Source organism: Macaca nemestrina, chromosome 11 (assembly GCF_043159975.1).
Source record: "Macaca nemestrina isolate mMacNem1 chromosome 11, mMacNem.hap1, whole genome shotgun sequence".
Taxonomy (NCBI): domain Eukaryota; kingdom Metazoa; phylum Chordata; class Mammalia; order Primates; family Cercopithecidae; genus Macaca; species Macaca nemestrina.
In genome coordinates, this window is record NC_092135.1 from 72,946,417 (window position 1) to 73,234,774 (window position 288,358).

General features: G+C 38.1%; 2 protein-coding genes, 1 long non-coding RNA gene, 1 other non-coding gene and 1 pseudogene across 8 annotated transcripts; 3 read left to right on the top strand and 2 right to left on the bottom strand.

Annotated features, from left to right (window-relative positions):
• Window positions 1–50,037: 50,037 nt before the first annotated feature.
• LOC105483203 (activating transcription factor 2) lies at window positions 50,038–140,557 on the bottom strand. 4 transcript variants are annotated; one of them, XR_003018347.2, is made up of 15 exons: window positions 140,400–140,557; window positions 125,326–125,436; window positions 111,292–111,366; window positions 104,501–104,570; window positions 95,771–95,867; window positions 92,584–92,702; window positions 92,325–92,453; window positions 89,074–89,252; window positions 88,382–88,496; window positions 86,249–86,335; window positions 73,508–73,657; window positions 69,121–69,327; window positions 68,601–68,674; window positions 57,866–57,971; window positions 50,038–52,624 (listed from the first exon to the last, which is right to left on the bottom strand). XR_003018347.2 is itself a non-coding variant. In XM_011743913.3 (15 exons), exons 3-15 carry the CDS (start codon window positions 111,321–111,323, stop codon window positions 52,618–52,620), a joined length of 1,386 nt encoding a protein of 461 aa, XP_011742215.1. In that variant the 5' UTR covers window positions 111,324–111,366; window positions 125,326–125,436; window positions 140,400–140,557; the 3' UTR covers window positions 52,485–52,617. The 4 variants fall into 4 exon arrangements, 3 of the variants coding, with proteins under 3 accessions (XP_011742209.1, XP_011742216.1, XP_011742215.1); XM_011743913.3 differs by lacking the exon at window positions 68,601–68,674 and adding an exon at window positions 52,789–52,876 and having other exon boundaries at window positions 52,485–52,624; XM_011743907.3 differs by lacking the exon at window positions 68,601–68,674.
• A 7,558-nt stretch (window positions 140,558–148,115) lies between these two features.
• On the bottom strand, window positions 148,116–152,736 carry ATP5MC3 (ATP synthase membrane subunit c locus 3). Its single transcript, XM_011743906.3, has 5 exons — window positions 152,617–152,736; window positions 152,316–152,427; window positions 151,036–151,113; window positions 150,160–150,353; window positions 148,116–149,506 (listed from the first exon to the last, which is right to left on the bottom strand). Exons 2-5 carry the CDS (start codon window positions 152,352–152,354, stop codon window positions 149,392–149,394), a joined length of 426 nt encoding a protein of 141 aa, XP_011742208.1. The 5' UTR covers window positions 152,355–152,427; window positions 152,617–152,736; the 3' UTR covers window positions 148,116–149,391.
• LOC105483202 (uncharacterized) lies at window positions 152,707–159,614 on the top strand. Of its 2 annotated transcripts, XR_988106.2 has the most exons (4): window positions 152,707–152,840; window positions 153,479–153,682; window positions 158,163–158,232; window positions 158,348–159,614. It is a non-coding gene; the product is annotated as an uncharacterized lncRNA (long non-coding RNA). The 2 variants fall into 2 exon arrangements; XR_988105.2 differs by lacking the exon at window positions 158,163–158,232 and having other exon boundaries at window positions 158,348–159,612.
• Window positions 154,680–158,156, top strand: LOC139357150 (small ribosomal subunit protein uS8-like; annotated as a pseudogene).
• Window positions 159,615–162,061: 2,447 nt separating the features above from the next.
• Window positions 162,062–162,168, top strand: LOC112426971 (U6 spliceosomal RNA). The gene has a single exon (XR_003018378.1). It is a non-coding gene; the product is annotated as a U6 spliceosomal RNA (small nuclear RNA).
• Window positions 162,169–288,358: the final 126,190 nt, after the last annotated feature.

The window sequence follows — 288,358 nt, forward strand, 5'->3', positions numbered from 1 at the left end:
AGGATTAAGAAACTCACTCAAAACCGCACAACTACATGGAAACTGAACAACCTGCTCCTGAATGACTACTGGGTAAATAACAAAATGAAGGCAGAAATAAAGGTGTTCTTTTAAACCAACGAGAACAAAGACACAATGTACGAGAATCTCTGGGACACATTTAAAGCAGTGTGTAGAGTGAAATTTATAGTATTAAATGCCCACCAGAGAAAGCAGGAAAGATCTAAAATCAACACCCTAACATCACAATTAAAAGAACTAGATAAGCAAGAGCAAACAAATTCAAAAGCTAGCAGAAGACAAGAAATAACTAAGATCAGAGCAGAACTGAAGGACATAGAGACACAAAAAACCCTTCAAAAAATCAATGAATCCAGGAGCTGTTTTTTTTTTTTTTTTTTAAAAAGATCAACAAAATAGATTGACCGCTAGCCAGGCTAATAAAGAAGAAAAGAGAGAAGAATCAAATAGACACAATAAGAAATGATAAAGGGGATATCACCACTGATCCCACAGAAGTACAAACTACCATCAGAGAATACTATAAACACCTCTATGCAAATAAACTAGAAAATCTAGAAGAAATGGGTAAATTCCTGGACACATACACCCTCCCAAGACTAAACCAGGAAGAAGTCAAGTCTCTGAATAGACCAATAACAGGTTCTGAACTTGAGGCAGTAATTAAGAGCCTATCAACCAAAAAATGTCCAGGACCAGAAGGATTCACAGCCGAATTCTACCAGGGGTACAAAGAGAAGCTGGTACCATTCCTGCTGAAACTATTCCAATCAATAGAAAAAGAAGTCCTTCCTAACTCATTTTATGAGGTTTTAATACCAAAACCTGGCAGAGACACAACAGAAAAAAGAAAATTCTAGGCCAATATCCATGATGAACATCGATGTGAAAATCCTCAATAAAATACTGGCAAACCAAATCCAGCAGCACATCAAAAAGGTCATTCAACATGATCAAGTCAGCTTCATCCCTGGGATGCAAGGCTGGCTCAACATACATAAATCAATAAACGTAATCCATCACATAAACAGAACCAACAACAAAAACCACATAATTATTTCAATAGATGCAGAAAAGGCCTTCACCAAAATTCAACAGCCCTTCATGCTAAAAACTCTCAATAAACTAGGTATTGATGGGACGTATCTCAAAATCATAAGAGCTATTTATGACAAACCCAGAGCCAATATCATACTGAATGGGCAAAAACTGGAAGCATTCCCTTTGAAAACTGGCACAAGACAAGGATGCCCTCTCTCACCACTCCTATTCAACATAGTATTGGAAGTTCTGGCCAGGGCAATCAGGCAAGAGAAATAAATAAAGGGTATTCAATTAGGAAAAGAGGAAGTCAAATTGTCCCTGTTTGCAGATGACATGATTGTATATTTAGAAAACCTCATCGTCTCACCCCAAAATCTCCTGAAGCTGATAAGCAACTTCAGCAGTCTCAGGATACAAAATCAATGTGCAAAAATCACAAGCATTCCTGTACACCAATAACAGACAAACAAAGAGCCAAATCATGAGTGAACTCCCATTCACAATTGCTACAAAGAAAATAAAATACACCATCTGATCTTTGACAAACCTGACAAAAACAAGCAATGGGGAAAGGATTCTCTATTTAATAAATGGTGCTCGGAAAGCTGGCTAATCATATGCAAAAAGCTGAAACTGGATCCCTTCCTTACACCTTATACAAAAATTAACTCAATATGGATTAAAGACTTAAATGTAAGACCTAAAGCCATAAAAACCCTAGAAGAAAACCTATGCAATACCATTCAGGACATAGGGATGGGCAAATACTTCATGACTAAAAACATCCAAAGCAATGGCAACAAAACCCAAAATAGACAAATAGAATCTAATTAAACTAAAGAGCTTCTGCACAGCAAAAGAAACTCTCATCAGAGCGAACAGGCAACCTACAGAATGGGAGAAATTTTTGCAATCTATCCATCTGACAAAGAGCTAATATCCAGAATCTACAAAGAACTTAAACAAATGTACAAGAAAAAAATAAACAACCCCATCAAAAAGTGGGTGAAGGATAGGAACAGACACTTCTCAAAAGAAGACATTTATGCAGCCAACAAACTTATGAAAAAATGTTCATCATCACTGGTCATTAGAGAAATGCAAATAAAAACCACAATGAGATAGCGTCTCATGCCAGTTAGAATGATGATCATTAAAAAGTCAGGAAAAAACAGATGCTAGAGAGGATGTGGAGAAATAGGAATGCTTTTACACTGTTGGTGGGAGTGTAAATTAGTTCAACCATACTGGAAGACAGTGTAGTGATTCCTCAAGAATCTAGAACTAGAAATACCATTTGACCCAGCAATCCCATCACTGGGTATATACCCAGAGGATTATAAATCATTCTACTATAAAGACACATGCACACGTGTGTTTATTTCAGCACAGTGCACAATAGCAAAGTCTTCAAACCAACCCAAATGCTTATCGATGATAGATTGGATAAAGAAAATGTGGCATATATACACCATGGAATACTATGCAGTCATGAAAAAGATAAGTTTATGTTCTTTGCAGGGACATGGATGAAATGAAACCATCATTTTCAGCAAAGTAACACAAGAAGAGAAAACCAAACACTGCATGTTCTCACTCATAAGTGGGAGTTGAACAATGAGAACACGTGGACACAGGGAGGGCAACATCACATACTGGGGCCTATTGGGGACTAGGGGGTTGGGGGAGGCATAGCATTAGGAGAAATACCTAAAGTAAATGACGAGTTGATGGGTCTAGCAAACCAACATGGCACATGTGTACCTATGTAACAAACCTGCACGTTGTGCACATGTACCCCAGAACTTAAAATATAATAAAAAATTAAAAAAAAATTAAGATTCCTGTTTTCGGTAACCTGAGTGGAAAAAAGAGAAGAAGAGCTTTTGTAAGTTGAATGTATAAAAATTTCTGAAAATATAGATGGTAGCATAACTGGAATCTTAATAAATAGTAAGGTTAGTTTGTAAAAGAAACGAATCCTTCCTCTAGTGTATTTGTGGTAATTTGTGTTTGGTAAGTCCTTGTCACATAATAGGTGCTTAATTAATGTTATAGTTACCACCTACTATGTGCTGAGTACTTTAGCTACCTTAACGCATTTCCCTATTTTATAATAGACAAAATTCCTAAGGGATTCAAATATTGCTGTACTGGCTGCAGAACTCAAGATTTTTCTACAGCAACCTACTGCATTATAGTCTTGCTATATTCTGCCTGAATTTACATTTTAATATCTACATAAGACTTAACAGGCAGATATTCGAAATTTAGTTCTGAGGGTTAAACTACAAAAGAGAAATAATAGAATGTTGACCCATGTCAGGACCCCCATCTCTCTAAAGGTGAATGTCATGACGTATGAGACAATAGTGTTGTATTATTCATGTCTTCTCATTTTCAACACAATTTTTTTGACTTGTTATTATACATTGAAATCTCTGCAAAAATTGTGAGATAAATGCATCCCCATGCCTCTTCCCCTCCATCCTTCCCCATTGGGTAGTAAAGGGGTGGCCTGCCCCTCCACACCTGTGGGCGTTTCTTGTTAAGTGGAAAGAGAGACTTGAGAAAAGAAATGAGGCACAGAGACAAAGTATAGAGAAAGAAAAAGTGGGCCCAGGGGACCGGCGCTCAGCATACAGAGGACCCACGCTGGCACCGGTCTCTGAGTTCCCTCAGTACTTATTGATCATTATCTTTACCATCTTGGAAAACGGGAAGTGACAGGATAATAGGATCATTGTAGGGAGAAGGTCAGCAGTAAGACAGATGAATAAAGATCTCTGTGACATAAGTTTAAGGAAAAGTGCTGTGCCTTGATATGCATATGTAAACATCTCCATAAACCTTTTTAGTGCATAAAGAGCAGCATTGCCCTAGCAAATCCCATCTTTCGCCCTAAGGCGGTTTTGTCCTTTCTCAATAAACAAAACATACAATCGGGTTTTACACTGAGATGTTCCATTGCCCAGGGACGGGCAGGAGACAGATGCTTTTCTCTATCTCAACTGCCAAGAGGCCTTCTTTCCTCTTATACTAGTTGCCTCCTCAGCACAGACCCTTCACGGGTGTCAGGCTGGGGGAACATCAGGTCTTTTCCTTCCCATGAGGCCATATTTCAGACTATCACATGGGGAGAAACGTTGGACAATACCTAGCTTTCCTAGGCAGAGGTCCCTGCGACCTTTGGCAGTGTCTGTGTCCCTCGGTACTTGAGATTAAGAGAATGGTGATGACTTTTCACAAGCATACTGCCTTCAGGCACTTGTTTAACAAAGCACACCCTGCACAGCCCAAAATTCTTTAAACCTTGAGTCACCACAGCACAGGTCTCTTGCAAGGACAAGGTTGGGGGTAGGGTCACAGATTAACAGCATCTCAAATACAGAACAAAATGGAGTCTCTTATGTCTCCTTCTTTCTATATAGACACAGTAACAGTCTGATCTTTCTTTTCCCCACAGGGTAGATATTCAATTGGCTCAGGGAAGACAGTCTTTTTTGCAGAATGGGTCCTCTTTACTCAACATCCCCTTCAAAGAAAGCTATTGTCTGGTCTGAGCCCCTGAAAGAGTCTGCTAGCATTAGCATGCCAAAGGCGTGATCAATATTTGACAGAAATGCATGAAACGTATTACATATAACCCCAACTACCCTAACAAAGGGGTGAAGATGTGATGAGAAGCAGGTTACTAAGTAAAATGAGACTCGGGCAGCCTAGAGCACTGTCTTCTGCTTTGTCAGCAAAGGCAAGAGGTTGCTTTAGAAAAAGTTATTCTGACAAGAGTGTCATCATTTTGGTTGTGTAATAGATCTCATCGTTCTTACACTAAGTAAAAAAAGTCTGTAAAGTATAAATTAAGCTGCTTAATATGAAAGCTGAAATGATCCTGAGGTAGGGAAAATTCCTTTAATGACTTTTCATTGTTGGTTTATAAAATATGGTATCTAACAGAAATTTAGATCCTGTGACTTTTCCCCAATTCTATACCACTACTCCCAATTCTCTACCAAGTTCTATTCATGCCGAATGAAGATTTTTTTAAAAAGGAGCAAGGACACTTTAGGCCAGGATTTTCCCAACTTCAGCACTATTGGGCTGGATAATTCTTTGCCAAGGGAAGGGGGCACTGTGCAATGTTTAGCAGCATCACTGACTTCTACCACTAGCTGTTAGCAGCAAGCCCCGCCCCCACCAACCCCAATTTGCAACCTATGACTTCTACACTGAATAGCTATTCTTTTAAGTTTATTTTTTATTTTTATTTTTTTTTAAGATAGAGTTTCGCTCTTGTTGCCCAGGCTAGCATACAATGGCGCAATCTTGGCTTACCCGCAACCTCCACCTCCGGGTTCAAGTGATTCTCCTGCCTCAGCCTCCCAAGTAGCTGGAATTAGAGGCATGCACCTCCAAGCACGGCTAATTTTGTATTTTTAGTAGAGATGGGGTTTCTCCATGTTGGTCAGGCTGGTCTCGAACTCTTGACCTCAGGTGATCTGCCCACCTTGGCCTCCCAAAGTGCTGGGATTACAGGCATAAGCCACTGTGCCAGGCCTCTTCTGGGATTTTTGTATGCTCTTTATAAAACATCATAAATGAAATGTGTTGAGCATCATCAAACTGTTCATGGTCCAAAGTTGCCACTGGAAACATCAGGAGTTATACTGAACTATAATGCAGTGAACGATCTCTTGGTCTACTGAAATGTGTAAAGTGGCTTATCTTAGTGACTAAGTGGCCCCAAATTCCTATGCTGCTTAAATTCCTATGTCTTCTTTTTATTGTTTTTCCATATCCCTTCTTTCCTCATGCAGTTAGATTCATTCTCTTTCTCTTTCTCTACTTTTTTTTAGTTTATAAAGTGTCTTCCTGTTGCTTAGAGTGTGTCTGACTGTATCAGCCATGTTCTTCCCTTCTAATCACTGGTCTAAATCTGGTATTGACTTACTGACCAGGCTTCTGGTTACAGTACATTCCACTCTTTATGGCTGCACAGATGTCTACTCCCTTTTCATATTCCAGATTGTTAAAGTTTCTATACATCCAAGATCAATAAAGGTAACTCTATATTACTACATAAACTATATATTACTACATAAAAATGATAATTATAATGATGATCCTGAGTCATTAAGAAAATTGAGTGGATACATCTTGAGAAGTATGTTAAATAATTTTAAGCAGGAAAGTGACATGATCCGATATCATTCTGGCACCAGCATAGCAGAGGGTCTGAGGACAGTGTGAAGTTTCATAAGCATGGACACTGACATCTTACATTTGTATGTGTCCAGAATTATGTGCTGTGTAGTTGGTAGTGTAATTTTGGAGCATAAAACGAATACAAGTTTTATTCAAGGTTCATTTTCACTTTGGGGAGAAAATAAAAAATTGTTGACTTATGAAGGACAGTAAGGCCTCACTATGAGAGCAGTACATATCTGGCGTGGGGGTGCATCTTTGTACCATGCAGGGCTGATGGAAGGGAAACATCCCAGTTAACTACTTGGGCAGAGAGAGAATGCCAGGATATGTAAAAAAACAAAAACCACGAGGAGATAACCACGTATCTCCTGAGGCATAGACTCTACTGAAAAACTGTTAGCGGAGGCTAGCCATGAACCCATCACTCAGGCTCTGATTTACAAAGAGGGTCAGCTCTGCAGGAATGATGTGCTCCCAACAGAAAGAGCCAGCTGGAGAAGTTACGACGTGTTTCTTCCCGCTCTGAAAACCAATATTTCAACTCCTAAAGATGGATATTCATAATCACTATGTAAAACTAAATAGAATTGCATATTACTGAGCTGCAAGGCATCTAGTTTTTTAAATGAATATTCACATTCTAGTTAGATTCATTTATTCCATTCAGTACATATTCATTGAGAATATACTGTGTGTTAGGTCTGCAGAAAGACAGATAATAAAGATATATACATATCAATAATAGATAATAAAATTATACATATAAAACTTCTCTAATATACATACATATAACTTCTCTGATACAGAGAAAAGTTAACAGAAATAATCCATGCCCTCATAGGGTTTACTGTTTAATGGAAAAAACAGACAATTACAATAGGGTGAGAAGATTGAAATATGTTCAGCGTGTCATAGAAACCCACGAGAGACTGTGTAGGGTTGTTCCTGTATTGCTATAAAGAAATGTCTGAGGCTGGGTAATTTATAAAGAAAAGAGGTTTGACCGGCTCATGGTTCTACAGGCTGTACAAGTATGGCACCAGCATCTGCTCAGCTTCTGGGGAGGCTTCAAGGAGCTTTCACTCACGGGGGAAGCTGAAGAGGAAGCAAGCATGTCACATGACCAGAAGGAGCAAGAGAGAAAGAGTGGGAGATACCACACACTTTTTTTTTTTTTTTTCTTGAGACAAGTTCTCTCTTTGTCATCCACGCTGGAGGGCAATGGCACAACCTCTGCTCCCTGCAGCTTTGATTTCCTGGGGTCAAGCAATCCTCCCTCCTCAATCTCCCAAGTAGCTGGGACTACAGTCGCACGCCACCACGCTTGGCAGATTTTTGTATTTTTAGTAGAGACGGGGTTTCATCACCTTACCCAGGCTGGTCTCAAACTCCTGAACTCAAGCGATCTGCCCACCTCTGCCTCCCAAAGTTCTGAAATTACAAGCCTGAGTCACTGTGCCCAGCCCACTTTTAAACAACCAGATCTTGCCTGAACTCACTTATCACCAAGAGGATGGTACTAAGCCATCCATGAGGAATCTGCCCACATGATCCAAACATCTCCCAACAGGCCCCATCTCCAATATTGGGGATTACAATTCAACAGAAGATTTGGTGTGGACATATATTCAAACTATTAGAGACTTCCAAAATGTCCTCACAAGGTCACAGGCTGCCATGAGTGGTTCTGCAGGTTGAGAACTGCATGTCAAAGTCTTTATGAGAAGCAGCCCCTAAGAGGTGCAGTGCAAGAATTGTACAACCATACAAAGAGCTTGGTCAAGGAAGACTTTCTGCGGAAAGTGACCTCCAAACTGAGACTTTGGATGAGGGATAAGAGTGTATGCAAATAAATATGTTGCTTTCATGAAACTGCAGCCTATACTTGGAGCTTAGAATGCAAAATTGAAAATGGCAAGAGATGGTTCTGAAACGGTAGGCAGAGGCCTCATCATGAGGAACTTGAATCTCCTTTGAAGAATTGTGGGTTTATTTTGAAGGCAGAAAGAAACATCGAATGGCTGTAAATCTTATAATATTTGTGTGTATAAAGAGCATTTGGGCTACAGTGTGGAAAAATGCCTGGGGAGTGCATTCCTGGAGATGAGAGACCATTTAGGAAGCGGTTTAGAGTAGACAGGCCAAGAGATAATTGTGGCCTCAATGAAGGTAGTAGCAGTGGAGATATATTTACTTTCACTTCTATTAATAACCCCCCTTCACTTCTAATGAATATATTCAAGAGATATTAAGGAGATAAAATCAAAATATTTTGTGATTCATTGGCTATGGAAATCGAGGCTGAATCCCAGGGCTGTTACTTGGGCAGTGATATCAATAGCTAAAACTTACTGAGAAGGTAATATATGCCAGGAACCATCTTAGTGTTTCATGGGTATTCTCCTATTTAAATTCATGACAATCCTCTGATAGAGGAAATTTTATTATTCACATTTAGGAATTTGGGAACCAAGACACGCATAAATTAAGTAATTTGCTCAAACTTACTGGCTAGAAGGCAGTGGAGTTGGGCTACAAACCTAAGCAGTCTGCCTCCAGGACCTTTACCCTGTAGGGTGCCATCTACCTAGATAAGAGACAAGAAAGAGAGCAGATTTTCTGAGGGAAGATGATGGATTCAGTTAATAAGCATGATAAGTCTAAGGGACCTGGGTAACATCCAAGTGGAGATGTTCACCAGGCAGTTGCACATCTGGGTCTGGAACTCAGGAGAGAGATCCAGGAGAGAAATCCAGATGCAGGAATCGTCAGTGTGTAGATGTCTTTGGAGCCATTTGGTGCCAAAAAGTATCCAGTGACAGTGGCTAGAGCAGAAAAAAGAAGGGGCTTAGAATAGAGACTTTGGGAATCCAAGAATACAAGCCTGACAAGGAGACTGAGAGGTAGAAGAAAAACAAGGAAAGTACAGTGATTTGGAAGTGAAAAGAAGAAGGGAAGGCCATGGTTTGAAATGCTCGCAGTATGCCAAGGGCAATAGAGAAAGAAAAGTGTTCATTAGATTTGACAGCGTGAGGGTTGTTGGAAATCTCAACCATGGCAGGTTCAGTGGAAGGGTTGGGTAAAGACCCAGCTGGAGGGAGCCCACAAGCAAAAGGGAGGAGAGTGGAAAATAGTAGAAATCAGTAACTTTAAAACTGCTTGACTACAAAGGGGAGAAGTAAATAGGATGGCAGCCAGTCAGGGAACCTAGGTCAAGGGAAGTCTGTTGTTCATGAAAGGAGAGAATAGGAATTATTTAAATAAATGCAGGAAATAGGATGGAAAATGTCACTGATGGTCAGCTGACATTGGTGTCCATGAACTCACAGGAACACCAGTCTCTTCTGCATGTGGATTTCCTGGTTGTGCTCTTCAGGCTGGATGTGAGCACAAGGAGGTGGGCAGGAAAATGGAATGAAGGCTGGGTCTGCTGGGCAGGTGCAGCAGAAGTTTAACAAGACACATGAGTTTAGAATCATGGAAAGAGTGTGACAGAAGTGATGCACCGTAGAATCTTAGTCGGTTAGAGAACGTAGTGAAGACACAGGATGAGGGGCTGAGAAGAAATGAGTAGGGGAGCCCCTTGTGATCGGAGTGACTGAAGTGAAGTATGGAAAGCTTATGGGTTAAGGGCCAGAGAGAGGGATGTTTGAACATAAGAGTTCCAAAGTGGAGCAGTTATGGGTGATGGAATGTGGCTTTGGAAGGGCAAGCTGAGCTCTCAGGGTGATGGCAACTTTCCCAGTTATCGGCCTACACTGTCAGATCAGAGAAATAAGAGAGACCTCCAGGACCTCTCAGGGCCATAATAAAAAGACAGGGCAGCCTGGCACATACAGATTCAACAACGTTGGAAGACTGGAAGAGATACTGCCATGGGTTGAATTGTGTTCCCCTTAAATTCAGATGGGACCTCAGAATGTGACCTTATTTGGAGACAGGGCATTTACAGAAATAATTAAGTTAAAACTAGGAATTAGGGTAGACCCCAATTCAGTATGACTGGTGTCCTACAAGGGGGAAATTTGGACCAGACACGCATACAGGGAGAACGCCATGTGAAGACGAAGACAACAGTCTCCAAGCCAAAGAGAGAAACCTGGAACAGAGTCTTCCCTCATGGCCCTCAGAAGGAAGCAACCTGCTGACGCCTTGGTTTCAGACTTCTGGCCTTCAGAACTATGAGACAATAAATTTCTGTTGTTTAAGCCACCCATTGTGTAATTCTCTGTTATGGCAGCCTCAGCAAATAAATACAGATGCCATCCCAAAGCTCTCCCAGGACCTCTCTGGCAGCCCTTTCTTTATGGATTATCGGACAGAACTTAGCCCATGACTAAACTAATCCCTGGTAAAGGGCCTGGGATCACAATGACTGGTTGAGGCAGGGTCGAGGTGCATTCCCTGAAGCATTTGTATGCTCGATTCCTGAACAAAGTCAGGGCTGAATGCACAATGAAATGGGGGTCTATTCCTTATGACCTGTTCAGGACGCTAGTTTCTGTAGTGTTCTAACCACCCAGCCCCTTTGGGTCTTGAGGAACATACACACACAGATGACTTCCATTGATGAAAAACCTAATCAGGATGCCCAGAACATGAGCCAGAAGAGGGACATGGCATTTGAGGGCAGAACTCAGTGGACACTGAAAGAAAAGGATCAGTTTCTTCTATTTAACTCTGAGTTGTTTGATTAGACCCAGAGATGTTCTGCAAACACAAACTCTCACAATGAATGTCTCAAATTAATTAGCTCTAAAACTTTAATAAGACCAACTTTATTTCTTACCACCCAAAAAGTATTCTTGCCCTTCAATCTCCCAAAAAGGAGAAGAAAGAAAAAGCAAACATAATATGTACAGCAGTGGTAAAGTCCTGCTCCAAATATGTTCAGGACCATTGGCCACCAGGGCGACTGTGACTGGTCACTCAAAGGGACAAAGCAGAAAAACAAAGACAGCTCTAGAGGACATGTGACATGGGGAACTATTCCATGACCTGAGAGCTCCATGCCTGGAACCTTATCTCACTCTGTCCTAAATCCCTGCCCTAAGCACCCGTGTCTGCTAAGTTTACCAGGTTTCTTTGGCATTAGTGCTCTATCTTTCAGGGGATTTGCTTTAACTCCACCTGCTCTCCTTTCCAAGGGGGCATATTGGCTCAGAGGAAACCTCAAATAACATAATGGCAATAAGGAAGGATGGCTCAGTCCCCGGGCTGTCATCTCATCCTTGCTGGAATCCCCTGAGGTCTTTCCCTCTTGTGGACTGAAGCCACCTGGTCTTTGATCATGGTACACAGACTTCTGCGCTGCTGTTGATGAGTCTTGCCTAAGTGTGTGGTTGTGAGCTCACAATTCCCTGAGGACCCACATCCTGACCCTATGACTCTTCCGGGCTCCTAAGTCTCTCAGCCCTTTTGTGTCCCTTCTTTGGAGTCCAGGCCCTCTTAGCTGCATTCCCTGTCCCATTCTGGAGGGTATAGGCCTCTATGAAGCTGCCCCAGGGCACATCCACCTAAACAGTTCTCTCATCTACTGCTACTCCACCTCCTGGGGTCCTATAGTGCTGACAACATTCCAAACACAGCAAGTTTCTAGGAAGTTTGCGACTTTTTTTTGCCATGTACTGGAAAGCAGGAATCAAGCCCATCTACCTGTTTCTCCAAACCTATCGGGGGACTATTACAGCTCCCTTACATCAGAGTGTTAACCCCAAAGCAGTGGAGGCCAAGGAACAGGCCCACACATATACTCATTTCCCCAAATGCTCATGTCCCCAGATTTCTCCAAGCTCTTCCCCCAACTAGGAAGCTTGACTTGGTTGTCACATTCTGCAATTTCCCTTCTCAGTGGTTCATGGTACACTCTGTGATTAATTTTCTAAGCTTAGCTCTCAAGTGTTTGAAAGTATAGCAAAACCTCTTATTGCATTCAAGGGCTTAGTTCATGTAACAGAAAGGCTTCCTTAATACTACTTTTTCTACCATGGGCTTTGAAATGCCTATTTTGAAAGTCAAAATTGGGCAATAACTTCTTTGTTCTAGACTGTTTCCAGCACTCCTCTGTTGGTCATGCATCTAGAAAACTATTACTGCTTGATAGCTGGAGTGGGAGGGAGAGTAAAGGAATACAAATTGTATAATTTAATTTAGGACATTAACCATTACAGAATCCTAGACTGTGTGACCTTGGATAAATTATTTGTTGCCTACGGTGTTATCATTTACAAAATAGAAGAAATAAATAGAACCTGCTTTGCGAGTGTGCTTTGAGGATTGAGATAATTAATCTAAAGTTTCAGCACCATATGTACCACATAGTTCTTGATTTTGAAGGCACACAGTTACACCCCAATTCCATCTTGCAACAAGGTGGAGTACAAATGAACACTCAAAAGAATGTGCTAAATATTTTGAACAATATTGAGGTGGTTGTAACATGGCAAGCACTAAGAGGTTGTAGACTCCTCTAAGAAATCAAGCCATGGGCATGGATTAAATGTCCAGGGAGAATGTAGGAGAGTCACAGCCATCTCCAACACACATCAACATTTAAAGGGCAGGTAGAAGAGGAGACTTCAAAGGAGGCGAGAGTGGTGGGGGAAACCAGGAGCATGTGATGTCATAAAAGTCAAGGGACAAAATCACTTCAGTAAGGAATAAAAGACCACTTGAAGCAAATGCTGCAGAGATGCCTTGAGAGTCCAGATACCATTTGGTTAAGGCATGAATAACAGATGAAGAATTGGGAACAGCAAGTGTAGACAGTCTTTTTAAAGAAGGCTGGCTGTAAAGGACAATAGAGCTAAAGCTAGAGAGTCACGGAATAAATTTGAGGTTAGTCTGTTTTTAGAACGGGAGCTATCTCTCATTTTAACAAAGCTGGGAACAAGTCAGTGGGGAGAAATGAAGGAAGGTACTGGACAGTAGAGATGAGTAGATGGCCGAAGATCATCAGGGGGCTGAGGAGTGATACCCAGGTCCTGGTGGAAGCATTAGGCTTGAGATCAGAGAGGAAGAGGAAAACTCTTCTCTCCAAAGAGGAGGGAAGGAGAGAAGATGGGTCTAGATGTCAGCGTACAGATCCAGGGCAGGAAGTTGAGCAAGGTCTCATCTGAAGATTCCCCTTTGCTCTGTGAAGCAAAAGCAAAGCCATCTCTTTCAGAGAGACGGGGACATGGATAAAGGCTAGAGAAGAATGGAGGTGACTACTAGGGCTTCACAGAGAGGGGAACATGATGGGACTCATTGATAGGCCTAATAAAGCAAATTATCATCATATGCTGGTTCTGAAAATGAAAAATCTGAAATTTGGGAAAGATATTTTTCTGTGCTTCAAAGTAGAGACTCTATCCCCTTGGCTATCTACACTGTATTGGAACACATGCATAAAGAAGATTATTCAATGATGTTTCGTGCAACAGGATTGGACCTGCCTGGCTAGTTACAGCCCCAAACCCCACATTTCTGCAAACAATGAATGTTCTCTTTACTTCCGAAGTATTTATTTTCCACTACCACTAGGTGGTGTTTTGTTCAATTAATTCAAGAGTAAAACTTCCTTTTGACTCCTGTTTCAGGACACACAGTGAAAAGTAGACATGCTACCTGCTGCATTTTGGTTTTAATCTTTACTTTCTGACTAATTCCAATTTTCTAGACCAACTATGGTATAAATGAAAACTTTGCTTTTCTCAAGTGTTACACCCTGTTTTATTTGTCTTTAAATATAGTGAAAATGAGAATGTGCATTTTTTCTTCCCTTTAAAAAGACCAGGGGAATGGAACGATGCAGAAGGCAGCCTTCTATAAGAAGTATGAATCTATGCCTGCTTGAGAAACCATTGTGTATTTATAATTCTTGTACTCTTCTTTTCAATAAACATTTCATGTTTTTAAAAAATCAACATTTTTTTTTTAACACTAAAGATACATACTAACCTTTTAGTCTCCTTAATTAACAGTTCCTGCAACTCCTGTGATGGATACACTAAATCTTCTGTAAGTTTATTACTAAAAACCCTTTGTTGAAAACCAAAGTTGCCTAATTATGGATCATGTAAGAAAGTATTTTCAATTAAAAAAACAACTATTTAAATAAAATAAATATGTTTTCTCTCACACTGATGCAAAGAGGATTTTATGTATTAACCCAAAGACTTCCTTTTCCTCTATGTTGAACTGAGGTTTGCATCATAACTCTGCTGCTCCGCTGTTCTCTGGCCTTGGGCTAGTCTCTATCTCTCTGAACCTTGACTTTCTCATCTGTAAATGAGCATGCTAATATCCACCTCCCAGGGTTGTTATGGTGAACAGACTTTTTAAAAAATGTTTTAAAGTGTTGACGTGGGGCCGGGCGCGGTGGCTCACACCTGTAATCCCTGCACATTAGGAGACTGAGGTGGGTGGATCACTTGAGATCCGGAGTTTGAGACCAGCCTGACCAACATGGGGAAACCTCATCTCTACTAAAAATACAAAAATTAGCCGGGCATGGGGGTGGGTGCCTGTAATCCCAGCTACTCAGGAGGCTGAGGCAGGAGAATCACTTGAACCCAGGAGGAGGTTGCAGAGAGCCGAGATCACGCCACTGCACTCCAGCCTGAGGGTCAGAGCGAGACTCTGTCTCAAAAAAAAAAAAAAAAAAAAAAAAAGTGCTGATATGGAACACTTGATAGATAGTATGATAGATAGTAGGTATTAAGTACAAGGGCATCTTAGATTCACTGATATTTCTGCTTGAAAAAGTTAAATAACATACGGGAGTTGTGTGGCTTCTCTTCTCTTCGCTCTCCTTCCTCCACCACGGGTCCAGTGTCCGCCTGTTTCTATCTTGTTTCATGCTCTGAGGGGTTGACTTGTATAGACTGCACAAACAGGTTTCTTTGCCCTCTGGCTTTTGACTGAGTTTGAGGGAAGGAGAAAAAAGAGCTTGGGATATTTGTCTGTCCAGCTCCCTTCCTTGGTGGGGGGTCATTGTTTGCTGGCTGCACCCATCAGCTGAGCTCCGGATCTGCCATGCGGCGCTCCCTACACAGTTTTCTCTCTTCCTCTGCCCTCACCACCACTAGCTCCAGTTACTAAACTTGTAGAATCCCTATGTCCTGCCCACACCTCCGTATATAGTTTCTTTATTAAACTCCTGTCACATTGCCTAAGCATGCCATGTTTTTCCTGCTGGTCCCCATGATCCAGGCAGTAAACTAATTTGAAGGCCACCACTAGAAAAATCCTTAGGCTGTTGGTTGCTTGGGGCCTCTGTGCTCCTCCAGAAATCTTGGTGAAACCTGGCCTGAACACCAATTCCGGAACCTGGATGAGTTCAAAAGTCCCCCCTACTACTTCTACTACTGTGTTCTCTCGCTTTCTTCAGCTCCTGAGCTCCTGAGCCTAGAGCTTTTTTCTCTTTTCTTTCTTTCTTTCTTTCTTTCTTTCTTTCTTTCCTTCCTTCCTTCCTTCCTTCCTTCCTTCCTTCCTTCCTTCCTTCCTTCCTTCCTTCCTTCCTTCCTTCCTTCCTTCCTTCCTTTTCTTTCTTTCTTTCTTTCTTTCTTTCTTTCTTTCTTTCTTTCTTTCTTTCTTTCTTTCTTTCTTTCTTTCTTTCTTTCTTTCTATGGAGTCTTACTCTGTTACCCAGGTTGGAGCACAGTGGCATGATTTCAGCTCACTGCAACCTCTGCCTCCCGGGTTCAAGGGATTCTCCTGCCTCAGCCTCCTGAGTAGCTGGGACTACAGGTGCACGCTACCATGCCCAGTTAATTTTTGTATTTTTAGTAGAGATGGGGTTTCACCATGTTGGCCAGGCTGGTCTTGAATGCCTGACCTCAAGTGATTAATTGGCCTTGGCCTCCTAAAGTGCTGGGATTACGGGCATGAGCCACCATGCCTGGCCCGAGCCTAGATCTTTTGGATTCAGTTGTGGATCAGGCCCAGAAGTGAAGTTCCATCCCTTCTCCTTTGTCCCAAGAATTCCAAACACATTTCATACTTTGTGATGCTCTGTGACTTTGCTGAAGAGTGAGGGTGGAACAGGGCAGAGACCCCACAGCATCCCACCCAGCTACAGCCATCTTCACTGTCTCCAAAACCTGTTCTCCTCCCAAATGAGCCCCTGGTATTTGTCATCTCATGTCATCCAGCTCCCACTGTTTCTCTGATTGGACCACTGGTGACCACTCAGTCTACCTTCCCCAGGCCCTTCTTCTGGAATTCCACGAAACAAACGGTCTTATCTTTGACCTTTGGGGAAAACAAACAGGCTCCACAAAGTCATCAATTACATAAGGCACTCCACATTCATGCTAACTCCTCAGCTAATTCCACGGATAATTATATCCCTAAGATCCCACCAGCAGAATCTAGAGAACTGTTGGAAGAAGTTGGCAAGAAACATTCCAAAGGACTCTGAGCACCAAATGTTTACCCCCAGGGCTTCCTTGATGAGACTGCAGGCATTGTGGACTTGGGGCTTTTCCTTCTGTGATTCCACTGCCACTTAGCACAGTTTCAATAACTCTTCTGGACCAATGATTAAATACCAATGGCAATAGCACCCCTAGGAAAATGAGCGAGGAACAGAATCTGCCTATAAAAGGAGTCCCAGCCCAGGGGCTATGGGAGCTTTGCCTTGGGCCTCTTCCTCTTGAGCAGAAGGTACACAGGTGGCAAGGTCTGGGCCCGGAGCCTCTTTGGCCATGGTGACCACAGGTGACTCCAGACCCAGAGCGCAAGGCCCAGCCAACTCTCAGTGGCAACCACATCTGGTTACTGAGTCCGAAGATTGCCTGAGGAGGTGTGGGGGCTAAGAAGCCATGAGGGCTCTCTGCTTGTCACAGTCACCTCAGCCTGATGATGCCAGACTATGTTCTCCAGCTGTGGCTGTTCTCCCCACACCAACTTTGCCTCAGTTACCCACAGCAATAGCTGAGACCAGGTGGGCACATTTAATAATACTTAATGAAACATTCCTGAAAGTCCTGGGATGATGGGTAGAAAGTACGTTACAGGAAAAAAAAAAAAAAAAAAACCAAAAAACCAGAAACGCATTACTTCTACACCAGCTCGGACCTTCCCGGGGCACCTAACCTGGTGGTCCCTTCCTCACTCTCAGCCCTCCTGAGTTAGGAGTAGTGTGCTGTCCACATGCCTCAAATCCCAGCCAATCAGTATCCTGGGACGCTGTCACTCACTCCAGTCAAAACCTTTTCATGAGCCCTGAGCTGTTCCCAGGATGACTGGGAGTGGGAATATTCATCACTTTCTTTCTTTCTTTTTTTTTTCTTTTTTTGAGATGGAGTCTTTGCTCTGTCACCCAGGCTGGAGTGCAGTGGCACGAACTCGGCTCACTACAAGCTCCACCTCCTGGGTTTACGCCATTCTCCTGCCTCAGCCTCCCGAGTAGCTGGGACTATAGGCGCCCGCCACCTCGCCCGGCTAGTTTTTTGTACTTTTAGTAGAGACGGGGTTTCACCGTGTTGGCCAGGGTGGTCTCGATCTCCTGACCTTGTGATCCGCCCGTCTCGGCCTCCCAAAGTGCTGGGATTACAGGCGTGAGCCACCGCGCCTGGCCCATCACTTTCAAGAAAAAAAAAATCCATACTCCTCACAAAGGCTTGATAGACTCAAATGGATAATCACTGATAGGGTTTGGCTCTGTGTCCCCACCCAAATCTCATGTTGAATTGTAATTCCTAGTGTTGGGGGAGGGACCTGGTGGGAAGTGATTGGATCATGGAGCAGATTTCCCCCTTGTTGTTCTCATGATAGTGAGTGAGTTCTCACAAGATCTGATTTAAAAGTGTGTGACACTTCCTTTTTCACTCTCTCTCTCTCTCCTGCTCTGCCATGGTAAGATGTGCTTGATTCCCCTTTACTTTCCGCCATGTTTCTTAAGTTTCCTGAGGCTTCCCAGCCATGCTGCCTGTATAGCCTGTGGAACTGTGACTCAATTAAACCTTTTTTCTTCATAAATTATCCAGGTTTGGGTAGTTTTTTTTTTTTTTTTTTTTTGAGACTGAGTCTGGCTCTGTGGCCCAGGCTGGAGTGCAGTGGCCGGATCTCAGCTCACTGCAAGCTCTGCCCTCCGGGTTCACGCCATTCTCCTGCCTCAGCCTCCCGAGTAGCTGGGACTACAGGCGCCGCCACCGCGCCCGGCTAGTTTTTTGTATTTTTTAGTAGAGACGGGGTTTCACCGGGTTAGCCAGGATGGTCTTGATCTCCTGACCTCTTGATCCGCCCGTCTCGGCCTCCCAAAGTGCTGGGATTACAGGCGTGAGCCACGGCACCCGGCTGGGTAGTTTTTTATAGCAGTGTGAGAACGGACTAATACACTCACCCAATAATTGTTTTTCTTTTAGTGTTTTTAGATCCCAACATGTGTTACCATCACCCAGTAATTATTAATACATTTCTCAAAATTTAGGTTCTTCTGTCTAATATAAGAGTATGTTTGAAAGGCCAGGTCCACAGTGACTCACACCTGTAATCCCAAAACTTCGGGAGGCTGAGGTGGGTGGATCATTTGAGGTCAGGAGTTCAAGACCATCCTGGTCAACATGGAGAAACCCCATCTCTACTAAAAAAACAAAAATTAGCTGGGCTTGATGGCACTGAGAAGAATGTATATTCTGTTGATTTGGGGTAGAGGATTCTGTAGACATCTACTAGGTTCACTTGATCCAGAGCTGAGTTCAAGTCCTGAATATCCTTGTTAATTTTCTGTCTCATTGATCTAATATAGACAGTGGGGTGTTAAAGTCTCCCACTATTATTGTGTGGGAGTCTAAGTCTCTTTGTAGGTCTTTAAGAACTTGTTTTATTAATCTAGGAGCTCCTGTATTGGGTACATATATATTTAGGATAGTTAGCTCTTTTTGTTGGATTGTTCCTTTTACCATTTTGTGATGCCCTTCTTTGTCTTTTTTTGATCTTTATTGGTTTAAAGTCTGTTTCATCAGAGTCTAGGATCGCAACCCTTGCTTTTTTTTTTTTTCTCTTTCCATTTGCTTGGTAAATTTTCCTCCATCCCTTTATTTTGAGCCTACGTGTGTCTTTGCACATAAGATGGGTCTCCTGAATACCACAAACTGATGGGTCTTGACTCCTTATCCAATTTGCCAGTCTGTATCTTTTAATTGGGGCATTTAGCCCATTTACATTTAAGGTTTATATTATTATGTGTGAATTTGATCCTGTCATCATGATGCTATTTGTTTATTTTGCACACTAGTTGATGCAGTTTCTTCATAGTGTCATTGGCCTTTATATTTTGGTGTGTTTTTGCAGTGTCTGGTACCAATTTTTTCTTTCCATATTTAGTTTTTCTTTCAGGAGATCTTGCAGGGCAGACCTGGTGGTGACGAATTCCCTCAGCATTCACTCGTCTGGAAAGGATTTTATTTCTCTTTCGCTTATGAAGCTTACTTTGGCTGAATGTGACATTCTGGGTTGAAAATTCTTCTTTTTTCATTTTTATTTCCCTCCCTCCCTCCCTTCTTTCTTTCTCTCTCTTCCTCCCCTCCCCTCCCCTCCCCTTCCCTTCCCTTCCCTCTTTCCTTCCTTTTTGATGGAGTTTCGCTCTTGTTGCCCAGGCTAGAGTACAGTAGCACAGTCTCGGCTCACTGCAACCTCCACCTTCCAGTTTCAAGTGATTCTCCTGCCTCAGCCTCCCAAGTAGCTGGGATTACAGGTGCCCACCACCATGCCTGGCTAATTTTTGTATTTTTAGTAGAGACGGGGTTTCACCATGTTGGCCAGGCTGGTCTCGAACTCCTGACCTCGTGATCTGCCCGTCTTGGCCTCCCAAAGTGCTGGGATTGCAGGCATGAGCCACTACACCCAGTTGAAAATTCTTTTCTTTAACAATGTTGAATATTGGCCCCCAATCTCTTCTGACTTGTATAGAATTTCTGCTGAGAGGTCTGCTGTTAGTCTGATGGGCCTCCATTTGTAGGTGACCTGGCCTTTCTCTCTGGTTGTTCTTAACAGTTTTTTTTTTTCATTTCAACCTTGGAGAATCTGACGATTGTGTCTTTGGGTTGATCTTCTCATAGAGTATCTTAATGGTGTTCTCTATAGTTCCTGAATTTGCATGTTGGCCTGTCTTACTAGGTTGGGGATGTTCTTCTGGATAATATCCTGAAGTGTGTTTTCCAGCTTGTTTCCATTCTCCCCGTCTCCTTCTTGTACTTTAATCTATCATAGGTTTGGTCTTTTTATGAACTCCCGTATTTATTGGAGGCTTTGTTTATTCTTTGTCATACTTTTTTCTCTATTCTTGTCTGCATGTTTTATTTCAGCAAGGTGGCTTTCAAACGCTGATACTTTGTCTTCTGCTTTGTTGATTCAGCTGTTGATACTTGTGTAGGCTTCACAAAGTTCTTGTGCTGTGTTTTTCAGCTCCATCAGGTCGTTTATGTCCCTCTCTAAACTGGTTATTCTAGTTAGCAATTCCTGTAACCTTTTATCAAGGTTCTGAGCTTCTTTGCATGAGGTTAGAATATGCTCCTTTAGCTCAGCATAGTTTTTTATTACCCATCTTCTGAAGCCTACTTCTGTCAATTCAACCATCTGATCCTTCATTCAGTTCTATGCCCTTGATGGAGAGACGCTGTGATCATTTTCTGGTCTTTTCGATTTTCAGCATTTTTTCATTGATTCTTTCTCATCTTCATGAGTTTGTCTAGTTTTGGTCTTTGAGGCTGCTGGCCCTTGGATGGGGTTTTTGTGGGGGCTGTTAGTTGTTGTTGATGCTGCTGTTGTTGCTTTTTGCTTGTTTTTCTTTCTTTTCTTTCTTTTTTTTTTTTTTTTTGAGACGGAGTCTCGCTCTGTCGCCCAGGCTGGAGTGCAGTGGCCGGATCTCAGCTCACTGCAAGCTCCGCCTCCCGGGTTTTTACGCCATTCTCCTGCCTCAGCCTCCCGAGTAGCCGGGACTACAGGCGCCCGCCACCTCGCCCGGCTAGTTTTTTTGTATTTTTTAGTAGAGACGGGGTTTCACCGTGTTAGCCAGGATGGTCTTGAACTCCTGACCTCGTGATCCGCCCGTCTCGGCCTCCCAAAGTGCTGGGATTACAGGCTTGAGCCACCGCGCCCGGCCTTGTTTTTCTTTCAATAGTCAGCTCCCTCTTCTGTAGGGCAGCTGCAGTTTGCTGGGGGTTCACTTCAGGCCCTATTCATCTGATTTGCTCCCATGCCTGGAGATGTCACTCAAGGAGGCTGAAGAACAGCAAAGATGAGTGCCTGCTTCTTCTTCTAGGACCTCTAACCTTGAGGAGCAGTAACCTGATGCTAGTAGGATCGCTCCTGTATAGCGTGTCTGACAACCCCTGTTGGAGGGTCTCGCCCAGTTGGGTGGCACAGGACCTCTTTAATGAAGCACTTTGTCCCTTGGTGGAGAGAGTGTGCTTCGCTGGGGGGAACCCACTTGTCTGGGCTGCCTGGATTTCTCAGAACTGCTAGGAGAGGGTAAGTTTGCTGGTCCACAGAGACTGCCGCCACCCCTCCCGCTAGGGGCTCAGGCCCAGGGAGATCTGGATTGTGTCCCTAAGCCTCTGGCTAGGGTTATTGGAGATCCTGCAGGGAATCCCCACCCAGCGAGGAAGAGGCACTCTGGCCACAGACACTCTGGCCTACAGAGGCACGTGTGGGCCATGCCAGCCTACCACAGCTGATGTGCTGGGCTGTGGGGACAATTCTTGGAACCAAGCCGTCCAGCCTCCCTGGCTCCAGCAGGGACAAAGCGCAGCCGGAATCTATAGAGATGGTGCCACCCTACCCCCGCCCAGGGAGCTTAGCTTGTGAGGCAGTAGCGAGTCCCAGTGCTGGCTGCTGCCCCTCCCCCAAGGAGCTCAAACAGCTTACACAGCAGGTAGCGGCAGCCAGTGCTGATCAGTTGGGAGATCAGTTGGCTTAAGCAGATTCCAGCTGAGAGGCTGTAAGAATCTGCACCTTTCAGGGTTAGGAGGCTAGGCCCCAGTGGCGTGGGTTCGTGAGTGGGATCTTCTGATTCGTGGGTTCCACAGTTCCATGGAAAAAGCAGCTTCCTCAGCTGGGTAGCACGTTCACTCACTGCCTCCCTTGGCTGGGGGGAGCCCCGTATGTCTCTCAGGTGGGCCACCACACTACACTGGTCTTCCTGCTCTCTGTGGGCCATGCCAGCCTTCCAGTCAATTTTGATGACAGAACCTGGATACCTTGGTTGCTGGTGAAAGATTCACACACTTAGGTTTTTTTCGATAGGCGCCTCCAAATGCCGCTGCTTCTGGTCACCCATCTTGGCCCTGGTCACCCATCTTGGCCCCGCTCCCCAATTTAATGTTTCAGTAATATCTACGTAGTATAATGATCTAACAAGGGTAGTTAGTATATCCATCACCTCATGCATTTATCATTTATTTGTGATGAAAGCATTCAAAAGCCTCTCTTCTATCTAATTTGTATTATACAATGGTTTACCTTTTTTTTTTTTTGCGAGACGGAGTCTCGCTCTGTCGCCCAGGCTGGAGTACAGTGGCGCTATCTCGGCTCACTGCAAGCTCCGCCCCCAGGGTTCACGCCATTCTCCTGCCTCAGCCTCCCGAGTAGCTGGGACTACAGGTGCCTTCCACCACACCCAGCTAATTTTTTGTATTTTTTAGTAGAGACAGGGTTTCACTGTGTTAGCCAGAATGGTTTTGATCTCTCCACCTCGTGATCCACCCACCTCAGCCTCCCAGAGTGCTGGGATTACAGGCATGAGCCACCGCCCGGCCACAATGTTTTACTCTTAACCACAGTCAATTGCTTTGTCACCCAGGCTGGAATGCAGTGGTGCAATCATGGCTCACTGCAGTCTTGGCATCCTGGGCTCAAGGGATCCTCCCATTTCAGCCTCCAAAGTAGCTGGGACCACAGGCATGTGCCACCCATGCCTGGCTAATTTTATGTATTTTTGTTGCCCAGGCTGGTTTCAAACTCCTGGACTCAAGCGATCCACCCACCTTGGCCTCCCAAAGTGCTGGGATTACAAGCATGAGCCGCTCTGCCTGGCCCTCCAACTTCTTTTGGCAGTCCCAGAACCAGCCTCTCCTCAGAGGTCTGAGTTCCTGCTCTGTGGGACCCTTCCTCTGAGCTTCTGAGTTCTGTAATTTCAATCTTTTCTCTTTGTCCCCCAGCCATAGAGGTTGTAGCTGCTTCCTGCAGTTATTACTTCTGTTTTACTTCAGTGTTCTCTTATTTTTTAGTCTTCAACATGTTTGTTTTCTGTTTTCTTGTATGGATACTACCTGAATGATACATGAGTCTATGGCTGGGTGGTTAGTTAAATCTTATTAACATTTTATAATTCTTATTGCAATTCCAGTGTTTAATGTCCATATAGTTGCCAATACAAAGGGAATTGGTCACTTCACATATGCATTTAGAGCTGATAGACTACAAATTTAAGAGTAATATGAATTGTTAGTGTTGCAAAATGTTTCTCAGACAGCGTGTGCATCTTTTGACAATATACAAACTGGAACAGGAAAAGAAGAAAATAAGCATTTGAGATAACTGGGAAATGAAACTTCATTGTGCAGGAATACATTGCATTCACACTGAGAGAAAATATATGACAACTTAATTTTTCTTTTTTCTTACCTAAGTACTTCCACCACTCAGATCGTCCCTGAACTATAAACTAGTGTTCAACTCTGACATTGGCAATGATACATCCCACAAAAAACTTCACAGCTGTTTGATGCAGTCACTTTTGATGGCATATGAAAGAGATGTAGAGCGATGTTTCTCTGAGGTCTGAATGGTGTGAGGTATGTGAGCAGACGTTTGGGGGTATGGGTTGTGCTGTGCTAGTGCTGAGAACCATATCTTGAGTGACAGAAGAACCCTCTAAAGTGTGGGGTTCAGGAGCCACCCCTCTTGTCCGAGTCTGAGAGGAGTTGAGTGGCAGGGTTGGAGAAGCTACCTGCTCCTAAACTCTAAAGAATAAGACACATTGAGAAAAAATTTGAATTCCAAAAGCCCATCAAGACTGAACCCTGCAGCAAAAAATCGAGTCTTCTTACAAAATAATAGCTTCAAGCTGTCACTAATTGGAAAAAGAGAAAGAGGCCTGGGAGTGAGAAAGAGGCTAATGTGAACCATACTTGATGTGTTTGGAAAGATATATCTAGCAACAAATGGTGGGTGTGCCTACTGGCTCATGAAACTGACCTGAAGCAAATAAATTATAAGCCAATTGAGCTTTTGAGAAAGTTATATTACAGAAGAAACCATGAGCCGGTGCTAAAAAGCCTTTAGCAGACTGAAACAATCCCTGCCTCTCAGATTTGCAGAGGCAGGAAGTAGGCTGTGAAATCCTGAGGCTCCCAAGTAGGGCATAATCTCCAATGCCCACCACAGATGTGACCAAGGAGGATAATGAACATGGAAGAACCACCAGAGAGGTGACCCAGGGGCCACAAAGGAAAAGGAATTTCACTAACAAGTGGAATCAGTTCTAATCAAGGAAATTCTCCACCTGCCTCACAATGCCTGTCCTATCAGATTTCATAATTGCTACTGACCAATGATTGCTGTGTGTCCTCCACCTGTCCTTTTTCCGAAGGAAAGTTTCTGTTGTAGTTATCTTGACCTTGATATGCAGTGATATAGTGGGGAGTGCTGAGGGATCCCAGGGAAGAAAACATGTCCATTCAAGACCACTCTCTCTCCACAGTGTGGAGATATTGCCGGGGAGCCCTGCAGTCCCCATGCCGGTGAGTAGAGTCTTACCGGGATCATTCTTTCCTGTCTCTGGCTTTATAATGAAAGCCCAGTACCAGCCTCTCACATGCAGCTTTGACTTCTCTCCTCACCTGACTTTAAGGTATATTAAAGGTCTGGTATATAAGGTCAGGTGAGCTCCAGAAGACATCTAACTGCAAATCCAACATTCTGCTGTTGCATCCTCTTTATTTATAACACTCTTCTTGCTTTATAACACAGATGCGTATGAAATATTTTAAATATTCTATATACCATTTTCACATTTTGAGGAGGTAGAGTTGTATTCCACATTTGCTCTGTCTGCCATCCTGAAGCTCTAAACAATAGCAAACTTGCAAAATGAGAATTCCAAAATTCCAAAAAATAAATGTTGAATTAAATTGTTGGGAAAGTAGAGACATTCGTTTTATTTATTTTTCTTTTAAATTATATTTATTTCATTTTATCCTATGTACCTTTTGCCATAGTTGTAATTAGAACATAAATCATAATGTTAATGCTTGCATAATATTCATTGAGTTCCCATGTAGTATTTTTGTAGTTAATTTCTTAGTGGCTGGGATCATATAATGCTTATTATTCATCAACTAGAACATAAATATAATCTACTAATTTACCATTATATAGCTCTGACCTTAAGTTCTTAAAAAATGTTTTTTAAACTTATTTCTTTTCTTCTAAATATAATTTCTCTAATAGGTTTTCCATTTAGAAGATACAACATTTATTCTTCCACTTTTAGAAAGAAGTTCTGCTATATTTTGAAGGTGAGATGCTTAAATTGGGTCCATTTTGGTTACTTTGGTTTGATCTGCAGGAGTATGATGTGGTGCCAGATTGATAATCTTTTCTTTGTTCAAAGAAGTGTTTATATTTCACTCAAATGAAGAATCTCAGAAGCTTATTGAGTATGAGAAAAACTGGTCAGCAATATCATTTTAGGATACAAAAGCACTGGCCACTTGTTTCAAACATTAGTCAATGAAATCTGCTCTTGGTATAAAGAAAAACTGGCAATGAGCTACATTCAGTGTAGTTTTAGTAAAAATTATTTGTTTTTTAAAGCTAGCATTGCTGAATATTTTGTTTTTAAAATTTTATTTTATTTTTATTTATTTACTTTTTTTGAGATGGAGTCTCACTGTGTCACCCAGGCTGGAGTGCAGTCGCACGATCTTGGCTCACTGCAACCTCCTCCTCCCAGGTTCAAGTGATTCTCCTGTCTCAGCCTCCTGAGTAGCTGGGACTACAGGCACGTGCCGCCATGCCTGGCTAATTTTTTTTTTTTTTTTTGTATTTTTAGTAGAGGCAGGGTTTCACTGTGTTAGCCAGGATGGAAAATTTTATTTTAAATTATGAAACATATATAGAGAAAATTAGGTGAAGTGAAAGTCCTGAGTGGGAGGATGTGTATGTATTCAGCTTCACAAGGTGTTGCAAAGTCACTCTTCAAAGTCACTGCACAAGCTTATGCTGCCTCCAGCAATGCGTGGGAGTTCCAGTTTTCTCACATCCTCCTCACATCCTACTTGGTCACATCTGCTTTATTTATTTTTCTAATGTGGTGAGTCATTTTTAACTCATGTTGCTTTAATGTACATTTCTCCAGTTATTAGTGAGGTTGAACATTTGAAAACACTCCATCAGCTGTTTGGGTTTCCTTTTCCATGTGTCTTTTTGGTCCTTTATCTATCTTGTTTTATTGGAGTATTTGCCATTTCATGTTAATTTATAGGAGCTGTTTAAGGATTTTATATCTCTTTAAATTTTCAAAATGTCTTTTATATTGACCTCCATTTTTAAGCATTTCTGAAAATTTTTATTTCTTTTTGTCAATCCAAGTTCATTTCTGCTATCATATTTCTTCTTCCTGAAGAACTTCTTGACATTCTTGTAGTGCAGCTCTGCTGGTAACAAATTCTTTCAGTATTACCTTGTCTAATAGAGTATTTATTTTCCTTTCATTTGGAAGTTTTTTCTTTTGATATAGAAATCTGGGTTGATCATTTCCCTGCAGTACTTTATTTATTTATTTATTTATTTATTTATTTATTTTTTTTTTTGAGACGGAGTCTCGCTCTGTCGCCCAGGCTGGAGTGCAGTGGCCGGATCTCAGCTCACTGCAAGCTCCGCCTCCCGGGTTTACGCCATTCTCCTGCCTCAGCCTCCGGAGTAGCTGGGACTACAGGCGCCCGCCACCGCGCCCGGCTAGTTTTTTGTATTTTTAGTAGAGACGGGGTTTCACGGTGTTAGCCAGGATGGTCTCGATCTCCTGACCTCGTGATCCGCCCGTCTCGGCCTCCCAAAGTGCTGGGATTACAGGCTTGAGCCACCGCGCCCGGCCCAATTTATTTATTTATTTTGAGACAGAGTCTCGCTCTGTCAACAGGCTGGAGTACAGTGGTGTGATCTTGGCTCACTGCAACCTCTGCCTCCTGGGTTCAAGCCATTCTCCTGCCTCAGCCTCCTGAGTAGCTAGGATTACAGGTGCCTGCCACCAAGCCTGGCTAAGTTTTGTATTTTTGGTAGAAACGGAGTCTCGCCATGTTGGCCAGACTGGTCTCAAACTCCTGATCTCAAGTGATACATCTGCCTTGGCCTCCCAAAGTGCTAGGATTACAGATGTGAGCCACCATGCCTGGCCTCCGTTGCCTTCTGGCTTGCTTAGTTTTGGACAAGAAGTCTGCTGTAATTATCATCATTTTCCTCTGTATATAATTTTTTTCTGGTTGTTTTCAAGATTTATATTTAATTTTCAACAGTTTATATATGATAGTCTAGGTGTGGCTTTTATCTTCTTGGATTTCCCTAAGCTTCTTAGATTTTGTCATTCAATGTTGTTCACAGTTTTGAAAAATTCTTAGCCATTATCTCTTCGAATAATACGTTTATCAAGTTCTCAATGTGATATTGTTCCATAGCTCTTGGATGCTATGTTCCATTTTTTTTCTCATTCTTTTTTCACTTCATATTTCAGTTTGGATAATTTCCATGTGCTTATCTTCAAGTTCATTGATTCTTTCCTTGGCTGTGTTGAGTCTACTGATAAGCATGTTGAAGGCATTCTTGATTTACGTTACTGTGTTATTTCTAGGATTTCCCATGGACTTGTTCTTATCCTTTCACTTTTTTGCTAAAATTCCGTCAGTTCCTATATATTGCCCAATTTTTCCACCAGAGCCTTTAACATGTTAATTGTAGTGATTTTAAATCCTCTGTCTGTTTGGATCATCTTTGAGTCTGATTGTTGTTAGCTTTGTATTGTGATGGTGGATTTTTTTGGGTATATATTTCATACTTTTCATTGAAATTGTGATTCCATGAGCAGATAACCTAGCTATGCCAGACATATGTAGGGCAACTGTATTGTGAATATTCCTTTTTTCTTTGAGAAGGAATCTTGCTCTGTCACCCAGGCTGGAGTGCAGTGGCATGATCTTGGCTCACTGCAACCTCTGCCTCCCAGGTTCAAGTGATTCGCCTGCCTCAGCCTCCCAAGCAGCTGGGATTACAGGCGTGCACCACCACGCCTAGCTAATTTTTGTATTTTTAGTAGAGATGGGGTTTCACCATGTTGGCCAGGCTGGTTTCGAACTCCTGACCTCATGATCCACCCGCCTCGGGCTCCCAAAGTGCTGGGATTACAGGCATGAGCCACTGTACCCGGCCTCCTTTTTTTTTTTTTTTTTTGAGACAGGGTCTGAGTCTGTTGCCTGGGATGGAGTGCAATGGCGTGATGTCAGCTCACTGCAACTTCCACCTCCCAAGCTCAAGCAATCCTCCCACTTCAGCCTTCCAAGTAGCTGGGACTATAGGCACACACCACCGTGCCTGGCTAATTTTTGTAGAGATGGGGTTGAACTCCTGGGCTCAAGGGATCAGCCTGCCCTGGCTTCCCAAAGTGCTGGAGTTATAGATGTGAGTCACTGTACCCAGCTGTGAATGTTCTTTTTAATGTTCAATATATTATGATGCTTTGACATCTTAAAAACAAAACTAAATGAAAAAGAACATTTTTAGCTGGGGAATGACTGCCCCTCCTGGGGTTAGCCAAGTCTTACGCATAGCAAGGGCTCTGCCAGCAGCATGCCTTTGATCTGCAAACTAACCAATCCAGAGACTCCATGCCGCCTCTAGCAGGCCTGTACACCACAGGAGGCAATATTCCTCTGCCTTCGTCATCCCAGGGCCAGGTACCAGGCAACTAGGGGCCGCTCCTATAGTTTAAGTCTCTCTGAATTTATTTAAATGAGCCAGTTCTAAGCTGTTCACCCTGCCCTGCCTTTCCCATGGAAACCCCAATTAAAGGCTCTGGTCTAGTGTGTTCCTCTTGTTCCTGTCTTTTGCCTCCTGACTACCTGCTGTCTTTACCGTGACCCTGCATGGAATGATGTGCCTCCTGTCTCCAGATCCTGTGAATATAATTCACTTTGGTCTTGTTCTGCCCACCCCCATCCTTTTTGTGTGTCTCTTGTGGCCACACTTGATTGGCCATAGTATAAAAGAATACAAAACAATAGTACAGACAGGTAAATGTTTATGCCTAGAAATGGGCATACCTCTTATTCTGCTAGACCATCAGTGTGGGGGTTTGAGTTCATCCAGCCAGGAGTTCAGCTGGTTTTGCTGCTGTGGTTAAGCTTCGGTGTACTACAAGGTTCAAATCTGCTGTGGGCTAAGTGGACAGGGGTTTTTGTCAATGTTCCTAATCTACCTTCAACTTCAAGCTGCTGTGCTTTTGTGCCTCTGAAAGGGTCTCTTTCCAGGCTCATGCCTTCAGCCACATGTAGACCAGTTTTCGTTCCTGGGTGATTGCTAACCTGGCCGTGGAGGTTGGGTGGTTTTGATTCTTGTCCCAGTTTAGCCTCAGTTTTCGGCAGGCACTGTGTTGGGGTGGGGCTTTCTCAAATATCCTGCCCCTTTTCCAGTAGCAGGAAAGTGTGGATGATCTGGACTCAGGATCATTTCTTGCTACTCCTCTAGGCATAGCGGATTTTTCCTGTTTCCTTCCCCTTCCCCTGTGCCCTGGGACAACATGGCTTGTTGCCCTTTTCCAGAGGAGCTTAAGACTTTTTTTTTTTCTCCTACAGGGGGGAGGGTCTGGGTGGAGCTTTGAGCTTTCCCTACAGTTTTCCTCTCAGGGCCTGCACCACTGACAGTGGTTTCCTCAAGTCTCCCACCTGCCCCCCCGTCTTCCTTGTGAGGGGCTGATGGAGGCCTGTGGAGAACAGCCTGCAAGTGGATATAAATTTCGTCATGTCAGTGGCTTCCAGGGGTTGCAGGATCCCATCCTTGGCCATAGCAATTTGCTTGAAATGTTAGCTGAGTTCTTTCTACCCTTTCGTGTGGCTACCCCGTCACCCCCCACCCCACAGCTCCCATACCCTCCTCTTGGTAGGCCAGTGCTGCTGGTTTACCTATCTTCCTTAGATTTCATGCTACTTATTTGCTTTGCAATTGCAGCTCTCTGATGGTTCAGGGAAATTTTTGACTTTGTAGATTATCTGGCTTTTTCTTCTTAGGGTGAAGGTAACACACTTTCTAGCTTTTGCCACCCTACCTGAAGGCCCTGTATTCTGGATATTAGTACATTTTTAATTACATGAGTTGAAAGTGTCTCTTAGTCTGTGATTTTCCATTTTCTCTGTGTTTACGGTATCTTTAATTGGTCAGAAGTTTAAATTTTTAATACAGTGAAATTAATAAAACTTTACTGTTTTTACTTTTTGCATCTTATTTTTTTAATGGGTTCCTACCCCAATGTATACTCTCTCTTAAATATTTTTCTAAAAGTAAATGTTGAAAGAATTAATTTTTGTGATTGATGTGAAGATGGGAGGTAATTTTACCTTTTTCAGTATAGCTAGGCAACCAGGTTCTGTGATGAACAAAATGCTAAAATGGCCCCCAAGAGTTCTGTCCCCTGGTGTCCAGACGCTGGAATCTCCTCTTCTTGAGTGGGAGATTTGAGAATATGATATTACTTTGTGATTATGTTACCTAATTAGCAGCGGGGATTTTTGCATACATAATTATGGTTCCTAATTAGCTTACTTGTAGTTTCTCAAAATCGAGATTAACCTGGGTAAGCTTGACCTAATCAGATGAGCCCTTAAATGACGTCAGATTCAAAGTCAATGAGATTCTCTTACTGGCTTTGTGGGAGCAAACCGCCATGTTGTGAAGAGGAGCACATGGTGGGATATTGATGGGTGGCCACTAGGAGCTAAAAACAATCTCCAGTTGACAGCCAGCAGAAAAGCAGTGATCTTTGTTCTACGACTGTAAGGAACAGAATTCTGCCAACACCCAGTGAACTTGGAAGAGAATCTGGAGCCTGAAGTGAGACTACAGGCCCAGCCAACACCTTGATTTTGGCCCTGTGAGACACTGAACAGAGAAGCCAGCTATGCCATGCCCAGCCTGTAACATAATGAATGAGTGTTGTTTTAAGCTAAGTTTGTGGTGACTTGCTATACAAATAGAAAACTAATACATATATATAGATAACTGATAAACACAGATAGAACTAATACATCTTTTCCTCAGTGATTTTTAATGCCAGTCTTCTCTTACATCGAGCTTCCAGTTATCGTGTGTGTGTGTGTGTGTGTGTGTGTGTGTGTGTGTGTGTCTATTTCTGGGATCTCTATTCTGTTTTGTTTGCCCTTCCAATGCTCTAACTGTCTGGATATATGGTGGGGTAAATTGCTTTGACCTTGCCATTCTTCTAAATTGTCTTGGATGTTTTTCATAATTTCTTTTTTTTTTTCTGAGATGGAGTCTCACTCTGTCGCCCAGGCTGGAGTGCAGTGGCACAATCTCAGCCCACTGCAAGCTCCGCCTCCCAGGTTCAAGCTATTATCCTGCCTCAGCCTCCCAAGAAGCTGGGACTACATATGCACACCACCACGCCTGGCTAATTTTTGTACCTTTAGTAGAGACGGGGTTTTGCCATCTTGGCCAGGCTGGTCTCAAACTCCTGACCTTAGGTGATCTGCCTGCCTCGGCCTCCCAAAGTGCTGGGATTATAGGTGTGAGCCACCACGCACGGCTGGTTTTAGTCATTTCTTTTCCATGTCAATTTTAGGATGAGCATGCCAAGTTCCACGTAAAATTCTATTAATATTTTGGAAGAAATTATTAATATAAAGAATTTGTAGATTAATTTGGGAAAAACTGGTATCTGTACAATACTTAACTCTTCTAATCCATAGATATGTTATATCTCTTTATTTTAAGGCATTTTATAATTTTCTCATACAAATTCTGTTAATTTTATTTTTAGATCCCTTATAGTTTTAGATTCTATTATAAATATTATATTTTAAATTAGAATTCATTTTTAGAAATTAAAACAGGAAAAACAATAAATTATATACTCATAATTCAACTCTCCATGTTTAGCTATAACATTTTACTTATCCCTAGTCTTCTTTTTAAACTTTTTATCTTGAAAAATTTCAAACATACAGAAAAGCTGAGAAAATAGCACCACGGACATATATACATTCCTTCAAAATTCAATAATTAGTAGTATTTTCTAATATTTATTTTCTTTTTTCTCAAATATTTGAAAGTAATTTAGAGACATAATAACACTGTAACCCAAACACTTCTGCATGCATATCATAAGAATAAGGAGATTCTTTTATACAAGCCAATACATGGTATGTTGACTTCCACTTTGGGAAAATATGGAGTAACAGGAACATGATTGATACTCCCACCTTAAACAACTAGCAAACTGGACAAAACATATAAAATCAGGTGTTTTAGATGTTGGACAACAGGCAGTGCTGGGCTGTGGTTCCTGACAGAAGGGAAACACATAAAGCAAGCCCCAAAGTCAGTGTTCCCAGGGTGCAGCAACTGGGCTGGGAAACACAGAGCCACGTTTCCTGAGCTAGGGAAACACAGCAGAGCTTGGGGAAGTAGATAGAATAATGGCCCTTAAAGATGTTCATATACTTATCCCCCATATCTGTAAGTATGATATTACCTGGCAACGTGAAAAATAAGGTTGAAAGTAGAATGAAGTCTGCTTGTTGGCTGTCCTAAATTTGCTACTGGACAGGGAAGAGTATCCTGGATTATCCAGGTGGGCCCAATGTAGCCACCACGGTCTTTATACAAGGAAGAGAGAGGCAGAGCGGCAGGGAGATTTGAAGATGCTACACTGCTGGCTTTGAAGAAGGAGAAATGGTGCCATGAACAAAGGGGGTGGGCAGCCTCTAGAAACTGGAGAAACCAAGGAAATGGATTCTTCCCCAGAGCCTGCAGAAGGAACACAGACTTGCTGCCACCTTGATTTTAGTCCAGTGAGGCCCATTTTGGATCTGACCCCCAGGGCTGTAAGATAATAAATTTGTGTTGTTTTAATCCACTAAATTGTGGTGATTTGCTACAGCAGAAATAGAAAACTAAAACAGAAAGTGATGTATATTAGCACTAGAGATGAGAGATCTCCACAGATCTGCAGGAGAGACTCCTTGACTCTTTGGCTGAGTACTGATTTGTGCATGTAAGTCAATTAGAAAGTAAATTAGAGACACTATAGCACTCCACCCAAGGCTGGAGAAAGAATTAGACAGAACAATTTTCTGAGATCTCATTTAAGGAAGAAATACTTCCTGAATCTCATTTAAGGAGGAAATAATGCAAAATCTTCACAAACTTTCCCAAAAACCAAAGAGGAGGAAACACTTCCTGACTGATTTTATGAAGCCAGAATTACTCTGATACCCAAACCTTATAAGAAAACTACATAGCAATAACCCTCGTGAGCTCATGTATGCAAAAACCTTTAGTCAAATTTTAACTAGACTTTTCACACACTGCTGGTGGGCATGTAAAATGGTACACACGCTTTGGAAAACAGTTTGGCAGTTTCTTATGAATATACAGTTGTCATAGGATCTAAGATTCCCAATCCTAGGTATTTACCCAAAAGATAGAAAAACACATGGTCATACAATAACTTTTACTCAAATGTTCATAGGAGCTTTATTCATAGCTATCAAAAACCTGGTTACTATCTAAATACTCATCAAGGGTGAATGGATATACACATTGTGATTTAACCATACAGTGGAATACTACTGAACAATAAAAAGAACCAAACTGTCATAGTCTGGTTTGGGTGTTAATGTTTTAGTCTGATTTAGGTGTTAAGCTCATAAAATGAGTTGGTGAGTTTTTTTCTGTCCTCTGTAAAGTTATGTTATTTTTAAGTGATTTTGTAGTAACTTCCCTGTAAAGCCTCTAGAAGTAGATTCTTCTTTCTCTCTCTCTCTCTCATTTTGTTTTTTGATACATAACCACCAGTCACATTTCTTGATTGTTTACAGATCTATTTGGTTTTCCAACTTTTACAGAGTCATCTTGGATAAATTATATTTACCAAGAAATTATCTTTTATCAAATATTAAATTATTGCTATAGAGTTGTTATTCTACTGTCTTTTAAGTCTGTGCTGAATTAATCCCCTTTTTATACCTTTGTTTTTAACCTGTTTTGCTTATAATTTTATATTTTATTTTTTTGTACAGAAAGGGTGTTAGGTTCAAGTCCAGGTTCCAGCCCATGCTGAGGTCCAAAGGGAGTGGGTGGATGAATGGGAGATAGCTGAGAGAACATTCAGCGGCAGGGGGGCGGGGGAGCCACAGGTAGGTGAAATACAGCTTTATTCAGCAGTTCTCTTACACTGTCTGTCTCTGTCTCTGTTGCTTGCTCTAACTCTGCAGTTCTTGCTCCCACACACAGCTGCACTCTCACTCTCGCTCCGCCTTCAGGGTCACCAGCTTAACTCTCAAGCCGAGCTGTGTCCTGGCTCCCCCTTGCCTTGCCAGTCTGTAAGACAGCCCTGGCTTTCTCTCTCTTTCTCTGGGTGCGAGCGCCTGAACGGTGTCAGCAGGGCAATGATACCTTTTGCAGACAATAGTGGCGTAGAGCCCAGTGATGGCCCTCCCATGTTATGTACATAGCTGTGTTTACATTATATATGGAATTGTGTGCCTGCGTTCCAATCCCGCTAAGTCATACAGGATGTTCACCTCAGCCTGTCCTTGACCAAAGCACATCCATTAGCTTATACACGGTCTCACTCTGTCACCCAGACTGGAGTCTAGTGGTACGATCATAGCTTACTGCAGCCTTGAACTCCCAGGGTCAAGCAATCCTCCTGCCTCAGCCTCCTGAGTTGCTGGGACCATAGGAATGTTTTACTATACCCAGCTAATTTTTTTATTTTTTATTTTTTACAGAGAGAGGTTCTATGTTGCCCAGGCTAGTCTTGAACTCCTAGGCTCAAGCCATCCTCCCACCTTAGCCTGCCATAGTGCTAGGATTATTTTTTATTATTATTTTTTTTTGAGACGGAGTCTCGCTCTGCCGCCCAGGCTGGAGTGCAATGGCTGGATCTCAGCTCACTGCAAGCTCCGCCTCCCGGGTTCACGCCATTCTCCTGCCTCAGCCTCCCGAGTAGCTGGGACTACAGGCGCCCGCCACATGCCCGGCTAGTTTTTTGTATTTTTAAGTAGACACGGGGTTTCACCGTGTTAGCCAGGATGGTCTCGATCTCCTGACCTCGTGATCCGCCCGTCTCGGCCTCCCAAAGTGCTGGGATTACAGGCTTGAGCCACCGTGCCCGGCAGTGCTAGGATTATATATGTGAGTCACCACACCTGGCAAGAGGAAAAAAAGAGGCTACAACTTTTAAATTATAAGCGATTTAAAGTTATACATGCCTATGCACTTATAATAGGCACACCAATATATTTTGTGCAAGTGTTTAAATTATTGATCAATCTCATTTTCAAAAATAGCTCACTACTTTTGGGGTACTTTATAAAGTTTCTACAGATAGTAATAACAATCACAATGGTAGCATACATTCTTTTTAAAATCTTACCCAATGTTTCCTTGTCACGGATATACTCTAGTTCACAAAGAATGGAAGTTTTATTTGAATTGGACTTCAATGCCATGAAAGAGATCTGAAGATTCTTGTTTGTAGGATGTTAATGTAGGCGGCTGATGTGGTTGTTTATGATTCAGCATATTACTTCATGGCGTTGTAAGTGTTCTCAGGTTCTCACCACCTGAGCTGAATAATTTAAGATGTAATGTAGAAGGTATTTTCCTAATAATTTAGCCATTGGAGGAAATCGATGTTTATCTGTTGGATTATTTTTTAAATGTCCAAATTAATTACATTAGAATAGTTATATTATCTAACTCACTTTATTCAAATTGATGTTATTTAATTAGACCCTATGAAAATGAATTTTAATAAGCACACCTCCTAAAAATGGACTGAGGAACTAGCCACATATTTAAACTACATAGAGATAAAAAACTAGTAGAAAAAGTAATTCAGTAAAATAGATAATGCAGTATTAATGATAATGCAAAGTTGGTTTAAGATAATGGCATTGGCTGGGAATGGTGGTTCAAGCCTGTAATCCCAGCATTTTATCACTTGAGGTCAGGAGTTAGAGACCAGCCTGGCCAACATAGTGAAACACCATCTCTACTAAAAATATAAAAATTAGCTGGGTGTGGTGGTGCACACCTGTAATCCCAGCTACTCAGCAGGCTAAGGCAGGAGAATTGCTTGAACCTGGGAGGTAGAGGTTGCAGTGAGTTGAGATCGTGCCACTGCACTCCCGCCTGGGTAAAGGAGACTCTGTCACAAAAGAAAAAAGATAATGGCATTGACAGATTTTCTCATTTCCTCATAAACATCACATAATGTATTTGCTTCATGAGAAACTCATAATAGACAATGCTACCATCTTACATTCTGCTAAATAAATAACATTAAAAATTTGGGGAGTAGGGGCAGGGCAAGATGGCAGACTAGAAATCTCCACCGATTATTCCCACAGCAAGGGCAGCAATTTAACAGCTATCTACACACACAAAATAAAGCACCTTCATAAAAACCAAAAATTAGAAACAAAACTGGCCCAAACTCAGCTGACGCCTGCCCACGAAGGGAGCAATGAAAGCAGCCCTAGCCAAAGGGGAATCGCCAATCCCAGTGGTCCGAACTTAAGTTCCCACAAGCCTCACCACCACGGACTAAAGTGCTCTGGGGCTCCAGATACACTTGAAAGGCAGTCTAGGCCACTAGGAATGCAACTCCTAGGCAAATCTTAGTGCTGAACTGGGCCCAGAGACAAAGAACAGCAGGGTCTATAACCTACTGAGACACAGCCAGAGTGACTATGTGAGTGCTGGCATCATCCTTCCCCTAACTCCAGGTTGCAAAGCTCAAAGCTCCATAATAGACCCATTTCCTCCACTTAAGGAGAGGAGAGGGAAGAGTGGGTAAGACTTTGCCTTGCATCTTGGATCCTAGCTCAGCCACAGCTGGATAGGGCATTGGTCAGAATCATGAGGCCCCCTTTCCCGGCCATAGCCCCCAGACACATGTCTAGACATACTCTGGGCCAGAAGGGAACCTGCTTCCATGAAAGGAAGGACCCAGTCCTGGCAGAATTAATCACCTATTAACTGAAGAGCCTTTGGGCCCTGAATAACCAGCAGCAATACTCAGGTACTATGTTGAGGGCCTTGAGTGAGACTCTTGAAACTTGCTGGCTTCAGGCAAGTATAGCACATTCCCAGCTGTGGTGGCTATGGGTGAGATTCCCTCCACTTGAGAAAGCAGATGGAAAAGCAAAGGGGGGGCTTGTCTTCCACCTTAGGTACCAGCTCAGCCATAGCAGGGTAGAGCACCAAGTAGGGTCTTGGGGTTCCCAATTCCAGGATGTGGCTCTTGGATGGCATTTCTGGACCTGCCTCGGCCAGAGCAGGCCGGGGCAGGTAGCATTCATCACAATCTCACCAAAGAGCCCTTGGCCCTTAAGGTAACATTGGTGGTAGTCTTGAGGTAGTCCCTGTGGGCCTGTGGTGACAATGGCCACTTGGTGAGGCTCCTTTGCCTTTGGAAAGGGTAGGGAAGAGTGGGAAGAACTGTGTCTTGTGGCTTGAGTGCCAGCTGAGCCACAGTACAATAGAACACCAGTCTTGGCAGGTAGACTTCCAACAGTTTTGACTCCAGTCCCTGGCTCCTGGATGGCATCTCTGGACAAGCCCAGGGCCTGTGTGAACTAACTTGCTACCCTGAAGAGAAGGACAGAGGCCTGAATAGCTTTGCCACCTGCTGATTTTAGAGCTCCAGGGCCTTGAGCGAACATAGGTCATAGCCAATGGGAGGTTATAGAAAGCTTGGGCGAGACCTGGTGCTGTGCTAAATTCAGATCTGACCCAGTGCAGTCCTAGTGGTGGTGGCCACAGGAGTGCTTGTGCCATACCACCCTCAGTTCCATCTGGCTCAGAACAGAGAGAAAGACTCTGTTCACTTAGGAAAAATTAAGAAAACAACAATCTCCCCCTGGTAATCCAGAGAGTTCTTCTGGATCTCATCCAAGAGCATTAAGGCAGTACCTCTACAAGTCTGCAAGAACCACAGCATTACTGGGCTTGGGGTGCCCCCTAAAACAGGTACAAGTTTAGATCACAACACTCAAGTGCTTTCGAATATCTTGAAAGTGTTCCCAAAAAGGACAAACAAGCCCAGACTGAGTGTCTACAATAAATACCTATCTCTAAAATGCCCAGACACTGAAGAACATCTACAAGTGTCAATGCCATCCAGGAAAACAAGACCTCACCAAATGAACTAAAAAAGGCACTGGAGACCAATCCTAGAGAAACAAAGATATTCTCTGACCTTTCAGACAGAGAATTCAAAATAGCCATGCTTGAGGAAATGCAAAGAAATTCAAGATAACACAGAAAAGGAATTCAGAATTCTATCAGATACATTTAACAAAGAGATTAAAATGATTAAACAGAAACAAGCAGAAATGCTGGAGCTGAAAAATGCAATTGGCATACTGAAGAACACATGAGTCTTTTAATAGCAGAAATGATCAAGCAGAAGAAAGAATTAGTGAGCTTAATTTGAAAATACAGAGAGGAGAAAAAAGAAGAAAGATAAAAAACCAATGAGGAATGCCTACAGGATCTAGAAAACAGCCTCAAAAGGGCGAATCTAAAAGTTATTGTCGTTATAGAGGAGGTAGAGAAAGAGGTAGGGGTAGAAAGTTTATTCAGTGGGATAAAAGCGAATTTCCTAAACCTGAATAAAGATATCAATATACAAGTAATAAGATTGAAGCTTTAATAAAGTCTCCCAGTAAAGAAATGCCCAGGGCCTGATGGCTTCACTGTTGAATTCTACCAAATGTTTAAAGAAGAACTAATACCAATCCTATTCAAACTATTCCAAAAAATAGAGAAGGAAATACTTCTACACTCATTCTATGAGGCCAGTATTACCCTGATACCAAAACCAGACACACATAAAAAGAAAACTACCAGCCAATATCTCTGATGAACACTGATGCAAAAATCCTCAACAAAATAATAGCAAATCAAATTCAGTAATGTATTAAAAGATCATTCAACATGACCAAGTGGGATTTATTCCTGGGGTGCAAGGATGATTCGACATATGCAAATCAATGTGATGCATCACGTCAACAGAATGAAGGATGAAAACCATATGATCATTTCAATTGACGCTGAAAAAGCATTTGATAAAATTCAACATCCCTTCATGATAATAACCCTCAAACAACTGGGTATAGAAGGAACATACTTCAACATAATAAAAGCCATATATGAAAGACCCACAGCCAGTATCATACAGAACGGGAGAAAGCTGAAAGCCTTTTCTCTGAGATCTGCAACATGACAAGGATGCCCACTGTCAACACTGTTACTCAACACAGCACTGGAAGTCCTAGGTAGAGTAATCAGACAAGTGAAAGAAATAAAGAGCATCCAAATTGGAAAGGCAGAAGTCAAATTATCTTTGTTTGTAGATGCTATGATCTTATATTTAGCAAAACCTAAAGACTACATCAGAAAATTATTAGAACTGACAAATTTAGTAAAATTGCAGGATACAATATCAACATATAAAAATCAGTAGCATTTCCATATGCCAACAGTGATGAACAATCTGAAAAAGAAATTAAAAAATGTAATATCACTTACAAGAGCCACAAATAAGTACCTAGGAATTAATTTCAGTGAAAGATTGCGATATTGAAAATTATCACATGCTGATGCAAGAAATTGAAAAGGATACCAACAAATGGAAAGATATTCCATATTCATGGATTGGAAGAACCAATATTGTTAAAATGTTCATACTACCCAAAGCAATCTACAGATTCAACACAATCCCTATCAGAATACCAATCACATTCTTCACAGAAATAGAAAAACAATCCTTAAACGTACATGGAAGCACAAAAGACCCAAAGTAGCCAAAGCTTTCCTAAGCAAAAAGAACAAAACTTGAGGAATCACATTACCTGACTTCAAATTATACTTTAGAGCTATAGTAGCCCAAACAGTATGGTACTGGCATAAAAAGGCACATAGATCAATGGAATAGAATAGTGAACCTAGAAATAAATCCAGACACCTATAGTGAACTCATTTTCAACAAAGGTGACAAAAACACACTGGGGAAAAGACAGTCTGTCAGGCCTCTGAGCCAAAGCTAAGCCATCATATCCCCTGTGACCTGCATGTACACATCCAGATGGTCAGTTCCTGCCTTAACTGATGACATTCCACCACAAAAGAAGTGAAAATGGCCTGTTCCTGCCTTAACTGATGACATGACCTTGTGAAATTCCTTTTCCTGGCTCATCCTGTCTCAAAAGCTCCCCCACTGAGCACCTTGTGACTCCCCACCCCTGCCCGCCAGAGAACAACCCCCTTTGTAATTTTCCTTTACCTACCCAAATCCTATAAAACAGCCCCACCCCTATCTCCCTTTGCTGACTCTTTTTGGACTCAGCCTGCCTGCACTCAGGTGATTAAAAAGCTTTATTGCTCACACAAAGCCTGTTTGGTGGTCTCTTCACATAGACGCACATGACATTTTGGTGCCGTGACTCGGATCAGGGGACCTCCCTTGGGAGATTAATCCCCTGTCCTCCTGCTCTTTGCTCCATGAGAAAGATCCACCTACGACCTCGGGTCCTCAGACCGACCAGCCCAAGGAACATCTCACCAATTTTAAATCCGGTAAGCCGCCTCTTTTTACTCTCTTCTCCAACCTCTCTCACTATCCCTCAACCTCTTTCTTCTTTCAATCTTAGCACCACACTTCAATCTCTCCCTTCTCTTAATGTCAGTTCCTTTCCTTTTCTGGTAGAGACAAAGGAGACGTGTTTTATCCATGGACCCAAAACTCCGGTGCCAGTCACGGACTTGGGAAGACAGTCTTCCCTTGGTGTTTAATCATGCGGGGACGCCTGCCTGATTATTCACTCACATTTCAGAGGTGTCTGACCACGCAGGGATGCCTGCCTTGGTCCTTCACCCTTAGCGGCAAGTACTGCTTTTCTTGGTGGGGGGGCAAGCACCCCCAACCCCTTCTCTCCCTGTTTCTACCCCTTCTCTGCTTTTCTGGGGGACAAGAACCCCCTGACCCCTTCTCTGCTTTTCTGGGGGGCAAGAATCCCCCAACCCCTTCTCTCCGCTTTTCTGGGGGGCAAGAACCCCCTGACCCTTTATCTCCATGTCTCTATGCCTTTCCCACTTTTCTGGAGGGCAAGAACCCCTTGACTCCTTATCTCCACGTCCTGACCCCTTTTCCACTTGTCTGGAGGGCAAGAACTACCCGACCCCTTATCTCCGCGTCCTGACCCCTTTCCTGCTTTTCTGGAGGGCAAGAACCCCCCAACCCCTTATCTCCACGTCTCAACCCCTTTCCCACTTTTCTGGAGGGCAAGAACCCCCCAACCCCTTCTCTCCGTGTCTCTACTCTCACTCTTCTCTAGGCTTGCCTCCTTCACTATGGGCAACCTTTCACCTTCTTCCTCCTGGCATATGGTACTGGCATAAAAAGGCACATTCCTCCTTCTTCTCCCTTAGCCTGTGTTCTCAAGAACTTAAAACCTCTTCACCCCACACCTAACCTAAAACCTAAATGCCTTATTTTCTTCTACAATGCCGCTTGACCCCAATACAAACTTGACAGTAGTTCCAAATAGCCAGAAAACGGTACTTTCGATTTTTCCATCCAAGGCCAAGCTAGGTCCCAGTTTTTCCTCAGCCTCCGCTCCCCAACCCTATAATCCTTTTATCACCTCCCCTCCTCACACCCGATTTGGCTTACAGTTTCATTCCGTGACTAGCCCTCCCCAACCAGCCCAGCAATTTCCTCTTAAAAAGGTGACTGGAGCTAAAGACATAGTCAAGGTTAATGCTCCTTTTTTCTTTATCTGACCTCTCCCAAATCAGTTAATGTTTAGGCTCTTTTTCATCAAATATGAAAAACCCAGCCCAGTTCATGGCTCGTTTGGCAGCAACCCTGAGACGCTTTACAGCCCTAGACCCTAAAAGGTCAAAAGGTTGTCTTATTCTCAATATACATTTTATTGCCCAGTCCACTCCCCACATTAAATAAAACCCCAAAAATTAAATTCCAGCCCTCAAACCCCACAACAGGACTTAATTAACCCTGCCTTCAAGGTGTACAATAATAGAGGCAGCCAAGTAGCAATGTATTTCTGAGTTGCAATTCCTTGCCTCCACTGTGAGAGAAACCCCAGCCACATCTCCAGCGCACAAGAACTTCCAAATGCCTGAACTGCAGCAGCCAGGCGTTCCTCCAGGACCGCCTCCCCCAGGAGTTTGCTACAAGTGCTGGAAATCTCGCCACTAGGCCAAGGAATGCCTGCAGCCCAGGATTCCTCCTAAGCAGTGTCCCATCTGTGCGGGACCCCACTGAAAATCGGACTGTTCAACTCATCTGGCAGCCACTTCCAGAGCCCCTGGAACTCCGGCCCAAGGCTGTCTGACTGACTCCTTCCCAGATCTTCTCGGCTTAGCAGCTGAAGACTGACACTGCCTTATCGCCTGGGAAGCCTACAGGACCATCACAGAGGCTCTAGGTAACTCTCACGGTGGAAGGTAAGTCCATCCCCTTCTTAATCAATTCGGAGGCTACGCACTCCACATTACCTTCTTTTCAAAGGCTTGTTTCCCTTGCCTCCATAACTGTTGTGAGTATTGACGGCCAGGTTTCTAAACCTCTTAAAACTCCCCAACTGTGCTGCCAACTTGGATAACATTCTTCAATGCACTCCTTTTTAGTTATCCCCACCTGCCCAGTTCCCTTATTAGGCCAAGACATTTTAACTAAATTATCTGCTTCCCTGATTATTCCTAGGCTACAGCCACACCTCATTGCCACCTTTTCCCTCAGTTCAAAGCTTCCTTCGAATCCTCCCCTTGTATCTCCCCACCTTAATCCACAAGTATAGGATACCTCTACTCCCTCCTTGGCGACTGATCATGCACGCCTTACCATCTCATTAAAACTTAATCACCCTTACCCCGCTAAATGCCAATATCCCATCCCACAGCATGCTTTAAAAGGAATAAAGCCTGTTATCACTCGCCTGTTACAGCATGGCCTTTTAAAGCCTGTAAACTCCCCTTACAATTCCCCCATTTTACCTATCCTAAAACCAGACAAGACTTACAAGTTAGTTCAGGATCTGCGCCTTATCAACCAAATTGTTTTGCCTATCCACCCCATGGTGCCAAACCCATATATTCTCCTATCCTCAATACCTCCCTGCACAACCCATTACTCTGTTCTGGATCTCAAACATGCTTTCTTTACTATTCCTTTGCACCCTTCATCCCAGCCTCTCTTTGCTTTCACTTAGACTGACCCTGACACCCATCAGGCTCAGTAAATTACCTGGGCTGTACTGCCGCAAGGCTTCACAGACGGCCCCCATTACTTCAGTCAAGCCCAAATTTCTTCCTCATCTGTTACCCATTTCGGCGTAATTCTCATAAAAACACACGTGCTCTCCCTGCTGAACATGTCCAGCTAATCTCCCAAACCCCAATCCCTTCTACAAAACAACAACTCTTTCCTTCCTAGGCATGGTTTGTGCGGTCAGAATTCTTACACAAGAGCCAGGACCACATCCTGTAGCCTTTCTGTCCAAACAACCTGACATTACTGTTTTAGCCTAGCCCTCATGTCTGCGTGCAGCAGCTGCCACTGCTTTAATACTGTTAGAGGCCCTAAAAATCACCAGCTATGCTCGACTCACTCTCTACAGTTCTCATAACTTCCAAAATCTATTTTCTACCCCCACCATCACTCAAGACAATGCTTATGCTGATAAGGTAGCTAAAAAAGCAGCCATCAAAAGGCCTCAGATCCCATCGCTCAGGACAATGCTTATGCTGATAAGTTTAATAAGCAGCTGGCTTCCAACTTCCATCCCTCACGGCAGTTTTCCTCCTTCACATCGGTCACTCCCACCTACTCCCCCGCTGAAACTTCCACCTATCAATCTCTTCCCACACAAGGCAAATGGTTCTTAGACCAAGGAAAATATCTCCTTCCAGCCTCACAGGCCCATTCTATTCTGTCGTCATTTCATAACCTCTTCCATCTAGGTTACAAGCCGTTAGCCTGTCTCTTAGAATCTCATTTCCTTTCCATCCTAGAAATCTGTCCTCAAGGAAATCACTTCTCAGTGTTCCATCTGCCATTCTACTACTCCTCAGGAACTTCTCAGGCCCCCTCCCTTCCCTACACATCAAGCTCAGGGATTTGCCCCCGCCCAGGACAGGCAAATTGACTTTACTCACATGCCTCAAGTCAGGAAACTAAAATACCTCTTGGTCTGGGTAGACACTTTCACTGGATAGATAGAGGCCTTTCCTACAGGGTCTGAGAAGGCCACCGCAGTCATTTCTTCCCTTCTGTCAGACATAATTCCTCAGTTTGGCCTTCCCACCTCTATACAGTCCGATAGCAGACCGGCCTTTATTAGTCAAATCACTCAAGCCATTTTTTAGGCTCTTGGTATTCAGTGAAACCTTTATATCCTTTACCATCCTCAATCTTCAGGAAAAGTAAAAGGACTAAAGGTCTTTTAAAAATACACCTCACTGAGCTCAGTCACCAACTTAAAAAGGACTAGACAATACTTTTACCACTTTCCCTTCTCAGAATTCAGGCCTGTCCTCGGAATGCTACAGGTTCCAGCCCATTTGAGCTTCTGTGTGGACACTCCTTTTTATTAGGTCCCAGTCTCATTCCAGACACCAGACCAACTTGAACTGCCCCCCCAAAACTTGGATAGAGCCTGAAAACTCACCAACCAAGCAAGTAATTATGTTGAACCCCCTTAGGCTCTATTTAGATGTCCTAGGTCCTACCAATTCTTAGTCCTTTAATACTGGTTTTTTTCTCCTTCTCTTATTCAGACCTTGTGTCTTCCGTTTAGTTTTTCAGTTCATACAAAACCACATACAGGCCATCACCAATCATTCTATATGACAAATGCTCCTTCTAACAACCCCACAATATCGCCTCTTACCACAAAATCTTCCTTCAGCTTACTCTCTCCCATTCTAGGTTCCCATGCCGCCCCTAATCCCGCTTGAAGCAGCCCTGAGAAACACTGCTCATTATCTCTCCCTACCACCCCCCAAAAATTTTCGCTGCCCCAACACTTCAACACTATTTTGTTTTTCTTATTAATGTAAGAAGACAGGAATGTCAGGCCTCTGAGCCAAAGCTAAGCATCATATCCCCTGTGACCTGCATGTACACATCCAGATGGTTGGTTCCTGCCTTAACTGATGACATCCCACCACAAAAGAAGTGAAAATGGCCTGTTCCTGCCTTAACTGATGACATGACCTTGTGAAATTCCTTTTCCTGGCTCATCCTGTCTCAAAAGCTCCCCCACTGAGCACCTTGTGACCCCCCCACCCCTGTCTGCCAGAGAACAACCCCCTTTGACTGTAATTTTCCTTTACTTACTCAAATCCTATAAAACAGCCCCACCCCTATCTCCCTTCGCTGACTCTCTTTTCGGACTCCCGCTTGCACCCAGGTGATTAAAAAGCTGTATTGCTCACACAAAGCCTGTTTGGTGGTCTCTTCACACGGATGCGCATGACAGTCTCTTCAACAAATGGTGCTGGGAGAAGAGGATATCCATATGCAGAAGTATGAAACTACACCCCTATCTCTTGTCATATAAAAAGATTAAATAAAAATGAATTAAAGACTGAAATCTAAGACCTCTAACTATGAAACTACTACAAAAAAATTGGGGAAATTCTCTAGGACATTGGTCTGGGCAAAAATGTCTTGAGTCCCCACAAGTACAGGTAACTAATGCAAAAATGGACAAATGGGATCACATTGACTTAAAAAGCTTGCACAGCAAAAAGCAAAAACAAAAAACCCCAAAACCAAAAAACAAACAAAAAAACAATCAACAAAGTGAAGAGACAACCCACAGAATGGGATAAAATATTTGCAAACTACCGGTCTGAAAGGGATTAATAACCCGAATATATAAAAAGCTCAACTAGATCTACAGGGAAAAAAATCTAATAATCTGACTTTAAAATGGGCCAAAGATTTGAATAGACATTTCTCAAAAGAAGACATACGAATGGCAAACAGGCATATATGAAAAGGTGTTCGACATCACTGATCAACAGAGAAATGCAAATCAAAACAACGAGATATCATCTCACCCCAGGCAAAATCGCTTTTATTCAAAAGACTGCAGTAATAAATGCTGGCAAGGACATAGAGAAAAGGGAATCCTCATACAATGTTTGTGGGAGTGTAAAAGTATAGCCACTGTGGAGAACAGTTTGGAGGTTCCTCAAAAACCTAAAAATAAAGCCACCATATGATCCAGTAATCTCACTGCTAGGTATATACCTAAAAGAAAGGAAGTCAGTATATTGAACAGCTATCTGCACTCCCATATTTGTTGCAGGTCTGTTCACAATAGCCAAAATTTAGAAGCAACCAATGTGTCCATCAACAGATCAATGGAAAAAGAAAATGTGCTAACTACATAATGGAGTCATAAAGAAGAATGAGATCCTGTTATTTCCAACAACATGGATGGAACTGGGGGGTCATTATGCTAAGTGAAATAAGCCAGGCACAGAAAGATAAATATCACATCCCCTCACTTATTTGTGGGTTCCAAAAATCAAAACAATTTAACTCATGGGGCAGAGAACAGAAGAATGGTTACCAGAGGCTGGGAAGGGCAGCGGGAGGGTGAGTAGGAAGTGGGGATGGTTAATGGGTACAAAAAAATACAATGAATGAAGACCCAGTATTTGATAATACAACATGGCAACTATAGTCAATAACTGTACATTTAAAAATAACTAAAATAATTGGTTTGACACACAAAAGGTAAATACTTGAGGGGATGAACATCCCATTTTTCCATGATGTGATTATACATTGCATGCCTGTATCAAAACATCTTATGTGCCCCATTATATATGCCTATTATAAATGCACAAAAAATGAAACATTTATAAAAATTTGCCTAATTTTGGGACCAGGCTATGAAAAATAGCATGTCTTCTTAATTTACATGCTTTTAAAAATTATTAAGCAAAAATAACTTTAAAAGAAGCTGTTTTGGGGGGAATATTCTGTTTTTTTCTATTAATGCTTTCCTAGAAAGCAAAATTTACTACAAAATGACAGAAGCCCATTCTTGACATAACTACCATAGTTATAATTTGAGATTCAGAATAAGAAATACTTTCACAAATAACTGAGATAATGCATGATAAAACCAATACAATTGTTTTGTTCGAAAAATTTTGTCTCACACGTAAAATCTAATGCAACATAGAGACAAGGGAAGGCACTGTGACCATGACAAGGGTGTACTAAGCAACACTAATGAAAATGAGGTATTCTTCTCTTCTTGGAGAGCCACTGGAAGAACTTGCATGTACATTTGAAGAAAAATGATGCAAGCCACTTGCCCATTATTGACAGAGCCCTTCCAGTTTGATTGCTGTGACATATTTGATATTTTTACTATTAACCTTTGATTTGATGCTTTGGACAACAATAGAAAACTATGCATGCTTTTTCTTCCATTGTAGGTTCCAATGCCACATGGCCTTTGCTATTTCAGATTAAGTCTTTTAATTTTGGAAACGTTTTCACTGATGGCACCTATTCTATGGCAATGTATGTAACTTGCAACTCATCATTTATATTTAAATGGTAGAACCATTTATTTCTTCAGAAAGGACTTCAGAAATATTCTAAACTTTGAGATTTTTTTTTCCACAGAAGGATGCTAGCTCTCTAGGATCTTAATACCAAAGTATTAACTCTATGAATACCCATATTTCAATATATAGTTACTGATAATCTGGAAAGACCTGTACTGTTGTTTTAAGCCATGTGAGAAAATTACAGGCAAAGTTCATTTGTATTAAGTTTTGAGAAATGATTTTTCATAACTACACTGGATAGAAATAAAATGGCATAACTTTGCTTCTAAAGTAACTATTCTGTGGCCAATCTAGAAATGTCAGATTTAAAATTAGTTCTTGTAAATATCTATTTAGAACAAATTGCTTTGATAACTGTGTTCTCTAGGTTATTTTGAGTGTGTTTGTTCATGTCTATTTATCTAAGATGTGAGCCTTGGAGTAAATAGGATTCTCTCATGACTATAATCTCAAATATGGTCATCCATCATACAGTCTCATAGATGTAGAATTAGCAAAACTACATTTAATAGTAAGCACACACCATAGATGAAATTGTCTTTCCTGTCCTCTGATGTAAGTCAAGACTAACATGAATTTGACCTTTTAAAACACCACTCATTTGTTACCCTGTTATAGAAACACATCAGCTTGTCTTCATGAAACTTTTTAACTATATCACATAATCTACCTTAAGCACACTTGTAGAATGTCTGTTAAAAAGTAGCCATGCATCTCCTCAGATTGGTCATATTTAACAGATATGACTAAAATGGTCACTCCACACACTCTCCAGCAAAACTGGTATTAAGTCTGCGTCTTCACTTAGCATGTACCACTTCTAATATAACACATAATTGACTTATTTGTTGATTACATTTCCCAACATCCTCCCACCATCTTTAGAATGTAGCCTCCACAAAGGCAGAGATTTTTGCTTTTGGCCATTGTGTTACTTCAAGTGCTTAGAGCAACCTCTGGCACCTAGTAGCACTCATTCACTGACAAAACAATGTGGCAGATGAGGTCAGAGACACAATGGGATGGGATGGGGAATAGATCATTTTTGGGCTTTGTGGGCCATCTTCAAGCTCTGAGTGAAACACGGAAGGCACTCCAGGATTCTAGGCAGAGCAGTGCTGTAACCTGACAAAGGTTTTAAAAGCATTGCTCTGGCTACTGTTTTGAGGATGGGCTGTGGTGGACAGGGCTGAAAGTGAAAAGACATTTATGAAGCAAGTATAGTAATTGGATGAGGAATCGTAAAGTCACAGATTAGGATGAAAGTGGTATAAATGGTGATATGTGGTTGAATTCTGGATTGTTTTGAGGGGAAAGCAAATAGTATTTCCTGACGGACTGGATGTGGGCTGAGAGAAACAAAATCAAGGTGACAACAAGGTTGTTCTAGCTTAAGCAACTGGAAGAATTATGTTGTCATCGACTGACTTGTGGAAGTTTGTGGGAGGAATATGTTTCAGGGTAGGGTGAGCTGTTTGGAAGTTCAGTGTTGGACATACCATGTTTCAGATGTTTTGTCAGACCATCACCAAGGGATGCCAAAGGCAGGTGGATCTGTGATTAATGTTCAGGGGTGTGGGGAATTACATATGAATTATATAATTATATAATTCAATTGAATAATTATATAATTATATATATTATATATATATAAATAAAAATGGGATGCAAAGTGAGTGCAGAGAGGAACAAGGGCCAAGTACCCTGCAGTTAAAAGGAATGAATGAATTTTATCACAGAACTAGAAAGAATCTCAGGTTCTTCTCAGGTAATAAATGTCCTGAAGGGAAAAAAAAATCATTATCAGGTGATGTTACTTTATGAAGGAAAGGTAAGAGAACAAGCAAATTATGAACATAATTTAAAGATAGAATTTATTCTCTGATGGTTTACTCATGCAAACTGCACATAAAAGAAAATAGTACAGTTTGTGTAACATTGCAAATATAAGGACTGAAAATGCTAGGTACAGAACTAGTATGACATCCTGAAAGTCAAAATGGAATTTGTGTTTATACAACTAATAATGATTTTTATATTTGCTCAGTACAGACTGATTTACAATGAAAGTTTTGCTAACCTTGGTAAGCTTGTTAACCGTTTACATGACTTCTTACATCTATGTAGTTTTATTTTACAGTTGCAAGAATTCTGTTACCAAAGAACCTTAACTTGCATAAGTAATAAGATGAAAGAAAAATGTACTGAAGGACTTAGAGTGAAAAATTGAGGCTTTTCCTAACCCATTCAAACTACAATAAAAAATACCCTTCTTGCAGAATTCATATTTTGTGCCTTTGAGATAACTCCTTAGAATAATGATATCAAAATCATGATTTGAAACTGATTACTTTAAAATAATGAAATTCGTTGAAAATTAAAAATTTAAGAATTATCAAATAAAAATGCTCTCATTATAATAAGCTAAACAATAAAATTCCCATTATCTTCATACTTAAAGTCCTGAAATGTCATTTATATAATCTGAATGTTTCCCAGTTTGGAACTTAGGCAGGTGGGATATTTCCTTGAATTATCAAGGATATTCCATACAGACTTTTAAAATGTCAGTCTCATTAGGAGATGGCACTGAGACTTTAGCAAATAGTGTAGTATGGATGCAGGACAAACTACACAACTTATTATAAATGTATTACAGATATTTACATAGTGGAATCCTGCTTGAATGCCAGAAGTTGCTACTGGGTAGGACTCATAACTATTTTACAAAGTTTTCTTACGCACATCTACTACTTTTAAAATTTTATGTTTAACAATTTATTCTATTTTAAAATATGTACTGTATTTTGAACATAACTGCAGAATAAAAATAGATAATGGCACATTAGAAAACTAAGTATCCCACAGATGATTGGATAATGAGAAAAGTGTACCTACAATCATCTCATCAGAAACAAGCTACATCATGGAATGTTAGTTATCCAAGCCTGCACAATAATGACATTTTAAACTGCAATCATCTATTGGCCAGCATCACACTGAAGGCATCGTTAAACATTCAAGCAAAGATTGCTGGCATAAACTATTGAAAGACACACACACACACACACACGCACACACACATACACAGACACACACACTCTCTCTCATTCATGCACGCTTCCCACATTATAATTACATTGTTCTAAAGATAGATACTGATTTTTTTTCCACGAGAAACATTATCAAAATTTGCTACTAAAAGATGACAGTGCTTTCACAAGAATAAGTACAAGTTAGCTCGCAAGTACAAGACAATGGGGGTAAACAGTTTTAAATTTTCTAAGTAGTAATTTTAGGCTTTTCTGGCAACCATACCATACTTAATTATGCATAAACTTTGCAGTTTGTAACCTGAAATCTGTAAAAACAACAATAAAAAAATGAAAAACAAGAGCTAATTTCAAAAATTATTAGATATTTGATAACCCTGTATCATACATTATATAATTTCATATCTTAGCCTCAAAACACAGGTGTAAAATATTGAATTTAAGACTTGAAAAATAAAATCATTTTTGAAATGCTGAAAATTCTAAAATTTGTTTACTTAAAACCTTAAATAAAAAAGGAAAATTATAAATGACCTTGATTTAGCTTAACAATGTGCATAAAAGCACTGTATGTCTTTACCATGTTTTCACTCACTTAAAAAAAAGTGTTCTTTAATGTTTTTCCTTTTGCATAATGTGCAAAATAAAAGGCAAAAAGATTAAAAGCAAATTTCTATCTTTCTCTTGCCTAGTGCTTTTATGACTCCGTTAACATTACAAAGTCAACAGGGACTATGCAAAACTTTGGTATAAATGATAATACTACTACCATCACAGTTGAGGGTTAAGGGGTGGTCAAAAGAAATGGAAGTGGGAAGAAAGATTCAGTAACACCCCCATTTATTAAAACACCAACAAATTAAAAGTGAAATAAACCACAATGAATTATAATACAATTTACACATTGAGCACAGAAAAATTAATAAATCTACTAATATTTATAAAAAAAGCAAAATCAGTCTTTTTCCAGAGACTAAAAACTGTTTTTCAGTCTGATCAACTGCTGCTACACCAACTTTAGAGCCAAATTTAATTTCAAGTAAAAAAAAAAAAATTTACAACCACAGATTTCGCATAAATGGAAACTGGTCTTTCCTTGATTTCCCTTTGAAGTCACTAATGAGTATCTAAAACTGTTGTACTGCAGGTTTTTAATCAACTTCCTGAGGGCTGTGACTGGGAGGAAGGAGCCATAACGATCTGTGAAAGAGCAGGCTCTGTACTCTGGTCCGCCATCTGGGTGAGGACTGAAGTGGCTACAGCTTCTGCCTTGGAGGTTGAACTGACTCCATTGGATGTGCTGACCGAACTATGCTGTATAGCTTCTGTATGTGGACTACTCGGCACTGAAATGTCTTCTGAACTATCATCTTTATCAGCAGCTGGGTGAAAAAAAGAAAAATTATTCATTTTCCTAAAATCTGTAAGAATGCACCATTATGCTGAGGCAATATACGGAGTAAAAAGTTAGAAAGCATCTTACAAAACTGATTAGACAAGTTGGTATTACAGGAATTGATATAGGTCATGAAGTAGGCAATTTTACCTGCAATAGGTCAAAAGAAGGCACAACCATGCATATGGAAACATCTGGGTGCCCACTGCCTTATGGAATAGAGTTGAAGAAATATTTGCTAAATAGTGTTAAAGAAAGAAAATGAGGTAGAGTTTGGAAAACAGGCTCTTACAGATACAATCAAACATAAGTATCACATTTAACAAACTCAGTCTGGTTGGCCTACATGTCATTCTTATTATAAGATAAAAATTTATAACCACATGCATAAACAAAATGAAGTCTTACATACAAATTACATCTTCAAATTATTCCCTCTGCATTCTCCAGAACTGTATTTATTCTGGCTGATTTTCCATCTATTGCAGCCATGAATGATTATAACACCTGATTCTAATGATGCATACATATGAGAATAAGCAATATTTAGAATCTAAATGCCACCAGCTGTTATAGTTGCATGAATAAATTGGGATTCAAGTAAAAATCCATACAAAACTCTAAACATTGCAACTGAAAAGATACTCAGGAAAAGGCATTCTAAGTATTTACAAAAATAAATCTGCAAATACTTAGACTTGAACAAGTCTTACACCCTTATTTTAATAGAACAGAATCCAGTAATTTCATTTAGTAAAAATTTGATATAGATAACACACAAATATTTATAGTATATGTAAGTTATGAGGAACAATGATAACATGAACACCTGGGAACCGTGCCGCCAACCTAAGAGAGAACACTGCCATTAACACTTCTGCTTCCTGGAGGTTCCTGTCCTCACCAAAGGTAATCACCACTCTGACATTTCTTTAACCATTCTCTTGTTTTTCCTTTGTAGTTTTACCACATAGGTATGTATCCCTAAGCAACATAGTTCAGCTGTTTATTCTGAAACATTTTAAAAACAGTATCACACTGGATGTACTCTTTGGAACCTTGCTTTTTTCACTTGGCATTAAAACTTTTTTTTATTCAGTGTTCAGAAGTGACAATAAGTAGGCTTTTAAAATCAAATCTGAGAATGTGTATTGGCCTGCTTACTGATGGCCAGATGCCCATTCTGAAAGTCAATTAGTAAAAAATATTGTGGATATCTTATGAAGCAGGACTTAGCCTATGATTTGCAATGTAGAAGATGCAGAGGGGGATACCTGAGAGTGTCAACTTTAGCTAAAAAAAAATTATTAATCTTGTGCATTTTCTGAAATAAAGTTTTTACAGAATTTTTCAACATCTGCCTCAAATCCATGCATTTTTGTAAAGCAGGTTTTAAAATACATTAATGAGATGGAACCCCATCTTCTCTATAACATGCTATAAATCAAAACCATACCCCTGGATACTTGACCTCAAGGTACAATAAAACAACAACAACAAAACCAACCACCAGAAGTAGTATTCCTTTAAAAATCATACAAAATGGAATGAATACTTAAAAAATTATAGATTCAGATGGTATATATGCAGGTGTGTTACACGGGTATATTGTGCAATAGAAGTTTGGGCTTCTACTGAACCTATCACTGAAATAGTGAACATAGCACCCAATGGGTAGTTTCTCAACTAATGCCCCCCTTCCCCTCTACTTTTCTGATCAAGCAATAATGAATGTTATAAAATATTTATAATTCAGATATTAAAATAGCCAATCATTACATGTACAAAGAAAACAAAACACTGGCAATGACAGTTTAACTGGAGGGAATACTAAAAAGCTCTATTTGTTTATTTCGCCACTATTCTTTTTTTTTTTTTTTTGAGATGGAGTCTCGCTCTGTCACCCAGGCTGGAGTGCAGTGGCCGGATCTCAGCTCACTGCCAGCTCCGCCTCCCGGGTTCACGCCATTCTCCTGCCTCAGCCTCCCGAGTAGCTGGGACTACAGGCGCCCGCCACCTCGCCCGGCTAATTTTTTGTATTTTTTAGTAGAGACGGGGTTTCACCGTGTTAGCCAGCATGGTCTCCATCTCCTGACCTCGTGATCCGCCCATCTCGGCCTCCCAAAGTGCTGGGATTACAGGCTTGGGCCACCACGCCCGGCCCACCACTATTCTTTAAAAGAACAACAGGCTGACGTTTCCCTGAATGTTGAGTTCAAGGGATACACCAGCTTTTAAAAATAAAGAGGCTGATCTGTGATGAGTGGTATAAGGAAATGTAAATACATACTGGAGGCAACAACTCAAAATGAAAACAGTAAATTATAAAGGATGAATGCTTACCTACAGACTTTCAGAATTAGTAAAAGCAATGTGATATATTTGCACCTATGTCCAGTTCTAGGTGAGGGGAGAAAATGACTGGTGTAATCACAAGCACTAGAGAGATACAGAAAGCCATGGTGTACTCAAAGAGCCACTTCTAGCTCTACCTAAGCTAAAAGAAACCAGCTGTTTGGCAATTCCGTAATCTTGAAAGTTCTCTACCTATGTCCACAAGTTTCTTTTTCTTATTTGAGATAGGGTCTCCCTGTCACCCAGGCTGGAGTATTATGGCACAATCACAGCTCACTGCAGCCTTGAACTCTTGGGCTCAAGTGATCCTCTTGCCTCAGCCTCCCAAGTAGCTGGGACTATAGGTGTGTGCCAAATTGTCTGGCTTTTTTAAACTTTCTGTGGAGATAGGGTCCCGCTATTTCACCCAGACTGGTCTTGAAGTCATGGGCTCAAACAATCTTCCCGCCTTGGGGTCCCAAAGTGTTGGGGACTACAAGGCATGAGCCACAGTGCCTGGCTCATACATTTTTTCAGTAATAAAAGTATTTGTGGTTGATTAGTCCCTAAGAAGCTTTTCTTCCAATTTATAATTATAGAGACAATTATAATACAACTTTAATTATGCCCAGGTCTGAAGAATGTGAATTCATGGCAATAACATCACTTTTGTGCTTTATTCTTCATGGAACCCAAATATTTAAAACGTACTCTTTATTATTTTCATTCAGATTTTATATTACTTAACTGTTGGGGTGACTGTCATGGTTTTCCCATGACTGAGGGGTCTTCTTAGGAAGTTGGACTTTCAGTGCTAAAACTGGGTGGGACAGACCCTATGGCTGTGACTTAGTACTTTCACCTTTACTTGAAAGATTTTGTAACATTCCTTAATTTCTACTAAATCTTAGTTTTGATTCACAAATGTCTTTAAAGATTTAGCTAGTATTACAACTCACCACTGTTAGCAAGAGCTGTGCACTACAACATAATGAAGAGTGTAAATTTTTCAAAGGTATTCACTTAGTCAATCTCTGTATCTGTTTTTACTACTACACAACAGAGAAGTCAGACTTATTTCAAACATTTCAAATTTGAAAATATAAATTACTTGAAAATTTCTACAAAATCCAATTATCTCCCAAGAGCTGAAGAGAATTAATTTTATGGTAGAACTATATTTCAGTTAATTTGATTACTTACATGACTAGACAGGAATAAAGATAGGAGTATTTCCAAACAACAAAAATATCCTATTCATTTCTTATATTCTCATAACTTAGTACTTTATGTACTAAAAATGTATTAATCTAGATTTTCAGTCATTTTATGTAAGTATACAGCATATAAACCCGCGCATCTATACACTTAAGATATCTCTGTAAATCGACTGTCAAAATGAATAACTGGTTTGCATCTGCTGAGCATACACTGCCTGGACAATAGAGTCAAAACTGTTGGGATAATCTAATAAATTATCAAAGATTTAAAAATTACAGGTAATTTTGAATTGGATACAATTTAAGAGGCCAGTTAACTTCCTTTTAATTTGATAAAATCATTTGTTTATTTCCTTTTAACCTATCAAAATTCAAGAGAGATTTCTTGTTAAAAAAATCATGTATGCATAAATGCTGAACTCAGTAGCTTCTATAGGAAATTATGTTAAGTCAGATGGGAACCATAATGGCCTCATCCCTGAAGCAATCATTGTTAATATAAATCCCAAACATATTTCTATATGGTTCCAATTTACTCCACAATGTGTTTCACCATCCTGTCAAAATTACTAGATATCAAATAACCAAGATTTATATGCTCAAAACTGACAAAAATCAGCGTTCTAAATATATATGGCAGTTGAGAGTTGCTAAATCTACGGAATCTTTTAAATTAAAAAATATTGCCCATTCTGATGAAACTGCTTACAATGACTACAAGTAAAGATGGTGGCCATTAAGTTTTATCGTGAGCACCTGAGGAACTGTTTGCATCCAATACAAAATGTTTCTTTCTTTTGAATTACTGACACTGGCAAATTGAAATGAAGTGGATACATATGGTTGAAACAATCTTCACATTTACAAATATCCTGAAATATCACTAAATCATAAAGACGTAAGCTGTGGGTTATATATTATAAATGTTGCCTAATGCATTCCCAACTCTGTTATTTCTTACAAATTGGTATACTATGGACAAAATTGGCCATTTATTCAAGAGTAACAGCTGGTTCCAACACTGTGGATCTTATCAAAAAAGGACTTTACAAAAGGGAAAAGGCACAATTAACCTCTAAAATGCTGAAAACAAAAGAATCTCATTCTTTGGGAAAACATTTAGGAGGAAACATATAAGCAGATAATTTAAGTACTGTTCCCGTTTTAGCATTTTTATAACTATCTAGATAATGTCAATATAAAGGTCTACCACAATAAAAACATTACACAATGCTGACATTATCTAAGAAAGAATAACACATCTGATACCATAAAGGGATATCAAATATTGTTAAAGGCAGTCAGCTGATTTTAAAAAGAAAAATATCATCATTACTGAATGGAGGCTGGGAAAAAAGTAGTGTTTCACCCTGTCAATCTAAGACAAAGTGTTACCCTGAGAAGATGAACAAAATATCATCAAGTACTTACAGTATATTTTAAATTATCAGCTAATCCATTTTGTTGATCTATAGTAATGCTTAGGAAAAAAGCTAGAAACAGGAAAACTCAAACTCTCTAGATTCTTTACTGCATTCTATAATAACCTTACAGAAATTCTGATATTTAATCTTAAATATTTTTAAGATCCATTTTTAAAGTAGCAGCTCAGTTCACTCTGGCGGTATTTCACTGACGTAGCCTAAGGCTATAGGTAATGGAACATTACTCACTATGATAGCCAGATTTCTTCTGCATGGCGGTTACAGGGCAATCTTTATGAGCCAGAAGAAGCTGTTTCAGCTGTGCCACTTCATTTCTCAGCAGGGTGACTTCACTCTGGAGAAGAAACAACTTATGTACCTTACCACAAACTAAACATATATTTTACTGTTTAAAACAAGTGAGGATTAAGGTATGAAAATTGGACATCACTGGCAGAACATTAAAAACAAAGAAAATATGCTGATTAAATATGTCTAATCATTACATGGCAGCTTTTATATTTTAGCATTTATTAAAAAGCTGTAACTTGAATAAAAATTTAAGTAAGATAATGCCACAACTGGATAGTATTTTGAAATTGTTTCCATTTCCTTGGGACTTCCTATATATTACAGGTGACCTGTTGAAAGTATTTTTATTTTATATATGTTACATGCTCTTCTGATTACTTAAAAAGAAACATCAAGGGAGTCAGGATGAATTTTCACCAATTCCATTCACTTAAAAATGAAAAATTCATCCTAGATATTCAATTAAGCAGGTTTCTAGTTTCCTAGAAACCAAGAGAAGCTCCACAGGGGAAACCAAAATAACCAAAGAATCATGGATACCTAAAATTCACTGCAAGGCACTCTTGCTGGACACTGAAACCAATGAAACTAGATATAACATTTAAATGGCTTAGTTGCCTTTGACCCAGGCAATTTGTGCACATCTAAATTTAAATCTGCTAAATCAATGGAGATTTGTCCTGATCTTCAGAATGAGTACTTCAGCCATTGTTTGGGATACATTAATCTGGTAAAAAGTTCCAAATTGAGCAAGTCCGACTAATTCCTTTGAGTTACCCCAAATATTAAAAACACGTAAGTCAGTGATCATTACCAATATTCAAGAGTTAGAAATAATATGAATTTAATAAACTGGTATCATAAAAAATTCTTAACTTACAAATACCTCTACTTACTTGGACTTAAAATAACTAAAACCATTCAGATTTCATCCATGAACCAAAAAGTAAATTAGAAAATATAGCAAACAGGTATACATAAAAGCTCAGGCACGACATTTTCTACCTTATTTCTTAACCAGAAAGCTGAATATAAAATAATTTAGCAGGCCGGCCTGGTGGCTCACGCCTGTGATCCCAGCACTTTGGAAGGCTGAGGCAGTTGGATCACTTGAGGTCAGGAGTTCGAGACCAGCCTGGCCAACATGCTGAAACGCTGTCTCTACAAAAAATACAAAAATTAGTTGGGCATGGTAGTGGGTACCTGTAATCCCAGCTACCTTGGGAGGCTGAGGCAGGGGAATTGCTTGAATCCAGGAAGCAGAGGCTGCAGTGGGGTGAGGTTGCGCCACTGCACTCCAGCCTTGGTGACAGAATGAGACTCCGTCTCAAAAAAAATAAATAAGAATTTAGCAGACCTGGGCCTCCATAGTGATAAATGACAGAAACATAAAAATCAAAAGAATAAAAGTTAAGCAATCTAAAGGCAAGTCTATTGGGTCAGTTTCTCACACCCCAATAACAATGAACTACATCACTGTATTTAAGTACAGAACAAAAATTGATGCTCATAATAACTCTAAACCATTAATTAAGAGATTAAATTATTTAGAATACTATATTTCAGGCAAGAATAGGTAGACTGTAATCAAAGTACAAAAGGTAAAATTTAAAACAGTTCTGCTTGAAAAGATAAGCTGTCATTTAGAAAACACCTTCTGCAACTGGTGTCAATAATGCTAATTATAGCTCAGTATTAATGACACTATTGATGAAACCATGTTATGAATAATCCAATGTATATTCCCCAATGTATATCACCCATCCTGTCAGCTTGATTTTAAGACTGACATCTCCAAGTTTCTCTCATTAAATCCCGTAACAGGAAATGGGCTGGATATTTATTTTTAGTCAAGAATATACAATCTTTAACAATCTGGTGATGGTGACCATGATTTTCAACTCTTAACTGCTCTTCCGATATACTCTATCCTTTAACACCAAACACTAGTAATGCTTCAAGCCTGTCATACACTTGCTGCCTTCACATTAGCCTGAACAATTTGAAATAACCAGTATTTGTCTTGACACACAAAAATAACAGTTTGAAATTGCTAGCTAAATACATACTGTTGTCTTTATCTTCTCTTCGTCTTGCTAAATATTTTATTTATCTTTAAGTGCCAACTCAGTACAGTTTAGACTACATAGGAAAATAAGTTAGATGCCTATTTCTGTGTTCCCACAGCCACATACTTTTGTGTGTATATATACAGATCTCTTCCATAGTACTTATCACACTGGATTGTAACTTTTGGTGTACTCGTTTGCTACCTCTCCCAGACTGAGAATTTCTTGAAGGCAGAACATATCTTTTTCTTGGTATCCCCAGAGCATAGCATATTGCCTGATATGGACTGAGAAGACAGACATATTTTAGAGAGGACCATGTAATTCTATGTCTAGGAGGTAAAAAATATCAAAGAAGGTGAAATAAAAAACCTTGAATAATATGAATCTGGTCAGAGGTCCTAACTTCATAATTTATACCAATAATCTCCCTGATACAGTTACATTGTTAATTTTCTCAGTTATGAAAATTGGCATATTATATAGTATCACCTCAATTACAGAACTTTAAAAATCACAAATGCCTTCTCTCTTAAACACTCTATACACTCATAATAAACCATATTATGAAACAAAATGCTGTATGTGATAAAAGTATTGAAAGTGTTATGCGTTGGCTAATTGATATAAAATAATTGATTTAAAAATAGACTGCGTGTGGTGGCTCATGCCTGTAATCCCAGCACTTTGGGAGACTGAGGCGGGCAGATAACTTGAGGTGAGGAGTTTAAGACCAGCCTGGCCAATGTGGTGAAACCCTGTCTCTAAATATAAGAATTAGCTGGGTGTGGTGGCGCATGCTTGTAATCCCAGCTACTTGGAAGGCTGAGGCAGGAGAAATGCTTGAACCAAGAGGTGGAGGTTGCACCACTGCATTCCAGCCTGGGCTACAGAGTGAGACTCAGTCTCAAAAAAATAAATAAATACACACACACAAATTATCTCTTTAAATAGGCAGGTCTGAAACTGATGAACAAGACATCAGTTTCTATATTTCAAACTTAACTGTTGGTGGTGTTCTGGCTGTTGATCTAATTAGACTACCTGGTTTACTAACATATAGATGTAAATAAAGATGCCACTAGCTAGGAAAGGTTAATGAACATCGAGGACTGAAGAGGTACAGTACTTGATTCTTGTTACAACGTACATTTGTGCTAACTGAATTCTAATTGGCATTAACTTGGAGAAACAATGGAAAAGGCCAAGAAGAAATTAAAAATTAAAGCTTTTGGCCGGGCGCGGTGGCTCACGCCTGTAATCCCAGCACTTTGGGAGGCCGAGGCGGGCGGATCACAAGGTCAGGAGATCGAGACCACGGTGAAACCCCGTCTCTACTAAAAATACAAAAAATTAGCCGGGCGCGGTGGCGGGCGCCTGTAGTCCCAGCTACTCAGGAGGCTGAGGCAGGAGAATGGCGTAAACCCAGGAGGCGGAGCTTGCAGTGAGCCGAGATCGCGCCACTGCACTCCAGCCTGGGCGCCAGAGCGAGACTCCGTCTCAAAAAAAAAAAAAAAAAAAAAAAAAAAAAAAAAAAAAAATTAAAGCTTTTGCACATTCTTTTGTTTTTTAATTTCTGTTACTCTTATTTCTTTTAAAAAACTCTGCACATTCTTATATATAAATTTGCATGTATCTAAAAAGTATAACATACAAGCATGCTGTAAATTATATTTATCCAAAATTCAAATAACCAATTTTTCCACTACACCTTTTAAATAGCAGAAATGGTTAAGAAATAAGCCAACAAATTCAAGGTGTGCATAACAGAAATTCAGTCCAATTTTTTACATTGTCCTGATCTAAAATGTTTTACAGTAACATTTTCCTAATGATGATTCTGAAGCTCAAAAGTGACTTTTGGATGACAGGTTACAAATTAAATATTGTATTATTACTGTACTCTAATAGTTGATTTCATTAAAAGATGGTATCACCACTAGACTAAAACCAGTAAATGAGACACAATTACTGGCTAGGAGTTGGGACTGAGAGAAATACTACAAAGCAAACATAGCTGGGGTGCAGGTTAGGCATGAGGGTGGGTCAAACCTTGAAGAAGTAGATTAGTTGAGCTGCACAGCCCTAGTAAGTATAAGCATATGCTAGTGGTAAAGACCAGGTCAAGCAGGGGTTGGAAATAGGATGCTCATGCAGGTAAAGGTTTTATAACTGAATTAGTTAGAAGAGGCAAAACCTAAGTGGTTCCTAAGTCATACACACACACACACACACACACACACTCACACTTATTTATTTTAGTAGAGATGGGGTTTCACCATGTTGGCCAGGCTGGTCTTGAATTGGAACTCCCGACCTCAAGTGATCTACCTGCCTCAGCCTCCCGAAGTGCTAGAATTACAGGAGTGAGCCACTGCTCTTGGCCTCATTTATGATAAACATAGTACATTCAACAAACTACTCCAAGCATTTAAGAATTTTAGTCTCATGTACACACGCATAAAAAAAATAGTGTATTCTTAAAAATATAGGCATGATTTATTACTATTCAGATAAGATGGCTGCATAAATCATGATTTTAATTCTGAAATCTTTCTACTAAGAAAGATCAGAAGACAGAGAGAGACAGGGCTGCTACACAAATATAATGGGAAGACTCCTTAAGTTCCTATACACAGAGACCTCAGAATGTAAAAAAAGAGAAGTTACATACACAGACAAAACCAGTTTGCTCAAGCCAAAATAAATATCAAGGGGATGTTCAGCCACAAAAAGACTTAATATTAAATGAAAAAAAATGTACACCTCTTACTGTTTTGTGGATTACTTTAGATTAGATTTTAATTGGATTCAGCCCCCAAAGTCCTCCTGGTTATACTAGCTAGCTACTATTTGTGAGTTAGTATACTTGCAGGATATGTTAGTTATCTTCCTGGGTCATTCTGAAGATGAAGTAAAATAAGGGATATAAAAGCATTTTGAAAATGTAAAAGTCCCATTCAAACATGAGAAATCATCACTTTGTCAAAGTAAAACGTATTTGGGAAGATGGAGCAGATGCTAAAAGAAATTATTATTCTAGTCTAAAATCTAATGTAAATTATTTTGTCATTACCTGTACCACGGCTCCACTCTAATAATGTGGCTACTCAAAGGTTATTTACATAGCAGCAAACAAATTTTTCTTACATTGTCTTTGTAATGTAAATCAGCCTGCTGAAATAATCACATGATTGCCAACTGACTAATCAAAACTTTTATTGATATTTGGCCATTAATATCAGGTATTCCCTAAATTCATGATCTTTGACTTTCTACTTCAGCCATTACCCCCAAAATTAAGGAAACAGTATTGAACAGTTTCTTATTTTGCGAAATTCTCACTGCTATGAATTTTTAAAATGTTTAGTCCTCACAAAAGGCAGTTAAGTATTAAGATTCCCTCCACACAGTTCCAAGGGTTATCGTGGAATGTAAAACCTTACACATGAAAACAAACTAGTTTTTTAAAAATTTATATTTTTAACAGAAAAAAGGATGACAGAGTTCTCACTAGAGCCATAAAATATTTTGGAAACACTTTGCAAAATGAATTGGAATGACTCCTTTCCTATTCTCACACTTTAATTACTTGTTTCATGTCTGTCTCCTTTGCTAGACCACAAATTCTGTAAGTGCAAAGACAATGTCTTTTTCGCTGTTACCCAGATCTAATAATATGCCTTGCACACAACAGATGCATAATGACAGAATGAAAAATAACTAGCATTTGCACAGTATAGTTACAACACTTTTCTATATCTTATTTCAGTTGCTTTTCATAACAGTACTTACTCTATCAGTGTGACGGAGAAACAAAGGCTTAGGAAGATTCTTAGTAAAGGCTTCAAATATAAGTATTAGATCTCAAACTCAGAATAAGATGCATGAGATGACCGCAGCTACACTAATACCCCTTTCTTTCATCTAGAATATAGTTAAGAACTCAGTGGAAAAAAGCGGAAGACAGTTAGATCATAGAATTCAGAAATTATAACAAACAGGTATTATAAAGTATCTTCCAATTATTGCTATTTTTTCCTATTTCAAGTGATAAATACTGAAATAAGATATTGTCTGGTACCAGAAATAAAAGATTTAATCTCATTTTCTATAAGTCAATGAACCAATAAACAAAACCTTTTCCACATCATTAACTTATGAGTAAATTCTAGCTATAAAAGTGTGCTTTTATTAATTTATCGTGCTTCCACTCCACACACATTTTGCAGTATCTAAGTTATTAGGTTGGTGCAAATGGAATCACGGCTTTTGCCATTAAAAGTAACGGCAAAACATACTTTTAATGGCAAAAACTGTGATTCCATTTGCACCAACCTAATATAACAGCCAAATCCACACAAAAATAATTATCAAGTTGTACCCACAGAGTAAATGTTAAGCAGCTACTGTTAGTAAAGAAAAGGAATCTGCTTTTTGTTCATAAGGAAACATGCTACATTTATAAACTGAAAATTAACCCCCACAATGAGTATAACTTGAAAGACAAAGCTTATAAACAGTAAAAACCATTTCAAGTAAAAGATAACAAAATTAATAAAACAGATATTACTTTAAAAATACAATAATTGGCTGGGTGCAGTGGCTCATGCCTGTGATCCCAGCACTTTGGGAGGCCGAGGCGGGCAGATCACCTGAGGTTGGGAGTTCGAGACTAGCCTGACCAATGTGGAGAAACCCGTCTCTACTAAAAATACAAAATTAGTCGGGCGTGGTGGCGCGTGGCGCACGCCTGTAATCCCAGCTACTCAGGAGGCTGAGGCAGGAGAATCACTTAAACCCGGGAGGGGGAGGTTGCGGTGAGCTGAGATTGCACCACTGTACTCTAGCCTGGGGAACAAGAGCAAAACTCTGTCTCAAAAACAAACAAACAAACAAACAAACAAAAAAAACCCCAATAATTTATAACCAACAGTATTCAATTTTTGGTCTAGATTACCATAAATGTCTCTAATATAATTTGATGAAATTGCTCTTTTAGCAATGATTTGGGAAAACTAAAACAATACTAAATTTAGTGAATGCGGCAATAAGGCTGAATATATTTTCTTTAAGACCTAATATGTATTTGGTAAAAATATGAACAATCATACCTCAACACTTGCTAAACCTTGTATCACATATAAAACTTTTAAGTAAACTATGGGTCATTACTGCCCACTACACTGATCAGCTAAGCTTGCATGTCACATGAAGGATCATCAAGGAAATACAGAATTGATTAAAGTTTTCACATAAAGTAGGGTATAATTATTTCTTTGACGTTCAATTTTCCTTACAAGTCATTCTGTTCTTCACAGTTAACGGTTTTGCTGTTGGCAGACTGAAGGAAATTTTTCTCCCTGAATCTATTATAGGCATGTTAACTCTTCACACTCTGAAAGCTAAAATCTGTCACATTTAAAAAACTTACTTTACTTGACAAATAAGTAGAAAACAACAAAAAGTCAAAATAATATATCGACTTGAAACAATAACAGAAAGTCATAGTTGAAGTACCCTTTCTTTCTAAACCATCCACACTCTCAATTCCCTCCTCACCATTGTTTGCACGTTGGTACATGTCATTCCTAAAATGCTAACTATACTTAGGGAGTCATTTTTATACCAGTTCCTATACCTATGCATTTACCCATCTAACTGTAAACCTTTTTATTAATAAGAAAGGATTATGCTTTATTAAGCATAATAATAATGCTTAATTAAGATGCAACTGACCTTTTTTGGTAATTTACTGAGGTGAAATTCATATAACATAAAGGTAATCAGTTTAAACTGGCATTTAGTACATTCACAATGTTGTACAACTACCACCCTCTGTCTAGTAACAAAACATTTCCATCGCTCCAAAGTAAAACCCCTTACTCGCTAAGCAGTTTCTCCCTATTCTCCCTCCCCCATTAATATGCCTTCTCTCTCTATGGATTTATTTATTCTGGGTATTTCACATAAATGGAATCATACAACATCTGATGTTTTGTTCTGTATTCTTTCACTTAACATAATGTTTTGAGGTTCATCTACACCATAGTATATACTTCATTCCTTTTTATGGCGGAATAATATTTCATTGTACTTATAAACCATAACTTGTTTATCCATTCAGCTTGGATGGATATTTGGGCTGTTTCCAACAACTTTCTTTTTGCCCATACAAATATATATACTATAGATATTTTCCCAGGTTAACATAAATAGATGGATATAATACTTTTTTTTTTTTTTGGAGAAGCATTTTAAATAAAATCCTTGATAATATATCATTTTGGCTCCTATTTTAAAATGCATTTGTAAATCTAAGACGATGCCATCATCACCCAGTTTTTAACGATTAAAAATACTGGTTTTACTTGTTCTGTACATAATTTGAGATATTAAACTCAAGTTCAAATGTAGAGCTTAATTTAGTGATTTCCTAAATTTAGCTTCCATTTAATACTCTCATGCTTCAAAAAATGATGTCAGCAAACTTCTACCTAATGATAAATCTTTATTTATTTATTTATTTTTATTTATTTATTTATTTATTTATTTATTTTTGAGACGGAGTCTCGCTCTGTCGCCCAGGCTGGAATGCAGTGGCCGGATCTCAGCTCACTGCAAGCTCCGCCTCCCGGGTTTACGCCATTCTCCTGCCTCAGCCTCCCGAGTAGCTGGGATTACAGGCGCCCGCCACCTCGCCCGGCTAGTTTTTTGTATTTTTAGTAGAGACGGGGTTTCACTGGGTTAGCCAGGATGGTCTCGATCTCCTGACCTCGTGATCCGCCCGTCTCGGCCTCCCAAAGTGCTGGGATTACAGGCTTGAGCCACCGCGCCCGGCCCGATAAATCTTATCTTTATTTCTCCAATCAAAAAACTTCTACCCAAATTAGGAAGTATATACAAAGCACTGCTAAAATAATGACATTTTAATCACAGATTGTGATAGAAAAAACATGAAATAAATGGGGTCAAGATTATATTTCTTTTGAATACTGAATTTTCCATGGTTTTCTGCAATAATAAAGGGCTAATAGTGGTAACCAGTGCTGCAGTATAACTAAGGAACAGCAATATCTCATTAAAAACTATTAAGATTGCTCTAAAATGGTTCAAAGCAGAAAACTTGCCTAGCTTAAAATCCCTGTAAATAATAACATATATGTATGTACTACTTCATAGTTTTCAGGTGCTTTTACTTCTTAAATAAGGCACAATAAGCCAAATTACAAAGGAAAATAACGGTAAATTTGTCTTACTAGTTTTTCTGTAGGAAGAAACCCTTGAATTGACTGATTTATGTAACAATACAGAGAAGTAAGACCATCAGGTATTACCACATCTATTATATAGGTAAGACAACTGAAGGTAACAGTGATTGTGTTTTATGTCATACAACTAAAAGAGAGCAGGTCATTCAGAAGATTTTGTTAGTCAAGAACGGAAAAAAATACACCTAAATCACTTCATTAATGTAATAATATCTGAAAATTTAATAATAAATATAACAGAGTTGATATAAAATAGCCATTTTTGCAGCATAAATTAGCACCTACAGTCTATATTATTTAAAAAAAAAGAAAATTTAGAAATGTTTTCTAAAAATTTCTGAAACTTGTTCTTGATTAAAAATTTATCAGATGATGGGCCAGGAACAGAGGCTCAAGCCTATAATCCCAGCAATTTGGGAGGCTGAAGGCGGGTGGATCACCTGAGGTCAGGTGTTCAAGACCAGCCTAGCCAACATGGTGAAACCCCATCGCTACTAAAAATTAGCCGGGCGTGGTGGTGTGCACTTGTAATCCCAGCTACTTGGGAGGCTAAGGCAGGAGAATCACTTGCACCCGGGAGCTGCAGGTTGCAGTGAGCCAAGATTGCACCACTGCACTTCAGCCCAGGTGACAGAGAGAGACTCCGTTTCAAAAACAAAAAACAATTTATCAGATGATAAATAATAAAATATATGTCTTAATAAACCCTAGAAGATAAGTACAAATTTTAAGTCTATGTGATGTGGTACATTGTATTAAAAATTTCTTCTAAATCATTAGAATCATTAAAAATAAGTTCTGCAAGACAATCTATTTGTTCTATCATGTCAATATTCAAAGCACAATAAAGACTTGAAAGATGTCTGCTTCGCATTAAAAAAATTTAAATTATAAAACTTACATTTGGCTAAATGCTATGTCTGATTTAGCTAAAAACTGTTTCCTAACCATTTAAACAGACAATTATATTGGTGATATCTTAAAGACAGATTTAAGAAGACAGCAGATCTCTTACCATCAATTATGATTATACAGAAAGATTCATTTTTAACTGAGTATGGATAATTCAGAAGATTTAGCTAGATTAATAACAAGTGCAATTTATTAACATCAGTTTTCTAGTTGATACTTATCAATTGGTAGTTTAAGATTATATGGGAGAATATTTACGTTGAAAAAACACAACAAAAACAAAAGGAAGGAAGAAAAACAAAGGAAACAGATTTGGTGCTGCCTTAAAACTTTATACTCCATGAGGTTTTAAGAAATGTATCTGAGGCACATTGGCAGGGCAGTATGAAATGATCTGTACTGCCACTGGCCATAGTGTACCTGGTCTGTGGATAATTAGAGTCCTTCAGTTTCCAAAGCTGTCAATCTGGCACCTTTCACGAGCAATATATTCACTTTAAATAAAACAAAACAGAACAAAATTTATAATTCAAAGAATGAAAGAATTCAAAAACTGCTACTGAAGCAACTTTATAGTTGTGCTATAAACCAAAAAAATAGACAAGAAAAGTGAAATAACAGTGATATTTTTAAATTTTAAAATTCTCTGCACTTTATATCACAACTTTATAAAGTTCAAACCAGATAGTTTAGCTACTTCTGTACGCAGGTAAACATATTTTAAATTTCTTCATTGTATCAGTGTTGAAAGCTTTATATTATTTAATCTCAGCATCCAAACAAACAGGTTTACAAAACTATGATTTACTATAGATTCCATACACACCCAATATTATGTCCTAAAATGTATGGAGGCCCAACTAGAAAAAAAAAAAAAAAAAAGCTATGTTCACAATTATTAAAAAAGAAATAAAACAAAATTCACATATATGCACCTTACCTGCAGCTGACCATTTAATGAACTCAAGTCTTCTGCTTTCTTCTCTAAAGACTGAACCCAGACTTTCCTTTTTTGTCGGCATCTTGAAGCGGCTGCTCTATTTCGCTCTAAAAACTTTCTCCTTTTTTCATCAGGATCTTCGTTAGCTGCTCTTCTCCGACGACCACTTGTACTTTGGGTCTGTGGAGTTGTGTGAGCTGGAGAAGCCTATTATAAACAGAGATGAAAGCTTGTTATATTTGTATCTAGTGAGTGAATTAACATAGGCAGTAAACGGTGTCAAAGGGGGACAGCAATTTTATTTTCTAAGTTTTGTTGAATACATCAGTATGTTGGGACAATATGAAAATGTGGTTTAACGTCTTTCTTGAATATACTTATGTTAGGAGCTATCTATAACACAATTCTCACTAATGCAATGTCACAGCAAATGTATTCTTTATATATAATATTTTCATTTACATACAAATATGAAAAAATTTAAAATATGATACAAATGATATATAGAAATATTTTTCCAAGTGTATTTTAACAGATTTTATTGTATTATTCAATCCCTGGAAAACTGCTGATTATAAATTTCTCAAAATGTTTAATAACTTCCTATTTAAATTCATGATAGAAAACCAAGATTTCTATGCTATTTTTAAGTTAAAATATCTCATATTAAATGTCAATTTTCTTAAAGAAAATTGGTTTCTCTAAAGTTATGAAGTGAAAATATGTATATTCTTTGGTATATTCAGATTTTCTTCAGTTCGTGAAATTTACGGTCAGTCTTTTTCTAAGGGTCAAGTTCTTGTATTTATTAATGCTCATTTTTCTGGTAGGGAGAATCCCACAGGAACCTTAATTTTCATTTTAATTATTCCCTCTGCTCCCCAGTGAATCAGCTTGGTTATCTCAGATTAGTCAGAGAAAAAAGGAGACCTTCAGTCACTAGTAATACTGTCTAGTGTTTAAGACTATAAAACAATGGGTACCTTCAAGCCTTTCATGAACCCCAAAACTGTGCCACAGAACAAATGAATATGGGTGTCAAAAAATGAACTCTTGGCTGGGCGTGGTAGCTCATGCCTGTAATTCCAGAACTTTGGGAGGCCAAGGAGGGCGGATCACCTGAGGTCAGGAGTTCAAGACCAGCCAGGACAACATGGTGAAAACCTGTCTCTACTAAAAATACAAAAAATTTAGCTGGGCGTGGTGGTGCATGCCTGTAATCCCAGCTACTCGGGAGGCTGAGGCACAAGAATCGCTTGAACCCGGGAGGCAGAGGTTGCAGTGAGCCAAGATTAACACCACTGCATGCCAGCCTGGGCAATACAGCAAGACTCAGCATCAAAAAATACAAAAAAAAAAGAAAGAAGAAAATGAGCTCTTGGAAATGGTGCAGAGAAAAGAACACTTTGTGGCTATAGGCACATAATCCAAAGGAGAAGCCTGAAAACAATCTTTTACCTATGATTTATTATATTTAAAAATGGTATGCACAAAGAAAATTTGTTTTCTCCTAATCTATGTAATACAAATCTTACATAAGGCTCAAGTTAAATTCTGCAGGTAAATTACCAAACTATTTTTCACTCTAAAAAATTCCAAAAAATAAAGTTATCATTTCTTTGTCCAAACAACTAGCATTACAGAGAGAGTTATTTCATTTATAAAGTATTTCACACCTGGGCAACATAGCAAAACCTCATCTCTACAAATAATTTAAAAAATTAGCCAAGTGTGGCGGCATGTGCTTGTGGTCCTAGTTACTCAGGAGGCTGAGGTGGGAGAGGACTGCTTGAGCCTGGGAAGTCGAGGCTGCAGTGAGCCATGACTGTGCCACTGCACTCCAGCATGGGCAACAGAGGAAGATCCCGTCTCAAAAAAGAAGTATTTTAATTGTAATAAAGATTAAGCATTTAAATTAGAGTGTTTCTTTTACCTACGTAATTGTAACTTAATGTTTTAGAAAAATATTTCTATGGTTGGCTTCAAGATTTGCAATATTGAAATTTTTTCTTCATTCTCCTATTTTCCTTTTTTTTTTTTTTGAGACAGAGTCTCGCTCTGTGGCTGAGGCTGGAGTGCAATGACGTGATCTTGGCTCACTGCAACTTCTGTCTCCCGGGTTCAAGTGATTCTCCTGCCTCAGCCTCCCAAGTAGCTCAGATTACAGGCGCCCGCCATCACACCCAGCTTAACTTTTGTATTTTTAGTAGAGATGGTGTTTCACCAGGTTGGCCAGGCTGGTCTCAAACTCCTGACCTCAGGTGATCCACCCACCTAGGGCTCCCAAAGTGCTGAGATTGTAGGCGTGAGCCACATCCTCCTATTTTTCTTACTGAGAATAGTAGGTTTTTTCTTTTACTCAGCTGGCTGAATAAGAGAGAACAGTTTATTTTTGGTTTTAATTGATTTAACTCATTACAGCAAAGACTAATCATAAGTACTAGAAGAATAGCAGAAGCTTAATTTCTGCTACTCAGAGTTATAGTTGTATATCTTTATGCCTATCAAGGATTGGAGGCTTCTTAGAAGTGTATACTGCTCCTTCTCGTCCCATGTCTATTGATTAATTCATTCCATTTCATTCAGAAAATACTTATAGGAACTATTCTAGAAACTAAGTATAGCAGTGAACAAACAGATAAAGTCCTGCCCTCATGGGGCTTCCATCCAATACAACAACATATAAATATACAAATAAAAATTAGATCCAGGAAAACTATAGTTAGTACAAGAAAGGACAATAAAAATAAATTATATTCATTTTTAAAAAATAACCCTTTAAAAATGTAAAAAGTCATACTTAACTTGCAGACCACACAAAAACACCCATGGGTTGCATATGGCCTGTGAAACATTGTTAAACCCTGAGGTATAACATTAACACACATACACAATCACTCAGCCTCTCATTTTCCCTTTTGGTCCCTAAGCTGTTTAGTGGATGACAACCACAACTACATTTCATTATGTTAAGTTTTTAAAAGACAAGATGCAGTTATGTAAATACTTATGCTTAGGTGGCAATCTAAAACTTGTTTATGTGTGTTTCTTTGATTGAAAACTTTTGCTTTTTAATGCCAATGCTAATATTCTTCAAGTAAAGATAAAAGGTCTAAATAGAATTCTGAAACACTTAACAGGAGTACAATAATCCTTTACTAGAAAGAATTAGAAAGGCACTGCAGGCATATAACAATATCAATCATCTCACAGGCAGTCACAGACTAGAGGTAAGTGAAAGGGGTCTCCAGTATAAACAGCTGCCATAAAGCGTATTTGCTCCTTTGGTGATGTTTCACAAGTTTTAATTCAGCAACCATTTGATTTATGTTAGTAATGTAATACCTACATATGTGTGTATGTGTGTGAATATTTATCTACATATTTCTCTAAAAGACTTCTGATTACCTACAAGTGAGATAAGGTTACTTATACAAATAAATAACAAAGAGTAATGTTTTACAATGAGTGAGCAAATATTAAAAGCAGAAACAAGAATTATTTGTTCTGCTAGTATCGGAAACAGAAAAAAACATCTGCCTCTTTGGGACATACACACTTTAATGGTTGTACATGGCAACACAATACTAAAATATGATATGCATTGTAATCACAAACATATGGCATTTTAGGAAAAAGCAAAATCAATAATTTTTTAAGACGAGATCCAAAAAGATTCTTTAGAAATCTTAGTTTTGCTACTTGAAAAAGAACATAAGATTTAGTTATATACATTTCTGAAGAACACAGCATCCCTTAACAAAGAAGTTATTGTCTATAAAATTTACAGAACTTAACCTATTAAATTTTCCTATAACCTCAATACCTTGGTTACATAGGAGAATAGGTCAAATCAAACCTGTTTATGCCACAGCAAGAAAAAATATCTAGTGTTATTAGTTATGGTTTATGTCAAATTTGTAGTTTTGGACAATAACTAAGAAAACAAGATACAATTTCATTCTTCTCACTATAAGGTTCTAATATTATTTTTCTAGTTATATAACTATTTTCCAAAGTCATAACTCTATAAACTTCCTCAATCAGGAAACAGAGAGTAAAGGAAATTTCTCAAAGCAGTATTTAGTTTCACTGTCCTAAAATCAACAGAAAAAGATATTTTCTTTAAAAAGAATTGTACCACGTCAGACCAACATATATGGACACCCACAGAAATATTTACAGGTGTCCTAAACAGAACAACCGCTCTATTATGTTTATTTTTGTATCAATTCTTGTACACTGAGCTACCTTTTCCTAAGGCTTTTGATACCCCTTTGGAATAACAACATGACCAGAATAATATTTTTTAAATAAGTCATAAGTTATACTGTACTTGTCTGTTTAAAGATGACAGAGTGCTGAATAATAAAAACAACACACATACCGGAGTCTCTGTAGTGGATGTGGCTGGCTGTTGTAATGACTGTGGTCGAGATTCCTCTGACTGAGTCCTAACCAATCCACTACCATGACCTTTGACAGTATCACCATTGGTAACTGGAGGATGTTGCTGGGTCAAAGCAGCTTTTAATCTCTGAAATGCAAACACCAGTAAAAATTTTTTTTAAGTCCTTAAAGATCATCATGAATATCAGTAAGACAAACAGTGAGATCTTAGGTAGTTTCCTTGAGTCTTTTTGCCTAGTACTACTAGAGGATTATGTATTTTGCTGTTTCTAGTGAATTTTGAGAAAATAATAATAAAGGCCTTAAAAATGTAACATCGTGTCATTGGCCAAGTAAGCACTGGCACCGAATCTGCAAACAGAGATCAAATGGGGACAAACTGAGCCTCCTCCTAGAACCTACAGCTGAGTTTATCTCTCTTAGGTTTTTCCTGTCCCCAGTAAGCAGATCTAGTTCTCTTTTGATGTTGCAGTTTGCCAGTTAATTATTGGATTGTATTGGACTCACATTCAGAGCATGATAGATCTAGTATTAGAATGAGGCCCCAGATATTTATGTCTACCACTTTCTCAAGATACAATTTCAGTGAAGCTTATTATGCTATCAATAAAAATTTGTCATATATGACTATTTTATCTCCCAACCAGTTAGTAAGCTCTTTAAGAGCAGAGATTATCTTATACTTTTGGGTATTCCTTTTAGCAAATGGTATAATTATTTGCTACATAGGTATAAAAGAAACACTTGTTAACTGATAGAAATTGATTTCTTTAGTGAAAATGGTCATATGTGATCTTTAAGGTGGTTTTATTGTTAGGATCTGTAAATATGAAATAATTTGCAAAGATAAATCATACCACAGTACCTTAGCAATGAAAGGGACTTCGGGGATCCCACAGACCTGAGACTATTATTGCTGATACTGTTCTTAATAACTAAGATGTAGTTCTTGGGCCCCAAATATACATTATTATAGAAATTGGAGTCAGAGTTATATATACTACACTTTCCTACGATTCTTATAAAGGTGCATCTTTGAGGGGGATGGAGGCTAATAAGAGAGTGAGAGCGAGTGCGAGTGCGAGTTAGAGACAAAAGAGAGAGACAGAGACGTGAGAACTATGTTGCAGCCTACCCAGTGTTTCCCAAACTTCTCAGAAGTAAATAACTGTCTGGGGTGTTAAGTGTTAAGAACACATATTCTTGGCAATCTTTTCCTTTCTTCCTTCCCTGAGTATAGCAGAAAGGGGTGAGTGAGAGAAGAGCTTTTGAAAAAGATCCCCAAATAATACTAGTACAAGTATTTCCATTCACTTCAACTAAGAAAAATTCAGAAATTTTTATAACTATTTCAAGACTTGTAATTTCTTTCTTTTCATCTAGGCCTATCTTCTTACTATGTGATCCAGATCCCATAAAATCTGAAGCATATATGAAAAGATCACCAGAATTTTAACTGAGGCAGTAATTATGCATGAACAAATGTTACTGGACATTTTTTCTCTCTCTTGCGAATCACTGTATATTCTGGGTGTGATTTTTAAAATAAAGTCAATTTGTAAAAAGAAAAGTTTTCTTGAGATATAAGTTACACATAGCAAGTTAACTCTGTTTAGTGTACAATCCCATTAATTTTTTTTTTTTTTGAGAGGGAGTCTCTTCCTGCACCCAGGCTGGAGGGCAGTGGCATGATCTCAGCTAACTGCAACCTCCACCTCCATGGTTCAAGCAATTCTCCTGCCTCAGCCTCCTGAGGAGCTGGGATTACAGGCCCATGCTACCACGCCCGGCTGACTTTTGTATTTTTAGTAGAGACGGGGTTTTCATGTTGGCCAGGCTGGTCTGCAACTCCTGACCTCAGGTGATCCACCCTCCTCCGCCTTCTAAAGTTCTGGGATAACAGGAGTGAGCCACCGCGCCCGGCCTCTATTGAATTTTAACAAACAAATACACTCATGCAACCTACCCTACAATCAGGATACATAACAGTTTTACCATAACAAAATCCTCATGCTCTTTCCTGTCATACTCTCCTCCCTGGCCCTGGAAACCACTGATCTATTTTCTGATCCCAAGAGTTCTGTCTCTTCCAGAAGATCATATAAATGGAAACATACATTGTATGGCCTTTTGAATCTGGCTTCTTTCTCTTAGCACAATGCAGTTGAGATTCACCTGTGTATTATCTGTGTTATCTATTATCTGTATTATCTATATTATCTGTAGTTTTTTAATGAGTTTTTAATTGTATAGTATCCCCATTTTACACTTTAGGAAACTAGGTATCATTTGCTCAAGGATGCAGAGCTGTTAAGCTAGTTCAAATTCTGGATATAAACCTAGATCTCTTCAATTTCAAGTGCAAAATATTTCCATGGCACCATGCTGCATACTTTATCCTTGGTGCTACCAGAAAACACAGGGAAAGATCAAGAAAGAGAGTCTGAAGCTTTGTGGCTTAATGATTCAAAAGACAATCATAAGGATTGAGAGTGCCAAACCTGTTAACTGCAACTGCTAAGCCAGGATCAGTCATGTTTTCTCCCTCTTTTCTGACAGACTACTTCTTCATGAATTATAACAATTACCACTTATGTAGTATCTTGGTGCTTTCACTGATTAGAACATGCAATGTACTATGGTCTTATACAGCTGAGAATACACTTTAGGTTCAGCACCTAACTCCACCTCAAACTATCTGTGACTTTGAACTTAACATTGATCTTTGAGTCTCAATTTCTTTACCTATAAAACTTGGAATAATAACTTCCTTGCAGAGTTGAGTTGAAAAACAAATGTAACATGTAAAACTATCTGACTTGTAAAAGAATTTTTCAGATGTTTCCTTACTTCTTTAAGAATACTATTGAGGCCTCTATTTTCTTAGTACGGAGGTCCAAAGAATCAGGAGAGTTTCTATGTTTCTGAATTTTCAAAATGTCCTTAAGGGTCATCTTAAGCATTACTTTGATCCCAGACATATTTTATATGTGAGATGTAAAAAGTAGAGGTTCTTCTTCAAAGACTTTCCTCCCATCTAATTAGGAATAAACAGTAACTTCTCTTAGAAGCAAAATTTATTCAAAGACCTGTGCTAATATTCTTAAATATCTGCTAGCTGTAATAAAGAAATCAATGTACTTTATGTTCTTAGCTCCCACAATTTAGCCTAAATATATGCCCTGGCATGCTTATACTGGTCCAAGCAAGCATTAGGTCATAGCCTGTTCCTCTTCCTTATTTGAAGGTGTTTTTACCTTTCTCAGGATCCCACAAGTTACTTTCTCCTTCCTTTATTCTCCTCTGCCTTTGTTTCTTTAAAAAGTTCTAAGTTGCTAGCCAATCGGGACAAATACAGAATGTGAGGTCCCATTCCAGTCAACAGAAACCACACACAGCTGTAGGGTGGATGTGTCAGGTTATAAATGACCCTGTCTCCTTTGTTCGGTGTACTCTTGTGGGAAAACTGCTGGCGAGTGTACCCTTTCTGCAGAAAGTAAAAAAACTGGCCTTGCTGAGGAAATTAAATTCATGTTCACGTGCTATTTCTTTACGGCACCCGAGAACAAGCAAGCATTCCTGACAGAGACATGCTCAAGACCATACCAAAAACTGAATTTTTCAGAATCAAGACAAGATTCCTAGTTCCTTTTATAAACAATCAGAAACAACTATATTAGTAGCTAAAACATAGGCAATTAGGACCCTAATAATTGATGGGATAATGTGGAAGTGGATGGATTAAAACTGAAATTAAATGAGGGACTAAAGTAGTAGCTGGCTAGAATCAGATAGGAATACTCAGGAAAATGATGAAGAAGTATTTAAAGTAGAAAGACCTGAGTTGGAAAAGTGTGGGTCAGAACAAAGGGAGACAGTCTTGGGAGGTCATAAGTCTGCATATTTACATATTTTATAAATAGAATGTTAGACATCAAAATACAATGACTAGTAACTAGTCTATAGTGATACATTGGGGCTTTCATTTCTAGTTTTAAAATGTGCACAGATATAACTAGAGGTAGAAATGTGAGGCTTAGTAAATTATGTGTTGGGAAAACATTTTTAAGTCCTTAGGTAGAAATCATCACAGAATTGAAGAGCATTTAAAGTTTTACAGTGAAGAGCTTAACTCTCAGAATTAATGAAATACAGTAACTGCACATAGGGGAGCCTGAAATACATAAACATCACTCTCTTGAATAATCTTTAGTAGGGCAAGTTACTACCTTATAGAGCACTTAAAAGCAGCATCAGTATCCATTCATTATCCTTCCTTGACTGCCCTAGGGTATACAGTACTCATCCAGTGAGGAAGCTCTAATGTTTGCTCCATGCTGTTACATTGATTACAATGGGTCTGAGTTGAAAAGTATGCCAGTGGGTATACAACAGAAGAAAAAGATTTAAAGGGTTAATTAACACTGTTCTAAACTGTCCATTAATTTTTCTAAAACTACAACAAAAATGCACATATGCTAAAAAAATTAGAATTAGGTCAAAAAAGCAGTCACTAAGTATCATTCATATAAATTTTACAATTAATGTAAGGATATCTACAATCCAGCCATACATATTTGTTAGGAGCATTTGAAGAAGGCCAAATACTTTGGTTTAAAGAAAAATAAATGAAAATACATATAAATGTAATGAACATCTATTTTACAAAAGAATTTTGGAGCTAGCAGAGATAATGAAAGTCAAGTAGTCCAATCACTATCTTACAGATATAGAAACTCCAAAAAACTGAAGTTACTTCCCAGAATCATAGTTAGCAGAGATAAAACCAGAAATTCTACTTCTTGACTCCCAGTTAACTGAACATATTTTAAACAAAAGCTTTGCCAAACTGGAGCTCTAGTCTAATGTTAAATTTTCTAAATCTATTAGTGATCAATTAAGTCAAGCATCTGATATTGGTCAGTCCATTACTAAGATCAAAATCTCTCTCAATGGACAAATTTAATATATGTAAATAAGGATTAAGTACTCTGAGAAATAAAGATTGAGCACTCACAAAAATTAAAGATTTAAGGTGGGGTGTGATAGCTTATGCCTGTAATCTCAGCACTTTGGGAAGCCAAGAGGACTGCTTGAGCCCAGGAGTTCCACACTAGCCTGGGCAATATGGTAAAACTCCATTTCTACAAAAAACTTAAAAATTAGCCAGGTGTGGTGGTGCATGCCTGTAGTACCAACTACTCAGGAGGCTGAGGCAGGAGGTTTGCTTGAGCCCAGGAGTTTGATGCAGTGAGCTCTGGCCTGGGCAACAGAGTAAGACCCTGACTCAAAAAACAAACAAACAAAACCCCAAAAAAACAAAAGGAGGACTTTACAAGGTCTACATTATCCAACATGTACAAGAAAACTTAGGCATAATTTTAATTTAAAGGTAGACTTTGATAAACAAAAATGTCTTTATTATATTTCTATGAAACAGATCAATATTTTAATGTTTAATTTTCAGTGATGTAAAGTTCAACTACCATATTGAAAATTTTTTTTCTTAGAGAGATACAGATTGTTTCAATTAATTAAGGGATGAATAATTTGCTGTGCTGACCAATCTGATACATTTGCTTTAAGAGGTGATCTCCTAGAAATAATTTGTCATTCAAGTTCTATGTTGCACCCTTGAAAATAAATTTTATCACATCTGTCAGAACTTGGTAGGAACAAAGTACTCCATCATAGTTCAAAGAAAAAAGATAATCTTCTCTAGAAACAATTTATGAAAAAGTCAGATCCATATTTCATATGTGCCACAAAAGCTCATCAGAGTAATAACCCTCCTTCTCCTGGGTGTTATCCTACCATCTGCTGCTCTATTACTTATCTTTATTTTGCAACTAATTAACAGCATAATCTTCTAAATTCAGCAAGTTAATTATCATTATTGTGGTCTATGCAGCATCATCAGTCCTCATGAAATCTTGTCTCCCCACCCCCAGAGAACATATGAAAATCAAGTAGGTTGAGAGAGGGTCTGTTTCCTTGGAGTGGGCTCATTAGGTGTTTGCTGATTAGCTCGGCATGAAGAGGCAGGTCAGAAGAATTCTGCTGAACATGAGGTTCCATGCAGGGCCCAACCAAGTTAATGTAGGTTTCTGAACATTTGCCAAGATGCCCTCTGTCAGCTTTCAGTAGAAACCCCCTGCAGAAAACCTACTGGCTACCCACTGTGTGCAAAGATATTTCTCAGTTTGTCACACGTCTTAAAAAAAAAAAAAAAAAAGATTCTGGAGGATACTATTTAAATACTTTCCTAAATCTTAAAATCCCCAGATGATTAACATTTTCTTATTCAGAACGGTTGCTTTTTGATTACAAATATTACAAAAGAAAACTGTTTTATTAGAAGAGTAATATGATTTACGTGCTTAGTGACAAAACCCCTAAACCAAAATTTGGTGACAAATAGTCTAATTCTGTAGAAAATTATATCCTGGGAATTTTTCTGTTGTATTAAAAAGTACTAGACAGTCTTTCATTTTTCGGGCCCTATCGACATTTCTTTAACACATTCTTACTTTTCCAAAGGCTTAAAGTTCTTAAAAATTAAAAAACACAAGCTTACTGTGAATTTTTTGTTGTTGTTGTTAGTAGAAAAGAAAGATCTTATTTCAGTATTCACAACACACACAAACACAACGCATACATAATATCTTCCTGGAAAGGCACTGAACATCTGAAAATCAGGGAATTACAAAAGCATCCTTGGCTATGTTAGCATACAAAGTAAATTTCTCTTCAGCTGTAGTGTGCTACTCATTCTTCCATGTTCCAATCCCATTATTCTCTTAAGTTATTTTTAACCACAGGTCATTTTAGCAGAACTACTGCTACAATATACAGCATGTTATTAACAGATTGTGATCACAAAGGTCCATGCAGAATCCTGAAAGGATGATGTTTAAAATACTTTCAAAGACCTGAAAACAACAAAGTACAATCCAACAAAAGCAGTAAAAGAAGAAATTACAAGTTTTAAGGTGGTGGTGGGTTAGGGGGGGCGATGTGCAAACAGGTGTAGGGTCAGAAAAATCATTTAAGGTGTAACATGAATCTAGGGAATGTGAGCTGGGAACCACTTATTTGGAGAACGTGGACTTGGAGTTCTATATTTAAGGCACGAAAGAATCAAGTTCTGTGACCATTTATTTGGTCATTAAGAAAGCTCTGTGCACTGGGATATGAACCCATCTTCAATATTCTTCAGTTGGGATGACAGAATTGTTTATTTGGTGAGTCTTCTTAAGCCCACTGAAGCTTAAAAAAGTAAACCAATACCACTGACATTTTAATTTCAAACTTTAATTTCAAATAAACTATAACTATTTGGTATTTTACATTCTAAAAGTGTCTAATTTGCCAAGCGGAGTAATGTATTTCCCTTGGACTTTAAGTGAAAATGTTTAATTAAGAGATTGACTTGGGCTTGTGATTTTAGTTGTAAGTGCTGAGATAATCTTAAGCAAGCTTCTAAATAATGAATATATAAGAAAACTATGTATCAAAAACTATGTAACAAAACACTGTCAGTTTACTTAAATTTAAGAATTATTAAAGTACTTGAGAAAGTCAGATAATTGAGAATTATTGAGTACACAGCTTTACATGTATATAGCTTAGCGTGTTTTTTTTTTTTTTTTTTTTTTTGAGACGGAGTCTCACGCTGTTGCCCAGGCTGGAGTGCAGTGGCGCGATCTCGGCTCACTGCAAGCTCCGCCTCCTCGGTTCACGCCATTCTCCTGCCTCAGCCTCCTGAGTAGCTAGGACTACAGGCGCCCGCCACCGCGCCCGGCTAATTTTTTGTATTTTTAGTAGAGACGGGGTTTCACCGTGGTCTCGATCTCCTGACCTTGTGATCCGCCCGCCTCGGCCTCCCAAAGTGCTGGGATTACAGGCTTGAGCCACCCCGCCCGGCCCAGCTTAGCGTGTTTAAGATTATACTTTAAGCTCTTTGACAAGCAATCATTACATAACTATACATGTAAATTGCCTTGAGAACTTAGGAAAGAACTAGGTTTCTAAACTTATAATCTTAATAAATCTTATATTATGTTTTAAAAGTAGTACCTGAATAATCATTAGGTGTACCACTCACCATCAAGGGCATTAAAATCTTCCCCCTCCCCCCAAAAAATATGTAAAATCAAAACCCAAAACAAAATATCTCATTGATAAAATATAATCCTAATTGCTACACATGCTGGAGAAAAAAAAAAAAAATCGTAACAGTCTTCTTAGGAGAACATTCTTTTTTGACTCTCCTGATGGTCACTGAACACATTTGCAAGAAAAAATCTCAAAATTTAAGGTCATGTCTATTGAATTTCTTAGAACCCAAGAAATGTTTGCCATGTAACAACTGATAGAAATAGTTGTTAAATGATGTTGTTAATATGAAAAGAATATTGAAGTGTGAAATAATTTCTACACAACAAAAAAACCTCAAGTAACCAGAATTCCCTTATCCAGTACACTCACATTTTAAGTTACCAGTTCATGTTACTATACCAGCATAACAATATCTACTGTTTCACAAATGAGCTGAAATAAATAGCTATGATCTATTAGAAAATGAAATAAAGGAAAATAAAATATACCAAAGATGGTAAGTTCCCAAACCACAATGTAATTAAAATATAAATCAATATGAAAAAGATAAATAGAAAAGCCTTGAAATACTTGGAAATTATACAGTGCACTTCTAAATAACTCACAGGTCAAAGAAGAAATCACAGGGGAATTAAAGAAGTAATGACAATAAAAGCATAGCATATCAAAATTTGTACACAGAGGAAATTTTATAGCTTTAAATGTCTATATTAGAAAAAAGGATTTAAATTGATAATCTAAGCTTCTACTTTAAGAAACCCAAAAAAGATAAGCAAATTAAGTTTAATTAACCAGGAGAAAACAAATATTAAAGACAAAAGTAATAGTCAATGGGAGTATAAACATGCCATTAAGAAAAATAAAGGCAAGCTACAGACTAACACAAAACAGACAGTAGAAATATATGTATCTTTCTCTCTAACAAAAAAACCTTATGTCCAGTATAAATAAAGAATTCCAGGCGAGTACAGAGGCTCACGCCTGTAATCCCAGCACTTTGGGAAGCTGAGGCGGGTGGATCACCTTAGGTCAGGAGTTTGAGACCTGCTTGGCCAACATAGTGAAACCCATCCCTAAAAATACAAAAATTAGCTGTGTGTGGTGGTGGGTGGACTGTAACACCAGGTACTAGGAGGCTGAGGCGGGAGAATCACTTACACATAGGACAGGGAGGCTACAGTGAGCCAAGATCGTGCTACTGCACTCTAGCCTGAGTGACAGAGAAAGACTGTCCAAAAAAAAAAAAAAAAAAAAAAAAAAAGGAATTCCAGCCAGGTGCAGTGGCTCACGCCTGTAATCCCAACACTTTGGGAAGCTGGGGTAGGCAGATTACTTAAGGTCAGAAGTTCGAGACCAGCCTGGCCAACATGGTGAAACATCATCTCTACTAAAAATACAAAAATTAGCTGCATGTGGTGGCGGGAGCCTGTAATCCCAGCTACTCGGGAGGCTGAGGCAGGAAAACTGTGTGAACCCTGGAGGCAGAGGTTGCAGTGAGCTGAGATTGTGCCACTGCACTCCAGCCTGGGAGACAGAGCGAGACTCTGTCTCAAAAATAAATAAATAAATAAAAATAACAATGCAATCATAAAAGCAATTGGCCAGGCACGGTGGCTCTCGTGCCTGTAATCCCAGTACTTCGGGAGGCCGAGGAGGGCGGATTGCCTGAGCTCAGGAGTTCAAGACCAGCCTGGGCAACACAGCAATCTTTACAAAAAAATACAAGTAGTCCCAGCTACTTGAGGGGCTAAGGCAGGAGGATCGCTGGAGGCTGAGAGATCCAGGCTGCAGTGTGCCAAGATCATGCCACAACACTCCAGCCTGAGTAACAGAGCCAAACTCCGTCTCAATCAATCAATCAATAAAAGAAAAGCAACACAATTTTTTAAATGGGCAAAAGACCCACAACTAATGTCTGGCCAAAAAGGAAACGGAAATTAAAACTATGAGACACTGCTAAACAGCTCTAGAATGTCTATGATTAAAAAGACAGGGAAAACTAAATGTTGGCAAGAATGTGGTAACAATTGGAATTCCCATACACTGCTGCTAGGAATGTAAACCTTTGGGTAAAGGTTTAGCAATTTCTTATAAAGTTAAATGCATACCTACTCTCTGACTCAGCAATTCTACTTTTAGCTGTTTAATCAATAAAATGAAAATATATGGCCACGAAAAGAGTTATATAAGAATGTGTATAGTAGCTTTATTCACAATAGCTAAACACTAGAAACCACTGAAGTGTCCATGAACAGGAGAATGGACAAAGAAATTGTGGTATATTCACATACCACTCAGCAATAAAAAGAAGCAAACTATGATCACTCAACAACATGGATAAATCTGAGACATGCTGAGCTGGACATAAGAGTATAAAGTGACTATATGAAATTCTATAATTCATCTATGGTTACAAACATCAGAATAGACGGAGTGGACTGATGGGAAAGAGAGAAACTTTTGGTTACAAACATCAGAATAGATGGAGTGGACTGATGGGAAACAGAGAAACTTTTATTCTTTTTAATTTAATTTCCTGATGACCTAAAAGAAGCAGTTATTTAGGTTAAGTATAAAGTTCAAGAGTTTCTAAAAATATGGCCTACTCTTGCAGGCAAAGGTATTTCTTAAAATTGGATTTGTTCCTTTTGAATTAATTTATAGAAAAAAGTCCAATTAATATGTAAAAATATTTTTAGATGCAGTACACAATAACAGGATCTCCTTTTAACATCTATATCTGCTCTACTCAGTTCCCACTGCAGGGTAAATTAAATTGAATTTTTCATCAATACAGTATACTAAAATGGGAAGTGCAAAAAATGCCCCTGGTGAAGCTCCTCTGCTATCAAGTGAAGAAGATTCATCTTAGTATTTCCAAAGCTCTGACCTGAACATACTACGATGTGAAAAATTTCCTCCTTGGGTTTTTAGGGTCTTCTCTGACAATTAATAACCATCTAATTTTTATACTCTTGAATGAACCAACTGTTGTTCATTCAGATAATATGTAAGTTTTATTGCTAAAACAGGTGTCCTGTGCAAATTTCTGACTGATTGTCTGCACTAATGGAGAATAGTAGTAAAAATTTTTCAGGCCGGGTGTGGTGGCTCACGCCTGTAATCCCAACACTTTGGGAGGCTGAGGCGGCGGGATCACGAGGTCAGGATTTAGAGACCAGTCTGACCAACATGGTGAAACCCCATCTCTACTAAAAATACAAAAATCAGCCAGACATGATGGTGCAACACCTGTAATCCCAGCTACTCAAGAGGCTGAGGCAGGAGAATTGCTTGAACCCGGGAGGTGGAGGTTGCAGTGAGCTGAGATTGCACCACTGTACACCAGACTGGGCGACAGAGTGACTCCATCTCAAAAAAAAAAAAAAAAAAAAAAAAAAAAAAAATTCAGCTTTGCAATATGTTTTATCATGTAAAAATTTGTATTTAGTATAGTGCCTAGCAAATAACTGAAGCAAACAGAGGGTGTCTAATAACTACTAATCTACTGATTACCTAAAGATACATTAATTGCTGTTATTAGCCCTATTATGATATAGAACATTAACATCTACCCAATTGATGTTATTAATTAACTGACATTATTGTATTATAACACAGCAAGGAGAATTATGCTGATTTTTATTTTATTTTATTTTTGAGACAGAGCCTCACTCTGTCACCTAGGCTGGAGCGCAATAGTGCGATCCTGGCCCACTGCAACTTCAGCCTCCAGTGTTCAAGCAAATTCTTGTGCCTCAGTCACCCGAATAGCTGAGATTACAGGGTGTGTGCCACATGCTTGGCTAATTTTTGTATTTTTAGTAGAGACGGGGTTTCACCATGTTGGCCAGGCTGGTCTTGAACTCCTTACCTCAGATGATCTGCCCACCTCAGCCTCCCAAAGTGCTTGGGATTACAGGTGTGAGCCACCGCACCCGGGCCTGATTTTAAAAAATAGAAGCGTCAAATCTTCTACTAAGAAAATTAGAAAGTTTATAGGATTTAGGGTTAAGAAGTACCCCAGAAACCAAAGCTTAATCCTTTTATTTTACAGATGAGGAAATGTAATGTCAGGAAAGTTAAAGTTGCTTAATTAAAGGTAGTGAATAGTGGAATTAGGATTAAAATTAAAATACACATCTAAACATTAATTTAATAGCATCTAAACAGCACAACAGAAAAAAATGGTTTTCTTTATATGTATCATGTTTGCTCACTTGTACACTATTTCAGAATTCTTTTTAATACTGTTAAAACCACTCATCATTATTAGCAGCACTGCCTTCAGATGATCACATCTAGTTTCAGATGTAATACTCCTATTTTCCACTAGGAGGAGAAAAAGCCACAGGCAAAAGCCAGACAAACCACAAGTGATGAGAAACAGAGCTTCTAATCTACCCACTTATTTTTTAAAGTATCACTAACTACTCACTACGCTAAAGGAAGATTTTTTTCAAATTTTGTGGTTCGCCTATAGTATAAAACAGTCCATATCTTAATAAAAATGTGATCTAAATTGTGTATTTGAAGCAGGTTTTAGTGAAAACATTAATTCAAAACAGCTTCAAGCAATGTACAAAATCTGGCTTACCATTTTTGCTTCCGACTGTACTGGTTGGGGAGAGGAAGGACCCGGGATTCCTGGAACACTAGGCACCATGGTGACTGGTCGAACAAGCTAAGCATAAGATAAGGAAAAATAACTGCTAGACAATATATTCAAAATGAGATTTGTACTTTACTGCTGTTACAATAATTTGAGACGTTAAGAATCAGAACATTGTAAATTTATCACTAGCTGATTTTATCTCTATACCAAATCCTTATTTGGTCTTATATCCTGACTTATCCTTCAAAAGTTGTCAATTTCTGAGACATGTGCTTTCCTAATCTTCAGTTTTTACAATTTCTTTCTTAATGGTCCCTGTTAGAAATTCGTAATAGTCAAAGTGATTAATGCAAAAATTCTCAAAGATATGTCAAACGTCCATTTTGAATCTGAAAGGAAGAATGTCAAAACTTGTGACACTTAGGCATAAAAAATAATTTCAGCAAAGAACTTAGATTTTCTAAAAAATGAATTTTCTTATACATACCACGTAATAACAAATAACACACTGTAATAATTTCTCAAATAATATGTAGCAGGTTTTACCATTTTGGTTTTTTCCTTTTTTTTTTTTCTTAAACCTAACACTGAGTGAACACAGTTACTGTATAAATAAAGCTTATCTTTTCTTTCATTTCAGGTTGCTTTCATCACTAAGTACACGTAACAGGATAATAAGAAACTCAAATACAAGGCAAGAATGTTTCCCTCCTCAAAAAAATATCCTCAGTAAAGAGGAAGAAGATACCTTATATCTGAGTCCTCACAGTCTCTCAAATAATGCATTTTGAACAACAAAGTTCTTTTTAAAGAAGGCACATTATCTTGAAATTACCTCAATCAATGCAATTTTGGATAGTTCAAAAGATCACCTGTAAGAATCAGTTAATTAAAAAAGATATAAATATCAAACATTAATTCTAGTAATATTCTTAGGGGTAATCTCAACAAGAGTGTTGGAATGTTTACTATAAGCTTTTTAAAATAATTTTTATTTTTATTGTTTTTCAGACAGGGTCTTACTTTGTTGCCGCGCCTGGAATGCAGCAGTGCAACCTCGGCTAACTACAGTCTCAACCTCCAGGCTCAAGTGATCCTCCCACCTCAGTCTTCTACAGTTGCTTCCACCACAACTGGCTAATTTGTGTTTATTTCTTGTAGAGATGGGGTTTTGCCATGGGATTTTCATTTTTAGATGAAAATGAAAATAATGTGTTCTGGAAACCATGCTAGATGTCTCAAAAAGTGGTTCTCAGGATGAAAACTTGAATGTCAAAGACATAAATGAAGAGTTTGTTTGAATAAAACTGTTTTATGAAATACAATTAAGAAAAAAGCAATTTTCTAACACACATTCCAAACAATGTGTTTTTAAATGTTCATTAAACTATTACTTTTTTTTTTTTTTTTTGACTTGGGGTCTTGCCCTGTCATCCAGGCAGGATCCATAGCCCACTGCAGTCTCAAATGCCTGGGGTCATGCAATCCTCCTACCTCGGCGGCCCAATATGCTAGGATTACAACAGGCATGAGTCGCTATGCCTGGCCAAACTATTACATATTATAAGTAGACAGTTAACTATTTTGTCTATGTCTTTCAAAATTTATATATTTAACACACCCCACAAAAAACTTTTTTGGGGGATCTTTTCACAGGGAAAGCGAAAGATTATTTTGCTAGAACATTTCGATTTTAACATGATTGGGCTATCAAAGATTCTGCAAACCCTACTTGACCACAAAAATTCAGAGTGTGTCTTTATAAACAATTTCCATACTAATAGAAATACCACAGAGTTATCTGACAAGTATTCTAGAATAAATATCTTTCTAAAATTTGAAATCTGTGTTAATATTTGAATGCTACAAGCCCAGTCAAATTGAAATGGGTTGAAGAAGATCTCAGTATAAAAAAAAAATAAGATTTTGGGTAGAAGAAAATATAGCAATACTTTGAATGGTATATGCTATTACAATGATAACAAATAAATACTATCAACTGCTAATCAATATTATGTTAAATTCAATTTCATAAGCCAGTCAAGCAGTCAACTTTATTTTCTGACTACAAAGATCAGTTTTGCGATAGAGATTTAAATAGTCTAACTTTCTTACTGGGACTGCAGCTGGAACATGCACATTAGAACTTGTAATTGATGCAGGAATAGCAACAGGCATGGTTTGTCCATTAGGAAGATGTAACAGAAGAGGAAATGGGCCTGGTACAGGGCTAAGAGAAACAAAAGAAGATAAATTTTAAAAAAGAGATTCATACCAACTGTCTCTTAAAAATACAACAGTATTTTTACTCCTATAATCATATCATTTAAAAATACAATTTCTAACCACAGCAAAGCAAATGGCAAAATTTATTTTTAATTGCATCTTAAATGCATAACCTGTGTAGCAGTATTAAAAAGAAGAGAAAAGTTATGGATTTACTTGGGACAATCTCTAATTTGTAAAATGAGAAAAATTCTCATCAGATAGTTCTTGGGAGCTACCAGTAAGAACTGAAAGAAATGGAATCTGGTGATGGAGTAATTTTATATTTTGAGTGAAACAGCATGAAAACAAGACTATCTTAAATTCGCATTCTATATTTATTTTTAGTTGTATTTATCTTCCACTCTATTAGTTAATATTTATATTAAAGAAGACTACGCAAGTACTTTTTCCAAAATTCGAAGCATGCACACACATACAAAACTAAGATCTTGGTTTGAATAATCAAATGTCTTAGGAAAAATCGTAACAAAACAAACTTAGTTCATGTACATGTTCAATGATTGGCCTGAATCACTTACACAATTGGCCTGTTAGAGGATGGTGCCTGGGTGATTACGGTACTTGAGGTTGGTGAAGGTACTGCCTGCTGAATAATTACACTTGAGTCAGAACTTGTAAGCAGCACATTGGGAACCTGTAATGATGCTGGACGAACAATAGCTGATGTGGGCTGTGCCGTTTGTGCCAATGGTACTTCCTATTTAACAATGAGATCAAGAAAGGGTGGCATTTAAAAATACAAATCAATTCACATACCTTAGTGAACAGAATATAACACACTTCTAAAAGCATCTACAGAATAACAACTGCTCAAAGCAAATTAATATTTAAATTAATTAAAAGAACATTTTAGAAGAGCTGTAAAGATTCAAAGGCAATGTTCAATTTTTTACTTTTAAAAAGACGGTTTTTTTTTTTTTTCAGTACAACTTGTTTTCCTGTCAATCCAGAAATAAGTTAGACTAGGCAACTTGGCTATGATACCAAGAGAATTTTAATAAAAAATAAAAATATAATCCATTCTCAGAGAATCACAGAACTTAAAATCCAGAAGGGATTGTTTAGTTTCCCCTTAGTTTAGTTTCCTCATTATACTGTATAAAGAGGAAACAGGTCCAGTGAGGCTGTGTTATGGCTGATACAAATTAAGTAACAGAAATAAGAATTTTTAGATACAATACAATACAAATTTAATTAATTTCAGTTAGCTACCTCATCTATATCAATAATTTCTCAATATCAAAAGGCCATGTAATACTGATATCTTGAATATAAAATAAATAAGTACTGGAGTGAACTCTTTCAAGTTAGGAAAACAGAATTTGTCAGCCAAGACCTTAAAGACGGCATTTCCTCTGGCTTTACAGATAAGAGAACAAAAAGTTTTAAAAGATTTTACCCAGAATTCCTTAAATAAGTCAGTGTATACATTGGGTCTATTGTGTTTTATGAATTGGCCTGTATGGTGCCACTTATCATCAAAATCTTATTAAGCTACATAGGAAGGATAAACTAGTACTATTGTAACTTCATTTATTCAATAAGTTGAGAACTTAAGCTCTCAAAGACTAGTGGGAAGAGACAATAAATAAGTAAAACAAACAACAAAATTTCAGATTGTAGTAAATCTTAAGTGTTACAGAATAATATGTGCAACGTAACAAAGGGTGAAAGATTAGCTGAGGGTAAGGAAGAGTCAGTTAATTTATATAGCATAGTAAGAATAGGTGAGCTTCTTTGCAAAAACAGCATTTGAACTGACGATGAAAGGGTAAGGAGGAAAGCATTTCATTGTAGGGACAAGGAAGCAATACCACATGTCATGTCCTGAGGTAAGAAAAAGCTTCAAATATTTGATGAACACAAGAGAGAGGCATGAGGTGAGGATAGATGCGTAGACAAGCCCAGATAAAAGAGGACTTATGCCAAGGAGTGTGAAGTATTTTAAATACAATGGTAGACCACTGAAAGATTTTAAGCAGGTGACATGTTTAATGTATTAAAAGTCATCTTATAGAAAATGGATTGGAGGTAGAAGCAGGAAGACCAGTTAGAAGGTAACTGTTAATAATCCAAACAAAAGATATTGATGGTTTGGGCTTAAGTGGTGTCACTGAACACAGACATAGAGGATGAGATTCAGGTCTGATAAAATATGCTATTAGTTTCAGTGTAAAAGAAAAGAATAAATAAAGGATGACCCCTAAATTCTCAGCTAGAACAACTAAATGGGTGGAGAAAATTTACTGAGATGGGGAAAACTGGGGGAAGAATCAAGGACTCTGATTTTGACCTATTAAGTTTAAGATGTCTATTAGACATAGAAAAGGTGATGTCAAGATGGAGTTGGATATAAATATGGCAATCTGGTGAGATACCTATGCCTATAGAAATTTGGGAGTCATCAGTATGTAAGATGTTTATTAGAGTTATGGGTCTGGATGAGATCACCTAGGAAGAAAATCAAGAAAGAAGAAGAGCTCCAGATTTTTTTTTTTTTTAATCAATTTCATATGGTATACCTTGCTCAAGGAGGGCCTAACAACTGGGGAATGCAGAAAGAAGGAATACTCCTAAAAGATGCTGGAGCAGCCATGAACAATGAAAAACTGTTAAGTGTGAAAAGAATGAAATGCTCTTTAGGAAAAAAGATTTATATCAGAGATTTAAAAAGCATTTCTAATAACTGTGATAATGTGAAAACAACCTTTATGTCCAAAAAGAACAAGGTAACATAATACATATCATATAATAAAATAAAGTACAACCATTTTGGGGAAATCTCTAATGACATGGGAAAATATTCATCAATACTGAGCGTCTAAAGCACAATATAAAACAAAGCTAGGATCTTTGTATCCATCTATCCTTCTATTTATTCACTTATATATTTGTACCTATAAATGTATATATCTAGGAAAAATGTTTCAAGATAGTAATCTTATTCAATTATGTGCTAATAGGTGATTTTGGTTTTCTTTTCATTTTTCTGTATTCCTAGAGAAGAAGGAGAATGTACTTTTAAAATCAGAAAAAGAAACTGCAAAAAAAAAAAAAAAAGCATTTATTCTTAGCCAAAAAGTTATTTTTTCTGTATTTCCTTATTTCTAGCTCCTCCGCCATGACAGAAGTCCATTAATAAGCATAGTTTTAGAATAACAATCTAAAAAAGAATATTGCCTCTTCGCTGTGTCCTGCATGGTACTCCCAAATAAATATGTGCTTATTCTATGTGCTTGTGAACAAAAGAGTGATCAAGAAGTTCCCATAATAATGTTACTCAAAACACAACTGTAGCCCAGGTGGTCCCAGATTATCTTGGTATTCAAGCTAGTATCATCATCCTCCTAATTGCACTTACAAAGATCCACTGCTAAGATTGAGTAACTAGTCCCTTAATCCTGTAAAAGTCTATAAAACCATTGTTCAAATAATTTTTTGAATAGATTCTTAATTAAGCTGTTACTGTATGAAAGTAGCTAAATATAAAATAGCAAAACCCAGAAAAATTAAGTTAAATTTATACATTCATAAATCTTTTAAAAATAAGTTTCATCTAACATGACTGTTCTCCCCTATAATTTTTCTGTGTACAATGAAACTGCAGTCTTCTTACCCTGAAATATCTGAGTATTGACAGGCTTTCACATATAAAACTATTGCAAGCTGACATAGAATTTAATACATTAACATTTTGTGGAGATTAAATAGTAAACTTTATTTGGGTACTGTTCTTCCCCCTTAGTTTGTATTTCTAAAAATTTCTAACCTTTTCATCACTGGTAGTAGACTCTGGGTGAGGTAAAGGACTATCCTGGTGAGTTGTTTCTACAACAGAAGGTTCCTCAATTTTGCTTCTTATGATAGGTGTTGCAAGAGGGGATAAATCTAGAGGCATCTATAATTCAAATAATAAGGAAAAGGTTACAAGTTCAAAAACAGTATGTCTAAATTTAAAAAGCAGGAAGTATAAACTATGATTACTTTTCTGTCAGAAGTACTCTTTAAATTTCATGGTTACAACATACTTTTTTAATGTCGTCTTCTGAAGCTTTCTTGAATTCATTCTCAAATGGACTTGCCAACTCATTAAACAAACCCACTTCTTCACAGTTTTTCAAGAATCTTGTTGGTGTTGGGGTCTGATCTGAAATAAATGTCAAGAAGTAATCATGCATATTTAAATATGTTAAGACTCTAAAATATAGCTACTAAGTTAACAAATTAGCAGGACTGGTTCAGTCAGTTGTTAATTCTCTCTTTGGAAAGACCTCTTCCTTTAAAGCAAACAAAATTTGGTTAAATTTTTGCTGTACTTCATATTTCCTCCAATTTTAAGAACTATGAAAGTAGGAAAGAAGTCCTTTTTGCTCCTTAGTCCACTGCTTCTCTTTGAGTAGAATGGCATAAACATCCTCTACTCAAGACATAAACTACTATTATCTAACACAGTATAAAGAATTTTACAAAATTTACATTATTAAAAACTACAATTATTTAAATAAATGAAATTTGGGGAAAACTAGGATAAGAGCATATATATCTGCTTTAACTTGGTTCTTCCACTAGTTGTTCATACACTATATGAAAGCAAACTAAGATAAAAGAGAATCTTTATTAGGCAGATAAAAATATTGTAAGAAAGAAAAAAAAAAGTTAAAACAGCCCTAAAACAACAAACCCTCTTTTTGCCACTATCTACTGAAACTAATTTTCTAATTAAATGCATTTTACAAGCTAGATACAAGGGGTATGTGTGAGTCACATGCCTCCAGAATGTTCTAGCTTAATTCCTAGGGAGTAAAGAAATAGTTCACTCTATTTTCTTACAACATGAAACATTTCAACTTTACTCGAATATGTACTCCTAACCATGTACATTAACATATGTACTCAGTGTTCATGTATAGGCTACAAAAAATGCCAGGTAAGATTTACACTGAATGAAAAGAAACTTATAAATTCTGCCTATTTAGTGTTATTATTTTCAAGGGTGTCTATTCATATTGATTAGAGTTGGTAGCACATTCAAATTCTATTCACATTTAATATATTTTAGAGCACCAATTTTACAGGCTATAGCAGGGATCTAGCCTAAGTGAAATAAAAGTACTCTTCTAAGGAAGACTCTTCGTTTAAGAGAAAATACTCATAATTTCTTTTGTAAGATTAAAATTTACATATTTGTTAACCATTATATCCCCACAGAGGGCATTACTTACTATTTTATCTTTGCCCCCAACATGTATACCTAGAGTACTAGTATTTTTACTATGTACAAATATATTTAACACTAAAATGACCCACTTGTAATACGTAACTAGACAAAATGCAGGCCTGTCTCAGGCACTGTTAGTAATATCAGAATTACTAGAAGGACTCTATTATATCATAATTTTACTAGTTTCTAGCCTATCCTTTAATTCCCACCTCCCAAAAGATCTCAAAAATCACATTATAGTAAGTAAAGTACATATATTAGCTTAAGTCCATCATGACTAAATTAGTAGGTCAAATCTAAATTTGACTCCTGTTCATACCCAAGGGTTTGTCTATCTAAGTTCATTAGAAGGCTCTGAAATTACATTAAAGGGAGGGAAAAAAATCTTAAAAAAATAAAATACATAAGCATAAGTCACTTTTATCAATGATCACTGGAACTATCAGACTTGAGAAAAGTCAACATAGGCACAATCATTGAACATGCACATTGCATATGGCTACCGATCACCAAAACTATACCACACATATCATGCATTTTATTTACATGGTAATGTTAACCTATTCATCTCAACATATGTTAGTGAAAACAAAAAAGGTCAAGTACTGTGTTTGAATGTGCTCTACTTTTCTACTGCATTAAATGTGATCAGACAGGAAAGTAATTTCTAGAAACCAATTTCAAAACATATTTGAGCTAAAAAGTTACACACAGAGAGAGATTGTGCTAAGGCAGAAAGTTTCAGAGAAACAAAGAGCTTCATGCCTAGGACAGTGATCTTTCCAGGTTGTTACTATTTTGCTTGTTTGGTTCGTTTTGTTCTAGATCTTAGTATCTAATGTAAAATACTCCAAAAAAAAAAAAAAAAAAAAAAAAAAGAGCATATCTCACTCTTCTCTGTTTTTTACTTATGGAACTTAGGATATGTTGGAAGTTCCCCTACATTTTTCCTACATATATTGTTTTTGATAAATTAACTTTCTGTTACCTTTAATTTCTTCATTACAAAAATTTCAATACTGAAAGTAGAGGGAAAACCACCAAATATTTGCTTTATTATCTATCCAAAACATTGCATAGAACAATTTGGGCTCTATAATGATGAATAATTTAAAAGTATTATAGTATTTGGGTATAATTCCAGACTTACATGATATATAACAAGCTTTACAAGAGAAAAGAAAAATCTAGAGTTAATTTGAATATTTATATGTAAATCTGTGATGACATAAAAGATCTGAAATGTATACAGTTTTGTTTTATCACAATACTTATAAAATATACCAAAAAATTAGCAAAATTATACATGACATGTATGTATATATACATAGATGTGTGTGTGTATATATTTCAATACCAAAAAAGAGCAGCTAATACAGCATAGAATGACAATCAACCAATGTATGAACTGGGTTTCTCTTTTCACATACAGTGAAAAATAATCATCTGCTTAGGTGATACTGTACGTTTCATAGTATCAACACACAAAAACTGCATTGACTGAATTTAGAGCCTCTTTACTGAGAATATTTTACTAATACAAATGTTTAGTCTGAAAAGAAATATAAACAACTCTAATGAACAAGTCTGCTCACTGTTCTTTCTCCAACAGGAGAAGCTTGGTCATTTTCTATCTTCACATAGCCTTGTAAGTCAGTTGTACAAGATAGCTAAAAGAAATGCTGACTAAATACCATGTTAGTTCAATTATTAGTTAAATGTAAAATTTGTAGATGGTATGAATGTTCCCAGAATTCTAATGAACTTTCACAAAATCGACATTGGAATCTAAATTTGAAAACTACACGAAAAAGTGAAATGAATGGTCAGAAGGAAACATGAAAATGTAATGGGTAAAATACATGTTGCCAACATTTACTATAATGAAGTCATTGGAATATCACCAGACTATATTATTTACAGAGAATACACAAAAATTGTGCACATTCCAGGTGAAATATGTATATAAGCTATTAATAAAAGCATATACTAACCAGCCACAATGACACTGTCATTACGTGCTGGACCAAATTTCAGTGTCATCTCATGTTTATGTTTATGGACAGCCAAATGATCCTCGTTGGTAAAACGCTGTGGCAAAAAGTTTTAAAATATAGTTAAGATTTTCAATTTGATCAAATAAGTAAAATGATTAGGAAATTCATTTCCACAACATGTAAAACCACCATTAACAGTGAAATAGCAGTTTTTAAACTATAAAAGAATCCGTTGTTAGTAGATAAGCATACTAGATTGCAAACAATCACAGAGAAACCCATTACTCAAGAATAAGCAATACTGACACACTGCTAGGTCACATAACTCATTTGAGAGCATTTAAAACTAAAATCGGAGGCAAAGAAACTTTACATAAATTTCATTTGGATACTAAAAATAGACCACCATTAATCTGTCCTATGATAGTAGAAACTATACTCCATGGTACAATGACTTTTCAAGCAAGTACTGTAGTATTAATATTTACCTAGACTTAAGGTTACTTACCACTTTTTAAAAGAGAATTTTCTTATAAAAGTATTACGCCTGGACAAAATTAAGAAATAAATCTGATTTTCATGTTACCACATAAAAAAGAATGCCTTTGTTTTAATCCAGCAAAGAAATAGCAACCAGTACAATAGCAAAGCAGCTCATTTTAAAATAAGAATTTTTAAAGTACCCAAAATAATTTTTTCATGAGAGTTCTTACATAAAAATGGAGCAAAATTATTTTTAAAACATTTTATTTTTAAAGTTATCCATCATATATTTTCCTACCTCTAACTTGGATAAGTTTTGCATGCCAAAGGTAACATTTATGATTATAACACAATAAATACACTGTTTATCTCTGATGTCTGAACATCAACCTTTTTGAAGATGCTCATTAAGCAATATTTATAACTGAAAATAGGGAGCTTTTTGTTATTTCAAAGCAGTAATTTTAAAACGCTAAGTTAACAGATCTCAATTCATTCTTTATAACCTTACAAGTGAGGATGTTAAAATATATATACTTGAACTTGGTTTGCCCAAACCATCAAAATGAATTCCATTTCTTGTGGTCTCCTTCCTCTACCCAATTCACTACATCCTTTCATGCAACTAATAATAGTAGCTTTAGGGTTACCTTAAACACAATGTAAAAGAATGAAACATTTTTAACATTTTAACATCTTTGGCCCAGCCTACTATCCCTCTGCCTGTAGAGATAAAAACCATCTCATATGTGCCCCAGTTATGTGTTGCACAATGCCTTGGTTATAGCACCTATCATATTTTCATATGTCTGTCCTTTTAAGTAGGCTGAGCTCCTACTGTGGTCCCCCAAACTTAACATACAGTAAGTGCTCAATAAATGCTAATTGAAAGAATGAATTCATTACAATAAAACAGGCGAATCTTAAAGATCAGTCTGAGGGGGTTAAAAAAGACCATAAACCACTGTTCATTAAGGTGAATTCAACTTCAGTTTAATCTGGCTACATTTTATCACTTAGTCTTTGGATTACTTCACACACCAACAGAAAACTACTATTTTATAACCTCTCTTCAGAACCTGCCTGTATTACCACTGAAGGAGAGTGTTCAGATGCAACACTTCCATTACTTGACTTACTCATTCACTCTTCAGACATTTACTGGGCACCAACCATAGGCACTAGGACCACAATCGAACTTTTCCCCACCCAGGTACTATCTTCCTATTACTTTATCATTATAAGAATCTCTCCCAATTTTGGGGAAATAAGAAACAGTGGTACTTTTGACAGACTGCTGAATAACACAGTTCTCAGAGAATGAACATATCTGCAGAGTGTATTGACATTAATATTTTACACTTTTTCTTTGTATTGCTGTTTTATATGTATGTGTCTTACATCCTACATTAAAAGCATCTGAAAGTAAGATTTACTTTATGTTCCAAAGAACCTCATAATGTGGCTTTTCCACTAAAGGCAATCATTAAACATTTGTGAATGAATGCATTTTGGTGCAGGTCCCAGATTTTAAAACTGCAAAGTCAACAAATTAATAGATAAGAAGTTGGAATGTTGTTGCCAAGGAATTTTATTCTACCAATTTTCTTTGCTTGGATTAGTTTGACCACAAATATTCAAATCAAAGAACTACATGTAGAATAAATAACACTGTGTTCGTACAAAACATATGAAATTCTAAGTTCAATCCTAAGTGAAAGGAAGTGGCCAGAAGGAACCTAACAAATATTTAGGATCATATGAATATAAAAGGGAGAATGCAACCAATATGTATTTATAAACTCTCATATAAGATCCACAGATCAAATTTGTCTAACTGCAATTTACAAAGGGATTACTGATCCTATAACAGTATTAATTATATACAGTGACAGCAACACCGCAAAGGTATTTGTCAAAATACAAAAACACTGCAAAGGACAAAATACACTGGCACTTGATACAGATGAATTTGACCTTGGTTATCTGAGAAAATTTATTATTTTTAACAAAAAACTTAAAAAGACAGTGTGAAAAAGCAATCTTGTGAAAAGGCACTCACCAGAAGTTTAATATGAAAGAAATGCATTATTTATTTATTTATAAGGTAGCTACAAGCTAAGATAAATTTTTTTTTTACAGAATCTATATGAATTGCCTTCCCAGTCAAATTAAAGTTTATTCTAAAAATAAGCTTTGTAAAAATATATATATTACTAGCAACACCAACATACTGAATTCATAAATTGTATTCCTCCAGGCATTTCAAAGCACAACCCCCATGCAAAACGCTGTAGATATACACAAAAACACAAGTATTTTGTTAAACAAGACTAAGACCTTGAGTATACAGCTCAATAAACAATGTAAAAAGTGAAAAAAAATTTTTTTTTCTTTGATAGGTCCCTAGCAGACAGCAATCTCTCTTAAAAGGTTAAAAAGAAAGGGTAACCTGTCAGATGGGAAGAAGGTAAATCAGTTGCTTCTACAATAATTTAAGTTTTGATATCTGGGAAATCTGTGTTACTAAGGCTTGACCACTCTCACCAGAATTAACTTCCTAAAAAATCGGACATTCTATAGTTAATACATACACTCATATCCATGATATATTATTATTCCTTTTAAATATATTAGATAGACACAAATAAGTTTTTAAGCCATTGGGCCAATAGCTTGTTTCACTACTTTTTTCACTAGTTTAAGGACTATTCAACAACAGCAGGAAGTTACACTGACATATTCATTGTCTCTCTCATGCACACACACACACTCTCACGCATACATCTCCATTGACGCTTTAGACTAAATATAAAATGAATCTTTATCTCCTTTAAAAAACAGCTTATAATGTGTAAACATTCTACCAAAGAAATACTTTTCAATGACAGGGACACCAAAAGCAAAGACACTACCAATTATATGGAAGACTAACAAAGACAAATGAATCTTTCACTAAATTACCTCACTGTCTCTTTTACTAAATGCCATGGAGCATCACTTTAAAACAAGTGAAATGAACAGGCATGTGGAATACCTAAGAGTAACTTAGGCATACAAGAAGATTTAATAGCAAGAGTCTACAGTTAAAAACTCTTTGTAATCATTTATAGAGGTCTCTCTCTGATACTGTATTATCACCAAAATAGATTTTAATGTGTAAAAATCTATTTGAAACCTTAAATTTAACTAGGACCATTGTGTTAAAGCTGAAACTCAAATTCAGAATAATGTCATTGCCTACTGGTGACAAAAAATAACAAGAAACTTAAAAAGACAGTGTGAAAAGGCAGTCACCATCAAAATGATGCTTCTAAAACCAATTCTTATTAAGTAGTTTCTAGGAAATACTATTTCAATCTAAAGAGAGACCACACCATTTCTGTTCTCAGCAAGATTTAATGAATGGATGAGTAGGCAGGTTCTATTTTGATCAGTAATACTTACAAAGAGATTATTTTAAGTATCTTAGGGTACAAACACAGCCCCCCCAATATAATACTCAGGATCAAATGGCTAATGTTTAAAAGAATCACTATTAGCGAGAATTCAATTAGTGAGAATAAAAAATTGATTTAGCTTTTAAAAAACAATTTGGCAAAATATATGAAGAAACTTAGAAATGTGTGTATACATTTAAATCCAGTAACACTAGTTCCAAAATGTATTTTAAGAAACTAAGTGGAGACATATACAAAGGGTTATGTAGAAGGATATTCATACAATGTTGCTTATAATACCAAAATTAAAAGTTCATAATAGTGGAATCAGTAAATCATGGGACCTGCTCTAGCAACAGTGACTTAAAGCCATGCTTTCAATTAATAGACAAAATGCTCATGATATGTATAATGTCATCCAAATACTAACAGAATACAAAACTGTGCAGTATGGTCCCAATTTTGTTTTAAAAATATATAGATCCCATCCTCTCCTAGCTACTTAAGGACCCCACTCCTGCAATGGTCCCATTTTCTGCATTGCCAAATATGCTGTGATATTCCCACCCTAAAATGCAAAACAAAGAAGATCCACCATCTTCAATCCTACATTGAAGCTACATATTCTCACTTTCCCTTTAGCTATACCTCCAAGAAAGAGCTGTCCTATAATGTCTCCATTTCTGGTTCTTCCCATTCTCTCTTTGACCTACTCCAATTACACTGTTGTTACTGCCCCTTCATTGAAAGCTACTTTTATCACAGTCTCTAAATTCAATAGTAAATACTGAATTCTCATCTTATCCTACTTAAGATATGACTACATTGTTTCTCTTACTTTGAAATATTTTTTCTAACTTTCAGGATTCAATTTTCCTCATTGGTTGCTGCTTCTTAATCTTCTGTGCTACATTCTCCTCCTTTTCCTGACTTTTAAACACTGGAGGTGCCCGAAAGCTTAGCTCTCACTCTTCTATCTATACTATTTTGATATAGAAGTAAAACTAAGCAAATATGGGAATTATGGATAAGACAAAATGAATTACAAACCTTGACAATGGAAAAAATAGTAATTATCAGACATTAGGAGATGGGAAAGTGGAGGCAGAAAGTATGAAATGTTAACTCCTTTAATAGTAGGAAACCTAAAAAAATAATTACCTAACTTCTTACTGTTTTTCACACACATAGTTAATGTTAGAGAGGTCTTTTAACAACAATTTCTTATGATACACATACACACACAAATTCTAATGTTCAGCAATCAGTTTTTCTTCTGTTTAACTGTAATGCTTTTATTTAAAATGGCATGTGTATTAGTAAGAAGTCAATCACAAAAACCATTCTAACTATTTTAAGCAGAAGAGAATCAGGAAAGGCCTTTTTTGGGTCTCTAAGAATGATACCTAGAATATGTCAAAACTAGTCTTCATCCAAAGGCTGGCCCTAGAAACACACTGCATTAGCTGTAATTCAGGGATTACAGAATCAAGTTGTCTGTTCACTCCAAGCCAGCAAAACGGATGATTTGAGTAATACCATCTCTCATTCCATTTAACTTGGTACCAAATCCAAAAAGTAAAGTGGGTCAGGCGCAGTGGCTCACACCTATAATCCCAGCATACTGGGAGGCCAAGGTGGGCATGTGGCTTGAGCCCAGGAGTTTGAGAACAGCCTGGACAACACTGGGAGACCCTGTATAAAAACAACAACAACAAAAAAACAACAACAACAAAAAAAACAAGCAAAAAATTAGTCAGGTGTGGTGGCGAGCACCTGTGGTCCCGGCTACTCTGGAGGCTGAGGTGGGAGGATCACCTGAGCCCAAGAGGTTGAGGCTTCAGTGTATTATGATCATGCTACCACACTCCAGCCCAGGTAACAGAGTGAGATCCTGTCTCGAGGAAAAAAAAAAAAAAAAAATTTAAGTAAATCTGATTTACCACAAAGAGTAAATTTCGTCGGTGAAACCTAAAATCATATGCAGAATTCTAGGTGCAAAGAGAATTGTAGTTTTTATCTCTCTTAACTTTACAGAAAAAAAAAATATCAAATATATCTCCAAAATAAATGTCAAATTAGTCTATTTCTCTCTGTGTCCACTGTTACCACCTAATCCAAACCACCATCATCTCTCACCTGGACTGCTGTCAGCCTCTTGTCTCCCTGTGACCACTCAGCAGTGGCTTTTCACTGCTCAGTGAATAAAACCCAAACACCTTATCATAGGATATGTCTTTTTTTCTATGTCCTCTGACCTCATCTCTTAACCTTCTCTCTGTTGATCATTATATGCTCCGGCCACAGTAGTTGTGTTTTTGTTCTTAAACACACCATACACATTCCTTCCCTAGGGCCTTTACATTTGCTGCTCCTTTAGTCTAGAAACATCCAAGCTGTGTGCTCCTGCATTTTCTTTGGGTCTTTGTTCAAATGTCACCTTAGCAGAGGCACATTCCCTGGTTAACCTATCTAAAATAGCATTAATCTTGATTAACTCCTATGTTTACCTGGCTATACATCATTAAATATCATGTAAATCAAAATTACAATGAGATACCACAACACCTTCACCAGAATGACTAAAACTTAAGAGACTAACCAAAACAATCTTGAAAAAGGAAGACTAAATTAGAGAATTTACCCTAACTGACTGGAACACTAACTGTAAAGCTACAGTAATCAAAATGGTGTGGTACTGGCATAAAAGTTGACAGAATGATGAACGGAACAGAATATAAATCCCAGAAAGACCCATACTTACACAATCATTTGATTTTCATTAAAGGAGTCAAAGCAGTTTAATGAGGAAAGAAAAATCTTTTCAGGAAATTATGCTGGGATATCTAAACTCATGTTTTTAAAAAGTTAGCTTCAACTGGCTGGGCACGGTGGCTCACGCCTGTAATCCTAGCACTTTGGGGGGCCGAGGCAGGGGCATCACCCAAGATCAGGAGTTCGAGACCAGCCTGACCAACATGAAGAAACTCCATCTCTACTAAAAATACAAAATTAGCCAGGCATGGTGGCACATGCCTGTAAACCAAGCTACTTGGGAGGCTGAGGCAGAAGAATCGCTTGAACCCAGGAGGCGGAGGTTGTGGTGAGCTGAGATCATGCCACTGCACTCCAGCCTGGGCAACAAGAGCGAAATTCCATCTCAAAAAAAAAAAAAAAAAAAAAAAAAGTTAGCTTCAACCCCTATCTCACACCATACACAAAAATTAATTCAAGATTAAAGAGAAATCTAAATGAAACAGAAAGCTTTTAGAGGAAAACAAAGGAGAATACCTTCATAACCTAAAGGCAAGCAAAAATTTATCAGACAAGTCACAGAAAGCAACAACCATAAGAGGAAAAATATTAACACATTAGGATTCATTAAAATTAGAAACATCTGTTCATCAAAAGATATTATTATGAAAATTAAGATGCAAACCACAGAAAAAGCAACCTCTGACACAGGACTGGTATCCAGGATATATAAAGAACTCCCGCAACTCAGTAATAAAAAGACAACCCAATTTTTTAAAATTAGCAAAAGATTTAAAAAGATACTTCACAAAATGTAAGGGATAGAAATGGTCAACAAACACATGAAAAAAGCAGCCTGGCAATTTCCTAAAAAGTCAAACATATATCTATCAGATAATCCCATCATTATACTCCCATGTATTCTTCCAAGAGAAACGAAAGCATGTGTCCATAAAAAGACTTGTACACAAGTATTCACATCAGCTTTATTAATAACTAAAAAACCCAATATCCATCAGTAGATGAACAGATAAGTTGTGAGATAATGAAATATTATATCTCAATGAAAAGGAATTAACTACTGGTAACATAACATGGAGAAATATTAAATTATGTGGAGTGAAAAAATGTACTGTATGATTCCATTCATATAAAATTCTGGAAAATGCAAACAAATCTACAGTACCAGAAGGTAGACCAGTAATTGATAAAGTTAGGTGGGATAAGAGGATTTATAAATAGGCATGAGGAAACTTTTGGGGTGATGTATATGTTCACTATCCTGATTGTGCTGATGGTTTTATGAGTATATATGTGTTAAAATTTATCAAATGGTACATTTTTAAGTATATACAGTTTATTGTAGGTCATTATATTTCAATTTAAAATATCAACTAAGAAAACAAATGAGAAGAAATAATGCTTACTTACAATTTATGGTCTGTATATTTAAGTACTTTGTAACTTCGCTACACATTACATTTATTTTTTAATTCTTCCTTAGTGTCTATAGTTATTTTAAGATAAGTATAATAGGAATAGATTAATAATTTAGTGGGTTGTTAAAAAAATATTACTTTCTGAAACTGCTGCCATATGCCCAATATTAAAGATGTTAGGCTTAACAACATTAATACATTAGTGATACTCTAAGAAGTAAATATCAGTTAATTTCATAAAAGTTTAGTAAGTAAAATAATTCTCATATAATATAGATCCGATTTCTAATTAGGCAGTTTATCAATAATTTTCAACCAATAATGGTCAAATTATACTTTTATATCTTGGACTTTTGGGTAGGGTTTCCACTTTTCCATTACAAGATACAATGTTCCCCCCCACTCCATATTAGATTATACTTTCTAAAACTCAGTTGCACTATTGAAGAAAAAGAAGAATTTCTTCCCAAAAGTTTTCTGGGTTTTTTTCATCCTAACTCCAAAATTTTATAGAATACTGTAAGAAAATGCTTTTAGTGATAACATATCATATCATCGATGTTTTAGTAAGTGGAAATATACAAAATAATTTAAAGTAATTTATGTATTACCTGGCCACATCCAGGCGCAGTGCATAGAAAGGGTTTGTCATCACTCATATTCCACAGGTCCTTGTATTGCCTATAATCAATCAGAAAACACTTTAGAGTACATATTTTAAAATAAAGAATAATTTAAAATATAAATCTCAAGATTTTTCATTAAGCTTATTTTCTATTTTAATGCAAAATAAAACACTTCTGACATTTTAATTCTATTTCGCTTGCTTATTATGAGAGTAGATAAAATATATGTAACATGTAGATTCTGCACTATAGGAAAAAGGGTAGGAACACTGCTCTGTCAGGCTAACTCTTTTCTGCTCAGCAATGTAAAAGTACTTACGGTGAAACGAACAAATTTCATTTATTCAACCAAATTAAATGAGCAAATACTATGCATTCTTCCAAGGATCATACTGTACTGTTATGAAAATAATGTGGCAAAATTTCTATATCCAGTCCTAAATTCTAGTGGAATATTTTTATCTATTGGCTAAACATTTCTACCTAAATATGCCACCAAAACATCAATATGTCTAAAACCAAACTCTTAAATCCCTTCTTAAATTTACACCTTTTCCTATATTGGAAGCACTATAGAAGACTCAGAGAAATTCAAAAATAGAAGAGAAACAGATCCCAGCCTCAGGGAATCTCTCCTTCCAGTAAAGGAGATAAGGTAGTAATTAATATAACAAAATCTGTATCTCTAACTCTGATCTCTTTCTAAATCCTAGATTTCCAACCTTTTATTAGTGGTATACTGAGTCCAAGTTCAAAAGTCTTGTCAATATTTTATGCTGTTTCCTTGTAATATATCAAAAATTTTCTCAAGGATTTGATATACCTCATTTTTAGGAAACCCATACTGGTTCACAGTAGTCGCTGCTTCATGTTTAAAGCATGTACGCAATGATCACTGAGAATAGAAATGGTTTCCAGGAAGTCACCATTATTAATCTCATACACAAAATTTGTGAAATGTGTGAACAAAATTTTTATTGCTTTATCCAAAATGTTTATTGCTATAATTGTCAAATAGCCTATGGACAACGTGATACCACACTGGTGGGTGCAAGGATGACACTTGGGGAAACACTGTCTAGACTTCTGGCTTCTAGTCTAACACATAAAGAACTTGAAAGTCATCATTCCTACCCTCATAACGAGAAATAAGCTAAACCAACAGAAAATCATCAACTCTTCTTATATCCATCAGAGAAATGAGGTCAAAGGGCAAACTGCTGCCCTGAAAAATTGAGACTGAGGCAGATACTGAGAATCACAGTTTACTAGTAGCAAATGCCTGCTGCTGGTGCCAGTACCAGGCAGAGACAAAAAGCAGAGACAAGCCATTTTCTTGTATCCTGTAAAATTTTTGACCTACACAATCTGTGAGCATTATAAGCTATTTTACAACTAAATTTGGAACATCTCCTCATGATATCTGTGATATATCTAAAAAACATATTATCCTTCTAATGCTTCTTAAATGTTTACAAACTAAGGAATACTGGTATATAAATTTTTAAGTAAGAGCAAAGTATTCTAACAAGATTGGTTGTAATGACCACTAGTAAAACTTACTAAATAATAAGTGGGCACAGTATGGCCCTGAAGTTCTCAAACAGGATACTCTACACTCTTAAAAATTTAGGTTCCCAAAGAACATTTTTGTTTATGTACTATCAACACTGACCACATCAGAAATTACAACCGAGAAATTCTAAAAATATTAATTTATGAATCTATTTAAAAATAACAACTCATTGTATGTTAACACATTTTTAAAAACAATATATTTTCAAAACAAAAAATTCAGTGAGAAAGGCATTATTTCCCATTTTTTGCAAATCTTTAACATCTGGCTCAACACAGTAATACAGCTGAATTCTCATATGTGCTTCTGGTATTCCACCTGTTGTGATATCACCATGTATCCTCTAGAAAATGGCATCAAATCCTTGTGAGATAATGAGAATTTTAAAAAGGTAAATATTTTAGTATTATTATAAAAATGTTTTTAACTTCACAGACCCCTCTCACATTATGAGAATTCCTGGTACAGGCATACCTCATTTTATTGTGCTTAGCTTTACTGCACTGTGCAGATGCTAGTCTTAAAAATACACTTAAATCTCAGGGAGAAAGCAGATGCTGCAGATTTTTTCAGATACTCCTTATCAGATTAAGAAAGCTTCCTCCAATTTCTAGTTTCCTGAGAGTTTTAATGATGAGTAGACATTGAGTTTTATCAAATGCTTTTTCTGCATCTATTCAGATACTATTTTTTTCCTCTTATTGTTTTAATGTGGTATATCACACTGAATGTTTAATTGACAAACCAACCAGAATTTCTTAAATAAATCCTCCCTTTTGCTAGTATTTTAAGATGTTTACATCTATGGCGTGAAAAATAACCTTGCCAGGTATCTAGGTTGCAGTGGCTTTATAAGAAGAGTTGGGTCATGTTAATTCTTTTCTACTCTCTAGAAAAATCTGCATAAGATAGGTACTAATTCTTCCTTAAATGTTGGAATAATTCACCAGTGAAGCTATCTGAGCCAGGAGCGTTCTCTTCTGGGTGGTTTTAAATAATGAATTCAGTATCTTTAAATAGATATAAACCAAAATTATTGTATCAGTTTTGTTCGTCAGCCAGGCGCAGTGGCTCATGCCTGTAATCCCAGCACTCTGACAGGCTGAGGCAGGTGGATTACTTAAGGTCAGAAGTTTGAGGCAAGCCTAGCCAACATGGCAAAACCCTGTCTCCACTAAAAATTCAAAAATTAGCTGGGTGTGGTGGCACGCACCTGTAGTCCCAGCTACTTGGGATAGGCTGAGGCATGAGAATCACTTGAACTTGGGGAGGTGGAAGTTGCAGTGAGCTGAGAGTGCACCACTGCACTCCAGCTGGGGCAAGAGTGAGACTCTATCTTAAAAACAAACAAACAAACAAAAATTCCCGGTAGCTTTTATGTATGTGTGGAAATAAAAAAATTTAACAAAATGCAAAAGACAATGAATAAACAAGGCAGTCATGAAGAATCGTAACTAAGCTAGAGGACTTTTATTATCAGATATCATGACCCATTATAAAATTACAGTAATTAAGATACTGTGATATCAGTCCAATGATAAACATATAAAGAAATGGAAAAGAAAGGAGTACAGAAATGGAACCACACATAAGGTTACATGATTTGTACAAATGCTCAACTGCAGTTAAGTGGGAAAAAGATGGTCTTTTCAATAATTGGTTCTAGAAATTTTATATAGCAAGAGTACTTGACTCAACCAATAATAATTATGTAATATTCCCCTGACAACAGCAGTTTATCAGTGCTTTAGATCAATGTTTCCCAAAGCATGGTAGCTATTATAGAAAAAAGATATTTAGCCAAATAAATTTGGGAAATGTTGAATGTGTAGGCTTCATTTTACAGGACTTTTCAGAGCCTTAATGTTATGTCAATTAAGGATTCAAAACTAAAAAATGCCCCATGAATTCTATCTCACATTATACTAAAAATTAAGTCACAGCAGATCATAGGCCTAAAAGTGAAAGGCAAAGCGTAAGTTTCTAGAAGAAAAATAGGAAAGAATCTTTGGAGTAGGCAAAGGTTAAACAGGACACAAAAGGTCCACAAAAGAAAAGATTGATCAAACAGATTTTACTCTACATAGTGCATTTCATTCTATTTAAATTATACCTCAATAAAAGGAAAAAAAGAAGCAAATAGTGTATCTAACCTAATACTAGGAAAAAGACAAAAATTATACAGGTAACTACATCCGGATACAGTGTGTTCCAGGAAACCTTACAGAAGCTTTGAGAAGGACACATAGTATAAAAAATAATTAAAAATCAAAGAATATGTACAGTCACCCCTCTGTATCCATGAGTTTTGCATCCATGGATTCAATCAATCTTGGACCAAAAATATGTGGGAAAAAACTGCATCTGTACTAAACATGTACAGACTTTTTTTCCTGTCGTTATTACCTAAACAATATAGTATAACAACTATTCACATAGCATATGCATTGTATTAGGTATAAAGTAACCTAGAGATGATTTAAAGTATACAGGAGGAGGTGCATAGGTGATATGCAAATACTACACCATTTTATATAAGAAACTGGAGCATCCTCAGGTTTTGGTATCTTCAGGAGGTCCTGGATTCAATCACCCACAGATATTGAGGAACAACTGTATACCTAAAAAAATGAGTGATTATCACAGGACTCTAAGTAGAGGTGGAGTAAGAGATTGAAAGAAAGCCTGGCACACAGCAAACCAGTAAGGACTTGTCACGCAACCCAACAACTAAGAAAATGCCCTCATCTGAAAACTGGTAAAAAAAAAAAAAAAAAAGATCAGTGTGTTTAATCTGTCTTTTGTGCATAAAATGTATTTCCAGTAACCAAAGAGTTGATGAAGGAAAAGTCCTTTATAGAATTTCAACAAGTGCAGAAGAATAAAACAATTAGAAAATTGCCACTTTAGCTGGGTGCAGTGGCTCATGACTATAATCCCAGCACTTTGGGAGGCTGAGGTGGGAGGATGGCTTGAGCCCAGGAGTTCAAGACTAGCTTGGGAAAGACGGCGTGACCCCATCTCTACAAATAATTTAAAACAGTCACTCATGGCAGCATCATGGCGGTGCATGTCTGTAGTCCCAACTACTCTGGAGGCTGAGGCAGGAGGATCTCTTGAGCCCAGGAAGTCCAGGCTGCAGTAACCTGTGATTGTGCCACTGCAGTCCAGCCTGGGTGACAGAACAAGACCCCGTCTTTTTTTTTTTTTTTTTTTTTTAAAAAGAGACCATCCTGGCTAACACTTTCAAAACCCCGTCTCTACTAAAAATACAAAAAATTAGCCGGGCATGGTGGCAGGCACCTGTAGTCCCAGCTACTAGGGAGGCTGAGGCAGAATGGCGTGAACCCGGAAGGCGGAGCTTGCAGTGAGCCGAGAGCGCGTCACTGCACTCCAGTCAAAACGAAAACAAAAGCACTGCCCATTTGGTTGCAAAGGCAGAGCTGTCAAGTTCTCATAATCAAATCTCAGTCCAAATCCCTGTGACCCCCTTCTCAACAACAACAAAAAAAATAGCACGGCATGGTGGCACCTGCCTGTGGTCCCAGTTACTGAGGAAGGAGGATCCCTTGAACCCAAGAGGTCAAGATTGCAGTAATCAGTGGCAAGAGAGAGATCCTGTCTCCAAAACAAAAACAAAAACAAAAACAAACTCGAAAGAAGAAAGAATGAATAAGGAGAGGGAGGAGGAAGAGAAGCAACAGGAAGAGGAGGAGGCTAGGAGGAGGGAGGGGGAAGGAAGAAAGAGGAAGGGAGAGAGAAGAGAGGAAGGAAGGCGGGAGAGAGGAGAGAGGGAGGAAAGAAGAGGGAGGGAGGGAGAAGAGGGAGGAAAGAAGAAGGGAGGGAGGAAGAAGGGAGGAAGGAGAGGGAATAAGGAAGAAGGGAGGGAGAAGAAGGGGAGGAGGAGGAAGAAGTGGAAGAGGAAGACCACCACCACTTTAATCCCTAATGAAATAATGGACCTGGGCAACTATCATCAATGTCTGATTTTTAAAACCATTAGGAGAAAAGGTGATAGGAACTTCACAATGGTTGGACCAGGCTGACAGCATCTGAATTCAGATTAGTCTTAAATTAACACCAAAGGTTGTTAAGGGTGGGGGCAGGGAATGTCAAAAGTCAAAAGTGAATCTAATCAAGCCTCCCTAGCTCCAATTACAAGGAAATTCAGGAGACAGAAAAAGAAGTTAAACACTACCACCACGAGGTAATCATCCAAATCCAATACAGATATTTTCAACTTACGATGGGTTTATTGGGACATAACCCCATCACGAATTGAGCAGTATAGTGACTGTATTACTTTCCCACCATGGTAAAGTCAAAAAACCCTAAGATGAATCACTATAAGTTAGAACAAATGACCTGGTCTCTTCAACAAGTAAATGTCATGGAGATAAAAAGAAGAGCAAAGGAAGAGGGTTACTGTTTTCCATTAGAAGAAATTTAATAAACATACAACCAAATTAAGGATCCTGATTTGAACAAAACAACTGCAAAAAGACATCTCTGAGTCAGGATTACTTTCCTACTTTTAAATTTCAATTTAAAAGTTCTCAATTAATTATCCCTTCCATCAACTTGTTTTCTTTCTAGAAATTATATATAGCAAACATATTTGACTCAACTAATAATTCTGTAACACTGTTTCTTTTTCAAATAGTAGCTTTTTCAAATAGTTAAACCTTCATAGCAGTGCTCCCCAAAACATTTCAACGGGGATGTCAATAAACATCACAGAAAAAAAGGTGTGGCCAAACAAATCTGGGAAATGCTGAAATATACTTTTTCTTTCTTTCTTTCCTTCTTTTTTTTTTTTTGGAGGACTCTTCAGAGTCTTTAATATGCTAATTTAAAATGACTAGGGGAGCACCCAGAGTATGGCATTTTTGCCATAGCTATTTGCTATTTGAACACTTTTTCACAGAACATTCCATGGGACTGATAGAACTCCTTTTAGAGGAAATCAAAACCTTAAAATATGTTTATGTCTGTCACAGCTAAGTGTATTTAGATGCTTTTAATCTGATTATTTAAAAACACAATAGGAGTATCAGCTAAACTACATACTAAATAAGTGACTTGTTTTCTATGGAAAAAAAACCCACCACAAATACTTATCTAACAGAAACAACCTATAAAGATTTTTATAACCCAAAATGTAAAAAATGGCTAAAAATACCAAACATTGCACACATACCTGGCAGAATTCACATGTAACTTGAATTTCATAAGTTGAATAACTTATCACATTCTTTTTCTCATGGCAAGAATACTGAAAAACAAAGTGGTTTCACACTGTTAAAAATAGTTCCGAAACACTTCTTGAAACACAGTAGAAAATAAAGTGCTCAAATTACTCTCTGTAACACTACTGTCACCCCAAAACTAGTCACTATTAAGAATTTTTATAATAGAGTAGTGCTCTTGAAATATCAACACACCTACACAAATATCCTAAACATAGGTATTAATATATCCAACTCCACCAAAGGGAGTAAAAGAGGAAGAAACATTTAATTCAGTCCTTAGGGCTGTGGTTGAAGGGCAGCCATTAAGAGAGTAAAAAAATCCTTACTTTGAACACTGATGAGAATGATGCAACCTAGTAATTCCATATTTCTCTTCAGAAAGCTTTTAATTTTAAAAAATGTACTTACTGGTATTCAGCTTCTCAGCCTAATTCATCAAAATATATCTGTCCTACAATGTAGTTGATCTATATAAACAGCTCCCATTTGTATCAGCTTAAGGACAAGTACAGTATACTGAAACTACTCAGGTTAATGACCCATTTTTAAAACTCCACCAATGGCTTCACCTTATAGTCACTGAAACCTCATCCAGTGGTAAATAAGAGTAACTATGTGGTTATTCAAATAAGCTAATGGTGCATGGAGGAAATTTGCATTTTTCATAATTCTGTTCATAAATGAAGTTTCAAAAATGTCATGCTCAGAAAAATTTGGTAATTCTTGTGGGGAAATGTGTAACTAGCCAAAGTTCAGTGTCCTGGAGTAAAGGTCGATCTGGTATAGGAAATAAGAAGAAGAGAGCAAGTTTCTTCCCTTGTCCTATGCAAAATTTTTATCTAAGAGGGTTCCATTTCTTCATTCACATTCAACTTTACCACGCTGTCTGCGAGGAGAGGAAAAAGAACACTAGAAAAATCCAAAGAAATTTATAGTAGCCATGCTTCCGTCATTACAAGTAGAATATGAGCTTCATGAGGGCAAGGAACTTATCTTTGGGTTAACACCTACAGCAGCGCCTAGCTCAGTTTAGTACAAGGAATATTTAAACATCAACTATACACAGACACAAAGATGAAGAAAATTCTCCTTGCATTTGATAAACTTTCAGTCTAGAAGAAAAAGGAATATGGAAGTACAATGCCAATTAATTTGGTAGGAATAAGAGTTAAAAATACTATGACAGTAGAGAGGAAGTGGAAGGATCAATCTGATAGTTGTAGAAAAACTTTCAGAGGGAGTTAGCCCTTGGTACCCTTCTCCTTAATCTTTTCTACTCTCCACTATACTATTCCCCTCCTCTACAAAACAAGTTTCTTACCTACACAGCAGCCTATTTCTTAGCCAACAAATAAAAACTCCATTCCCTTATTACCATTTTCTAATACTTAGCTAAGAGAGCTATAAATATTAACAGTTCAAGCACCCTGAGACAGAAACGATAACAATTCTGGGAGGCTTAAATGCTATCTCTTTGTTAATCTAACTGAATCTAAAGTCTATAAATCCAGGCTTATCTCCCTTTTACTGCAGGGTTGCAAATATGCTCATAACAGAAGCCTGGAAGGGAGGTTTTGTTGAGCTATAGATTGTTGGAGAAGTCAATGACTGCACATAGAGAATTGTTAATATATCATATTACTCTCTGGCAAGTATCTACAATCTATACTGGTAGGACAATCAACTGTCATGAAAAGCACCCAGGAAAGTTCTAGGCAAAATTTTTTAGAAATCGGCTTCTTTGATTTCTCCTAACTCTTCTTCTAACATTTATCTTCCTTGCTCCTGAGTTTCCATTTGGTACTTGGCATGAGTACTTCCTGCTAGATGCTGGGGATGTACTGGTAAATCAAGATAGTTACCTGTCTTCATGGAGTTTCCAAGATAGTGATGGGGCTTACATTAACTAATCAAGCATCCAACTCAGAGCTCCTTTTCTTACAACCTCAAATTAAGATTCAAAACTATCACTGAATGCCATAATACAAATCTGATTATCCACTTAGTAAATCCTACAGACTCAACCTTTTAGGTATACTTTGAGAGATACAAATTTAGCTATCATTTATATCTAATCTGACTTCCTTCTAAGTGCTACTTCCAATACACCATGGGCCCATTTAACAGTATCAGACTGCCTGCCATTCTCTGAAAATCACCCTCAGTTTGCATATTATTTTAGCTCTCCCTAAAATATACCCTCCCAAATGAATGTTTGCCTTCTTTGATATTATACTGTCAAGGCCCACTTCAAATAACACTTCCTTTGTGATACCTTCCCCATAATCCAGATTAAAAATTTCTCCCATGAACAATGTTGTTTATGCTTTGCTTACAGCATCCACATTATGTTCTGTAATGTCATCTATTATATAATCTGTGCTTCTCCCACCCCATTCTACTGCCTACTACTTCTTGAAGAAACATAACATAGCCAAAGGAATATGAGCTTTTGAGTCAGAATTGGCTCCAAAACCTGGTTTTGCCACTCGTAAGTTATAAAATATTGTGCAAGGTTCTAAATAATTTCGTGCTTCAGTTTCCCCAACTATAATACAAGGGTAGTATCACCTACCTCACAGTTGTTGTAAGCATTTTAAAATAGTATATGCAAAGTATACAGCACAATGCTCGGCACATGAGTACTGGATAAAATGGCAGTTGCAGTTCTATTATTTCTACTGTTATTAAAATTATAAGGCTGTCTCTATTCATCATTATATCTGCACAGTATCTTACTTGCTAACAGCAGGCACAGAGTGATTGTTAAATTGTTAGAAGAAATTATATCAGTTGGGTACATTCTAAAAAATTTTAAAAAAGAAACTGTAATTTGTAAAATGCGTAAGTCCACATTTACTTCACATGGAAATAATAACTCTGCATCTTGGAGAGGCTACCAACTTCTATGCTCCAAGGTTTTAAAGAAATACATGGTCAGGCGCAGTGGCTCACGCCTGTAATGCCAGCACCCTGGGTGGCCGAGGCAGGAGAATCACCTGAGGTCAGGAGTTCGAGACCAGCCTGGCTGACGTGGTGAAACCCCTTCTCTACTAAAAACACAAAAATTAGTCGGGTGTGGTGGTTTATGCCTGTAAATCCCAGCTACTCGGGAGGCTAAGGCAGGAGAACTGCTTGAACCCGGGAGGCGGCCACTGCACTGCAGCCTGGGCAACAGAGTGAGACTCCATCTCAAAAAAAAAAAAAAAAAAGAAAAAAGAAATAGATTACATTAAATACCACCACCCTTTTAATCAGGAAAAGTGTAAACAGATGATTTTTATTAAAGAGACCAGTAAATTTGGGTAAACAAAAGTTCAAATTTAGTTTGAACGGGAGGCGGCCACTGCACTGCAGCCTGGGCAACAGAGTGAGACTCCATCTCAAAAAAAAAAAAAAAAAAAGAAAAAAGAAAAAAGAAATAGATTACATTAAATACCACCACCCTTTTAATCAGGAAAAGTGTAAACAGATGATTTTTATTAAAGAGACCGGTAAATTTGGGTAAACTAAAGTTCAAATATTATGAAGAATCTAAAACATGACTTTCCTGTTTCTCAGCAAATTGTAAATACTTCCATTCCAATTCTTCAATACTGGTGAAGACATCTTAAGTAAATTGCTGAAATATACTCACTCGTGAACATAAAGTAAAATGAAGGTTAAAGCAAAATGCCCAAAAAGTTAAGCTAAAATTAAAGTGCCATACCAATGTGTGTAAAAAGCAAAATAATATAACTCCCTCTTTAAGAAAAAAATAACAAAATACATCAGGAATAAATTTAAGTAACAAATAATTTTTAATTTCATAGAGGTAACTATGAAGCAGTCACACTGCACAGATACACCTAAGAAAAAGTGTCTTCATTCTGGAATGTTTAAAATACCTTGTGGGTTAAAAAAAAATCAGCTAGGCGAAAATGCCAAAGATTAGAAGTCCCAAATCAGACTGCATCTTAGATACACTCTTCTTTTCCTAATAACTTGGTTCAAAGTGACAATGGCATTCTTAAGCGAATAAAGAGATTTTCTTGAAAACTACTGATACAACAACAATGGATGAATCTCAAAATAATTATGCCAAGTGAAAGGAGACAGTCAAATAAATCATACTGTACGATTCCATTTATATAAAATTCTAGGAAATGAAAACCACAGCGACAGAAAACAGATCACTGGTTGCCGAGGGACAGGAGTAGAAGGAGTGGGAGGGAAGGATCACAAAGGGGCATGAGAGAACTTCTGAGGGTGACAAATTTATCATCTTGATTGTGGTGATGGTTTTTTGGGTGTATGCGTATAAATCAAAACGTATCAAGTTGTATACTTTGAATATGTATAATTTATTATAAGTCAATTATACCTCAAAAAACTATTTTTAAAAGGATATCTTGAGCTGTTTTAAAAATATATAAATCCTCCCCAAGGCGCAATGGCTCACACCTGTAATGATAGCACTCTGGGGTGCTGAGGCAGAAGGATCAGAGACCAGGAGTTCAAGACCACCCTGGGGAACATAAGGCTCTGTCTCTATAAAAAAAAAAAAAAAAAGAAAGAAAAAAAGCAACTTGAAAATTAGCCAGGCATGGTAGTATGTGCCTGTAGTCCTAGCTACTCAGGAGGCTGAGGCAGGAGAATCCCTTGAGCCTAGGATTTTGAGACTGCAGTGAAGTATGCTCTTGCCACTACACTCCAGCCTGAGGGATAGAGCAAGACCCTATCTCAGGAAAAACAAAAGAAAACACACACACACACACATACACAAATATCCTTAAAATATGAACTTCAAGGCTTATGAAATAACCTTCCTGCCACAGCTGCATGAAGTCAAAGACCAGGGCTAATGACCATTTGACCATTCATAAATGACAGCTGTTAATTACTTAAGTCAGTGAAACTCACTCTAGCTTTTTTCCCTCCTCCCATCCCACCATGGGCTGGATTCTTCATTTCACATCCTATAAAAACGCAGCATAATTTCCAGCTTTGAAATGGCAACTTTCTGACTCCTACTGTGCAGGGGCTTAATAAAGTGCCCCGGGCATTTTATCCAAATTAAATACAACATGAAGCTTTATTTTCAACACTTAAAAATTTCACCTAGGTATGTGGTTCTTGTAGAACCAATACAGAACTATCAACATATTTTTCTTTTCTTTTTTTTTTTGAGATGGAGTCTTGCTCTGGCACCCAGGCTGGAGTGCAGTGGCGCAATCTCGGCTCACTGCAAGCTCCGCCTCCCAGGTTCACGCCATTCTCCTGCCTCAGTCTCCCAAGTAGCTGGGACTACAGAAGCCCGCCACCACGCCCGGCTAATCTTTTCGTATTTTTAGTAGAGAAGGGATTTCACCATGTTGGCCAGGTTGGTCTTGAACTCCTGAACTCAAGTGATCCACACCTTGGCCTCCCAAAGCACTGGGATTACAGGCCTGAGCCATTGTGCCTGGCCCTCTTTCCAGTTTTCTAAGACAGTTCCACATACAAACACATATATGCTCCTCATATTTTCTCTATTTTATTGCTATAAAGCATGCTATTTTAGAACTCCATACTTGTTTAAATTCTACTTTCAATTTTGTTTGTTACAACATATAGCAATTTCTACTATTAGGTATCCTGTATAAATGATCAATCTTACATAATTCTAAAAAACCCTAAAGCTGCAGAGAGACAGAAACAGAAAAAGAGAGCGAGAGGGAGCGAGTGAGAGCGAGAGACAGAGCGAGTGAGAGAGAGAGAGAGAGAGAGTGTTTTAAGAGACAGAGTTTTGCTCTGTCACACAGGCTGGAGTGCAGTGGCATGATCATAGCTCACTGCAGCCTTGAAATCCTGGGCTCAAGTGATTTTCCCGCCTCAGCTTCCTAAGTAAGTAGCTGGGATTACAGGCAATGCTACCATGCCTGGCTAAAAGCTGAAATTTTCACTGGCGTTCAGAAGGAGGTCACTTGTTATGTCCTGATAATATAAACTAAACTACACCTAATGAACTAAGGCATTGTAAGGAACTTTAAATCTGCTCCAAGAATAATATAGAAGAGCAAAAAGAAGAAAATAAAAGTTACCTTGAATACTACCATTCAGAGATAACTACTGTTAACATTCCAGAGTACAAAGTCTAGTCCTGTCAATGTATGGTGATACATAACTTTATAAATTATAAAAACATGACACTATGAAAATGAAAGAAGAAAAAATATATAAATAGTATTATAACTTCCTCTAAAATGCAGTTATCTAAATTCTGCCATATAATTAAATAGTAATGTCATTAAATAGTAGATGTAATTTTTAATGGCTATATAGTACTCCACCATATAATTATTAATGGGCTTTTATCATCAATGAATATCTTTGGGACAAATCTTTGTGCAATATCTGTAATAATTTCCAGACGATGAACTTCTAGAAGTGAAACTGCTATATCAAAGCAAAGGCATATTTTAAGGCTTTTGATTTATATTACTAAACTGCCCTCCAAATATACAGTATTGATTTCTACTTTACCAGCAGAAAAAGACCTCATTTCTCAATACCAACACCAACAGTGGATACCATTAACATTTTTGTCATATTAGTAAAAAAACTAATTTTAAAGTTGCATATCTTGACACACTAATGAGGTTGAACTTTTTCATATATATAACAGTCATTTATACTTCTATGTAAAATGCCTCCTCTGCCCAGTCCCCGTTTTTTTTTTTTTCAAGATGAGGTCTTGCTCTGTCACCCAGGCTGGAGTGCAGTGGCATGATCATGGTTCACTACAGGCTCCACTTCTCAGGCTCGAGCAATCCTTCCACCTCAGCCTTGTGAATACCTGGAACTACAGGTGTACATCACCATCTCCAGCTACTTTTTATATTTTTTGTAGAGACAGGATCTCCCTATGTTTCCCAGGCTGATCTTGAACTTCTAGGCTCAAGCCATCCTCCTGCCTCAGCCTCCCAAAGTGCTAGGATTACAGGCATGAGGCACTGCACCTGACTCTTTACCCATTTTAAAAAAATAAAATGTTAAAATTCTTTCACTTGAATATAGGGTATAGGCTTTTTCTTATGACATGAATTTCTGATCAGACACCTTGTCGTTTTCCTAACATAGCCCTAACTATTCATTTTGTAAATAAGGAGACTGAGGTCTGACCTTATTCAAGGTCAAAAATGAGAAAAAAATATTTCTCCTGCTATTTTACAATGAACAACTATACAGAAATTTTATGTAAACCACTTTTAATAGTACAGAGAGGTTTTTAGAATTTCTAGAGTTATTAGGCTCATTATCAAATGGAATCACGTATTAAAAAATGCCAATAAGAAAACAGAATAATAAAAACATTTTAAGAAAAGATGAATAGAAGAAAATGGGAGAAATTAACAAGCAAAACGCATCTCCCAACTTAAAATTCACATAAAAGTTAAGCCACCAGAGAAAACAAATATAGAGCATCTGCACAGGAGGCAGCTCAGACAGGCTACCTGAGGGCAGCCTACTGCAGTGTCTGAGTCTAAGCAGAGTGAGAAAGATGTCCACTGGAGGATAGATGAGTTGAGGGTTGCGCTGGGAAGGAGGTGGTCAGCCCTGCATTTAATGTTGGAGTCTCAGATGGGTAACAAAAAAAGGGAAGGCAGCCTGATGTGAGCTGTCAGTGCCCAAGTGGGCTAAGGAGGCATGCACATAAAGGATAGGTGTGGCACTAGTCCAGCATAGGGTGTCAGGACCCAAACAGGAAGACATCTACTTGATGGAGAGGAAAAGAGAGTGCCTGATGGCACCAGACAATTAATTATGTAAATAGATGGATATTGATCAAATAAGTAAATATATCAAGGATGTCCTACGTAAGAGTGAATTCATACTCCAGTTGAAGGGAATTATAAATATAGAATGAGCCTTGGTATTAGATGACATTTGAAGATATTGGTGGTAACTTATGGTTCTCAACATAAAGATACAGAAATGTAGATGTTAATGTGTATATGCATGCATATATGTTCATGTATGTCCCCAGCTGTGTCCACTGAGAGGGCCTGGGAACGCTGAAACCCCAATAAGCAATAAGCACACTTAGCATCCAGACTTTGGTGTGTGATACAGGTTGAATATGTTCCCGCCAAATCTCATGTTGAATTGTAATCTTCAATGTTGGAGGTAGGGCCTGGTGGGAGGTGTTGGGGCAGATCCCTCATGGCTCAGTGCTGTCCTCGCGATAGTGAATGAGTACCCGGGGGATCTGATTTTTTAAAAGTGTGTGCCCCCTGCAACTCTCTTCTTGCTTCTGCTCTCACCATGTTATGCGCCTGCTTCTGCTTTGCCTTCTGCCATGAGTAAATGCTCCCTGAGGCTTCCCAAGAAGCCAAGCAGATGCCAGCACTACAGCCTGTGGAACCAGGAGCCAATTAAACCTCTTTTCTTTACAAATTACCCAGTCTCAGGTGTTTGTTTAGAGCAATGCAAGAATAGCCTAATACAGTGTATAAATACCATTCTCCACCAAAAGGGAGCTCAGCTCCTTGTAGAATTACCTGCTTCTAATTCAGCAGTACAGGATGGGTCTTGTAGTGGAAATAGAGAAGAAGGTCCTTCCTTACTTTCTGGCACAAGATATTCAAGAGCCATCCTGTACTGCTGCCAGATTTGGCCAGAAGGTAAGAAAGGACTTAAATCTGGGATAATTTGATGATCAAAATAAATAATGATAGTACTGGATCACATCGTGAATAAAGAGGGTTCTATGAACCCATACTGATATAAAGGAATAAACTGAACGTCTGATAAGAAACAGGATATTTATATCATCTCAAAGTATTATATCTCCCTATACAGCTTAATTACTAAGGGCAAAAGTAATTTACAGCACAAAAGCCTGGCAAACATCACCTTAATCAAGTGATGTGACTTAACCCCATTAGAAATAAGGAAAATAAAATTATGTCCCACTGATAGAATGTAGTAAGACACGGCATCACTTCTATAATAGTCATGCCAAAGATATAGAACCTGTATCTAATAATGAAGAAGTACTACATAACCCCAAATTGAGGTAAACTCTATAAATTAACTGGCATAATAATCTCCAAAAGCACCAAAGTCATTATATTCAAGGAAACATTAAGGAACTGTTTCTGATTTTAAAAGACCAATGCAACATAACAAGTAATTGCAACCTGAGATTCTAGACTGAATCCTTTTCCTATAAAGTACAATTAGGCCAGAACAACTGGAAGAACTTAAATGTGACCTGCAGATTAGATAGTAGCAATATACCAATGTTAACTTCCTGACTTTCGTGGACATATTGTGATTTTGTAAGAGAATGTCTTATTGTAGAACTCTTAAAGAGTTTTGAAGTAAAAAATGAAAAAGGAAAAAACTTACAGAAGGAGTTTAAGTTGTATGTAAATAATATGCACTGTAATAATTCATTATATAGCAGTCCTCCACTTACCTGCAGCTTCCCTTTCCATGGTTACAGTTACCCACAGTCAACAGCAGTCCAAAAATATTAAATGGAAAACTCCAGAAATAAACAATTCATAGGTTTTAAACTGTGTGCTGTTTTAAATAGAGTGATGAAATCGCATCTTCTTGCTCCATCCCACCCAAGATGTGAATCGTCGCTTTGTCAAGCACATCCAGGCTATATATGCTACCTGCTCATTACTTCATAGGAAAAAATATAGCATATATAGGGCTCAGTACTATCAACAGTCTCAGGCATCCACTGGGGCTCTTGGAACTTATCCTCCACAGATAAGGGGGGAGTACTGTATAACTATTGTATAATTAACATCATGCAGTTTGTAGCAGTAGTCATGAAAAAAACACTACAAGATATATTTATTCTCTAAGAACTCTCTGCTTGCTTTTTGTTTATAATTTTCATGCTATGACATATATCAAAGAATAGAAAAACTACATTCCATAATGCAAGGTTAAGAGCAAGTAAAATCATACTACAGTAGAACAATTTACAAATCTGAAGACTCAAAGGGTGATATTATATAATCATTTATTCTGTTAGCGTCTTGTTCCCTTTTTAAAATATGACATGTAGGTTAAGTCTAAGGAAGAGGAAGATGCTTTAGGCTGTAGTATCAATATTCCCACACCATTTTTAATTATATCACTGAAGTGATTCACACGATAAAATATTTTATTTTCCTACATCCCTATCAAAAACAAATGAGGAAAGCAATTCACTTCATAGAAAATAGTGCTATTATTAAATCAATCTACAGAAACGGGAGGGAGCAAGCACATTTCTGGTGACTGACTTTAGAAATATCCGGATTCTAAAATGTGAATTTGACTGATCTTCTATTTAGTTGGTTATAGAACTATAAATGTTGCAAACTCTTAACCTGTTAAGCATGTACTCAAGTTTCCAAACAAGTTTCTAAAATACAGGTAATACTAAATGTTATAGATAATATATAGCACTCCGAACATTTCCAACACAAATCATTTACTTCATAAAATTTATTTGGAAAACAATTCACTGCCTATTTTGTATCTAATATCATATTAAGAATAACAGTTGCTTGATGTTACCATGGTTTTTATGAAAATACATACACATTTTTTTAAAAAGAATAAGATATAGTCCCTGCCCTTAAAATCAGACTAGTAAGGAAGAAAAAAAGTGAAAATAGTAATTCAGTGATACATATAATAATAAAGACATGCTATGGGAACATAAAGAATAAACTGGAGCTGGTCATCTCTCCAAAGCATTCATATTCCCCTCTTAGAGAGCTTGATTTGCCAACAGTGCAGTAACAGGTAATCCTATATATCCATGATCCTGACATATCTGCCTCAGGTAAACTAGGGGAGATACTGATCAAGTTAAGCCAATCAGACTACCTCTTCAGGAAATCTGCAGAAAGCAAACAATCAGTGACACAGAGGTGAGCATCAGAGATTCAAGATCATATTTTAGGACCGGTAGACATTTTCTGTCATGTTCTTACTGACAAAAAAACTAATAAAAGCCAGAATGGAGCAGGCACAGAAAAACAGAGGTGAGAAATCACGCAGCCAAGAGGAAGGAAAATAGTTTCTGTGACACCCAACTATGTTTTGTGACTGGATCTGAGAGTCTTCAGTACCATTAGTATGAGTCTCACCCTCTTTTTACTTGAATTTATCTGATTGAGTTTCTATTCCCTAAATACCTAGTCTATCCTGGAGAGGGCCCTGAAATGCTACCAAAGGAAGTAATGCCTGAGTTGAGTTTTCTCAAAGCAAGAGGCATCAGCCATTCTGGGATATTTCATAAAGAGGAGACAGCATCTTGAGGCACAATAAAGCAGAGTCCACTGAGGAGTCTCTGAGACCCTCTGATAGCTGAAGCGTGGGACTGTAAATCAAAAATAAAATTCTACGCCCCCCAAACAATAGACCCTTCCCTTGGCCCAGGGCATTCCAGAGTTAACCCAAAAAACTAGTTAAGGCCATGATGGGAAGTGGAGGTCCTAGATGACTCACTATACCCTCCTCCCTTTGAAATTCAGGCACCCAACATTAATATCAACAGGGAGACCTTAAGATTGATAGAATGGACTCTTTAAGTCTGATAAGAAGCATTTACAATCTATTCTCTTGCATGATAAAACCTTACTCTCTACAACCCCTTATCTTAACCCAGACATTCCTTTCTATTGATTCCAGGTCTTTAGATAGTAACTCTTTCAACCAACTGCTAATCAGAAAATCTTTGAATCCTATGAACTGGAGCACAGCACCCCACCCCGCAAACTTCCAGTTGTCCTACCTTTCTGGACCCAACCAATGTACATTTTAAATGTATTGATTGATGTCTTACGTCTCCCTGAAATGTATAAAACCAAGCTGTAGCCCAACCATCCTGGGCACATATTCTCAGGGTCTCCTGGGCTGTGTCATCAGCCACTTGCCACTCATATTTGGCTCCAAATAAATCTCTTCAAATATTTTAGAGTTTCACTCTTCTCATCAACAGGATAGAAGATTAAGAGAGTAAGACCAAAGAGACATCGAAATCTTGAAACGCCTTTAATATCATGGTAAAATGTTTGGATTCCACCCTTACTTGCCCTTCCACCATCCTTCTTTCCCTTCCCATTGCCCCAAGGTTATATAAACTATGGCCTTGGATCAAACTGCTGAGTTTTTCACACTTTAAAATTGTTAAAGGTGGGGGTGGGGACAAAGAAGACTATGCAATAGAGATCATATGTGGTTCCCACAAGGCCTAAAATATGTACAATCAGTCACCCACACCCCCGTTAAAGAAAAAGTTTGTCCAACTGTGTTGTAAGAAATTGAAACATTTTAAGTAGGTGAACTAAATCAAGAGGAGGATTTTTGCAAGATCACTAATAAAAGTGTAGAGGATGGATTAAAGAGGGCAGCACACTATGCATAAAATACTGGCAAAAAATAACAAAAATAAGAGGTAAATCTAAACAACAATAAGAAGAAAAAACAGAAAGAAAACTGGCACAAGCTACTGCTAAGTTCAAGGGAGAATAATGGTTTGAACTAAAGCAGTACTATCAAAATGACAGTAAAGGATCAGTTATGGAAAAAAAAATAGCTCACAGGATAGTCTCAAATGCTTAACATTGTTTCCAGACCCTTGCATGGACTGACCACTGCCTCCTAACCAGTCCTAGGCTTCCCCTTAATCTCTGGCTCTAGCTATGTAGGCTTCTAATCAGTCTCCTCCCTTATATCATCCATTTCCCATTCATCCATCCCTTTCTTAGTCAACACCACTAACTTCTGAGCTCCTTCCATCCACTACTCTGCTACCCTCAAATCTGGATCTCTCATTTACCCCATCGTTCAGTCAATAAACATTATTAAGCACATGCAATAAACATTATTGAGCACAAATAGTCTAGTAGGAATGTGCTAGACTTCAGGGTACGATGACACAGACACAGTTCCTGACCTCATGGAGTTTATATTTTATGATGACTGCTTCTAGTAAACTTGATAATTTAAGTTAGTCAAGCAGCTTAAAATTATTTAATGCAGGTATCAGAGAGTAAGAAAAAATTATCAAGTGTTATCACCCATTCCACTTTATACTTGCTTTAAAATTTTTTGCTTTTCAAATATACAAATGTATTAATAGATTTAAATTATTTTCCGAATTTTTGTCAAAATTAGAATAACTATACTTTTATGCATAGTTTTTCTTTTGATGTGAACCTCCAGATACAGGTGTGACAAAAAAGCCAATCTGCTTGTGTATTGATATATCTAACAAAGTCTATTACCATGTTTAGAAAGATTTTGTACACCAGACCACATTTATTAAATTGGCATTTTCCTTCCATATGTAGAAGCTACATCCCCAAACTGTAAATGGCTTGAGATTAAAAAAAAAATTCTACTTTACACTCTAATATCACCATTCTGTAGCTGGCACATAGTAGATACTCAATAAAGGTAGGTAGGAGGGATTGTATAACTTCCAATTAATGTTTCTGATCAGCATGAGACAACTGTGGTAACAAACTTAGTTGATATAATTCAATTAGAAAGCAAATAAATTTGACATTTTAGTTAGCTTGTACAGCCTTAGGGCGGGTAAACTTTTTGCCCAAAATATTTTTGAAAGATACAAAATACCTCAGATTAATTTCTATTACTATTCTTAGGAGAACTGAGACCTTCATACTGGAACCCTTTACTAAAGAGGGGTCCCTAGTCAGATAAATTTAGGAACCTCTATATGTTAAACAAAATTAAATATTTAACCTAAGTCTTCATTGTGCTTTTATATGCTGACATTCATTCTATCTCCAAAAAGACATTTCCAAATTTGCTAAATCTCAAAATCTTTTTTTACTAAACACTATCAATATGGTAGGACATTAGCATTCTGAAGACAACTGTCTGGAAACATCTACTAAATTCGGTAATATTTGAAAGATAATCACAAAATGAAAAGAATACTTTTATGTTAAAAAGCTTAAATCTCTTACCTTTCTAGCTGGTGGGCCATGAGCTTTATTTACTCTGCTTCCAGGAATGCCTTATCAAGTAAGCAGCTCTAATCAAGTAAGCAGTCCTTTCTCAAGTTTCCATCTAGTATCCTTAGGGAAAAAGAGAGGCAGAAAAGAGTCAACTTATTACCATGTGGGATCTAAATTAATAGCCTCTTGTATTTCAATTCCATAAAATTTTAAAAAATGTTTTCTTAATATTTCAAAAATGCATATAAATTTTGCCTTCCATTACATGTTCTTCAATATAAAACTTAAGGTTCTCTCTCCAAATTGTCAATGCTCCAGAAGATGTTTATCCTGTAGCCTCCCGTAACTCCTGGTGTATTACCACTTATTAGAGGTATTACCACCTATTAGAGGTATCAAGTTTCGAGGATGGAAGTAGGGTAATGAAACCTTGGTGAAAGTAGAAAAATGAAAGAGGAGGAGTCATAGATAACAGGTGAAATGTCAGTGCTGCATTTGAGCATCAAAATTTTTAGAGTAGAGATTAACAGTTTTTCTTGTGTCACTGCTGCACAATAAAATCCAGGGGACCCAGTCCATGCGCTTATTTGGAAAAAGCTTGACTTTTAAAAATATGTGTATCAGTTAGGATTAGATTCAGCCGTTAATGACAGAAAACTCAAAATAACAATGGCTTAAATGATTCAGAAGTTTACTTCTTTCACAAAAAAACATAGGCAATCCAGAACCATGATCACTTGGAACCAAGGGTCCTTATATTTTGTTGGTCTGACATCCTCAACATGTGGCTTCTCCTTCATGGTTTTAAAAATACTGTTCAAGTTCTAGCCATCACATCTGCTGAACCGACAGCAAGATGAGAAAAAGGAGATAAGCAATAGCCTCCCTTTAAGGAAAATTTTCAGAAATCTCACAGGAAACTTTTATTTACATTTCATGGTTTAGAACTTAGTCATATGACCATAGCTATCAGGGGGCTACGAAGTATGTCTTTTATTTCACCATATGCTTAAGAACTGGATCATCTACCAATAAGAAAAAAGAAGAGAAGGAATATTGGCAGACAATTAGTTGTTTCTGTCCTCATACTTATTTCATTCTAAAATGTAAGATGTCCGGATATCTCAGGGAGATGGCTTGGCAATCTACTAAAGAGAGTTTTCGAAAGCAGAAGTCCTGTCAGGAGCCAAAACTAACATTCATAAAGACTTCTTTAATATGTAAGGCCAATCTATAGGTGACAAAAGAAGAAAGGAAGAATATGAAGACTAGAACGACAATGTAAGAGCAAAGAAACTACCTAAATTGTTGTCGTTTGGAAAGGTAAACTCACATACTCAGTCTACAAAACTCAGAAACGACTGCTCAGAATCATTATGTAAGTAATGGTGTGGTCAAGGTGAGAATGAGTAAGAACCTGGCACAAAGCTCAGTTACCAACCGCATTAAGAAAAGGCACAATATTCAAAGAGAAAGACACTTTGCTCTACGTTATCTCAGTGCTGAGTTTCCATTACCAGGTCATATAAGTATTGGGAGATTTCCCTATTATGCAGAATGTTGGAAAGAAGGGTTGCACTTAACTTTGAATTTACTGACACTTTCAAGATTGCTTGAAACATGTTTAAATGTTTAATATGTTTAAAACACTGTTGTATCAGAAACTAGAAACTCATTTCAACGCCGGCAACAAAATTGTTTTATATACAGGCTGTTCCTTAAGGGAAAAAGGACCCAAATAGGATATTTAGCCATACAAATGTAAAATAGGGACTGCAAAAATGGAGCAGCAATTCAAAGGATAAATGGCTCTGTGGGATACTGTAAAGGACCACATCTTCTTGGTAAAGATAAATTTCTGCAAATTGTTTCTTTCAGAGAAATGTTTATTTTTTAAAGTATGGCTTTAGGTTTTCCTATTTGTATAGAGATATTTGTGTTCTTATTTCAGCAGCTGCTCACAAAAGATCAGTTGCAAAAGTAGTTGTGGTTTTTGCCATTAATAATACCCTAAAAAACTGGAAGACAAACTGGTATTGTCATTTCAAGCAAAAGGAAGTAAGACAGCCAGTTGTAACTGGCCTGTATAGCTTATATCTTAACACATGCAATGTTAAGATAATCACCCAGACTTTGAACAACATTAAAAATAACATCCTTTTTTGTAACTTGAAAGGCACAGATGTAAGGAGCCTCTCCTTTACCCCCACTACCCAACTTATTGTACAAGTATTTCTTATATAATCATGCATCACGTAAGAACAGGGATACATTCTGAGAAATGTGAAGGTAAGCCAAAACATCATTGTGCAAACTTCAGACTATACTCACACAAACCTTGATGATATAGCCTTTTGCTCCTAGGCTACAAACCTGTACAGGATGTTACGGTAATGAATACTGTTACCATTTGTAACAGAATGGTATTTGTGTATCTAAACACAGAAACAGTACAGTAAAAATATAGTATAAAAGATTTTAGGCCGGGTGCTGTGGCTCAAACCCGTAATCCCAACACTTTAGGAGGCCGAGGATGGTGGATCACAAGGTCAGGAGTTTGAGACCAGCCTGGCTAATATGGTGAAATCCCATCTCTACTAAAAACACAAAAAATTAGCCGGGTGTGGTGGCGGACGCCTGTAGTCCCAGTTACTCAGGAGGCTGAGGCAGAGGAGAATCACTTGAACCCAGGAGGCAGAGGTTGAAGTGAGTCGAGATCACACCATTGCATTCCAGCCTGGGCAACAGAGCAAGACTCCGTCTCAAAAAAAAAAAAAAAAAAAAACCCCACAGTACAGCTATACAAAAATATTTTCATCCTTATTCTAATAAGCTTTTTTCTATCTTAAAAATCTTTAGGCTGGGCGTGGTGACTCACATGTGTAATCCTACCACTTTGGGAAGCCGAGGTGGGAGGATCACATGAGGTCAGGAGTTCAAGACCAGCCTGACCAACAGGGAGAAACCTCATTTCTACTAAAAATACAAAATTAGGCGGGCATGGTGGCGCATGCCTGTAATCCCAGCTACTCAGCAGGCTGAGGCAGGAGAATCGCTTGAATCTGGGAGGCGATGGTTGCAGTGAGCCGAGACTGCACCATTACACTCCAGCCTAGGCAACAAGAGCGAAACTCTATCTCAAAAAACAAAACAAAACAAAATTACTTTCACTTTAAAATTATTTTGTTAAGAACTAAAACACAGACACACACATTAGCCTAGGCCTATACAGGGTGAGGATCATCAGTGTCACTGTCTTCCACCTCCACATCTTGTCCCACTAGAAGGTCTTCAGGGGCAGTAACAAACATGGAGCTGTGATCACCAAAGATAACAATGCCTTCTTGAGGAATACATCCTGAAGGACCTGCCTGAGGCTGTTTTAAAATAAACTTTTTTTTTTTTTTAAAAGTAAACGTACACTCCAAAATCATGATTAAAAAGTATATTTAAATAACATCATTGTTGATCAAGTATTATATACTGTACGTAATTGTGCTATTTTTTTCCTTAAGACAAATGCTATACTTTCATACAACTGGTAGCACAATAGGTTTGTTTACGCCATCACCACTATAAATATGAGTAATGTGTTATACTATATCATGATGGCTACCACATCTTATATGTGGTCTGCTGACTCAAAATGTTGTTATGCAGCAAAATGTTGTTGTGGCTGTATTTAGATATCACTAACCTGCGGGCAGAATCTCTGCTGAAAGGTGCAAACACTGCTAATGGCAAATTTCCTGCTAAGAGCCAAATATTGTGCCAAGAAACAGGGCCCAAAAGGTAGGCATTAGTATGAGAAAAAAATTAATCCTCTCTTGGGCATGGACTCAAAAGAGTGTAACAGATGCAATGGCAATCCTGGGTGGTGGAGAGAAGTTGGCTTCCGTCCTTGTGGGAGGACAGGAGGTAGGCAGGAGGGGGACAGTCTTTCAAGGAGGCATTATGGGATACAGACAAAGTGGGGAATGTTTTACTAAAGGTATACACTAAGGCTTTCTAAGGGATATGTGAGCAAGACAAGTTTTAAGAAAATCAACTTCTGTATCTTCATCTTCCCTTTGTTTGCTTTCCCAAAGATGATCTGTCTGCTTTCCCAGAGTCCTCATTCTCCCACTTTTCACAAGAAATCCATACCTATCCCCATCCCAAATCTTATTAGAATGAGTTGCCCTAGGTCGTAGAAGCTTCCATGGAACAAAACAAATGGACAATTTAAAATAAGTGTGCCTTAAAACCTCCATTAATCAAGGCACCATTAACCCTCAAGCTTCTGGCTTTCCCTGTCTTACAAATATTTCTATTAAAGGCAAAGCATGGCTTTAAGAATCGGTGTTCTGCCTTGTGTTTAGGAATCCAGATATACTTTACTGTATAGTGTAATGACAGAAAGAATAACAATTTTCATTTAATGATTACCTCTTCCATTGTGGAAATACCATACAAAAATGCACTGTCCAGAGAGGGAGTTCCGAATGAAGAAATCAGTAAAAAATTTTGAAAAATTAAATGTATATTTGCTACAAACAAGTGATAGAGTCATTAATAAAGTATTTTAAAACGTTAAAATACATTGGATTCAAATAAAATTATGTTGGAGAAGTTGAAAGAAAATAAACAATTTAATAAGAAAAAGGGACACTGAAAACTTCTGTTAGATGAGTTAATTCAAGCTGGTTTTTTAAAACCAATGACAGCATCAAATCACCATGGTATTTAGGTACTTATAAAAGTGGTGTATCTGGAAAAAACAGAAATTATATTTTTTCAACAATTTCAATGATGAAAAATTGTAGGAATCAACTTCGAAATGTGCAAGGGTACAGAATTTATCAAGTTCCTTTACAGGAGTATATAAGCATACTAGGCAGAATGGCCCTCCAAAGACATCCATACCCTAATCCCTGGAACCTGTTAATAGGTTACTTTCCACCACAGAAGGAATTCTGCAGATGTAGAAAGACTACACACATCCTTGCTGGGTGTGGTGGCTCACACTTGTAATCCCAGCACTTTGGAAGGCCGAGGAAGGAGGATCACCTGAGGTCAGGAGTTCGAGACCAGCCTGGCCAACACAGTGAAATCCTGTCTCTACTAAAAATACAAAAATCAGCCGGGCATGGTGGCGGGTGCCTGTAATCCCAGCAACTCGGGAGGCTGAGGCAGGAAAATCACTTTAATCAGGGAGGCGGAGGTTGCAGTGAGCCGAGATCACGCCATTGCACTCCAGCCTGGGTGACAGAGCAAGACTCTGTCTCAAAAAAAAAAAAAAGAAAAAAAAAGATTACAGATCCAAATAAGACAGATTCCTGGGTTACCCGGAATCTAATCAAGAGACCTCAAGAGCAGAGAACTTTCTCCACCTGGAGTCAGAGATTCAGCCAGAAAAAGAAGTCAGACAGGTTAGAAGCATGAGAAGGATTTGACCTGCCATTACTAGAGGAGGCCACATGGAAAGCACTTCAGCTCCCGGGAGAAAAGACCAGGCCTTGGCTCATAGCCAGGAAAGAAAGATGGACGAAAAGAAAGGAAAGCCTACTGAATTCAGCAAACCACCCAAAGTAACTTGGAAGTGGATTCTTCCCTAGAGACTCCAAAAAGGAATGCAGTTCTGCCAACACACTGATCTTGGCTTTGTAAGACCCTAAGCTGAGGATTCAGTTGAGTTCTCCTGGACTTCTGACCTACAAAAATTGTGAGACAATAAATCTTTGGTGGTAATGTATGAGGCAGGAACAGAAAATACAGTAAGAAGAGTTGTAAGGTACCAGGAAGATGGATTTGTGCCCCACGACTTCAAGAGCAGCACTACCTTATAGACACAGGGTATTTTTTTTTCTACTTTTGCAAAATTTTATATAAAACATTTTCATAAAACAGCATTTGTATAAAAATTCACACGAAATTTCTAAAGGGCATACAATTTCCAGCAATGTCCTGGGTTTCTGTTAAATTCAGTTTTCTAAAGATGCACTCAAAGCAATGATTAAAATGCAGACATTATGCAATATTTCATTGTCTTTGGTAAAACTATTCTCATTATTTTGTCTCCTCACAGTATTAACTGATATCCACTTTGTGCTGGATCTGCTATTACTAGGATGTCAGAAAAACATTAAGGCTGGATCTATAAGAGGCAAGTATTCCCAAACAGTAGTAATAGGCCCTTGGCCCCCATTCCCACTTCATGTATCTATGCAGTCTATCTACAGAGCCAGGCAGGGTGAGAGCTCACAACGACCAGTCAGGAGTCTTGAGATCCCCTCTCGATTGGGAAGCAAATGTCTGGGGGGAACACTGGAAACTGAGGCCATCTCTACAGGAACCCAAGTGGCCACGCTGTGGTGTGGTCAGGCCAGTGACTCTTACCAATTAAACAGCCAATGAGTTTACCACTAAGTAGATCCTATTTATTGGTTGATGATTGCTGCTGCTGAGGCCCCTTCCCACAAACATAAAAAAACAAAGGGAAGATTTGGGGCCAACACTGCAGGGGGAGGGGCATGCTGGCACAAATGACAGTAGACATGACTTTATTCCCTGTCAGACATCTGTTATCATGGGGCGGGCATGGTGGCTCACGCCTGTAATCCCAGCACTTTGGGAGGCCAAGGTGGGTGGATCACGAGATCAGGAGTTTAAGACCAGACTGGCCAAGATGGTAAAACCCCTTCTCTACTAAAAATAGAAAAATTAGCTGAGCGTGGTGGCAAGTGCCTGTAATCCCACCTACTCAAAGGCTGAGGCAGACAACTTCTTGAATCCAGGAGGCCGAGGTGGCAGTGAGCCGAGATCACACCACTGCACTCCAGCCTGGGCGACAGAGCGAGACTCCGTCTCAAAAAAAAAAAAAAAAAAAAAAAATTGTCATCACATAGGCACAGCCAAGGTGAACTGAAGCAGGATACGAACACTCGGTACATTCATGACTATCTTCATACATTTTTTAAATGATCCTAGAGATCACCTTGGGAATAGCAATGTGGTCATGATAACAAACTTATATCAAGAAGTTTGAAAACCTGTAGCCATGACCTAGTAGGACTTCATTTGCCTCTCAAGACTAAAGTATTTTGAATTCAGGAATTTTTTTTTTTTTTTTTTTTGAGACAGGGTTTTGCTGTCACCCAGGCTGAAGTGCAGTGGCACAAACATGGCTCACTGCAACCTTGATCTCCTAGGCTGAAGTGATCCTCCCACCTCAACCTCCTGAGTAGGTGGGACCACAGGTGCACATGCCACCATGCCCAGCTAATTTTTTTTTTTTTGGAAAGACCAGGTCTCACAATGTTGCCCAGGCTGGTCTTGAATTCCTGGAGCTCAAACTCTTATTTTAAATTATCCATGGATAATTTTTAAATGGATATTTTAAATGGATAATTTAAATAAGAGTGCCTTAAAGCTTCCAGATCCTAGGGCAAGAAGCAAACGTCTGGTGGGAACATTGGAAACTGAGGCCATCTTTACAGGAACCCAAGTGGATATTTTAAATGGGTAATTTAAAATAAGAGTACCTGGCCGGGTGCAGTGGCTCACGCCTGTAATCCCAGCACTTTGGGAGGCCGAGATGGGCGGATCACGAGGTCAGGAGATTGAGACCATCCTGGCTAACATGGTGAAACCCCGTCTCTACTAAAAACACACACACAAAAAAATTAGCTGGGCGTGGTGGTGGGCGCCTGTAGTCCCAGCTACTGGGAAGGCTGAGGCAGGAGAATGGCCTGAACCCGGGAGGCGGAGCTTGCAGTGAGCCGGGATGGCGCCACGGCACTCCAGCCTGGGCAACAGAGACCCTGTCTCTAAAAATGAAATAAAATAAGACTATGGGTTACGTACTATACCCATGAAAACAATGACAAGTTCACCTCTTTCTTCTGTTTTCAAAGTATGTCAAAATTCAAGTAAGTTAAGTGATATTCAACTTTGTGGCCAAAAACTGATAGTGCAGTTATAATTGTATAATTGGCAGAGACTTCAAAACAACTTTAGGACTGTAGTATATTAATCATAATCTCAATTCCACTATGGGGAAGGAGAAATGAAAGGTTTCACTGGAATGTTTATAATGGGATTGGTGGAGTAGAAGAAAAGGAGAGCTGGGGCGGGGAGCAGGCTGTAATCCCAGCACTTTGCGACACTGAGATGGGAAGATTGCTTGAGCCTGAGAGTTTGAGACTAGCCTGGGCAACAGCAAGACCCCATTTCTACAAAAATTTAAAAACTAGCTGAGTGTGGTGGCATGCAAGTGCGGTACCAGCTATTTGGGAGGCTGAGGTAGGAAGATCTCTCGAACCCAAGAGGTGGAGGCCGCAGTGAGACTTATTCGCATCACTGTACTCCAACCTGGATGACGGAGTAAGACTGTCTCAAAAATACAAAGATAATTGGATTTTATGAAAATCATAGTATCATAATTTTATCATCTCAAAAGAAGGATACGCTATACTGCACGAATTTGATACAGGAAAAGTCTGAGACGGGGTACACACGGAACAAAAAAAATGAGACATTCTCTCAAATGAATTTATGAAAATTCTAAGGTGGTATGTTCCTTCACAAATTATAAATTCCTAGGGAAAAACAACTTTGTTGCCAAATCTACCAAATAGATGGCTGCTGTACTGCTTTCAAGCTACAGCACAAGCATGCCTGGAGGGCTAGGCTAGATTATTTCTGAATGAACTTCAATAATAATTCCCACAACATATCCTGAGTCTCATTAAGTTCTTGACACTGTATTAAGTATTGCATATATATTACAAGAATGCTCATGGCAAGACTATGAGTTAAATTATTCTCCTTAAAGAGAAGGAAACTGAGGCAGAGAGAGGTTATATAATTCACCCACGGTAACAGTTAGTAAGTGGCAGACCCATGACAATCTGGCTTTTAATAACTATCCTAAAATACTGAGTACATACTTACTATGTGCCAGAGACAAAACTCAAGTCAATTTGCCTATCATATACTCATATATACTTTTATTCCAAGTGTTTCCTATATGGTAATGAATTTGTCATTATAAATCTTAATCATGACACATTCATAAGACAGAACTCCTATGAAATGTATAGCTCAGAAAGTAACTCTTTCTTTTTTTTGTTTTTTGAGACAGAGTCTCCCTCTGTTGCCCAGGCTAGAGTGCACTGGCGCGATCTTGGCTCACTGCAACCTCTGCCTCCCAGGTTCAAGCAATTCTCCTGCCTCAGTCTCCCGAGTAGCTGAGATTACAGGCACCCGCCATCACTCCCACCTAATTTTTGTATTTTTAGTAGAGATGGGGTTTTCTCATATTTGCCAGGCTGGTCTTGAACTCCTGACCTCAGGTTATCCACCCACCTCGGCCTCCCAAAATACTGGGATTATAGGCGTGAGCCACCACGCCCAGCCCAGAAATTAACTCTTATAAACTAGCATTAAAATATTCAATGTACAAACCACATAAAACTGCATGAAAACTAAGAATTATTGTTACTAGGCTGTCAAAAGTTTTGATAAACTTTAAGAGAAACAAAGAGTAAAATGTCAGAAAATATGAAATACACAATATTTGTCGCATCACATAGATCACTGGTAGATAAATAACTATAGTACGATATGGCCTACTAAATAATTTTAAAACTGCTAAATAATACAACTTATTCCCAGCAATAGTTCCCAATTAGGTAATCATACTTTATTAATCATAACTCCAAAGTTCACAAAATTATGGCAAAGCAAACACATTCATGCTCTGCTGACAGTGTAAACTTGCTCAAGTCTTTGGGGAGGCAAAAATTTGGCAACTGCAGAAACATTTGTATCTTTTGACTAGTAATTCATTTGAGATTAGTATCCTACAGAAACAATTCATAAAAGAAAAAGATAAATGCACAGAGATGTTCAATTCAATGTCAAAATAGGCATAAACTGAAAACTATTATTTTCCTGTCAGACATTTAGTACAAATTTAATACTTATTTTTCAACTATCAAGTAACAAATATCATAAAGGTTATACAACATGGAAAAATATAATGCTATAAAAGTAAAATAAAAATAAAAGTAAAATAAAAACTTACTTGATATAATTCTGTAAAAACTGTAATATATATGCACAAACTAGAAGAAAACAAAAATAATGAACACAATTATGTTAGTATCGCAAAACAAGTTGATACATAAAAAAAATTGTTCCGACACACGTTTAATAAATAAAAGCAAACATACTAGCCCAAACAGTAAAATTAGAAAAACCAAAGCTATAAACTTGGAACAAAGCTAAAAAATTGGAATGACAAAGGTTGCAGTTCTGCTAGCAAACTAAAGAATATTTAGGGAATATATTTATAAATTTATGGTCAATATTATAGATAAAAATACTATATATTACAAAAGTAACCAAAGTCCATATGGTTATTTTGCCAATTACAATTCTTTCTCCCTGTCTTTCCCTACCAATCTTGTTGAGAATCTCTACGGTAATAAGCCACTACTACTGTTGGAAGTATTTTCTATTCCTTGGGTAGAAAGGCAAAAAAGTGGCTGAGAACCACTATCTTTGTTAAGATACAGAATGCAAATATGGGTGAACAGGCAAAGCCCCCAAAACATTTTATTTACATCTCTTCTTTACTGTCAATGTCAAAATGCCAAGGAAAAAAACCATCAATAAACATACTTCAAAGTGAAAATGAAGATGGGTGTGGTGGCTCATGCCTGTAGTAATTCCAATACTTTGGGAGGCCGAGGCGGGTTCGAGACCAACCTCGCCAACATGGTGAAACCCCATTTCTACTAAAAATACAAAATTAGCCAGGCATGGTGGCGGGCACCTGTAATCCCAGCTACTCAGGAGGCAGAGGCAGGAGAATCACTTGAACCCAGGAGGCGGAGGTTACAATGAGCTGAGAGCAGCACTGCACTCCAGCCTAGGTGACATAGCGACTCCATCTCAAAAAAAAAAAAAAAGTAAAAATGAATACACTAGTTTCAAGGTTGCCAACAATAATTGAAAACATATATATAATGAATACATATTTATTTATAATCATATAATATGTAACATTAAATACACCTGTAGCATAAAATAATGTATAAAAATAGGCCAGATGCAGTGGCTCATGCCTGTAATCCCTCAAAAGTGAAAATGAATACACCAGTTTCAAGGTTGTCAGCAAGGTTGTCAAAAAGTCTCAACAAATTGAAAAGACATATGTAAGGAATACATATTTATTTATAATTTTATAATATGTAACATTAAATATATTTATAAGATAAAAATAGTGTGTAAAAACAGGCCTGGTGTGGTGGCTCACGCCTGTAATCCCAACACTTTGAGAGGCCAAGGTGGGTGGATCACCAGAGGCCAGGAATTCAAGATCAGCCTGGCCAACATGGTGAAACCCCATCTCTACTAAAAATACAAAAATTAGCAGGGCATGGTGGTGTACCCCTAGGAATAGCACCCCTAGCTATTCTGGAGGCTCAGACAGGAGAACTTCTTGAATCTGGGAGGTGGAGATTGCAGTGAGCCAAGATTGCACCACTGCACTCCAGTGTGGGAGACAGAGGGAGACTCTGTCTCAAAAATAAAATAAAATAAAATACACTTACTGATGGCCTTAAAGATCCACAAATTTCCTTGATTTTCTATGAAACGATCTTACACCTTACTATATAACCTTTTAACCTTGAGAAACATAACAAAGGAAATAAAATGTTCCGTGGGGTTTTCCTTCAAACATAAATAGGTGATTACTATCCTACTACTTCAACATTAAAACTTACATAAAGAGAACATGCAGCATTTTAGACAAGTTCTTAGCCTTGAGGAATTGGTGTGAGTATAAGATAAACACAAATACTAAAGTCCAGATTACAACAATACCAAGTGAGTTTTTTGTTTTTGTTTTGTTTTGAGATGCAGTTGCACTCTGTTGCCCAGGCTAGAATGCAGTGGCACGATCTCGGCTCACTGCAACCTCCTGCTCCTGGGTTCAAGAGATTCTCCTGCCTCAGCCTCCCCAGTAGCTGGGATTGGAGGCACCCACCAACGTGGTTTCACCGTGTTGGCTAGGCTGGTCTTGAACTCCTGACCTCAGTTGATCTGCCTACCTCAGCTTCCCAAAGTGCTGGGATTACAGGCGTAAGCCACCACATACTGCCTAAGGTGGGATTTTTTTAGGGTACATTTTAATTATACAAAATAACCCAACAAGTGCTATATGCATTGACTTTTATAAAAATCAGTTGAATATTAACTATTGTTATTCACTGAATTTTAAACAAGAGGTTCTGGTGAAAATCTGGTTTTAATAAGGGAGACTTCAACTACTTTATCTTCTCCAACGACATTTTAGTAAGAATAAAAACGATAAAGAAATGCCTACCTATAGACATATTTCATATTGGAAGGAAGAGCTTGAAGACAAAATAAGTAGAAACAGCACACATTGGTGAGACTGTTTACCTGATCTAACATGATCTAACAATTTACCAGACAAGAATGTATGTATCATTAAAACCCAAGTTTTCCAAAATACAAAAAGTTGGGTAGAAAAAATGTACATTATTCTTTGAAGAGTTAACGCTACCTATAGATAGATGTTTGATGTATGGAATATTTTTCAACCATACTCACAAAGCTTTCAGATCCTGAATACCAATAAAGAGTACCTCCACCCCCATTATTTGTTAAAATGCTGACAACCATTTCTACTATTTATTTATTTGAGACGGAATCTCGCTGTCACCCAGGCTGGAGTGCAGTGGAGCGATCTCGGCTCACTGCAACCTCCGGCTCACTGCAACCTCCGCCTCCCGGGTTCAAGGGATTCTCCCGCCTCAGCCTCCTGAGTAGCTGGGACTACAGGCGCCACCACGCCCGGCTAGTTTTTTGCACTTTTAGTAGAGACGGGGTTTCACAGTGTTAGCTAGGAAGGTCTCCTCACCTCGTGATCCCCCCGCCTCGGCTTCCCAAAGTGCTGGGATTACAGGAATGAGCCACCGCGCGCGCCCAGCCTCTATTATCTCAGCTTAAAAATAAAAAACAACGCCAAAGAAAAAAGTGCAGGAATTCCTGGGTTACATATTTAACTAATAATAATATAGTGCCCCAAATACGAAATAAACATTCGGATAAGGTATTTTAAAAAGGATTTTCAGGAAATGCACCCGGAGCTACAGAAGGTATTATATACCCTACACACACACACAAAAGGTCCCTGAAAGCTCCTTCCTTACTGACAATTAAAATACATAACATCTAAGTTCTAAATTTCCACGATATTACATTTTAAATCATTTCTTAAAACTTAATGGCAGTAGCATTCTCTCAAAGCAAGATTAAACGTCTTGGAAAGGCAACATACACATCACGGCAAATTTGGAAGATTCTCAGAAATTCTTTTACACATCACGGTAAATCTGGAAGATTCCTAGAAATTATTTTACAAAGACGAGGATTCTTAACTATTACGCAACTACTGACGGCCTTAAAGATCCATGAACTTTCTTAATCTGCAGAGGGTTTCTATTTTTAAAACGTATTTTACAAGGATGTTCCTATCATTTTGAAACAAAGTTTTTACGGTGGATTCCTCGAGTAAGAAAAAAAATGAATACATGATAAAACTGTTTCTGTGTTTGCACTTCAGGGCACTTAAACCTGTAGGTGTTACTTTTTAAGAAGCTTTTATAAAGCTTTACCTTCATAATTTTGATTCATGAGACCAAAGCTATATGGCTATTTAAAGATTAGAACGGCTGTTACTGACAATGATAACGCCAGTGGTCATGTTTCTTCAAATAGGACAAAAAGTGTGCTCAAAGGAAGTCAGTTTTTGTTCTGATTTTAAATGTATATCGTAAATGCATGCATTGTGACGTCTCCATAATTTAAAACCTCTAAGAAATTTAAACTTTCACATTATAATTTAGGGATTAGTCAATCCCTTAGTACCAGTTAAATAATAGCCAGGAAAGCATTAGAAAACCTGAAGGTACATGTAAAGAAATGCTTTACATCACTACTTAAAATAGGTGTTGAATTTTAAGAGAAACATTTCTTTCAGTAAAATTTCTGATGCCTGAGGTCCATCAGGAATAATCTCTTTTACTACATGATATTCACAGTAGTTTTGCTCTTGGCCTCACCAGTTTTAAGACTCTCCATTAAGGAAAGCCAATTTTATACTACCTAGGGGCACAAAAATAGTCCCCAGCTCCTCCTCTCTTTTTCCTCCTAGGTTCGGTTAAACGAGCGAACATGGAAAACACGTACACACACTCCCTTTCGGCCCTGGCTCCTAGGGCATGATGAAAAGCAAATTATTTCTTTACATAAGGTCTGCTGTCCACCCAAAGAGATAAAAAAAAAAATAGGGGAAAATACCAGAATCACTCTGCACCCACACCTAAGCCCCGCCCCACCGGGAAAAAGTGGGGGGTAGCGGGACTGTGAGGGTGGCGGAAAGGACGGAAAAGGCCGAGACTTGCAGCTCCCAGGTTCTCCACACCATTCTTTCCTTCAGGCTGCACCGCAGCCAGGGACCCTGATTCTATTTTCAGCCGCGCCTCCCGATCCTCCTCCCCGCCACCATCACAAATACACGGTCCTCAATCGCTTGAACACTGGGTGGGGAGACTAGAGTGGGCCCTCTCCCCGCCCAACCCAAGGACTGTGGGTGGGAGAGGTCTCCCTGCGCACACGGCTGACTCGACGCGCGCCCCGAGGACCTCTGAACTGACCCAAGCAGGGGGAAGATAAATCGGAGGGAGGGGTCTAAGAGGAGCCGTTATTCCTTTTTCCTCTGCCTTAGGAAAGCGCGCGAGAGGGAGGGGCCGGAACAACGAACGCTGGTTACCTAACGGTCCGGCCCAGCCAGTCAGGCTCCCAAAGCCCACACCGCGCGGGCCGCTAAGGTGGCATCACAGCCACAATCGCCCCAAGGGCTAAGAAGCACGTCAGGAGCACCCGAGGTGATGGGAAACGGGGGGTGGGGACTGTGCTGAGCGACGTCGCCATGTTAGCACCTTCTTTCTCCGTATCCCTACAGTCTCCAGCCCTGCTGACCTCTGCCCATCATTACTCACCTTTCCAGGTCACTAGTTCATGATCCTTTCGGTCACTCGCGAGCCCCGAGCACAGCCGTGTTTACAAACCACCCCTGGACGAAAAGGCTGAACGGCACTTTAAAGGCCACGGGCTCCCACAGGCTTCCGTCCTCTCTCGCGAGATCGGACTGACAACCCTCCTCCCCCCCCGACCCGCCCCGCTCCCGGCATCCCCCGCTTCCTTCTCGCGCCCCTCCCCTCCATGCTCACGCCCCGTCTTGCCTTCCTTCTGAGGGAGAGCCTCCGAGTCAGGTGATTCCGTCAGGCTTAAGGAGAAGAAGGCGGGTCTTCGGCAGGGCGGGTAGAGGGGACGGGCACCAAAGAGCACTCGGGCGCTCGTGATTGGGCAAGGAGCCCGAAGGGCGGGAAGCAGTTCTGGAGGGGGCGGGACCAGAGGGCCCAAGGAGCGTTACCTCTGTAAACCCAAGGCTGTGGAAGGCTGTGATTGGCTGTCGGCTGGAGGAGGGGGCGGGTGCAGGCGGCGGAGGAGGGGTAGGCAGGGTGTTGGCGGTGTGAATCGAGGATGGTGAGCTCCAGAAAGGCTGGTAGGGGGAAGCAGGATGGGTCCTCCGAGCCCAGCCCCAGGAGCCGGGTGTCTCCGTTGCCGTCGCTTCCCACCACTAGGTAGGGAGGTGGGTAAAGGTAGGCTGCGTTCCTCAGCCTACCCCTGGCTCCCCGGGAGTCTGAGACGGGGAGCTTCGGGTTAGGTGAGGTTTGCGGGAGGCAGAGTTTGCTGGTAATTCCCCATCCCTACCCTCCAATAAACCTCACACAACTTAAAGATTTTAATATTAACTGTAGGGATGTTGGTTATTCAATAAATAGGCACAAGTTGAAAAGTATGATCAGAGGCCTCTGAAAATTTACTCAATAAAAGATTTTCAGTCTTTTATTTTTCCATTTATTAAATACTGATTTCTAGTCTGTAACAAAATTATGAACTAGTTTATATATTAACATAAAATACACTCTCAAAGTTGTTGAAAGGTTTTAGGGGATATTATAAGAGATAATGAGCCTGAAGTTCAAGAATGATATCTGGCATAAAGTGAAATTGTAATGGCATTGACATTTTCACAGGTAGGTCTCTGGACTGCATACATGTATATAAGCCAACTCAGTCCTCTTTTAAAACTAATTTTAGTTAAAAAACATTAAGCCAAATTATTAACACTTTCCTACTTAAAATGAAAGTGTTGTCCCCATATAGTAACAGTAATGTTGTAGTAGTGTCATTGTAGTGTAACACTAACTATGTCAGCAAAACCTCACAGTTCAGATTACTCATGATGGAAATGGTGGACAAAATGTTTGATTGACATCACAGTTGTTAGGTCTAGAAAACATTGATTAAAATGATGCTTCTCTCTCCATCTCCCAAAACAACTAATGTGAGAAAAAGAATTAGAAATGTTATGACATTTCAAAAGAAGTTTGGGTCAATTAGAATAGATTTTTTAAAAAATTATTTTTCCATTCATGTGTATTAAAATTTGAAATTATTTTTTTCAGTATTCAATTGGGCAGTAGCTTTGGTTTTAAATTTCTCATTTCTACTTCTCTGGTCTGTTGTCAAGCAGTTAAATTATCTACATGATGCATTCGAGGAACACATTTTGAAGAAAGTCTTTCAGTTCTTTTTAGACAAGAGAAGAACTAGTGATATGAACAGTACTCTGATCTGTTTTGATAATTCAGTTTCAGCTAATTTTCTAAAGAGAAGGTATACCTAAAGTGAGAAAAAAAAATAAACAAGATAGGGGGCGGGAAACAGGTGGAAACTATGCCAGTCTATTATATATGCATTTTGGCAGCCTGGCGTTTAACAAAGGGTCTCACTTTATCCACATATTTCTAGTTCCACAGCAGTTTGTTTACTATAGTTTTTCTACAAGTGGGGAAGACATTCAGCATTGTCAAAATGAATGTAGTTACCATATTCAGGTCTGATTCCATGAACTTGTCTCACTACTTATTCATATCCTCATAAAATGCCATCATTTTCCATTTTTGTTCTCACTTCTGCATTCCTCAGTATCCCCAAGGGTCCTAAAATTCTTTAGTCTTCTCTTTACAAATGCAGGAAACTTACTGTAGACCTCTTCTTTACCTGTCTTGTTCCATAATGCACCTACCCAAAACTTAGTTCTAAGAGAATTAGTGAGAGTCTAGTGAATCCCCTTTAAGAACCCAGCATGACTGCTAAATAAAACTAATATTCCTTAGATACAAAATGAGGCTATTTGAAGAAAATGCATTTCTGTTATGGAAGTGTTAATAACTAAATATCATAAGAATCAATGATGGTCTCTAAACACCCTCAAAATCTTCCAAATGCCACATAAATGTGGTATTTCCACCTTAGTATGATAGGGCTGTTGATCCATAATCTGTTAAAACTGCTCACGAAAATTCTAAAACGTGTGTGTGTGTGTGTGTGTGTGTGTGTGTGTGTATGTTCTCATGCTGCAAATAAAGATATACCCGAAACTGGGTAATTTATAAAGGAAGGAGGTTTAATTGATTCACAGTTCAGCATGGCTGGGGAGGCTTCAGGAAACTCACAATCATGGCGGAAGGGGAAGCAAACATATCCTTCACATGGCGGCAGCAAAAAGAATGAGTGCCCAGCAAACGGAGAAGTACCTTATAAAACCATCAGATCTCTGAGAACTAACTCACTATCATGAGAATAGGATGGGGAAACCACCCCCATGATTCAATTGTCTCCACCTGGTCCCTCCCATGACGTGGGGATTATGGGAACTACAATTCAAGATGAGATTTGGGGTGGGGACCCAGCCAAACTATCTCTCTCTCCATCTTCCCTTTCAGCTTCCCCTCCTTCTCTCTCTCGCTAATAATTTACAGAACACAGTTTCTGTTTGTCTGCAGCTAACCAAAACATAGAAGACTACAGGGCACCCCTTATGTCTGCTTGGTACAACTAATCCTAGGCTTAGGGAAAGAGCCTGTACATTTTCATGATATTCTCAGGATACAGCCTAGTACAGTGGATTAGCTGGGATTTTATCAGTGGAATCAAGGTGGGGGGGTGTGTGTGTGTGATGTGAAAGGGGTGGGGGACACAGGACATGATTACCCCACTGATACCTGAGATGAAATAGGATAATGTGGGCCCAGACATTGTACAGACATTTTGGTAGCTTCTATCTCATGGCAGATCTTTTCCTCTGCCAGTTCAGGGTCTTCCTGCACATTGCTGAAACGGCCTATATTAAAGTTACCTCTCAGCACTTGTCCTCATCATGGAAATTCTAAGTGCAGGGATGTCTACCCTCCAACCCAAATCTTGGGTTTCCCAAAATAATTTATAATTATTGGGGTGTGGAATTATGGGGAAAAAAGTCGTTTATCTTCACATCATACCAGTTGGCTTATACTAGCTTCAACAAAACCAGTCCAGAGAGAGGGAGAATGGAAATTAAGGGCCTTGTTTTTTTTCTTGATGCTAATGCCACCTCTCTCATCTGACTCACCAGAAAGAGGGATTGCCATCATTATATTCTGCTCTTTTTTTTTGAGACGGAGTCTCGCTCTGTCGCCCAGGCTGGAGTGCAGTGGCGCGATCTCAGCTCACTGCAAGCTCCGCCTTCCGGGTTCACGCCATTCTCCTGCCTCAGCCTCCCGAGTAGCTGGGACTACAGGCGCTGCCACCACGCCTGGCTAGTTTTTTGTATTTTTAGTAGAGACGGGGTTTCACCGTGTTAGCCAGAATGGTCTCGATCTCCTGACCTCATGATCCGCCAGCCTCGGCCTCCCAAAGTGCTGGGATTACAGGCGTGAGCCACCGCGCCCGGCTATTCTGCTCTTTATACAATATTGTTGTTAATAAAAATAGTACCACTCCTACCTTTCATGGCTTCCCATAAATGACCCCTCTGTGTTATTTCAATTTATCACCTTTATTGTGTCTTCCCTTGTTCCTTACTCGGTCTGAAATGCATAGGTCATCTTGTTGAACAGTGTGCTTGTTTGCTGTCTGCCTAGAGCCACTTTGACCTTCCATCATCTCTTCTTCCCAGTGCACAACCCTGATAACCCTCACTGCTCTTTACATCAGTTTGTATTAACAAGCTTCCCAAAATTGCTGGAGAGTCACAAAACTAGGTGAATGATGTTCACTACCAATTTGTTACCTGTCTGGAGCTGGGTCCCTACTGCTGCTCTGCATTTCTTTTATGCACATCTAGTCTGTGCTGTATATACCTTTCTTTTCTTTTCAAGCCCAGATCTGTAAAATTATACCTCTTGTATTTAAAAGTATATAAAAAACAAAGTTCATCATTTCCCCAAATCAGCTTTTTCCTTGTCGTCACTAACAGTCACATAAAAAAACAAAAACAAAAACAAAAAACAGAACATGGGCTTTAAGGAAGATCTGAATTTGGATCCTGACTTTGCCACTTAATGGCTGTGTGATTTTGGGAACTGTTTAACCTCTGAGCCTATTTTCCTTTGCATCTTGGAAATTATTCCCAAGTTTACAGGTTGTTATAAGGGTTAAATAACAGTATAGCTAGCACTTACTAGATGCACACACCCTCTCATCTCCTAACTGGTTCCTGAGATCTAGGCATTAAATCCTACTGATACTACCTTTGCATTGTTTTTAAAATATAGTTGATCCTTGAATAAGGCTGGGGGTTCGGGGCATTGATTCGCCTCACCAGTCTCCCATGCAATAAAAAATTTGCATATAGCTTTTGAGTTCCTCCAAACTTTACTAACAGCCTACTGTTGACCAGAAGCCTTACAGATTACAGTTGATAAATAAATTTTGTACTTTATATACATTACATACTGTATTCTTACAATAAAGGTGGAGAAAAGAAAATGTTAAGAAAATCGTAAGAGAAAATACATTTCTAGTACTATTATCGATATCATTAAGTTTACAAGTTTACACCATCTGTTTACAAGATGAATTGTCTGAAATGGTGACAATTGCAGCTGCGGACCTCTTCTATCTATTGTGCATATCAAGCCATTCAGCGTCTTGCAATGTCATGACTTCGCGTCGTGGGACTGCTTCTAGCATCACTAGTAGTACTCTGTATAGGTTCCATGGTGTTATTCAAGGTTTATAATATTGCACTAACCCAGTGAAAAATATGCAAGAACTGGCCGAGTGTGGTGGCTCACGCCTGTAATCCCAGCACTTTGGGAGGCTGAGGCAGGCAGATCACCTGAGGTAAGGAGTTCGAGACCAGCCTGACCAACATGGTGAAACCCCATCTCTACTAAAAATACAAAAATTAGCTGGGTGTAGTGGCAGGTGCCTGTAATCCCAGCTACTCGGGAGGCTGAGGCAGAAGAATTGCTTGAATTCGGGAGGCGGAGGTTGGCAGTGAGCTGCCATTGCATTCCAGCCTGGGAGACAAGAGCGAGACTTCATCTCAAAAAAAAAAAAAAAAAAAAAAAAAAAAAGGCAAAAAGTGCGAAAGATCACCTTTTTTTTTGTGATACACAATTTATTGGAGATGAACTGCCCCACGGAGATGATGAGCATCACAGCATTTTAAGTGGATACTCATAACACTTAAGCTCACTACAATAGCAACAGGAGGTGGCTGCTGAATTATTACAGTAGTACAGTATGTTCTTCAGTTAATTTTATGCAGTTATGGTTTACTCCATCTCTACATTTACATTTCTCTCAACTGTAAATGGTACAATGTACAGGCTATGTGCATGTTTTGATAAATTTAAATTTTTGTAATAGATTATTTATATATATTTTATAGCAGTTAATGGAGTAGACCAGTATCTACATATTTTATGCATTCATATCATTTTGTTAATTTTCTCGATTATTTCTAGGCTACATGGTTTGCCTGAGTTTTTTCAATTTGTTTCAAACCTCAAACAATTTTCCAAGATATTGAAAAAAAGTCTTATGTATCAGCGGACCTGCACAGTTCAAACCCATGTTGTTCAGGGGTCAACTGTCTTCACTGCCACCATCCTAGACTAGGCCTTCCTAGACTAGTAGCTTCATTCAGCAAAGCTACTATAGTATGACTGCTGTTCATTGCTGGCTCCAGTCCATCCCACACACTAGTCTCCTATCAACCTTTCTAAAATACACCTCTAAACTTTGAATGACTGACAGTAGCACATGAATACAACTCACACTCTTATACCTGCCTGTTTACATAAAATGGCCCCAGTCTTCCTTTACAGCCTTATCTCACACCATTTGTTTCATACTCAGGGAACTCCTTGTTTCTCACGTACCAATGCTGTGCTCATTTACTTTTTCTCGTGCTTTGCACTAGCCAAGATGCCCTCTTCTTCTGGTCTGTCCTTGTGACATGGTTAAGGTTTGTCTTAAATTACAAATAGTACTTTTTCATGTGATTCTTTAACTATAAAATTATTTCTACTCCCTCTGAACATCTGAACACTTAACTGCCACTCATTTAATTCACCATTTTACCAACATCATCTTATCAACATAGAAAATCCATTTCATGTTTGACAGAAAAATAGTATCTTTATCAGCTTCTGTTCAGAAACAAAGAAGTCAGTAAAAAGCATTTAGCGTTAATATTTGTTTGCAAAGCTCATAAGCTGAGGCAGTACTTCCTATAAAAATGGTGCACAATAAACATTTCTGCTAGGAGTAGATGTATTCCAGTGATGTACTTTCAATGTCATAACTTTGTTACTAGAAATAAAAATTAAATAAAAGGATGTATACTCAACGATGTTAAAACTTCTGATGCACTATGTCCTTTCCCCTCTATAAAGTTTGAGTCATTGTGTGTGGTTTTTTGTTGTTATTGTTTTCTCAGTAGCCTTAAGACTATGCAGCCACAGCTCAGTCCATTTTCATTCTGGGAGATTCCCTCAGCTGGGACATCTCTTACAAGAAACCTGTTTCTGAATGAATGTTTCAAGCCTTTTCAACCACCAAAACCAGCACCAAGAACAGGTCTTTACCAAGACTGTTTTTATTTAAAATACACTTGGAATAGATGACTATTAATCTCAGCATTTTCCTATCACTTTTAAAATTTTATACTATGTACTTTGTATTACATAGTACAGTACTTAGTTTCAGTAAGACATGGAAAATTTGCCATTTTAACCACCTTAAAGTGTACAATTCAGTGACATTTATTATAGTATATTTACAATGTTGTGCAACCATCACCACTAATTCATCAAAATTAAAAAAATTTTTAAGCCAGATTTAGCAGTGAGGTGCTATATACCAACTTTAATGACACTCATGTTAGTAAGTTCTGATAACCCACTGCCATCAGATCAGCCGTAATTCATCCAATTTTCATAATCCTAAAAGGAATCCCCATGCGCATTAAGCGGTCACTCCCTCTTCACCTGTCTCCCTAGTTCCTGATAACTACTAATTGGCTTTGTCACTATGGATTTGCCTGTTTGGGGTATAAATGGAATCATGTGGCTGGCTTCTTCCACTTAGCATGTTTTTAGGGTTCACTTATATTTATTCAGTATGTATCAGTGCCTCATTTATTTTCATGGCGGAATATTCCATTATATGGATGTATTTTACTTATCCATTCATCAGCTGATAGACATTTGGTTGTTTCTACCTTTTGGCTTTTGTAAGTAGTGCTTCTATGAATATTTGTATACAGGTTTTTGTTTGAATGCCTATTTCTAATTCTTTTGGGTGATATAGACTAGATGATGAATCAACTAAAAACATGGCAGCAGCTCTACCTTTTTAGCTTTTTTGGGCCTCATTTCACTTTATAGAAGGTAGCGTATGTATAACTTAGTGATTCTCAAACAGTATGCACAAAATCACATGGGAAGTCTTTTTAAAGATGCAGATTGCTGAATCTCGTGTCCAAAGAGTCCAATTCAGTAGGTCTGGAACCTAGGGATTTTTATTTTTTCAACGAGCACTGATTCTGATGGAGGCAGTCTTCCCACACTTGAGGAACTTTGGTAACTGACTGCTCATTCTCAATGGAAATCAAACAGGCAAAGGGCACTAAAAAAAGTAAAATGTCGCTTTCCTAATTATCAACTTTCAAAAAACCCTGAAACTTGGATGATAGATATTATGGTACAATACATTTGCTAGGGGAAAAACTGTCTATAGTAGCACCACCTTCTTCCTTTGAATGGGAAAAGTTTGACCAAGAAGGAACATAAAGTATTAGCAGCAAAATACTCTTGAACCAGCTATCATCCCCAAGACTCCCACTATAAACATGTTAGCAACAGTGATAAACGCTGCCTTACGGCAACTTTTGGCTGTAAAAATCTAACCAATTCAGTCTACTTTTTTATATTTGGTTTTTAATAGTCTTGTTCAAGTAAGAAACTAGCTGCTAGCTGGACTGAACCTGTTCTGAAAAGACATGGAAGATTCATTATAAGCACACAATTGCTTAATGTGAGACTTACTGAAAAACAAAAATCACATTACCTCCCAGCTTAAGGCTTCATTTCCTAAAAAGCTGACGTGATTTATTTTTAGAACCAACCGCCTGGAAGGTGATTCTGATTTGAAGTATTCTAACTGATGTTAGACCTTAAAAACACAAGACCATCTTGAGTATTAACTATCTTTAATTAATCATATTTTATAGAAGCTCAAAACACCCGAATATTTATCCTTTATATGAATAAACAAAAGCCCTATGAATTACAATATGCAGAACACTATATAAAAGAATTCCGATAAAAATTACATTGGGATATTTTCAGCTGTAGCTTCCTCTGAATTGGACAGCATCTGTCTGAATGCACATTCTTCTTTGTGATAATCTAACCTTAGTGTAAGTACAAATCACAGAAGAAATTAAAGTTTTCATCTTTAATGAAATGACTTTGGAAATAACGTACATTTCCATGACACCAATACTACAGTTTTCGGAGTCACAGTAAGATACACAGAATTACATCCGTAATTAATAAGAATGCCAACATGTCAAGCAGTAATTTGTTACATGGCAAACAAAATCAAGAAAGCAACCATCAAACAAAAGAGACCCATAGCTTCAGACAAGGCAAATCCCAGGATAGCATATGAGAACAGCTGCTGCTTCAGCGAAGGGTTTCTAAAAGAGACCACATATGACTGTTACTTTGAAATATTAGTTTCGACATGTTTGGTAAACGTTAAAGAATCAGATTACTAGTGTGGGGATTTTTGTAAACTGAAAAGTCTGCTGGAAGAGTATTTGCCTAGATCTCTCTTATACTAGTCTCCTCAATTCTGATATGGTGTAAAGGTAGGGGGCTGTCTCTCAACATAAATGGTTACTTTTCATTCATTTTGATGGGTTCTGACATTCTTATCCCTCTGAAAATATGGTCTATACCTTTTAAGATCTGACAGTTTAGGTCTTAAATAAAATAAATTGATTCTTTTAAGGAATGTGCTCTAATAACTTTATTCCCCAAATAGTTTAACAATTAGGAATGCAGACTCTTAAGTCAGATGTAGTTAAAATTCATTTTCTGACATTTACTAGCTATGACCTGGGCAAGTAATGTGACCTGTGTCTCTAGACCTTCATAGGTGTTATTCTCATAATACCCCAAATGCTGTTATGAGAATTAAGTGAGATAATGCATACAAAGCCGTTTAAATGTAATGCAAGACACAGAGTAAGCACTTAATGCAAAGTAGCTATTATTTCAGTAGCTAAGTTTCCAACTATTGCAAGCATGCTCTTAAACTTACTTATTTAGGGATAGAAATGATTACCTGGCATAACCAATGATAAGGCTGCCAAAGACTGTTCCAATACCAGCACCAGAACCAGCCACTCCTACTGTTGCAGCACCTGCACCAATAAATTTGGCAGCAGTATCAATGTCTCTGCTGATTGCACTGGTCTGAAACTCCCTTTGGATTAGCTGAGACACACCATTCTGGGCCCCATTAAATACCGTAGAGCCCTAGAAAACAGAAAATAAAGGTAAAGGTCTATCAGTAATCACAGGTAGCTATTTTAATTAAGTACCATACTGTCAAAATGATAACTACTTTTTTACTTTGTAGCTGAGTGTAAAGAGGCAAATCAAGAGCTTAGAATAATCTCACTCTTGCAGAATAGGGATAACAATGTCTACATCTTAAAAGCGTGTTGAAAATTAAGAAACAACATATATAAATATGCTTTTAGAGTAGGGTTTTTTGTTTTGTTTTTTTTAAAGAGAGGGTCTCACCTGGTTTGTCACCCAGGCTGGAGTGCAGTACAGTGTGGTGTGATCATAGCTCACTATAGGCTCGAACTCCTGGGGTCAAGCAATCCTCCCGCCTTGGCCTCCCACAGTGCTAGGAACACAGGTGTGAGCCATCGCATCCAGCCCAATAGAGCAGATTTTTCAATAACTGTAGCTATTATAATTTTAAATATAGGCAACTTAAATCGATAGACTTGAATATAAGTACCACAGTATTTCTTGGTCAAGTTTTGGATAGAGAAATTTCTCTACTTGGCTCATCTAGTTTTTTGGATAAAAGGGTGGAAAAGAATTGCCCTCAAACTCTTATTAATAAAGTTTTTTTCCTTCACTCTAATCAAAACCCTACCCTTACTTGGTAGTGTTACCTAATTTCAATTATTGCTACTATTACCTCTCCAGTCCTAGCCTCTGGTCGAGATAACACTGATGCAGAAATTGGTCTGTATGCAACTCTGGATCCAGCTCGGATCTATTAATGATAAAAAAAAAAAAAAAAAAAAAAAAAAAATTCCAATATTAAGAAAGAATACAGGTAAGATTTCAATGACTTTTCTGGTACCATGAATTCTAAAAAAGCAAGCAGTAAAATGAATCAGAGACTTCTGAATTGACTCTTCGCTGTTTGGTCATTTTTAATACATGAAGCAATTTTAATAACGTTTCATGCTAATGAAATTGTAAAGCTTGCTACCTTAAATAAAATTTCTAATAACAATTAATTACAAAGAGAGTAAGAAATGCTTTTGACATTTCCATTATCGTAGCGCCATAAGTCAAGTCAGAAAAAAGCAATAAATACCACACATTCCTTGGCAATTTTAAGTGGACTAACAAGTATATTAGTAGTGTCACTGTAAACATTCATCACTCAAAATAGCCCAGCAGTTAATATAAGCTGACCATTTCAAAGATATTTCTATATGACCATTAATCATAAAAAAAGGTGTCTAAAAAAGGAACTTAAGCAATTCTACATCAGTTTAAGAATAATCTGTGAAATATCTGACCATAAGGACATATTCCAGTCCAACTTCTCTGCCCTTGAGTGTCTACTAAACTAAGGTCACAGAAAAACCCTTTAGAACCAAGATCTGATTCTCTAAGACAAATCCTCCAGATTTAGACTCACTTAAAGCCTGCAAAATTGTTATGAAAATAATACTCCAGAGGCAGGAAGAAAGACTCTGGGCTCGTTCCCCCACCACCTTCTTCCGCCCCCACACGGAAAGGCAAAGTCCCTCCCTCTGCAGCAACGAGTTTGACCTACAGACAGGCACTGGAAAGCGCTGCTGAGGTGAACTAGGCCTCAGCGGCCCCCTACATCCTCTGCAGTACTCCAGGCTTCGCGGTCGACCCCAATCCAACAGAGAAGCTGAGAGGAGGTGGGGGAAAGGGCCGCTCGGGTCTAAGGACAGGAGAGTTTGACCTACACCGAGTGAGGCCTGACAGCTAGGCCTCGGCTGCTCTGCCTCGCCCTAGTGGCGAGGAGAAAGCTGAGATGCCCTAAGATTAGGAAGAAAGGAAGAAAACGGCAATAGGTTAATGGGTGAGGACACAGTCGTTCCCGGAGGGCGGTGTGCCCCGCCCGAGGGTTGCCCCATTCAACAACGTGGACGCTCCTGGACAAGCGGCCCAGCCCTCATTCCCCCCGGCCGTGCCTGGGCTACGCACCAGAGCGGGCGTGCAGGCGAGCTTGGCGCAGGCGAACATCTTACACTCTTCGGGACCGCGCGGCTGGAGATACTGGGTGACAGGTGACGTGGGCTCCTCTCCCTCTTCCTCTCTGCGGAGGCAAAGAGGCTTAAGGTCAAGTGCCCTCCAGGGGCCTGTCCTTCCCACCCAGGCCCCGCAGGCTCCCGTGCACGCCGTCAGTTTGGGCCCCGTGCCCAGTGAGGCGCCGGCACAATGAATGGGTCCCTATTGGGCGCCGCTCCGCCCCGACCAGGCCGGGCTCCCTGTGCCCTCCACTTACCTTTCCGAGAGGTGGCTGCGGCACCGGCGGCGGCAGAGGTCGAAGTAATGGGACTGAGCGCGCAAGCGCGGTCCAGCTCTTATTCGCGCCGCAGCACCCGGATGAAGAAGGCGGGGTTTCGGGTGCACCAAGGGAGATACTCAAGGTCACTTTGTAACAACTTTATTGGCAACTAGCCGGGAAGGACAACGACAACCACCTGGTGATTGGGCAGGCAGTGAGTGGTAAGAGGGAGACAAAAAGAAAAACTGTAGACTAGCCCCGGCAGAGAGGACTAAATAGATTAACTTTTGATACGAGTTGGCTGCAGGATAGTGGGTCTTTTTCTTCACGTTGTAAGATTTGGCCTTTTATCAGTTGCTACTTCTCTGTAGTAGAAGTTGACTTTGCTGGTCATTCTCTTCCTCTGTGAAATAGGACTGTGGCTGGCGGGAGGAAAGAAGGGTCATTCACTACTTAACAGGAAACTAGGGTCCCCAGCAAAGCGAAGATATTTATTTCAAGGAACCTGGAAAATGGTTCCAGAAGTATGGCTAATCCTTCAGGTGAAAGAGGACCTGACCTAGAAGTACTGGTGGAGCCGTAAGCAAATGAGTAGATCTAAGAGCTTTGTCATCTGGGACACAAAATTGCCCCTGGGTAAAGTGAGGGTGCTCAACTTGTCTTCTAGCTCTAAGATTGGAAGATTTAAGGGATTGTAATGTATTTCATGTAGGGCTTGAGACTAAAAAAAGTCTGAGTATTCTCAAAACCTACTCAATTTTAACACCTGTTTTTGTTAAGTTTGAACAAATTATCTTCTTCAGAGGAATGCAGAAATATCTCAGAAAAATGATTCTGACTGAACTTCTGGTCTTTTTAGATCCTTGAATTATGTACATTTAATTTAGTAATTCTAACAAATGGCTAATGGAAGTGATATCAACACGTCAACATAAAAGATTAAACATCTAGAATGCCCTGCTAAGAAGATGGCTGGGGACTGAACTCCAGCCCATTCTGCCTAGAGCCCTGGCATGAGACAACATCAACCCGGAGGATCAGCTTTTTACTTGTTAGCGCAAAGGTGCAGTATTATCTAGCAGCAACGCTGGGGAGAAGCCCTCAGAACTAACACTTGAAAAATGAATAAGACTTTGTCACTAATCCAACTTCAAATGCACATGGTTCAAAATTACAAAAATACTAATAATTTTAGGCTCAATCGTTAGCTGGAAAATAGAGATAATTCACATGTACAGTTCAACAAGCAATTATTCATATAGTTTCTCAAGTACTCAATTCTAACCTGAAGAACATGGTGTCCTGTGGTGTCTGCAGTAGAATAAACAATAAAGCCCTGTACTTCAATAATATATCCTCTAGGGGGAAAAATTATTCTAAGTGGATTTATGCGTAGAGATTTTTTTTTTTTTTTTTTTTTGAGATGGAGTCTCGCTCTGTCGCCCAGGCTGGAGTGCAGTGGCCGGACCTCAGCTCACTGCAAGCTCCACCTCCCGCGTTTACGCCATTCTCCTGCCTCAGCCTCCCGAGTAGCTGGGACTACAGGCGCCTGCCACCGCGCCCGGCTAGTTTTTTTGGTATTTTTTTTAGTAGAGACAGGGTTTCACCATGTTAGCCATACGCGCCCGGCCCGTAGAGATGGTTTTAAGTGATGTTCCTATTTCTTTAGCACTAAATCAGTGGCAGTAACTATTGAGGAGAAAGCAAGAAAGAAGCCAAGATCCATAGTGGCTGCTTCCAAGTTGCATATGGAGTACTTGCTATGGCAGGGAAAGACATAGGTTCCGAAATCCAGGCTAGTCTGTTCTGTGGAGAGGCCTGAACATGGCTGTGACTCCACGGTGCTATTCTAGATAGATTAACTTAGACTTTGCTTGCTTTTGCATCCTAAGATTTGCATTATAGAAAGAGGGGAGTGGCTGGGCGCGGTGGCTCACGCCCGCAATCCCAGCACTTTGGGAGGCCAAGGCGGAGGGATCACGAGGTCAGGAGATGGAGACCATCCTGGCTAACACGGTGAAACCCCGTCTCTACCAAAAAAAAAAAAAAAAAAAAAAAAAAAAAAAAAAAATTAGCTGGGCGTGGTGGCCCGCGCCTGTGGTCCCAGCTACTCTGGAAGCTGCGGCAGGAGAATAGCGTGAACCCGGGAGGCGGAGCTTGCAGTGAGCCGAGATCGCGCCATTGCACTCCAGCCTGGGCGACAGAGCAAGACTCCATCTCAAAAAAAGAAAGAGGCGAGTGAAGGCCGGGCGCGGTAGTTCACGCCTGTAATCCCAGCACTTTGGGAGGCCGGGGCGGGCGGATCACGAGGTCAGGAGATGGAGACCATACTGGCTAACACAGTGAAACCCCGTCTCTACTAAAAATACAAAAAATTAGCCAAGCATGGTGACAGGTGCCTGTAGTCCCAGTACTCAGGAGGCTGAGGCAGGAGAATGGTGTGAACCTGGGAGTCGGAGGTTGCAGTGAGAGGAGATCACGCTACTGCACTCCAGCCTGGGCCACAGAGCGAGACTCTCTATCTCAAAAAAAAAAAAAAAAAAAAAAAAAAAAAAAAAAGAAAGGGGAGTGAATTGGAGTAACACCAACCCGTGTTGATTAAGGGTGGATATTTGCACTGAGGAAGTTTGAAGAAAAAAAAGTACCTTATGAGAGGACTAAAGTGAGGCCCTAAAGATGAACAGGGAACTCCCTGAGAAGTATCTAATCCTTTCTTTGTTTTTTCATGGACAGTGGGGAAAATCATAGTAAGTTATGACATCATAATTTGGCAATATCTGATAAGACTGGGTGATGATGATAGTCTGAGTGATGATGGCAGGATGAAGATAGGAATCTGATAGTAAAGAGAAGTATGACAGATCACTCCCAAATATAGCCCTGTCCAGAAACCACCTGGACAGAAAAAAGGCCGGAGAAAGAGAATTGAGGTGTCCAACACATATGAGTGAGGCCTTCTTGGATCTCTAGCTCTCGTCAAGCCTTCCCAACACCACGAGGAACAGAAATGAGCCATCCAAATGAGCTTTACCCAAATTCCTGATCCACAGTGTCAAGAGCAATGAAAGGGTTGTCGTTTGGGTCTTTTCGCTATCTTTTCGTGCTGCCACAATGGTGCACATGAATGTCCTGCCTGATGCTCTCAAGGGCATCAACAATGCCGAAAGGAGAGGCAAACGCCAGGTTCTTACTAAGCTGTGCTCCAACATCATCATCCGGTTTCTCATTGTGATGGGGAAGTATGGTTACATTGGCGAATTTGAGATCATTGATGATCACAGAACTGGGAAAAATTGTTGTGATCACAGGCAGGCTAAACAAGTGTTGAGTTATCAGTCCCAGATTTGATGTGCAACTCAAACATCTGGAAAAATGTCAGAATAATCTGCTTCTATCCCTCTAGTTTGGTTTCATTGTACTGACAACCTCAGCTGGTATCATGGACCATGAAGAAGCCAGAAGAAAACACACAGGAGGGGAAATCCTGGGATTCTCTTTTTTAGCGATGTAATACATATTCACAAATAAAATGCTTCATGGACTCTGGTACTAAAAGAAAAAAAAAGAAACGTCATTTGAAGCTATTACGTTTTAAGGTTGTTTATAATGAAGTGCTAATATCTATTTAGTAATAGATAACTAAAACAGGAAACACTGTCTGCTAAATATTCACTACTTCTTTGAGATCCATGTGGAGGTAGCAGCATCTCTTTTTTTTTGAGACAAGGTCTTGCTCTATCATCCAAGCTGGAGTGCAGTGGTTCGACCATAGCTCACTGCAGCTTCGATCTCCCAGGCTCAAACAATCCTCCCACCTCAGTCTTCTGAGTAGCTGGGACTACAGGCATGCACCACCACACCTGCTAATTTTTAAATTTTTTATTGAGCCAGGATCTCCCTATGTTGCCCAGGCTGATCTCCAACTCCTAGGCTTAAACTATCCATCTCAGCCGACCCAAAGAGCTGGGGTTACAGGAATGAGCCACCGCATCCATCAGTAGCAGCATCTTAAAATGGGGAATTTCAGTTTAAAATTCCAAGTGTAGCTCATAGCAAACCAGATAGAAAGAAGCCCAGGTCTTGGTTACTAACTCCCTTTCCTTGAAGTATTGAGGTATAGTAGGATTGTTATCATTAACTTTAGTGAGGTAATTCCAAGTGACCACATGGAAAGATATTTAAATTATCTACTTTTGAACATTTTAGGCCAGGCATGCTGGCTCAGGCCTGTAATACGAGCACTTTGGGAGGTCAAGGTGGGTGGATCACTTGAGTTTAGGAGTTTGAGACCAGCCTGGCAACATAGCAAAACCCCATCTACAAAAAATACAAAAATTAGCTGGGCATGATGGTGTACACCTGGGAGGCTGAGGCAGGAGGATCCCTTGAGCCTGGGAGGTGGAGGTTGCAGTGAGACAAAATTACACCACTGTACTCCAGACTGGGTGATGGAAATGACACCCTGTCTTAAAAGTTTTTTTAAAAAACATTAATAGCCTGCAAAAGTTTCACCAGCCTTCTCGTGCTGGTGTTATAAAAAAAAATTGTTGAAATGAAAATCAGAAATATAAGTTTAAAATATTCCAGGCTGTTATTATATTTAGTTTTTCTTATAAAAGCTTTTGTGTCTTATTATTGGCTTTAATTTGTTATCAATTTCTCTTTGAAAAAAAAGAAAAGCCTCTGAACCTGCACTAGTTTTATAGGACATTCAATTGAGGTTAGCTCAAATCAATACTATGCCCTTTCTTTGAACATTGTGAGGACACAGGGAAAAGGTAAGAGTTTGCAATATAATTGGGCATATGAGAAATTGGACTGATATATATATAAAAATTAGAGAAAAATACAAATTACTACACATTCCAGGACAAAGTTGTGTGATACACTAAGGGAAATTGCATTAGAAAAGAGACTGTCCTGGTCAGAAAGTAACTTACTGAAGAGAAACTTGAGCTAGGACTTGAAAGATGGCATGATTCGGATAGAAAAGATTTCTAGGTATCTCTTAAATAGATCCTAACACTCCCAGATCTACCAACTAACTACCTACTCCGCTAATCAATTTCTAGTGTAGAAAATTTTGTCCTTAAACTTCATTTTTTACTATTCTACAAATTATTTAACCACTTTAATGACATCTAGTATACTGGACTAGAATATTTACTAAACGGGCCACAAATAATTTAGTAAGAAACTAAGAGTAAATGTATGTCTCCATGTCCTCCTTAGGTCTAGGCTAAACTTTATAAACGAGTTACATGAAAACAATGTCCTAATAAAATAAATGTTATTCCGTCCTTCTTTTCTGGTAAGATATGCTAGTTATTGAGGAAAAAACAATTGTATGTCATAGTGTATAATTAATATAAAAAGACTACTTACATGAAAAGAAAATGAACAAGTATATGGAAATGAAATAAAATCCCTCTGCTAATTCTTGCCCATCTCAAATGTAAGTAATTTTCTAATTTTTCAATTTGTGGCAGACACAGCTAGTTGCCTATCCAACATCCATTCTCTCCTTTTTTTCTTACTTACAGAGATCTGTCCCCAGTTTAAAAAATGCTGAGCTTCTCAGATTCCCTTATGATTAGGAATGGTCAATGACATGTGAGTTGAAGTTACTTGGTGATGCCCCTAAGAATGTGCAGGAAAGGGATAGATTCAAAGGGATCATTCTTTCTTTTCCATTACCTTTTTTTTTTTCTTTCTTTCTGGAATACAGATCTAATGTCTGGATGGGAGGCAGCAATATTACAACTACAAGAACAAAAGTCACACGTTGAGGATGGAGAATCTGGAAAGTAGGAACCGGAATTTTTCACTTTTTTTTGGAGTAAGCAGCCCTTAATTGCCTATTTATGGAGTTCATGTCACATGAAAAAAATAAATCTCTATTTGGCTAAGTCACTGAAGCCAGTTTCTGTTATATGCAGCTAAACACAACCCAAACTAATAGATAATTTTGTAGACTTACATCTCTGAAGATCTTTGGCCTTTGGGCTGTGATTACAGCTGAAGTGCCCCTTCTCCCCCCAAATTTACATTAATTTACATCTGCCTTTTCTTCCTTATTTGGTGGTATGGTATGTCTGCTAGGGACCAATCAGTAGATCAAAAACATACCTGTGATTTGAACAGGGAAAATTTAACATAAAAAAAACCATTAACCAGTGAAAGATGTCTAAAAGGAGCAGAGTGGACTCTAAGGGGTCCAGTGGTACTCCTGTAGGCATGGCTACTAACCTTGGCTGAAGAAGAACGTACAAGAAGAAGGAACCTGAGAAATTTAGAGGAGAATGTGTGACTGCCACAAGAATGTGTAGTCCACCTGTGCTGAAGAAACTTGCTGGAAGCATGGGCCGTAACTGAATTGTGAGGACTGTAGAGGTGAATACTACTAGGCCCTGCCTGCAAACCAATCCACTGGCTCCACACAAAAAAGTCTACCGGAAGAAGAATGTCAAGTCCTTTCCTCTGCTCTGGCCTCCCAGTGTCTCTCCATCATCTTCTATTGGCAGAACCTATCATTTTACCATTGCCAAAGCAGAAATTTGGCAGGGTCCAGCTTACAGGGTCCAGCTCCAGAATAACAAAGCAAGGGAAAAAAAGATGGATTTGTAGCTGAGAAGTCATAAGTTATAAGTCAATAACTTAAGAAGTCATAAGTTAATAACTAGCACAGATAGTAAGATTCTCAACGGCAGGCATTATGTCTAATGCATGCTATGTCTCTCATAGCACCTAACAGAGTGTTAAACATAGTAGTCACTCAATAAATGTTTTCTTGATAATAAATAGTATGTATGAAATGATTGGCAATAATTTTATTATCCTTTTTTATTTGTAATTTATGTGGATACACAGTAGGTGTATATATTTATGGGGTACATGAGATATTTTGGGACAGGCATGCAATGTGTAATAATCACACATAGGGTATTGGCTACCCATCCCCTCAAGCATTTATCCTTTGTGTTACAAACAATCCTATTACACCTGTTTACCTATTTTATTTTATTTTATTTATTTTTTATTTTTTTTGAGACAGAGTCTCGCTCTGTCACCAGGCTGGAGTGCAGTGGCACAATCTCGGCTCACTGCACCCTCCACCTCCAGGGTGCAAGCAATTCTCCTGCCTCAGCCTCCTGAGTAGGTGGGACTATAGGCACGTGCCACCATGCCTGGCTAATTTTTTGTATTTTTAGTAGAGATGGGCTTTCATCATGTTAGCCAAGATGGTCTTGATCTCCTGACCTCAGGTGAGCCCACTTCAGCCTCCCAAAGTGCTGGGATTACAGGCGTGAGCCACTGTGCCCAGCCGATTTACCTATTTTAAAATGTATGATTAAATTATTATTGACTATAGTCACCATGTTGTGCTATTAAATACTAGGTCTTATTCATTCTTTTTCTTTTTATTTTTATTTTATTTATTTATTTATTTATTTATTTATTTATTTATTTATTTATTTTTTTGAGACGGAATCTAGCTCTGTCGTCCAGGCTGGAGTGCAGCGACCGGATCTCAGCTCACTGCAAGCTCCGCCTCCCGGGTTTACGCCATTCTCCTGCCTCAGCCTCCTGAGTAGCTGGGACTACAGGCGCCCGCCACCTCGCCTGGCTAGTTTTTTGTATTTTTTAGTAGAGACGGGGTTTCACCGGGTTAGCCAGGATGGTCTCGATATTCTTGACCTCATGATCCGCCTGTCTCGGCCTCCCAAAGTGCTGGGATTACAGGCTTGAGCCACCGCGTCCGGCCTCATTCTTTTTATTTTTTACTTTTTGTACCCATTAACCATCCCCCCTTTTCTCCTACCCCCACCCTCCACTACCCTTCCTGTCCTCTGGTAACCATCCTTTCATTTTCTATCTCCATGAGTGCAATTGTCTTAATTTTTTTATTCCACAGGTAAGTGAGAACAAGCGATGTTTATCCCTTTGTTCCTGGCTTATTTCATTTGACATAATGTCCTCCAGTTCCATCCATGTTGTTGCAAATGTCAGAATCTGATTTTTTTGTTATGGCTGAATAGTACTTCATTGTGTATAATTACCACATTTTCTTCATCCATTCATCTGCTGATGGACACTTAGAGGCCGCTTCCAAATTTTGGCTGTTGTGTGAACAGTGCTGCAGTAAACATGGGAGTGTATATATATCTTTGACATACTGATTTCCTTTCTCGTGGGTATATATCCAGTAGTTTGCTGGATCATATGGGGGCTCTATTTTTAGTTTTTTGAGGAACCTCTAAACTGTTCTCCATAGTGGTTGTACTAATTTACATTCCTACCAACAGTGTACGAAGGTTCCCTTTCCTTCACATCCTTGCGAGCATTTTTTATGGCCTGTTTTTTGGATAAAAGCCATTTTAACTGGGGTAAGATGATATCTCATTGTAGTTTTGATTTGCATTTCTCTGATGACCAGTGATGTTTAGCACCTTTTCATATACCTGTTTGTCATTTGTATATCTTCTTTTGATATCTTCAAATCTTTGGTCCATTTTAAAATCAGATTATTATATATTTTTTCCTGTAAAGTTGTTTGACTTCCTTATATATTCTGGTCATTAATCTCTTGTCAGATGGGTAGTTTGCACATATTTTCTCCCATTCTGTGGGTTGTCTCTTCACTTTGATCGTTTCCTTTGCTGTGCAGAAGCTTTTTAACTTGATGTGATTCCATTTGTCCATCTTTGCTTTGGTTGCCTGTGCTTGTGGGGTATTACTCAAGAAATTTTTGCCCAGACCAATGCCCTGGAGAGTTTTCTTGCAGTAGTTTCATAGTTTGACGTCTTAGATTTAAGTCGTCTTTAATCCATTTTGATTTGATTTTTATGTAAGGCAAGAGATAGGGATCAATTTCAGTCTTCTTCATATGGATATCCAGTTTTCCCAGCACCATAATTATTCTTCTCTTTTAGCTAAGATGTGTGTCTCTTGAGAAAAATTAGGATTGCCTCCAGTATTTCTTTTGAATATTGCAAAATTCAAACAAAGAACCCAAGGAATATTTTAAAATTGGTGGTGTGAGTTTAAAATACTTGGACATTTTTGTATGTCTATGAAGGATTCTGTGTTTATACTCTCATGTGCCTAAAGAATTCATCAAAAAACCCAAAACATTAAAGCCCTTTATGTATCCATTGCATGATATAATAAATATTGGCAGGAATGGAACATAGGTTGAGGAAGAACTAGGCCCTACATTGAGTTGTCAGGTAGGAATGTTTGTTTGTGGTCATCTTTTCACTTCTTCTTTTGATATTTTTGGTCCATTCCCAGGCCACTTACTCTCTCTTTGGACACTTGGCATCTTTATGGTGTCTCCTGACTATATAAGATTCTTTATGGTAGCACCTACTAAAGCCATCTCTCTCTAGACCATGTCTAGCTCCAGAATTTTTACCCATGTAAAATCTTGATCTCCTAAGTGCTTGTTTCAGCAGCACATATAGCAACATTTTAATGATATAGAGAAGATTAGCATGGCTCCTATGCAAGGACAACACATAAATCCATCAAGTATTCCATATTTTTATAGTATGCTATCATTTATCTCAGAAGTGAAGAGAGATATGTGATTTTATCTAAGACATGAAGAGAATTACAAATTTATTTCTTATATTTAAAAAATAGAAGGTTCATAGTCACCTGTAGGGGAAGGAATAGGTCAGAGGGAATAAAACTAGAAGCTGGGCTGGGTGCGGTGGCTAACACCTGTAATCCCAGCACTTTGGGAGGATCTGGTAGGTGGATAACAAGGTCAAGAGATCGAGACCATCCTGTCCAACATGGTGAAACCCCCTCTCTACAAAAAATACAAAAATTAGCTGGGCATGGTGGTGCGCACCTGTAGTCCCAGCTACTTGGGAGGCTGAGGCAGGAGAATTGCTTGAACTTGGGAGGTGGAGGTAGCAGTGAGCCAAGATGTGCCACTGCACTCCAGCCTGGTGACAGAGTGAGACTCTATCTCAAAAAAAAAAAAAAAAAAAAAAAAAAAGAAGTTCCAAAATGGCCAAATAGAAACAGCTCCAGTCTACAGCTCCTAGTGTGAGCAATGCAAAAGACTGGTGATTTCTGCATTTCCAACTGAGGTATCAGGTTCATCTCACTGGGGCTTGTTGTACAGTGGGTGCAGCCCACAGGCGTGAGCCAAAGCAAGGCAGGGCATCACCTCACCCAAAAAGCACAAGGGGTTGGGGAATTCCATTTTCTAGCCAAGGGAAGCTGTGACAGACGGTACCTGGAAAATTGGGACACTCCCACCCTAATACTGCACTTTTCCAATGGTCTTAGCAAACAGCACACCAGGAGATTATATCCCACGCCTAGCTCGGAGGGTCCCACACCCATGGACCCTTGCTCACTGCTAGCACAGCAGTCTGAGATCCAACTGTAAGGCAGCAGTGAGGCTGGGGGAGGGGTACGCACCATTGCTGAGGCTTGAGGTAAACAAAGTGGCCAGGAAGCTCAAACTGGGTGGAGCCCACTGCAGCTCAAGGAGGCCTGCCTGCCTCTGTAGACTCCACCTCTGGGGGCAGGGATAGCTGAACAAAAGGCAGCAGAAACTTCTGCAGATTTAAACATCCCTGTCTGACAGCTTTGAAGAGAGTAGTGGTTCTCCCAGCATGGAGTTTGAGATATGAGAACGGACAGACTGCCTCCTCAAGTGGGTCCCTGACCCCTGATTAGCCTAACTAGGAGGCACCTCCAAGTAGGGGCCGACTGACACCTCATACGGCCAGGTGCCCCTCTTAGATGAAGCTTCCACAGGAAGGATCAGGCAGCAACATTTGCTGTTCTGCAATATTTGCTGTTCTGCAGCCTCTGCTGGTGATACCCAGGCAAACAGGGTCAGGAGTGGGCCTCCAACAAACTCCAGCAGACTTGCAGCTGGGGGTCCTGACTGTTAGAAAGAAAACTAACAAACAGAAAGGACATCCACACCAAAACCCCATCTGTTTGTCACCATGCTCAAAGACCATAAAACCACAAAGATGGGGATAAACAAGAGCAGAAAAGCTAAAAATTCTAAAAATCAGAGCGCCTCTTCTCCTTCAAAGGCGCGCAGCTCCTTGCCAGCAATGAAACAAAGCTGGGTGGAGAATGACTTTGACGAGTTGAGATAAGGCTTCAGACGATGGGTAATAACAAACTTCTCTGAGCTAAAGGAGGATGTTCGAACCCATGGCAAAGAAGCTAAAAACCTTGAAAAAAGATTAGATGAATGGCTAACTAGAATAAACAGTGTAGAGAAGACCTTCAATGACCCAATGGAGCTGAAAACCATGGCAAGAGAACAATGTGACACATGCACAAGCTTCAGTAGCCAATTCAATCAAGTGGAAAAAGGGTATCAGTGATTGAAGATTAAATGAATGAAATGAAGCAAGAAGAGAAGTTTAAAGAAAAAAGAGTAAAAAGAAATGAACAAAGCCTCCAAGAAATATGGGACTATGTGAAAAGACCAACTCTACGTCTGATTGGTATACCTGAAAGTGATGGGGAGAATGGAACCAAGTTGGAAAATACTCTTCAAGATATTATCCAGGAGAACTTCCCCAACCTAGCAAGGCAGGCCAACATTCAAATTCAGGAAATACAGAGAACGCCACAAACATACTCCTCGAGAAGAGCAACTCCAAGACACATAATTGTCAGATTCACCAAAGTTGAAATGAAGGAAAAAATATTAAGGGCAGCCAGAGAGAAAGGTCGGGTTACCCACAAAGGGAAGCTCATCAGACTAACAGCAGATCTCTTAGCAGAAACTCTACAAGTCAGAAGAGAGTGGGGGCCAATATTCAACATTCTTAAAGAAAATAATTTTCAACACAGAATGTTATATCCAGCCAAACTAAGCTTCACAAGTGAAGGAGAAATAAAATCCTTCACAGACAAGCAAATGCTGAGAGATTTTGTCACCAGCAGGCCTGCCTTACAAGAGCTCCTGAAGGAAGCCCTAAACATGGAAAGGAACAACCGGTACCAACCACTGCAAAAACATGCCAAATTGTAAAGACCACCAATGCTAGGAAGAAATTGCCTCAACTAACGAGCAAAATAACCAGCTAACATCATAATGACAGGATCAAATTCACACATAACAATATTAACCTTAAATGTAAATGGGTTAAATTCTCCAATTAAAAGACACAGACTGGCAAATTGGATAAAGAATCAAGACCCATCAATATGCTGTATTCAAGAGACCCATCTCACATGCAGAGACACACATAGGCTCAAAATAATGGGATGGAGGAAGATCTACCAAGCAAATGGAAAACCAAACAAAAAAAGCTGGGGTTGCAATCCTAGTCTCTGATAAAACAAGCTTTAAACCAACAAAGATCAAAAGAGACAAAGAAGGCCATTACATAATGGTAAAGGGATCAATTCAACAAGAAGAGCTAACTATCCTAAATATATATGCACACAATACAGGAGCACCCAGATTCATAAAGCAAGTCCTTAGAGACCTACAAAGAGACTTAGACTCCCACACAATAATAAGGGGAGACTTTAACACCCCACTGTCAACATTAGACAGATCAATGAGACAGAAAGTTAACAAGGATATCCAGGAATTGAACTCAGCTCTGCACCAAGCAGACCTAATAGACATCTACAGAACTCTCTACCCCGAATCAACAGAATATACATTCTTCTCAGCAATGCGTCGTACTTATTCCAAAGTTGACCACATAGTTGGAAGTAAAGCACTCCTCAGCAAATGTAAAAGAACAGAAATTATAACAAATTGTCTCTCAGACCACAGTGCAATCAAACTAGAACTCAGGACTAAGAAACTCAAGCAAAACCACTCACCTACATGGAAACTGAACTACCTGCTCCTGAATGACTACTGGGTACATAAAGAAAAGAAGGCAGAAATAAAGATGTTCTTTGAAGCCAATGAGAACAAAGACACAGCATACCAGAATCTCTAGGACACATTTAAAGCAGTGTGTGGAGGGAAATTTACAGCACTAAATGCCCACAAGAGAAAGCAGCAAAGATCTAAAATTGACACCCTAACATCGCTATTAAAAGAACTAGAGAAGCAAGAGCAAACACATTCAAAAGCTAGCAGAAGGCAAGAAATAACTAAGATCAGAGCAGAACTGAAGGAGATAGAGACACAAAAAACCTTTCAAAAAAATCAATGAATCCAGGAGCTGATTTTTTGAAAAGATCAACAAAATTGATAGACCACTAGCAAGACTAATAAAGAAGAAAAGAGAGACAAATCAAATAGACGCAATAAAAAATAATAAAGGGGATATCACCACTGATCTCACAGAAATACAAATTACCATCAGAGAATACTATAAACACCTCTATGCAAATAAACTAGAAAATCTAGAAGAAATGGATAAATTCCTGGACACATACACCCTCCCAAGACTAAACCAGGAAGAAATTAAATCTCTGAATAGACCAGTAATAGACTCTGAAATTGAGGCAATAATTAATAGCTACCAACCAAAAAAAGTCCAGGACCAGACGGATTCACAGCTGAATTCTACCAGAGGTACAAAGAGGGGCTGGTACCATTCCTTCTGAAACTATTCCAATCAATAGAAAAACAGGGAATCCTCCCTAACTCATTTTATGAGGCCAGCATCATCCTGATACCAAAGCTTGGCAGAGACACAACAAAAAAAGAGAATTTTAGACCAATATCCCTGATGAACATCGATGCAAAAACCCTCAAATTTACAAGAAAAAATCAAACGATCCCATCAAAAAGTGGGCAAAAAATATGAACAGACACTTCTCAAAAGAAGACATTTGTGCAGCCAACAGATACATGAAAAAATGCTCATCATCACTGGCCATCAGAGAAATGCAAATCAAAACACAATGAGATACCATCTCACACCAGTTAGAATGGTGATCATTAAAAAGTCAGGAAACAATAGGTGCTGGAGAGGATGTGGAGAAATAGGAACACTTTTACACTGTTGGTGGGACTGTAAACTAGTTCAACCATTGTGGAAGACAGTGCAGCAATTCCTCAAGGGTCTAGAACTAGAAATACCATTTGACCCAGCCATCCCATTACTGGGTATATACCCAAAGGATTATAAATCATGCTGCTATAAAGACACATGCACATGTATGTTTATTGTGGCACTATTCACAATAGCAAAGACTTGGAACCAACCCAAATGTCCATCAATGATAGACTGGATTAAGAAAATGTGGCACATACACCATGGAATACTATGCATGCATAAAAAAGGATGAGTTCATGTCCTTTGTAGGGACATGGATGAATCTGGAAGCCATCATTCTGAGCAAACTATCGCAAGGACAGAAAACCAAACACCACGTGTTCTCACTCATAGGTGGGAACTGAACAATGAGAACACTTGGACACAGGGTTTGGAACATCACACACCAGGGCTTGTTGTGGGGTGGGGGGAGGGGGGAGGGATAGCATTAGGAGATATACCTAATGTAAATGACGAGTTAATGGGTGTGGTACACCAACATGGCACATGTATACATATGTAACAAACCTGCATGTTGAGCTCATGTACCCTAGAACTTAAAGTATAATAAAAAAAAATTGTTCCTTCAATTATCCTAAATATAAAATAAATTATGTAAAAAAAATGAATAGAAGCTGGACTTCTTTGAGTGTACTCTGCTTTGTAGATTTGAATTTGGAACCATGCAAACCATATGAGAAGTAAAATTTTTAAAAATTTCTAAAAATTAAAAGTTAATGGAACAAATGAATTTAACTCCGCGTAGCCGGTAGCATAATTACACGGAGTAAATACAAAGAGTTTCTATTAAGGGACAAAAAAGCAAGTCCTTGCTCATTCTGCTTCACACATACTGGCCTCCTTGCTGTTCCTGAAACGTGTGAACTACACTCCACCTCACAGAGCTGTATGTTTTGTTCCTTCAGCTTGTAATACGTTTCCCCTGGATAGTCACTTGGCTCTCACTTTCACTTCCTTCAAGTTTTTGCTCAAAAGTCACCTCTTAAGAGAGGCCTTCCCAAATCCTTTACCTATCTTTATATTTCTTCAGAGTTCTTCTTGCTATGTGGTGTCATGTATTCGTCATTAGTTTGTTTGGCTCTTGTGTTAGACTATAAATCTATGAGGACAGGGACTTTGTTTTTTTCTTCTTTTTTGAGATGGAGTCTTGCTCTGTCACCCAGGCTGGAGTGCAGTGGCATAATCTCAGCTCACTGCAACCTCTGCCTCCTGGATTCAAGCGATTCTTGTGTCTCAGCCTCCCAAGTAGCTGGGATTACAGATGTGTGCCACCACATCCGGCTACTTTTCATAGTTTTTCTTTTTCTTTTTTTTTTTTTTAGTAGAGATGCGGTTTCACCATGTTGTCCAGGCTGTCTCAGGTGATCCGCTCACCTCGGTCCCCCAAGTGCTGGGATTACAGGCATGAGCCACTGCGCCTGGCCAACTTTGTTTTTTCCATTGCTGTATTCACAGAGTCTAGACCATGCTTAGCCCATTAAGAGGCACTCAAGGAATTTTTGAGAAATGGGGTTGAGAAGAAAAGGATAAACTGTTAACTTTTTCTTTATACATCTCTGTATTATTTGATATGTTACAATAAGCATGAATTACTTTAAAAATTTAAAAAATGTGTTAGGAATGTTGTAATAATTCACAATAATTGAGAAAATATATTATTCCCTCTGTGTGTTTGCATTAATTAAACCAAAGGGAATCCTGGCTAAATGTTGAATTTCAGTTCTTGGTGATAGGCTTGGGTGTACTTTTAGTCTATAGCCCTACCCAATACTCTTCAAATTATATTCTCACTCTAATCTATCTATGGCTAGGCTATTGTTGTTTTAAAGCATTGTGTGTGTGTGTGTGTGTATGTGTGTGTATAGTGTGTGTATGTGTGTACCTTTCTGTCTATATATTGGCTATAGTTTCTTATATGTGATAGGAAGATGTTATGTGAATTTTGGCTATTTTAAAATAAAATCAATTGTAAGTGTAAGTCCTCATTCTCCTTCAAGAAGTTAAATTCATCTATATTTAATGGACCCAGATATTCAAATTTTGGTTAAGAGATAGGAAATTTCACAACAGTAACAAAATGTTTCAAAGCACTTTTACTTATCAAAATTTTCTGCTCCTGTAGTCCCAGTGAGGTCTGTAAGGGTCGTATTCCCAGTCAATTCTTTATATCAATTACAGAATTCTAGGGTTTGCATGTGGTACAAGTGCACCATGCTGAGTATGCTTCGTTTTCTCTCCATTTTTGGATTATCGTGGTCCTATGGAGGAATAACATGGTTACACAGAACTAGTCATACTTTTCTTGGTCACCTTTTCCCATTACTGATTTCAATCAATTATTCCATTAGATGATTAGTCTCAGACTTTTCCTTACCCATCTTGCCCTTCTAAAAATTCCTGCTCTCTGGACTTTGAAAATTAGGTTAGTTTCCTATGTCAGGTCCCCAAGCCAGGGAACTTGGCTTAAAGTAGTGATCACTATATAATAATTTTAAGTGGAGTATGATGTTCAGAGGCAAAACATCAAGGAGACACATCCTACAAAATGGGGTCTGCAAGTGGAAGCATCAGGATTTGTTTATGGATTGAATTAGAGTGCTTGTTAAAATTGCTTTCATCGATTTGAACTAGAGCATAGCTAAGCAAAAGATGCATGTTTTAAATTAAAAACTTGTATTTGAACTTGAAGTAGAAAACATGGTCCAACAAACACACATGATCAATAACTACAGAAAAACAAAGCAGAGAACACGGTAGTTAAAAGCTTTAATTTTTAATTTAGAGGGTCCTATCCCCCATATTGTCTAGTCTAGTCTGGAACTCCTAAACTCAAGCTATCTACGCGCCTCGGCCTCCCAAAGTGCAGGGATTACAGGCACAAGCCACTGTGCCTGGCCTCCATCTGCCCTTCTTGACCGTTTAAGGAAATCCTCTGAACTTGTTCTACCATCAGTGGAGATAAACAGAACCCCTATGAGAGTATAGCCTTAAAGAACCAGTAAACTTTTTTTTAAGACTTCTGTTCTATTTTAGCTTAGAAAAAACTTCAATCTTAAAAAAATATGCAATGCTTATATTACATTCTATTGTGTATCTGACTGAGATAATTTAAAATACTTTACCAATTAAATGACTGAATTCTCCGCCCTATTATTCTCGAGTGAAACTGATGTACTAGGAGATAGGTCATGCTTTCGTATGGTTTTGCTCACATCCTATCCCACCATTGCCTACCTCAAGAGTGCAAGAATCTCAAATTTAGGTGGAGTTATTTGTTGTCAGACTTTCCTCTTTCTATCTGCTCATTCTATGGTCTCTGGCTAATAGAGGGTACATAATCTACAACAATACAGACAGCAGGTAAATAGTCCATCTTTCTGGAAACTTTACTAGACTATAGCAAACTGTGTACAAATTCTTTTCTTAAGATCCTAGCAATTTTAACTTCTCAAGAGTTAACCTTAGTCAAATTCCACCCCCTGCCCTATTTCCTCACTATTTTTTTAACCTCTTGGCTCAGAACATCCAATTCATGCTCTTTGTACCACATTCTTATTTTTGGTCAGTATCAGCTAACATCCGATCACACAGCATGCTGAGAGCTCTGGAGAATGAACTGGGAAAAGAAACCAGGTATAAGGAGTTCAGGGTAAATTCAGGGGCTAAAGTGATAAGTGCTTCCCCCATAGAAAGACTGTGGCTTCTTTAGATATAGATAAATAATTTGGAGCACACTTTTGGTAGGCAAAATAGTTCCCCACTACCACAAAAAATGTCCATGTCCTAATCCCCAGAACCCGTGAATGTGTTACCTTACATGGCCAAAGACACTTTGCAGTTGTGACTCAATTAAGGATTTTGAGGCGAGGCGATTTGCCTGGATTATCTGGACGGGCACGATGTAATCACAAGGGCCCTTATAAAGTTAAAGAGGGAGCCTGGAGGTCCAGAATCAGAGAAGGAGCTGTGATGATGGCAGAATTAGAGTGGTGCCGCATGAGGAAGACTCCACTAGCTGTCACTGGCTTTGAAGATATTGGAAGGAGGCCACCCACCAAGGAATGTGGGCAACCTCCAGAATCTGGAAAGGCAGGGCAGTGGGTTCTGTGGAGCCTCTAGAAGGAATGCGGTGCTGGCAACACCTTGATTTTAGCCTGCTAGGACCCTTTTTAGACTTCTGACCTCCAGAACTGTAAGGTAATAAATTTGTGTCGCTTTAAGCCAACAAATCTGTAGTTATTTATTACAACAGTAGAAGGAAAGTAATACGGTAGTCAAATTTTGTCTGATTCTAGGCATGGGTCATTAATCTGGGAGGACAAACCAAGAAGAGTGATTTTGGAATTCAGGCAGCTGAGGTGGACTTTATTATATGGGATAGGTCATTTTAGTGCAAGGTCAGGGATATGAGCAGCAGGGCCATGCCCTGACAAAATGGTGATATGATCTACAAAAGCATAGTAGGTATACTAGCCAGTGGGTTGGGTCATAGGACCAAGCTTATTCTGGGCACCCAAAATTTGGGAAAATAGGAAAAAAACCCCACATACTCAAGAAATGGACAGACGTGTACAAGAAGAGAAGGTTGATACTTCTAGGCAGGTAGAAACAGGAAGCTGATACGTAATAGTGCTGCTGAAATGCTCTTGAGCATAAAGCTACACAACACTTTATGAGCTACGTTAGTTAAAAGAAGAGCTGGTGGGTGTGGTGGTGTGTGCCTGTAGTCTCAGCTACTCAGGAGGCTGAGACAGGAGAATCGCTTGAACCCGGGAGGTGGAGGTTGCAGTGAACTGAGATCATGCCACTACACTCCAGCCTGGCGGTAGAGTGAGACAAGGTCTCAAAAAAAAAAAAAAAAAAGGAAGAAGAGCTGGAAATATATTTCCAGGTTGGGCTCCAGTGGTTTCAAGTGGCTGTTTGATTAGAAAACGCTGCAGGAACAGGGCAGCTAGAGAAGAGTCATCAGTGACAGTGTTGGCCAGAAAGGTAATAGAAAGAAGGCCAGGAAATGTGAGACAGTGTCAGTTCAATGATGGTTCAGTTTCACTGGTAGCTTACTGGAGGGTAAAAGTAATGGGTTTCTGGATTCACACTTTTTTGTTGTTGTTGTTGTTGTTTGTGTTTTTTCAGATGGAGTCTCACTCTGTCACCCAGGCTGGAGTGCAATGGCGCAATCTTGGCTCACTGCAACCTCCACCTCCTGGGTTCAAGCGATTCTTCCATCTTAGCCTCCCGAGTAGCTGGGATTACAGGCACCTGCTGTCATGTCTGGCTAATTTTTATATTTTGAGTAGAGATGGGGTTTCACCATGTTGGCCAGGCTGGTCTTAAACTCCTGACGTCATGTGATCTGCCCACCTCGGCTTCCCAAAATGCTGGGATTACAGGCAAGAACCACTGCGCCTAGCCAGGATTCGCACTTTTGATCATATAAGGGTCCTGTCCAGTGTTACTGGGGAACAAGTCTAGACACATTCCTTTATTTTCTTCCCCCACTGAAACCATTCTATTTACACTAATATCTTACTAGTGTTAGTCTACTCTTATTTAATCCACTTGTCTTCATCTCCTCTCTTTAGATTCTTGTGTCTCATTCATTCATTCAACAAGCATTTTATTTATTTATTACATACAATTGCTAGGCTTTCTTAAGATATTTATTTGATGAAAAACCTAGAATAAAATGTATACTAATTAATGTAAACTTAAAAGCCTTCTTTTTTTTTTCCTGTTCTTCTCCCACCTTGCCCATTATTGAAACCCTCTGATTTGGCCAAAATGGCCCAGTTCCCTTCCTCCAGACATTCATTACATAAAAACTTCTTTGTAACTCTGGCTGCTTTTACTGTAGTAAAGTTCAGAGACCTCTGAGTCTTCAGTTATCTCTTTCATATATTAGCAAAATATAACCTACCCAAATACAGCTGAAGATTAAAAATATAATACATGTGGGAAATGGTAGGGGAAGGTTGAGAACTAAGACCAAATCTTCTTTACTGTCCCTATTTGCTATTGCTGCTGCCAAATTATCTGGACAAAGAGCATTACCCTTGAGATCTGCTAATTCCATCTCACGCTCAACTCTTCTGCCTCAGAGATTTTATTTAATTTGGATCTCTGTCCTGCCGAAATATTGACTCTTGGCCTACTTGTCCTGTGCTTTCACTTCTGACCAACTTTCTCTTAAAACCAAGAGCAAAACAATCCTTTAATAATTATATAAGAAATACATGAATATGCGCTCATAAGTAATCTAAACAATATGAATTATGTAGAGCAAAAACCATAGCTCTTGTACAGCTTACTCCCCAGTGTTGTTTTCCTTCCCAGAAGTAATCATTATTAACAGTTTAATGTGTATCTTTCCAGATATTTTACTATGTTTTTATGCAGAAATATATGAATATGGTTTTAATTTTCTTAAATAAAAATATACCTTCTTTTCAATAAACGGTTCTAGGAAAACTGAATATCTATATGCAAAATTATGAAGTTGGACCCTTATCTTATACCAATGCAAAAATAACTCAAAATGCATCAAAGATCTAAATGTAAGATCCAAAACTACAAAACTCTCAGAAGACATTAGATTTGGTGATAATTTCTTGGATATAACACCAAAATCACAGATGACAACAACAAATAGATAGATTGGACTTTAACAGTATTAAAATTTCTATACATCAAAGGATACTCTTAAGAGAGTGAAAAGACAACACACAGAATGGTGAAAAATATTTATATATCTGATAAAGTTAGAACACCCAGAATATGTAAAGAATTCTGCCGGGCACGGTGGCTCAAGCCTGTAATCCCAGCACTTTGGGAGGCCGAGGCGGGTGGATCACGAGGTCAGGAGATCAAGACTATCCTGGCTAACACAGTGAAACCCCGTCTCTACTAAAAATACAAAAAACTAGCCGGGCGTGGTGGCGGGCGCCTGTAGTCTCAGCTACTCGGGAGGCTGAGGCGGGAGAATGGCATGAACCTGGGAGGCGGAGCTTGCAGTGAGCCGAGATCACACCACTGCACTCCAGCCTGGGAGGCACAGCGAGACTCCGTCTCAAAAAAAAAAAAAAAAAAAAAAAAAAAAAAAAAAAAAAAAAACAAAAGAATTCTGACAACTCAACAAGAACCAAAACAATCCAATTTAAAAATTGAGAGGCCAGGTGTGGTAGCTCATGCCTATAATCCCAGCACTTTGGGACGCCAGGGTGGGTGGATCACTTGAGGTCAGGAGTTTGAGACCAGCCTGACCAATGCGGTGAAACCCTATCTCTACTAAAAATACAAAAATTAGCTGGGCATGGTAGCATGTGTTATCCACATTCGTGTGAAGAGACCACCAGACAGGCTTTGTGTGAGCAATAAAGCTTTTTAATCACCTGGGTGCAGGTGAACTGAGTCCAAAAAAGGAGTCAGCAAAGGGAGCTAGGGTGGGGCAATTTTATAGGATTTGGGTAGGTAGTGGAAAATCACAGTTAAAGGGGGTTTTCTCTTGTGAGCAGGGGTGGGGGTCACAAGGTGCTTAGTGGGGAGTCCAGGAGAAGGAATGTCACAAGGTCAATTGATCAGTTAGGGTGGGGCAGGAACAAATCACAATGGTGGAATGTCATCAGTTAAGGCAAGAACTGACTATTTCACTTCTTTTGTGGTTCTTCAGTTGCTTCAGGCCATCTGGATGTATATGTGCAGGTCACAGGGCTTATGATGGCTTAGCTTGGGCTCAGAGGCCTGATGGCTTAGCTTGGGCTCAGAGGCCTGACAGTGTGTGCCTGTAGTCCCAGCTACTCTAGAGGCTGAGGTAAGAGAATTGCTTGAATCCAGGAGGCAGAAGTTGCAGTGAGCCGAGATAGTGCCACTGCACTCCAGCCTGGGCGACAGAGTGACACTCCATCTCAAATAAATAAATAAATAAATAAATAAATAAATAAAATGGACAAAGGTCTTGAATAGATGCCTCTCCAAACAAGATATACAAATGGGCATTAAGCACATGAAAAGATCCACATCACTAGTCGTTAGGAAAATGCAAATCAAAGTCACAATGAAATACCACTTCACACCCTTTAGGATGACTGGTATAAAAACAAAAGAAAAATAACAAAGGTTGGTGAGGACATGGAGAAACTGGTACCCTTGTTTGTTGCTGTTGGGAGTATAAAATGGCAGTAATTGTTGAAAACAGCATAGTAGTCCCTCAGAAAGTTAAACACAGAATTACCATATGATTCAGCAATTCCACTTCTAGGCATATACTCAAAAGAATTGAAAGCAGTGACCCAAACAGATACTCGTACATCAATGTTCATGTAACATTATTTAGAGTAACCAAAAGGTGGAAAGAACCCACATGTCCATCAACAAATAAATGAATAAACAAATAAATGAATAAACAAAATATACATGCAATAGAATATTATGCAGCCTTAAAAAGGAGTAAAATTCTGATGTATGTTACAACATGGATGAACTTTGGAAACATGCTAAGTGAAATAAGATTCAAAAGGATAAATAGTATATGATTCTACTTATGTGGAATGCTTAGGTCTGGCAAATTCATAAGGATGCAAAGTAAAACAGAGGTTCCCAGGGCCTGGGGCCAGGGGAAATTGGGAGTTATTGCTTAATGGACACAGAGCTTCTGTTTGGGAAGATGAAAAGTTCATCTTTCATGAAATGGATAGTGGTGATGTTTGCACAACATGTGAATGCATTTAACGCAACTGAACTGTACACTTAAAAATGATTAAAATGCTAACTTTTATGTTATGTATATTTTACCATAATAAAAAGTATTTTAAAACTAATGCGTATAAGTATTTTAATTTCAGTGAACACAGCACAGAGTTACCTCAATTGACCTTGATTTTTCAACTCATATGTATTAGTATTTCAATTTCAGTAAACAAAGTTACCTCAATCTTTTAATGTTTACAATTTTATAGTGGAAATTTAAAACATATTATAAAAGGAAATAGTATAATAAATTCCCACCTGTCTTCCAGGGTTAGCACTTATCAACACATGGTCAGTCTTGTGTCTTCTATTCTCCTCATCCATGTCATTTCCTCATTACCTCATGTTTTTTTGAAACCCACTCCAGAAATCATAATATTTAAATTATAAATGTTTAAGTATGATTTCCATAAGGACTCTTTTCTGAAAAACATAGCCACAAACCACTATCACATCTAAAATATTTAACAATTTGTTAACATTATCAAATATCCAGCTAGTGTTAAGATATCTCTGATTGCCTGATAATGTTTTTTAATAGTTGGTTTGTTGAAATTAAAGATCTGAACAAGTCTTTAAATTATAATTAGTCATATGTCATTAAGTCTCTTTTAATTTAAGTTTCTTTATAGATTCTCACTTCCTCCTCTTTCAAGTTGATTAGTTGAACAAACTAGACTTTTAGTGATGCAGTTTCCCGCGTTCTGGATTTTGCTAATTTTATCCTCATGGTATTACTAAACATGTTCATCTGAACCCTATATATTCTGTAAATTAGGAGTTAGAGCTACAGGCTTGGTCTGATTTGGATTTTTGCTTTCTTCAAATAGCATTCGCAGGTGATGTTGTGTACTTACTATGTGCACCATTTAGGAGACACATAACATCTGATTGTCTTTTTTGTGACATTGCAACTGATCAGTGAGGTCAGTCTGATTTATTATAATTCCCTGTCAACTTGTCACTTAGTGATTTTAGTGGCCATTAATGATTACTGCCTAGATCCATTATTTCATCAGAATTGAAAAATGACAATATTCTTTTCCTATCATTTCTTCTTCATCTATTAGCTGCAATTATTTTACAAAGAAGAACTTTCCTTTATCAACAGTTTTTGTTTCTCTATAACACAATTAGAACCAAAAAGCCAGAATTAAATTGTTGAGCTTTTCCTTTTATTTACTAGTTTCAGAATAATGTGTCATATAATTTTAAACCATCAAGTAATTAGTGTAGAGAGATTATCTCATAGAGTAAGAGTAGATGATGTGTCCTTAAGGGAATTTGGATGATTTTCTGTCTTTGAAAGAAACCTGGACTAGGTAATCTCTATGGTTCCTTTGAGCTCTTGGAGCTCATAATTTTTCTTGCTTATAAAAACCATCTATGTTTTAATCATCAATTTTCAAAAAGAATTAGTTGATATATTTCAATGTTATTTGCAGAGTAGACATTCCTTTAACATTTCATAGATATTATTTGCTAAAGAATTTGCAAAAATTTTGTGTGTTTTCTCAAAGTTCTGGATAGTTAGCTAATTTTTTTCAGGGGCTACTTCACTATCTTTTACATTTCTTTATGTGAATTTTAAACTTAGATTTTAAACTTAAAATTTTAAACAATGAAAAGTTGCAAGTATGCTGAGAATTCCTATTTATTTTTTATGCAGATTCAATAAATTTTGCCATTTTCCATAATTTTTAATACTCTCTCTGACCATTTGCATGTGCTCACACACACATATAGCATTAACTGTATACATAAACATCTATGTGTCTATCATCTATATACATTTGCACAAAGACATTTTATAGGTATTTTAATTACTTTTCTAAGCCATTTGAAAGTAGGTTGCCTGCATTATGCGCCTTAATATTTCTGTGCATATTTTCTCAAAACAAGAAGATTCTCTTACCTAGCCACAGTATAGTTATCAAATTCAGGACATTTAACATTGATATAAAACTTTTACCTAGTGTGCAGTTCATAGTCCAATTTCATCCATCGTTCCAATAAGGTTCTTTATAGCATTTTTTCCCTCTAATGTTGGCCCAGCCGCATTGACATTTTTGAAGAATCCAGGTCAACTGCATACTTTTTCCCTGCGATGATCATATATATTTCCCAGTTATTAGTTGTAAATAACAGAAATTGCCTGTGGTTGATTTAAGTAGGAAAGGGATTTATTGAAAAGGTATTGAGGAGCTCCTAGAATTTTAATATATCAGTATATCTCAATAAATATTTTTATTTTGAATATATAAAATATATATAAAAACATTATTTACAAACAATAATAAATTATATTTATTGAGCACTTACAATGTGCTGCACACTGATTGTATTATGTTATTGCCTTACCCAATAAACAACCCTATGAGGTAAATTTCCTTTCCAATACTCCTGAATTTATTCTAAAAATGAGACAACTATAGACTAGGAAAGCAAAATGAATTTCCCAAGGCCACACAGCTAAGTAAGGTGCTGAGCCAGTGTTCAAAGTCAAGTTTTTTCTGACACTAAACTCCATTCTTTTTCCACTCCACATTTTAATGGCAGCATAACTTGAAAACTTTTCTGAAAGACATTTGCTAGAAAATAAAGGATCTGTGGTAGGCTGAAACATTAAATATTGCTTCAGTTGATATTATGAGAGATGTATATTGTAAAACATACACGCGTTTCAGCTTTTCTCCGTCGTTAAAATCACTTCACAGACATGATCAAATGCTAGAGGAGCTGGTGAGAAAATCCTCAGCATGCACATCAAATTGTACCCACTTGGGGGCACCCACAATGCAGCTTTTCTGTCTGTTCTGCCTAGAAGCTTCGAGCCCTGCAGAACTGGATTGAGCCAGCTGATGTTCAGTCTGCTCTACAGGACTCAGACAGCCCGACCTGATATCTCAGGAAATAGTGCCCTATATCTCTAAGGTTAGGGGATATTTTACTTAGTTTGTTGCCCACATGATAAACTATTTTCTGCGGTTTAAAACGTCAATAAGTAATACAATTGCTACCAGCCAAATGTGCTAGATATATGTTAGGATTTAATGACCAAGAACTAAAAATAATTTGCTGACTTAAAATGATATATTTGTCCAGAGGATTTTTTTTGGATTTATGCTATGCCAAAATCAGGAACATAACGATTAACCAGTAGGGGTAAAAAATGTGCTGTAAAATCAAGCTAAGTGTTTTTTAATAGTTGTGCACTATAGTCTCACCTGAAACATACTCTTTGATAAGGATATGTGTTGGCGATCTCCAGTGCTGCTGCTGATGTAATCTCCAGGCCAGCCATTTGGTCTTTAGCTCTACTTGATAGGAAAGATCCTCCTGATATATACAAATGTCTAAGATGCCACTGACTCAGATGTAGTTTCTGTGGCTTTGCCTAGAGAGGGGTTATTATTCCAGAGCATGAGGAGAGAAGATACAGCAAACACGATTGTACTGGATGTGTCTATCACAGTCTTTCGTATCCACCACTGCTGCTTAAGAGGCAGTTGAAGGTGGCCGTATTTTAAACCATATAAATCCACCTTTAATATGGCTGCTTAGACCAGAGGGAGCCAAAGTATAGATGGGAGAACAGCTCATGGGGTGATTTGGCTCAAAAAACTGTTCAAAGAGGAAAAAGTTGGACCAATTATATGCTTACCTATGAGAATCTGATTTGGGATACAGAATATGAGGTGACTCATAGTAGAAACTGATATGAAAGAATGTATACTGGGGGTATAATGTAGAATAGAGACCAAGAGCACAGCTAGATTATGTGGAAACTAAGCTTTGAAGAAAGTGAGACAACAATTAAACTGAAGCTACTAGAAAAAGAAAAGATGAAGAGGGATTCAGTCTTTAGCTAGAAAATACGTGAAGAGAAGCAGGGACAGGAGGAGGCTGAGCTGTGTTTCTGGTGGAGCTCTTGAGGGAAGGTTCACAGTTCTTGCCCCTGAGGGTTCTTGGGTACAGTCCCAGTTTCTGTTCCAGTTCTGGTCCCTGCTCATTGATCACAATGAGATCCTGGCTTCCATCTTAAGTCTTGCAATAAACAGCCATTACTTGTGAAAACGTGCGTGAATATCTGTCCCTTCCCAACAAAAGTAACTAACTAGCCTAGAAGAATATGAGAGAATAATATTCCTGTTTCCTGTTTTTGAAGTCCTTTTAAAAAATTGTGGTAAAGTATATGTATATCATAAAATTTTCCATTTTAACCATTTTTAAGTATACAGTTCAGTGGCATTAAACTTTTTCATCATCCAAAACTGAAATTCTGTATCCATTAAACAGTAAGTCTTCACTCCTTACAGTCCCTGGTTACCATTATTCTACTTTTGATCTTTATGAAATTGTTCAGAGTCCTTTCTGAATGAATAATATATATATAGAATAGCTAAGATTTATTTATGCAGCAAGCCTGTAAGTGACAAAGCCACTGCCCAGAGTTTTTGGGGAGCTAGAGTTATCCCAAATAGCCTGGAAAGTGTAAGCTATTTATAGTGTGTAGTCAGGCAAATGCAGAAGCCTGCTTCGCAACTTCCTTGGACTTTGCTGGTACCCTGTTCTGTCCATCTGTTAGAATGGTTGAACGACTCGTCTTACAACAATAATGAAAAAAAAAAAAGGTTGAATGTCCATTCCTTCAATAGATCCATCATCAGAGAGTCAGGGGAGATGGAGATAAGGGAAATGAGGTTATGGGCTAGCAATAGGTCCACCAATGCAATAATTAAATGTAATCAGTGTTAATAAGAACAGTGACTACTTAATCATGACTTACCATGTGCTTTTGTATATTAACTTATTTAATTTTCATAACATCCTCAAAGAACTGAAAATAGAACTACCATATGATCCAGCAATCTCACTGCTGGATATATATATAAAAGAAAGGAAATCAGTATATCAAAAAGATATCTGCACTCCCACGTTTACTGCAGCACTATTCATAGTAGCCAAGATATGGAATCAATCCAAGTGTCCATCAATGGATTAATGAAGAAAATATTGTATATACGATGGAATATTATAAAGCCATAACAAGAATAAAGTCCTGGCCGGGCGCGGTGGCTCAAGCCCGTAATCCCAGCACTTTGGGAGGCCCAGGCAGGCGCATCACGAGGTCAGGAGATCAAGACCATCCTGGCTAACACAGTGAAACCCCGTCTCTACTAAAAATACAAAAACAACAACAACAAAACTTAGCCGGGCGTGGTGGCGGGCGCCTGTAATCCCAGCTACTCAGGAGGCTGAGGCAGGAGAACAGCGTGAACCCGGGAGGCGGAGCTTGCAGTGAGCCGAGATCGCGCCACTGCACTCCAACCTGGGCGACAGAGCAAGACTCCGTCTCAAAAAAAAAAAAAAAAAAAAAAAAAAGAGTAAAGTCCTGTCATTTGCAGCAACATAGATGGAACTGGAAGGAGTAAGTTTTAGTGTTTGATAGTGCAGTAGGGCAACTATAGTTAAAAATTTATTGTACATTTCAAAATAGCTGGAAAAGAAGATTTGAAATGTTCCCAACACAGATAAATGATAAATGATGGGGTGATGGATACCACAATTACTCTGATTTGATCATTACATGCTGTATACATGTATCAAAATATCACATATGACTATTACATATTAATAAAATATAAATTACAAACATTTTCTTTTTAAAAAAATTTTACTTTTTTTTTTTTTTGTAGAGACTGGGTTTTGCCATGTTGCCCGGTATGGTCTTGAACTCCTGAGCTCAAGCAATTCACCTGCCTTAGCCTCCCAAAGTGCTGGGATTACGGGCATGCACAGTCACCATGCCTGGTCAACAAAAAATTTCTTAATCTTGTGAGACAGGTACTATGATTTCTGCATTTTGTAGTTAGGTAAATTAAAGTACAATGTGATTAAATATCTTGCTGAAGGTCACATAGCTGGTAAGTGACATAACTAAGTGACTTCTACTGTAGGAAGCTAATTCCAGTCACTTAACTTCTCACTTCATTGTTTCTTATCAGCATCAAGCTGAACCTTAGCAGTGTCAATAGTACTATAAAGACCATCATTGTCATGTTAAAATAGATTTGTTGATGAAAAACTGAAAGGAAACAGATATTTATTTGTTACATTTCATTTTTCATAAAACTATATTAACATTTCATTTGTGTATCTGAATTTTCATCAGTTCAGACCTTCCTAACAGTGGATTTGGTGTGTGAGTTTTCAATCTCTTGCCCTCAAAGCAGCCAGGTGGTCAGCCACCTCTCCCATTCACTCCAGTGGATTATGCAACTATTATCATTTCTATGTGTGTTTTGATATGAAATGGGTTGGGAAAGCCTAGCAAATTAGTTGATATATCAAGTTTTCCTCCTCTTGTGTTCTTATTAAATTACTTATAAATACCAAATATGGTGTGTAACCGTGTAGCTTAAGGAGTCTTTTTTTTTTTCTTTTAATTGTCTCAATTGAAATTGTTTGAAGTTTAAATATTTTGATATCAGGTCTCTCCCTGGCTGGGAAGAAGATAGAGCAGGATACCAGTAGAATAGGGGTTTAGGATATTACATCAGAAGGTATCCAGTTCAATGAGATGAAAAAAGCATACTGAAAACAGAAGCAAAGTTCAATATAGTACTGTGAGAAAAGGTAAGCTTGAAGGTAGGTGACCCACAGAGTGCACAAAGCTTTGCTGAAAGCCAGATTTTACATAAACTTTATTATATCTCAGGGCTTAAAATAAAGTGATTCATCAGTCAAAGAATTATTTAAGCAAAGATCTATACATATGCTCTTTCAATATAGACTTATCTGCATTTAGGAAGGTCTGAAGCATTTCTCCCCAAAGCTTGTGCTAGGTATTCTGATGAGCTAGAATGGTGCTTCTCAAACACTGCTGCACATTAGAGTCACCTGTGGAAATGTAACAATTCTTGACGTGTAGGCTGCACCATATACCAATTAAATTGAAATCTCTGGAATTGACGCATAAGCATCAGTGTTTTAAAAAATTTCTCAAATAATGCAAACGTTTGGGAACCAGTTGTTTAGCGCAGTGGCTCTCAAACTTTAGCTGCATTAGAATCACCTGGTGGGCTTGTTAAACCACGTGTTGCTGGGCCCCACCCCAAGAGTTTCTGATTCAGTAGGTTAAAGGTAGGGCCTGAGAATTTGCATTTCTAGTGATTTCCTACATGGTGCTGGTGCTGCAGGGAACCACAGTTTGAGAACCACTGATTTAGAGAATTATTTACTTATTCATTAATGCCATTTGAAGACATGAAAGTCATACATTTTTGCTGGGCAGCCTAAGTAGGTGCAACATCTTTGGAAAGGAGTCTAACCACAGTTGTGAACTCATTGCACACACTGATTCTCTGGCAGGGTTACATTCAGGCCCATCTGTTAGGCTGGCAGTGTGCCCACAGAGAGTGTGCTATGCCAATTTCAGCAGGGCATAGGTGCTAACCAAACACAGTTTTAGAAGGGCAGCTCTCATCACACAGCAAGTGCCATTTCTTGGGCCAGGCAGTCCTGCTGTTTGCAAACAGCTCCAGTCTGAGGCCACATGCTTTCTTACATCTGTACATGCTTGAGGACATGATTAAAAAATAAATAATCAACAAATGGTTGATTATATTTCTCCCTCAATCTGCCTTAGTGTTGTAATTTGGCATGTAGAGAGGCACTCTCTCTTCAGTAAGCTGGAAGCCATTCTAAAGGACCATAGAGTACAAATGTAATGCTTTAAAACTGCCAGATTTGGATCAGCTACATTTGTTCCTTTGAAGATATCATTATCATTTTTTGCTTTATTTTTATTTAGGCTTTTACTCTGTTCATGAGCTAGATTTATTCCCCATTTATCATCAGTATTCTGAGGTCTTCACTAATTTATTATTATTATTATTTTGAGACAGGGTTGCTCTTTGTTGCCCTGGCTGGAGTGAAGTGGCATAATCATGGCTCACTGCAGCCTTTACCTCCCGGGCCCAAGCAATCCTCCCACTTCAGCCACTTGAGTAGCTAGGACCAAATCAGTCACCATGCCTAGCTAATTAAATTTTTTTTTTTTGGTAGAAACAGGGTTTCTACCAAACTCCTAGACTCAAGTGATGCTCCTGCCTTTGCCTCCTAAAGTGCTGGGCTTACAGGCTTGAGCCACTGTGCTCAGCCTAATTTGATTTTTTAAAAACATGATTATATATATACATATTTTAAAGTAGATTTTATTTTTTAGGGTAGTTTTAGGTTCATAGCAAAATTGAGTGGAAGGTAGAGAGATTTCCCATGTACTCCCTGCCCTCCCAACATGTATAACTTCCTGTATTGTTATCATAGTCCCTGCCCCTTACAGTGCTACATTTGTTACAACTGATAGACTTACATTGGCCCATCATTATCATGCAAAGTCCATAGTTTACGTGAGGGTTCACTCTTGGTTTTATGCATTCTATGGGTTTGGACAATTGTGTAATGGCATGTATCCACCATTATAGTATCACACAGAATAGTTTCACTGTCCTAAAAATCCTCTATGTTCTGTCTGCTCATCCATCTTTCCTCTCTAACCCCTGGCAACCACTGATTTTTCTACTGTCTACACAGTTTTGCCTTTTCCAGAATATCATATAGTTGGAATCATACAGTAGGTAGCCTTTTCAGATGGCTTGCCTTTAGTAATGTACATTTAATGTTTCTCCATATCTTTTTATGCTTTGATAGCTCATTTTATTTTAGAATTGAATAATATTCCATGTCTAGATGTATCACAGTTTATTGTCCATTCACCTACTGAAGAACTTCTTGGTTGCTTCCAACTTTTGGCAATTATTAATAAAGTTGCTATAAATATTCATGTACACATTTTTGTGTGGCCCTAAGTTTTCAACTCTTTTGGGTAAACATCAAGGAACGAAATTGCTGGATCGTGTGGTGAGAGTATGTTTAGTTTTGTAAGAACTCTCAAACGGTCTTTCAATGTGGCTGTACTATTTTGCATTCCTGCCAGCCGTAGATGAGAGTTCCTGTTGCTCCACATCGTCACCACGATTTGATGTTTTCAGTGTTCTGGATTTCAACGATAGATGTGTAATGGAATCCCATTGTTGTAATTTGTGTTGCTCTGATGACATATGGATGTGAAGCATCTTTTCATGTGCTTATCAAGACAATGGAAGATCATTCAGTGCTAAAAAGAAATGAGCTATTAAGCCATGAAAATACATGGAAGAAATTTAAGTGCATATTACTTAATGAAAGTCATTCTGAAAGGCTACATACTCTATGATTTCAGCTACATGACCTTGTGGAAAAAGCAAAACCCTGGAGACAGTAAAAAAGTTAATGGTTGCCAGGAGGGGAAAGAGGGATGAATAGGTAGAGCATAGAGGATTTGTAGGGTAGTGAAACTACTCTGTATGATACTGTATTGTTGGATACATATATGTCTGTATATCTTCCTTGGGGAAGTGTCTGCTAAGGTCTTTAGTCCACAATTAGTTTCTTTTAATTGCTGGATTTTAAGAGTGCTTTATATATTTTAGAAAACAATTTTTAAAATCAGATATATCATTTGCAAATATTTTCTCCCAGTCTGTGTATTCTCTTTTTATTCTCTTGACAGTGTCTCTTACAGAGCAGAAATTTTAAATTATAGTGGAGTCTCGCTTAAAAATTCTTTCTTTCACAGATCATGCCTTTAGTGTTCTATCCTGAAAGTCATCACCAAACCCAAGGTCATCTAGATTTCCTCTTGTTTTATGGTTTTATAGTTTTGCATTGTGATGTATTTTGAGATAATTTTTGTGAATGGCATAAGGTCTACATTCATTTTATAATGTATGTGGATATCCAGTTGTAGCAGCACAATTTGTTGAAAAGATTATCTTTTCTTCATTGTATCACTTTTGTTCCTTTCTCAAAGATAAGCTGATTGTATTTATGTGCATCTATTCCTGGGCTCTCTATTTCATTTATCTATTTGTTTATTCTTTTGCCAATACTACACCGTCTTGATTACTGTAGCTTTATAGTAAGTCAAAATCAAGTGGTGTCAGTTCTCTAATTTTGTTGTTCTTCTTCAATATTGTGCTGCCTATTCTGTTTTTGTCTGTTTGTTTGCTTGCTTCTCCATATAAACCTCAGAATCTGTTTGTGAATATCCAGAAAATAATCTGCTTGCATTAAATCCCAAAGATGGGAAAAACTGACATCCTGACAATATTGAGTCCTTCTATGCGTGAACACGGAATATCTCTTAATTTATTTAGTTCTTCTTTTATTTCTTTCATCAGAGTTTTGTAGTTTTCCTTGTAAAGATGTTGTACATATTTTGTTAGATTTTTACCAAAGCATTTTGTTTTTGGTGTGGAATATAAACCATATTATGTTTTTAATTTCAAATTCCACTTGTTCATTGCTATTATAAGGAAAATGATTGACTTTTGTGTATTAACCTTGTGTGCTGCAGCCATGTGATCACCACTTATTAGTTCCTGGAGTTTTCTGTTGATTCTTTAAGAGTTTCTATATAGACAATCATTTCATCTGTGAAAGACAGTTTTATTTTTTCTTCACAATCAGTATACCTTTATTTCCTTTTCTTGTTTTATTGTATTAAATAGGACTTTCAGTATAAGGTTGAAAAGCAGTGGTGCAAGAGACATCTTTGCATTGTTCTTGATCTTAGTGGAAAAGCTTTGAGTTTCTTACTATCAATTATGCTGCTAGTTGTGGAGGGTTTTTTTTTGCAGGTAATTATTTACCAAGTGGAGGAAGTTCACTTATATTTCTAGTTTACTGAGAGTTCTTAAAATCATAAATGGTATTGGATTTTGTCAAATGCTTTTTCTGTATCTATCAATATGATCATATAGTATTTCTTCTTTAGCCTGTTGATGCGATATATTACAATTTTCAAATATTGAACCAGCCTTGCATACCTGGGACAAACTTCACTTGATCATGGTGTATAATTCTTTTTATACATTGTTGGATTTGATTTGCTAATAGTTTGTTGAGGGTTTTTGCATCTATGCTTATGAGAGATATTAGTCTGTAGTTTTTTTTCTTGTAATGTCTTTGTTTTTGGTATTAGGATAGTATTAACTTCATAAAATGAGTTAGAAACTATTCTCTTTACTATTTTTTTTTTTGAGGTGGAATTTCATTCTCTCATCAGGCTGCAGTGCAATGGTGCGATCTCGGCTCACTGCAACCTCTGCCTCCTGGGTGCAGGCAATTCTCATGCCTCAGCCTCCCAAGTAGCTGGGATTACAGGCACCTACAACCACACCTGGCTAATTTTTGTATTTTTAGTAGAGATGGGGTTTCATCATGTTGGCCAGGCTGATCTTGAACTCCTGACCTCAGGTGATCTGCCCGCCTTGGCCTCCCAAAGTGCTGGGATTACAGGCATGAGCCACCACGCCCAACCTCTCTTTACTATTTTCTAAAAGAGATTATGGAGAATTGTTATAATTTCCTTCTGAATTGTTTGGTAATATCAGCAGTGAAACTAGGCCTTCTGCTTTCTCTTTTAGAAAGTTGTTAAATATTGTTTCAATTTCTTTAAAAGATATAGGCTTATTCAGATTGGCTATTTTTTCTTGTGTGTTTTGGCAAATTGAATTTTTCAAGGAATTGTTTAATTTCATCTGTGTTATCAAATTTGAGGGTATAGAGTTGTTCATAGCATTCCTTTATTATCCTTTTAATGTCATGGGATCTGTAGTGATGGCCCCTCTTTCATTTCTGATATTGTTAATTTGTACACTCTCTCTTTTTCTTCTTAGCCTAGATAGAGTCTTATTGATTTTATTGATCTTTTCAAAGAATCACCTTTTGGGTTCATTGATTTTTCTCTATTGAGTTTTTGTTTTCAATTTCATTAATTTCTGCCCTAAATTTTGTTATTTCTTTTTTCCTGCTTACTCTGAGCTTAATATTTGCTTTTCTCTTTCTAGTGTCCTAAGGTGGAAGCTTATTTATTTATTTATTTAGAGATGGAGTCTGGCTCTGTTGTTCAGGCTGGAGTGCAGTGGCATGATATTGGCTCGCTGCACCCTCCACTTCCTGGGTTCAAGTGATTCTCCTGCCTCAGCCTCCTGAATAGCTGCGACTACAGGTGCATGCCACCTCGCCTGGCTAATTTTTTATCTTTTTGGTAGAGATGGGGTTGCACCATGTTGGCCAGGCTGGTTTTGAACTCCCAACCACAGGTAATCCCAAAGGTGGAAGCTTAGATTATTGATTTCAGAGCTTTCTTTTTTTCTAATTTATGCATTCAATGCATAAATGTCCACATTTTCCTCTAAATGCTGCTTTTGCTATATCCTACAGATTTTGATATGAGTTTTAATTTTCATTTAGTTCAGATTATTTTTACATTTCTCTTGAGATGTCTTCTTTGACTCATGTATTATAGAAGAGGAAGTGTGTTGTTTAATCACCAAGTATTTTGAAAATTTCCAGCTATCTTTCTGTTATTGATTTTTACTTTAATTTCATTGTGATCTAAGAGCAGACATTGAATAATTTCTATTCTTTTACATTTGTTAAGGCAGGCTTTTTGGCCTAGAACATGATCTATGTTGGTAAAATGTTCCATGTAGCTTGAGAAAAATATATATTCTGCTGTTGTTGCATGAAGTAGTCTATAGGTGTCCATTATATCCAATTGATTGATGGTGTTGTTGAGTTCAACTATGTACTTACTGATTTTTTGCCTGCTGGAATTGTCTATTTCTGATAGAGGGGTATTGAAGACTTGAGCTATAATAGTGAATTCATCTATTTTTCCTTGAAGGCCTATCAATTTTTGTCTTATATATTTTGATACTCTGTTGTTTGGCACATACATGTTAAGGATTGCTATGTGTTAGAGGATTGACCCCTTTATTATTGTGTAATGTTCTTCTTTGTCTCTGATAACTTTCCTTGCTGTGAAGTCTGCTCTATCTGAAATTAATATAGCTTCTCCTACCTTCTTTTGATTAGTGTTCAGATGGTATATCTTTATCCATTTACTTTTAATTGACATGTGCCTTTATATTAAAGGTGGGTTCCTTAAGGACAGTGTTTATTTGGGTCTTGTTTTTTGATCCACTCTGATAATCTCTGTCTTTTAATTGGTTCATTAGACCATTTACATTCAAAATGCTTACTGATATAGTTTGATTATTATCTATCATATTTTTATTTATTATTATTAATTTTTATAGAGATGGGGATCTTGCTTTGTTGCTCAGACTGGTCTCAAACTACTGGGCTCAAGTGATCCTCCTGCCTTGGCCTTCCAAAGTGCTGGGAGTGCTGGGATTACAAGCGTGAGCCACTTTGCCTGGAGAGAGAGATATATATACTTTTACATATATATACTTTTACATGTATTGTGTATACTTTCACTATATATACAAAATAATTTTAAAAGTCATCTATATGTATATGATTTCTTTTAAAACTATTTTTTATTTGTTGCCCTTGTTCTTTGTTCCTATTTTTGCTTTCCACTCTTTATCTGCCTTTTGTAGTTTTAAGTAAGAACTACATATAATTCAATTCTTTTATGTCTTAGCATATCAGTTGTACTTTTTTTTTACTCTTTAAAGTGCTTGCCATAGAGTTAGCAATATACCTTTACAAGTAATCCAAGTCCACTTTCAAGTCACATTCTACCATTTCACAGGCAGCATAGGTACCTTATAATAGCAAAATAATCCTAATTCATCTCCCCTGTATCACTGCTGTCCATTTATTTTACCTATATATAAGTATATATAAGCATAGGTGTACACAAGCATATTTAACCATATGTATTCATATACATAATTGAAAATATTGTTGGTGTTATTTGGAACCAACGAAAGGCATAACATGTGTATGATGAAAATATCAGAGTATAAATAGAGTGAGAAACAAAATATTTAAAATAATAATGACTGATAATTTTCCTAAATTAATGTTAGACAACAAACTACATATGTTAGTTATTTGAAACAAACTGTTATCTGAAAACCAACTAAGAATAAGAAAAATAACAGTTTCTATTTAATCTTCACCTATTCCTTCTCTGATACTCTTCCTTTCCTTATGTAGACTCACATTTCTAACTTATATCATTATTGGGGGAAACCCACCCCTGATAATTCAATGTACGTTCTTTTCTATTTTCCCTAAGTGTTGGCCAGTCTGAGAAATAAAGGAAAAGAGTACAAAAGAGAGAAATTTTAAAGCTGGGTGTCCAGGGGAGACATCACATGTTGGCAGGTTCTGTGATGCCCCCTGAGCTGGAAAACCAGCAAGTTTTTATTAGCAATTTTCAAAGGGGAGGGAGTGTACGAATAGGGTGTGGGTTGCAGAGATCACATGCTTCAAGGGCAGCAAAAGATCACAAGGCAGAAGGTCAGGGCGAGATCACAAAATCAGGGCAAAACTAGAATCACTAATGAACTTCCATGTCCCACTGTGCACACATTGTCATTGATAAGCATCTTAATAGGGTTCACGTGCAGAGAACCAGGCTGTCTAGAATTTGCCAGGCTGGAATTTCCTAATCCTAGCAAGCCTGGGGGCGCTGCAGGAGACTAGGGAGTGTTTCATCCCTATCTACATCTGCATAAGGCAGACAGTCCCAGGTTGGCCATTTTAGAGGTCCTCCCCGGGAAAGCATTCTTTTCCCAGGGCTGTTAATTATTAATATTCCTTACTGGAGAAAGAATTCAGCGATATTTCTCTTACCCATTTTTGGTAATAAGAGAAATATGGCTCTTTTCTGCTCAGCTCCCAGGCAGTCAGACCTAATGGTATCTCCCTTGTTCGCTGTTCTTTTTTCAGGGTGCCCAGATTTCACATTGTTTAAACACACATACTTTACAAACAATTTGTGCAGTTAACGCAACCATCACAGTGTCCTGAGGTGACATACATCCTCAGCTTATGAAGATGATGGGATTAAGAGATTAAAGTAAAGACAGGTATAGGAAATTATAAGAGTCTTGATTGGGGAAGTGATAAATATCCATAAAATCTTCACAATTTATTTATTTATTTATTTATTTATTTATTTATTTATTTTATTTTATTTTTTTTTTTGAGATGGAGTCTTGCTCTGTCACCCAGGCTGGAGTGCAGTGGCCGGATCTCAGCTCACTGCAAGCTCCGCCTCCCGGGTTTACGCCATTCTCCTGCCTCAGCCTCCCGAGTAGCTGGGACTACAGGTGCCCGCCACCTCGCCCGGCTATTTTTTTGTATTTTTTAGTAGAGACGGGGTTTCACCGTGTTAGCCGGGATCGTCTCTCGATCTGACCTCGTGATCCGCCCGTCTCGGCCTCCCAAAGTGCTGGGATTACAGGCTTGAGCCACCGCGCCCGGCCAAATCTTCACAATTTATGTTCTTCTGTCATGGCTGCAGCAGGTCCCTCCATTAGGGGTCTCTGACTTCTCGCAACATATAATTTTCCTTCTCTCTAAAGAACTTCTTTTAACATTTCTTGCAAGGCAGGTCTACTGACGATAAAGTCCCTCAATTTTTGTTTGTCTGAGAAAGTCTTCATTTCTCCTTTACTTTTAAAGGATAATTTCACATGGTATATAATTCTGGGTTGGTGGGTTTTTTTCTCAACAGTTTAAATATTTCATTCCACTCTTTTCTTGCTTGTATGGTTTCTGAGAAGTTAGGTATAATTCTTATCTTTGCTCCTCTAAAGATAAGATGTTTTCTTCCCTCTGTTTTTTTTCAGAACTTCAACTTTGATTTTCTGTAGTTTTTAAATGATAGTCTAGGTGTAGTTTTTTCAGCATTTATTCTGGTTGGCATTTTCTGAGCTTCTTTAATCTGTAGTTGTCTAACATTAATTTAGGAAAATTATCTGTCATTATTATCTTAAATATTTTGTTTCTTACTATTTATACTCTGGTATTTTCATCATACATATGTTATGCCTTTTGTAATTGTCCACAGTTCTTAAAGATATTGTGTTCTGTTTTTTAAATTTCCAGTCTCTTTTTGCTTGCTTTTCAGTTTTGGATGTTCCTATTAAGATAGCCTCAAGCTCAGAGATTCTTTCTTCAGCAGTGTCCAGTCTACTAATAAACCCATTTAAGGTATTTTTCATTTCTGTTAAAATGTGTTTATTTCTAGCATTTCTTTTTGGTTCTTAGAATTTCCACCTCTCTGCTTACATTGCCCAACTATTCTTGCATACTGCCTACCTTTTCCATAAGAACCTTTAGCATATTAATCATAATTGTTTTAAATTTCTGGTCTAATAATTTTAATATATCTGTCATATTGGAGCCTGGTTTTGGTGCTTGCTTTGTTTCTTCAAACTGTGTTTTTTCCTTTTAGTATACCTTACAAGTTTTTGTTGTTAGCTGCACATGATGTGCTGAGTAACAGTAACCTACTACTAGTCCCTACAGAGGTTGCTACTCGTGAGTTTCTACTTCTGGCAAGTTATGATTCTCTGTATTTGCCTGTTGCTCTCTCCAATTTTGGAAGCAGTGGTTTGTCCTGTGGCCTTACTTTTCTTACAGATCTAGAACAGTTATTGATTTCAGTTTGTTCAGATTTTTACTTGTTCTTAGGACAGAGTGGCAACTTTCAAGCTTTTTACATGCTGGACTGAAAACCAGTAGTCTGATTTGACTTTTAAAATCCAGAAAAGTCCTATTATAAATTTAGACTGGGGTAAGAGGGGTTCTACTACAGAATTCCAATTACATTATAAATCAATGTGTATTTTATTTTGTCTTATAATAAAATTTGGAATAATGAGAAAATCTTTGGATTTTTTAAGATTAATATATTAATTTTTAGATTACAAATTCTTTGAGCTCTTTAAAACAAATAAATAAATATAAAACATACAAAACAAGAAATCCATTGATTTGTAATAAAAATCCATTGATTTATAAGAGTTGCAAAAAATTACTTTCTTTTAAGAAAGCATACAGATTACTCTGGGATTGTGCATGGTAAGCTAGGGCTGGAACAATGGATGAGCAAGGAGAAACTGGAGCCAGAGCCAGCCTTCTTCCTTAACTATGGCTTGATTTTATACTTGTATAAGTGGCATTCAAAGTGGCAATGGAGGTCTGAAGCATTATGTACCCCAAATTCCAGGCAAGGAGCCCTGGCTGTTAAGACCTAAAGCAAAACTGAACATAAATTGTGACTATAGAAAAGAAATCTTTTTTTTATTAATTATCCTCACTTGGCTGAATATAAATTGTGACTATAGAAAAGAAATCATTTTTTATTAATTATCCTCACTTGGCTGGATGAGAAAAGGAATACTTAAAGTGGATTTAGAAATGATAGAATATCATTGAGATTCTTTATTATCCTATAAAGTCCTTGAAAGTCTAGAAGTCTCCTTCAGAATTTCCAAAGATATCTCCATTGACCATCTCTCCAACTTCTGTATATAAGTACTTTATTGAAGGTAAGTTTTGAAGTTAAATTTAAAAAACTCACTTTTTAGAATTTATTTTTTTAAAATTAGTGATATAGTTTGGATGTTTTTGTTCCCTCCATATCTCATGTTGAAATGTGATCCCCAATGTTGGAGATGGGGCCAGGTGGGAGGCATTTGGGCCATGGGGGCAGATCCCTTATGAATAGTTTTGTGCCCTTCCTATGGTAAAGAGTTACCATGAAATCTGATTGTTAAAAAGAGTCTGGGACCTCCCTTCTCTCTTATTGCCTCTCTCATCATGTGACATGCTTGTTTCCCCATGCCTTTCAACATGAATTAAAGCTTCCCAAGGCCTCACCAGAAACCAGGCAGATGCTATGCCATGCTTGTACAGCCTGCAGAACTGTGAGCCAAATAAACCTTTCTTTGTAAATTACCCAGCCTGAGGTATTACAAACGATCACAATTAGTAATAATTATTTTTCAAGAAAGATTTTTCATTCCTTTTTAGTTTCAAGGTTGGATTTGTAACTATGCTAAAACAAAATTTGCGGAATTAGTCTATGGATTTATCTAGCATGTACAACATCATTCCTTTGAGAAAATATTATCCAGGAACAGAGCACACAGTTTAGAAATAGGCAAAGAGCTTGGGAAGACAATCTTTCTAAAAGTTGAGAACAATCCCATTGAAACTCCTCTGATTAAAATGAATAGTTATGAATAATAATATTAACATAACTGAAGGTCAAACAGGTATTTATTTTCCTTTACAATTTAGAAATGCAATTCTAAATTTTTTAAGAGTTAGAATTTAACAAGTAGCAAAACATGTACTTTACATGTTATGTTATTTTATAAATGTGTGTATGTATACATGATAGAACCCAATATTTGTATGATTCTACTTGAGAAATATTGTTTTATTATGAAGTTGAGTAAAAAAGATTTTAGTGTTGCTCATTAATGCTCATTCATGTTTCTTTTATACTCGTGGGAACAAAAGAAATTGTGAACAACCAGGGCTCTGTAGTCCAATTTTAAACCATATTTGAATCTGAGGCAAAAGAAAAGGTCAGTAACACTGATCCTGTCTTTAATGACATTTTGTTCATCATAGATTTTTGCTTTAATTTTTATTTTTTAAAATATTGCATTCAAATATTACTAACTTGATTATGGAGTTTTTTGGAGCCCTCTTAAATTTTCTGCTCCAGGTGAATGCCTAACGTGTCTCATCCCCTCATCCTAATCCTGGCCCTACCTCTGCTGGATAAAAATTGGGGAAACTCTGGATTCTAAGTAGTGGCAAACAATGTATATTCTCTTCAGGATATAGCAGAACCTCAAATCAGTTCCCACTGCATTGAATTTCACTGCTCAAGTTTCAAATTCCAGGAGGCAAGACGCTGATGCCCCTTTCTCATTGGCAGATGAGAGTGGGTCACCTTGCTTGACAGTTTCCCTAGAACTGTTGTTTTCAAAAGAAAGTGGATGAGATGCCTGACAAATAGAAACAGCAGATTTCAATTACAGATTCCAGAAAAGAAAAACAAAAAAGGTATTCAGCTGTAACTTACTGATCAAAATCAAATCTTTGTTAGAAAGCTATCAGAAAATGATTGAGGAAAGTCACGTGTGAGTTATCCTTAAGTAGCATGGTAATTCGACTTCCTTTTGGCATTCACATGTTGACCTTTCCTTCCTCCTAGAAACAGGCTTTCTGCAAACCAGGTCTCTGGGGTTCTCCTTTTATGACTTCCCTTTCTCAGTGCCTTTTTCTGGCTCTTTATCTTCTGTCCTCTCCTTAAATGCACCTGCTACCCACTTTCATTGACCCTGTTCTCTTTTCATTTTACTCATTGCTCTGGAGAGTCCCATTCATTGCTCTGGCTTCCCCATTCTTTGTATGCAAATATACTAATAAGATAATTTGGCCCAAGCCTCTTTCCTGAGCTTATGACACATATGCTCAATAGAAAACTGAGCCACAATCATCACCCAATTCATATATAAACTTGTTTCTTATTTTTTCCCTTGTCTCAATCCATGGTCCCAGCATGTATCCAGTGACTCAAGTCTAAAATATGTCATTCTAGACTTCCTCGCTATATAGAATTAATTCTCATCTTTGGTGATACTCATTTCTGAATATGTTTTTGGTTTGTTTATTTTTTCCATGTCATTACCTTAGTCCAGTAACCTGTCATCTCCTGTCTGAATAATTTTCAATAGGCTCTTAATTGGCCTTTCTTCTTGCATGTTATGCTCTCTGATATACTCTTTGTACTTCTCCCAGAGTGATGTTTCTATAATTTATATGTCATCCTCTTCTTAAAATCCCTCAAAAGTTCATTGTGATCTTTGAGATTGAGAGATCTATTCTTCTGCCTCAATAATTTGAAAGAATTGAAATAGATTTCATATAAAATAGATTCTTAGAGTCCAATGGAATTGAATTAAAAACCAACCACCAGCCAGTAATCCCAGCACTTTGGGAGGCTGAGGTGGGAGGATTGCTTGAGGCCATGAGTTTGATACCAGCCTAGGCAACATAGGGAGACCCCCATCTCCACAAATTAGCCAGGCATGGTGGCATGTGCCTATAGTCACAGCTACTTGGGATGATGAGGCAGGAGGATCACTTGAGCCTAGGAGGTTGAGGCTGCAGTGAGCTGTGATTGTGCCATGATACTCCAAGCTAGGCAACAGAGTGAAACCCTGTCTCAAACAAACAACACAAACACAAACACAAACAAAACCAACAAAAGGAAACTTGGGAAATTCACAAATACATGGAAATTAGACTACATACTCCTTCTAAATAACCAATGGGTTAAAGAAAAACTTTAAGAGAAATTACAAAATACTTTGAGATGAATGAAAATGAAAGCATGAATACCAAAAATGCATGAGGTACAGAATGTTTGGTGGGAAATTTATAGTTGTAAATGTCTATAATAAAAAACAAAAAAGATCTTCATGGCACTGAAGAGGAAACTAAACCCAAAGCAAGTAGAAGAAAAGATTAGAGTAGAAATAAATGAAATAGACAATTGAAAAACAATTGAAAAAAATCAATGAATGAAAAAGTTTGTTATTTGAAATGATGAACAAAATTGACAATTCTTTAGCTAAATTAGCCAAGAAAAAAGAAAGAGAGATAAGACTCAGATTATTAAAATCAGAAATGAAAGAGGGAGCATCACTATTGATTTTAAAAAATTGAAAGGATTATAAAGAAATACTATGAATGATTATATGCCAACAAATTATATAACATAGATGAAATTGACAAATTCCTAGAAAAATACAAACTATCAAAATGGACCCAAGAAGAAGTAGCAATCTGAATAAGCCTATAACAAGTAATGAGGCTAAATTAGTAATCAAAGAAATTTCCCACAAAGAATAGCTCAGGACCAGATGGCTTCACTGGTGAATTCTGTCAAACATTTAAAGGAGAGTTGCCAATCATTCACAAACCTTCAAAAAAACAGAAGAGGAGGAAACACTTCCCAACTCATTCTACGAGGCCAACATTATTCACATACCAAAACCACACAAAGACATCACAAGAAAACTACTGACCAAGATACTTTATGGATATGGATATGAAAATCTTCAACAAAATACTAGCAAACTGAATCCATTAACATATACAAACAATTGTACTCCATGACCACATGATAATCACCCCAGGAAGGCAAGGTTGAACATATGAAAATCAATAAATTATATACTATATTAATAGAATAAAGGACAAAAACCACATAATCATCTCAATACACAGAAAAAAACATTTGATAAAATCCAACAGCCTGTCATGACAAAAACACTCAACAAACTGGGAATAGATGGGAAGTTTTTCTAACCAAAAAGGCATCTATGTAAAACCTAAAACTCATGCCACACTTAGTGAAAGACTGAAAGCTTTCCCCTCACAATCAAGAGCAAGGCAAAAATGTCTACTCTCATCATTTCTAGTTAACATTGTACTAGAGGCTGTAGCTAAGGCAATTGGCAAGACAAAGAAATGAAAGCCATCCTGATTGGAAAGGAAAAAAGTAGATGTATTTCCATTTGCAGGTAACATGATCTTGTGTATAGAAAATCCTAGGGGATTCACTAAAAAGCTATTAGAACTAATAAATGAATTTAGAAAGTTGCAGGATACAAGATCATATACAAAAATTACTTTATTTTTATACACTAGCAATGAACAGTATGAAATGAAAGATATAATTTCCTCTATAATACTATAACATACTTAAATTTAATAAAAGAAGTATCAGACTTGTGAATTGAAACCACAAAACATTGTTGAAAGTAATTAAAGACGTTTAAATAAATAGAACGACATCCATGCACATGGATTGGAACACTTCCTATTGTTGAGATGGCAGTACTCCCCAAATTCATCTACAGATGCAATATAATTCCTACAAACATCCCCGTTGGCTTTTTGCAGAAATTGACAATCTGATTCTAAAATTCATATGAAAATTGAAGGGACATAGAATAGCCAAAGTAATTTTAAGAAAAAGGAATAAAGTCAGATTTTTCACATTTCCTGATTTCCAAGCTACAGTAATCAAGACAGTGTAGTACCAACATCAGGATAAGACATAGAGATCAATGAAATAGAATTGAGAGTCCAGAAACAAATCCTTACATTTTTGGTAATTTTTTTTTTTTTGCAAGAGTGACAAGACAATTCAATGGGAGATGGGCATTAATTTCAACAAATGGTGCTAGGACAACCGAATATTCATTCACAAAAGAGTGAATTTGGATCCATACCTCACATTATAGCCAAAATTTAACTAAAAAAGGATCAAAGACCCAAATATAAGAGATAAAACTATACAATTCTTAGAAGAAAACATAGGCATAAATCATCATGGCCTTGAATTAGTCAACAGTTTCTTAGACTTAGCAACAAAAGCGTAAGTAACAAAAGAAAAAAATAGGTAAATCAAACTTCATTAAGATGAAAAACTCTTGTGTTTCAAAGGGCACTATCAAAAAGTGAAGACAGCCCACAGAATGGAAGAACATATTTGCAAGTCATATATCTGATAAGAGCCCAGAATATGTAAAGAACTCACAGCTGAAGAATAAAAAGACAATAGCTTAATTACAAAATGGACAAAAATTTGAATAAACATTTCTCCAAAGAAGATATACGAATGAGCACATGAAAAGATGCTCAACGTCATTAGCCATTAGGGAAATAGAAATCAAAACCACAAAGAGATACCACCTCTTGCTGTGAGTTGAATTGTGTCCCCCAAATAGATATGTTGACCTTCTCACCCCTGGTACTTGTGAATATGACATTATTTAGAAATAGGGTCTTTGCAGAGGTAATCAAGTCAAGATGAGGTCATACTGGATGAGGGTGGGCCCTAATCCAATATGACTGCAGAAGAGACACAGGGGAGAATGTCATGTGATGAGTCAGAGATTGGAGTGACATGCATCAATAAGCAAAGAAATGCTTAGGATTACTAGGAACGCAAGAAATAAGGGAAAGCCATGGAACAGCTTTTTCCCCTAGGGTCTCCAGAGAAAGCATAACCCTGATGGTGCCTTGATTTCAGGCTTCTAGCCCCAGAACTGTGAGAGAATAAATTTATGTTGCTTTAAGCCACCTAGTTTGTGGTAATTTGTTACAGCAGCCCTAGCAAATGAATACATCACTTTATACCCACTATGGTGGCTATAATATTAAAAAGCTAGACAATAGCAAGTGTTATTCCAAAGTGTACAGCCACTTTGGAAAACAGTTTGACAGTTCCTCAAAAAGTAAATATAACCATACGATGTGGTGCATGCCTGTAGTTCCAGTTACTCAGAAGGCTGAGGTGGGAGGATCGCTTTAGCCCAGAAGTTAGAGTCCAGCCTGGACAACATGATACCCCATCAATCTCAATCTCTCTCTTTTTTTTTTTTTTTTTTTTTAGACAGAGTTTCACTCTATCACCCAGGTTGGAGTGCAGTTGCGCCATCTCGGCTCACTGCAACCTCCACCTCCTGGGTTCAAGCCATTCTCCTGCCTCAGCCTCCTGAGTAGCTGGAATTACAGGCACCCACCACCATGACCAGCTAATTTTTGTATTTTTATTAGAAACGGGGTCTCTCCATGTTGGCCAGGCTAGTCTCTAACTCCTGGCCTCAGGTGATCCGCTTTTCTCAGTCTGCCAAAGTGCTGGGACTATAGGCATGAGCCACTGTGCCCAACATGATACCCCATCTCTTAAAAACAAAACAAAACAAAACAAAAAAATAATAGAATTACCATATGACCCAGCAATTCTAAGTAAATATCCAAGGGAGAGGAAAATGTATGTCTACATAAAAAATTGTATCTGTCTGTTTATAACAGTGTTAATAGGCAAAATGTGAGAACAACCCAAATGTTCATTAGTCTATGTGTTGTAGACAAACAAAATGTGGTTTAGCCATACAATGGAATATAATTTAGCAATAAAAAGAAATGAAGTACTAACTCATGCTACTACATGGATGAGCCTTGAAAATATTATACTAAGTGAAAGAATGCAGTCACAAAATATCATAGACTGTATGATTCCTTTAATATGAAACGTCCAGAATAGGTAAATCCGTGAAGGCAGGAAGTAGATTCGTGATTGCCTAAGGCTGGGGGTGGGGGATGGAGAGTGACTGCTAACCAGTATGGGATTTCATTTGGGGGTGGGGAGGGTGATGAAACTGTTATAAAATTAGATAGGAATGATGGTGGTATAACTCTGTGAATATACTAAAACCCACTGAAGTGTACACTCTAAATGACTGAATTTTATGATAGGTAAATTGTATCACAGTAAAGCTACTACAAATAAGAGTCCATTTTTTTCTGTGGGTACTTATTATTTTAGCTGTGTTGGTCTCACTCTGCTGTTTCCCAACTCAGATCTTTATACATGCTGTGCTGGGAATGCTCCTCCCAATTTTGTCTACCTGGCAAATTCCCACTTACTCAACACTCAGCTTCCACATTAACCCTCCTGTGAAGCTTTTGTGCTCCCAGAAGAGCAGCACTTTTCTGCATTGCCTCTTTATTTGGTACTTGTGTAAAAACAGTTGCATGTTTTTCACTGTATGGACACTCTTTGTTTTCTTTGTGCTTGACTTTCTTCTGTGGATGGTGTTCCTCCCTGTGAACAAGGAATGTGTCTTACCACATTTGCATCTATCCTGGGTGTCCATCATTCTGCCTGCACCTATCAAGCACTCAGTAAGTACTTGTTAAAATTGAACAGAATAATTTGAGAGTATTGGAATAAAGCTCAAGAGTAAACAGCAGAGAAAGCGTTACCCAAGGTTGTGGTCATGAACAGCATTTCCTAATTAGACCGCTACGAATGTGGTAATAACATGGCATTCAAGGCACCTGCAGTTGTAAAAGCTCTCAGATCTACCCTTCTATCACCCTAGCTATACTTCCAAAACCAGCTAGCTTTTTGGTTTCATTCCTTCTTCCCTCCTACCTTGCTTCCCCTCCTCCTCTCTCTCTTTCTTTTGATTTATAAGCCAACATACGCATAATTATTCCTATTTAAAATTTTTCTGACTTTCCATTTTGAAGTAATTTTTGGCTCATAAAAATATCACAAAAATCAAATAGTTCTCATATTCCCTTCACCGAACTCACCAAATGTTAACATCTTATAAAACCACAGGACAATGAACAACACTAGGAAATTAATATTTATGCAATACTATTAACTAACTTACTGACCTAATTCAAATCTTGCCAATTGTTCCATTAATGTTGTTTTTCTGGTCCAGGATCCTATACAAGATCAGAGTCATGACTTCTTGATCTCCTCCAAGAAGAGGCAGTTTTTCAGTCTTTCATAACCTTGACACTTTTGTGGAGCACTGGGCAGTTTTTCAGTCTTTCATAACCCTGACACTTTTGTGGAGCACTGGGCAATTATTTGAAGAATGTCCCACAATTTAACAAAGGCCAGTGAGACACTTGTAGGCATTATACTAGGCTCTGAAGTGCTTTAGTTTAGGTTCAGTCTTTGCTTCCAGGAAGTTGATCTTATTGTGGAGAGAAGCTGAGATGCACAAATTAACAGATAATTACAAGGCAGTGTAGTAAATGCTATAATAAGGGTAAACACTGAGTATGGAGAGGACATCAGAAGGGGCAACTAGTTATACCTTGGGGGACCTGGAAAGACTTCTTGAAAGAGATGACATCTAAACTAAGAACAGAAGCATGAGGAATGGTGACCCAGACAGAAGGTGGGGGCCCTAGAGAGAAAGGTGGTCCAGGCAAAATTTAATCCATCAAGTATAGCAGAATACTGCAGTCATTTTAAGGAATAATCTAAATACTCCTTGTAAAAATCTTTATAATCAGGACCGCATTTGAACATGTTGAAGAAATCCTCCTTGACCTTTTCTGTCTTGTCAGAATTCATTTAAAAACCCTTGACATTCTGACATTCATCTTTGTACTTTGGCAATTTTAGAAGTTCTTTTGATAAAACTGACTTTAAGAAGCACAATAAATGTGAAGCTAAAGAAGAAAAAACAATTTTTTAATTGAAGTGAATTAATGCAGGTAAATTCCAAAGCACATGAGCCTCTGAAGAGTGTGATTAGGGATGATATAAAAGGAAATTAATTTATCAGAGGAAATCTGGACTTGATCATTGCCAAGAAGTAATCACATGTCATCATAAAATTAGACAAAATCATGCAATTGTGTAACCTTTTTGTATCTTATAATACTCTATAGGAATAGTCCCCATTTGGAGACAAGGGTTATAATAAGTTCGTGCAAGAGGTAGCTGGCCAGATTCATTTAAAGCTGGGCATCAGCAGATTGATTGATGAACTGAAAGCTGCCATCACTCAGGTTCAAGAATTTTTGCATAGGAACCTTTGAATGAGATTCTTTTTTTTTGAGATGGAGTCTTTCTCCATCGCCCAGGCTGGAGTGCAAGTAGCATGATCTCCACTCACTGCAACCTCTGCATCCCGGGTTCAAGAGATTCTCCTGCCTCAGCCTCTCTAGTAGCTGGGATTACAGGCACGCACCACCATGCCCAACTATTTTTTGTATTTTTAGTAGAGATAGGGTTTCGCCACGTTGGCCAGGCTAGTGAATAAGATTCTTGGCTGCGATTTAGAAACAAATTATTATTTAAGGATGAGTCTATAGGTAAACTGTATACCTAAAGTGGAAAAATTCTTCCCTCCCACCCCCTTCCTCCTCCTTTGCTTCTCAATTTTCTCTTCTGGTAAGCCTTTTCCCTGTCTTACCCCACCTGTCAAAACTTGACCAAACATAATTCTTCGTGTCTTTGGCCACTGTGATTGGCTTGAAGGTAGGAACAATACTTTAGCAGGGCCAATCAGAGCTTTTTGCTGGGATATTTCAGACTGATTCTGGAAAGAGAGGCCACCTTGCTCTCTAGCCATGGAGTTAGATGAATAGGAATCTGGATCACTTACTTGTTGGGAAAGATCTGCATCGAACGTGTGAGGAAAACAGAGAAAAGAGGCTGAGAAAGAGCTCTGATAGCATTGGCTCCAACCATTCTTTGATATTATTACTTTTTTCTTTGTTTATTTTTTAACAGCTTTATTGGGATATCATTTGCATACCATACAATTCACTGATTCAAAGTGTACAGTTCAATGATTTTTACTACATTAACAAAGTCATTAACCACAGTCGACCTTATAATATTTTCACCCGCTACCCTGCCAAAAAGCTGCTGTATCTATTAGTAGTCACTCTTTATTTCTCCCTAACCACCCCAGCCCTAGGAAGCCACTAATTTACTTTTATTTATGCTTTTTTTCTTTTTTCCCTTTCCTTCCTTCCTTCCTTCTTTCCTTCCATCCATCCTTCCTTCCTCTCTTTCTTTCCTTTCTTTCCTTCTTTCTTTCCTTCCTTCCTTTCTCTTCTCTCTCCCTTCCTTCCTTTCCTTCCTTCCTTCCTTCCTTCCTTCCTTCCTTCCTTCCTTCCTTCCTTCCTTCCTTCCTTCTTTTCTTTTCTTTTCTTTTCTTTTCTTTTCTTTTCTTTTCTTTTCTTTTCTTTTCTTTTCTTTTCTTTCTTTCTTTCTTTCTTTCTTTCTTTCTTTCTTTCTTTCTTTCTTTCTTTCTTTCTTTCTTTTCTTTCTCTCTCTCTCTCTCTCTCTCTCTCTCTCTTTCTTTCTTTCCTGTCTCACTCTGTTGCCCTATAACCTCTACCTCCCAGGATCAAGTGATCCTCCCACCTCAGCCTCTCAAGTAGACCACACCCAGCTAATTTTTGTAGTTTTTTGTAGAGATGGGGCTCCACGATGTTGCCCAGGCTGATTTCAAACCCCTGGGCTGAAGTGATGCAGCTGCCTCAGCATCCCAAAGTTCTGGGATTACAGGAGTGAGCCACTGTGCTCCATCAATTTTTGTATCCTTGACGTGGCATATAAATATAGTCATATTACCGTGTGGTCTACCATGACTGGCATCTTTCATTTAGCATGCTGTTTTCAGAATTCATCTATCATGAATCATGTAACTGTACTACATTCCTTTTTATGGCTGAATATTTCACTGTATGAAAGACAATTGGATTTGTATTGCTTTCTGGCTATTCTGAATATGCTGCTGTGAACATCTGTGTACAAGTTTTTACATAGACTTATGTTTTCATTTATTGTGGATATATACCTAGCAGCAGAATTGCAGGCTCATATAGCAAGTCAGTTTAGTCTTTAAGGAACTGCCAAGCTGTTTCCAAAGTGGCTGCACCAGTTTGCATTTCTATCAGCAATGTATGAGGCTTCCAGTTTCTACACAACTCTGCAAACACTTATTATTATCTATCTTTTTATTATAGTCATCCTAGTGAGTGTAAAGGGCTTTCTTATTATAGTTTTGATTTGCAGTTCTCTAATGGCTAATGATGTTGAACATCCTTTCAGCTGCTTATTGGCCATTTGTATATCTTCTTTGGAAAGACTTCTATGCAGATCATTTGCCCATTTTAAAATTTAGTTATTTGTCTTTTAAAAATGAATAGACTTTATTTTTTGAAGAGTTTTAGATATACAGAAAAATTGAGTGGGCTTTACATCTTTTTATTACTGGTTATAAGAGTTTGTTAAAATAGATTTTAATTATAAGAGTTTTTAAAAATAGATTTTAAATACAAGTCACACATCAGATAAATGATTTGTAAATATTTTTTCCCATTTCGTAGGTTGTCTTTTCACTTTCTTGGTATTCTTCCTTGAAGCATTATAGCGGTAAATTTTGAGGAAGTTTATCTATTTTTGTCTTTTGTTGTTTGTGCCTTTATATAGCCCCAGGTCACAAAGATTGAATCTTATATTTTCTTCTAGGAGTCTTATAGTTTTACCTCTTACATTTAGCTCTATGATCCATTTGGAGTTAATTTTTTATGCAGTATAAGAGAAGCGACATTCTTTTGCCTGTGGCTATCCAGTTGTCCCAGAGCTATTTTTTGAAAAGACTATTCTTCCCCATTGAATTGTCTAGGCAACCTTGTCAAAAATCAATTGACCTTAAATGTAATAGTGTATCTCTGGACTCTCAATTCTATTCTATTTAATTCGTATGTCTATCCTTATGTATATTTCTTTTTTTTGTTCACTGTTTTCCCCTGTGCTGTTTTGGAATGATACCATTTATTTTTATTGGTTATTATAGAAGTTTAATTATACATATTTAACTGAACAAAGTCTACAGTTTCCTAATAACTTAATCTTGTGTTGAATAATACAAGTCTTTCTAACGATTTAATTTAGATCACACCGCCTCCCTTCGTGACTTGTTATCCCGTATCTTAATTTTGTCCTTTTCTTTTTCTAAACTCATAAATTAGACATTATTATTGTTGTTGTTATTATTTAAACCGATAGTAATTGGATACATCATTACCATTTTATTTTCTCACTATTCTTTCTCCTATCTCAGATTAGCATTTTATAGAGTCATTTTTATTGTTCCCAAAGTACCTCTTTTTATTATTCCACTTTCATTCTTGAAAGATAATTTTGAAAGGTACACAATTCTAGATTGAAGGTTTTTTTCCTTCTCTCTGTATTTGAGATAAATACTAGCTCCTGGCTTTTATTATTGATATTAAGAAATCTACCATCAGTTGAATTACCACTCCTTTTTAATCTCTCTTTTTTCTCTGACTGGTTTAAAGATCATTGTCTTTGCTGTTTTGCATTTTTACATGATGCGTCCAAGCATGAATTTCTTTTTATTTACACTTTAATTCCAGAAAACTTCCAGCCACTATTTCTAAAAATTTATTATTTGATTCTCTCTAATCTTTCTTTCTGGGACTACAATTAAACACTGAGAACTACGTTACATAATATATAAAAATAGTTTGAATTAAGTCTTAAGTATGAAAGGCAATTTAAAAACTTTTTTAGGAAAATATTTTTATGACGTCAGGGTAAGGAAGAATTTCTTGAACAAGACATAAAGCACAGACTTAAAGGAAAATATTAGTGAATCTGACTATATTAAGGTTAAAAAATCATCTGGACACAAAAGAACACACCATTTGAAATATAAAACATTTTTTGTTTGATGTCATTATGAACTTGTGAATTTAAACACATAAATTGTATTTTAATCCTTTAATTATTATTCTTCCGAATGTTCAAACTACCCTTTTTGGTCAGTGGAAAATCAAGCTGACTCCTGCACACCGTTGATGCAACACTAGCAGTCTTTATAGCTTTGTCACTTTCAATTATGATGTTGTAGACTTATTCCATATATTTCTTGTTCCCGATTAGGAGATAGCTGTTTATTTAAGTATCCTTAGTTTGTTCAGTAGGAAACAATATTTAGAGCTCACACAACCTGTTCTCCCTTGTAGGGAATCAATTTATGATATTGAAAATGGTTAAAAGAAAAAGAGCATTTGTTTTGTGTTTCTTATTCATATATTGGTGCTTGTACTTGTACCAATATATGAGGTACTTGTACATTGGGGTACCAATAGCTCAATAGAAGAAGTTTTTTTTTTTTTTTAATAGAAGTATTCCAGCTAACAAATGAAGATGGACTGATAGCATTAGGATATCACCATTCTGCAAGCCTTAATGAATGAATGGAACTGGGCAATGATCATCAATACCTGCTAGCATCTCACAAGGAGAGCCAGGTAGAAGTTATGTATCTCTTGATAGACCTTACACTATATAATCAATGAAGTACTTTATTTTATTTTTTATAGAGATGGGGGTCTCACTGTGTTGCCTAGGCTAGTCTTGAACTCCTGGGGTCAATGATCCTCCTGCCTCGGCATCTTGAAGTGCTGAGCTTACAGGTATAAGCCCACCATGCCTGGCTCAAAACTATCAATGAAGTAATGTTGCCAAAATAGTTGAAGTTCAATCTATTTAGGGATCTCAATTTAAGTACCAATTTATGGAAAATACAGGGGACAGAGCCACATGCTACACAACAACCACATAGATTCAAATAACAAAATTCCAACCTCAGAAACGGCACAGGACAAAACCTGGCTTTATCAACAATAACAAAACATTGCAAAAAACGAAAAATAAAGACTGGACGCGGTGGCTCATACCTGTAATTCCAGCACTTTGGGAGGCCAAGGCGGGCGGATCACAAGGTCAGGAATTTGAGACCAGCCTGACCAACATGATGAAACCCTGTCTCTACTAAAAATACAAAAATTAGCCAGGTGTGGTTGTGTGCACCTGTAATCCCAGCTACTCAGGAGCCTGAGGCAGGAGAACCGCTTCAACCTGGGAGGCAGAGGTTGCAGTGAGCGAGATCATGCCACTGCACTCCAGCCTGGGAAACAGAGTGAAACTCTATCTCAAAAAAATAAAAATAAAAATAAAAATAAAAATAAAGAAGAGAGAGAGAGAGATAAAGAGGTAACCTATAGATTAAAATGTACTTAAAAGACATATCAACCAGTTGTAGTGTTTATTGGATATTGATTGTTGATCATTGATGGTAATTGGTAGTTTGAATATGGACTCAAACAAATTATAAAAACATTTATAAAGCAATTGCGAAAAATCGAACGTTGAATAATTTGATTATACTAAGGCACTGTCTTTTTACATATTACTAGGTTGATGATGCTATTATGGTTTCGGTTTTACAGAGTTCTTATCCTCAGAGATTCATAGGAAGTGACATGATGTCAGAGAATTTTCCTCTAAGTAACCTAGTTTGGGGGGATGTGGGTGGTGATATAGACGAAACAAGATTGACTATGAGCTGGGTGATGGGTACGTTGGGATTCATTATATTATTCTATTTTGTATATGATTGAAGATTTGCATAATAAGACTTTTTAAAAGTGAAGAGACAATCTACCACCTGGGAAGAGATATATTTAATGCCTAGAATTAAAACATTAATATCAGGTATATTTTTTTAAATTTTGTTATATCAATAAGAAAAAGGCCAAAACCCCAATTTAAAAATTTGGCAAAGAATATGAATAGGTAGTTTACAAAAGAAGAAGCTCTAGTAATCATAAAAATATTAAAAGATGCTGAGCTTTACGTTAATCAGGAGAATACAAATTAAAACCGCATTGAGGCGTCTTTACACAACTATTAGTTTGGCAAGCATTAAAATGCTAGATGGTACTACATGTTGGAAACTGCAGAAAAATGGGAACTGTCCCTTGTTGTGGTAGGAATTAAAATTTTTATGTCTATTTTAGAAACCAACTGGGTAATACGTAGTAAGTCTGAAAATTTGCATATTTCCCAGCAATGAAAAATTGCCAGGCACATGCCTTCCTAAGCCTTCCGTAAAGAGGGGATGCAGGTGTTTTACTCAGTCTGCCAAACAGATACACCAGCTCCAAACTGTATGAAGTGTGAAGATAGTATTAAAAAGTAGGAACCCAGCAGAACCCCTGTAGTGAAGGGGGCAGCAGTGATGGCACCTAGGTACAGTTTCTGGAGGCAGCAATGATGACAGTACAGGAAACAATACCACCACCCAGCATGTGTCATTTCAAATATAAGTTGCAGGAACTGTACCCATAAGGAGTGCAGCATCCACATTAGTCAATTCCATGGTGTCATATTGGGTGGTTCTCAAGCACTTCCTGAGATTCTGTAAGCTATCCAACATCCTTTAAAAACGAATTTTTCTCGTTTGAATGATCCATAATGGTGTTCTCTTGCTTATATTTACGAATTTTGATGATATGAAAAGCAATTTGGCAGTATCTATTAAACTTGAGGATATGCATACCCTACAACTCAGCATTTCCATAGCTGCATGTACACTTTATGCAGCATTGCCCAGTTGAAGTTTCTATAATAATGGCTGTGCCATCCATTATGCTAGCCACTAGCCACATGTGGCTACCGAACACTTGAAATGTGGCTAGTGGGCCGAGCATGGTGGCTCACGCGTATAATCCCAGCACTTTGGGAGGCCGAGGTGGGTGGATCACCTGAGGTCAGGAGGTCGAGACCAGTCTGGCCAACAATAGTAAAATCCCATCTCTACAAAAACAAAAAATTAGCTGGGCATGGTGGCAGGCACCTGTAATCCGAGCTACTTGGGAGGCCGAGGCAGGAGAATCACTTGAACCTGGGAGGCAGAGTTTGCAGTGAGCTGAGACGGTGCCATTACACTCTGGCCTGGGGTGACAAGAGTGAAACTCTGTCGCGCAAAAAAAAAAAAAAAAAGAAAGAGAGAGAGAGAGAGATGGGGTATCACATTGCCCAGGCTGGACTCTAACTTCTGGGCTAAAGCGATCCTCCCACTTCAGCTTTCTGAGTAACTGGGACTACAGGCATGCACCACATTGCCTGGCGACAAGAGTGAAACACTGTCTCACCAAAAAAAAAAAAAAAGAAAAAAAAAAAAGAAAGAAAAGAAATGTAGCTAGTGTAATTGAGGAATTGAAAATTTAATTTTATTAAATTAATTTCAATTAATTAGTTTAGTTGATTTTAATGAATTTAAATTTAAGTAGCCTCATGTGGTTAGTGGCTACTTTACTGAACAACACAACCCTAGCAAAATGCTTGCCCACATTCACTAAGATGCTCATCGTAGCAATATCTGTAATCATAAAAAATCAGGCCGGGCACAGTGGCTCATGCCTGCAATCCCAGCACTTTGGGAGGCCGAGGCGGACGGATCACGAGGTCAGGAAATCGAGACCATCCTGGCTAACATGGTGAAACCCCGTCTCTATTAAAAATACAAAAAATTAGCCGAGCGTGGTGGCGGGCGCCTGTAGTCCCAGCTACTCAGGAGGCTGAGGCAACAGAATGGCGTGAACCCAGGAGGGGGAGCTTGTGGTGAGCCGAGATTGCGACACTGCACTCCAGTCTGGGCGACAGAGCGAGACTCTGTCTCAAAAACAAAAACAAAAACAAACAAACAAACAAAATCAGAAAAAGTCATATTCACACACAAATATGAGAAAGCAGTCAAAATGAAGAAATTGAGTTTGTATTATTGACGTGGGTAAATCTAATGAATACCATTTGGAGGGAAAAAGCAAGCTGCTTTTATGGAGGGAAAATTATGGGTCGGGGGACAAAGCAATCTATGTTATGATATGATGTGACATCACTTTACATAAAGTCGAAGAAAACACATTGTTATTCGTTATGTTGTTTATTGATTTTAAAATGTAGTAACATTTGAAATGACATAGAATTGAAAGACTCACACTAAAGGAGAGAGTTTCCCTCTGTTAAGGGAGGGGAGAGAATTGAAGGTCTCCAACTGTATAAAGTCTAAGATTTGTTAAAGTTGGGGTGAGTGCACACTAATTTGTTTTATTATTATTGAAATTTATGTATATATAATATATGAAAATTTATATGAAATATTAAAAATGTATACATATGTATATATCCTCTTGTACATTGAGGAGCAGACTAGCCTGCCTCTTCAGCCTCCTTTCATTCTATTGATTATAAGGATCATCTGTCCACCCAAATCTATCTTCTCTTCTTTCATAATAATGGAGATTTGGTTGGGATAAAACATCCCATTTCCCAGCCCTCATTGCAGCTAGATGTGTGTGTGTGGCTAAACTTTTGTCAATGGAAGGTAGGTGGAAATGATGTAAGCAACTTGCCTCTCACAACTTCCTGGCCCTGGACTTCCAGGCTTCTGCCCTCTTAAGGCTGGAATGGCAACAACTAAAGTAATTTTGGCAATCACACCTGGAAGAGGGAGGGCTGTCACCAGCCTTAGTCTGAATGGCTACATGGAACAGAAGCTGCCTCCCTACCTGTGACTGCTATCTGAGAGAGAAATCAACTCCTGTGTTTCTCAAGCCTTATTATTGTTCAGTCTAATGGCAGCTCCTTTGGATATGTAATCATCTCTCTTTTTTTGTTTTCACTTTGTGTTCAAAATTAGCTTCTGATACTTTCCTTGTTCACAGTGTTTATTATTCTTCTTCTAAAATAAGAGATAAGAAATAGGTATAAAACAATAGTATTTTTCACTCCTATTATAGAATATAAGGTATGATACATTTTCACAACTGCCAGACATAGGGTGGAGGGAGAGTGAATAGAAAAGATAATACTCGTAACATTTTCATAGCAGTAAATAGGATAGTGAGGATAATCATAGGATAGTGAGTGGAAGACAATACTGGTAACATTTTCATAGCAGTTATAATTTGTAAGCATTTCACATGTGACACATGTGGGCCTGCCTCTAGTTCAAACCTTTCATCCATAGATAAAGAAACCATGGCCCAAAGTTGTTGTCCTTGACTAGGTTCACACTGTGAGTTAGTGGCAGAACCTCCTGGTTTATTTCTTATCCCATCTCTCAGCTCCTCATACTGCCTCCCTTGCTTGGAAAGGAACTTCGAGATAATTTGGTTGATATATGATGCTTACATTCTAGCCACAGTAATTTATTGAAACATAAGGACAAGATACACACACCCCTGATAAATCATAAATTTGGATCACTCTGAATGTTCACTTACACACATATTAGAGGAAAAAACTCAGAGCTAGTAAGAAGTTTTGGGACACAGTAATAAGTCTGACTATAAATTCTAGTGTACTGACTTGAAGTTGAAGTGGTATTTTTCGTAGTAGAATTTGAGAAGTCACTGATATTCTAAGGCAATGACTCTCCAACTTTTCCCTTGAAGTTTCCTAGTGACCAAGAACAGTGGCTAGCCCTTTGCATAGAGGCCAAGGTGAGAGAGGGTTCCAGGTGTAAACTCTAAATGTCCTTGCTCATAGACAAAATTAATTTGAAGGATTGTATTTTACTTTAAAAATTCATGCTGATTTTTGCATGCTCCTCCACAATATGGCTGTAATTGCTTTAATATAGAAAGATAATTTAAATCATCAGTTAAATTTCTTAATTACTCCTTCAAAATCTTTGTGGAAAGTTGATACCTCATTTGTCCTGTGTCCAAATACACTTCCTCATGTTCTTAAAGGCACAAGTTTTCAATTTTTATAGTCATTAAACTGAGATATTTGGCATGAGACTGCTTGATGATCTTCATTCCAGAGTATTATCTCTCCCTCACCCTCCTGAGATTCAGGTCAAAATTGTCCAGAATTAAAAACTTTCTGCAGGGGTTGTTTAAAAATTGGGACTAACTATATGCCCATAAGAGTCTAGAATTTTTTTTTTTTTGTAGGGGAGGAGGCTGGCTGCTTGCAGTTTGGCTGGGTAGAAGAATATGGACCATAGAACATTAGTACTAGAAGAGCTGGGAGAAATTATTTAATACATAGTATTGATTTATAGATAAAGAAACTAAAGCCCAGATAGATCATAGTTCTTGTCCCAAACTACAAAACTGACCAAATATTAATATTTATTCCTTGATTAATAGTTATTTAGGATATCTCTTGCCCACATTCTATATTACTACGAGCTATAGACTGTACAGTGACCATCAGCTGCTTCCAAAATTATCAAGAAGTTTTTGAACATTTATAGTTTCTTCACTCTTCAAGATGGTCATTACAATTGGGATGGCGTTTTTGTAGATGATTTTATCATCCTTTTGTACTTGAAATGCTATTTCAAATCAATGTCATTTAAAGCAATATCCAACAACACCTAAACAGCATTCCTGAATTATAAGAAAAATTGGCTGGGTGCAGTGGCTCGCACCTGTAATCCCAGCACTTTGGGAGGCTGAGGCGGGCAGATAACCTGAGGTCAGGAGTTTGAGACCAGCCTGGCCAACATGGTGAAACTCTATCACTACCAAAAATACAAAAATTAGCCAGGCATGGTGGCGGGCACCTGTAGTCCTAGCTATTTGGGAGGCTGAGGCAGGAGAATCGCTTGAAGCCGGGAGGCGGAGGTTGCAGTGAGCAGAGATTGCCCCATTGTACTCCAGCCTGGGCGACAAGAACAAGACTCCATCTCAAGAAAAAAAAAGGAAAAGAAAAATTAATTATTTAAATAGAAATAACATGTGATGCCATAAGTCAAAGGCCTAGAGCAGAGGTTGGCAAACGTTTTCTGTAAAAAGTTTACAGATAGTAAATGTTTTAGGTTTTGTAGATCATACAGTCTGTGTTGAAACTACTCAATGATGCCATTATAAAGTAAAGGCAGCCATACATGATATGCAAAAGAATGAGCATGAATATGTTCCAATAAAACTTTATTTACAAAACAAGGCAGTGGGCTGAATTTGGCCTTCAGGCTGTAGTTCTCTGACCCTGGTTAAGGGTCCTGTATTTTATAGATTTTAAGTAATGTTTGTATATATAAAGTGATGCTTGCTTTAAAAATGCTTAGTTTAAAAATACAGATAATCTTTTGTTTGGTTAGTTTTATTTTTCTTTTAAATAGCCCTTACATATTTAATTAAACTGAATGTAAATGTAAGTGACAGGGTAGTTCTAGAGATATGTATGTGGCCTGGCAAGAGTTCATATAATATGACTCATCTCAATTACCTCATCTGTAACATGGCATACAACATAATCATTATTTAATTGCTATTTCTGAACTAGTGAGCTCGGGGATGATAGTAGGATGCACTAAAGACACAGAGGGCATGCTATTCATTTAGCAACGAGTTTGTCATATGTATCTGCTTCTTTATTTTGTACCTTGAGAATGCCAAGTTTCTATGCCAGCCTCTTGTGTGGCCTCCTGTGAGTTATCTCTGCTCCTTTATCTGAATGATAAAGAATGATGCTTACCTCCATCTTATGGGTGTGGTATGAAAATCTCTAGGGATTTGCCAAATGTCATCTAGCACTTAAATGCCGTTAGAAAAATGGATTGGTCCGTACACTTTAATTGTTGCATACTGCCGGGCCTCAGTCTTGTGGCTTTCCATCAGACAACCTGAGAAGGAAGATAAAAACAAAAGAAAACTAACAAAGCAGAAAAAGAAAGGCAATAAAAGGTAAGGATAATGGTTGAGTGGATAACGGCAGGAGACATCTTTAACTACCATGAAAAGTATTAAGCCAATGTGTTTGTTGAATTTGTTTTGTTGGTGGTCACTTTGTGTTCATTCTGAACATCCAGCAGTTAGCTAAGTAAAGACACATGACTGATGAAAGAAGAAAGGGAACTATTTTTACAGAGGCCATTAAACTTTAACTACCATCTGGCAGGGAATGATTAGAGAAGATCAAAATTAAGGCAGTCAACACAAATGCTGTGTGAATACCTCAGGGAATTAACATGGATAAAGACAGTGAACTTGTGGTTAAATAAAGAGACAGACATAAGAGGGAAGTGGTGAACACATCCTTTATAGCTTTGGACCTCATGGTCACATTCATTGCCAAAGGAGCTTAAAGGGGGAAAATAACAAGGAGGCCAGGAGAAAATCTGAAACACCTGGAAATAATCAGATGCTCTGCACCAATCATAAAAAAGAAAGTTAAAGAACTACACAGGACCACATCGTTTGGGCTTCCTCCCTACCCAGGAAGGAAATGTTTATAGGAGAGGTGTGTTGAAATTGGCAGGTAGTTAATATTCAGATTAGCCTACTATTTAAAAGTAGGAAGTGGTTGTATATACTGCTGGGAAAAACATTAGGAACTATATCCTTGTGAACGCTAAAGACTCCATAATTTCTAGGAATCACTGTTTGCCCACTAATTAAACAGTCACCCAGCAGGTAGTTTGAGAGAGGATATGAAAAAGGGAAGTGCGGCCTTACTCTTGCAGGGGTGCGTCTCTGTCTTCCATCAGTTGATAGCACAATGCTTAACCTTAGGGCAGCTTCACCCTGTTAAAAGCACACATGAAAGATTCTTGGAGAAAGCTATTTTTATTTTTTAAAATGTAGCTTATTTCTGTATTCAGGTGGACTCAGAAGCCATCCTTCAGAACTTCTAAAGAGGAACCATGACAGGATAGCTGTGCTGGGTGGGCCACTTAGCCTGTTCTGGGTTCTGAAATAAGGATTCCCACCCTGAAAAAGTCCAGGGCCCTAAACTTTAATTACTAAGGTGATCAAGACAAGTTTGGAACAATCAAACTAAGTCTAGTCCATTCCGAGTATCAAAATGGAAATGTCAGGAAGGAAGGAACTATATATTACCTGAACTCATTCACGTAGTATTAACAATGTGTGGTTTCTCTATCACTGTGATTTCTTCTTATTTAAGGATTTATTCTCAACCAGATGCAAAGTGTGTGTCTATGTATTGTCTCATTTAATCATCAATGCTATCTTATGAGGTATATATTATAATCCCTGTTGTACAGAGAGGAAATCTAAGAACCAAGATATAGAGAGGTTAGGTAATTTGTCTGAGGCTAATGTCACATGGTTTACTAATGCTGGTGTCAAGATTCAAATCTAGGTCTTAGTTATAGCTCTCACCCACCATTGAAAACCTTCCCTCCTGTGGCTCTACGGGGACCACAGTCCTAATTCAGAGTCCCCAACATAATGACCTCCACACTTTTCCCTTTTTGAAGGAGACTGGACCTAATTTCCCTTTAGGGTCAGAGGGTTAAGATAATATATATCTGGAATACTATGCAGCCATAAAAAAGAATGAGTTCATGTCCTTTACAGGGACACAGATGAAGCTGCAAACCATCATTCTCAGCAAATTAACACAGGAACAGAAAACCAAACACCGCATGCTCTCACTCATAAGTGGGAATTGAACAATGAAAACCATGGACACAGGGAGGGGAACATCACATACCCGGGCCTGTCGGGGGGTGGGGGGCAAGGAGAGGGATAGCATTAGGACAAATACCTAATGCATGCAGGGCTTAAAACCTAGATGACGGGTTGATGGGTGCAGATGATCACCATGGCACGTGTACACCTATGTAACAAACCTGCATGTTCTGTACATGAATCCCAGAACTTAAAGTATAATAATAAAAAAAGATAATATATACCACCTAGGAAAGTGCCGGAGCAAACTCGCTGTGATCCCTCTGCAGCAGAGGCAAAGTCTCCCCTGCGCAACCAGGGAAACAGAGCCACGCAGGACCTGGCAAGTCATCTCTACAAAAGGAAGAATACCTCGCCCAGACTACTTCAAGGGCTTTTTCAGATGAAAATCAATGGAAAATAAAACAACTAATGTTTTCGAGCTTTGAATAATATTTAGTATAGTTTGATGATGGCAGATAAAAACATTTCCCTTATTCTAAAAGAATAAAACATTCTAGAGCAAAATTCTATTTTAATTAAAATTCAAGGAATGACAAAATTCATGCACATATACCCAATGTGCAAGAAAATGCAGTGTTAAAAACTAAGATAATTCAAAGGTATGCCAGAAACCTCATCATTAACGCATTTCCTTCTGCCTTTGTACTTCTGGAATCTCTGAACATCTGGTGATTTTACCATCAGGAAACAGTGCAGTGTCCATCTGTTAAATCAGGCTTTGGCTTGATTCACCTGGGAGGATCAACCAGATGCAGGCGTCCTTTACATTATTAATGATTTCAGCCTTCCCTTTGTACGTGCGCTGTGAGGCCACAGTGTGGGGTACAACCTATAAATCACTAGAAAGTGAAGAAGTCATATTTCACTTCATTTTAGGCATAATGAAGAACACTTTTTTTTTTTTTTAAATCAGAGCATAAACCATTAGATTCTATTTAAAATTTTGCCACCAAATGACTTTTAACTGTTTTTTTTTCTTTGACAGGAAAAGCATGATAAACATTACCTCAACACAAAAAATGATTCCCCGATGCGCTGACAGTGGATGCTAAGTGAATCAATCGGGCAAAGGTATTCCCTAGATGTCTCATTTGGTGGCAGTCTATGTGATCTTACAACTTATTTACAAACAGCTTCATACAAAATTTCAGTCTAAGTCTTTCCTATCCCATCATAGTTACTAGTCATGCCCATAAGTTACATCGTCCCTGTGACAAAGCACTGACTTCAGTTGAGTTGGTGGCCTGAGAGAGCATGGCATAATGATGACATTCTGGGCTCTGTCCATTATGACAGTGACCTTTGGTAAGTTACTCAATCTCTCCAAACCTCATTTCCTCCTCTGTGAAACAGAGAGGCTGGTAATGATAGTACCTACTTTATAGGATTGTGTTCAGGATTAAATGTGACAAGGTGTATAACTACCTGACATATAGTAAGAAGGCAGCAAAGTTAGCTATTATTAAACAGTCACTCGGAGCAAACTGCTTATGAAAAGCTTTTCTCAGCAAAATTGAAAGGAAGATGCAGAGATTTTCCATATATCCCTACCCTGACACATGCAGGGTATTAAATCCCCCCTCCGCCCAAAGTGGTGCATTTGTTACAATCAACGGACCTACACTGACACATCATTATCACCCAAAGTCCATAGTTTACATGAAGGTTCACTCTTGGTGGGATATATTCTATAGGTTTGGACAAATGTATAACGACGTGTATCCACTTTTATAGCTTCATACAGAGTAGTTTCACTGTCTTCAAAATCCTCTGTGCTCTACCTATTCATCCCTCCTATCCCTCTTACCCCTGGGAACCACTGATCTTTTTACTGTCTCCATGGTTTTGCCTTTTCCAGAATGTCATATGGTTGGAATCATATGGTATGTAGCCTTTCAGATTGGCTTGTTTCACTTAGTAATATGCATTTAAAATTACTGCCTGTTTTTTCATGGCTTGATAGTTCATTTCTTTTTAGCATTGACTAATATTCATTCCATTGTTTGGACATATCACAGTTTATTATCCATACACTGAGAGAAGGATGTCTTGGTTGCTTCCACGTTTTGGCAATTATGAATAAATCTGCTGTAAACATCCATGTGCAGGTTTTTGTGTGGATACAAGTTTTCAATTCATTTGGGTAAATATCAAGGATTGTATGGCAAGAGTATGTTTAATTTTGTAAGCTGTCTTCCAAAGTGGCTGTGCCATTTTGCCTTCCCACCAGCAATGACTGAGAGTTCTGCTCAATTTTGCTATGCGCCTGAATTAGTCCATTTTCATGCTGCTGATAAAGACTAGGCAATTTACAGAAGAAAGAGGTTTAATTGGACTTACAGTTCCACATGGCTGGGAAGGCTCACAATCATGGTGGAAGGCAAGGAGGAGCAAGTCACATCTTACATGGATGGTAGCAAGCAAAGAGACAGCTTGTGCAGGAAAACTCCCCCTTATATTAACTATCATATCTTGTGAGACTTACTCACTATCAAGAGAACAGCATGGGAAAGATCTGCCCCCATGATTCAATTACCTCCCACTGGGTCCCTCCCATGACATGTGGGAATTCAAGATGAGATTCTTGTGGGGACAGAGCCAAACCATATCATTCCACCCCTGGCCCCTCCAAATCGCATGTCCTCACATTTCAAAACCAATCATGCCTGCCCAGCAGTCCCCCAAAGTCTTAACTCATTTCAGCATTAACTCAAAAGTCCACAGTCAAAAGTCTCATCTGAGACAAGGCAAGTCCCTTCCAGCTATGAGCCTGTGAAATCTAAAGCAAGATAGTTACTTCCTAGATACAATGGGGGTACAGGAATTGGATAAATATAGCTATTTCAAATGGAAGCCATTGGCCAAAACCAAGGGGCTACAGGCCCCATGCAAGTCCCAAATCCAGCAGGGCAGTCAAATCTTAAAGGTCCAGAATGATCTCCTTTGACTCCATGTCTCACATTCAGGTTACGCTGATGCAAGAGGTAGGTTCCCAGGGTCTCGGGCAGCTCTGCCCCTATGGCTTTGCAGGGTATAGCCCCCCTTCAGGCTGCTTTCATGGGCTGGCGTTGAGCGTCTTTGTCTTTTCCAGGCAAACAGTGCAAACTGTAGGTGGATCTACCACTGTGGGGTCTGGAGGATGATGGCCCACTTCTCACAGCTCCACTAGGCAGTGCCTCAGTAGGGACTCTGTGGCGGGGCTCCAACCCCACATTTCCCTTCTTCACTGCCCTAGCAGAGGTTCTCTGTGAGGGCCCTGCTCCTATAGCAAACTTCTGCCTGGGCATTTAGGCATTTCCATCCATATTCTGAAATGTAGGCAGAGGTTTCCAAACCTCACTTCTTGACTTCTGTGTACCTGCAGGCTCCATACCATGTGGAAGCTGCAAAGTCTTGAGGATTGCATCCTCTGAAGCCATGGCTTGAGCTCAGCCACGGCTGGAGTGACTGGGATGCAGGACATCAAGTCCCTAGGCTGCACACAGCATGGGGAACCTGGGCCTGGTTTTCCTCCTAGGCCTTTGGGCCTATGATGGGAGGGACTGCCATGAAGACCTCTGACATGCCCTGGAGACATTTTCCATTGTCTTGGGGATTAACATTCAGCTCCTCGTTACTTATGCAAATTTCTGCAGCCAGCTTGAATTTCTCCTCAGAAAATGGGATTTTCTTTTCTATCATATTGTCAGGCTGTAAATTTTTCAAACTTTTATGCTCTGATTCCCTTATAAAACTGAATGCCTTTAACAGCACCCAATTAACTTATTGAATGCTTTGCTGCTTAGGAATTTCTTCTGCCAGATACCCTAAATCATCTCTCTCAAGTTCAAAGTTTCACAAATCCCTACGGCAGGGCCAAAATGCCACCAGTGTCTTTGCTAAAACGTAACAGGAGTCACCTTTGCTCCAGTTCCCAAGTTCCTTATCTCCATCTGAGATCACCTCAGCCTGCATTTCATTGTCCATATCATTATCAGCATTTTGGGCAAAGACATTCAACAAGTCTCTAGGGAGTTCCAAACTTTCCCACATTTTGCTATCTTCTTCTGAGCCCTCCAAACTGCTCCAACCTCTGCTTGTTACCCAGTTCCAAAGTCACTTCCACATTTTTGGGTACATTTTCCACAGCACCCCACTCTATTGGTACCAATTTACTGTACTAGCCCATTTTCATGCTGCTGATAAAGACATATCCAAGACTGGGCAATTTACAAAAGAAAGAGGTTTAATTGGACTTACAGTTCCACGTGGCTAGGGAAGCCTCACGATCATGGCGGAAGGCAAGGAGAAGCAAGTCATATCCTACATGGATGGCAGCAAGCAAAGAGAGAACCATCAGATCTTGTGACACTTACTCACTATTACAAGAAGAACATGAGAAAGACCTGCCCCCATGATTCAGTTACCTCCCACCGGGTCCCTCCCACAACCTGTGGGAATTCCAGATGAGATTTGGGTGGGGACACAGCCAAACCTTATCAGAACCTAAAGCTGTTCTAAATAAAAAGTACATTAAAAACTTTAAAAAAGAAGATTTTTCCCTTGCAAAATGGTTTTCTTTCATGATACACTTGCTTTCATGGTCTGGATCAGTGGCCCTGTGGTTATGGGCATGACCAGCTTAATTATTCAAAGTTTCTGGTTCTTTGAATGTGTTGGTGACAATTATAGGAAGATTATTACACTTGTGAACTCTTCTGGAGGTATTAATTTTAAGAACTATCATGTCTTCTCAATGGCTATTTATTGAGAGCTTCCCACATAACAAAACTTTACCAGAGGCTAAGACACATACTGCAGGTCAAGATAGGAAAGGGGCGTGGGATAACTCCCAATCTTCAGTATTGGATACTCTGTCATATAGTTTGCATCCTAAATGTGTAAAAAGAAAAAGAACTTAAACACACATAAAATAATTTATATAACTGTGGCAGAAATATAAACTTTTCCTCATTTTCTTCATGAGCATACTTTAATCTGGAAAATCACATTTAACAGTGATAACCAATTCATGTCACTTCCAGCCTCAGAGAGATATAAAAACTGGGCATTGAACATCTCTTTAAAAGCCAATGTGAATACTGTGATAAGCCACCAGTTTTTCTGTTTGTGTTGTGTTGAGTATTGTATTATATATGTTATCAGCTCTTCCCCATCTCCCAGGACCTGTGGACACATCTCACTGGGTTGTTGGCTTTAAGTATTTACTCTTTCCTCTTTCCCCCTTCCCTTTCTCTGATTAATGATAAATTCCACTCCTGCCCTCATTCTGTTCTTGCCTCTGCCTGGGACACAACCGGGACATTCATCGTCATTCTCTGGCTTCTCCAGGGCTGGCCTGAATATCCAACAGTTCACCTCTCTACATTCCAGAACTCCTCCTGGGCTTCTCAGCTCCCTTCCCCGACTTCTACTTCTTTTTTTTGTTTCTTTGTTTTTAGACAGGGTCTCACACTGTTGCCCAGGCTGGAATGCAGTGTTATGATCATGGCTCACTGCAGTCTTGACCTCCCAGGTTCAAGCTACCCTCCTACCCCAGCCTCCCAAGTCGCTGGGACTATAGATGTGTATAGCCACACATGGCTAATTTTTATATTTTTTGTAAAGATTGGGTCTTGCCATATTGCTCAGGCTGGTCTTGGAACCCTCGGGCTCAAATGTTCCTCCTGCCTTGGCCTCCCAACGTGCTGGGATTACAGGAGTGAGCTACTGCTCCCAGACTCCACCCTTACTTCTTAGACCTCTGTTCCTTGTAGTTCACAGAGTCCCATTGCTGCTCACGAAGGTGGTACCTATGGCTTGTATTCTAGAGCTTGGAAACCCCAACTGCCTCTATATGACAATGGAGAAGGGAAAAGGTAGAGTCCCTGTGTTCTTCCAGAGTGACAGCCAGAAGACTTGCATCACTGGTATCTTTGCCCCATTTTCTGAATTCATTTTCCAAGAAAGATTGAGCCAAGCTGTGTTTATTTTCTGCAGTGTTTGTAGATTCCATACTTTGTTTGCGTTCATTTTTAATGGAAATTCTGTGGCTGACCTGATACACACTAATTCACAAGATATTAGAAACACAGCTTTTTACTAAAAAGGTATGCTGGTCACTAACAATATTTTATCCAGATTTTTCTGGATATAGCTATATTTGTGGGATCTTTATTTGATCTGAGTTGCATTCTATCAATCTAATAACATTTAGCTTTACAGAGTGTTCTACAATTGGCCCTAGATTCAAATATATCTGCCCAATGATGAATTGGCCTTTGTCTTTGCATGTGGGTCAGTGGAGGGTAAGAGATGCAGAGAAAAACTCTAAAGGTTGGATGCTGTCAGGTTAGGGTCCTGCATAACCGCAGTCTCCTCAAACTCTTTTATGATTGGGCCATTGGTACTTTTGGGAGCACTCTTTGGATGCCCGGCAAACTATTACTAATCCAGTATTCCCAAATCCAGAATTTTACTTTTCCCCCCGCCCCGAAGTCAGGCCAAACTCCTTTTTGTTTGTGTAGCTAAAAACTAAACATGAGACAAAGAAAAATAATTGGAGAATATTAGTCAGAATATTGTTTACATTTCTTTATTGAAAAAAATACTCATTTACTGATATGGGCACACCAATATCTTATTTATAAACATTAGCAAGTAAAAATATTAATTGAACTTGGTCCCTAATATTTAGTTTATGATTTCATGATATAAAATATAAAATGTGCTATTATTACATGATAATACTGACTCATACAATGTAATTCAGATTTAGTGAACAATGGATTAAAACTGGAAACAATTTAAATGTGATAATAATTCATATTTGAAATATTTTTCTTTATTTGTATATAAACAGAAATGGGTATGTAAAATGTGTCCTACATGTTAACCAGAAATAAAACAAACTACTATAGAATTATATTGAACATACTTTGAATTTTTAAGGCTTTGATTGATTTTCATACATTTGGTAGGCTATTGATTATTTTAAAAACTCAGCCTCTACTTCAAGATGTAAAAGAAAAAGCAAGCAAGAAGATAGGAACTCACTTAGATGGGGGTAATTTCTGTTTTAACAAGTTTCTCAATAGAGATATTGACCACTAAAAAATGGAGATTTCTAAGGCCATGAGAAGTACCTTTTCCATAAAGTAGTACCTTTATGGAAAATAATAACAATATTGTTTATTGAGCACCTATTATGTGCCAGCCATGGTGTTAGATGTTTCATGTTAATTAATTTTGTCATATAATCCTCAATATAATTTTTCAAGATTGGTAAGTTTATTCAGAGAAATCGATGCTCAAAGAAATGAAGTAGTAGGATATAGCTTATAAATACCACACAAAGTTTGGTTAGCAGCACAGCGCCTCCTTGTCTTGGAATTTACCTTCCCACTGCATTTATAGATTTTCTTGAAGTCAATTGAAGAGAACTACTTCAATAGCACAGCTAAGTGCAAATGCCTCCTTTTTCACCTTCCCTATTTCAGTGTTACCAACTTCAGTCCATTTAGTACACAGCAGTTAGAGAGAGGTCTTTTAAAGCCATGTCACTTTCCTGCTTAAAACCTTTCAAAGGCGTCTCGTTGCACTTTAGAAAACTCAAGTTAATGCGATCTTACAAGGGCCTGTATGATCTGGCCCCAGCCCATCTCTAATGCCGTTGTAGTCACACTGCCTGTCACCTGCTCTGCCGCAGTCACATTGGCTTCCCTGGGTCCTGGGAATATCCAGGAATCCCAGAGCACTTTATTTCTGTTCCCCCTTCTTGGAAAGCTCTGAGTGTTTCTCATTTTGCAGACTGTGGCTTAAATGTCACCCCAGAGAGGCCTTCTCTATTTAACCATCAGTGTTCCCTACTCATTCCCTTCAGATCATGTATAATCACTTGTAGTTGCATATTTATTTGTATATCATTGGTATCTCCCACAGACTGTAACCTACACACGGGGAGGGAGTACATACTTATGTATACTTAGTGCCTCACACACAGTAGGAGCTCAATAAACACACGTGGAATGGATGAATGGGCTTATGAATGATCAGAGACTGAACAAGAAACTGAAAATTTGAAAGAAGAAAGCCCAGACCTTATATGACTTCAGGACAGTATAACAAATGAGAGAGATTAGGACATTTGGACCAAACTTGATGGATGACTCAGGATGAGTTCTTACACCTTATATTGAAAATGAACCAACCAAACAAATCCAGATGAAGATGGCCACAGTGTTTACATCCCTCATAGGACTGTTATCTGATTTAACCAACTATTAAATACTTGTTATGTTGTACTTCTTCATATTTTTATTCATCATAAGTTTCATGATTAAAACCTCAACACTTTGAAAAGTTAGGAAACTGGGTCCCGAATGTCTTATGCTAACTTTCTCTTAGCCCTGTCTGTGCCCCAGGGGCCCAAAGGCTGTGACAAAAAAGCATTCTGCATAGAACATTTACACGCTTGATATAGTACATGGCAGTTGCTAAGGCAGAAAGCCAGAGGTAATGAGCACTGTGAGAATTATGTGCGGATCTTCTTTGCAGCCCTTCCCGACTATAATTGAACTATCCCCTCCTGATCCTTCAGGTGCTATCAGCATGATTTTCTGCAGACTTCAAAAAAATCCCTGAAGGGCCAAAGACACTTTCTTGGTGTTACAATCCTTATTTCAAGTGAAGCTAAATGTTTGGCTCCTGAGTATTTTAATATGTTTCAAGAAAAAGGAAATTCTGAGTTGCAATTCCTTCTTCCCCACCCCATACAAAAGTGGAGAAATAGATCTTTATACCTATTTATCTTCAAGGAAAAAGAAATGCGTAATATTCAGCATTATACAAGAGTGAGAAGTGGAAATTTGGTTTTCTAACTTAAAGGCACAACGTATTTTTTGATTTCTGTTTTTTCAACTGTTCTTTTTAAGTGGAGGTAGAAGGGAATTAATGTTCTATTAAAGAAAAAGTGCAATGTCAGCATATGAGTTCATATATGATCCTTTTTGACAATATACAATCTCTAAACCTAGTAGTGGAATACATAATGCCTATTTAAATGTAGAAATGGGATTTTCTTTCACAAATGAAGACTATACATTTCACTAAAACAATAGGAAGGTCCCCAGACTATGTCTTTGTCATAATCCATGCTTGTCTCAGACACTCTGTTAAGTTTATAGGCATTTTTTTTGACTTACATTAGCTTCTATAAGTGTCATATATATTACTGGGAGTACAGAGACCATTTGGTGCTTACAGCCTCAGCAAAGAGTCTAAGCATAAAATAAATAATGACAAAAATTCTGTCTTTTGTTTTCATCTTCTGAAGTTGACTTAGACAGGATAAGGATACCTACCTATCTACACTTTGCATTTTGAAGATCTGGCATTTAGGTCTGTCTGCAATTTGTTCTTTCTCTATGTTTACCAAAAAATATTAGCTTTTTAAACATAAACCTCATTAGAGTATCCATTTACATACAAAATTCCCTAACAATAATAATGATCACCACTTTTTGAGCTCTTATTATACACCAATTTACAATTTACGATTACTTCACTCTGTGCTTATCGTCATTCTCTGAAGTAGATGGTTATATCACCATTCTCTGAAGTAGTCTCTGAGTGAAGTAATTGTAAATTATTTCACTATTTCAAGTGTCTATAACGGAAATATAAATATTCCTATTAGTAAGTGTATAAAATAAGTGATATGGTTTGGCTGTGTCCCCACCCAAATCTCATATTGAATTGTAGCTCCCAGAATTCCCATGTGTTGTGGGAGGGACCCAGTGGAAGATAACTGAATCATAGGGGTGGGTCCTTCCTGTGCTGTTCTCATGATAGTGAATAAGTCTCATGATATCTGATGGTTTTATAAACGGGAGTTCCCCTGAACAAGTTCTTCTTGCTTGCCACCATGTAAGATGTCCCTTGCTCTTCCACCATGATTGTGAGGCCTCCACAGCCATGTGGAACTGTGAATCAATTAAACCTATTTTCTTTATAAATTACCCAGTCTCTGGTAGGCCTTTATCAGCAGCATGAGAACAAAATAATACAATAGGGATATAGATATTTTTGTTTTACATTTGAAAAAGACTCAGGTGTGAAGAAACTTGTCAAGATCCTTCCTATATATTGGTTTAGTTGAGGCCTGGTTTTAAACCCAACCCAACTTTGTCTGGCTCTGGAAACTGGGCTCTTAGTCACCACATGATTCTGCTACCTTATCATCTATATGTTCCTATCTTTTCCTTTTTGTCCAGAATAAAAGAGAAAAGGGGGGGGAACCCCATTTTTTTTAGGCAAGGATTAATTTTTAATGACATCCTTTCCTGTGTTAAATGTGAAGTCTCTTTTGTCTCAATTCCAGTCAAGTATTTAGTTTTCAGTTCTTTACACTATTTGTATTCAAAATATACTTGATCTTAAAAAAGTAGGGGAACACTTAATTTGGTCTGTTTTCAGATTCCTGCCATTAATTTGGCACACATTCAAAATGGCCGGATGATTTAATTACTTATTATTTTTATGAGTTTAGTTATTCTAAAGTAGTTTCCAACCTATGGATCTTAGTTTCTAGGAGTCTTTGAAGTTATTGTGGTTAATCTGTGAATAGATTTAAAATAGGTTTTAAATACCGTCTTCCACATACATATATTGCTGTTTTCCAAATATATGTAGATGTTGTGATTAATTAACTGCAAGTTAATCTAAAATTAAGTTAATCATTAACTTGGTACTAGCTTTTCATCATTATATTGCTTCCTAATCAACAGACACTAAAAGTTTAAAGACCTCTAGCAAGGAATCCTCATACAAGGGGACTTTAAAAAGTTCATAGAAAATGCATATTATGAAAGAAATATACATGAATTTCAAAAAATTTTTGCACCAAAATAAACTCATAGTGACTTGTTATAATATGCCTGAACAGGATTTAGTTTGAGGCATTAAGAAGGATAAGATACCAGTTTGAAAATAGCCCCTATCAGAGCAACATGACTTCTGCTAAAATTGAAGCAAGAACTAACACCAAATTTATTGTGAAGCTTTAGTGGAAGAATGGTGAAATCATTGAGGCCTTATGAAAAGTGTATGGGGACAATTCCCCAAATAAATCAGCAATTTACAAATGAAAAACTAGTTCTAAGAAGGGAACATGATGATGTTGAAGATGAGTCCCACAGTGGCAGACCATCCACATCAATTTTTGAGGAAAAAAATTAGCTTGTTCATGCCCTAATTAAAAAGTACTGATGATTAACAGCAGGAACAATAGCCAATATCATAGACATCTTAATTGGTTCAGTTTACACAATTCTGAATGAAAAATTAAGTTGTGCAAACTTTCCACTTGATGGGTGCCAAAGCCATTGCATCCAGATAAGAGCTGCAGATAAGGGCAAGAGCAGAGTTTTCAATGAAAATTTTAAATAAGTGAGGTCAAGATCCCAAAGCATTTCTTTGAAGAATTGTAACAGGAGATGGAACATGGCTTTACCAGCACAATCCTGAAGACAAAGCACAATCAGAGGAATGGCTGCCAAGAGGTGGAAGTGGTCCGGTCAAAGCAAAAGCAAATTGGTCAAGAGCAAAGGTCATGGCAACGGTTTTTTTGGGGCATTTTGCTTGTTGACTTTCTAGAGGGCCAAAGAACAATAAGATCTGTGTATTAAAGAGTGTTTTGAGAAAAGCAGCCAAAGCTTTAGCAGAAAAATGCCCAGAAAAATCTTCACCAAAGAGTCCTTCTCCAGCATGACAATGCTCCTGCTAATTCCTCTCATCAAGCAAGAGTTTTGAGGGGGAAATCATTAGATATCCATGTTCCAGTCCTGATTTGGCTATTTCTGATTACTTTTTGTTTTCTAATCTTAAAAAGTCTGTAAAGGGCACTTATTTCCTTCACTTAATAATGTAAAGAAATACTACTTGGTTAAATTCTCTTTTTTTTTTTTTTTTTTTTTTGAGACGGAGTCTCACTCTGTCGCCCGGGCTGGAGTACAGTGGCTGGATCTCAGCTCACTGCAAGCTCCGCCTCCCGGGTTTACGTCATTCTCCTGCCTCAGCCTCCCGAGTAGCTGGGACTATAGGCGCCCGCCACCTCGCCCGGCTAGTTTTTTGTATTTTTTTAGTAGAGACGGGGTTTCACTGTGTTAGCCAGGATGGTCTCGATCTCCTGACCTTGTGATCCGCCCGTCTCGGCCTCCCAAAGTGCTGGGATTACAGGCTTGAGCCACCGCGCCCGGCCGGTTAAATTCTCAGAACTGTCAGTTCTTTAGGTGTGGACTAAGTAGAGCAGAGGAACCTGCCATGGAGATCCTGTAGAGGTGTGCCTCTTCGGATAAGTGAATACAAGTTACATTCGCTGCCAACTCTGGCTTCTCTCTTTCTCTGCTGAGCCCCTTCTGGGCCTCTGAAGCTATATTTGCATTCAGGCAAGGAGGAAGAGATGTGTTCTCCCCTTCCTAGTGTAAACCTCGGTGGTCTCTCTCTGGATCTGTGACAGCCTGGTCTGAGCCAAGTGGTTGAGTAAATATTCCTTAGTGGAGTTAGTATGCAATATGGACTCTTCAGTTTATTCAGCACTAAAGATTATAAAGCATACATTTTAATCTTGCTTTCTGATATTATGACTAGACAAGAGTAGATTTTTATGTGTGTGTTTTAGAATTTTACAATTCTCCCTTTCTCTGGACCTGAGTGGTAATTTGATTTGCATCTGGTAGACATAAAATGCTGTTCTTAATGCCAGTATGCTCACTTGTTACAATACCTTTCTCCAGTTAACCAAGCTTGTTGGAACGTATATAAAAATAAGAGTAAATAGACTATAAATGAGATACCAAGGAACTTTCTCACAAATAAAGTGGTTGAGCTTTGACCTGATTTATTCTTATTTTTTAGATGCCTTTTTAGTTTTCTTCTGGTTCCTTGGTTGTTGTAGTCTGTAGAATGAAGTAATCAGAAATATGAGATATAGTCAAATAAAATATTACTATGCTTTTGAAAACATAGTTAAGTCTATTTGCTCAATTGTTGACAAAAATCTAGAAAATAACCACAGCTTATTAATGTGAAGTCTAAAGGTCAGGTGGGCCAGATTCCATTCCAATTAAGAGTTATTGCAGTAGAATTTGTGGAGTAGAACATGACAATTTCATCCACCTGTGCTACCTAACACTGAAATGCAGTCGAAATTGAGTTGATCTCATGGAAGGCTTTATAGAGGCAAAATGTTTGCCAAAGCTTCTATTCAGAAAAATAATTTTTTGTCATTGAATGGGTTTTATAGTTGTAAAAACATAATAATTTCATATTTCTGGTCTTTATTCTCTAAGATGTAGGTAGCGTATATTCTATAATAAAATAAATTGGCTTTTTAACTATGGAAACAGTAATTTCATATATCATATTTTAAAATATAGGTAGTGTCTTTCCTATAATAAAATAAATTGATGCATTTTTACATTTTTATTCAATTTGAAAAACAAATATAAATCTTTAGAACTAATTTCTGTACCAAAACATTTTTTAATGAAAAGTTGTCAATTGTAATAGTTAACAAAGATAAAATTGCAGGTGTCTTTGTGTTCTAGCATATAAGCTTAGGTTGAACATTCTTACCGTCATGTCACTGCTCTTCCCTGTAACCTTGATAGATCGCCCCTATAAATATCTCTTGGGGTGAAAAGTAATTTAATCTGCGGATCTGTATATTACCTCCTCATGAACATCCTATCAATTGGCCAGAGTGCTTTCATGATATGCACTGAACTGAAAACATCAAACTGATTTCATTGAGGATTGTTAGACCAGAATCTTTGGTCTCAACTCTGTCATTAAATTTTGCTAAAAGGTTGTGCACTTATGCATGGAAAAAAACTAAGTTCGTGATTTGGTTTCAAAAGATTCTCTGCTTATAGTCTGGGTGACTCCTGGGAACTGTATTATTCATTTGTTTTTATCTTGAGGCTGACCTAATTAGAACCCAGGTTATAGTTCTGTACACTAACAGAACTCTCATCACTTCCTGAATGATCCTGAAACTTGGAGTTTTGAGAAAATAGCCCATCTTTTAAGCACCTACCTAGTGGATCAATGATAGAGTGGTCCCGTTTGGATCAAAAAGTCTCAGAAGAGGACAATGCCTACATTTGCACAATTTTAGCTGAATACTAGATGGAGGTCTCTCAAGATTCTGACTAGAACTCTACCTGGCTAGTTCCCTCATGCCTTCTCTCATTCATTGACAGAACCCTTTGTTGAAATTTGTCGACAACTCTCAGACGATTTTGATTCATTGAGAGCTGGTCAGAACAGGGTATTGTGAAGTATAAATATGGAGAAGCCATCCAAGACAACATCATCAATAAAAAACAAGCTTATTTAAATATTTTTCTTGATGCCTTTTTATTAAATGGTTGTCAATTAATGAGCCTTGTTGGAGGAAATGCTCTTTTCCACTAACTAATGTATAACTTGGGGACAATCACTGAAACTCTCTGATCTGTTTCTGTATTTGTCGAATTAGGTTGATAGTCTCTGCTCTATTTCTAGGGTTGTTAGGATACAATATGATAATAAATATGAAAGTGTGTTTCAAAGTTAAAAGAGCACTTATATACGTGAGTATGCAGTATCAGAGATTCCGCTTTGAATATTTTTCCAATTTTTTTTCTTTTCCTTCTTCTTTTTTTTTTGAGGTGGAGTCTTGCTCTGTTGCCCAGGCTAGAGTGCAGTGGCACTGCAGCCTCCACCTCCCAGGTTCAAGTGATTCTCCTGCCTCAGCTTCCTGTGTAACTGGGATTACAGGTGCCTACCACCACACCCAGCTAATTTTTGTGTTTTTAGTAGAGACTGGGTTTCGCTATGTTCGTCAGGCTGGTCTCGAACTCCTGACCTCAAGTGATCCGCCCACCTTGGCCTCCCAAATCCTGCTAGGATTACAGTCGTGAGCCACCTCACCCAGCCCCAATTTTTCATGTAATATATATATTACATTGAGATGAGAATTATGTCTCAGAAAGTAATTTTTTATCAGATGGTATGTGGGGGTATTTGTTGTATAGGAATTATAGAGGAGAATGAAGTAGTTTGGGTAGCTACTAAATCTTCACTATGTCTCTATTAAGTGTTCCATTTTTATTTATGTAAGCTGTTGGTAATAATTTGTATAAGTGATGTTATAAATTACTGTGTGTAACTCTGGCAAATATTTATTTTAAATACAAAATAGCTCAATTTTCCGTGATGAAAAGACTAATTAATTCAACCACAAAAATATCACTTAATCTTTAAGGGGAAAACTGGCTCGCTGTAAACCCAAACATTGGTTTTATTGCATAAGTGTCCAACAATAAATTTAGCTCTAATATAAATGGCAAAACTGTGGTAATGATATTGCCCTCATTCTTAAGCTCTCTGTAAATTTGTCATCTTTCACTACCAGCAGAGGGAGCCCAGAGAATTAAATCGTGCCAAAATGGCTTTGCTAATTCTTTTGTGTTTACACAGTTAGCTCATAATAAAGAAATAAAACCCCATCACAGATTAATGGAAAGTCATCATGCTTGGATTAGGCTGTAGATAATTTGAGTCCAGCCTACCAATTATAATCAGCTTCAGTAGAGGAGGAGTATCTATAGCCTGCCTCCACTCTGCCATTAAAGCCTCAGCTGCAAACTTCCACAGCCAACAAAGTTCAGTAATATAACAACACACAATCTACTTCATAGAACGTCAGAAAGAATACACTCCTCAAACCATAATTTTATCAAATAAACTACAACAGTATTATGAATTGTCTATTACAGCCACATGAGAATTGGAAAACATACACATTGTATAATCAGTTTTTCCTAATTTAAACATAATTGTCTATATTTTAGAATGTATTTTAATAAAGAAATAAACTAAAATGATATGAATGAAAAATAAATCATGAAGTTCCAGCATTTATGACTCAATGTAAAGCTTCTTTATAGTATCTTATTAAAAAATGGGTTTTCCAAACCTCAAGGAAAGAGCCTGTTTACAGAGAGCACATTTTCATTGCTTTATTTCCTTAATTAGATACCACAGTGCAATGAAATGTATATTTTACGCACCTGTGACTAAAGAGGCCTATTGAAAATGGAGACTGCAATGACTGCATTTTGATATTGCATAGCAACTCTCATTTTAACAACGATGCAGGTTTTATATACACACACACACACACACTTTAAGTTCTAGGGTACAAGCACACGACGTGCTGGTTTGATACATAGGTATACATGTGCCATGTTGGTTTGCTGCACCCATCAACTTCATCATTTATGTTAGGTATTTCTCCTAATGCTATCCCTCCCCCAGCTCCTCACCCCCCAAAAGGCCCCAGTGTGTGATATTCCCTGCCCTATGTCCAAGCGATCTCAGTATTCAGTTCCCACCTATCAGTGAGAACAAATGATGCAGTATTTTAATATTGGCATAACTGCTAATCTAATATCAAAAACAGCTTTATCTTGGCATCAAGAAATTTACAAGCACATGTCTTTGCCTTCTAGGAGCTTACATAGTATAGTTAGAAATCCAACAATGATTGATTCTCTCCTTCATGATAAGGAATTTACTTCCACAAACATTTATTGGGTACTTACTAGGAGCAAGGTATTGTGTTAAGTGCGGAGGTACAAATGTGAATGACAGTATACCTTCTCATAATCAATAGACTAAGGCTGATAAGTCAGTGACTACGAGGCAAGGTAGTACAGATATAGTGAAGGCAACCACTCTGCTGGACTTTAAGATTATTGAAGGCAGGTAACACGTCTGATCTTTGTAACTCCAGAACACTCTAGCACCTAGCACAGTGTTTTGCATATGGTGTGCATAAGTATATACTGAATTAATTAGCAACATGTCAGATATATTAGTAAAACATCTTCTTGATAATTAAGTGACTTTCATGTTTCCTACTACTTGCTCTTCCCATCACTCCAGTTCTCTTTTCCCTAGTTCTCACAACTTGTGGGATAGCTGTGCTTTCCTTTTATACAACATAGCAACTGAGCAACATAATAATTGGTGCTTGATGATTTTCTATTCCTTGGATAGAACAGCTATTCTCTATGCTGTTAAGGCTTGAAATTCATGAGATGGAAGTAATAAAACAACAAAAAGACACAACAAAATAGTAGTGACAGGCATTCTGCTAAGCACTATACATTCATTATCTAATTTGATCCTTAAAATAACTCTCATTATTTCTATTTTCAGTAGAGAGATCTTGCACAGAAAAGTAACTTGCTTCAGGTCACAGGGCTGGTAAGTAGTAGAGCTCAAATTTGAATCCAGAACTCTTGACATCTGACTTCCCGTTCTGAATGACTGCACTATATGGTCTCTTTATTTAGGTTGCTTAGAGGCAATTTGAATTAGTAGGGAAACATTTTCCTGGAAGAGATGGTCTACTTCATCTGAAAATACTATGAATAATTTTTTTTTTTTTTTTTTTCCGAGACGGAGTCTCGCTCTGTCACCCAGACTGGAGTGCAGCGGCCGGATCTCAGCTCATTGCAAGCTCCACCTCCCGGGTTTACGCCATTCTCCTGCCTCAGCCTCCCGAGTAGCCGGGGCTACAGGCGCCCGCCACCTCGCCCGGCTAGTTTTTTGTATTTTTTTAGTAGAGACGGGGTTTCACCGTGTTAGCCAGGATAAAAATTTTTAATGCATAAGATACACTTAAGGTTTTAGGATTATTTTATGAACACAGGAAAATATTTAGTTTACAGAAGTACAAAAGAATCAACAACAGATAATGCTTTTTAGCAACATATTTATTTTAAAAATAAGAAACTAAGAATTTTGATTTCTGTGATAGCCAAAACACCTTAAAAGGTATTTTCAGATGCTCAGCAGACCCCAAAAGACTCCCCCAGTCCTGGACTGCAGTGCAGTCTGCTGTGGAATGCTTAGCAGCTTTGTTTTCCCGACTAGACTCATTAGCAGCGCCAGGTGGTAATAACTATCCAACTGATTTGTAGTAGTAAAAAAATCTGCCTGAGGTCACCATGGACTCTTTCCCCCATTCTTTGCTATCTCTGACCTGATATGCTTTTGCAAAATAATTATGCATGGCAGGAAGTTGCCATACAACAGAGAAGGATTGTTGTGTCCTGGGATTATATGGGATATCAGATCAAATAGGTTTTGTTGTGTGAAGAATAAATTGGAAAACATGGTTTTCACCAGCATAGCACAGTAAAATTTATTTCTTGCCTTTTCTTCTTTCCTGTTTATTTTACCATTAAAGACCCAATAAAGAAAATTATTCACCAATTTGGGGAAAGTTAGCATTAGTGTTTAGCATCAGCACAATTATGTAGATTCAAGAAACAAAAACAGCTCCAGGGTCTGTCCAAGTTAACTCGAATAAAAGAGTGGGTATTTTAAAATTGACTTTTTCTTTTTTGACACATTATACATTGTTGTTCATCAGGTAAAAATATAAAGTAGTTCATGAAAGCACTAAGCACTTAGTTAACCATTCTTTATTTAGGAGGAATCTTCAGTTAGCTAAATTTTGTTCATGCTTTATTTTTTTATTAAATAGAGAAACATAAGGGGAAATAATTGTGAGGCTATGTTTTAAAAAGTAACTTTCCACTATCTTCCAAAGCAAATATAGTCAGCCAAACTCCTAAATCTGCACTCTCCAATAGAGTAGCCATCAGCCACATGTGGCTACAAAGCATTTGAAATGTGATTAGTTCAAATTGAGATATGCTTAGGTGTAAAATACATAGTAGATTTCAGAAATGGAATGTGAATAAAATAGAATATAAAATATTTCATTAAAAAGTATTATATTGGCCGGGCATGGTGGCTCACTCCTGTAATCCCAGCACTTTGGGAGGCCAAGGTGGGTGGATTACCTGAGGTCAGGAATTCGAGACCAGCCTGGCCAACATGGTGAAACCCCATCTCTACTGAAAATACAAAAATTAGCTGGGCATGGTAGCACATGACTGTAATCCCAGCTACTTTGGAGGCTGAGGCAGGAGAATTGCTTGAACCAGGAGGCAGAGGTTGCAGTGAGCCAAGATCGCGCCACTGCACTCCAGCCTGGGCAACAAGAGCGAAACTCTGTCTCAAAATAAACAAACAAACAAAGTGTTACATTAATTGCAGGTTGAAAAGATAACATTTTGGATATGTTGGGTTCAATAAAATATATTATTAAAATCAATTTACCTGTTTCTTGTTACTTTTAAAAATGAGGCTATTAGAAAATTAAAAATTACACATATGACTCATATTTTGTTTCCCTTGTACAGCAATATCCTAGGCTTTTACAACAAGGTCTTCAATCAGAATTAAAACTCAATTCAAAACACTTTTGAAGAGCATTTGGAGATACATATCAGGAGACTACAGTGTCTAAGAACTCTTTGAAGTAAAAATTCCATTTCTAGTCCTATGTCCTAGAAATTCCATTTCTATATATATACCCAAGAAAAATGAAAATGTATGTCCACATAGAAACTTCTTCCAAAATGTTTCTGGTAGCATTATTCATAATAGTAATGTGTGGAAACAACCCAAATGTCCATCAACTGACAAATGGGTAAACAAAATGTAGTATATATCCCTACAGTGGGATATTATTTGGCTATAAAAGGGAATGAAGTACTGAAGGCTACAACATGGATGAGCCTTGGAAACATTATACTAAGTGAAAGAAGTCAGTTACATAAGACCACACATTACATGATTCTATTAATACAAAACATCCACAACAGGGAAATCTATGGAGACAGAATGCAGACTATTGGTAAGGATGGTGGGAAGGGGATGTTGAGAAAAGGGTAGGGAAGTGATAGCTAAAGAGTACTGGGTTTCTTTGGGGATAATAAAATGTTTCAAAATTGACTTTGGTGATGGTTTCATGTATCTGTGAATATACAAAAAACACACCGAATTATACCCTAAAAATGGGTGAATTATGTGGTAAGTGAAAAATACTCAATAAATCTCTTTAAAAATAGTTACATTTATGGGAAATCAAAATTGAGAAAATGATCCAAAATAAACTAGAAAGCTCCTTTTGTGCACAGTGTTGCACATTGCTGCATTATGTATAATAGTGAAAAATTAAAAACAACTCAAATGACCAAATAGGTATGTGGCTAAATAATGTATGGTATTGCCTCATCATGGAATGCAGATATTAAAATGCTTCATGTAGGCAAAGTCTTATAAAAAGTTATATTAATTTGAGAAAATTTCTGTTTTCTATGAGTAAGTGAAACAAAAAAGCCAACTGTGACATTTATTATTTGCATACTACCATAACTGTAAAAAAAAATGCCTAGAAAAAAACTAGAAGGAAATATTGACCCCAAAATAATAGTGTTTGTGTTGTGGGCTATGTGAAAAAATTTCCTCTTTACATGTGTCTTTATTTTCCATGTCTTCTATAATTAAGCTTTTTTCCTAAAATACATTTTGTTTAAAAATCCATATACATGCTATTTTTTTTAAAAAGTCTATGTTTACACTTTCATTGCCAAGAAGGGAGAGTAGACTAATATACTTTTTATAAAATTCAAAATCAGAGTTGGAACAAGGTAGAATTTGTTTGAAATCTCCAACAAACCTTCACTCAACCAAAACATTGTTAGTATTCCATCCTGTTAATTAAGCACCGCTGTCCTTAGTACATGAACATGAAGACAATTCAACAAACTGAGGTGATAATGAAATTAGCTAAAAGGAAGGCACTGCATGTTATTTTACTCTGTTGAGACCATCAAGCCCAAATTCCACCATTTTCAGCTTCTCTGAAATTTTCTTTTCTTCCTGTAACTAAAGTCTAGAAAGAAGAAAGTTCCTTACTCCTCTAAATGTACCTTTCTAACTCTGCTTTCTGCTGCTATTTTTCATATATTTACAAACACGTTCAAACCTCCCCTCTTCACTATAGAAAACTTTCCTCGCCCCTGCTACTCTGTTGCCACTTCAGGTTCTCATCTGTTTTCTTCTCATTTTCCAAGACCTCCACGTTCTTGCCCCCTTGGAAATCCTGATGATATTGCTATGGACCCTTGTAAAATAGCATTCCAGAATATTTCTTCTTATGTGCTTTCGCCAAACCTGGTGCAGTAGGATTCGAGATGACTAGCGTTCTCCTTCCTTCAGGCAGTTGCCTCTACCCTCAGTTACTCAGTTGCCTGCTAACTTTTTACTCAACCTTCAGGCCCAACTGGTAACCACTTCTTGCTAGAGCTTTTTCAGATTCTGGCTGGCAAAAATGCTCTGACTCCGCGCTATGTGAGTAAAGGGCACGGGTGGGTCTTCTTCACCTTGTTCCTACTTAGTGGCATGTTTGTTGAAGAGTAGATAATGTCCCAATGCCCACAGTATTGGAGGGGCTGACAAGACAAAGGGATGTTGATCTTTTTCATCTGCTTTTGGGGGTGTTGAAGAATTTCTCACATTATTTGAGAATCTTATTCCTGAAATAGAATTTTAGAGTAGGAAAGAGCAGGTTTAAACTTCTCATTTATCCATGATGAAACCAAGGCCCAGTGGCACTGAGGCCAGTCAGAGAGTTGGTCATTCCAGTTCAAGAGAACCAGAACTAAAATTTGGGCCATCTGGCTCCAAAGACAAGTTACTCTTCCCTGCTTATCTTGTGCTTCCATTGCCTAAAAGGTGCAGAATTTTTTGTGTCCTTTTGTATCTTTCACCCTAAAAGCAATAAAAGCAATTTTCTGTGGACACTACTGCTCTCCCTGGTCTGTGCACTCAGAATTTCCCTTTGAAAATCACTTCATTGAATATTCCATTGAATATTTCATGTGTACCAGATACATTGACTAGCTGTTTTGGTTTGTGTGGGACTGAGAGTTTTCCTAGGACTTGTATCGCTAAATGAAACCTGAGAGTCTCAGACAAACCAGGATTTTTGGTCATCCTAGTATCAGGCATGCTACTAAGCACTTTAATATATTTTATATGATTCACATGACAGCCCTGTGAAGAGATATTCCCATTCCCATTTTACAGGTAAGGAAAACTGAGGCTCAAAGAGGTTAAATGATTTGTCCAAGGACATGTGGCTTCTAAGTGGCAGAGTCAAGATTAGGTGCTAGATGTGTTTAAGCTCATAATCTTTCCATTACAATGTAGAAATGTGGGTGCTTTACTCTGTTAAAATCTTTCACAGGGAAAGATAACCCTGTGAAATACTTAGTTTAAAAATTGGTTTATTATAGGCTAGTTTCTTTGAGGTCTTGCTAATTTGCATGAGTGACACATAAGGAGAAGAAAAGCAGATGCTTAAAATGCATAAATTATTTGAAACCAATAATGAACCAAGTAAAACTTAAATTACTCAATCTCAATCCATTTAGTTTTCCTTTCTGGAGTGGAGGGTGGAGCTGGTGAAAGATAACATGACAGTTGTTTAGGTATCTGGGAAGAAATAAATCCTGTTAATTTTATTAAGCTAAGTTTGAATTAATGGCAATACATTGCAGTCAAATGAGCGAAGTAAAAATAAAAAATATTAGCAGTTGCAGTTGGAGTAGTAGTTTGATAAATGAGATAGTTTGATAAATTAGAGCTCATTTAAGGGTTGACTTACACAGCTTAAACTTCAAGAGGGCTTGATTTTCTTCCTTTCTCTAATTCTGAGTTCGATTTATTGATTCATTCTTTTCTTTCCCTAGGAAAAAAACCCCAGTAATTATAATACTGTTTTAAAAATGATCTAAAAGTGCTTGAGTTTTATTTTTATGAAAAGATAATATGTTGAAGTGGATAAGAATAAAGCAGAAGAGGCAGTGAAAAGTCTCCCTTCCACTCCCAAGCCAGACCACAAAGCAGCTCCCCTCTGCACAAGCAGCCACCCTTTGGAGAGAGTCCTGTGCGAGCAAACAGTGATGTTCCTCTTCCTTCCACTAAGATGGTAGCACATTAAGGACATTATTCTGATTTTCTTTTAAACACAATAACACATCTGAGATATCTTTCTGTATCCATACATAAAAAGCTTTCTTATTGTTTAACGGCCATGTAGTATTCCACTCTGAATTTACTGTATTTGTTTCACTAGTTCCTGCTGATAGTAGATACATTACTTAAACAACTTTTAATTTAATTCATTAAATAAGTAATACACTAATATGTTTCAACAATTATATACAAGTGTAATATATATATATATATAAAAACATCTTATGCTCATTCATGTCATCCATCCACTCCAGGGCCCCCAACCACCACACATACACTCAGATAAAAACTTTGTAGTTGTATATAGCTATTATTATTATTTTAAGTTTTAATTTCTTGGGGTACATAATAAGTGTATATATTTGTAGGGTACATGAAATGTTTTGATACGGGAATACAATGTGAAATGAGCATGTCATGGAGAATGGGATAGTCTCCAGAGTTTCCTTATGCATATAGAAGTAAATACAAATGTAAGTTTGTAATTTTCTTCTCTTTTTACAGAAAAGATAGCCTCTTAGACACAGTATTCTGTGTTTTGCTTTGTTTACTCAACAAAATAGCTTGGAATTTTTTATATCACAGAGAGCTTCTTCAGTTTTTGTTCATTTTAACGACTGCATAATCTTCAACTGTGTGGATACACCATGTTTTATTCAACTGGTTCCCTATTAGTTAATAGTCATCAAAAACTATTTTGCCTATTCAAATGTCCTGTGGTTCAACCTGCTGTAACCATTGCCTGGCACAGAGAATATTTGATGACTTCAGTTTAAGCTTAATTGCTTCTTTACTTTCACTGAAGGTTCTTCACACTAAGGGTTAAATATCTGCTGAATTTTGTTATTCTGCACATGGTAGAAACCTCTTACCTTAAGCACCATAAATAGTCTCTCTGAATATTATTGAAATGCTGTTGCCACCACAACAAGGAATTGCAAAAAATGTTGTAGCAATTATTACATTACTCTTCTCTATTGATTGAGCTCTTGCAGACAGTACCAGATGTGAGTGTGCTGAGAATGCCGGACAATACCCAAGGAATTCGTTTTTAATCTTTTTTTTCCTTTTGGGTGTGAAGAAAGTGAAGTCTCCAATATTCATTGATTTTTAAAATGTTCCCTGACCAGGATACAAAATAATAATTCCCAATGATCCCTAATTAATTACTTCAAGAGCTAGAGTCCTATATCACTAAATAATGCAGAATATGTACAAACCTTCTTTTAGATTTGTTTTAGTGGAAACAATTTACATATCACATGCAATACTATAAAATCCTTCTTATGCAAGAGACATTATTAGAAGACTTTTATAAAAAAGCTAAACATAAATTGTGGTAAAGTGGCTTTGGCTGTAAGATGGTTAAAACTGAAACAATCAGGGGAGGGGAGGGATTCATCTACTTTTCTAAAATAGAGATACATTTTGCAATCAAGATAGGGCAGATTTTTCTATTTCAGAGAGGATCTTCAATTCCAATGTATAGTTACAATGGTGGGAATAGTCTCTATCAAACATAGCTGGGCAGCATAAAGTAAAATAAATAGAATTGAAATATAACAATAGTGATTCAGTTTTCACATAAGGATGAGTTTCTGGGGGTGTAAACTTGGTTACTAAAGAGGCAAGCCATATATTTTAAGCTTTATGTTTTAAAGAATAAGGATTTAGGCTTCAGAGATAGCATGACCTGTTGGCATCTGAGAGGCAAAATTGTGCAGTGATTAAGAGGGTAGGCTTTGGAGCTGGGCAACATGGGTTTGGATTCCAGTTCCAAAGTTAACTCCAGGAAAACCCCTGAGACTCAGCTTTCTCATCCATCACGTGGGGTTTTTGTGACGAACTCAGTGCCTGCAAATTTCAAGCTCTTAATAAGTGGTGTCTGTGTACAGCTTAGCCACTATATGCAGGCACTTCTCTAAAGCTTTTGATTCTCACTTCTGATTTGCTCCATCTTTAAGGCATGTTCTGCTGTCACATTGAGGTGAGGTGTCAGATGAGATCCTGGGAAATAATTATGAAAGCCTGAGTTCTGGGAGGCCACCTCTCTCTCCATCCATTTGGCAAGGTGCTTGCGTTGTTTTTGTGAGTGTTATGCAGAGAACAGAGGTGGGGAAGGCTTAGTAGCCTCTCAAAGGCCTCTCTATCTAATTTCTGTGCTGTGGCAGGGCACTGATTCCCTTTGTCCTGGAAGTCACAAGACTGCCATCAGAGTATTCCTTCCACTGGTTGAACAGCACAATGTGGAATAAAGAACATAAACTCAATATCGTCTGCTGAAACTCCACTCCTTCATCCGGTCATATTTTTCTGAGCATCCAGAGGAAATGGTGAGAAACTGATGACCAGTTTATAGGAATTTAAAAGGGTACTTTTCATTTCTAATTCCTACATCCTAAAGTAGCTATCTAGTAACCTGTCAAGCATTTTCTTATTTCTTTAATACATGTAATAAAGAATGGAGAAAAATAGGGTTATGAAAATCAAAGCTGTATTTTGACTAGTTTGTGTATGTATTATAAAGAATTCATAAGCTATCAAAAGGATCTGTGATACATACAGAAGAATCAAAACAGCATTCAAAGAGTAGGCCCTTCAGAAAAGGTCAAAGAAAGCCAATCCCATGGTTTAGAAATGGTAACAATGTATAGATTTAATAAAAAGTTTTAGGTTATGGCTGATTTTTAAAGCCATATAAAGTCTAAAGAGAGGTGTGAAGTAAGCAATATATAAATACAGGCTTGAATTTTTTCTTGTATTTATAATCTTTGATCTTCAGGAGAGGGGCTACATTTTTATTCACTATTTATCCCTGGCAGATATTAGACACTTAATATGCTTGATGAATAAATGAATTAGCTAATGTTGGGGTCTAAAAACTCTTGACAAATTATAACATTTACAATATTTTTCATGTGAAAATAGCAAGACTCACATCTACAACTTGAATGTCAAATGTCTTACGGTTGGGTGATAAATCTGAAAGTAAGACAAAAAGAATTCTTTAGTATTTTAGGAAGAAACCATAAATGTCATCCATAAATTTGCTGCCTATATAAAATGCAGACTTTTGATTAAATATGTAACAAAAGATATGTCTTATGACCATATTACTTACAATTAGTTAATAATTAGTTAATAATTGTAAGTAATATGCCATAAGGGGCAATGAGTTAATAAAGTATCATTAATAACATGCAAACAAAACAAAACCTAAGCTAGACTCCTAGAGTAAGTCCAGTGAGGCAAACACCTATACTACTCCTTCCACTTAGATTTTTCTTTTTGTAGATGTTAGGAGCCAAGACAGAAACAAAAATAAAAATACATTTTCAAGTAGCACATTTAGCTCATTTACTGTATTCTCTGGAGATCGTATAAAGTAATATTTTATTTTGAGTGATTTTTGCAAGCAATTTGAAATTAAACCTTTTCCTTGCACCTGTAAACATGTGTAAATGATGGGACTGGCAGCATGATGATCACTTTACAGAGAAGCATTTCCTTCATTATCTTCAAGCTCATGCAGATTTATGATCTAATCATCCATGGTCTTTAACAGGATGCATTTGAATCTGATTAAAAAGAAAAACAAATAGCTGTATGGATTTATTAATAAAATGTGCCTGGCCTTTTCACTTATCTACCTCTTTCAACATATTGTGAGTTTAAACCAGAAGGGAGTTTCTGGGATTTTAATCTTGAATGTTTCAGCTTCAGAGTTGCTTCAGGAGTCCTTGCCTACCTATCGGTGTATGTGGATCATGGAGGGCTATCTATTTTCCCCCTCTTTCTCTTTGGGGTTTAATTACTTCACCTACATCCTAATTCAGGTAACTCATAAAGCTTAGCCTTTGTTGTAGGTCCAACAGCTGTCTTATGTCAGTAGCAAGTAAAATGTTCACAACGTATCGGAATGCTGCAAGACGGTTTATAGCGCTGCAATAAAAGGTAAATTGAATTTACAAAGATGCATTTGTCACTGATTAAAAACTTACAAAGTTAATTGGAAACACTGTGGAGGTGTTACCACACAACTCGAGGTGTAATGGGTGGTTCTAATTCAGCCTGGAGGAGAGTTGCGGCTCCCATTATAGTCTCACACAGTAAGATGCCCAGCGTCGCCATCCAATTTAAGTAGCAAAGCAACACAGTAAAGATTTCAAATATTTTTAATATGAGGTGAGTGTAAATTTACTCACAATTATTCTTGAAAATAGCTAGAGGAGACAGCTTTCTGTGTTACAGAAACACTGAATGTGCTAATCGCATGACTTCCCCTTGCAAAACACATTGAAGGGATTTTATTTTCCACATCTGCAACTTTTCTTATTTTCCTGCCGTTGCATTGGCAGCACCATGACAAGAAGCATATCAGTTGAGAAGAAAAAAATAAGACTGAAACAGCCAGCAATGTGAAGTTAGCAGGACCCTCCCTTGGGACTTTGGCGAATTATCTCCACATAATTCACTTAACCTTTGCCGTTTGGAGACTTGGGAAACTGAATGTATTTCTAAACTTGAGGCTTTTAATTGCTGGTTTTAGTGTCACTAGTCCAGCTCAGTTGGAGAGATGATGATTGAAAAACAGTTCTAGGAGGCTTTTCACCTCTGGTGCGCATCCTGGATATAATTAAGTTGGTGGCCTGGGTGGCTTTTAGATTTCTGCAGACAGGAGTGAACAGTTAAGGCCCAAGTGATGGGCCTTATGTAAACATTCTGTGTGTGTCTTGAGTTGAATACCTTTAATTTTAATTTTAGACTAGATTTTTGTTAAGAGATTAAAAGGCAAGATAATGAAACTGAGTAACTGCCTTTGGTAAACTCATTACACCAATAACAAGTACCAAGTTATCATGGAGTCATCAAATTTTTGGACTGGAGTCTTAGAGATCATGTTTAAATTCAAATCTCTTGTACTGAATGCGATATATATTTTAATTTTTATTTCTATACAATCTTTACTGTATACTTTTAAATAGTTTAATACTATTTACCAATCGTATTTTTGGTATCAGAGGTGGTAGTGACTATGGAATTTTCATATGTATCTAATTGGTTACCTCAGCTGGAGGGACACAGTTTTAAGTCTGATTGATTCTCCTAGTCAAGAATAGGCTATATAGTCTAAAGGAGACCATATAGCCACCTAAATCTATATATTTTTAAAGCTAATATTTATTGAATGCTTGCTATGTGCGAAGTGCTTCTTGTGTTTAGCCCCATTTAATCCTCACAACAATGCTATAAGGCAAGTGCTATCATTATTCCTATTGTACAGATAAGAAAACCGAGATTCTAAGATGTTAGGTAGCTTGCCCAAGTAAGCATTGCAGCCAGGATTTGCACCTGTATTGTCCAATTACAGAGGAAGGGCTCTTTGGTATAGGGCCTTATTACCATTGCATTTATATGTCAAAGGCCTATTGCAAATATGTAAAGGCAACTATTTCCTTGACCTTTGCTGGTTCCTCAGGATTGGGGGACTAGCTGGCAACAGTAATTAGTTGAGTATTAGGAGCAAAAGTCAAGTCCATTTCTAAGAGTTAATGCAGTATGGAAGGTGCACAGAATTTGATATTTGAATCTCGAAGTCTTCCCTGACAGTATTCTATTGATTTAAATAAGTCAACTTCTTAAAACTTCAGCTTAGTAATCCATAAAATTGGGATAATACACCTTATGGGCATTATTGTGAGGATTAAGTGAGATAACATGGGGAAAACACTGGGTAAACAGCAAAGTCCTATTTAAATATTAGTTACAATTTTCTTCTTTTTCATATAACACCATTTTCAGGAGTTTTAGCAAAATCTCTTTTATAAAGTAGTTGCACTCATAAACTGCTTGATGAACTCACTTTAGGAGACTTGGATGGAGCAATGAATAAGGATCACTGGTTCCAATCGTAGGAGCACTCATTTGACCTGTAGTTACCTGTTTGTTTAGAATTTACCAGCAGAGCTTAGGATACCTATGAGGAAATTGTCTTCTTGAATGATGCATATGCATTGTCAAAGGAACCAATCACTTTGTAACCACAGAGAAACTTGGAGGTAGAGGTAAATTTCAAGTTAAAAAGCCAGAAGTTTGCAGAATTTCATTAGAATCTAAAAAATCAGATAGGCATCATTACAGAATGAATGTTAGTTATTGTATACCTGAGATGGAAACTGTGGTTCAGCCCAGGAAACTGCCCCAGCCAAGCAGGGAGCTCCATTTATCTTAAGTCTTCCTACTTTTCTTAAGCTTCTTTCTTTCTTTTCATCTTGTATCTGTGACTTACTGAGTTTGTAAGGTCCTTATTTTTAAAACTGTCCTTTTGTTGATGCTGCTCATTAAATAACTATAGTGGAAAGACAAGTCTATTGACTATCCACTGTTGCTAATTCTTGGCTTCCATTCTTAACAAGAAGCCAGGAGAATCTGAATGATTTCAATCTAGAGATAATTTAAAGAAAACAAATTTTAACCCTCGCTCTTTTTCCCACCAAACTCTTGGTGAAAGAGTCAACATGTTGTAAAATGGCCAAAAGTTAGGGTGAAATTCACAAACTTAATGATCTGTTATCAAAATCTATGTATTCGAGACCAACTTCCCCATGAAACATAGATTACTATTATTCTATTCTTTTTTATGAATAAGAAATTCAAGGATATAAGAGACTAAAGGACTTGTCTGAGATTAGTAAAATCCACAGGGAAGAGCCTGGGATTTATATGACAATTCCTTTTAGGGAAGTGCTCACAGACACTTCTCTGCCACAAAGGATAACAATAAACAAATTTATATTATCATCTTTGAACCCAAGGAAGTAGCATCACATTGAACAAACAAAAACAAATTTGTTGATATATATGTATAGATTCACATAAAAAACAATTCTGTTTTAAAAGCATGGACCTCGACAAATCCTTATCTTTTGAAAATATGATAAGGCAAGTAAAACATACAAGATAAATTATGGGCTAGAAGGAAAAGTCTGAACAAAGAAAATAGTAAAATAAGTAAGAGTGAACTTTCCCTTTTTTCTAAGTAAGGTGTGCTCTCTAATCTGAGAGAGTGAGACAAAGATCCAAGAGATCTTAAGACTTGAATGACTTTATAATAATATTTTAAATTCTTATGTAACCTCTTTTGATTAAGGATTTGAAAATATTTATGAACAAATAGACTCAAATTTCTTATTACTCTTAAAAGATATTGGTAATACATATATATTATCCAAGTTATGCTAACTCCAGGCAGAGGAATAGAGCAGCTAAAGACATCAATATGCATTTTATATTTATGAGGTAAGGGCCTTCCTTATCACTGACTCTACAGTACTATACTTCTTTTTCATATAGCTGAATTTTTACTTTAGATAGTATGGGATCACCTTTTAATTTAGAAATTAGCTTAGATACCAGTAAAGATGAGTAGCTGTGTAGTTTGAACAGTCACATAACCTCTTTGGGCCTTAGTTTTTTTCATCTTTAAAGCACATATGTATACAGGAGTGAGGACTGAGAAGAAGGGTAAGATACACAAGCTCAACATTTCTAAAACTCTGCTCCAAGGAACACTGCCAGTGGTGGCCTGGAGCCAGAAGCTAGGGAGCCAGTGATGTCATATTGGCAGTTTGTTACTGGCCATGGTTGGGATTATTTACACCATGGAAATGGACAAGTGCTACAAACCAGGCCCCCTCCCTTTCCCAAGAGCTGGTTGTTAAGCATTTGCCAGCATATCTCTAGTATTTACAAATATTCTTTGAAAAAAAGCGTTCTACTGCCAAATAAATTTTGGAAGCACAGGGTTAGACAAACTTAGCTCCTCTCTCCCTTCACCCCTCCTTTCCTCCTTTTTTCCTTTCTTCATTCTCTTGCCCTGACAAGAAATGTAATTCTTAAAGACATCAAAGAAGAGATACATAGCTCCTTACATTATAAAACTTGGTAGAAATGCTCATCAGACATATCTCTTAATTTTTAAATTTACATTCCTCATTGGGACTGATCACATCTTTCCCCATGTCTCTTCTCTTTCTTCACTTTCTCTGAGGTCTGTTTCATCATTTATTATACAAGTAGTATGCAATATTTTTGTACAAAACAATATTTTTATATAAAATAATAAAAAGTACAAATACATTTGGAGAGTAACATATAAACGCCCCTTTGTTTTTTTTTTTCAACAGCAGATCTTCTCAGCCTTATTACATGCTAAAATGTGCACCACAAGTTCCCAGAAAAAAATTTCAAATTTTATCTGAACATAGACATTGTTCTCTTAAACACCTATTAACATGTTTAATTACATGAATATTTTCTGGAAGGCAGTTGCAGAAACAATGGATGAGTGGATTTCTAAGAAACCTTTGAGCTGCAAAATTATATGAAGTGGTTGATGCTAAAGATGGCAATTATTTCAGATACAGGATGAACCACATGATACATAGAGGTTCCTTTTTTGGATATGTTTGTGAAATAAGAACAAATGATTCTGTTTATTTACTTCTAGGATGGGAATGATTTCTACTGTTTTCAAGTGTTGAAGTGCTCAGCTCTCTTTTGGTGGTTATCTAGAGATATCATAGGTATGGAAGATTTTGTGACATTTCAAGGGGATGCTGTTGCTCTAATCCAAAACATCCTAGAAATGGAGTCTGTATGTAGTGGTCCTTGAAGTGGAAAATTAAATACATTAAGAACTAAATGTGTTTAAGAATATATCTACAGACATTTACAGATAGATATGAGATAGGCAGACAGATCAATTCATTGATCAATCAATAAATATAAATATAGTTGTAAAGTTTCCAGAAGAAACTTTGGATCCACAAATTCTATTTAAAGCCTGGCTTTTACTTCTACTGATCCTGTTCACTAAATTTAAATTATTTCTATGGTACGTTTGCAAGTTTTTATGTCCACTGCTTCAACTAAGTGTTAAGGGAGGTTATAAGACTAAACTTTCCTCTTAAGAAAAATTTATCCGATTAACCCCTTTGATTTGTTGTCAGAGATCTTTTAAAGATAAATTGTAGATAAAGTATGGTTGTGAAAACAGTTTATTTGCCTGTGAAATATGGTATAATTACTAAGTATAATATGAGTACCTGGTTCAATACCTTACTCATACTAGGCTCATACTAGAGGTCTTGCTAGTTTGAATCGGTATATGGATTCTGATAACTACTATTAAAATAAGGTGTAATGTTAAAAGACTAAAGTAGAGCAAAAGGCCAAGGGAGATGACAACATGGATTAAAGGAATTATTGAACTCTTCTTCTAGAGTACACAGATAAATCTTAAAGATCGCCTTTTTTAAACTCACCCTGTATCTTATTGAAGTAGGCAATAAAAAACTCGGTCTGGTCTCAATGTGCTAAATGCTACTGCTGAAAGGGTGTTAGACTGAAGGAATCCAGTGGTAAGTTGTAAGTGACACATGCACGGGACTGTTAGCAATTAGCCTTTTTCTCCCTCTTGGAATTCGCAAGGGACAGGGCCCACAGGAAGCTAGAGTTAGCTTTCTTCTCCTTTCAGTTAGGAGTAAATGCCTTTTGCAGAAAATACTGCCTGCTGACCATATTAAAGATAAAGTTGAGAATAATTTAATGCAACCTCACTATCCACGGGTTAGTTAAGTGTTGAAAGAAGTTGGCATGGATAGAGGCTGGGAAGAGTTACTCTTAAGAGCATAGGCACTTGATTTTGAAATCTGAGACAAACTGAACAGGGCAAATGAGGATATCACAAACAAACTCCTGTCAAAAGCAAAGATAAGTGAAGGTGATTTTCCAATTATTTCTGAATATTCCTAAGGAACAGATGATAAATTCTTCCCTATTTTGAGGATAAATACACACGAAGTGCCAGTTTTACTGCAATGGAGAGACTTTTTATTTACTCTCCTTTTCCCAAAAAAAGATAGTCTCAGCTTAACGGAACTGAGTTCTATGAAAACAGAATTGTTTTCAGGAAAATAAAGAATAAAAGATGAAATTAGCTGAATATCTGTTATAGGAAATAAAAATTATTCTTTGAAAGTTCCACGCAATTTTGTGAGCTATTGTATACCTAGTGTCCAACACATGTTAGGCAAACAATACATATTTACTGAGTAAATCGTGAACAAATGAATGCATGAATTTTTTTTTCAATGAAGGTAGGTAGAGAGGCCAGTGAGAAAAGAGAAAAAAAATATTGAAAGATAACTAGAAGTCTTTGTACATACTCGATACAAGTTGACGGGTTTAAATTTCTTTTGGCAAATTAATGTTATTCTTCTTTATAATAAAACATAGTTCCATCATGCTTAGCTAATACTTGTGATCTTATTGTATTTTTCCCTTTATTTAAAAAACTCTTATTTCCACCAGCGATGACAGTGAACCATAATGCCATGAATGTTGGAGAAATCTCTCTTCAGGGGAAGTGGATAGCCCTCATTCACAGCAGGGCCAGATTACTGTGGAGAAAAACTCCTAACCCCAACAGTCTGTGAGAACCGTCCCCACCCTCACACACCTCCGCTGATTGTCCAGTCACCTTCTGTCACTTCTTCAGATCCCACTTCCTGTCTGCAATCCTCTTTGCTCTTGTATCTGTGGTTCTCAAGTCCCTCCACCCTGTGCTCTCTTCACAAGTGCACATTCTATGGCAGGAGGGCAAACCCACTCTCAATCTCACTTTCCAGCCACAGATCCTAAAACAACAACCTCAGTTAAAAACCTAGCCCTTCTTCTATCTTTGGAGGTAAGGTCAGATTTTTTTCCCCAGTTCCCTCAAGGGGATTTAACTAGCTCATCTCTAAGGTCATATTTAACTCTAATAGACTATGAGTCTTGATTTTTATGGTTCTAGGATTCTACAACATTAAGTAATAACCACAGAATATACTTTTATATTTCCATTTCAAAGCGCTGGCCCATATGTGATTGACCAGGTGGATGGAAGGAGCCAAAAAGCAGCAGGATACCCCTGAGGAGGTTGCTGTGGCCAGCAGCAGATGTGGGCAGGTGATTGCTCCCCAGGGATCCTGCAGAAAGGGTGCATGCAAATGCTGTCTCTTCCAGGGGTTGGGATGTCAGGGCTTGTCTGCTACCTGGCCCAGTCCCTGAAAAGATTACGATGCTCCCCATACCTGGTATGTATTTTGAAATTAGAATATTTCTCTGTCACAAAACTCAAAATTTATACAGATGTTAAAATGAAAATCATGAGGGTTTATGTTTTGTTTTGTCTTATTATTAAGGTTTCCTGTTGTAAAATTCTGGACAAGTTCATGGAAGCGAAAATTTTCTGACTGCTACTGTATGCATACATTTGGGTCTTTCTGCTTAAAAATTTCACATTGACTTTGAGCTTGGTTTTGAAATTTTGCCCCTTATTTTTGTCAAATGCCAACTCCGTGGTTCCTTCAGTCATTCAGGTGCGGAGAACTATGAGTCTAAAATGACCCCCAGGTACACTCTACAGGTGCACATGTTAACTCCACAGATGTCTCCAGCCCTGTTTCTATTTTTGTAATTTGGTGGCATTCTCACTTGTTCTGTGGCTTCACTGATCACTTCTATATTGGTCATTACAGAAAGCCCTCTTCAGGTCCACTCTAGATGGCCTCCTATATTTCATTTTTTTCCTTGTGCTCAAACCACCAATTTCTTCAACATTCTGTCATCCATGTAACTCACAAACTTTGAGGTAATTTTTGACACTTTCCCTTCCTATTATCCAATCTGTCACTGATTCCTGTTTTTTCTACTTCTTTAAAATGTCCATTTAGTGAGTGGTGACTGCCTGCCTTTTATGCACTGGGCACCATATTATGATCTGGGGATACAACTGGCTTTGCCTTCATAAAGCCTGCAAACAAGCAGGTTTGAAATATCTTTTGCATCTTGCCCCTTCCATTCTATCCCCTTAGTTCCTGTTTCCATGGCCCTGGACTGATGATGTGTTGTGCTAATGCTGATCTTTTAAATTCCATTTTACATATGGGATTGCCAGATTGATCTTCCTGAAACACAAAGACGATCATGCCATTCTTTTGCTCAAAAACCTGCAATGGCTCCCCATTTTCTACTGTGAAGCAGCCTGTTATAGTTGGGAAAATACTGTGCCAAGAGTCTGCAGTCGGCTGTGGGTTCCAAACCTGGCTCTGCCTGAAATGCACTGTCTGACTTGGGATAAGTTTCTGATCTTTGTTTCTTTATCAGTAAAGGGATGGGGGCTGGAGGACTGGGTGTGGTGAATCCTAACATCACTTCTGCTTCATTTCCTATTTATTGCTATTGTTCTATTTATAGAGCCCTACCCCTCTTTGGATTTAGGGGGCTTCAAACTTTGATATATCTTCTAACATGTGCATATGATACGGTTTGGCTGTGTTCCCACCCAAATCTCATCTCGAATTGTAATCCCCATATCCCCATGGGTCGAGGGAAGGACCTGGTAGGGAGTGATTGAATCATGGGGGAGGTTTCCCCTATGCTGTTCTGGAGATAGTGAGTGAGTTCTCACGAGATCTGATGGTTTTATAAATGGCAGTTTTGCCAGGGCTTTTCTCTCTCTTTCCTGCCCCCTTGCAAAGAAGGTGCCTGCTTCCCCTTCTGCCACAATTGTAAGTTTCCTGAGGCTTCCCCAGCCATGCAGAAGGGTGAGTCAATTAAACTTCTTTCCTTTATAAACTACCCAGTCAGGGAAGTTCTTTATAGCAGTGTGAAAACAGACTAATACAGCATAGGAGATTTATAAAGAAATTGAATAACATTTTCCTAAGAACTTCTGCTTTTTGCCGTGAAGTTGGAAAAGCCCCTTGATTTATCCCTAGAAGGAGAAAGAAGATTTAATAATCCTCTGCTCTCTTCTTTCTTGGTGTGAAAATAATTACCAGGGCGGCCATTAGCTATTGCACAGGTCTGACTTAGCTAATAGCCATTAGCTATTGCACAAGTCAGTACAGGTGTGTCAGAAGGGAGAATCAGGGCATCTGAAGCTGACTCTAGTGTTTCATTGATCTAAATGCTTAGATTGCAGACTTCGAACATGAGCTCATCTTCTGGTGCTGAAGGAACTTTAGGGCAGGTTGGAAAACAACTGCTTTCTCCCAGGTTAAGCTGTAGCCGCTGATCTTTGTAAGGGTGGTTTTCCCGAAGCACCCAGCTCAGGAACACTAGTAGTGACTCTTCCTCTTTCTAAGAGCTTGCAGCTCTTTTTATATTGCTCAACGTTTGAGTGACAGAAGTGGCAAATTTGTTGCGGTTACCCTTTGGAACATTGATATTTAAGAGCAGCCACTTCCACACCTGAAGCAAATATGGTTGTGAATATCTTTGGATTTATATTAGAAAAAAATCATATGTTCCCAGAACAGACATATGCAAGCCCACTGATATTCCCCCCCTTATTTGAAGGTTCTATGACAAATTTGTTGTTGAGTTATGGTCATCACAGCCACACAAGGAACAGCAAGGAAAAATGATAGTCCATCATATATTACGGTGATGTTCCCATGTTATTCGAGGTGATTATACTGATTCCAGAAGTATATCATATTGACTACCAGCTCGAGTCTTACCCACTCCTGTGCCCCCTTTGTGACCTCCACAGCTACGGAGTCTCGCCTGCTGGCTTCGTGGGGATCTTGTGTGTGCAGAAAAGAACATGATGGGGAGATAATGAGAAAGATTTCTCAATCTTATTATTACATTTGTAATTGTGTACTTGAATTTCACTGAGACAACAGCAATTGGCAGTTTTGGTTAGAGAGAAAACAATATGGTATGTTAAGAGCCTGTTATATAGTTTACAGAGTTTTTGATGATTTCCTTGTAAAATCATGCCTTATGAAACCATGTCTCAATTATTTAGAAAATAGTGACTCATTTCTTAGCAGAATGTATGTAAGCTAGAATATTTTGCTGGCTATGATGTATATGTGAATAAAATAATTCACAGGAATTTTATATTTGCCCTGTATTTTTCATTAGTCTGGTTTTAAAAGACAAAAGTTAGACTATGCTTTCTTCTTTTAACTCTAGGTATGTCTTACTCCTATATTTAGTTATTTTGCTCTAAAATAAGATATTACTCTTTCTTAGTTAATATTCATAAAGCACTTGGAACACTTCCTGTTGCATGGGAAATATTAAATAAAACCAGTAAATAAATGCAAAACTTAACTAAATTAATTAAAAATAAAATCCCAGCAACATTTTGGGGAAAAATTCTGATAACTTTGGCATTGTCAGTAGCTCACACGTGAAAGTAATTTTAGACTTTACCCCCAAATAAATGAGATTTAAACCAAATCTCATTTTGGATAAAAGTCAAAATTTATTTTAAAAAATAAATATGTAAACCTATTTTACACAAATTCTTATTCATGCTTATTGTAGAAACTATATACAAACATAGATTAAAGCAAACTTCCACTACTTAATCATCTTAATGTTTTAATATTTTGTTGTCCTTTTATCCAAAAATTTTTCCTTCTGTGTATATATACTGTATATATGTAAATGCTAAAAAAAGAATGTGAGTGCATATTAAATTATATTTTAAAATATACATACATATGTATATGTATTTTAAATATGCTTTTTAGTTGTATCTATTTTTTTCATTCACTCAACAAATCCCTACAAAGCAGTTTAAACTGTCGTGCTGATGACCATGTGGCTGGCCCTGAGCTTGTGTTCTACATGTGTTGTTTTGTCTTGTTCTTTTAACTCCTATGAGGTAGCTATTATTGTGTCTGCTTTACAGAGGAGTGTCTGAGGATTACACTGAAGAACTTATCAAGGCCATGCAGCCGGTGTCTGAACTGGAATTTGAATCCACTGTGCTCTGAATCACTGGGCATTCATGCTAGATATCTCTGTGAACTGGGATGGTTAATTTATTACATTTACCATTTTTAGGACCACACCTTCATAAAAAGGTGTATAAATCAGTCATCATGAACCATACACTATATTCAACCCATTTTCAATACCTAGGTTTAACTTGCCGACTGAGATTTCCACAGCATGAAAATCAAAAGATCTGGGTTTTCATCCTGCTTCTAACTAATTGTATGACTTAACAAAAGTCATTGGGCTTCTACTGACTTTTCTTTTCTTGACTGTAACATCCCTTTTGGATTGGGCCGTGAGCTATTTATTCACCTACAATCTATCAAACACATTTGAAAAGACAAGTTATACCCTGGGATAACAAAAGAAATAAGATATAATCCCTCTCCTTAAGGAGCTCCCCTTGTAGTAGAATAAAGACCACTAGGCTTCAGAGTGCTGTGTGCTTTGACAGAAGAGTGAGCATGGTGCTGATGAAGCTCTGAGGAAGGAGAGACGCCTCCTCCAAGCACCTCCAGCTCTGAAACGCATGACTCTAAAAATGCCCGGCCTTTACACAGATATATCTCTTCTCCATCCTTTGGAATGTAATTCATTTCAAGGTGAAAAATACGTGTTTACTGAGGACTTTAACATAAAGCCACATGAATAGTAGCTTAGCTCACTTCAACACTTCATCAGAGAAAATTGCGATGACAACATAATGTTAGCCATTTAGCTTCTTTTTGGGGGTAGAATAAAAGCTTTGATTATGTTTCTGAGTCAGTGTATTTTAAATTAAGAAATGATTTGGACTTTACAGAATTTAGACATTTATCATTTCTTTTTATTCCATTGAAAAATAAAGGCAAAGTACTATATAACGATTGGACTCACCACATACAAAAGATGGATATTTGTGTTTTTTCTTTGTAAGTAGTGTTGAAAAGTATTTAGACAAATTATTGGAAATAGAAAGCTTAAATTTCATATTTCTTAGTAAAATATTTGTAAAGGGAAACAATTCAAATCTTATTTTGTTATAGTAGATTAAAATGCATTTTCTAAGGAGAATATTCATATTCAATTATTTTACTTACATGCTACTTCCTTCTATAAAGAGATCATACATAACTTTGCTTTTTAGTTAAATTAAATTGTGAACTCTTCTCATTGGTGTTGGAAATGATTTGCACATTGAGTTACTAAATACTGCTAAATATTCAAAACCTATTGACTTTGAGACATTTTACATCCTAAGACTTTCCAAGCATCAGCTTGAGAATACTTTGATAAATAAGATGACTCTTAGGTCTTGCTCTAGTGCTCCTTCTATTATACCACCTTGTAAGGGCTAGTGATTTTTTTGGGGGCAGGCTGGGGAATAGGCCCAAATGAACTTTACTTAGATCTTTAGTTCAAAAAAGAATAATGAAGGTAATGGTTTTATTATTTACTCAAAATGTCTGCTAGGAACTCAAGCACCAGGTATATTTAGCTAGAAAGCCTAAAGAACAAAGTTGACGTTAACTGACTTTAAAAGTAAATGACACAGTCAGGCGCAGTGACTCACACCTTAAATCCCAGCACTTGGGGAGGCCAAGGCGGGTGGATCTCCTGAGGCCAGGATTTTGAGACCAGTCTGGTCAACATGGTGAAACCCCATCTCTACTAAAAATACAAAAATTAGCTGAGTGTGGTGGCAGGTGCCTGTAATCCCAGCTACTCAGGAGGCTGAGGCAGGAGAATCGCTTGAACCCGGAAAGCGAAGGTTGCAGTGAGCAGAGATTGTGCCATTGCACTGCAACCTGGGTGACAAGCGCGAAACTCCATCTCAAAAAAAAAAAAAAAAAAGTAAATTTATAAAATGCAGGAGAAAAATACAAAATTATGAACTCAGATTTCTAATTTAATAGTTCTAAACTTCACAGCTGCCCTTTGAAAACTGAATTTGCACAGGTCACATCTCATTGATTAGATTTCATCCTGAGCCACAAAGTCCTTCAATGAACTTTATGCATAATATCTTTCTGGTTCTATCCTGAAGAATATTCACACTACTTTGTGATTATGCAGAGATGAAGAACATTAACTTATTATTCTTTGAGTGCCTTTTCCTCCAGGTGGCTGCGTGTGTTTTTGGTTCTGATTTGTAAATGAAGGCGAATGTGGGCCACAGAAAGCCCCACAGTAAGAGATGGTACATACAGAGATTAGAAAAGTTCTTCATCTCCTTTTTTGATAAAAATGTTATTTGACAAAACCATTAATTTTCTAGGTGTTTTAAAAGAATGAATAACCCTTTTCAATCTGAGGTCTCTGCTTTTGGAGACTTATCTCAGGGTTAAGCAAAGAAGATGATGCCCCTCAGCTGAGCTGTGCAACTGCTTAGCTTCCTGATTTCATTGCGGACTTGGCCTCTAAATTTTCCCCAGCTGGGTCACCTTGGCTCAGGGGAGACTTTCTTGGTTATTTCCAGTCAGAATGCTGTTGTTTCTGAACAATTAAAACACAATCCACACCTCCTTTAATCGACAAACCTCAATGATTATAATGAAAGACCTTCCGATATTTAAAATCCAGAATGGCCATTAGCTGCTGGGTACCAGGAAGCCGAGGAGAGATGGGTGGATGGGTCACCTAACACAGGGCCTGGCAATAAAAGAAGAACTGAAGGGGGTGAGATAGGTGGAGATAAAGGTGAAAGCATTTTTATTACTTGGCAATCCATCATTTTAAGGAGGAGAGAGCCCCAAAGAATAATGGAACTACGCAGATACGGTGAATTTGGCTGCTGAAGAAACAAATGTTACTCAACAACGGTGTTGTCAGTTGACAACATCTATTTATTGAACACAGCACAGAGCACTGTACTAGGCATTATGCCAGGGCTTAAATTACACAGACACTCTCAGACTCACACCCCCTTTCTTCCTGTAACCTGGAGAGAAGGGAAACAGGGAAGAGATGTTTGCTTCCTCCCTTTCCTTAGGGTTTGTACTATAGTGAATTACATATTCCAATGAGATGATTTCACATGATGACAGTCTTTCTCAACACTAATATCCTGTTAAGGAAAGATGACTGTTTCCTGAAGAGAACATTAATACAGTTTCATAAATGACAGTTATAACACAGGATGAAACATGGATAAAATAACACTTTTGTTGATGCTGAGACAGGTTTTCTAAGTCTCTTTAGGTCTCTTTAAATATAGAGCATTGTCTGCCCTCCCCTTGCCCCTTTCTCTTCCTCACCCCTCCTCCGTTGCCCCCATTCTTCTTTGGAATAGTCACCCCCAGCCCACTCCATGACTTGGTTTCACTCCACTCTGCAAGGGCACGGAGCCACTAACAAAAGTGAGGAAGAGGGTGTGGAAGATCAAAGCTGTTACTCAGTGAGGGGTCCTGAGTGGGCAGTTTAAGCTATGACTGGGAAATGTCTCTACCCACCTGCTACACCTCTCCCTGCCCATTTCATTAAGCAGAGGTTCTTTCTGGATAACTAGGTTCTCTGTGGGGATACCGAGCACCTCTTTGGAGTGCTAAGCTGTTTACTCACTTTCACCTAATATTAATTCAAGAAAATCAACAGCTGACTCAGGGCAAATATGCTTTGATGCTGGTACAAAAACAAAACGAAACAAAACAAAATAAAAAAACCCTCAAAGATGTGAAGATGCTGGTGCAGAAGAGAAGGCCAGCAGGACTAGGACAGGAAGAAAGCATGAGAGAGTGCTGGGACTCCACCCACATCAGGTTTTCTACTCCAGACTGGCTGTAACTCCCACTTCTGCACACTTGGGATCCCAACATCCTCCTTAAATGTTGGGAGGTATCCTGTTATGATCTTATGTTGTTAGGGGCTAAATTGTGTGTTTTCTGCAAATTCCGGTGTTGGAGCTCTAACCCTCACGACCTCAGAATGTGACTGTATTTGGAGATAGTCTTTAAAGGGGTGATTAAGTTAAAATGAGACCATTAGGGTGGGTCCTAATCCAGTACGACCGGTATCCTTTTAAGGAGGAGACAGGCACTAGACATCAGTGCACACAGAGGAATGACCACGTGAGGACACAGCATAATAGTGGCCACCTGCAAGCCTAGGAGAGAGGCCCAGGAGAAACCAGCCCTGCCAGCCCCTTGATCTTAGACTTCCAGCCTCCAGAATTGTGAGAAAATAAGTTTCTGTTGTTTAAACTATCCAGCCTGTGATATTTTGTTATGGCAGCCCTAATAAACCAGTATGTGTATGATGAAGCCCTGGACAACAAAGGACTCTTATTTCTCCGCCTATTTGTAGAACTCATCCCAATTATATAGAGTTCCTACTCTGAGTGCTAGACATGGTGTTAAACACTTTCCCTGTGTTATCTCATTTAACCATTAAGCTGAATCCTCCAAAACCCTTTGGAAATCAGACTTATTTAAGAAACTCAGTATCGTAGTGAAACTGTTTTAGAGAAGAATTGAAGGTATTTTTTTAAATCTTATAATCTGTTATATTGTGTTACATGTTAAGATAATACTGATCTAAGGACTGATAACAATTTAATTTGCCAGAATCATTAAACCAAATAACTTCTTTAATAGTGGCTGCTAGACAGGGGTAACTGTATATTTTAATGCCATATTTGGAGGAAGAAAATAGCAGAGTAGAAAACATATCTACAAATAAGAATTAATTGCTACAAATTACCTGGGAAGGGAAAAATGTCAAGTTCATATAAAAAATATTATTGACCCATGGATTTATAGTTATATAATAATTTGGTACCTGGTTTATTTCTTAGAGACCTAGCACATTTCTTGCTCTTTTCTTCTACTATATTATGTGTACATGATGCTTCAATAGTCAAGCAAAAAAGATGTATGCACTATCTTAGTCTTTGTTGTCTAATTAAAACTTTTTATGCATAGCAATTTGTTACCATTTTGCATTATCACCAGAGCTCATTTCTCATGGAAAAAATTAGCATCAGTTTAAAAGAATATTTCTTTAATCAACAGTTCTGATTGTCAGTAGTACCATTTAGTAGATAGTTTTTAGCTGACTAACAAATCTTTTATTTTATTGGCTGTCTCATTTTGCTGTCTTGCATATTTCACATTTATGGTCTATTCAGACATTCTCCTGTTTTGTTAAGTAGAAATCTGTGTGGTCTTTGATGTAAGACATAATTTATTTGACAAGGAAATATGAGTCTGTGCCCTGAATCCACATTTAACTGATGGATTGAGAAATTTTAAAATTGCAACAAGATAGACTCTCCTCCAGATTGCCATACTACTTGCATTTTGCTAATCTATTTGGGAGTGAATTTACATATGTGTGTCTATATATGAATATATAGAGAGTCATACAACCATGCAGCTGTAGTCATGCAATTTTTCTACTTTGTTAATGAAAAATGCAGTCTCATTTTATTGGTCATTAATGGTTCCTAAAGAAAATTTTTAAAGAATTTTTTTCTGAAATTAAATATAAGATACTTATTATGTTTTATCTTCATATGGATAGCTTTATAGAGAGAGTCATAATGTCTTCAAATCTATGCTGCTCACTCCTCAACCTAGTAAATGGAAGTTCTGTTAGCATTTCAAGATTTATATATTTCATACATTCTCCCAAGTCTATGGCCCAGTTCTGGTAATTGGAAACTTACATTCAGCTCATTCCCTCTGCTGAAACTGCTTGTCAATTAACCTTTGCAAAATGAAAGTTTTAAAAAATACGACTTTCATATTTCAATCATGTTCATTTTCAATCATCCCAAAATGTAGAAACTGAATAACACCCGGGGGTCCACAGTGCTTTTTACATATCATTTAAGGTTTAAAACATCTCTTTGATGTTCAAATATGACTGCCGTTTATATTCAATGGATGAGATTAAGTGGTTAAAATTACTTGTACTGGCCATGCCCCTGCTTTGTTTATAGGTATGAACAAAATACTAAGCATTTTTCACAAATATGCACCATTTCCACTGACGTTTTTGACTGCTGTCTGTGACACACTAGGCCATGTTAAGTAATGGGGAAGAAATCATGGGTCCTATTATGATATTAAACATTTACATTTTGATAAAGTAAATAGAGTTGTTGAGCATTCTACACTGTTGATTATATGATGGGAGAAAGCTAATGACTTCTAAGAATAACAGGGGTGAAAAACAGGAAAAAAACAAATGTTAAATGCCAAAGATTGGCAAGTGCAATCATTGGTAGGTTGACAGTGGTTACTGAGTCTTGGTTTTTGAGAGGTTGGGGTTACCATCTCCTAGGATAGTAAATAGAAGGAAAAGAGGTCCACCATTAGTCCAGACATGTCGACTAGAGCCTGTGAACTATTTTGCATGGTATTGGGTTTTACAAAGATAAATTAGACCTCAATTTTCCCCACTTTAGCAGCTCCCCTCTACTTACCCCTGCTGAATTATTTCCCATCCCAGATTGCTTAATCATTTATTTGCAAACCTGTTTCTTCCTTGGAGTATATTTTGCTTCCCTAACCTGGCAGAGTGGAGAATGTTTCACCATGAACATCACAACTCTAATATTCATGCCTGAGAAGGAGAATAAGAACACAACCGTCTCTCAGAGTTTTTGGGAACATCTCCACGTAAAATTTTTCATTATTTACCTGCCTTCTGCCCTCTTAGATCTTAGATCCTCTTTCAGACAAAAACTCTCATTCTTAGAGTGTCTTCTCCTTCTCTTAGAAAACTCACTCTATAATATTCAAACTCCATTTAATAACCACCCTTACCCTTAGGGAAAATTTTAAAACTTCGCCCAATCTTCTCTTTGTTTTGAACCCAATTTACTCTTCAACCTGCCAGGAGAGAAATTATGTAGCACATAGACATGGTCTCTTCCTCTTTTGCCTTTTTCATCTTTTGTTTTTTCTTTTTCATTCATCATTGAATGCTAGTGGAATCAAAATCCAGTGATAATTTCTGGCCAGGCATGGTGGCTGACACCCGTAATCCCAGCACTTTGGGACGCTGAGGTAAGTGGATCATTTGAGCCCAGGAGTTCACCACCAGCTTGGGCAACATGGCAAAATCCCATCTCTACCAAAAACCAAAAAAAAAAAAAAAAAAAAGGAGAGAGAAAAAAAATCCAACAATTATTTCTTACATTGATGATATGTGAAGTAATAGGGGATTGTAGGGTCCATTAGACATAGATTTGACTCTGGGTACTACATTACTGTGTGACTTTGGGGAGGTTCATATCCCTTCATTGCATCTCAGTTTCCCCATCTGTCAAACCTACCTTTCAGAGTTATGCAAACAGAAATAAAACATTCAGCACAAGCTTGACACAAAATAGTATGTTCAGTAAATACTATCTTCTCAAAAGCAGTATAGAAGAGGTTAGTGGCATAGACGCTGAAGCTAGACGGCCTGGGTTCATAGTTCCAACTCCACCAGCTGTGTGATGTGGGCAAGCTACCTAACTTCTTGGTGTGATAACAATTTATTTCCTGGGGGTTTTTGTGAGGATTAAATTAGTTAATATCTATAAAACACTTAGAATAGGGCTTGGCATCTGGTAAGCATTATTTTGGTATGACGTACCATTATTTTCCTCTTCTTTCTCCAAGATATGACCCTGATCTCATGAACAAGGTTAAGTGTAACCATTGTTTCCCAATGACTTGAAGCAAAGTTGAGCTGCAAACTTGGTGAAATATAGCCTTCTTTAGCTGATTTTCCAAGTAATGCTCTGATGAGAGTACTTTAACTTTTCTTGAGAGAAAGAAAGCAGCCGGGCGCGGTGGCTCACGCCTGTAATCCCAGCAGTTTGGGAGGTCGAGGCGGGCGGATCACGAGGTCAAGAGATTGAGACCATCCTGGCTAACACAGTGAAACCCCGTTTCTACTAAAAACACACAAAAAATTAGCTGGGAGTGGTGGTGGGTGCCCTGTAGTCCCAGCTACTTCGGAGGCTGAGGCAGGAGAATGGCGTGAACCTGGGAGGCGGAGCTTGCAGTGAGCCGAGATCCCGCCACTGCACTCCAGCCTGGGCGACAGAGCCAGACTACATCTCAAAAAAAAAAAAAAAAAAAAAAAAAAATGAAAGCATAGAGGGCACATTCTATCTGTTATGAGCTATGAATTATAGTGTAGGGGAGAAAAAGAGCTATCTTTCTCTCACTTATAAGGTTCAGGGCTGAGACCTCTATAACAAAAGACAGATTAACAAGAGAGAAGCACATAAATGTAATTAATATAAGTTTCATGTGACATGAAAGCCTTCAGAAATGAAGACCCAAAGAAACAGGGAAACCTGTGTATTTTTATGCTAATTTTGATGAAGAAGTGGATAGTTGTACAGAAGTATGATAAGATAAAGGGTGTGTGATCTAATGGTAATAAACTGGGGATCTTAGCAAGGCCTGATTGCTCAGATTCTTTTCTGTTTCCCTGTGTCTTCATAGTTCTTCAAAGGGACATTCTTTTCCTCCCTAAGGTGTAGGGAGGTTGTCTCTGAAATGACTGTCTTATGACCTACTTCAGAAGGTGAGATAATTTATTGAGGGCCTACTTTAGGGAAGAAGATGAGAGTGACCATCCTGCTTCTACTGTTTTCTCAAATAACAAGGTACCATATTTTGAGATTGTGTGTTCTGCACCCCATCGGTGGCCTTTGCTACGAAACTGGATAGATTGGTTGGCTATAGTTCTCAATTGTTCTTATGCATATGGGAATCCAGGAAACCAACCTGAGATTAAGGAAAGAAAAGCCCTTAAGAGTGAATCTTTGAGTAGTAAATTCTACATGTATCAGCATTCAAAAATGTGAAAGGAGAGCTTGCTAATTATTTCTGCAGTGAAATAAGCAACAGTCAACCTGGTTTATTCATGTCGGTTGGAATTGACAGTCAAATGAAATCCCAGTGAAAACTCAGGAAAGATCAATTTTGTTTTTCTACAAATCAAAAAGATACCATTTAAAAATGTAACAGTGGTCAGGCATGGTGGCTCATGCCTGTAATCCCTGCACTTTGGGAGGCTGAGGTGGGCGGATCACCTGAGGTCAGGAGTTCGAGACCAGCCTGGTTAACATGGCAACACCCCTTCTCTACTAAAAAAAAAAAATTAGCCAGGCATGGCGGTGTGTATCTGTAATCTCAGCTACTTGGGAGGCTGAGGCAGGAGAATCACTTAAACCTGGGAGGTGGAGATTGCAGTGAGCTGAGATTATGCCATTGCATGCCAGCTTGGACAACAGAGTAAGAGTCTGTCTTAAAAAAGAAAAAAAAAGTAACAGTGATACATGTATTCAGCTTGAAGAGACTGAGATGAAGGTATGAGAATTTACCAGTCAACTCCTGGGGCTGGTGATGCATAAATTACGCAGACCCTATGAACACAAATTAAAGATAAAGATAATGTATATAGCATTGAGCTTTTGGAATTCTAACTAGTTGTTCTCATTATATCTTGTCTGAGCATCAGTGTGATTAAAGCAATTGATTTTTCCTTTATCATTTCATCTTTTTATCCTTCATCAGTATCCTCTTATAATCTTTATTCATTGCTATAAACAAAGGCAATGCCTTGAGTTCATAAAACCAATACCTTTTTTCCTTGGTTTTATTTTAGAGCTAGTTTTGGCCCATGATGAATTGCTGAATGGTTGATTTCCTCACACTCCTTTTTGCTAACCTTTCTTGACAGCTTCTGGATTGCTCTACCTAGTAATTTGCTCCATAATAATGGCTACTGTGAGATGTCTCCTAACTATTTCCTTTATTTTTAACAAGGATTCTTAACACCCTCTGTAGGTAACAATATGCAATTACAGATAGAAAGTGTCCCCCAGGGGATGGCTGCTCACAGATGCCACTAGGAATTTTGTAATGCAACTGTTAAAGGTAATGAAAACAAAGAATCAGATTCTCCAAACATCCAGTTCAAATAAAATTTTAATTAAAAGTTATGAAGGCATTTTATTGATTAACAATTTTAGTAATTAAAGAGTGTGGTTGACATTTTTTTTCCAGTTAGATTTGTTCTTCCTTTGAGATCTCTAATTGTTGCATGGTTTTACATGTATTGATAACTCTGTTTGATGAATGCAGATGCCACCTTTTACGGCCGTCGTTGACAGAGTAATCATATTGTGAGAAACACCAGGCTTATGTAGTAACAGCTGTTGCAGTTATCCATGCTGACATCCATCGGGGAAATGTGTTTGCTGCTATCATGGGTACACGATAAATGGAAGGTGCAATAAAGCACAAGCTAACATTTTGAATATCCTTACAACTCTGGGAACTTTATTGCATATTACAAGCACTTTGATCTCTGTCCAGTACTTAAGTCTTAATTATCAGACTAATTGCACAGACTATGTTCATTTTCAGTGGTAATCCTTTTGTGATTAGCTTCTGTGTTCAATAACTGACTTATCTTTTAATTAAAAGGACTATTAACCTTAAGGCTGCTGCTGTGTCTTGGGATTAACCCATACAGAGTTAATGTTTAATATCATTGTAAAAGCTTTTGCTGAAAGGTGTAGCATAAAAATGTGTAGAGGGAAAGCCATGAAATGTATCTCACTTTTCTGATGTGCAGAAAAGCCCTGCTAAAGGTGAGAGTTTTAACAAATCCTCCTTGTAGATTAAATTTCCTAAGGGCCTACCTAACTGTACGGCCACTGGATTAACCCTTTGAACCCTATTCTCATTTACAGAAAGAGAGCACTTACTTTAGGATAAGGCAGAGTTTTCTCTCAATTTTCGAAATCATTATATGTGTATGTGATCAGGGTGCTTAGCTGCTGGGAGTCCGGAATAGAGAATTTCTTTTTCTTTCTTTCTTTTTACCCCTATAGCTGAAAGTTTTTTGATACTGATTTCTTTTTTTTTTTTTTTTAATTTATTCATTATTATTATACTTTAAGTTGTAGGGTACATGTGCATAACGTGCAGGTTTGTTACATATGTATACTTGTGCCATGTTGCTGTGCTGCACCCATCAACTCGTCATCTACATCAGGTATAACTCCCAATGCAATCCCTCCCCCCTCCCCCCTCCCCATGATAGGCCCCGGTGTGTGATGTTCCCCTTCCTGAGTCCGAGTGATCTCATTGTTCAGTTCCCACCTATGAGTGAGAACATGCGGTGTTTGGTTTTCTGTTCTTGTGATAGTTTGCTAAGAATGATGGATTCCAGCTGCATCCAAGTCCCTACAAAGGACTCAAACTCATCCTTTTTTATGGCTGCATAGTATTCCATGGTGTATATGTGCCACATTTTCTTAATCCAATCTGTCACTGATGGACATTTGGGTTGATTCCAAGTCTTTGCTATTGTGAATAGTGCTGCAATAAACATACGTGTGCATGTGTCTTTATAGCAGCATAATTTATAATCCTTTGGGTATATACCCAGTAATGGGATGGCTGGGTCATATGGTACATCTAGTTCTAGATCCTTGAGGAATCGCCATACTGTTTTCCATAATGGTTGAACTAGTTTACAATCCCACCAACAGTGTAAAAGTGTTCCTATTTCTCCACATCCTCTCCAGCACCTGTTGTTTCCTGACTTTTTAATGATCGCCATTCTAACTGGTGTGAGATGGTATCTCATTGTGGTTTTGATTTGCATTTCTCTGATGGCCAGTGATGATGAGCATTTTTTCATGTGTCTGTTGGCTGTATGAATGTCTTCTTTTGAGAAATGTCTGTTCATATCCTTTGCCCACTTTTTGATGGGGTTGTTTGTTTTTTTCTTGTAAATTTGTTTGAGTTCTTTGTAGGTTCTGGATATTAGCCCTTTGTCAGATGAGTAGATTGCAAAAATTTTGGAAAGGTTCGCAGCAGCTTGAAAATAGATATAACAGTGGCACCTTTTTCCATGTTCTAAGCAATGTGTGGTCAAAGTGAGTAAAACAGTTCACAGGTAACTAGTAAACGATTAAGGAGCAGATGCAGGGAGAATCAGTACCAAAGTGTGGAGAGCTTGCCAAAAAGCCAGATGCAGCTGCTGAAAACGCTCTATTTCTTCTTCATTTTGGCATCTGGGTTCTACAATGAAGATTGTTCCCCAGTGTGCCCAGTGGCACGGGGTCTATTGCTGCGCCGGTCACATAGGATGAAGGAGAAAAATGGTTTCTCCAATTCCTCCTTCTCTTGCTCATATCCCTGCCTCCCAGGGGTACAGGCCCTTCATTGATTTCTCACCCCTGTTGTCTTCACATGTAAGATGCAGGCCTCTGGGACTAAGGAGCTGCAGGTATGCCTCTATTCTAAAGCTCCTAAGCCAGCAAGTGACCCAGTAAATGTTGTTCTGTCTCTGTCCTCTTCCAAATTTTACTTCCTCTATTAGTAATGCAAAAGACTAGACAGACAAGAATTTTCCTTCAATAGTACATGTTTTTTTTAGGAATTTGGTGATAACATGAACTATTTACCAAATAAGCAGTGCATTCTTGCAGGAGGACTCTGTGGTGAAGTAGGCAGTGAGATCCTGCCCTCTTGAAGCTTAGAGTCTAGCTAGTAGGATAGTAACTGCTTCCCACACACTACACTCATTGCTAGGAAGGGTAGCAGAGCAAGGGGATTGGTCATACCTGAAAAGATTGTTTTCTTCCTAGGTTTAGAATTCACTGGCTATTTTGTTCTTCATAATGACTAGGGAGTTTGCATGTGATGAGTAGGGCTTGTATAATTTTATCAATGTTAGTGGGGAGAAAGTCTACCCAGGTGGTTTAGCGCATCAGCTCTGGAGCTAGATACCAGTTCAATCCCGGCTCCATCAGTTACCAGCTGTGTGACTATGGACAAGTTACTCCTTTATGGAATTTTGGATTCCTCAATTACAGAATGGGGATAATACTAGTGTTGTTGTAAAAAATGAATGAGATGGCATATGTGAAGCATTTAGCACAATATCTGATGCATAGTGTTTAATAAATAGTGGCTATCATTATCCAAATTTAACTTTCTATATCTTGATACAGCAACTGGTAGCTACAAAATGAGTAGAAGCGTATTACATACAATAATTGTGATGATAATTTCTTATAATTCTGGCTTGCAGATGTCTATTGATCCTTACAGGATTGTCATGAAATAGGCTACTTGACTGATGAGGAAACTGAGGCCTGGGGTAGATGAGAACCTGGCTCACTCAGGTTCACATGTTGGAAATGGGGGACTTAGAACTCAAACCAGAGTCTCTAAGCACTTGATTGCTAGAAATTCTGTTAAAAGTAGAGGGAGCCACATGGTTCAGGAGGTTTCATTCTTTTTCAGATTTTCTTGCTAACTCACAGCCCAATCACTTATCTCCTTTTCTCTCAAGGCATTAAACTTTTCCGAAATAAAGTAATTTAAGTGTATTTATTAATTATATATTGACTATATAAAATCATGGTAATTTCTTGTAATTAAAAGAATGCATTTATAAGATTCAAAAATCTATCCTGCTGCCAGTATGCATTTCAAAATATATTTCAAAAGAGCTTGCAAAGTGAATCTGCATTTAGTAGAGAAATTCTAATTATTCATTTAATTCTTACAGCAAATCTACATTAATCATATGAGATTAACTTACATCAATTAAAATTTGTCAAAGCTCAAACTGTCTTGGAAGGAAGTGACACGTGAAAAATTGTGTTATTTGTAATATTATATGGTTATGTATTATGTCATTTTAAAAACAGAGCTAGAATGCTGTGATCCATATTCTTCTATTATTAAGGAGCACATGTGAAGGAGTTTTTAAATAAAAAAACTTAGTCCTTTTTATTTAAAAACTTTAACATCCCATTTGATCTAAAACATTCCTCTTCCCTCCATACAGACTAGCCTTGGGACTCTAATAGTTTGGACTAAGTGTGTTATTGAACTGCAGATTATGTTTTCGTAAAAGAAAAGTGGCCCAGCACAACACTGGGTAGAAATGAACATGTCTAAGACAACATCCTAAGATAATTTATTGGTCCTAACAATTTCCGAGTTAGGAGTAGGAGGTTGGAATATACTGACACACATATATAGGAAAATGGCTGGAAGTTTTAAGAATATATTCCACAAGCCAAATATATATGTCTACACTTTAATTTCTGCTTATTATCTTAAGTAAAGATGAAGATACTACGATATGTTTTAATAGTAAGTTGCAGTTGCCACAATAAAAAGCCAGCCTCTAATAGTACAGGACATGAATAGCCATATTAGAGAAAAAGCTGCCTAAAGTGGCTATATTTTAAAAGGTTGTATTCTATGTGTGGCCCAAAGGTTTCTTTTTCTTCTATGTGTGTGTGTAGAGAGGGCAGTCTCTCTACTGTCTTTCTTAGTGTTTGAATCACACATCTTATTTATGCCGTGTGATTGAGGAATTTGAACTCATTCAGCTATAAACAGCCATCACAGAGCTCTGTACTGCAACCACTGCTGTCACGGGTTCTTGCTGTTTCCTGCATAGGAACTGCCTTGATAATGGTTGCCTCTGTTTCTCAACATTTTCAGTCACCTTTATTATAATTGGTAAAGTAGTCTCATTTTTGTTGTTAAAACTTAGTCCTTTTTATTAAAAAATTTTAATATCTCATTTGATCTAAAACATTCCTCTTCTGTCCATACAGACTGGCCTTGGGACTCCAACAGCTTGGAGTGACGTGTGTGTGTGTGTGTGTGTGTGTGTGTGTGTTGCATGGTTAGCTATGTCACACACCACTTTGTCTCTTTCTTGCTCTTATTCCTCTGGTGTAGGGGCAAGGAGGAACAAGAGAACAAAATCATGTCCTTGTAACTCTGGTGTTCAAAGTGTCTTTGTCACATGTACTTGCTGTTTCCATTGAATCACATCCCACATTTGACCCCTTTCTTATCACTGTTGCTCCTTCTCTGTGACGGACCAACTGTCCAAATGCTGGTCTCTTGTGTGGGTGTTACGGGGTGCTTTGATGAGTTCTTCTGAGGGTTGAAAGGTGCCTTCACCTGAATAGTCCCCTGTAAGAGTCTGAGAGCCCCCTTAGGCTTGGTCTCTTGCTTTCTCCCTCAGCCCTTGTCCCAGACTGTCCCCTCAGTGGATGGTCCTCCTTTATCCTTTCAGCAGGACATCCGATGTCCTTGAGAACATCCGGAATTACTGACTGGCAGCTTCGAGATGTTCCAAGCCTGTTCTGATTTTTCCCTGCCTCAAAACATGGAATCATCTATCCTCCAAGTAGTTCTCATTCTTCCTAATAAAGAACAGTATTAGAGACTAAAGTCTGAGTACTCTGGGATGTTGCAAATCTGTTCTGATTTTTCCCTGCCTCAAAACTTGAGAGTTGAGCAAAGGTGCTGCTGCTTCTCTCAGGACATCTTTAGTAGTAGAGCTGGAAAAATATTTCTTTTTAAAGGAATTCTAACTTATTTCTTAACTTTGTTTTAATATAAATAATTTCATTTTCTCTACACATTCTTACTTCACATGTTAACCTTTCAACTAAATTTTAATTCTGTCTTTTCAAAAAAAATTCTTACAGTCTCAATACTCCAATACTCATCATTTTATAATCACTTTATTGGTACAAAGGAGGATATTCTAAAACTTCTTTTTTTTAATTTTTGTTTTTTTGAGATGGAGTCTCACTCTGTCACCAGGCTGGAGTGCAGTGGCATGATCTCGCCTCACTGCAATCTCCGCCTCCTGGGTTCAAGCGATTCTCCCGCCTCAACCTCCCAAGTAGCTGGGATTATAGGCATGCACCACCACACCTAGTTAATTTTTATATTTTTAGTAGAGACAGGATTTTACTATGTTGGCCAGGATGGTCTCAATCTCCTGATCTCGTGATCCGCCCGCCTCTGCCTCACAAAATGCTGGGATTACAGGCGTGAGTCACCATGCCCGGCCTAAAACATTTTATATGAGGGAATAATATAGTAACATGGAAATATGTAATAAATATATAATGTATACTAAATGTAGAAATACATAATAAATATTTCACGTTAAAACTATTTATTTGTGGACTTAAGCAGAAAACAGCGAGATAATGGAGAGTTCTAATGAACTTCCTTGATCCTCAAATAAAGGTTTCCTATTGCTACAGACACAAATAATGAAGAATTTTCATTGTAAGTTCATTTTATTTTTGTTGGCTGCTGATGGGCAGACTGAAGGTCTAATTCTCATCTTTTCGTTCCTCTTTTGGCATTAACGAGGCTCCACAAATAGAAGAATTTCAAATGGCCATAGCCACAGTTGGCTTTTGGCAAGGTTTAGATAGAATTAAATCTCAATGAATGCCGCCTAACAGTGGCAGAGCCTACTTATTTCTATGCTTCTAAAATGTTTTTTAGCTTATACATTTCTGCTGCCATTACCTTACTTCGGACACTTGTTACCTTTACCTCAATTTTTGTAATTGTTTTCCTGTTCAAATGTGCCAGTTTTCTTTTTGACTATGACTAGTTAAAATGTACCCATCTGTTTAAGGGTTTTATAAAATTGCAACAATTACATTCATTTCCAGGATTTCTAAATCTTTTTTAAAATATCCCTGCACTTGATTCATAGCTGCCTGCTTTATTTTATAATCTACTGTTGTTTTAAATGAAAACATATCTGAGGATCTCACAAATGTTCTTTTAAAATTACTCTATTGTTTCAATTTCCAAAATAAAAGTAAATTCTTTTGTGCCTTGAGTTTGTTGACTGCCTTTCACTGGGTGAATTTTTCTTTATGTGCTTTGTAACTCTCATTTGCAAACTCATTTTGAGTGGAAATTTGATTTTGTTTGTATTTGTTCTCTTCCTGAGCTCAGCCTTTCTTTTAGTGATTTTGTAGCTGTCTCCTGCAGACTCCAGCCCATAACCAGGTCTTAATGTTATGTGAGCAACCTAGAGCTGTTACCCTGAGGGGATGTTGCCCGTTCATCCCAGAACCTCAACTTCTGTTCCTGGGATGGGCAGCCCCATCCAATCTCTGATGCCCTTCCCCTTGTGGGAAATGTTGTCTTCCTTCCACCTCATGAATTTAATTCCCCTTCTATTCTCATTGTCAAGATATTTGTCTTGATCTTGAGTGTAATTCTGCCTTTTAAATACTTTCTCTCCTTATTTTTATCTCTTTCTTGCTACACCTTTCGAGGTCATAGTGATAGTTGTTGTGAGGTGGAGCTGAGGGGTGTTTGGTGTGAGCTACTCCACCCTCTTGACCAGAAATCCCTACACTTAAATTCCTAGTTGGTATTCTTACCTCTAGTTCTTTCTCCATTTTCATTTATACATTATGCCACTGTAAGATTCAAATTCTTAAGCCATCAGTTTTGATCTCTACATTACACCTCTTAAAAACCTTAAATGATTCCCTACTGGCTATCAAGAAAAATGCTCTAGTGTATTGTAATTACATATAACATTGGCGGTTTAAGATTACAGAATTATTTCTAAACGTCATAATTTTTAAAATTATAATAACTAACAGACCTATTTTTTTTTCAATTTAAGAGCCAGGAACTGCACCCAAAATAGTTGTTAGTAAATATCAAAGAAAGACAAAAGTTTTGTTTTTATTTTTTGCTGGTATACTTTACAATGAGCTCTGATTATTTTTTCCACCTTAAGTTATTAGAGCTATACAGAAATATAATTATTATTTACCCACTGCTAATTTGGCATTTCTTTTGATTTATTTTCTAGTGTTTATAATAGATAATATTGATTGATTTATACTTTCTTGGCCACATATAGAGGTAAAGACACAGTCTATGTTATGAATCAAATTAAAGTTAATCGTTTAAATGAGATTAGACTCCTGAATTTGACATCACTTATATGTTGCTCTATCTCAGGACTTACGCACTTTGTGGTAATCAGGAAAAACATGGTGATTTACCTAGAAGGCCACTGGTGTTTGCTTGATGTCAAGGGATGTCCTGAATAGCTATGTAACTGTGCCCTGTAGAGAGTGTTTGGCTGGAGTCATTGCAGTCCAGGGTGTGATTCTCTGCTTTTCAGGTTTGCAGACTTGATTTTGTCAGTCTACCCAGAGTTCTTCCTGCTGAGGGGAATTAATGTATTCTAAGGAAGCCATAGGCGGCTTGGTAAGCGCATCAGTATTGAAGGTAGACAGATGATGTGAATATGAATCTTGGCTCTGCTACTTACTGTACAAATACTTAGCCTATCTGAGCCTCAACTTTATCATCTCCACAATGGGAATAGGTGAGAGTGTTTACTTTTTAGGGTTGTTGTAAAGCCTAGAGATAATATCTGCAAGTAAAGCATCGGGAATCGAGGTTACATCTTTGCTTTACGTGGCTCTTCCTTCCCATGACCCAAATTCCATGTAACTTACTGAAAGGAGACGTCCAGAACCTATCTTCTCATTGGCTTGGGGCTATATTCTAGGTTTAGTCTCTTATCCTCTTGTACTGTCCAGACTCCCTGTATTCTGCCTCCTTTACTTCATACCTGATTTTCTCTCTCTGTCTAACATCTATAGATGACTATTCATTAGATATTTTCCCTGGATTTTCATTTGCTGTGTTCCTAAGATCTCCTCTTATCACCTCCTCAAACCATTTCCATGAACAGAGTCCTTGGACAAAAGATATCTCACTCCAGTGTCTGAGCTCAGGGGTATTCACACCCAACCTATGCCCGGGACCCTAATTATGTTGCATAGTGATACACATTTATCAATGGTGGGAGGCCTGAACGTTTCCAGAAGGTTATGAACCCTCTCCGGATGTCCCTGGTGGCTTCCCCAACTACTCTCTCCTGTCCTGTTTCAGCCTCCTTGGATGACTGCTTTTCCCTGGCTAGCTCCTTAAACCTGCCCCCAGAGTTCTGCTCTTTGCCTTGCTGTTTCTTTCCATACACCCTGGAAACTCCTTTACACACACCCCAGAAACTCATGCCTTGCTCTTTCTTTACACACACCCCAGGAAGCTCTCACTCACTTCTAATGGCCCCAGCACTAACTATGTGCTATCAGCTTCCAAGTCTGCGTCTCCAGCTCCTACCTTTCTCCCAAACTCTTGGCTCAAATATCTAACTGATTACTTCACCTAAAAGCCCCACTGGCATCTTAACCTCAATATGTGCTAAGCATATCTCACTCACCCATCTCAAACCACCTTGATGCTGCATATACTTAGTTTCTAGTTAGAAACATGGAATGATTCTTACTTTCCCTGTCTCACCCTGTTTGCCTCCTCCTCCTATCACAACCTGACCAGTCACCATGGTTTTTATACAGCATGCCCCATTACAACCACATAGTTCGGTGTCTACTGTTCATCACTGAGTGTCTAACAAGCTTCCAGAGAGAAAGCTTTGTGCATGGTATTTATTATTTTATTCAGGAATAAAAATTGGAAATATTATGACCATGTTAATTACATATATTGCTTTAAAGACCTAAGATACCTGTTTTTCCACAAGGCTTTTGATTACTACTGTGATTACTGGAACATCTCACAAGAAGGACCCTTAATCAAGGAGATTTGTGACCAAATTTTCATGATCTTGGTTAGAAGGCCAAAAAAAAAAAAAAAAAAAAGAGCACAAGAAATGGGAATAATGAAATGACCCCAAAGTCTCATGTTAGGTAATAACTTCAATCCTCATTCCCTCTGAATATTTCATCAGCAGAGGCATCATGTGAGGAAGCTGTTACTGACTTGAATTTCTGCCTCTTGTATTCCTCAAAGCAAATGAGCAGTGAAGTAGACAAGAGACCATAATTCCCATAGTCAAGGTAAGAGAAAGAAGCAAGAAACCCAAATAATTTACAAACTAGATAAGACTGCACGTTCCAGTGAAAGAGAAATCAAGGCTTGAGGCGGATCAGTCTTTGTGCTTTTGTTTCACTTAGTACTTATCCCACTAAGTGGCATAGTGATGACTGAGTTTCTGGGCTATGGTTCTAAGATTTAAAATACTTATTTGTAGTGGTTTTCCCTGTGACTGTTTGTATCTTGGTCATTTGTACAATGAAGAGAAATGCTGTCCCAACAACATAGACCCTTGTCATAATGTCAGGAGCCTTAGGCAAGATGAGAAAAGGTCAGTCAGAAAAGGAAATAGCATCTATTATTGGACAAGGGCCAGCTGTGTCAATGGGAAAATTGAATAAGACATTGCCATGGTGCCAAATCCTTCCCTTGGCTAATCTCATGTGAAGACATTGATTTCAAGTGCACGGGAATGAAGTGCAAAATGCAGCCATTTAGAGTTGCTTTATCCATCATTATCTCAGACTTCATGATGAGGCTTATAAGCTTGGTGTAGGCATTAAACCAGTCCCTATCATTTCTCTTCTACCACTTTCCTTGATTTCTTACTGGTTTAGCCCAATAATCTGGGTAGGAGCTCTCTTAGTACACCTGCTCTGTTAAGCAACAACCCGGTGCGAATGCGTCTAGGTTTACTGATTTCCCTACTCCCTAAAAATAAGATGATAAATACTACATTTGAGACCTGTCTTTATTTAGTATTTTGTTTGTTTATATTCTGGCAGAATATTCACATAAAGGGCCCCACAATGTGGAAGAAACTGCTGTATTGCATTTTGAACGCATGGTATTGATTGCCAGAGAATCAGTTAAATTGCAGTATGAATAATGATTGGCACTGGCCTTAACCCTTTTGGCTAAAATTGCTTGTTTGTCGTCCTGGCTCATGGAAGAGATAAACAATTGCTTGCTGATGATCTAACGGATCAACTGCAAGTATCATTTGGCATGTCAGATGAGAGCTGATTTAATGAGCTGCAGTTCCTGCCAATTACCTGGGAACAAATCCCTCCACAAGCTATTCTGAACATCATCAAAATGTTTAACCAAATTCTCACTTGTGGCAGGTAAGATGATTGGGTGTTTGATTAGTCAACATGCTGTCGATATTATCTGGCATGCATTTGTCCTGTCTACTTATCCAATCACCTCCATTCTTTAACAATGACAAATTATAATATGTAGCCATCCAATTCTTTATTTTAAATTACTCTGTTTAGTATGTGTACTAACTGTAAAGCAGAAACATCCCATGTGTGTAGGTTTGTGAAGCAGATCAGGTTATTTGTGTGGTGTGTGATCTTGTCAGCTGGCTGAAATAGGAAAAAGTGACTTTATTCATGCACAGTTTGAATGCCTATGAAGAAACTCTCTAGTGAGAGCAGGAAATCTGAACGAGCCTATGAATGGTTTCATATGAAAAGGGGGAATCTTTGGAAATGAGGTCTGTGAACTAGCATTAATAGGGCAAAGGAAAGAGATGGACAATGGGAGGATGGAGTGTGAAGAAAGGCAAGCACTAGGGCTGGGGGAAGGCAGAGGAGGCACATAGATCATCCAAGGGAGGAAGGAGGGGAGCAAAGGCCTGGATCACCCAGGACACATGAAGCCTCCCTGGTTGAGGGAGCTTCATGTATCCTCAGCTTCACCATCTTCCCTTCACAAATGCTCCCTGGATTTCTGTGAGTTTCAGAAATTGCACTTTCCTGGCATCCCTTATTGGCTCTATCCTTCTGTCTCTGGCTCTTGCATATGTGTGCATCTGGGGCTCCAGTCCCACTGTCACATCAATGTAAACACGAAGCCCAGTGTGTTGACAATTAATCCACATGCACAAAGCATTTTGTGACTTCAGCAAGTTTACCTCCTGCTGTCCACCTTGCTATTGCCTCTACTCTTCCTTCTTCCTCGCTCATCCTTCTCTCTTGAGCAACCCATGCTTCCTCTGTTTCCAGAACAGGCCTGGAGGGCAGGGGAAGGGAAGCTCAGCAGCTTCTGCCCCAAGAAACCTTATCAGGGAGTTTGCGAAATAGGCGCCTCTCTCCCAGAAGAGGAGTTCTCAGGGTGATTGCTAAGAGAACATTTTCACCACCTTTTACATTATCCCATGAGGAAAAAATACTTCCATTCTTGCTGATTTACTGTGCAAACTGTCTAAGGCACATGGAAGAAAACAGAACCTGAGCCGTTTTTACCCACAACACCTCTGACACCAAATGTGTGGGGGTTTCCACACCCAGCTATTCTCTAATTCTCTGATGACATCAATGAGGTGTCATCATTTATTTCAATTCTGAACGAACTACCTGGAATTAGAGCAGCCTGTGCAAGTTTAAGGACTCAGTCCCACAAGACTTCCCCTCACTTCAGATGCCAATCTCAAGTCCAGGGAATCCTGTACTTCTTGCCAGCTGGTTATAAACTGGGGGTTCCCATGACTCCCTCTTCAGCTTCAACAACTAACAGAACTCAGGAAAACACTTTACTTCCTATTACCAGTTATTATAATGGATACAACTCAGGAACAGTGAAATGGAAGAGATGCATAGGGCAAGGTCGGGGGGATGAGGGTGGGAAGTCGGACCTTCCATGCCCCCTCCAGGTACACAGCTCTCCCAGTACCTTGACGTGCTTGCCAACCTGAAAACTCTCTGAACCCCATATATATATATATTTAAATAAAGGTATCATTATATTGTCATTATTGATTAAATCACTGATGGTTGATGATTAACTCAATCTTCAGCCCCTCTTCCCTCCCTAGACATCAGGTGGTGGGCTGAAAGTTCCAATCTTCGAATCATGCCTAGGTCTTTCTAGTGACTAGCCCTCATCCTGAAGCCACCTAGGGGCCTGAGCCACCAGTCATCACTTTGGAGAGCATACAAAAGACACTTATCACTTAAGAGAGTCCAAGCATTTTAGGAGCGTACAAATGACACTCATCACTTTGGCCAGGATACAAAAGACACTCATCACTTTGGCGAGTCCAAGCATTTTAGCATTTCCTGTGTCCTAAGAACTAGCGACAAAGACCAAATATCTATTTCCCATTGTACCACAGAACTCGAGATTAATTTGTGGCATCTGTGTCTCATGCATTTTTTTTTTATTCTAAGGGACTGGGCAGGACTTTTTAAAGTCTGAGGTCTTTTGGGAGGTGTTCCTTCCTGGCTCTGCTCATCACCTAGGTATTTGGAGAGGGTGTCACCTTCTTTTCACTGACTTAGTGCCATGTACTGGGCCTCCTCCATCCCTACATGCAGGCAGTGGGTTTCCTTCAACTGCAGAAATCCTTGGTGGTCCACAGAGGGCTGGGGCAGTGTCCCTGGTTGCTGTACAGTGGTATCGGGTACTAGAAGTTCTACCATACATGCTTTGCCTTCAACACAAATTAAAGTTTTCACATCACACAGTCCTGGGAAGTCCTGTGTGCTTCTGCTTCTACTGTATGCCTGCCCCTGCTAGGTACCATAGCATCTCATCTAGGTGTGGGCTGACCCTATACCGAAGGCACATCATTGGGTTTTGTCTCCACAGCCGGCCCCTCTTGTGTTCTACGGTGTAGTCTTAACCAGATATGTGTAATGTAGTTACCTCTTTCTCTTGGGACCCTGCTTTTTGACAGTTTGACCACTAGGAGGCTGAAACTCCTGCAAATCAGAACCTGGGTCTCTAATTTCAGTTTTGATGCTCTGATTTGTTCTCTGAGGACAGCCGATAACCTTGCTGCTCTTCCTCCTTCCAAATTAGCTTCCCAATAAGTGAGAATTCAGTGGCCTCTTGAATTCAGCAGTCTGTGCTTCCCCAGTAATGGTTCCCAGTATTGCTCCTGTAGCAATTTGCTATAACTGGGTCTAATTCTCCAAATTGTGACCACAGCCTTGTGCCGATATAAAAGGCTTTCCTTCTCTTTTCCACTGGTATGATCAGAAAGTTAATATGTAAGTCCCAACACCTCTCACATTATAGAAAGTTGAGTTCACACGGCAAGTCTTCAGCCCTAGTAACAGGTACATTGGTGGTTGTGATCACTTCTGAATTCCTACCCTGTTTTTTTTTTGTTTTACCAACTTTTTGTTAATCTGCATGACTACTCTACTGTCAAGGTTTGCCACGTGTAACCTTTCATTCCTTTTCAGGAGAGTGATGTAGACAGTGCAGTTTGAACAAGTTCAGGGTCCCACTTGGGCAAGTATCAGCATCTGGGATGTGGGAGCTCTCCATTATTCCTCCTTTGTATTTCAAACTCTGGCTAGGGAGAAACAATAGCACCTTAGGGCAAGGTGCTATTGTTTGTGAAATTAAATTCAAGTAATCCATAGTAGTAGGAAACACTGCTTACTATTTGTAATCAGCAGTCACCATTTGAGAAAGGGCAATATCAAGGGGAGATGGAGGCTTATGTGCACTCCCAATGTGCTATATATCTCAAAAGAGGGCTGTCCAATGAAGGTACAAACCTTAGCTATTGACCAGGATTAGGAAACCATAATTCTTGCTCACAAAGCACTGTGCAAGTGTCCCCCTTTCCCTCTGCAGCCTCAGGCACTCTCCTCTACCTTCCTTAAACTGCAATTCAACCTAATTCTTTTCAAGAAACCAGTTGAAAAGCTACCCAGGTAAGAACCACTGGATTAGGTGTAAGAATATAGAGTTGAACATTTTATGAGGCCAGCATCATCCTGATACCAAAATCTGGCAGAGATACAACAAAAAATGAAAACTTAGGCTGGGCTTGGTGGCTCACGCCTATAATCCCAGCACTTTGGGAGGTCAAGGTGGGTGGATCACTTGACGTCAGGAGTTTGAGACCAGCCTGACCAACAGATGTCCTTACTAAAAATACAAAAATTAGCTGGGCATGGTGGTGCATGCCTGTAGTCCCAGCTACTTGGGAGGCTGAGACAGAAGAATCACTTGAACCCACAGGGCAGAGGTTGGAGTGAGCCAAGATTGCACCACTGTATTCTAGCTTGAGTGACAGGGCAAGACTTTGTCTCAAAAAAAAAAAAAAAAAAAAAAAAAAAAAAAAAGAAAAGAAAAGAAAAAAAAGAAAATTAGAAAACTTCAGACCAATATCCCTGATGAACATCAATGGAAAAATTCCCAACAGAATACTGGCAAACCAAATCCAGCAGCATATCCAAAAGCTTATCTAGCATGATCAAGTTGGCTTTATTCTAGGGATGCAAGGCTGGTTCAACATACACAAATCAATAAATGTAATCCATCACATAAACAGAACTAAAGACAAAAACCACATGATTATCTCAATAGATGCAGAAAAAGCCTTCATTAAAATTCAATATCGCTTCATGTTAAAAACTCTCAATAAACTAGGTATTTATGGAACACACCTCAAAATAATAAGAGCCATTTATGGCAAACTCACAGCCAATATCATACTGAATGGGCAAAAGCTGAAAGCATTTCCCTTGAAAACTGGTGCAAGACAAGGATGCCCTCTCTCACCACTCCTATTCAACACAGTATTGCAAGTTCTGGCCAGGGCAATTAGGCAAGAGAAGTAAATAAAGTGTATTCAAAAAGGAAGAGAGGAAGTCAAACTGTCTCTGTTTGCAGATGACATGATCCTATATCCAAAAAACCCCATTGTCTCAGCCCAAAAGCTTCTTAAGCTGATTAGCAACTTCAGCAAAGTCTCAGGATACAAAATCAATTTGCAAAAATCACAAGCATTCCTATACACCGACAAGAGACAAGCAGAGAGCCAAATCATGAATTCACAATTGCTACAATCCCATTCACAATTGCTACAAAGAGAATAAAATACCTAGGAATATAGCTAACAAGGGAAGTGAAGGACCTCTTCGAGGAGAACTTCGAGGAGAACTAGAAACCATGATCAAGACAATCAGAGAAGACACAGACAAATGGACAAAAACACAGACAAATGGAAAAACATTCCATGCTCATGGATAGGAAGAATCAATATTGTGAAAATGGCCATATTGCCCAAAGTAATTTAAAGATTCAATGCTTTTCCCATTAAACTGCTACTGACATTCTTCAAAGAATTAGAAAAAAATACTTTAAAATTAATATGGAACCAAAAAAGAGCCCGTATTGCCAAGACAATCCTAAGCAATAAAAACAAAGCTGGAGGCATAATGCTACCTGACTACAGTACAAGGCTGCAGTAACCAAAACAGCATGGCACTGATACCAAAACAGACACGTAGACCAATGGAACAGAATAGAGAACTCAGAAATAAGACTGCACATCTACAATCATCTGATCGACAAACTTGACAAAAACAAGCAATGGGGAAAGGATTCCCTATTTAATAAATGGTATTGGGAAAACTGGCTAGCCATATGCAGAAAATTGAAACTGGACCCTTTCCTTACACCTTATGAAAAAATTAATTCAAGATAGATTAAAACTATAAAAACCCTAGAAGAAAATCTAGGCAATACCATTCAGAACATAGGCATGGGCAAAGATTTCATGATGAAAATGTCAAAAGCAATTGCAACAAAAGCAAAAATTGACAAATTAGATCTAATTAAACTAAAGAGCTTCTGCACAGCAAAATAAACTATCACCAGAGCGAACAGACAGCCTACAGAATGGGAGAAAATGTTTATAATCTATCCATCTGACAAAGGTCTAATATCCAGAATCTACAAGGAATTTGAACAAATTTACAAAAAACAAACAAACAAACCCATTTGAAAGTGGGTAAAGGACATGAACAGACACTTCTCAAAAGAAGACATTAATGTGGCCAAGAAACATATGAAAAAAAGTTCAACATCACTGATCATTAGAGAAATGCAAAACAAAATGACAATCAGATACCATCTCACACCAATCAGAATGGCAATGATTATAAAGTCAAGAAACAACAGATGCTGGTGAGGCAGTGAAGAAATAGGAGCACTTTTACACTGTTGATGGGAGTGTAAATTAGTTCAACCATTTTGGAAGAGAGTGTGGTGATTCCTCAAAGACCTAGAACGAGAAATACTATTTGACCCAGCAATCCCATTATTGGGTATATACGCAAAGGAATATAAATCACTCTGTTATAAAGATACATGGATGCATATGTTCATTGCAGCACTATTCACAATAGCAAAGGCATGGAATCAACCCAAATGCCCATCAATGATAGACTGGATAAAGAAAATCTGGTACATGTTTCCCACAGCACACTATGCAGCCATTAAAAGGAATTAGATCATGTCCTTTGCAGGGACATGGATGGAGCTCAAAGCCATTATCCTCAGCAAACTAACACAGAACAGAAAACCAAACACTGCATGTTCTTATAAGTGGGAGCTGAATGATGAGAACACAAGGACACATGGTAGGAGAACAACACACACACTGGATCTTGTCAGTGGAGTGAGGAGAGGGAGAGCATTAGGATAAATAGCTAATGCATGCGGGGCTTAATACCTAGGTGATGGGTTGATAGGTGCGCAAACCACCATGGCACATGTTTACCTATGTAACAAACCTGCACATCCTGCACATGTATCCCGGAACTTAAAATAAAATAAAATAAAATTTAAAAAAGAATATAGAGTTGAATAAAATATCACTGTGTCCTTGAGATATTCGCAATCTGGTGGCTCCCCCTCTTCCTAGCTATGTGACCTTAGGGAAATTATTTAATCTCTCTGTCGGTACAGAGAAGTATAGCAATAATACCTACCTCATAGGAGTGTCATGAAGGCTAAATGGTTTAATAACTATAAAGTATATAAAAGTGTGTCTGGCACACAGAAAGCATTTAGTAGATGTTATCTATTGTATTTACTCAGGCAGACACTAGAGTAATTAAATCTGGTTGCTGTCTTACCCATCCTTCTCACTCCCCGCACACCTCATCCTGGCTCTGCCAAAGTTCTCTGACTCTTCATGTGATGATGATCAAAGTGACTGACACTTTTGGGTAGAAGGCTGCACAGTGGCTGGAGTGGACCTGAAATTATGGAGGAGGTTACGTGAAAGCTCAGACTACTAATGCATTTTCTGTGCTCTTTGTTCAGAGTAGGGCTAGTACAGTGTCATAGGGGTTCAAAACGACAGTATTCAGTAGGTTTAAGAAGTGCACGTAATGCACTTCCCTGTGGTTTTTCCAAATCAAAGCCCTAAGTTGGTTATCAACATACTGTTCCTGAGAAACTATGTATTTGGAAATATTCTTTTGGAATTTCTGCCCTAGCACCTTCTCAAGTGTTCTTTATACTCAGTATCCCCATGCCTAGGGATTATCTTATAATTAAATTGCCTTTGGACAAGGTTTTTTCATAAATCACCAATCACACTCTCTTGGACAGGATCCAAGTGAGACCTGTTTCTTATTGAGTTCAGCTCTACTGTTTTAGAAGGGATCAATTATATTACTGTTATTTCAAAACCAAACCAAACTAACTCCCCAAAACCTTTTGCCTCTAAGTACGTCTAACTCTGGCACTGAAAATGTAGACATGAGCCTGAAGTGTTTAAATTATGGTTTCTGAATTTACAGTCAGACTCCGAATTTTTGCCAGCACATGGAGGGACAGCTCCAGGCACCGTCTCTTCCTGTCCTGCAGGAACAAATCTAGAAGCACACCTAGCTCCAAGGCTTCCAGAATGGGTACGTTTTCCATTTCTGCTGAGAGGCAGTGGTTCATAAATACGGTGAGAAGCACAGAATGAAAAGGTTAAACCAGTACATTTTGGCTGGATGAGGTTTAATTAGGAGATGATTTGCGAGGACCATTATGTGTGTGCTAAATTTACTGACCTTTTCCCCTCCTGTATAGAATGAAACTCTGTGCTCATTATCTTTAAATGTTTTCTTTTCTCTGTATCATCACCTCATTCATTTTATTTGGTCATTTTAAAATGCACTAATTTGGAGCAGTAGGCTTCATTGATTCTTGGGAATAGAACATTCAGTAGGCACAGCTATGTAGGCCTTGGGAAAACGTTTTACGGTCATAAGGGGCTCTTTGGCACTAAGATGGGCCCCTGGTCTTGTTGGCAAGGATTCTGAAAAATACGCTCCCACTTCCCTGTAGGCAGCAGGCATGTCTGAAAGCCCTATAAACAAGTTTTAAAACCAAGTTTAAATACTGACTTGCCAATTCTTGTCTATTTAGGGACAATGATCTATTTTGCTGATTAAGAAGAGTACTTTTCCATCTATTCTGTTTTCTTTGTCAGCCTTTGGACCACTTACTGCTCTGTGGCAACAGTCCCAAGGGCAGGCAGGCAGGAAGTTTTAAGGCGAGGGCTGGGCATTCTAGAAGCACCTAACTCTGCTTTGTCTGAGCATCTGACCGCAGGGTTCTCCAAAATGCAGAAGGCCTTCCTGCCTCAGAGCCCCTTAGGTCCACCCAGATGGCAGAAAAGAGCAGAGGAAGAGGTTGGGTATGAGAATGGGGAGCCTAAGCTGGAAGGACAGATTGGCTGGGCAATTCTGCTGCTTCTAGGCTGAGGTTGTCTAGAGAAGAAATGAGTATGGAAGCAGAGGCTCCTCTTCAGCTTCTGTGTGGTCTTGTGTCCCAAGCAGCAGAGATTTGAAGACAATGAGAGGATCTAGATAAGGGTAGTAGAAGACCCAAGGCATAGGTGGGCCACCTCCTTCTGAGGTCTCATGTTTATCCCCAGCTGTTTTCCTTACAATCTTGCTGCTTCTGGTCTTTATAATATAATGATTTGAAAAATAAAGTTTGAACTAAAAGAGGAAACAGAACTCTTTTCACTGTTGGACAACTTTCCTCCACTTGGTTCTGGCTAGAAATTCTGCTAAAAAATTACGAAGGGATGAGAGAGGATGGAAATAAAACCTTAAATGAGAATTTGTGGTTTTGTTTGTGTTTAATTTACCTCTGTCCCCCTATCTAGTCTACCTTAAGCAAGCAAAGCTTGATTTAAAAGGTAATAATTTTAAGAATTCTAAAAATGTATAAAAAATTCAGCATGTTCTAAAACACACTCCCTTGGTGTGTTATAAATATGAACTAGGTATCAAGGAAGCAATTTACATGCAACTTCTCAAGGGTATGTCTAATTGTGGGAAGTGAGCTACCTCACGGTGTAAGGGTTGGCCACTCTGAATGCTTGCTCAAGCCTTTAGCACAAGTAGATGTTTGATAAGTACTGAGTCCATAATCAGGATGTTTTCACTTATTGGGCTGCTTTGAGTTGTTGAATTTTAAATTGCCACTTGCTAGCAAGGCAAAGTTGAAGGTGAATGCAAGTCCCAGGACCAGCAGGAGCTAGATGAGCTTTGATGGGACTAAGAAATATGGAGTTTCCAGGCTTTTGACATTTCATTCTCTTGTTATATAGCAGCTATAAAAAAGTCACTAGCATTTTCCTGTCTTCCTCACTGATACATACCAGCAATGGGAGAAATGAGGGTCCCAGTCTCATGGCTAATTTGGTAGCTTAACTGGTGAAGGAAGCTATGAGATACCCAGAGCAGCAGGACTCATGTCAGCAGGTTCACCCAAGCAGAAGATCCCTGTGGAGGTGATTGAAGTGGGGAACTGTCTCATGTGAAGGTCCCTTTCCTGAAAAAACCCAGTGTGAATGATTACTGAAGGCCATTTCTAAAGTTATTTCTCTAATGTGCATTTGCTGAAAGTGGAAGAAAATGACAGATGCTAATGTTTGAATATTATGAAGCTCGATGTTGTACACATCAGGACATTTCACATTGAACTTAATGAGTCACCCAGGTGTTCACTGAACAGTTGCTTTCTTAAACTTGGAGACTGATGTTTTTTCCTTGTGCAGTGGTCTGCTCTGTAAGTGGCTTTTTAAAAATATGTGGGATATTACGGCACTGAAAATATTACTGATGCAGATTTTATTCCCAGACCATTGAGTCTATTTAGGTATGTCACACTCATAAAAGCTCATGTTTATTGAAGAAGGTTACTAAATTTACTGTAAGGTTTCATAAAGACCTTTTTAGGTGAAAAATGCAGGTAGAATGGTTTGAGTGGATGCTTTATATACCTTTTACGAGACCCCCAAAATTATAAATGCAAATGTCTTATGTAGAAAGTAAAAGCAATTTGTTTTTCTCATTAGGTGCCAGACAGTCGGGTAACGTGAAGATGACAGACTTGGAGATCTGTGAAATCAGAGCCTGCTTTCTTTAACTGAGGACTCCTACCTGTTCACATTCTCTATCAAAATGAACGTTCATTCCAAGGTTAGGTACAGACATATACATGTCTGCCTGGTTTGGGAATGGTTCCGTTTGAACTCCTGAAGTATTATTGAGAAGACTGCAATACATTTAGTTTAAAACACACACACACACACACACACACACACACGCAATGTTACAGAATACAGTCCATAATTAAAGATATTCATCACTATGTTCATTCAAATGAGTACAATAAGAGTATCTCACACTGCTTCTCTTCATTACTATGCAAGACCAGAGCTTGTATTTCTTGATTTGGAATGATGCCAGACAGTCATTTCAATATTTGAGCTATATGCATTATTATTAATCATGATGCTCATGCACTTTTCAATATTCATGATGCTTTGCAAAATTTTTATTAGCTGTTTCTTCTAACAGTTGAAATCAGGTCAAATAAAATTACTTACTACTCTCTTGCAGGTGGAGAAACAGAGGCACAGAGATATGCAATGGCTTCTGTCCCATACTATGGATTGTTGGCATAGCTGGGATGAAAGTCCACAGTCTCATATTTTTACCCTCTGACCCTGAGGCTCTTCTTACAAATTCTCAGTTTTGAGAATTTTTATATTAGAAGTTTCAGGTATATTTGGGAAACTAAAAAATATCATTGAGTAACACAGCATTGGGTATATAACAGCTTTTCAATAAATATTGGTGAAAGAAAAATATTAGTTGGAGATTTACAGCATAAGAATGTTAAAATAATGCTTTGTTTGTGTAAAAGTAACATATTTTGAGTTAATTTGTGGGAATTGGAATAGGACACCAGTTAGTGGGTAAGACAGATATATTGTGTGTTTCGGACTAAGTGATGACTCACTGCAGGACAATAACGAGAGTATATGTCTCCAAAAGCTTTTCAGAAAACACGTGATGTTTTAAATGTAAACTAGCAGACCAAGGAGACAATGAAGATTTATTTCCCATCTGCTCACTTAAATAAATTTCTTTCTTCGACCTATTAATAATGATATGTTAAAAATGTTTATAAAATAACCTCAGTTAAAATTATAAAGCAAATATACTATAATTAAAATATCTACAAGCCCCAAAGAGCCATGACCATCAGTTTTAATATTAACAAGACAGATTGTATTCCAGGAACTTAGCTGTTCCCTGTCTCTGGGGGAAATTTAACAATGTAATGCCATATAGCTTGTGACCACTGACAAGAAAATCACATTATCCCATCCCTCAGTGTCTAAGTGTTTCACCACAACATTGCTCTTAAAATATCTGGATCTGGTGTCTTGGTAAATTCTAATTTAGGTGGTTTAAATATAGTTATTTCAATCTTTGCTCAAAACATTTATAAAACATTCTAGGCCAGGCATGGTGGCTTACATTTGTAATCCCAGCACTTTGGGAGGCTGAGGCGGGCGGATCACGAGGTCAAGAGATTGAGACTATCCTGGCCAACATGGTGAAACCCCGTCTCTGCTAAAAAATGCAAAATTTAGCCAGGTGTGGTGGCGTGTGCCTGTAATCCCAGCTACTCGTGAGGATGAGGCAGGAGAATTGCTTGAACCCGGGAGGCGGAGTTTGCAGTGAGCCGAGATTGTACTGCTGCACTCCAGCCTGGTGACAGTGAGACTCCTTCTAAAAAAAACAAAAAACAACAAACAAACAAAAAAAACACAAACCCACAGAAAAACACACATTCTAAATTTTCTTTCTTCAAAGTTATGTCATGCAGTTATATCACTGTTCAAAGAAAATGTGTATTCCACAGAGGACTACCGAACACTGTGGTGCACAGGACAATGTTGATCATCGCTTCCTTCTGTCCTGCCCAGACAAACTGGACACTGCTCATGTCATCCAAGGAAGGCAGGACAGACATTTGTCTCTGGTTTTAGATCGTCTATCAGATCATTCATCATGGAGCCCACTTTTTCAAACTTTTTGGATTTTGAATAATTTAGTAATATGAAGCAAACAAATATTCATTTTGTTTTTAAAGCTGTTATTATAGGGTGTCCTGAGAGTCAGAATTCTAAGCTTAACATAAACTATGTTTATAAAAGGAAAATGTTTTCTAAGTAGACTTTATTGTTTGGACATAAGTCTTACCCTTTGCTCTGTCTGAATCATCTATGGCAACCAAATAAGCAGTGGGGGAAGGACTCTGCACCAAACAAAACAGCCTTGTGATGCCTGAAGGTGTGGCATATCCAGGGCATTTGAGATCGGCCTGCATTTGTGGGGAAATACTATGTAATATCCACATGATGAATTTGAGGACTCACTCAATCAACGCTTACTGGATACCTATTGTGGGAGAGACACAGTGCTGAATCTATGAAGGCTCCAGAATAGAGTCCTCATGAATGTTAGAAGTCTTCTGTATTTTCATCCTTTAAATTTGTTTACCTGAGTTTGAGATGGCTTGAACCTAAAACCCTGTAGTGAAGATGCCATTCTGATGATTTGGCAGCTTGGGAAGAGCCATATTGAAATAGGGAAGCAGGGGTCACCCATAAAACAGGCATAACAGCACTCTGTTTATCATGTTCAGTAAAGTGTTGGGCAAAAGAATGTATCTAGGCTTGTGTGACAGCAGAGTCTACTTGTCCCTGTCACCGTATCACCTGCTTTGCCAGCAATACATTTCCAGTGACTGAGCACATTATTCAGAGTGAATGGGATTAGAATGTTTTCCAGAATATTTAATGCCCTCTTATCTTGTGAATGGTTTCCTTAGGCAAATACTGATTTCAAAACACCTTTCTCAAAAATATAGTTCTTTAAGACATAATCAAATTGAATGGATACTGCAGGTTTTCTTTTGCCGTGTGTTTAACCACTGTACCTGTATGCTCAAAAAACAAACAGAGTCACACACACACACACACACAACATAAAACTAAACCCCCCAAATATAATGACTTTAAAAATCTATTCATAGGCCATATTGATGTGAAGTAGTTTGAGTCACATATTCTCACAAAGACTTGCAGCAATTTGCAAATTTAGAATCACCACTATTCACTCATTTAATACAATTAACTATGAAGTAGGTACCATTATTAGTCCCATGAGGAAACTGATAGACAGAGTGGTTTAGTAATTATCCAAGATCACATAACCGGTAAGTAACAGACCTGCATTATGGACCCTGGCAGACTGTCTGACTTCCAGAGCTTTCATTCTTCACTACCAGACCATACCCTTTTGGTAAAGTTGTTCAATTGCTTTACTATTGCTTATGTTTTACTAATCCAGTAGTTGACAATGAGAAAACATCTACATGCATGCATTGTTTCTTTTGGGCTTAATCTTTCTTGCTTAATAATTTCCCTTTTGAATAAGGTAAGAAATTAAACCTGTACATGTAAGAAATTAAAACAGTGCAAAAGAATACAGTGAAAAGTAAATCTTTCACCCACTTCTGTTATTCTCTCTTCCCCTAGTCAGAGGCAAATCCTGTCCCCAGTTGCTTGCATATCCTTCTGGAGATATTCTACAGAGTATAAACAAGCTTATATTTCAAATAACTTTCTAAAAGAATGGTTGAGGCTGGGCGCTGTGGCTCACGCCTGTAATCCCAGCACTTTGGGAGGCTGAGGCAGGCGGATTACCTGAGGTTGGGAGTTCGAGACCAGTCTGAACAACATGGAGAAACCCCGTCTCTACTAAAAATACAAAATTAGCTGGGCATGGTGGCGCATGCCTGTAATCCCAGCTTCTCGGGATGCCGAGGCAGGAGAATCTCTTGAACCCGGGAAGCAGAGGTTGCTGTGAGCTAAGATTGCGGTGTTGCTCCAACCTGGGCAACAAGAGCGAAACTCCATGTAAAAAAAAAGAAAAAAGAATGGTTGAATTTTCTAAACCATTTTGAACACAGTCTGTCAAATCAATGACACTAAATGTATCCCGGAAAGTCAAGCAACTCAGACCCTTAAATAATTATATTCAGTTGGGTAGAGTGGCTAGCTTATGCTGCCCCCAGCTATGGGGAGCACAGCCAAGAAGGTTACAAATGTGACATGTTTAGTCTACTGAGGCCCAGGTAGACACTGTGTTCAGAGCCCTTGGCCATTTGCTACTTGCAGCTTGGCCAAATAGCACCAGTAGAACCTGCTTCAAAGACAGTCTGTCACAGAAGAAGCACACATGTTATTCCAGTGGGGACACCAAATTCTAGTTAAGATGAGGACGTGTCTACGTGTACAAACCAATTAAAAATATGGGGTTTAAAAATCAATTGTGGGGAAAAAGTGTACTCTTATTGATCTAGGAAACTCACTTTTAGAAATTTATCCAAAGAGCTACATGGATATTCATGACAACCATTTGGGAACAAACCTAAATAATCAACAATAAAAACTTGGTTAAATTACATTATATATTAATGGCTATATGTAGCCATTAAGAAGATGACAAGGAATATCAACTGATATAGAAAGGTATTTACTAGATATGGCTTAGCGAAAAGCAGTATAAGGGAAGAATGTGTATACAAAATCATTATTTGTTATATATGGAAGTTGTTGTAAGAGAGAACCTGGATGAAAGCTAGCAGAATGACTTACAACAAATATTAAGCCTTCTTTCTAGTTGGAAA

Excerpts from the sequence above, each read along its gene's own strand:
- LOC105483203 (XM_011743907.3), bottom strand. The coding sequence starts at position 111,323 with ATGAAATTCAAGTTACATGTGAATTCTGCCAG. Across the intron at positions 104,571-111,291 it reads TTACATGTGAATTCTGCCAG|GCAATACAAGGACCTGTGGA; the intron begins GTATGTGTGCAA and ends GATTGATTATAG. Across the intron at positions 92,454-92,583 it reads CAGAAGACGACATTAAAAAA|ATGCCTCTAGATTTATCCCC; the intron begins GTATGTTGTAAC and ends TTTGAATTATAG.
- ATP5MC3 (XM_011743906.3), bottom strand. The coding sequence starts at position 152,354 with ATGTTCGCCTGCGCCAAGCTCGCCTGCACGCCCGCTCTG. Across the intron at positions 151,114-152,315 it reads TCGCCTGCACGCCCGCTCTG|ATCCGAGCTGGATCCAGAGT; the intron begins GTGCGTAGCCCA and ends TATCATTAATAG. Across the intron at positions 149,507-150,159 it reads CTTATCATTGGTTATGCCAG|AAACCCTTCGCTGAAGCAGC; the intron begins GTAATCATTTCT and ends GGTCTCTTTTAG.